At 42.7% G+C, this 205,375-nt stretch overlaps 4 protein-coding genes across 5 annotated transcripts; 2 read left to right on the top strand and 2 right to left on the bottom strand.

Moving 5' to 3' along the window:
• The first annotated feature begins 12,717 nt into the window (after positions 1–12,717).
• Positions 12,718–19,198, top strand: LOC102542397 (putative DBH-like monooxygenase protein 2). Its single transcript, XM_072965385.1, has 13 exons — positions 12,718–13,005; positions 13,843–13,989; positions 14,502–14,663; positions 14,902–14,985; positions 15,804–15,971; positions 16,154–16,256; positions 16,446–16,612; positions 16,930–17,021; positions 17,309–17,405; positions 17,549–17,608; positions 17,862–17,992; positions 18,551–18,665; positions 18,956–19,198. Exons 1-13 carry the CDS (start codon positions 12,718–12,720, stop codon positions 19,196–19,198), a joined length of 1,857 nt encoding a protein of 618 aa, XP_072821486.1.
• Positions 19,199–29,316: 10,118 nt separating this feature from the next.
• MGAM2 (maltase-glucoamylase 2 (putative)) lies at positions 29,317–106,723 on the bottom strand. Its single transcript, XM_072965347.1, is given in 50 exon segments — positions 29,317–29,343; positions 30,045–31,337; positions 32,656–32,829; positions 36,208–36,257; positions 42,922–43,010; positions 44,137–44,261; positions 44,671–44,727; positions 45,143–45,227; positions 45,334–45,482; positions 46,035–46,151; positions 46,253–46,287; positions 46,569–46,702; positions 51,656–51,794; positions 53,129–53,213; positions 54,780–54,914; positions 55,684–55,746; positions 57,214–57,321; positions 58,600–58,728; positions 60,281–60,406; positions 60,875–60,987; positions 61,462–61,558; positions 62,159–62,327; positions 63,336–63,490; positions 65,071–65,159; positions 65,226–65,355; positions 66,489–66,644; positions 67,830–67,997; positions 70,602–70,651; positions 71,461–71,549; positions 72,405–72,529; positions 72,968–73,024; positions 74,300–74,384; positions 74,508–74,665; positions 77,112–77,228; positions 77,765–77,936; positions 83,433–83,550; positions 85,709–85,793; positions 86,636–86,749; positions 88,971–89,069; positions 89,164–89,295; positions 91,300–91,425; positions 92,677–92,789; positions 93,552–93,651; positions 96,109–96,280; positions 97,132–97,286; positions 97,575–97,684; positions 97,802–97,925; positions 102,609–102,688; positions 105,968–105,983; positions 106,634–106,723. Coding segments are annotated over 50 exon segments (6,684 nt in total).
• Positions 106,724–116,154: 9,431 nt separating this feature from the next.
• On the bottom strand, positions 116,155–195,374 carry MGAM (maltase-glucoamylase). Of its 2 annotated transcripts, none has more exons than XM_072964312.1 (48): positions 195,117–195,374; positions 176,370–176,496; positions 174,593–174,735; positions 164,855–164,975; positions 164,512–164,621; positions 163,815–163,966; positions 163,021–163,192; positions 161,124–161,223; positions 160,011–160,123; positions 159,587–159,712; positions 158,518–158,649; positions 158,249–158,365; positions 157,486–157,599; positions 156,107–156,191; positions 155,874–155,991; positions 154,568–154,739; positions 153,173–153,289; positions 152,243–152,397; positions 150,919–151,003; positions 150,119–150,175; positions 149,463–149,587; positions 146,653–146,741; positions 145,951–146,000; positions 145,350–145,520; positions 142,251–142,403; positions 141,699–141,899; positions 140,504–140,658; positions 139,254–139,422; positions 138,894–138,990; positions 137,932–138,044; positions 136,896–137,021; positions 135,490–135,618; positions 135,121–135,231; positions 134,746–134,808; positions 130,509–130,643; positions 129,959–130,046; positions 128,983–129,121; positions 127,891–128,024; positions 127,740–127,774; positions 127,528–127,644; positions 126,267–126,415; positions 125,569–125,653; positions 124,578–124,634; positions 121,985–122,109; positions 120,776–120,864; positions 119,532–119,581; positions 118,790–118,960; positions 116,155–117,051 (listed from the first exon to the last, which is right to left on the bottom strand). In XM_072964312.1, exons 1-48 carry the CDS (start codon positions 195,126–195,128, stop codon positions 116,968–116,970), a joined length of 5,538 nt encoding a protein of 1,845 aa, XP_072820413.1. In that variant the 5' UTR covers positions 195,129–195,374; the 3' UTR covers positions 116,155–116,967. The 2 variants fall into 2 exon arrangements, with proteins under 2 accessions (XP_072820413.1, XP_072820414.1); XM_072964313.1 differs by lacking the exon at positions 195,117–195,374 and adding an exon at positions 178,076–178,168.
• A 4,807-nt stretch (positions 195,375–200,181) lies between these two features.
• TAS2R38 (taste 2 receptor member 38) lies at positions 200,182–201,189 on the top strand. Its single transcript, XM_006210083.3, has one exon. It carries the CDS (start codon positions 200,182–200,184, stop codon positions 201,187–201,189), a length of 1,008 nt encoding a protein of 335 aa, XP_006210145.1.
• The last annotated feature ends 4,186 nt before the right edge of the window (positions 201,190–205,375 follow it).

Here is a 205,375-nt window from a genome sequence, read left to right on the forward strand (position 1 = left end):
AATACGAAAGTTAGCTGGGGCTTGCGACATAGCAGATAAACAGGGAGTCCAGGATGGATTTCCCAGTACGTGCATGCGTGCCCCTTCTATTACACTTGCTGCCCCAGGAACTCCATTCTCTCCCAGTTGTCACTCTTGTATTTTTCTTCTTTCCTTCTTCTCTTTTCATCTCACCTCTGCAGCTCCAGTTACCACCTGAGAGTTTTAACTGATAGTTTTCCGTAGGGAGAAGCCTTTGAGTTGACTGAGAATCAAAAATACGAAACCAAAAATGAGTTTTAGAGATCTCTGCCTGTGGCCACTGTTAAGTGGACGGCTTAAGTCTTACGGTCCAGCCAGGGGAGAAGAGAGCTCCTCTCAAGAAGCAGAAGTTCCAGCAGTAAATCTCATCCTCTCTAGGGTTCCAGAATCTCTACATCAATAAAACCTAGCTTTCAGGGTTGAGAAGCAATACTGTGTGTGGACTATTAAGTGCAACTGTGGGTGCCTCACTTCCATGTAGGTTATTCATTGAATTTTTTGCTCTAGAAGAAACAGGTGGTTTTTGCAAGAGAGCTCCTCAGCCTCTAGAGATGTTTCCCATCTTGAAATGGTGCTGAAATTTCAGTCAGTCATGCCAATATCTTACAAGGCCAGCTGATTCTAGGTGACGAAGCATATGTTAAGGTCACTGAGTTCCATGGGCATCAGCCTGCCATGTCACCGCTATCACTGTAAGGTAACTTCCTTGGTTGGAAGATACATTCCATTTTTGTGGAATCCATAAGGCATTCAAAGATGGTGGTGCTAAGACTAAGGGTGGCAAGGGAAAGAAAATCCAAGTCTAGAATATGTCGTGTTCAGTGAGGACAAGTAGCTACTCTGTCCATAACAGAAGGAGCTCATCTACCAGCGCATGGCTGGTGGGGTAGCTGGGGCACAGTGACACATCAGTATTACGTTAAGGATGAGATTGGTCAATGACGCTGGCCGATTGGGTCTTTGCAAGAAGTCCCTGCCTATGAGCTCACTTTGTTTACAGAGTCATTTAAAAGACTCTCAAAAGAATGAGGAAGGACTTCAGAATAGACAGGCTTTCCATCTGATTATTAAGTCTTCTGCAGTGAGCATTTTAGCGAGAATTCTCATGGGATACCATATTTTCCTGCTCTGAGCTGACTCTGAAAAGCCCTACTGTGTAATTCTTCCTCACACAGCTTATCCCCATTTCCAACATCCTGCTCTTTCCGACTGCCTATCAGGGTAGACCAGCGGCCACTCCCAAGAAATGCATATAAAGCTTGACCTCAGGAGATAGTGCAACCAGCAACCAAAGTTGCTTGAACTTGTGTCTTCTGGGAAGAGTTCAAAGGAGGAGGAAAGAATTCTCCTTTTTCCCTCCTGGTGTCCCTCTGTGGGGTTTTCACATGACAGTAGTACACGCACAGTTGGTACTGATGTATCAAAGTCATATGTAATCAAGGTGAAGTCTTTTCACCTTCAGTGAATGGTTCAGGGAGAAATCTCTTAGAGGTCATAAGTGTGGGTTGAGGAAACTGCCCAGGACAATTGCTTATGCAACTTATTTGAACCTTCAGGGCCGGGTTTACCTCTCTTCCATTTATGCTTCTAACTTGGGATAAGCACATCCAAGTTCATGACAAAGGGAGTTAGCCCCACCTAGAGCAAGTTCATGGTCAATTGTTAATCTGGAGTCAGGCATTTATCTCCATCAGATCATTGTAGCAAACCAGGAGCCATTTCCCAAAAAGCTACCATGACTTGCTACCCAGTTTAGGGATCTCTGCTTTAATTTTTATCAGGTTTTGCCATAACCTTCATTTTAGTATGCTGATGATACTGTTCACACCACTGGATCTCCCAAGTTCGAACCCAAGAAACAGAGCCAGTTGCACTTCCATTTGTGCTAGCTGGAGACTCTTTCCTGACTTAATTTCACCCTAAACGAGCAACTTTCTACATCACTCATTAAATGACTCAGAGCATGGTATCCTAATGAGATCTATACAATTTAGAGGGCTTCAGACATCACTCTTAGTGGTAGGGAGTGCAAGGTACAGCAATGAGTTCATTTCAGTGGAGGAACCCAACATACACCCACAAGTTTCCCGCAGAAGCAGGTGACTGTATTTTTACTGGTTATGTCACCTACTCATTACCACACATCTGTCTTTCCAAGACACCTGGGAAACTTGCCATTTCTTGTTATCTAGTCCTCCTGACATGATATCATCAATATAGCCAACCAGTAGAGCACCCTTGGAGACTGTCAGGCTCCTCAAGGACCGCGTTCAGGTACAGGGGCCAGAGCAATGACGACCATCCGAGCGTGGAGGTTAAAACAGACTGCTGTTTCTGCCAAAGGGAAGCTCATGAAGTCGGAGCTTCTCAAAGACAATGTACAAAAGTGCACTTGCTAGATGAAGAATTGCATAAATGTAGAAGGACTATATTTATTTGCCCAATGAGGAGGCTGCATATGGAAGAGCAAATATAATTGGCACTGCCGTCTGATTACACAGTAATCAGACACCATCAGCCCCTAGCGCGCTTCTGACGTGGGCCACGCGGAAGAACCGAGTGGGGTGACGGGAAATTGTCACCCAGCACATTTCAAGTCTGTGTTGGTAGAACTGATCTCTGCAATGCGCTCATGTTTCAGATTTACTCAAGGGAATTCTCATCAACTCCATCTCAGCCCTTTCTACAGCAAAAGCCCTCCCTTCACAGGCCAGGGAGAGACTAACAGTTGTGGAGATTCTGCCAGTTGTAGATTTAAAAAAAAAAGTGTCCCCCTCCCCTGCAAACAGTACACATTAAAAAAAGGGAAACAAATTCAGGACCCCACTGAATTGCTCTAGGAAAGACTTACGTAAAAAAAAAAAAAATCCAGGAATCCCTCAATTTTCATGAGCCCCACTCTGATCAGAGGATTGCACTGACAATGTCTTCCCCACCGTCACGAATGGATACTAACTTAGATCCAGGATCTCTCAAAAAAATTTGAGCTATGTTCTTGTCTGTAGAGCACAGGTTGCTAATTAACCGACTCAGGTCACTTTTCTATAAGCTCGAAAGAAGACTTTCAGTGTTAGGACAGAGTTCTCTCTCTGGGGTCCCCAGGCTCCCTTCCCTCCAGGGGGCATCGCAGCAGTTAACATGACTAACAGGCTTGTCACGGAGGGAGGCGGCTGTAATACATCAGCGTGTTGACTCACATCAGCCCGCTGTCACCAAATCTGTCCGTGGTTCATTTGTTTGTTTGTCTTTTGATTATATAAATCAAATAAGAACTTGAATGTTCCGTCCATTTCATTCCCAAGGATCCCATTTTTATGGAGAACCCTTGAGAGAATCCTCTTAAGGGCCCCCAAACATCATCAGATAATTTTCCTTTCTATTTTAAGAGTTAGGGAGGCAGGTAAAATGAATAACTTGACATGGTCTCTTTTCCTTTAACGAGTTACATTCAAATGTAAGAGGCCCTTTAGCAGGAGCCAAAATGCCATTGAAAAAGATGAAAATGTGATACGTGCAAGATTCTTCTTCAAGGCCTGTTTGTTCGCTTGCATCTTGTGTTTTTCATAGAAAACTTGACGGCACCTACACTCGGTATCCTGAAGGGTGGGGTAAGTCCTTCTAGTTTTAAGTTGCAGCAGCGGGAATCCTGATGTCGCCACATGTCTAAGCTACGTTCTCCATCAGTTCTATAAGGAACATTGCTAGAAATTTCCCTCTCTCTCTCTGCCTTACTCCCTTGTCTCGCTCAATTTGTTCAGAATTTATGTGGAGAAAATAGGGGTGTCACTCATTAGCCTCCTCAAACCCTGCCAACAACACATTCGGATTTGTAGAGCATGATGCTCCCTTGAAGAAGGGGATACGCCTTGTAACCATCATTCTCAAGGCTGAAAAGCTATGACCCCAAAAGCGAAGTGTGGATGTATCCACAGGCCAGGGTCTCACAGAGACAAGGTGAAGATCAGGCTAGAGCGTGTTCTTGGGCACAGAAGTGAACACTAGCTACGGCACTGATGAGAGTTTCAAGACTTCTTCGAATTTAACTTAGAATTTCTTCCTTTGTGTGTTTACTTTGAGGACAGGAGGATTTGACAAACCATGAAAAGAGCTCTGTTCAATAGGGAACCAGGGTGGGAAAAAGGCCTTGGTTTGAAGTCATTGGAATAGAATCACATTGCCCATTGGAAGCTACAGATGGGGACTGGAGATGCTGGGCTGGGAGTTGACACTGGCGAGGAACCCCAAGGCCAGGGCTCCCAGGCCCTTCGAGAGCTCACGCAGGACTGGGCACTTTGATTATCTTACTCTGGGGCTTCTGGCAGTTACTCTGCCCAAGATTGAACCAATGCGCCATAGAGACAAATAAATGTCTTTCCTGTATCTCTCCTAGTCCGTAATCTTGTTCTGCTTTGTTTTCTTTTTAAGAAATGTGTAAGTGTTGGTAAACCCCATGTAGGATGTGCTTGTCCCTAGTTCTCTGTAGCCCCAAACTGCTACCTCGATCAACTTAGTTGGCACATCTGTAATCTCTAGAGCCCCATCTACAATAGAAGCCCCAGAGGTGGGGCTACGTCTATCCTTAGTTAAGAGGCATTTAAACATCCTCCTTACTCAAGTGACTCGTCACCAAACCAAACTTGCTATTACATTTTTCTACCTTAATAGCCCAGTTCTTTTGACTGGGCTTCTGTTCTGTTCCTGCAATGAAGTGCCCATTTTTTATCACAGTTCCATTAATGCTGTCTTTGTCTTACTGCCTTGTCTGATTCTCTGGCTCCTGTAAGCCTAGGTCTCTGCCTTACTCTTCCCAGATGTTGCTGGAAACCCGCAAGAGGCAGCATCCTGCCGTCAGAACTTCCTGCTGCTAACTGCCTGCCGGGTACTTAGTTTCCCTGGGCTGCTATGTCTCAACTGGCCACTGGGTCGAATGAAGGGTGCCTGACTGCCCCTCCACCCTCCCTTCAATATGTCTGGTGTCAACTTAGCTGACTCCCTGGTATTGCCAGCCCCCGCCCCTACTCTTTGACTGCCCCTCCACTGTGAGTTCATCTAATTTCTCGATCCCCAAAAGAGTGACGTAGGGTTAGTGTAGTTGAAAGAGTGTTAATTTGGGATCCAACTTGGTACTTAATCCCAGCCTCAACTGCTACTGGCTGTGTGTCCTTTGGCAAGTAATTAAGTAAATTAACCCTCTTGCCTTAGTTTATCAGTCTCTAAAATGGGACCAATAATACTTTCATGAATTGTTAGGAGTAAGTAAGATAACTTATGTAAGGCATGTAGCATAATATTTAGTACATAGTAGGCACTCAAGAAGTGATCATTCTACTGTGGTGTGTGGACTTCCCTGCGCCCTGTGACCACATCTGCCAAACAGCCTCTCCTGGTGACACCACCAATATTATACCCACTGACTTTCCGGAAGGGGGCAAGGATGCCTGCCGGGTGACAACTCTTTCATCCCAGTAGTAATATATTCATCACGCAAAGAGACAGCATAGTGAGTGTTGAGAGCCCTAGATGCAGAATCAGTATGCCTGTTTTGAGACCTGGCTCTACTACTATTAGCTATGTGACATCAGGCAAGTCATCCAAACTCTTGAGCAAAAAAAACCCAAAAAACAGTGGTATGTACTCGCCTAACAGAGCATTCGAAAGTACTGACAGAGAAAATGAAGTTAAACATACCTTGTAAAGACATGGATAAATCTCTCTTATCAGCCTGACAAAAGACTCACATGACATCGATCGGTCTTTCCTATCTGAATAACCAGGGAATGACATAAGCCATTCAGGCAAAAAGCACTGTTTGAACCCCTACAATCTGCCAGCCTGGGGGGCAGGGTGAGCTTAATCACCATGGAATCAAGGATCCAGGCAAAGGCAATAAGGCAGTTCATGGTCCAGGTGAACAGAAGCGCACCCGGGAAGTCTCCAGGGAGCACTCAGGGACTGAGGCTGAAGGGAGCCCATCAGAGCAATTGTCCTTTCCATCATTCCAACCAGGTGCCTGGCTGGAGTTGTTTCAAGAGCTGCCAGCAGAGGACTTCAGCTGTCCTTTAAAAGCCTGTGGCCCAGGGCCTCGCTGCCCTACCATCTCCTCTGTACGTAACAGCCTCTTGGTGGCCTCTGACCAAGGACCACCCAGCCATGATGCTCTCAAACAGCAGTACCCTTCCGAGAGAAATGAGAAAGCACAGGCACCCACACGCCCCGAGGGCTCGGGGCCAGACTCTCGACCTCCTCCCCTCCCTATTCTTGCCCTCTGGAGCCGCGCAGGTGTTCGCCAACACACCTGAGAGGGGCTGAGAGAAGACCAACAGCTGTGGTTGCCGTCCTGCCCTGTCTGTGCACGTCACGGAGAACTGTGGGCAGATGGCGCCCCCTGGTGGACAAAGCTTCTCACTCCACAAGCGCTGAGCAGGTGCTGGCAGCCGCTCTGCACCACAAACTACCACGACCCCCCCATCAGAGACTGAGCCACCTTTGAAATGCCTCCTCATTCGCTCACTCCCACCTAGCACCCCAGTTACCTTATCACTTGGTCCACAGCCTCTGGGACGGAGAAGCTCCGACTGGAAGCAGAGTGGATCAGCTACGGTCCCATCTCCCATCTCTGCAGGGGTCTCAGGATCCGGCCTCCCCCGTGACGCACCTGCACCTCCGGCTGCTCCATTCACCTGGGTCTGAGCCTCCTTGTTCAGCCCTCACTCCGTGTATGGCCTTGCTCAGGTTAGACCCTGTTCTGAGCCACGACTTTGAGGTCAATATTTGCTAAGCCCTCCACCATGATCCCAGACCCTGGTCCTTGCAGGTCAGGCCCTCTCTGAGGATCTTACTTTGAAAAAAGATCAGCTTGAGCCTGGGGTGTGAGAAGCTCAGCCGGAGGTGCGTGGTGGGAATGAGGACCTAACTGGAAAAGTGTGCTTATTTACTCCAGGGGGTGTGAGTGGGAGCCACACAGTGAGATATTCACTCTATCCCTTTTCTAAGTTCCTAGAATTTCTCCAGGTTTTTTTTTCCCCAGCACCTCTCTGGGCATTGCTACTGGCACTAAAAAAGCAATATACTTTTTATATGTGCACACTGTGGAGAAAACAGCTAACACTGATTAAGTGCTTCCTGCGCGCCTCTGTAGTATGCTCAAGGTCTCACCTGAATTGTGTTGTGTAATCCTAGCCACTGCTTTCTGAGTCGGCTAGAGTTACTGTCTGTACTTTGCAGACACACAAACTCCGTTTCGGGGAGATTAAGTCTTCCCCAAGGTCACGAGTGGCAGGGCAAGACCTGCCCCTGAGCCCTGCAGAGCCTGCGGTTCAATCGCTGTGCTAACTCGGCAGAATGTTCTCTGAAGGGCAGCGTGGCAGCGAGAGTCTGCATTCAGTAAAGGGCGAGAAGGAGGGTCTGGGTGCAGAGGAGGCAGGCTCCCTCGGGAGGGGCTGAGGGCAGAGGAGGAGGCTGGGTGTGTGGTTGGGAACCAGGGGCGGTTTTTATTCATTCATCCAAAGAGGTTGTCTCACTGTGTCTTTACTGCAGGTGCAGAACAGGGTTCTGCCTCGGGTGACATTGGCCACATGTAGTCTCAGCTCGGTGTTATCGACCCGCGTGGCCTGGTAATCTGCTCCAGGAAGGGATATGACCTCCTTATCCCCAGGACTCCGCAGACGGGCCAGCATCTGTAGTTGCCCCTGGAGATCCTGTTGGTACCAGCTCATCCAGGGGTACTGGGAATTCCTCAGGATGCAGCGCAGGGTTTCAGCCTGTCCGCGAGGTACCAGGACCCGCCGGGGCCTCTGCTCCACGAAGCTTGCCGTGGCGTCTGAAACACACAGGCAGGCCAGGCTAAGGTCCTGGGGGTAGTGACCACCTCCAGAAGTAACTAGTTGCAGCCAAATCCTGAAAAGGGGATCCCATGAGTCCTGCTGAGAGGAGATTGTGGGAAAAGGAAGGGGTACTTTCAGGGCAAGGAGCAGTGCGGGGAGGATCTTGGCAAGGCTGGGATCAGAGAGCAAAGCTTTCTGTGTCTTCAGGTGCCCCAGCGACCCGGTCCCGCTTCCCTGCTTTCACCCACCCAGTGGCCGTCTCTGCCTGACGTCTGACCTGTTCTCACGGCAGCCATGAGCACCCAGCCGCAGAGGATGAGAAACAGGACCATTCCCTGGCCCCACAGGCCCTCTCCAGCAGGGCAGCGGGCCAGGGGGCCGTGGGACGGGGCCAGCCAGGCAGGAGGGCAGATTCTGGCCTTTAAGGTGGCAGTTAGTGGCTGACACCCTCTGCGTTTGACACTCAGAAGGGAGTGGCTTTTCCAGGAAACTCAACATCTTCTCACATCATCTTCTCACAGTGGCTCAAACCTCAAGCTGGAGTTTCCTGTTTTTATGCACCCACACGCACTCACACACATCCCCACGCCCCACACGCACCGGGTGGCTCAGTGAAGGTCCTTGGCCCTGCACCCTCTCAGCTGCTTCATGGAGATTCCTAGAACAGTGGCCCTGAATCTCTGCCTCAAATCTCAGTGCCACCAAGCAACGCTTGTAGGTTGAACAAAGGCCTCTTCACATATGCGCAGAGGCTGCTACAAGGCAACGCTGGGCAGTAGGCTTCGGACACTCACCTCCAGTGACCTGTGTTTCCCCCTGTAAAAGCAAATACAAACTAAACATAAGAGGCTCAGTTCTGTTGACAGTAAGAGAAGAGAACTCCCTCCCCTCTATTTTCTTAGAGCATTTACTCAGGAAACTTGTTAACTTCCTTCTCTGTCTCTCTGAAATGTACCTAAATCTTATTAAAAGATAAATAAGCTCTTGCCAGCATTAACACCGGGGATGTCTTTCTCAAGGACCTGCAACCTTCTGTTTGGAATATAAACATCAGGGAAGGAGAGCCTTAGTCGATAGCAGACGCCTCAAACCAAGTTGCAAAATGATGCTGTCATAAAGACATGGCCAGTTTGCTTTCCCTTTGGTAAAGCCACTGAGCAGACACAGATGGACACCCCAAACATCAGGTGACTTCAGCATGAACTGCGGATTAACGAGCAGGCCTGGGGAGTCCTGTCGTTTGAGGACGAGTCATTGCTTAACTTGAGAACACGTGTGTAATGGATTCAATACATTGGCCTGCATGAAAAAGATAGATTTCTTTTTGTCTCTGCGATCTCTTAACAAAACTCCTGTGATGTGCATCTCATTCTGATGTAGTGCTTATGCGAGAATAAAACTGCTTCCCTGCTCTTCTACCTTGCTGGAGAGATTTTCTGAGTTGGGAGGGGATTTTGGGTTTTAGTTGTATTTTCCCAGCAATTCACAGTGTTGCCACGACGTGGCCGTGTGACCTTGGGCCTCAGTTTCTTCATCTGTAAAATGGAGATATAATAAAAGCTATTTCATCGAAGCAAGTGGACTAATACATTGAAAACATCTCAGGACAGAGCTTGGCACAGACTGAGTACTTAGTAAGTGCTGCAATGGGAAATTTCCCGTTCAATTAAAGCATGGCAGAATTAATAGTAGTTTTTATCGGTCTTTTATCTCCTACCATTTAGTAATCAGCTGAGATTAAAACCACAAGTTCTCATAACTTTTTAACACTGATAAGAGGCCTTGTGTTTTGGAAGCCAATAGTCTGAGAAATTAGATTGCAAAGGCCCATACCTACCGTCTCGGAAACTTCAGCATTTTAAAGACAGCACTATGGAGACACTGAGGGGCTTAGGAAGCAAACTGTACTATTTCAGGACCCGGGGCTGCACTATATTCAAGTTGGTGTCACAGACACTCGATAAATGAAGAAAGGAAATCAGAGCCCGGCGAGGCCGCAGACCCAGCTCCCCAGGGAGTCTGCATGTCAGGGCACGGCACTGGCCCGACGTCCCGGGGATTTGTGCCTCTCAGAGTCACTGTTTTTTGTTCTGTTTTGTTTTGTTTTGTTTTTTCCAATCTGCTGAAGTTTCGATACATATGACAGTAGGGTTCACACGAGTCTGGCAAAGGATGACAGTCACTGATGGCATTTGGTGACCGCCTAATGCAGTCTATCATTCACTTAGCTTGCTCACTTTGAAATCATGTGGTTCTTGACTTTTAAAACAAAGACAGGTTTTCATTCTGTACAATTCCGTATCTAAAGTAACTTTGTTAACGTTGTCTGTATCATACTCTTTCAAATGTGCCTAATCTAGATGCGCACAAGATGTTGATCATACTGTGTACTAAGTAACTAAGTGCCAATACCCTTTCATGGGGGTCACAATCTGGTTTTTTTAACTATAGGTAAGTTTCAGATGTACAGCGTTGTAAGGTGACATCGGTACACACTAGAGTGCCCACCGCAAGTCTCGTCACCATCCGTCACCGTGCAGTTGACTGTGACCCCCTTCACCCATTTCACCTCCCACCCCCTTCCCCTCTGGTAACCACTGCTCTGATCTCACGTGCTGATTCACTTTTGCCCCCTTACCCAGTGTCCCAGCCTCGTCACGCCAGAGGCAGATGAACTCTGGGGAGCATTGCCCAAATCACCCCTCCTGAATACCAGAGCAATGCCCACACCGAGATGAGGTGTCCTCGCCTCGTGCACTTAATCCTGAAGTTTGCTGTGGAGACAGAGTCACTCTGGGGCTTGGATGGTGAAAGGCACTGGGGCTGGGAGAGGGGAGGAAACTGGGACTGGAGGGAAGAAGGAGAAGACGTAGGGGAGAGCCCCCTGGAAAGTCAGCCCCGGAGCAGAGATGCCCTGAGTTGCAGTCACTGGCCCCCACCTCGTTCCTGGGCCCCCGCCTCTCCCCAAGGCCAGCGCTCCGACCAGAGGGCAGCTTGCAGGAGGAGATGCTGGTCCCTTCTCGGTTTACAGGGCTGGCTGTCCCGTCTCCCTTCGCTTTAATCCCCAAGTGCGATTGGGATCAGAGTGGCTCTGACACTCCTGTTATCTCCTCCCTGGGTTCCCGTTCCTCAAGGTCGGTGCCTCCCCGGGCTCCTCCTCTGGTCTTGGCCCGGCTCCCGTCCCGGCCTAGGTAAGCCTCTTCCTTCCAGACGGCTGCCCAGCTGCCCACCTTCTCTGCCCTGCTCAAGAGTTGGGCGTTATGGTCGCCCCCTTGGGAAAGGTGTTTCCTCCCCGCCATGCCCCAGTGACTACTCAGGTGCTCCCAGCAGCTGCAGGCAACCTCCGCTGGGTCCTTACCAGCTTGGATGAGCTTGGTAGGTAATGAGAAGAATCTGAGTGCCCTGAACGGAGCCAAAAACAGATGCTCCAGCTTCTGTCCGTCCTCATTTAAGCTGAATTCCTGTGTGGAGATGTGTGGTGCAGTTTCTATGCCTCCAGGCACGTGTCCTTGTTAATTTTTCCAGTCCTCTCCATTGTCTGTCTAATGCAGGAAGGACACTGAGGGTCAGACGAGGCGATTTCCAGCTCTGGACCAGCTGTGTCAGATGCTAGAGACTTTGGCCCCCTCCCTAAGGAGCAGCCAGCAAATGACACCAGCTCCCTCCACCAGGGCCAGCCATGGTGGATGTGTATGGCAGGGGGCTGCATGCCTTGTGGGTGTCTGTGACCTAAACAAATAACAGAAAGAGCACTGTCCTGGGGGCAGGGCCCCTGTGTTCCCGTGTTAGCTCTGCCACCGACCGATGGACGATCAGCCACTATGCGTATTTCTCCTTGGTGCTTCCATTTCCTCATCTGGAAATGAAGTGGACTGGAATTTTTGGAAGATCAAATGGATCTAAAGTTCCTTTTCACTCTGGTGTTCCGATATTCTAGTATCTTCCATCCTTCTTTGTTGCCCTCGAACCGAAGTGCTTGCCAGTGGTGAGGTTGGCCAGGTCACCAGTGGAGAGTCCCCGAATGTGACTTCTCTGCAAGGCCATTTGTGGGAGGAAGGGAAAGGCACAAAGCATCCTAAAGGCAAATTCACTTTATTCCCCATTTTTCTCCCTCTCCTTCTCCTCCCTCCTCCTCCTCGTCCTCACTTCTCCCCAAGAATGCGCAGAAACTCAAAGCTGCCCCAGACTCGCCCACCTGGAAAGCTGATTATGGCTCCTTTACCTTCATGCATCCTTCCAGGATTAGGAGTCAAGACTCCTCTGGGAGATGGAAATCATAGCCTTCCCTTCCTCCCCTCCCAACACCTCCTCTCCTTCCTGTGCTGCAGGGAGGCTGAAAGGCTGGGTCATGTGCACCCACCCCGCCCCATCTGTGCCTCACTTCTGTATAGAGATGAAATAGAAAATGCCCATAAAAACTGGGGTAGGGGACATATGCCAGAGAGCAGTGCTGGAAAGGACATCTAAGGCTACAGGGATGGTTTGGGGGGGCGGAGGGGGAGTGCAGAAAGGGAGAGAATGGAGGGGAAGAGAGCGAGAAATAGAAAGGGAGGCACAGAGAAACATCCTCCTTGATTTTGCAGGGTCCCCATAGGCAGGACCCCGGCATGTGGTTGAGATGGAAGAGTCTGAATGATTTATTCCTGACAGTTTCATGCCAGGTCCCTACTCCAGGGCAAGAGCAATCTGCCCTGGGCGCCTTCCACCTCCCCGGTTACGTAAGCGGCACCACTCTGAGCCCAGAGATAATCAGATCAGAAGAGCCCCCGTCGGTCCCTCCCCATGGCCCAGTGCCTGGCACAGGTAGGCGTACATATAAGTCCGTACGTCTTGAGTGTCCATCTAAGGAGAGGGGCTCCAGACCCCAGCAGCCATGGCCCGTGCCCTTCTCTTCCAGCTTCTCCTGCTTACGGCCCTGGCAGCCCCCTCCCAAGGCAACCGCCTTGGCCCCACCTCTCGGCTGCGTTATTCCAGGTTCCTAGATCCTTCTAATGTCATTTTCCTGCGCTGGGACTTTGACTATGAGGCTGAGATCATTACTTTTGAGCTCCAGGTCCGGACAGCTGGCTGGGTGGGCCTGGGTGTCACAAATCGCTACACCAGAGTGGGAAGCGATCTGGTTGTTGGCGGAGTCCTGCCCGACGGCAATGTCTATTTCTCGGTGAGTCTGAGGGTGAGGGTCTCTTGCTGGGCGGAGGATGGTTCTGAATCCAGGAAAGATCCACATTTTCCAAACATTTCCAGGGACAGGCTCAGAACACCAGCTGTGACTGACCTCTCCCTACAGAAATGGTCCATTGGAGAGTTTGAATCTAAATCTTCCAGACTGCAGGTCCCTAAGGTCTGAGAGAGAGAGTATTAAACCACATCCTCAGTGCAGGTCACCAGGGGAGAGTCAAAGCTGTTTGGGATACAGTCCTCATCCTCAGTTACCTTTAGGCTCAGATGGGTGGATTGCAGCATAAAACAGTCTAATAGCTTAAAATTGTCATGCACTTTTGATGAAGCGGGCATTGGTCCACATTTTTGTATGTTAAACCTCACAGCATCACCATAAGCTAGATGATTATGATCACATTTTACAGATGAGGAAGCAGTTCACCCATCTTCCAGTCTCATCCATTTAGAACTGCATTTCTATGGTGAAGTGTCAATGTTAAGAGTCACATAAGAAGATGAACAACATAGAGAATTCAGAGAATAAATGAGCATTAAGGCTCAGGGATAGAGGAATATTAGGATTTATAGAGATGAGATTTGAAATGGGAGAAGTAAAGCCAGGTCAGGTGGCTTCACTCCATCAGACACCAGCCATCCCTCTTCCCCAGGAGTCCCCCCACCCCAGGATGTCATGCTCTCTCCTAGGAGAAAACTACATAACAAAGATGTGGGTTCTGCTAACTTAGTTCTTTGTGGGAGCTAAAGGGACCCGGACTCCTCCAGAGCCGTGACCATCTGAGGCTCTTGGTTTTACCCTTCGACCTTCACTGTTCCCCAGGACCAGCACCTGGTGGATGAAGACACCCTGGAGAAGGACGGGAGCCAGGACGCTGAGCTGCAGCGGCTCACGGAAGATGCTGTCTACACCACCATGCGCTTCTCCAGGCCCTTCCGCTCCTGTGACCCTTATGACAAAGACATCACGGTAAAAGAGGGAGGGGAGAAAAGCGTTCCATCACAAGCTGCTCTTCATTCTGGGAGGTGAAGTTACCCCACCCTGGAATATCCATGCAACTCAGTCTCTGTTCCTAGGACCCCCATCTCTCTCAGCCTTTCCAAGCACTGCCCCCACATCCTGCCATCTCTGCGAGGCACCAGCCCTCTAAAGGGTGGCCTCCCACTGACTCAACCCCCAGGCCACCCTCTCCAGGGCTCCCCTCTTGAAGGACCTGCCCAATCTCATTGAACTTCAGAGCATCACATACCAGATGTGGACACAGGCTCAGAGAGGGGATGCAAGGGTGGGGGTGTGACTCACGCAACATTTCCAGCAAGTTAGCCTCTGAGGCCGACCTGGAACCCGACTAGTTCTGACTCCCAGTCTGAAGTCCCCTTCCTTCCACTGTGTAGACGTGGGCTTGTGTCGGTCGTGGGGTATGGGTATGTGCAAGGTGCTGCTTGTGGACTGCAGCACCGCCATGCCCTGGACACCCCCAGAGTGACACCGTGAGGGTGCTGGCCGCCTACGGCCTGGATGACACTCTGAAGCTGGATCGGGAGCGTACTTTTGTGAAGTCCATCTTCCTGCTGCAAATGATCCAGCCTGACGATCTCCATGTCCCCGAGGACACCATCATCCATGACTTGGAGCTCACTGATGTAAGCCCCACCTCCCCACCCAGCTGCCTCCAGCCCCCTCCCACCTTCCGCTGAATCCAGACCTTCTTGCACCCAGTATTCAGTACGTTCCTGATATTGAGGTTATTCCGACTTCCCTCACTCCCCTGGGGATGGCCGGCCTGGCCCTCACGTGAACGCCCTTCCCGGTCCTGTCCCTCCCCCTGCTTCTCCGGGAGCCTCACTCCCGCCCGCTCAGCCTCTGTGTATCCCCCTCCAGTTCCTCATTCCAGAGGAGGACACCACGTACGCCTGCACCTTCCTCCCTCTCCCCATCGTCAGCAAGAAGCATCACATCTACAAGGTACAGCGGACCAGTCAGTGGGACACAGGCCAGGTGGCTGATCCAGGCAGCGGGCATGGTTGACTCTGAAGGGACGGCGTTCGGAAAACTGCTGGGGGAAGCAGGAAGGAAGTGGAGAACATGGGGGCCAGGCCGGCTTTGGGGGAGATGATACTCTCATGATTTCCGGAGCCCAGAACTACAGCCCCCAGTTTAATTCGATTCCCACAGGGCAGCAGGGATTTTAATGAAGGTCATTGGCAAATAAGTGTTTGCAAAGAACAAGGTGTAAGTCTTACCCTGGGCCCAGAATTGTGTTCTTTTAGCCCAGGAAGAAGTGTAGGGTGAGGGGACGTGGCTAAAGGCTGTCAGGTCGGCGAAATCCAGCTAGAGGAAACTCAGATTGGTCACCTGATTTCACGTTTGAGTGATTTCAGTTTTGATCAGATAAATAAAAGTATGGTCTTACAATGTGTATCAAACATGCCAATTGTTTTCTTTAGAGAGTGACCCCAACAAGGCATGGTTACATGTTCGGATGTAATGAACCGATGAGGTTACTAAGGGAAAGTTGGAAGTCTTGGGATGTTCCCAGGTCAATCTAATATGCTGTGCCCTCAGGAAGGGGTTTAAAAAGGGGGAGGGTGAGAGAGGAGTCAGACTGAGTGCGAGGCTAGAGGAAGTGATGGGTTGGGGAAGAAAAAGCAGAGGAAGTGGAAGAGAAGGAGAAAGAGAGAGAAGTGGGCACTGGGCATAGTTTTATTTGGGGAAAAAGAATAGGGGTTAAGGACTTGGCACAGACGATCTTGACCGTGCTCCGTCCTGCTTCCCCCGCCCAGTTTGAGCCCAAGCTGGTGGACCGCAACGAGACCATGGTGCATCACATCCTGGTGTACGCCTGCGGCAACGCCAGCACTCTCCCCACGGGCATCAGCGACTGCTACGGCGCTGACCCCGCCTTCTCCCTCTGCTCGCAGGTCATCGTGGGCTGGGCTGTCGGGGGCACAGTGAGTCCCATGATGAGGGAAATCGCTGACTCAGGGAGGAGTGTGTTGTGGGGATTGCTGGGCTGAGGGAAGGTGGGCAGTCAGGGGAGGTCCGGGAGGAGGACAAGAAGACAAGGGCTGGCCCTGGGTCCCTGCACCTGGTTCCCAGCCCTCTTGCTGCCAAATCGCCCTCCCTCCAACAGAGTTACCAGTTCCCAGACGATGTGGGCATCTCCATTGGGACGCCTTTGGACCCCCAGTGGATCCGACTGGAGATTCACTACAGCAATTTTCACAACCTGCCTGGTGAGCATCCAGAACATTTATGGTAGGACAGCTGGTGAGGCTGGCTGAGTCCTCCAGGCATCAGGAAGGTGTGGCAGGATGCCCGATGACTCCTTTTGCTCACAGCCCCACCCCTGCTTTCCCGGGCCTCTTTCTCCCCGCGCTGTGACCCGGCCTCCTGCCTCCTGTGACCGGTCCTTCCCGCACCAGGTGTGTACGACTCCTCGGGGATTCGAATGTACTACACGTCGCAGCTGCGCAAGCACGACATGGGCGTCCTGCAGCTGGGCTTCTTCACCTTCCCCATCCACTTCATCCCCCCGCGCGCCGAGTCCTTCATGTCCTACGGGCTGTGTAAGACGGAGAAGTTTGAAGAGGTGAAGCTGGGAGGCGCGCCCCTCCTGAAGCCCCTTGCTCCCCATCACAGATCTGGTCTGGTCCGCCAGCGCACCAGCCTGAGCCCCAGCCTTGGAGAATGAGCCTGGGGCTCAGGAAAATCACTGGCCTGGATTGTGCAAGGGAAGGCAGGAGTCAGGGATTTGGGGGCTGGAAGGGGAACCTAAGGGGTAGAAAATACAGGGTTGTGCTCAGTCATAAGAGGAAGGTGTCAAATAACGAAGGTGGAAAATCGAGGAGCAGGGCAAGACGAGACTTGCTAACAGACCAGGCGCATCTCCTCCCTGCCCCGCCACAGATGAATGGGGCCCCGGTGCCGGACATACAGGTGTACGGTTACCTGCTCCACACCCACCTGGCGGGCCGCGCTCTGCAGGCCGTGCAATACAGGTAAGGAGGACACGGACTGGAAGCTCTCCCTTCTGTATCTGCGAATAAGTTTGAGGAATAATTATTTCTCCTGCAGCATAAGGTTATGCTTGGTTGGGAGTGGGAGGCGGGAGGAGTTAGAACTCTCCCTAGAGCAGAAATGACAGGAAGTAAGGTGGAAGGAGGAACTTTTCTGTTTCCTGGGCAATCTGTGCCCACAGAATGACCCACACGCTGCTTCTTTGCTGGGAACCCCTCCGTAATCCATCCTCTCCTTATTCCTGTCCCCTCCCCTTGTCTCCCTCCAGAAATGGAACCCAACTTCGAACAATCTGTAAAGATGATTCCTACGACTTCAATCTGCAGGAGACTCGAGATCTACCTTATCGAGTGGAGATCAAGCCGGTGGGAGTCTGGGGGGAGGCCTGGCTGGCGTGGGGGGGGGGCGGGGAGGCAGGATAGGCGCTCATTACCATCAGCCAGGAGAGTTCTAAGGCTGTGCCTGTCCCTCCGCGTCTTACCTCCAGCCTTTGTTTCACTCTGTGCAGGGAGATGAATTGCTGGTAGAGTGTCACTACCAGACGCTGGACCGCGACTTCTTGACGTTTGTAAGTGCCTCTCTCCCCACCGTGGTCCATGGCACTAGTCCCTGGACCTAGAGCCCCATCCCTGGCCTTCGCTATTGACTGACTCAGATTATTCCACTGAAGCCCCTTTCTTTCTCCAAAGGTATTTCCCATTCACATGGGGCTTTTCATGCTCTCACGTCCCCATGATTGTCAGATGTCAGATACAAAGATCCCCATGTTCTCTGTCAATGACCCCTTAAAATTATCACACTCTCTCTCTCTTCTTCTCCAGGGGGGTCCCAGCACCATTAACGAGATGTGCCTCATCTTCCTCTTCTACTATCCGAGAAACAACATCTCCAGCTGCATGGGGTACCCTGACATCATCTTCGTGGCCCATGAGATGGGGGAAGAGGCATCAGAGTGAGTCACCCCGGAAGATAAGACCCTTCAGTGTGACCTCTAGAAGTTAGATAACTTGTGTACAAACTATTTGTCTGTCTTTTTCTCGTGCACTACCTGATTCAGTCCAAGCCTGTGTTTACTCTCAAGTAGTGAACCCTTCATCACTTGGGAGTACGGGTCCTCCCTGACACTCTGATGGAAGCGCTGAAATTCCTTTCCAAGAAAAACGCACATCTATGGAGACATATCCACATTTTACAACCAATTTCAGGATATTTATTGGTTCCCTGAAGTCACTCCATCAATCTTCTTGAAATTCATGGCCCTCAGTTTAAGAAACACTTCTTTAAAGAGTCAGAAGTTTCTCTCTTTCACTTTTAAAAAATCTCACCTCTGGGTTCTGATGACATTTCTCCTCCTGCCATGCTCATGGCTGTCTCACTGAATTGTCAGACATTCCTCACGGCTTATGCCCATGTTGAACTGATGCTAACAAAAGTGAAGCTATTTTATTTACATTTGGTCAAAGCTTTAAGTCAACCTGAAGCCAGTGTCTGATCCTCCTGCCCACTGTAGTTCCATGGAAGGCATGATGGCCATGAACAATGTTGAATGGACCCCAGAGAACATTAAGAAGGCTGAGAAGGCCTGCAAGGAGGCCCAGCAGACAGTGATAATAAAGACCATTGATGTAAGTGTCCCAGGAGACCCCACCGTCTCAGGGTTGGGGTTGGACGGGTGTGGGATGGTGCTGGACCAAGCCAGGAAAAGAGAAGAATGAGAGATATGAATGACCATGGCAGGAACGCTGGGCCAGAGAAGGAGAAACTGAGGGAGAAGAGGGCTGATGATGCTCTGGGTGTGGATTGGAATCTCCGGGGCAGCTGCAAGGACTGGGGAAAACCAAGTAAGGTCTCTGGAGAAGAAAGGAAGTGGGGATGCTTCCGCCAACCTTAACCCATTTTCTTCCTTCTTCTGCAGGAGATAGTGGAAAACACAACAGGCTGGGTTCAGGAAATCATCCCTACTGCCCGGGGCCCTTGCTCAGAGTCCTCTGGAGGCAAAGTGGAGCCCCAGGACAAAACCCCTGCAGGCTTCTGGACAGCACCAGTGGCCCTCTCGGGCTCCAGCACTGCTACCCCAAGGCGCCCCCCCCTGGCTGCTCTCTTGCTTGGGCAGGGGGCCGTCTCTTGGCTCCTTGCCACCCTTCGGTCTAGAGTCTGACACTGTCTCCTCATGTCCCATCCTCAGGCCCTTCTCTGCTCAGGCCTCCCCTCATCATCAAGCATAGAAACACTCCCCTGCTTTGGCCCCCAGAGTCCCCCATCTGTGCCCCTCCCCATGACCCTAGCCCAGACACTGTAGACCTGGGCATGCCACAGATTCCATAAAGCCTCTTCCATCACGAGCTCTACAGCCCTACAGTCCATCCTTTAAAGCTTCAGACACACAGGTGGGACCACACATTTTCTAATAACATTTAGAATCAAGGCTGCGTAAGGTGATGGCTCTCTGAGAAGTCTAGTGCCCCGGCTCGCTCAAGGGGATGCCATGTGGGGAGGAGGGGGCTTGAATGCAGAGGGGGGAGCCTGGTGAACCCTCTTCATCCCATGCTGACCCTGGAGGGGCTCCTGTTTCTCTTTCCTTCTAACATTTTTTTTGCCCAAACCTCCCTGTGAGGCAGAGGCAGGAATCCACATGTGTGATTTGTGGTAAAGGGAGGGACTCTGTTCTAAGGGACAAAGCTCAAGACACCAAATTAAATGGAATTCAACTCGCTTCCTGTTGCCATCTCTTTTCTTTGAGCCTTTGGTCCAGGAGAGGCATCTGGGAGGTACCTTGGATGCTCAGGGCATCTGAGGACCTGGTTGCCCAAAATGCAACATCTAATGCGGGCCCTGCTCTCCTCACCTGTGCCAATACTGCCAGATGGTCTTTATTGACTCAACAAGTATCACATTCTAAACACTCAGATCACCTAACTGGCCAGGTAGGCAGAACGGGGCTCTGAGAACAGGTCAAGGGCGCACAAGTCCATGATCACCTTGCTCATTGTTCCTGTCCTCTGGAAGGGATTCCTACTCTGGATAGTCCAAGGTGTTTGGAGGGATCTCAGTTCCCTGGAGATCAGAGAGCTGGCCTCTCTAAACTGTCTGCCTCTGCTTGAGGAGCCGAGCATTGGTCTAGCATCCTAGTCCTGCTTCCTGGCAGAGCAACACCCCCTCCTCTGGGGCTGGAGAAGTGTATGAGCGATGAGCCTTTATTGTCATTTTTCCTGGAGAACTCTGGATGCTCTGTTTTGAGATTCTGCAAAATCCTCAGCGTTCACACTCAACCCCTGCAGTCTTGCTGCTGGATCTTTTCAATGCCTGGGGTCACTTCTGGGGTCATGGTGTGTGAGCAGAGGGACTTGCTGTCTTTATATCGAAGAGGTTTTTTCAAAATTCGTGATTATAAAGAAAACACAACTCACCTGAAGCTGGAGATACTGTGTTCACTGCTGGGCTTCTCTGTTGTCAAGGGAAATGGAGGCTTTCCTTGAGGTAATAATCTTAAAACATGCTTGAGGCCATTTGGCAGTGGTTTGAGGTACACAAACTACTTCTACAGCAGGAAGAAATACACAGATAAAAATGAATCTAGACAGAAACCTAAAACAATCAAAACAGACCTTTTCTTGCTGGCTTGCCCCATTAACAGATAAGTCTGACATTTCTATTCCAATCTGTGTTACCCCAGAGCCCCACTCTAAGCAAATTCATTCAATACTAATCTTCTAGAGAGAGAGAGAAAAAAAGAAGAACCTCTCTGGCTGCGTTTCGGATGCACAAACCACTCTCTGTGCTGCAGCCTTATTTTCAGGTCTTCTCTGACAAGTTCAAGTCAGCTGGGCAACTACCCCAGGGTTCTGCAGCGAGAAAATCTCCCAGGGCTCCCTCACGCAGCTCATGGCCCAGCATGGCTCCTGGCGCTACAGCTTTCTCTGTACCCCCTTCAATATCTGGTTCTTATTTTAGCTTTCCTTCTTTCATTTTATTTTCCTCTCCATCTCCCTATCCCAGGATTTAGTCATCACGCACATATTCACTGACCACCATCTGTGAGCTTGATGTTAGGTCAGAACAGGAGCTGTTGAAATGAACAGGAAATGGACAAGCACCCCTACGACCTTGTGGAGTCAAAGTCAAGCTTCTACGATCCTCCGGGTGGCCGCTTTCTCCTTGAGTTTACACCATCTGCCCCTGAACCTTCCCCAGGGCCATGGACCATTTCCTCCCCTGACTGCTTCCGGAGAGGAACTATATTTATATCAACCTACAGAGAATGATTTACTTCTATGTTTAAAAGGGATGCACTTTATGCTATGCATACATAGTAGACAGGGGTCTTAACACGGCTGAGGGGATGTCTTAAAACATTCCTACATAGGGTAGGAGCCTAAATTAGATGACCTCAAGGTTTTTTTCCAATTGATGTGCTTTGTGACTGCAGTTTTCTGGCGGCTTAATAATACAAAGCAAGAGGAAGGGCTCAGAGTTGAGGTGGAGATGGCTGAACCCAACTTCCTCCTACAACATCCCGGCAGCTTGGTCTCTGTCATCCCTCATCCCTCAGTGGTCTCTAAGTTCAGGTCAGCTCTGAATGATGCTAAGACCGTAACTCCTTTCCCACTTCACCTCCTCTACCCAAAGCTCAATATTAAATGTAGAGGGTAAATGAAGGGTTTCTTCCCTCATTACTTTTTTCTGAAAGTAGAAACCACAAGCTAATGTTTACAAGAATTCTCTCCCTTTAACCATGGAATAAGAACATTCTGATAAAATTTCAAATGTATAGAAAAGCCACAAGAGTTCCCATGTGCTCTTTAACTAGCTTTATCCATTGTTTTTACTTTGCCCCATTTCTCTCTCCCTCTCTCTTCTCTTTCCATCTCTTCTGCTTTTCTTCCTCCTATCTCTTCCTCCTTCCTCTGCCTGTGTCTCTCTCCTTCATGTAATTGATAACTTAGTTTCTTACTCCTGTTTGTCGAATTCTCATCACATTTAAATTCCTGCTATACTTAGCTGAGACTGAGCAAGAAAGCTCTCCAGCTCTCCAACTCTCCAACTCCACAACTCCACAACTCCACTGCCACAGTGGCTCACAACCTTGACCATATATAGGAGTCACCTGGGTGATGGGGGCAGCGTCTAGGCATTAGTAAATGATGAAACTCTGCAGGTGTTTCCAATATGCATCCAAGACTGAGGACCGCCGAACCAGAAGTTCAGCTGCTCTTAATTAGTCTGTTTTTTGGATGGAAAGATGAGGATCTGTGGGGATCTCAGAGAAGGGGTGCATTCAGGGGGCTCAGGGACGTGGTTATTTACCAAGCATCACTCAAAAAATAAACAGCAAAGAAGGAAGAGTCCTTATAAGGACAAATAATGAATGTAGAAAAAATATGAAGTTAGAAAATCACCATTTAACGAATTTATAATAAATGAATTAGGCAAGAATTATCAATCGATGATAAAACCAATGGGAGAGGAATCAGATAGCTACATAGCCTCAAAATATCTCCTTATAATATATTTATTAACTGTGATGAGAAAAAATAGTAACCTGGCTATAGAGAGACCTGACAGACACCAACTCAGCCAACTAAGTGAATTAGCATCACCAGCCATGGACAAACGGACCACACGTGCCTCCTGACATCTACCAGGAAGGACATAACATCAGTTCTATACCCACCAAAAAAAATGTAAAAGCTCGGTGTCATCATGAGGAAATATTAGCCAAACCCCAAATGAAAAATAATCTACAAAGATCTGGCTCACAATTGCCAAAATGTAAACATCATGGAAGAAAGAGAGAGACTGAGGAATAGAGCCAGAGCGGAGGAGCCTAAAAAACAAACATTCAATTAAGCAGGTAAATGCAACACGCAACACGTGGTCTCATCCAGATTATTATTTATTGAAATTGCCGTTGTTGCTGTTTTGTGTTTTTTATAAAGAACAGCTTGGGAATGATTGGTGGAATTTCACTGCTACCTGTTTATTGGTGGCATTGTATGAATATTAATGTCCTGATCTGGCTGATTATATTGTGCTTATGTAAGAATATGTTCTTGGGTTTTAGGAAGTCTGCAGTAAGACATTTTATGATGTTCAGACATCATGTCTACAGACTCTAAAATCACACACTTGTGTGTGTGCGCATGTGTGTGCAAGAGAGAGGAGAATATGGTAAATAATTTATAATTTATGGATAATTGGGGAGATCTGGATGAAGAGTATACTGAAGTTCTCTATACTATTCTTGTGACTTTTCTCCAAATTCATTTCAAAATAAACGTTAATTTTTTAAAAAAGAAACAAGCATAGGACCTATACAAAGAGAGTATGAAAATGGAGCAAAATTTAAGAAAAAAAAAGACACATAAAGATTCACCTGGAAAAAAAGTATATTTAGAAAAATGTCAGTTATTCAGCAAGACTTTTTGACCGCTCTGAGCAGAGAACTTCCAGCCTGGACGCGAGAGTATACCCCTGAATTAATTTCAGCTGTCAGGCATCATAGATGAGTAATAACATGTATTTCTTAGCGTTGCAAATCACTAGAACTTTATAAACAATTATTTAAATAGCCACAAAATGATGAAATTTAAGTAAATAGGCACTTTCTCTTTTTTATTGAAATATAGTTGATATACAATATTATGTAAGTTACATATGTACAATACAGTAAATCACAATTTTTAAAGATTATACTCCATCTATAGTTATTATAAAATATTGGCTAATTCCCTGTGTTGCAAAATACATACTTGTAGCTTATTTTACACATAAAACTTTGTACCTCTTAGTCCCCTACCTCTATGTTGTCCCTCCCCACTTCTCTCTCCCCACTGGTAACCACTGGTTTCTCTTTATCTGTGATTTTTGCTTCTTTTTTTATTATATTCACTAGTTTGCTATATTTTTTAGATTCCATATACAAGCGACATACAGTATTTGTCTTTCTCTGAGTGATTTATTTCACTTAGAACAATACCCTCTCAGACCATCCACATTGTTGCAAATGGAAGCTGTTATTCTTTTTTATAGCTGAGTAGTATTCCATTGTATATATGCATACTATATCTTCTTTTTATCCATTCATCTGTTGATAAACACTTAGGTTGCTTTCTTATCTTCACAATTGTAAATAATGCTACAAATGAATATTGGGATGCATATATCTTTTCTAATTTGTGTTTCTGTTTTTTTTCAGATATATACTCAGGGGTTGAATTGCTGGGTCATATGGTAGTTCTATTTTTAGTTTCTTGAGGAATCACCATATCATTTTCCACAGTTGCTGCACCAATTTATATTACCACCAACAGTGTACAAGAGTCCCCTTTTATCCACATCCGCACCAACATTTGTTATTTGTAAACTTTTTGATGATAGACATTCTGACAGCTGTGAGGTGATAACTCATTGTGGTTTTAATTTGCATTTCTCTGATGATTGGCAATGCTGAGCATCTTTTCAAGTGCCTGTTGGCCACCTACACTTCCTCTTTGGAAAAATGTCTATTCAGGTCTTCTGCCCATTTTTTGATTGGGTTGTTTGGGGTGTTTCTGATGTTGACTTGTATGAGCTGTTTATATATTTTGGATATTAACCCCTTGTCAGTCATATCATTAGCAAATATTTTCTCCCATTCAGTAGGTTGTCTTTTCATTTTGTTGATGGTTTCCTGTGCTGTGCAAAAGCTTTTAAGTTTAATTGGATCCCATTTGGTTTTTTTTTGCTTTTATTTCCTTTGCTTTAGGAGACAGATCCCCCAAAATATTGTTACAATCTATGTCAAAGAGTGTTCTATGTTTTCCTCTAGGAGATTTATGGTTTCTGGTCTTACATTTAGGTCTTTAATCCATTTTGAATTTATGAGGGAGACATTGGAGAAATAGGGAGACTTAATTTAGATAATTAACAGGAAAACAGTAGCCACCATAGCAAAGACAAATGGTTATCAGAGAGAGATGGTTTAAGATGAAAAATTAAAGCTTATGAGTAGACCGCTGAGGAACCAAAATTTATTTTCGTACCAGGAAAAATGTTTTAAAAATAATACTGCCCAACAATTGAATGGGCAACCTTTTGAGGAAATATTTAATCAGATGCTGATGAGGATGGAAAAGATACAGTCTAGAGGAAACTGTTTCATGAGGTGGAAATTTTTAGCTACATAGGCCCTAAATGCTGTCCCAACTCGGGTGTCCTTTTGTCTGGGCATATGTTTGGAAATAAACGTGTGTTGCATTCATAACACATTCTGTCATCTCTATTCCCAATGCCCTCTCTGAAAAATCATGTATTTAATAATTCAGTAAGAGACTAAATTGTTTGCAAGTTGGAATTTGAAATGTATATCTCCATAAAGGTCACAGGAATTGTTACAATCACCCAAATGAGTCAGCCCCTGCCTGGGTGTAGATCAACTTCTCTGCAATTTTCCCAACATTTTGTGCCATGGAAACACCTCCAGCCACAGGAGATTCTGCCTGCTCCTCCCAGTACAGTACCAAGTACCGAGCCCACCTTGCCTCACACCCCATTCACTGGGGTGTTATTGTAAAATGTGTATGGTTTATTTCAATACATATTTCAACATTTATATCCTATTTATTGAGACTGACGCGCTACCTACTGCGCTAACGAGGCACCTCATTTATATCCTATTTAAACAACACCTAAGGGAACAGAAGTATAACCACTACATAAAATATAACCGCTTAATGCAGATAAGTTGAGGCACAACTCTAACTATTACCCTGTCCACACAGTGCAGAGGCTGGACGTAAGTGACCTTTGGGAAAGCACTGGGACAGTGTCTCAGTGCTAAAGCAAGAGATAAGCCAGAGCCTCCCTGAGCACAAGAGCTCTTCAGTGAGTCCCCATCAGAGAACAATACTCTGCAAAGAACATGATGAAACACTGATAGATTTCATTTCGTCCTACAAACCAAGTCCACTGACACCGTTCAGAATGATGAATCTTGCTTTGTTCGGTTTGCATAGTATATCTGACCAGGACGTGAGACTGAAACTAGGATACATCTGTCCTACAGAAATGATTCTCAAACTTTTTGGTCTCAGAATCTCTTTACATTCAAATTTAGTGAAGACCCTGTGCTTTGTTTGGGTGGATTATATCTACTTATACTTACTGCATTAGAAACTAAAATGGAGCCATCTGTAAAATATTTGGTAAAATGTTTATTTCCTCATTCATTAAAAATAACAACAATATCAAGTACTTGTTGACATAAATAATGTATTTTTAATGAAAGACAACTGTTATTTTCCAAAACAAAAAAAAAGTGAAAAGAATGACATTGTTTTATATTTTGTAAATCTGTTTAGTGTCTTAATAAAAGACAGCTAGATGATTGTGTCAGTTTCTATGTTCATCTGTTGTGACAGAACATAGTTTCTGGAAAATGGCACTGTATACCCATGAGAGAATGGGTGAAAAAGGCAAAAACACTGTGGTATTAATATGAAAAGAGGCTCAACCTTGTGGGCCCCAAAGTTTTGGGGCCTCCCATGGTTCCCCAGACTACATTTTCATAAAACTGCCCTAGGATTAAGCCTTCAGTAGCACCCAAATGGCAATATTTGGTTATGACCATGAATCTGTTCACAGGGGTCTGGGTGATCTAAGAAAGTAACAGGTCAAGAATAAATGGTGAATTAGGGTATAAAAGACCAAGAACATGCTGAAAGTCCTAACACACTGAAGGAGAGTCTAGACAGTAAAATACAGAAGGAAAAGCTGGTAAATAAAAGAGAGAGCAAACAAGATTATGAACTCCGATCTGAAGAGCAGAAACTGTCTCCCCTCTGCCATATCTCTACACACTCATCTCTGTCTGGGCTATTTCTGGTCTATAGAAAACTCAGAGCATCGTAAGTACATTCAGTCATTCGTGGTAACAGCAGCAGCCTAAGTTATCTCTAAGAAATTAAGTACGTTTAGTGTTTATAAATAGAAATACCAAATCTGTAGTAAGATTATCAATAGTACCTGTGAAAATAATGGTTGCAAACTTTGGGAGTTATGTTTTTAACATCTATAATTCTATTCTTGTTTTCTATGATAGCAAAAGTAACGTAGTATTTCTAATTATCTCAGTTCCAGGAGTCAAAGTATATACATGATCTCCAATGGCAGCATTTTCCATATCTGTAGTTACAGCTAGGCTCTCTTTAGAAGCAACAATAGTTTCAGGACGTAGAATGGCAAATTACCATATTGGTAGTCATGGTATAGGGAAAATCCATAGGAGAATAAAGTGTGACTTTCAGCATTAATAATGAAATAATCTACTATAATATTAATAGCTGCTACCATGGTGGTCATTTGAGTGCCAGCTACTATCAGTGTTCTCATTACGACATTACCTCCTCTAACCAAAGAACAAGTTGGGTTATTTCAATAACTACATCTAATGTGATTTTATCTGGGATAGAAAAATCATCTGTGGAGTCTGTAGCAAAGATATATAAAATATCTATTGTTTAATTGCTGGGGTATAGGAGTTATAATTTTTTAAATAGTATTACCTATTCTGGCTGCAAAAGAAGTATTCACAACTTCTTAAATTACACTTACGCAGTTAGTAATGAATACATCTTTAGATATCTCTGCAATGTCTACAGCATTTGGAGTAGCCATATTAGTAAAAGCTAGTGCTAATATTTGTGAAAACTTCTGTAGCAATAAGCCACATATCGGTTAACTGATTATCTTCTATCTGCAATATTTGTTTTAAAGAGATGTCTGTAGGAATTATGCTGCCTTGAGTAGTAATTCTGGAACTAGAGAAGCATTTATGACGTTTGTAGTGTAAGAAGATGCAATAGCAGAAGCATCCGTTGTTGTTCTATCAGGAATGGAGGTATTTAAAACATATAAGGTAATATTTGTAATACTTAAAGCAAACTTTTTTTCATTATAGGGGAAGGTGTACTGCTACTAGGAACAGTAGGACTAGTTGCTAATATAAAAGAACTTGTTAGAAAAGAATTGACTGTGATAGAAGTGTAACATTAGTGTTAGGCAGCAGTAGTATTTGTAGGGGAAGGTGTAGTGGCATTAGGAATAGTAGCATCAGTTGTAAATTCAGTAGCACTTGTCAGGAAAGGCATGGTTGTGATAGGAAGAGACACATTAGTGCTATCAGAAGTAGCATTTGTAGGGGAAGGTGTAGTGGTATTGTAAATGGTAGTACCAGTTGTAATTTCAGTGGCACTTGTTGGGGAAGGCATGGTTGTGAAAGGAAGAGTAACATGAGGGCCACTAGTAGTACCATTTGTAGAGGAAACTATAGTGGTATTATAAATGGTAGTACTAGATGTAATTTCAGTGGCATTTGTTGAGAAAGGCACGGTTGTGGCAGGAAGGGTAACATTAGGGCCGCCAGTAGTAGTATTTGTAGAGGAAGGCATAGTGGTATAAATGGTAGCAGCAGCTGTGAATTCAGTGGTACTTGTAGAGAAAGGCACACTTGTGGCAGGAAGGGTAACATTAGGGCCACTAGTAGTAGTATTTGTAGAGGAAGGCATAGTGGTATAAATGGTAGCAGCAGCTGTGAATTCAGTGGTACTTGTAGAGAAAGGCACACTTGTGGCAGGAAGGGTAACATTAGGGCCACTAGTAGTAGTATTTGTAGAGGAAGGCATAGTGGTATAAATGGTAGCAGCAGCTGTGAATTCAGTGGTACTTGTAGAGAAAGGCACACTTGTGGCAGGAAGGGTAACATTAGGGCCACTAGTAGTAGTATTTGTAGAGGAAGGCATAGTGGTATAAATGGTAGCAGCAGCTGTGAATTCAGTGGTACTTGTTGAGAAAGGCACGGTAGTGGCAGGAAGGGTAACATTAGGGCCACCAGTAGTAGCATTTGTAGAGGAAGGCGTAGTGGTATAAATGGTAGCAGCAGCTGTGAATTCAGTGGTACTTGTAGAGAAAGGCACGGTTGTGGCAGGAAGAGTAGCATTAGGGCCGCCAGTAGTAGTATTTGTAGAGGAAGGTGTAGTGGTATAAATGGTAGCAGCAGTTGTGAATTCAGTGGTACTTGTTGAGAAAGGCACGGTTGTGGCAGGAAGAGTAGCATTAGGGCCGCCAGTAGTAGTATTTGTAGAGGAAGGTGTAGTGGTATAAATGGTAGCAGCAGTTGTGAATTCAGTGGTACTTGTTGAGAAAGGCACGGTTGTGGCAGGAAGGGTAACATGAGGGCCACCAGTAGTAGTATTTGTAGAGGAAGGCGTAGTGGTATAAATGGTAGCAGCAGCTGTGAATTCAGTGGTACTTGTAGAGAAAGGCACACTTGTGGCAGGAAGGGTAACATTAGGGCCACTAGTAGTAGTATTTGTAGAGGAAGGCGTAGTGGTATAAATGGTAGCAGCAGCTGTGAATTCAGTGGTACTTGTTGAGAAAGGCAGGGTTGTGGCAGGAAGAGTAGCATTAGGGCCACCAGTAGTAGTATTTGTAGAGGAAGGTGTAGTGGTATAAATGGTAGCAGCAGCTGTGAATTCAGTGGTACTTGTTGAGAAAGGCACGGTTGTGGCAGGAAGGGTAACATTAGGGCCACTAGTAGTAGTATTTGTAGAGGAAGGCGTAGTGGTATAAATGGTAGCAGCAGCTGTGAATTCAGTGGTACTTGTTGAGAAAGGCACGGTAGTGGCAGGAAGAGTAGCATTAGGGCCACCAGTAGTAGCATTTGTAGAGGAAGGCGTAGTGGTATAAATGGTAGCAGCAGCTGTGAATTCAGTGGTACTTGTAGAGAAAGGCACGGTTGTGGCAGGAAGAGTAGCATTAGGGCCGCCAGTAGTAGTATTTGTAGAGGAAGGCGTAGTGGTATAAATGGTAGCAGCAGTTGTGAATTCAGTGGTACTTGTTGAGAAAGGCACGGTTGTGGCAGGAAGAGTAGCATTAGGGCCACCAGTAGTAGTATTTGTAGAGGAAGGCGTAGTGGTATAAATGGTAGCAGCAGTTATGAATTCAGTGGTACTTGTTGAGAAAGGCACGGTTGTGGCAGGAAGAGTAGCATTAGGGCCACCAGTAGTAGTATTTGTAGAGGAAGGTGTAGTGGTATAAATGGTAGCAGCAGTTGTGAATTCAGTGGTACTTGTTGAGAAAGGCAGGGTTGTGGCAGGAAGAGTAGCATTAGGGCCGCCAGTAGTAGTATTTGTAGAGGAAGGTGTAGTGGTATAAATGGTAGCAGCAGTTGTGAATTCAGTGGTACTTGTTGAGAAAGGCAGGGTTGTGGCAGGAAGAGTAGCATTAGGGCCGCCAGTAGTAGTATTTGTAGAGGAAGGTGTAGTGGTATAAATGGTAGCAGCAGTTGTGAATTCAGTGGTACTTGTTGAGAAAGGCAGGGTTGTGGCAGGAAGAGTAGCATTAGGGCCGCCAGTAGTAGTATTTGTAGAGGAAGGTGTAGTGGTATAAATGGTAGCAGCAGTTGTGAATTCAGTGGTACTTGTTGAGAAAGGCAGGGTTGTGGCAGGAAGAGTAGCATTAGGGCCGCCAGTAGTAGTATTTGTAGAGGAAGGTGTAGTGGTATAAATGGTAGCAGCAGTTGTGAATTCAGTGGTACTTGTTGAGAAAGGCAGGGTTGTGGCAGGAAGAGTAGCATTAGGGCCGCCAGTAGTAGTATTTGTAGAGGAAGGTGTAGTGGTATAAATGGTAGCAGCAGTTGTGAATTCAGTGGTACTTGTTGAGAAAGGCAGGGTTGTGGCAGGAAGAGTAGCATTAGGGCCGCCAGTAGTAGTATTTGTAGAGGAAGGTGTAGTGGTATAAATGGTAGCAGCAGTTGTGAATTCAGTGGTACTTGTTGAGAAAGGCACGGTTGTGGCAGGAAGAGTAGCATTAGGGCCGCCAGTAGTAGTATTTGTAGAGGAAGGTGTAGTGGTATAAATGGTAGCAGCAGTTGTGAATTCAGTGGTACTTGTTGAGAAAGGCACGGTTGTGGCAGGAAGAGTAGCATTAGGGCCACCAGTAGTAGTATTTGTAGAGGAAGGTGTAGTGGCGTTATAAATGGTAGTAGCAGTTGTAGCTTGAGTAGCACTTGTTGGGTAAAACGTGGTGGTGACAGGAAGAGTGGCGCTAGTGCTGGCAGTCGTGGTACTGGATGTAGCAGCACCGGTGGTAATAGTCTCGGAAGTAGTAGCCTTCGTAGTAGATGTAGATGGATGAGAAGAAGTCATTGGCAAGGTACTTGTCATAGGTGTGGTAGAAACTGTAGGACCACCATGAATCCAAGTAACCTCCGTTAATTTTTCCAGGCTGATAATCTTGTCTGTCAATTGAACAGTTAGTGTCTGCCGGAAAACAATAGATAAAGTTGGTATTTCAGAACTTCTTAAATATCACATTTAAGTTATATGTCAAATCAGAGTATAGCAAAAAACGATGCATTCATTCTTTTTCTAGAGAGTAATGAAACTATGTGAAGATTCCTTTTCAGGTCCCAATGATTCTGACAAGTAGATACGGAGACGTGCTGTGTGTATAATCCCTATGCTGGAATCTGTTTCTTTCAACTTCATTTAGTCAGGACCACACTGCTCCCAGGTAGATGCATTATTGACTAAAACCAGTGTTTATAAAAGCCTCGTTATTTTGCCACTAGGTTTAACCTTCCTGTTTTCATGTGTCACCATCCTCAACACCTGGTGCCTGGAACATAATAAGCACCTGATATGCTCCAAAGTGTCCCCAAAAGAAGGCATTAAAAGATGTTCTGCATTGCCTTAACTGGAAGTAATTACTTGCAGTAGGTGGTTTTGAACTCAATATAGTTCAGGAAAAATGTTTTGAAGGACCTAACGAGAAGAGGCTATAAAGAAAGAATCTTTGTGAGTGTTCAGAGGGTCATTTTCCAAAATCCAAATACCAGCTGGGCACTCTTTTCTTCATCTTTTAGAAAACAGGAAGTAAGCCTTGTCACTTTTCCAAACCACCGTCTATGTGTCAGAAACCCTATTGATAACAGGGCTAGCGTTCTAAAGTGGGATACTTCCACCTCTGTGGCGACTCTTGATTATCTCTGCTGGTAACTCGTCTTCCAATTAGCTGGCTCTGGTAAGTAAAGCGGAGTCTACTAGAGGGTCCCGTAGGGTCTGCTACTTATGTCACTCTGTTTTGGTTAACCGAATAATCCCACTTCCCGTACTAGTGAAATATACTCATTTTGATGATCACCACATATATTGCCAATTTTCACGAACTTGTAAGATCTATCAGTTCTACCAGGGATAGGAGCGATTTTTAGGAAGGTGGGGGAAAATCGCCAACAATTTTAGAGGATCACTCTTCCTTTGCTTTAACCTCTGCCATGGAAGGAAGTTTTGTTGCACTCGCCTGGTGGACCAACCTTGGCACACAGTACAATTTCTTTGGGAAACACATGGAAAGGATTTCATCAGACTGTTGATCACTGATCCCTGGACTGTACTGGAGGGTCACTAATGTGCACTTTACAATATAATTCAATGCTGGCCACTTTTCAGGAGCACACCTATTGCACATATCTGTAAACTTCCAAATATAAGCAAATAGAACAATGATAATAATAGTGGTGATAATTTTGCAGAGCAATAAAAATATATGATATGATAACATTCCACTGAGACATACCTGATTATAAGGGTCACTCTTGAAATCCATCACCATGAATTGCTGGTTGTCATAGGTACAAGTGACTTGTGTTACATACGTAGAATTTACGCCCCAGATACTAATATTTCCAACTTTCAGTGGATTAGAGTCACTCAAATACTTATTGTGTATGGTCTGGATTTGCAATACATTCTGCAAAGAAAGTATAAAGAGAAAAAATTCATAATACATCTGTTGATAGGCTATATTCCACATTAAAATGTTTAAAAAAAAAACCCTCAAACTACTATTGTACTGGCTTTCTGTTTTTATTCTTAAACACTTCATAAAGACTTGCTGCCTGAGTACTTGCTACAGTAAGTTTGATGATGCCAAAAATAGGTTTATGTATCAACCTTATGAAAATTATTTTACCTGTATTATTACTAATTCTTACAATGATTTTGAAAAGAAAGCATCATTATCTCTTTTACAGATGAGAAAACTGAGGCTCTGGGAGATGGAGTGAGAACTAAAAGACACACAGATGGTTGGACTTGTGATGGGCCCACATGCATAGCACTGTATATAAGTTAACACAGGTTGAACAAAGAATTATGGTAAACGGTCCCCTGACTAAGGACAGTTTGCAACAAATACAGGACTTTATCTAAATCATGACCTATTTTAAATATCAATATAAGAGTTAAAATAATGAGGTAAGTCATGAGATGGTACATGATAAAGACCTAAATGAAAATCATAGTGAATATTCATTACGGGTGATAAGAGAAAAAAAGAAATCACTGGGGGGCTAGGGTAGTCAGGAAAGGACTTATGTATATGTATAACTGAATTGCTTTGCTGTACACCTGAAGCTAACATTGTAAATCAACTACATGTTAATAAAAAAAAAATTTTAAAAACTCTAAAAAAAAGTAATTAAAAAAATTAAAAGAAAGGTCTTAGGAAGGACATGAACTTGAGAAGGCCTGGGAGGATGGATGAAGTTTATAAAGGCAAAAAGACTAGGGAAAGGAATGCAGTGGGGAGAGGCAGGGACACGGTGAACAAAAGCCCGATTGCCAAGTGCAAGGGCTACTGAAGCTGGTGCTGAGTAGAGAAATGAGACTGCTTAAGTCTGTAAGATAAGCTGATGAAGATTTTAAGCAATAAATCATGGAGACAGGTGCAGTAGAGTGAAGCTGCAAACACTTCAACTCGATAACTATAGTAGACAGACAAAGAAAAATAAAAATGTTCACTTGGCATTATGGAGAATTAGCAAGACCTTTGTGACTGACTGAACAAGCAGAGTTAAGGGAAAATGAAGAAAAAGCAACATAACACGAAGTAAATGAGTGTGCTGGAGCTCGCTCTTGAATTGCCTGGAATTTTACAAGCCAGTTGATAGCCTGAAATTGGCTAACATAGTGGGAGTACGTATACCACAGAAATTAGCAAGTACTACAAAGCAGCCCCCAGCCCTCATAACCCCACACCAGCTAGACCACCACTGATAATAATTACTCCCAGGGGAAGCCTGCTTTCATTTCAAGCCACTGATCCTTATGAAAAATTCCATCAAATATCACATAGAAATAAGAATCCATTTATCACGACTTAGGAACAAAAGAAGAATGGAATTTTAGAGTTAGAAGCTATATATGGGAAATCTAGTATTTTATAATTAAGAAACAGATAAATAGGAGAAATATCTTCCTTTGGTTGAATAACTATTTAGCAATAAAAACAGAACTAAAATCCAAGATTTCTAGATCAACAGCTTCATTAAAAAATAATATTTTGAGAAGAAAAATAAGAAATCTCCAACTTTTCTTAAATTAAGAAGAGATGTTACATGCTTAATTAGTATACAAAGTCTTGCATTTAGTTTCAAAAAGGCAAATGCAGGATGCAGATGGCATAACCTAATAATCATGTCTATGAAAATAACTTGAAGGATTTAGTTGACCAGGAGATTTGTATTTGCCAAAGATCTGATACACGTGTTCAAAGAAATTAACACAGTGTGAGGGAATAACAGTAAGAAAATAGAGTCTAGTTCAAAGGAGCTAATAGTTAGGCAATGAGCTAAATAAACATTTATTGTTTCATGTCACTAAGGTTCGAAGGTTGTCTGATTTGAAGTAGGAAGTCCATGCCATCCTACAGAAGTGTAATGCAAACCACATATGTAATTTAGCAGTTTCTTATAGCTACATTTTTAAAAAGTAAAGAGAAACAGGAGAAACTGATTTGAAAATATGTTTTATTTAACCCAATCTATCCCAAATATTGTTAGTTTAACATATATTGAGTAGAAGATATTAGTGAGATATTTTATAATCTTTTAAATATTTCAAACTAAGCTAGTCATATTTCAAATGCTCAGCAGCACTTGTGGCTAGTGCTACCACAAGACTGCGTGTTGTAGTGAAGCTCTAAGACATTCTCTCCTGAGCACCATGCTTTAAGAGGAATCTAGACTAATTGTAGTCCAAACAGAATAATCAAATCTGGAAACCAGTATAAGCACAAAACAGAGGAAGTATGAAGTCAGATGTACAATTCCAGGAAGAGAAGACAGAGGGGATACATGACAGATACTGTCAAATACTTGAAGCACTATTATGTAGAAAAAGCACTGTTGTTACAGTATTCCTCAGTTAAACCAACAGGTTAACATTATTGAGAAGCAGAGTATAGGTCTGGCATAGAATGATCCTCCTACTTTAATAAGAATTATATAGATTATCCATGAATCATTTAACATGCCTGGTAGACTGACTGTAGGATCATCTCCAATTACTCACCCCTCCCAACCCATCCCCCTTTCCATGTAATTTTGCAGTGCCCCCACCACCATCACCATGGGGCATTCTGTTCCACCTTTGCCTCTGGGCTTGGCCATGTGACTTTGCCCTGCTAATGAGATATTAGTCAACTTGATGCAAACTGAGGATTTTTTTTTAAGTGCTTAGGCATTTCTACTTCTATTTTTGCCCTCTTTCATAATTCGGAAACGCTCATGCCCAGACCTGCCCATAAAGCCATCTGACTGTGCCCCTCCCCGATGTGTGATGCCTTCCCCTGCCCCCCCCCCCCCACCGCCCAGATCATCCAAGCAGCCTAACATTCTCATGACTGATTGCAGACGGAAGTGAGCCAGCCAAGACCAGCCAAATCCAGCGTAGAGCATCTGAACACTGCAAATCTATGAGTTAAAAAAGCATTAATTGTTTTGAGGCTGTTTGTTATGCACCACTGTTGTGCAACAGATAGCCAATCTACCACTTATCCTTCAAAATTTTATCAGCCAGAAAATGCTATCTCATCTCCTAAATGCATCACACATTAAGGACTCATTTTCCCCCAGCATTACATGAATTACAAGTTTCTTTTCACAGAGTGATGGCATACTGGATAATTGTCAAAATAAGAACTGTTTCTTCTTTAATGTCAACAGACCTGATTTATAAATGTAAAGGCAGGAAGATAAGGGATATTATATTTACACATTTTACCAATAATATTTAATCTGTTAAACAACTTGGAAAGGATTTATAAAATACAATAAAATAGTCTTACCTGAGCTGCTGTAAAGTTTGCCAAGAAGTAGTTTCCATTTTCATAGGTGTCTGCAAGCAAGAAAAAAGAATAACTACTCATTGTTTCATCTGTAGCGGACGATCTTGCATACAGTCAGAAAATACCTCCACAGGATCACAGTGATCAGGATAATCATGACCCTTCTGAGGACCACTAAAGATGGTCCCTGAGGGAATATATCCCCCCAGGTTAGTACATATGGAAAAGGGTGTTTTGAAGTGAGGGTCAGGAGGTTGAAAATACAAGAGAATCTGGGCTGAACTAAGGCAAGACACCACAGGTGAAAAACTGTGGAGGCTACTGAGTTTTCTTTTTTTCTGTGCCTACACAGCATGCACATAGCCATGAGAATTCACGTGGCTGTGATGATAATGGCTCAAAGCTGAGGAGGGTGGTTAGGAATTCAGGCTCTCAAGTTAGATTGACGTGGATTCAAGCCCCCCTTGTGTACTTAGTCGTTGTGCAAACTCAGGCACGTTACTTAACACTTTATCACCTGTAAAATGGAGCTAGTAATAGAATCTGTTAATAGAATTAATGGAGAAGTAATAGAATCATGGCAGTGAGGTACATCACATGCTGCTTGTGCAGAATAAGTGCTCAAAATTTGGTGTTCACTATCATCCTCAAAGTCATCATCATCTTCATCTTCCTCCCTACTCGTCTCTCCCTATTCTTAGTGCATCCTTCCAAGGCGCTCTAGACCCCAAGCCCTTCTGCCTCTATAGGACTTACTCCCTCAATCTCCACCATACTCTCTCTGCTCTTCCAGGTTCCAGTCATACTCCAGGGCTCTCCATTCTGACAAATCCTTTACTTGATTCTATGTCAGGCTACCACATCTCCTTTTTGCTGTCATATGTCTCAAAAAAAAAAAACAAAGTAGCTTCGACTTGTTATGTCTGTGTGCTCAACTTATAATTCAGTTCTACATCTGCCACACTACAGCTCCTCTGTTTCCTTTCTTCACTGAATCTGGTCCTTTCAAAGTCACCAGGGACACAGTATAATGAATGTAAATATCTTGTCATGATGTTCAGGGTTTTTAGCCTCTTTTTCTACACATCTCCTCCTTGAAATACTCCTTAATTGATGTCCAGTTTACTCATTCTTTTCATGTGGCTTCCTGAATTCCTATCTCTGAAAAGTCAGTCTCATTTCATGTCTTGCTCTTGGGACTTGTCAACATTCCATCTCTTACCAATATTCCCACATAGTCTCTCGCTGAACCAGTAATGCTCTTCTTTGTTTTCTAAACGACCGCCACTCTCGTGGAAACAAACAATTATAAAACCCGTATTTTTTAATTTAGCCCTGGCAGAAAATGTAACCTAAGCAAACACTATAGCCTCTTTTAGCAGCTTTAATTTAAAAATTTTAAAGAATGGGATTCTATTAATATAAATGACTTAAGATTAACCTTGAATTGACTATTAAATCTCCTAAAATACAAGTAAAAAAAAGTTCAACAAATGATCACAAACTTGTTAACAGAAAAATTAAATTAAAGGTATACTTATTCTGTATCTTTGTGTTTTAAATTTGAATGTCTATGTGTGTTTGGTGAAAAAGGGCAAAGAGCTTCTTTATATAAAGAAGTTAAAAAGTGTGAAAGTTTTAAAACTTTCAGGGACTATTGATTTCTAACCTTGAGGCTAACATACATTTGTTGTAGGAAACTAAAATTTTAATAGAAAATTGTTTTTCCCTGAAGTTATTGACATATATTGCTCACAGTGGGCTGATTTTACACAGTAAGTGTGGTGCTATAAACTCAATACAACATCAATCATCTAGTCCTAATTAGCTCAAGCTGTACAAAAGATCCTAGATTCCCTTACAACACCGGTTCTCAACCAGCAGACATTTTGCTGGTGGAACATTTGGCAATATCTAGAGACATATTTGGTTGTTACATCTTGGAGTTGGGGAGAGTGCTTGTGGCATCTCATGGGTAAAGTTTGGGGGTGTTGTTAAAGATCTTACAGTTCACAGTTCAGCCACCATCAATAACAATTATCTATCCCAAAATGTCAGCATTATCAAGGTTGAGAAAACCTGCTTCAAAAAAGGCATGTTCTTAAAAAAAGAAAGTTAGAAGATGCTCGCTTCGTGATTTCAAAACTTACTTCAAAGCAAGCATAATCAAGAGAGTGTGGTACTGGCATAAGAATGAAAAATATATGTGTGTGTAAATAAATATATATGTAATTTTAAGTGAAGGTTTATTTCTGTGTCCATATTATATATTTATATTTAAATATACATAAACGTATATATAATTTGCTTTATTTATATGACTCCACATGATTTCATTTATATGAAGTGTTCAGCATACATAGATGTATAGCTACAGAAAGTAGATTAACAGATGAAGATATGTATCTTCACATTTAAAGTCAATTGATTTTCAACAAGGGTGTCAAAACAATTTAATGATAAAAGAATAGCCATTTCTCAAATTGTGCTGGGACAACTGGATATGAATATACAAAAGAATGAAGTTGGATCCCAACCTCATACCATATGCAAAAGTTAACACAAAGTGGATTAATGCCCTAAATGTAAGAGCTTATACTATGAAACTCTCAGAAGAAAACAAGGGTAAATCTTGGTGACCTTGGATTTGGCAATAGTTTTTTAGTATAACACAAAAAGCACAAACAAAAAAAGAAAAATTAATTTGACTTCATCAAAATGAAAAACTTTTGTGCTTCAAATGGACACTCTTAATAAAGTGAAGACTATCCACTGATTGGGAGAAGATATTTGCAAATCATACAACAGATGAGGGATTTGTAAATAGAATACATAATGAATATTTACAATTAAATAATAAAAAGGCAATCTAATTTAAAAATTGGCACTGGATAGGAATAGCCATTTCTCCAAAGAAGATACGTAAGTGGCAGTAAGCACATGAAAAGATGTTCAATAGCTTGTTATTAGGGAAATTAAATCAATCAAAACCACATGAGGTATTACTCTATACCCACTAGGATGATGATACTCAAAAAAAACAGATAATAACAAGTGCTGACAAGGATGTAGAGAAACTCAACCCCTCATGCTCTGCTAGTGGAATGTTAAATAGTGAAGTAGTCTCTTTGTAAAAGAATCTAGAAGTTCCCCAGAAATTTAAACACAGAGTTACCATATGACATGGAAATCCTACTTTTAGGTATGTACCCAAGAGAACTGAAAAAATATGTATATAGAAAAACTTGTACACAGATGTTCATAGCAGCATCATTCATAATAGTAAAAAAATGAAAACAACTCAAATGTCCATCAACTAATAAATGGATATATAAAATGTAGTATATCCATACAATGGAATACTATTCAGCCATACAGAAAGAATAAGACACAGATACATGTTACATCATGGTTGAATCTTGAAAACTTGCTAAGTGAAAGAAGCTCGTCATAAAAGACCATTTTTCTATTAATATGACTCTACATGATTCTATTTACATGAAATGTTCAGCATACATACATGTACAGTCACAGAAAGTAGATTAGTAGACACCCAGGGCTGGAGAAAAGGGGGCCGGTGGCAGAATTGAGGAGTGATATCTGAAAGGCACAGGGCTTATTTTGGGAGTGAAGAAATTCGTCTAAAATGGATTGTGTAATGGTTGCACAACTTGCTGAATATACTAAAACCACTGAATTGTACATTTTAAATGAGTGAATTATATAGTGTGTAAAATACCTCAATAAAGCTGTTACCAAAAAAAAGGTTAAAGTCAGTCCCAAGAGCTACAAAAAAGAGACTTTCTTTTTCATAAAAGTGTATTCTTCAAAAAGAATTTCTAACTGATTAATCTTTAAATCCAGTGTATAATTTCTGTTTATCGGTTTATCATTCTACTCATTAGTCTCTAAATCATCACACCCATATTTCCAAGCTCTGTACTATCCATCCCAACCAGGAGATCCCACAGGCATCTCAAACTCAGCATGTGCAAAACTGACCGCATTATCCCTCATCATGATAATGGCATCACTTCCTGCCTAGCCACCCCAGTATACATGGGGCATGATCTAAGGATGCAACTAGTCCACAGGCATATTGGCAAGAATGTCACTGAAGTGGAGTGTTGAATACCTCATCATGGCCATTAATTCTTTTTGCTATAATTTCTTATTCACTAAACAAGTCCTTGATTAAAATTTTATCTTTCACATAGACTTCATTTAAGGAAAAATACCTACTTCCCAATAGATGGGGATAATTTAGCCCATTAATAAATACAGTTCTTAAATTTAGAGACTGGAATTGTAACAGGGTACCAGAACCCTTTTTAGGCCAAGATACAAGAAGCACAAATCATAAAAGAAAAGCATGAATAAACTGATTTTTATCAAAATTTAAGTTTGCTCTTTGAAAGACACTGTCATGAAATTGAAGGGGCAGTCACAGACAGGGAGAGCAAATGATATATCTGATAAAAGACTGGATTAACGCATAACTCCTACAGCTCAATAACAAAAAGACAAAATGACACAATAGAAAAATGGGTGAAGGATGTAAACTGATACCTCATATAAGAAGATATACAAATAGCCAAAAACATATTATAAGATGCCCCACATCAAGGAAATGCAAATAAAATCCATAATGAGATGCACTATACATCTACTAGAATGGTTAAAATTTTAAAAACTAGTAACAAGTGTTGGTGAGGATCTAGAAAACTGTAACTCAATTATTGTTAGTGATGGGAAATAGTACAGCTACTTTAGAAAATAATCTGGCATTTTCTTCAACAGTTAAACGTACACTGACCCAGCCTAGCAATTTCACTTCTAGTTTTTTACCCGACAGAAGCGAAAACATATGGTTACAAAATGACTTATACCCAAATAGCCATGACACATTATGCTTAAAGGTAAAAAAAAGAATATGAAGCAACTAAAATATTTATCAATGAGTAAATGGATAAATAAATTGTAGTACTCCCACAAAATGGAATGTTATTCATGAATCAAAAGTAATGAACTTTTACATGCAATAGTAGGGGTGAATTTTTATACAAATGCTCTTTGCTAAGTGAAAGAAGCTAAACACAAAAAGGGTATACACTGTATGATTCTATTTACATAAAACCTAGAAAAGACAGATCTAATCTATGAAGATAGAAAGCAGATCAGTGGCTGTCAGGGGCTGGAAATGGGGGCTGGGAGGGAGGTGCAGTTGCTGGAAAGAAGTAAAAAGGGAAATCTTGTGCTTATGAAAATATTCTATATCTTAATTGTGGTGGTGGTGGCTACACAACTGTATCCATTTGCCAAAATTTATAGAACTATACTTAAAATGGATATACTTTATGTAAATACAGCTCAATCGAGTTGATTTTTTAAATTTAAATATTTATGTAAATAAACTCAATCAAGTTGACTTTTTAAAAAAATTATACTTCTAGGAATCTACCCTATGTAAATAATCTGAAATGTGAACAAAGGTTAATAATCAAGGATGTTATTTATAACAAAAAATGGAGGAGAGGAGAGGGTAACAGCTCAGTGGTAGAAGGCATGCTTAGCATGCATGAGGTCCTGGGCTCAATCCCCAGTACCTCCATTTAAAAAAAAAAAAAAAGAAAGAAAGAAAGCATTTTAACAATAAAAACTGAAAACATCCTGTATAGAAAGTAACTATAGAAAGTTAGATAAATTATGACAAATCCTTTCAATGGAATATGATAATCGTAAGGGTATTATAAGGTATACTAAAAAATCTAGACATTTATGTCATGTTAAGTGCAAAGAAACAGGATTCACAAATTAAATATGTAGTATATTTTAGCAACACAAAAACAAGCATTATTTTAAGAAATATGAAAGCAAAAGGTAATACAGCAAAAATATTAAAAATGGTTATGATTTTTCTAATTTTTTAACCTTTAAAATATTTTAATAGGAATATATTTATCCTTATAATGAAGAAAACAAAAAGGAGGAAACCTTTAGAAATGTTTACTATTGAAAAATAAGCTATAAATTCAGTAACTGCTGCATGTTGTAAGATTAGAACCCTCTGGTCCACAGTAATAAGTATTAGAAAATGGTCATGAGTTGGTGACAATGTGTCAATATATCTATAGAAATGCCTGAGAAAGACAGTATTCTGATGACAGCGACAAACACCGATTATCTACAGTAGAACTATCACATCCCCAGACTGGGGAGAGAAAGCAGTATTTCATTGATGTAAGTATCCTTTTGACAGTATTTAATTCCCTATTTCTGAGACACCAAGAAATTTCTAAGCTCTAATTTGTCTCCTGAGCGGGCCTACTTGGGAGGAAAAGGGTGCCTGGTTAGAGACGGCAGCCCAAATAACAGAGATTGCTCTGTGAACCACTGAGAACGGGCGGTCAGCCTGATATTTGCACCTGCACTCTTTTATCAGAGCGAGACAGTAATACAGAGATAACTCAGCTTGCTGAATCTGTAACATCAGACTGATGAACCCACAAAGCTGGGGACCATATACTCTTCTATTACAATTATGGCATAATATGAATGAGCAGGCAAAAGCTGCAAAAATTCTCCCAACACCATTGCTTTATTAATAATAGCAGAGATTGAGACAGGCTTTTGGTTCATGCCGATTATACCCTGAGCCTCCATGGTGTGGATTTTTGAATGCTGTATGGGGGGCCCTGGAAAGTTCACACTCACCAATGCTTTGTCCATCATCCCAGAACAGCTGACCTTCAGCTCTCCCATTGGTGTCCAAAGCAACAATCAATCCCATAAACTGTTGTCGACTACGAAAAAAGAGTTATTTTTCTCTAGATTGTAGGTTGTAAGAATGAAGGAGAGCTTCTGTTGAAAATACTACTCATCCAGAAAAAAAGCAAATGCATTAAAAATGCACATAAAGTTCTAAAAATGGGTAAAATGAGATCAAATACAAGATACTTAAAAGCTAACTTTTAACTTAAGAATAAAACATCTACATTTTAATGAAATATTTGATACAACTTCAACTTTCAAAAATCAAATACATGTAATTTACTTATATACATATTATAGGTAATATAAGAAGTTACTTCTTTAGGAAGAGGCACTCCCCCCACCGAAAGTAACCCTTCAGTAGCTTCCAGATTGCTACGGAATAAAATGCAGTGTATTTATCCTGACATTCACAATCCTGCATGGCCTGAAGCTAATCTGTTTGAATTGTATTTATTTCAGCCTCTCCCTTATCAGTGCTCCAGTTAAACTGAATGGTTTACTATTCCCCAAATCCAATTCATTATTCACCTTTTGTTCTTTAATCCTCCCAAAATATCTCTTTCTCTTGTCTTCAAACATTCCAGTTCTATTTTTTATTCGAGACTCAGCTCAGAGCCCTCTTTCTCATGAAACAACGATTTACATCACAAGGTTGAAAATTAACTTCTCTCCTTTTGATTTGGTTCTTGTGGTGGTGTCTCTCCTAATAGAACATGTACTCTTTAATGTAATATGTATGTGTGTGTTTATGTGTGTGTGTGTGCATATGTATATTTACATGTATGTAACCTTTGAGTTCACCAAAGTTGACCTGGGAATGAGCACTAAAACCCTGGGAAGACATCACAAACCAAAGACCTTATTAATATTCTTAATTTTTAAAACAATATGGGAAGAGGTATGTGCTGCTACCCTCCAGAAAACTTTAACCCAGATCTTTGATAAGGAGCTACAGATAAAAGATCTCCCCAAGACTGACTTCATGCACTCACTCTCCCCCAGATCTCACGTGGAAGGTACTCAGAGAAACAGATCGGTGAAACTGAACACATTTAGTTGATTTAGCCCCAGAGCCTCAGTAGAGATGGGCCGCTTCCTATAAGGCTGCATCATGATGGCAAAGTGAGGCCATCAAACCCGGCCCCTCTTCCTTACCTGGACTGAGTGTTCGTTGCAGGCTCCTGCCAAGGCAGAATGTAGCCTCCTCGGATATGCAGGTTGATATGGTCAAGGGGAGCCTCCAGGATTTTCCACTCACCTGTCGATTCACTGCCAGATTCCTAGAAGGGAGAATATAGGCAAGGAATGATGACCAAAAGATTGATAAAATGAATGCATGCTTTATTACAAGTCTCTCCTTTCTAAAGAAGTGTGTTGGAAAGTCACCGAAATACTGCAAATCTAAGGAGAAAACCTCTGATTTTCAGCTTTGCTAACAACTCTGAAAATCTAGTCTTTTCTCTGTATTCTCCAAAAAATGGGGGTTGGAGACAAGTCAATGTAACACGGGTGTCAGATTTTACCTATTTATGCTTTTATGGACATTTTATTTAAGAAAATCTTGCATGGCTGAAAGACTGAAAAGTATTGCCTTAGAAAATGAACCCCTGGAAGTCAGGAGAAAGTTCCAGCCACCTATCACGCCTGCACAGACCAACCTGGTTCTTCACAAAATATATTAACTCTTACCGTGCTATAGTCATACCAACGGGCTCTGGGAAAATAAGCATGGATCTGAAAAGTGTTCTGCAATATAAAATCAACACATCATTATGGCTATTCCAATTATTTAATTTTAATTTTATAATTCTTTCGGTAGAATTAAGATTAAAAAGAATTTTATTAATGATTTTAAGAGTTATAAAAGTTTTATTGAGAAAGATCCTGGGAAATTCTTCTTTAAACACACAGAAAAATAAAAAAAATTTAAAGGTAGATTTTGTAAGGATGCAAGGTGACAAGACAGTAAAATGAGAAATCAATTGTGGTTGTAAAGTTTTCATTAATGGAGCCCTTAAAAAAAAGGTAAAGATCTCCCTTAGACGTTCTAGAAACGCATTTGCCTGAAAGTAGTGGGCTGTACAAGATAATCTGTACAATGCCCTTCCTGCGCTTTAGATTATGCGATTGGGGGGTTTTTCATCTGTGATGGAAAACTCACACTTTCCAGCACGGGGCTGATTAAGATGGCAGGACCCAGCATGAACTGACGGTCTATATCCCATGTTGTGTCGTCCTTTGTAAACCTTAAAAAATAAACATGAAAATCCACTCATACTGTTATGAGAGTGGCAGAGGGTCATTCACAAGACCATCCAAGACCTGCTGCCTGGGGAAACAGGCTGTACTCACTCATGGAGAAGGGGTTGGACTACGGTGGCGCCCTCAACGTGAGCCTTATGCATCAGAGTATAGAGGTAAGGCAGCAGGGTGTATCTGGTCCGGAGGGCTTTTCTTGAGAACATCTCAAAGGTTGAGTTCCAGGCCACAGGATCTTGTCTCTGAAAGGATAAAGGAGCATATGAAAGATCACTTCCTCTTTACTCCATCAGTGGTATCAGAAAAGGACCAGCAGGCACATATCCCATATGTAGGTTACACACTCTTCTTTAATTTCTAACCTTCCCTTTCCCTACAGCTGCCATCTTACTAAACATCTTGCTTCCTCCTCTTGACCATGGACTCCGCAGTACCTGCACAGGTCCAGCCTTGGCCCACACGTGTGTACAGCAATGAGTCTCACTTCATAACTTGAATAGATTTAGATACAGTACCAATCCATTGTTCTTAGAAGCAAGGGGAGCCTCTTTTACGTCAGCCCCTGAGGGAGCCATAAACACTTCTCTCCTCAGAGGCATTAATCGCCCAAGAGATGAGAAGTATATTCTTGAACACTGTTGATAATTCTGGAGTTTTGAACTCTGTGGGTTTTCCAAGAAATAGAGTTGCTGGTGATTTTTATAATTTTTCTCAATAAGTATGAGGCTTTTGAGGGTGAAAAGGAAGTTGTGATGTGAAGACACAAAAATTCTGCAGTGGAACCTGCTTCTCACCCTTGTCCCGAACGTGTTGTGGTTCCTGGAGAATGGATAAAACGCCCCCAGCTGCATCCAGCGAACACACATCTCATATTCAGCCTCTCCAAAGAAGCCGCAAATGTTTGCTCCTGTCTGAGAAGACGCAAAACCAGAGCATGAGGTGGGACTTTTGTGGGTGGCAGACGCACTGAAATCAGCCTGGGTAATTGGTAATGGCCCCCTGTAGGACTTACATAAGGTATTCCAAAGAGACTGAACTCCATCATGCCTGCAATGAAAAGATACAGCCATGTTGGACTAAGAGCGGCCCCTCGGAAGGGTAGGTTTGACCTGTCTCTTCTGCACGCTCAGCATTTGAAAGCTCTGAGCTGCTCATGATGAAAAGACCGAAAGATGGGTGCAGAATAAAACCCATACCCACAGAGAACTCAGCTTCTGTTGATTTTCCCGACCATCGGGATGATGATTAGACGTAACCAGCGATGCTGAAGAGCACACAGTCCAATCCCCTCCCCTCCAGGAGGGGCCCCTGGGAACAAGCCCACGCACCGATGATAGATTTCCTCAGCTGGTCCCACGCAGCCGTGTTGTCTCCCAGCCAGTGTCCTCCCCAGCGGCCAGAAGAGGGGAACGTGGAGCGAGTGATGACGATCCCTCGCTGTCCTGTCACCTCCTGCACAGCTCTGCTCAGAGGGGAACAGGGAGGTGAGCTGAAGGTGAATTTGAGGATGGACAAGTCATGGAACTTTATCACAGAGTAGCTTCAGCCTGGACCGTGGGGCAGCAGTGGCGCTCCATTCTGAGCCAGAGAGCTTCTTCCCTGAGAACATCTACTGTTTATAAAAGTGATGCCAAGAGTCCCAAAGAACTTCCCAGCAGAACAGCTGGAGAGACAGCATCACCTAAAATGTCGATGTCCCTTCTTTAAACAAAAAGTCTAGTAAATTAGCTGAATAGGCAGAGGTAGGAGGAGGGGTGGGGTGGGGTGGAGGACCGATATTTATAGAACAATGACTCCATCCGAGGTATTACACTGGTCACGTTCATGTGCGCTATCTCACAACCTTGGCCTCCTTTTACTGTCAGGAAACTGAGCTTCAAAGAAGACAGATAATTTGTCAGTCATTTAAAGAGCAAGAGGCAGATCTGGGATCCAAATAAAAGTATATAGGACCACAGCGCTTTTTGGTAATAAGCACTCTATTAGGCTACTCCTGAAAAAGTAGGATAAATTTTGCACCCCGGGGCAGATACACATAAAAGATGTTTAAATATCTCTCGATGGAAGATTAATCTTCTGCTCGCAGCTGCAGCCAGAAAATAAAAACAATGTGAGAGAAAAATCAGTGGAACAGAAGAGAAAATCTACTGACAGATGCTAGTATAAGTATATGATATAATCCAAATATTTGCTAAAGAAAGCATCACAAATCAATAGGCAGAGATAAATTATTCAATAAAGGACGTCAGGAAAAGAAGCTGGCTCTGGAAATGAATCCCTTTAGGTCACTTCCCATATTTCACACTGAAATACATCCCAAAATAGATGGAGATGCAAACACACACTAGTCTCGAGTGAGAGGTAATGAAGGCCTGAAATAAAGCAAGGGGTAAGGATGGATGTGAGTGATACAAAAAAGCTTTGTTACTGACCATGTCAGAACTCCAGACATTTACCAGCCATAGAAAGGAATGCAAATTGTCTATTCAAGAAAAGCTACTAAATCTTGGTAAGATAGTGAGGTCTCTGGGATTTTAACGTGAAGCACGTCCCAGCCCACTGCATTCCTAGTTCACTGGCATCAGAAGTCAGCAGCCTTGTAGCAACCAGAGTTCTGACCTTTTGGAGAGCTCTGTTAAAAACACTATCCCCAGAACACAATAAATACTTGTTTCTAACTTCCAGTCGTCAGGAAAAAGTCTCTATTGCAAGAGGGTTATGGCCACTTGATTTGACTCAGAGCTCAATTCAGCAAGGAGAAAAAATCCCCCCCCCCCCCGGAAATTACCAAAACCAGGACAGCTTTCTGGCAGCATCGTAGGTGCTCAGTCTGAGGCAAAGAAAAGTGTGGCTGGGAATTTAAAAGTAAATCCTGGAAAACTGGAGCCTTAGAGACTTTTGAAAACCCCCCACATATTCCTGGGGAGCTAAGAGAGGGCACCTGCCCAAGGCTGTGCGCCAAGTCCCGAAAGGAACCGTGAAGGGAGGTTCCCTGACCCACTTCGGGCCGAACCAGAGCCCCTGAGTGAGCAGGAAGTGAAAGGCCAGGCTGTCTCCCAAACTGCCTGAAGTGTGAAGGCTGCCTTCTCGTGTGTATCCCCTTGGCAGAGGGTAAAAGACGGAGAAGAAGGCATTCAAGGTGCCCAACCGAGATGGCCTTCGTGTTGCCCTCGGCTTGACGAAACTTTAGGCTGGGTTCCTCCCGACTCCAGGACCCTGACCTCCCTTTTCTTAGAGCATTTACTTTAGATACATTGAACTGTAAATTCTTTCTCTACTTCCTTGAGATGTAAATCTTTTTAAAAGCCTCTTGACAGACTGGTTTTCTAGCCTTAGAATGTCTTTGTCAGGAACCTGGGAGCCTTCCCTTTGAAATGTAATCAGCAAGGAAGACAGTGCCCGGATCCTGAGACTCTGCAGGAGGCTGGGAGCCTAACTTCAGCAGGGTCTCCTTGCTTGAAGTAGTAAAACTATCTCCTGCCAAGTAAGATAAGAAAAGTTTACTTTTCCGCTGAGTAAGGCCAACTAGCAAAGGCCTACAAACTCCCTACCCAGCTCTCAAAAACTCTGCAGACCTTTGTTTCAGTGGAGTTGAGCTCAGACCAAGTTCTGGTCTCTCTCTCTTACTATAATAGCCTTAATAAAGTCTCCCTTGCCTGTTTAACTCTGTCCAGTGTAAGTTTTGTTTTGACAAATGAAATCTTCTGACTGATCACTAGCTGACCACTGAATTGTACTGATCCAGGGTGTCCCCAAGGAAGTCAGGCTTAAAAATGAAAAAAAGTCTAAAAAGGAGGACGTGGGGAGATACCAGAGAACTCAGTGGCCACACACGCCAAGAGAATATAGAATCTACAGAATGAGAGAGAAGTTGCTAAACAAATAAGGAACAAAAACTAAAACAACAAAAATTGTAAAACGCCATGAAAAGAAACATGGAAGTATGACACATACACAGGAAAAAAAGCTGCCAACAGACAATGAACTTTAAATCAGATATTATAAATATGTTCGAAGAACTAAAGAAAAGCATATCTAAACAATGAAAAGTATGACAATGATGTCTCACTAAACAGAGACAATCAATAGAAATAGAACTTATTGGGAAAAAAGAAAAAGAAATTCTAGAGTTGACAATACCAAAAAAATAAATAAATAACAACCTAATAAAAAAATGGCCAGATCTAAACAGACATCTCTCCAAAGAAGACATACAGATGGCCAACAGGCACATGAAAAGATGTTCAACATCACTAATTATTCAAGAAATGCAACTCAAAACTACAATGAGGTTATCACCTAACATCAGTCAGATTTTGGCCATCACCAAAAAGTCTACAAATAATAAATGCTGGAGAGGGTGTGGAGAAAAAGGAACCCTCCTACACTGTTGGTGGGAATGCAAATTGGTGCAGCCACTATGGAGGACAGTATGGAGTTTCCTTTAATAACTAAAAATAAATATGAAAACGAATATATGTATGTATATGCATGACTGGGACATTGTGTACAACATTTCCTGTTGTACACCAGAAATTGACACATTGTAACTGACTGTACTTCAATTAAAAAAAGAAAAGAAAAGTAAGGAGTGAAAAAACCTAAAAATAGACTTACCATGTGATCTAGCAATTCTTCTTCTGGGCATATATCCAGAGAAAACTCTAATTTGAAAAGAGTCATGCACCCGCATGTTCATAGGAGCACTTTTTACAATAGCCAAGATGTGGAAGCAACCTAAGTGTCTACTGACAGATGAATAAAGAAAATGTGGTATATACGTACCATGGAATACTACTTAGCCATGAAAAGAAATGAAATAATGTCATTTGCAGCAACATGGATGGACCTAGGGATTATCATACTGAGTAAAGTAAGTCAGACAGAGAAAAACAGTTATCATATGATACCACTTATATGTGGAATCTAGAAAAACGATGCAAATGAACTTATTTACAAAACAGAAAGAGACTCACAGACATAGAAAACAAACTTATGGTTACCAGGGGGGAAAGAGGGAAGGGAAGGATAAATTGAGAGTTTGGGGTTAGCAGATCCAAACTACTATGTACAGAATAAACAACAAGGTCTTACTGTATAGCACAGAGAACTATATTCAATATCTTGTAATAACCTATAATGGAAAAGAATCTAAAAAAGAATATATATGAATGTACATATTCAATGGCTTGTAGTAACCTGTGATGAAAAAGAATATGAAAGAATATATATATGTATAACTGAATCACAATGTTGTACACCAGAAACTAACAAAATATTATAAATCAATTATACGTCAATAAAAAAAGGAAAAAAATAAAAAATATTTTATTGCTAAAAAATGCTAGCCACCAAAAAGAAAAGAAAAGAAAAGAAAAAATCTGGAGTTGAAAAATACAATAACTAAGCTTAAAAATTCACTAGAGGGACCAAACTCAACAGGTGATCTGAGCTAGCAAAAGAAAGAGTCAGTAAACTCGAAGACAGGTTGATAAATATGATCCAGTCTGAATAACAGAAAGAAAAAAGAATGAAGAAAAGTAAACAGAACCCCAGAGGCTTGTGGGACACCACCACACGTACTAACATACACATAAATAGAATCTTACGAATAAAGAAAAAGAAATGGGCAGAAAAATATTTGAAAAATAATAGCAAAAAACTTATAAAACTATAAAATGTTGCTGAGAGAAAATAAAGGACACCTCAAGACATGGAAAGACATCCCATGTTAATGGATCAGAAGACTTGATACTGTTAAGATGGCAACACTGCCCAGATTTCTCAACGGATTCAGTGCCATCCCTACCAAGACCCTGGTACTATTTTTCAGAAATTGACAAGCTGATTCTAAAATTCATATCAAATGAAAGGGATGCAGACTAGACAATCTTAAATAAGAAGAACGTAGTAGGGCACACATTCTATGATCCCACTTTTATGAAGTGTGCAGACCAGGCAAACCATGGAGACAGAAAGCAGGTCAGTGGTTGCCGGTGCTCAGGAGGTGGGGACAGGGTAGGGAGTGACTGCTAATGGTCTCCTTTGGTGATGACGAAAAATGTTCTAAAATTTGATTGTAGCGATGGCTGCACAAATCTATGAAGATACTGAACACAACCTACCTGCGCACTTTATTATTTTTATTGAAGTATAGTTGACATCCAACATCCTGTAAATTTAAGGTGGAACTGCAGTACATTAGTCATTGCAGCGATACACAGCACCTGCTCACTTGAAACGGGTGATGTCAGCGACCTACCGGATTCATACACCTAAAGGTATTTTGGTTGCTTGGGCAGCCATGCCTGATATTCTGCCCGACATCATGGAGGTACAACTCTATGTGTACATATGACAAGGAGAAAGTAACAACGTGGAAAATGATCTAGCCGCCAGTGACAAAAACACTCACTCGTACGTGGGTCTGGTCTGGGCCCAGCCGTACAGGCTGTGCACGTCGTAGTGCCGCACCGGGGAGCCGTCAGGCAGGATCTGCTGGCTCTCCATGCACAGGGTCTTGCTGTTCAGGCCCCCGTCCCTGGACTCCAAATCTGGGAGGAAATGCTGAGTTACTTCTTGAAAATCACTAGAAATGCCCCCCATCTTGGCATTTCTTTGTTTCAATCAACAACCTTGTTATCGGTAACGGCTCCAGTGTCATGAATTCACAAAATCAGTGCCCTGTGGCTTTATGATCAATGAAGGGTAAGGGCAGGGTATGCAGCCGAGAAAGGCACCCTTCCTGTTCCATCTCTAACATTCCGGGAGCGCTGGCCCGGCCCATCCGCGATGCGATGAACTCCTTTGCTGTTATGACTGTATCTTCCACTAGGTGGTGATCTTCTCAAGGGAATGAGTCTCATTTCAGTCACTATATTAATGTTGCTAAATCTTTCTAATTTGTCAGCACTTGCCTGACACACAATCATTAAATTAAGGAAGGAAGGGACGAGGAGGAGAGAGAGAGGGAGGGAGGGAGTGACCTACACACCAAGAAACTTGGATTCCATTTTCCATCCCACGGAGCTCTGGTCTAGGGCCTTTAAGAAACGGAGTCACAAGTCACTTCTTTCCCTAGATTTCTGTAAGGTGAGAGCTCAACTTTCTAAGAAGCCTTTGAACCCAAGGTCTCATGATTTTCTGCTTCTTGTACCACAGGGCAACCAGGGGATGTCTTTCATGAAGCGGCTGTGAACATGGGCAGAAAGAGTGCAGGGCCCAGCTTTCCATCCTCTAATCATGTTTGGTGTGTGTGTGGGGTGTGTATGTGTGGTGAGTGTGTGATGTGTGTGTGTGTATGTGCTGTGCATGCGTGTGTGTGGTATGTTGTGATATGTGTGTGGTGTGTTACATGGTGTGTATGTGTGTGGTGTGTGATGTGTGCGTGGTGTGTGATGTGTGTGTGTGGTGTGTGGTGTGTGTGATGTGTGTGTGTGGTGTGTGGTGTGTGTGATGTGTGTGTGTGGTGTGTGTGATGTGTGTGTGTGGTGTGTGTGATGTGTGTATGGTGTATGTGGGGTGTGTGATGTGTGTGTGTGGTGTATGTGTGGTGTGTGTGGTGTGTGATGTGTGTGGTGCATGAGATATGTGTGTGGTGTGTGATGTGTGTGTGTTGTGGGGGTGTAGCAGTCAGGCCGTAGCCACCACTGTAAGCAGATGCAAGGTACATTGCTTGGTTTCTTTCACACCACATCATGTCATTACTTCCATGCTTGATTTAGCTATTTTTTTTTTTTATTTTTCAAGGTTATTCTATTTGGGATTTTATGTCATGTTTTAGAGTGTTTTCTCTCTCCAAAATTAGGCTTCACTTTGACAATCAGAGGAAAAACTTGCAGGGGTTTTGAGCAGGAAAGCAGTTTGATGAGGTAATCATTTTACATACGTGGCATATAGGGAGGGTTATTGAGAGTCTCATCCCTGCAGCCGCTGACAGAGCCATTCACAAAGTTTGATGGTTCGTTCATATCCTGCAATGAGTTAGCAGAAAAGATGCCGCGGTGTCAGAGGCAGGATGGCCTTTGCCGCGATGACACTGACCTCACAGAGACGAGCGCTTCCTATCCAGGCCTTCGCCCCAGCTGGTCCCTTCACTGACCACTCAATCTCAGGCATCGACTCAGACTCCAAGAATTCATGTTGATTTAAGAAGAGTGTTGAACTCCTGGTTTACTTGGCATTTTTAAGCTTGTGGGGATTGTTACATCGTGGAAAAATATTGAAATTATACTGGAATCGTGACTGAAGAAAATCTCCTCTTGATTCACCTTCCCCCATAACAAGCCCATCTTCGTTTTTCTACATGTGGACGTCCCACTTTTTATCTGTGGCCCATGGTTCCTACGACCACCTTCCCCTACTCTCAGTCCGATGGCTCAGACTAACTCTGACATCAGCACAGACCCAGCACAAGGAAGAGCATCTTCCTTCCTGCAGGAGATGAAGTCCTATATGGTTGTTGGTAACTCAGAAACAAATCTGGCAATCACATACAACTCGCAGGGACTTATGGCCTAAATGCCATAAAGAGCAACCCGAGGTGAATGCTCATTGTCTACTTCATCCATGAAAAAGTTAAACCTCTGTATATTAGATGGTCTTAAATGGGACAGACGAAAAGGCAAAGGCAAGTGTTGGGGGAACTGTTGGCTATTTAGACTCATTCAGCACCAGCTTCCCACCAGTGGAGCAAACATCCCAAAGCTGTCGGGGTCTGTGTTCCTCAGAGCCACCCCATGTCGTCACTGTTCGCTATGGGTAAATCTGGGCCCTCTTGTTTGTGTGTCTGCTCTATGCCGAGCTGTCCTAAAGACGCGGGTGTCCAGGGAAACTGAGTGTGGCCTGGAGGTTTGTCTCTGGGTGAATCGGGCTTCTTGTAGCCTGGCCCAGGCTGGAGAAGCTCTTCAGGGCTGGCCCAGAATAATACGCCCAGGATCTCAGGCCTGTGCACAGCGGGGAGGACACTGAGACCCCCATACACCTCCCATCTCTAGAAAAACACAGGTCGAGGAGCCTTTGGGCATGTGTCCCAGAGACGTCTCAGGAAGCCCTGTTCTTAAGCTCCACTGACAAGCATCACAAGCGTGAAAGGGCCTTTGAAGCCACTTCCTCTGAGGAGTCCGGCCAGCACCACAGTGAACACGTGTTTCCTATGATTCACGCCTTGCCCACCCAGCTCTGCTCTGTAACACAGGACGGGCTCTTGGGCTCCCTTAGCATTGGCCTCTGTGTAGGTTTGGCCAGTAGGAAGCAAGAGGTTAGAGGGCAGAAGACAGGGTTTGTCCCTCTTTCTTTCTCTGGCAGAATCTCCAGCAGTGACGCCACTGCCTCTGTGGGCTCTAACTTCCACCAGGCAAGATGCCCCTGAGCAGCCCACGATCATCCCTGCTCCTCCCGGGGCTCCCAGCACCGCAACTCGGTCACAGCATCCACTCTTCCACTCCTCCAGCCCTGGCTCCCTGCCTTGCAGGTCTCTGAATCACTTCCCCATGCTTTGACTGCTCATATTTCCAAAGTAAAAGCTAAGGGTAACTTACAAGCCACAGTCCATCAAACTTCAAGCTCTTCTCCGGCTCTCGGGGGTTCACGTAGAGCTCCCCTATCTCCTTCTTCCACCACGCAGCCGTGCTGTTCCGCAAGAAGTCAGGAAAAGCCACGTGGGCTCTGTACAGCTGTAAGAGTGACACAGGCTCTCACGCTGGGTCTCAGCCTGTCCGGGAAGCGGGGCATGGGGGCCGGGAAGGGGAGGTGAGCAGGGACTCATGAAAGGCACGGTCCACCCGGTGTGTGCCCTAACCTCAGGTCTGCTGCGGTGGCTGCACCGAGCTTACGGTGGACACAGAGAGACCGGGGAAGGGGATTTCATCTTTTATTTTTCTAGAACATTAGATAGCCTTACGTCCCTTTCAAAGACGGGACTCATTGTATGACTGGGCATTTCATCTCATGAAGTGGACAATCAACTGTCAGTGTCGAAACAACCACACGTTTGAGTACAAATGCTTTCTCTACGCTGGCCAAAGGAAGGACATTGGTCCCCGGGGAAGAGTGAGTTGCAGTGTGGAGTGGAGGCTGGACGTCCAGGCTGATGGGGCGTCATCTGTTCAGATCAAGGCTATTACTCCTTTTAACTGGCTTAACGTTTTCTTTTATGTTAAGACAATTCATTAAAACCTAGTGTGTTCATCATCTCTCCAGTGAAAATATTCTAGACTTCGCCTCAATATTTTTCAAGCAATGTTAGATTCAAGTAAAACACAACAAGAGTACTTCATTTGTGAGTGTGTGTTGAGTTTTCCATTTGAGGATTTTTTTTCTGCAAAAATATTAATAGTTGACAAGTGCACTCAACTTAGAGCAATTTTACCAAACAACAAGATAAAACTCAGAAGTATCCAGATGTTCAGGGTGATGTGGACAAAAATCTGTGGGTAACTATACCTTAACTTGAGTTTCTTGGTCAAGGGATCCACTCACATTCACATTGGGCAGATCTGGCCAAACCTAGAGAAAAAGGAGAAAAATTAAAACCCTTCAAAGGCAGTGCACTCAGACCATGAGATGTTTCACATGCTTCTCCATGAATTCTTGGGGATATTTGTCATTAATTACATTGTAAGGTCTGAATATATGAAATTCTGTTAGGTGAGAATAGGCTGGGGTCTCGAGACTCATTCCGTGAATTTTCAAAATTTTATTTTTTGGAAGTAATGATTAATTCATTTCAAACATATCCTCTGTGCAGTCACCTCGCAAATGATTATTCCGTTCTCGTTGCTATGCCTGCCAGCATATTTCCCCTTATAAAACACAAATGCTAAGTGTGACTAGAAAGGAATACAACTGATTTCCATTCACAAGCCATAAACTTAGCCTCAATACTTTCAAGCAGCATCATGACTTATTGGGGATCCCAAGTATATGCAGCATTCAAAAACCCATAGTATCAAGCAACTTCATCTATCATTTGAAGGACATTAACTGTAGACATCAATTAATTCTCCCATTCAGCAAACACTGAGTGAGCATTTACTGTATGCCAGGCACTTATCTACGATCTGCATCTGCTGGGATTTAAGTAAGAAACAGTTCTCATTTTGTACGAGTTCACAGATGGAACATAAGTGCTAAGTTGTATGCCTTCTTCTCTGAGGGCAACAATATGGAAAAGAGAGAAAGAGGGAGAATTCCAAAGAGGGAATATGTATGTTGGTCTTGAAGTGCAGATATTATCTGGGGGAGCTCAGGAGGTAACATTCAAAGGCACCATGAGGTGGGTAGGGAAATAACTCAGTGGTAGAGCATGTGCTTAGCATGCGCAAGGTTGCAGGTTCAATCCCCAGTACCTCCATTAAAAACAAAAACGAAACTCAAAAAACAAAACAACAGAGGCACTGTGAGCACAGCACATACCCAGAGCAATAGGTAGTAACATAGAATAATTACAGAGCAGTTTGGATCATGGCCAAGAGCCACCACCATCTGGAAGTCAGGAAGTTCACCTAAAATCTTGTTGCTATGAATCCAACAATGAGGATGAGGACTGGAGCCACAAAAAGGAATTAAAGAAGATAAGACAAGGAGAATACTCTATAGCACTTAGAAATTTATTTAGACATGGAGGCTAATGAAGCATCATGGGTCAGAGATGAGTGTGGGTGACTAGGAGACACAGATTTCAGAGCCATTCTCAAAGGGATTCTTTATTTGTTAAACAACCAGCTGGAATCCATAAGGGGAGGGACATCAGGACATTTCCAGGCAATAAAACAAAGCTCACTGGTATTTTAGAAGATTAGACCTGGAACCCGGGTTGTCTTCATGTTTACTGAGCTAATCAGACTCAGACAGGTTTCTACTCATCCATAATGTATAAATGACCCAATCTATTTGCCAAGATTTAATAAGAGCCTCTTTTGGTCAAGACATGGTGATGCTAACTAACTACAGGCATCTTCTCCCAAGCCTTACCTTTCCCCAGACAATGTCACTGTTGTCTGGCCATTTGATGAACACGTTGTTCTCCTGCCCCCTGGTGAATGGGAGGTACTGGGTCTCGTTGCCAGAAATGGCTGGGTCCTACAACGAAAGGGTTGAAACAGCAAACATGAGGAAAGCATCCCCAAGAAAATTCCTCTCCAAAATCTTAACAATTGACAGTGCAGAAAGAAATGGTGCACCTCAACACCACACACACACACACACACACACACCCATGGACAATCGGGAGGTAAAAGAATATATTGAGGTTTCTTTATAATACTCTTGAGGAAAAGAGTATGCCAATGTTTGAAGATAACTCCCAGGGATAAATCAGGTTAATAAGACATTATCCTCAAGTGGAGAAAGTCAATTTATTGGGTTTCCACAGTGTAAAGCAGTATTCCTTAAGAACATGAAACTTCTCTCTTCTGTTCTGTGGCCCAACTTATGCATCTAAAGGGGCCTTCCTGTTCACTCCACCCCACACCTGCCCCAGCTACTCTCCATAAAAGTATCCTATTTCACTAAATAGGATCGTCTAAGTCATCACTATCTTTCCAAAACTTTTTTAATGTTTATTTATTGGCTGTCTCTTTCCAACAGGATAAAATCCATGTAAGAAAAAGAACGTCATCTTATTGATTTATTAGATTATAAACACACACATCTTTTAGAACAGCGATTTTCAAAGACCCAGTATTTAATTAATACTTGAATGAATGAATGAATGAATGAACAAAAGTCAACAAACAATGCTGTAATTTTTGGAAGCTAGAAGGAAGGATCATTTGCAGGTAACTACTTCTGTGTTTATCAAGATGCAGCTTCCAATGTGAAACAGTAAATTGGTATTCTGGATCTGAACTCAGTTGTTTGGGAGTTTAATTAAGAAATGAGCCCGGACCCTAAGCCTCACCACTGCTGAGTAAGGGTAATGGTAACTTGAGAGGTTTTTGAACCCCCTAAGGTAAACATGAGACTAAGATACAGCTATTCCCTGTAAGGCACAGCCTGAAACAGTGAGATTCGTGCGTGTGCATGTGTGTGTGTGTATGCGTGTGGCAATACTTAGTGTTTCAGTCCATAGTTCTTCTGACTCTATCAAAAGAACAGTAATAATAAATTACATCCCAGTCACACTCAGTTATAAAAAATAAATATTACAGTGTGTCTTTACAAGCCGTTTTTTCATTTGTTCTTTCTCCCTGTTTATCTTATTTTTAACGCTTTTAAAAAAATTATAAATTGATAGGAAGATGCAAAAAATGTTCAGGGAGGTCTCATGTACTGTTCAGCCAGTTTCCCTCGATGATACTGTTTTTGAACCATGAATACAGAAACAGAAAACGAGATCTAATCTTTCTAAAAACCTACCAGAATGAGAATAAATCTCATGCCATTTTTCTTCATTTGTTCAATCAGGAGGCCGAGATTTTGAAAGCTGGAGCTGAGGGTGAAGTCCAGCTTCCGGTGCATGTAATCGATGTCTACATGCTGGACGTCCTGCCAGAGGAAGCAAGCAAGATGCTGGGGACCCTGCGGCCGGAACTCCCCAGGACACGCGACCTGCTCTGCCAGGCTCCAGGTCCTGCTACTTGCTGACCCCAGCCCAGGTCCGTCTTAATTCCTTACCTCAGCACTCCCCTACACTGACATTTCAATTCTGCTGATTGAAATTGCTGATTCCTACATCCAGTTCACCTGACCTCATTCCTTCTCTTTCTGTTGCTCCAAGAGGAACTCTCCCCCTTCCTTCCTTCAATTTATGTCTTTCCCACTCTTCACACCTCAAACTCGGTGAGCCTATCAAACCATGTGCTGTTGAATGTTCAAGGGTAAAAGGCAAGACTTGCCTGAGAAACAGAAAAGGCGGTATACTTGTTTTTCTTCCCCCTCCAGTAAACCTGACTGCATTTATTCACGCTTAGAACTACATTATTTTATGGCTTTCTAGAACGTGTGTATTTCTTCCATTCCCATTTGACTGGATAAACCTCTAGATGAGAACCTTGCCTTCCCTTTTCTCTATAAAGTACCAATCCAGCTTTCTGCACATGAAGTTCCCTCAATCCATGATTGTTGAACGGTGGTTAATATTTAGTTGAAAAAAGAGATGCTTCTTTTTAGCTTGAAGGTGATAATCACCTGTATTGCCTTAAGACTCTGGGAACAACTTGTTTGAGGGAGCAGAGAGATCTGTGCATGAGCCAAAGTTTGAAAAAGAATGGACCGATACATTATTCACAGCATTTGCCTTGGTAAGGTAGATCTATGGATTTTTTCATCTTTTAATTTCCTTATCTTCTTCTAACTTATGTTTAATAGGTATCTGGTATAGTGGTATATAAAAAGAAAAAAAAATTAAGCCTGGATGAAGGTTTCAAATTATCTTTGATGAGAACATCATAACACTTTACTTTATTTTCGTTTTCCAATCATTAATTGCCCTTCAAAAATCTCAGGAGGAGAACTGAAAGCAGAGAGAGAGAATGAGTGGTGAGAAGTTGATCATTAAAAAAGAGAGAGCATGTTATTTATGAAATTCTGCTTGTTGAGAGCAACGGACTGCACCTCCAGGGGACAGATTGTCATTGTAGGATACGCTTTTCTGTATATGTGTGTTTAAGAGAAAGTGAAGGCTTGGTTTTAACTGCTTTCTTTCATTCTGTCACTTTATATTCATCCTCTCCGAGAACAGCCACAGTACAATTTCCTAAAATGGCCATAATCAGGAAATGATTTTCACCTAGAAGTCCCAGCACCATGGCTTAAAGCCCAGCCATGGCCACTGCGGGATACTCCTGGCGAGAAGCAGTAACAGTATTTCCCAGTCACACTGCAAACTGCTCAAGGATTTACGTGACTCTCAATTTTGAGCACTTGATTGAAAAGGACAGCATGAAATAAATTTAACAAGCAATGTTTCCTAGCATCACAGCTACATTTTCTTGATACTGAAGTAGCCATCAGTAATTTCTATGGAGATATTTCAATCAATAATTAGCCACATATTCCCATAACTAATTAAACCACAGACTGAGTGAGGGTTTCATACGTAGGGAATCTGAGCTGCCACCATGGCATCATACAAACTGGAGATTTCGGCATCGTTCTGGTATCCATAGCGACTCAGCTGGAATCCCAAGGCCCAGTACGGAATCATTGCTGGCCGACCAATCAACTAGAATAAAGAAGAAAAATGGATCCAAGTAGACTTCTTAGGGAAGAAAAGATGGTTACCCTATACTTGAAGTAACTGGAGCATTTCTACAGAGTACTGTCTGATCTAAGAGGCTTCGCTCAAGAAAAGCAAGAAATTCAAACAAATATGGACTAGCCATAGGGATGCAGAGTGATAGACAGTCTCCCCATGTTCTAGAACATCCACTTTAGAAGACCTGAGAACTCAGTGGTTACTATTGTTTAGAGAGTCTTAGAAAGGGCACTCAGCAAATAGCTGAGAAATATGGGATATCAGTATGCCTTTCTAGCCCCTTACCACTTAACCCTGACTTTCAGAAAAGACAAAAACAATGTTACAGGGACACCCAAGGGCCTTAAGAAAAAAAATGGCCTTTCTCAGTGCTAAGCACATGGTAATACCCAGTAAACATTGGATGATTTATCAACGGATAGAGTGACTTCCAACCTCAGTGTATTGCTGAGTTACAAGTTCAGGAGTTGGCCCTAAAAACATATAGAAGTCCAAAATTCCTCCTGTGGTGCGGTATGTCAGGGCAGGAGTGGGCTGGAATGCCACATCTGTTAAAAAAAAAAAAAAAAGAGAAAAAGAGGGAGAGAGAAAGATGTGGAGTATCCTTAGAACTATGAATCCCCAGACACGGAATCTGCCCTAAAATTTGCTATCTTCACTCCCTTACTTTAATGCCCACCCCCTCTAGAAAGTCCTCTCTTATGCAGTGGAATTAGAGACGGATTTTCAGGTATCACACACACATAATCTCAGTCCCAACATCTTATATTACTCTGTGAGAGAGGGCTCAAGTGTCACAGTGAAACAAGGTCACAGACGAGTAGGGACCATGTTTACTCAAAACTGCATATCAACACCTGGCCTAGAGCTCTCAGTAAAACTTGAATAAATCAGTGAATGGGATGTCGGTTTATTTGTTCCACTTCCCTTGCCCTTGACTTTATTTCTATTGATATTCCAGATTCCCCCAAAGTGGTCACAGCTGATCACGGAGGTACACAGGGAGTGTGCCTCTGTCTCACCCATGGCATTGCTGTTCAGCAGGAGCACTCCATGGGCACTACCGTCCGCCTCCAGTGCCATGTAGTAGGGGTGGACACCGTAGGAATTCTTCTTGTACTGGGGGAGTCAAGGGGAGAGGAGGTGAGTAATCAAAAAGAGAAAAGCCAAGAGGTTGTTTTCACATCATAATCCAAACAGTAAACTCCTCTTTAGTACTGAAGATTCAGTACAACGTCGTGTCCTTTGTAAAGCCTGCCTTGATCCTTCCCTCTGTCCCAAGTAAAAACCTAAGTGCCCCCCTTGTTTACTACATAATTCTATTAGAGCAATGATTACATTGTATTACCATTATTTCTGCATCTCTCTCCTGTTACTAGCCCATAAGCCCCTGGAGAACAAAGACAGTGTCATATTAAATTAGACAGTATCTTATTCTACGTGTGCCTGACACACAGAATATATTAAATAAAAGTTTATGGTTTATGAAATAAATAAAATCTATAGTCCACAGGAAAGATAGATAGATAGACAGACAGACAGACAGATAGATAGGGAGTCTTTTAAGGAAAGACCATAACGTTAGCTTATTTCATCTGAGAGTAGAATTAATTTCTTAGTATAGGGTGGAGCTGAATAGGGTACCAGACATGGGCATATGGATTAAAATTAGTTTCAAGAGAGAGAAACTGATTGATAATCTTGTTCTTCCGTGCTTACCGCTGGTGGCTCATCTCGAGCAAACATCCCCCACATGTTCCAGCTGATGTTTCTCCTGAAAGTTGTGTGTTCGGTTTCCCCAAAGCCATAGATGTTCTCAGAGGGGAGGCGCGTGGAGATGGAAAGGAACATGTCGTTGAAGGTGAAGCCGGGGAGCTGGGAGTCCCAGCTGCAACACAAGGGCAGACCTCGGTGCTGAGCTGAGCACAGGCCAGGGCAAACACGGGCTACATGGGGACGTGGGGTTGATTCAGAAGCCTCTTGAGTGTTCACACATCGGAATCCAGGTTCACATCCTTTGAGATGACCCAGGTCATAACAATAGCCATAACTCACTGCCAAGGTTCTGTGTCTGCATTTGGATTCTGTGGTTTGCAAGACTCAGAAATCCTTTCTGAGTCATGTGCTCCTTGAGGACAAGGACCCCATCTCCCTCAACTCTGTATTTCTACATCTCATTGCCTGGCCTATCAGCTTGAATAAATGTAGGGATAAATGATAAGGTAAAAGCACATTTTCCAATAGAAAATGTAAAACTCTTAGAACAACTTTTCTGGATTGGCCAAAGAATTCCTATCAAAGAAGGTAACAGAAAGACAGAGAGAGCTGAAGACACACACAGGTGACGGTTTCTACTCAGACGGGGAACTTCAGCCCCAGGCAAAATCCACACCTTCACTTCATTCCATCCAGCTGCAGAACAAAGGATGAGAGATGACAACTCCTTTCAGGCTTAATATTGTGAAAAAGCTTTGAGTCCAAAGTCTCAGTAGGAGCAAGGACTGTAAGAAGCCTTAGTAACCTTTGCCCATCTCTCCAGACTCTTCTGTTACTATTTCTTAACGAGGCTACATAGAATTGATTTCCATCGTACGTTATATGTTGTAACCAGTAATTAGTTTCCTGTTCTACTTAACAATAACAGTGAATTGACCATGTATTTTCCTTTCTCTAAAAACAAGCATCACTTAGTGTTTTTAAACATTTGATTAATTTTTCTTGTCGACTTGATGACTAATAGAAAACAAAATCCCTTTTGAAGTAGGGGCAATAGGTCCACGCTCTGTTTAACATACTTACGTAGAGTCTCTAAAGATTAATCTCTCACTTGCTTCCATACAGCCACCATGATTAGCTCTACAACCGCTCTAATCAGGACCAAATAAAGCATGCTTACACCACAGTGCCAGAGCTTTTTCGTCGAATCTGGATCCCGAAAGGATTGCTCTGAATGCTGACATCATACAGACAGTTTTCAGGGGAGCCGACTGGAGAGGGTGGGGTGTTCAGAGGCACGGGGACCTCGTACCTTTTATTATTGGGATCATAGATCTGACAAGAAGAGAGAAGGAAACTTTCTGATGGAATCCCAGACCTCCCATCCCTGGTGCCCGCTTGTCCAATTCAGTTCCCGTGTTTTCCCGGCCAGTCTGACTCACAGCAGGAGGCATCAAATATTCCAAAGCAAGTAGGTGTGAGGCCTACCCACCCACCGTGCCTGATACAGAGCCTGAATCCCAAAAATGCCTCAGTAAGACCCATTCAAAGCCAGCAAGGGCACGTCCTCCAAAAATTCATGATTTAAGGGTATAGAATCTCATGGATAGAATGTGTGTGTGTGTGTGTGTATGTTTATGAGTGTGTGGTATGCGAACATGTATGTGCATGTGACTGTTTACGTGTGAGCACGTGTGTGTATGTTAGAAATTAGAGAACTGAGTTTTCACACGGACTCATCTTCCTGCTTGAGCTTCCAGACTTCGTGCAGATCTCCTTCCCTAAGACTGGCCTTTTGCACCTACCACTAGTTCCTACCTACCTAACAGGTCTGATGTGTGGGAAAAATGAGAAGTAAAAAGTGTTATGCAAGGCCAGGGAGTATCTGGCATGAGCAGGCATCCTCTTCCTCATATTAGTAGCTCACGTATTAGACAAGTTTTGTCTAAAGCCTTGCTTCTCAAAACCATTTCTCAGACTAAAAGCAGCTTCCACAATGTTTCACGACGTTAAGCAGAATCACCTGGGAGCTTGCCGGGACTGCAGAATCTTAGGCCTCACCCCAGACCTTCTGAATCTGAATCATTCTCACAAGATCCCTAGGGTGATTCCTCAAACATTCAAGTGTGAAAAGCAGTGTCCAAAGCTGAGCTGTCCAAGGCGGTCTCCAAGACCACATGTGTTGTCTGGATTGAGACTCACTGTCTCAAAACACACAGCAAATTTTGAAGACTTAATGTGATTAAATTCTCTTGATAACTGTATTTGGACGACATTGGAAAATGATAATATCTTAGTATACTGAGTAAATGAAGTGCTATTAAAACTAATTTCACTTGGTTACTTTTCAAATCCATTTTTAAAAATTCGGCTGTTGGAAAACTTAGGTGGTTCACACTGTGTTTCTGTTAGAGCAGAACAGTGGGTCTCAAGGTGTGGCCCCTGCTCTTGCAGCATCAGCATCACCTGGAAACTTGCTAGAGATGCAAATCCTCGGGCTGGGAACCCGGGGGATAAGGCGCAGCGATCTCACCTTTAACAAGATTCACAGGTGATTCTGATGCACGCTGAAGTTTAAGAACCACTGCTAGAGAAATAACTCTGAACTTCGAAGTGGGTTAATGCCACTAACGTGACTTCCTACAAAGCAGACACACTTCTCAGGGTTAAGGGATGATTCTTCGAGGATGTTCATGACTTAGGGCACTCATCCTTTTAGGAAATTCACCAGCCTGGAGGATCCAAGGTCACATCCCAGCTCTAGTCTGGCCTAACTTTCTGACCTTCACCTTTCTGGACCTCAACAGCCCCATGCGTAAAACGAGAGGTTTGGACTGAAAGGTGTTTCGGTGACTGCGTGGAGCTGTAAGTTAAGAACTTCGTCTTGGGGATCAGAATCTGCAACACGGGCTTACCTTGAACTGCAGCATGTTTTCTGTGTGGTAGGTCACGCTCAGGCGGAGAAAGCTGATCTCTGCAGAGAGAGGATCGGAGGCGGCGGCTGCTGCTGCTGCTGCTGCTGCAGGTGGGAGGAGCTTTCCCTGCGATGATGGAGGTGGTGCCGCCGCGCGTGCTGATTCAGGAGCCGTTAGGAAGGAAAGGTCTGTGGTGATGCCCGTAGGCAGGTACTGAATGTTACTGGCAGCATAATTAGGGATGGTGTCATAGTAACAGGTGGGCACGCCAGGGACAGTTGTGGGCTGGAACAAGAGGAGGAATTCTCCGTCAGCCTCTGACACCCCACTGCGAGGCTCTAGTTACTGAAGAAGGTGGTCAACGCAGACTGTCTCTTATACCATGCCCATTCCTGTGGGTTGACTTCCGTTCCCCCAAAGAGATGTTAAGTCCTAACCCCTAGTACCTGTGAATAAGGCACCTGATACCTTATTTGGAAATAGGATCTTTGCAAATGATCGAGCTGAATGTGCTCATCAGGATAGGGCTAATCCACCATGATTGGATCCTGATTAAAAGGGGAAATTTGGACACCCTCAGGGAGAACACCGCATGAAGATGAAGGCAGAGACCAGGTGATGCCTCTACAAGCCAGGGAACCCCAGAGATGACCAGCACACCACCAGAAGCCAGGAGAGGGACACGAAACAGAGTTTCCCTCACAGCCCTCGGAAGAAACCAACTCTCTGACACCTTGACCTCAGACTTCCAGCTCCCAGAACCCTGAGATACTAAACTTCTGTTGTGCTAAGTCCCCCAGTTTGTGGTACTTTGTCATGGAAGCAAATGAGTGCATCCATCTGAAAACTCAGACACACACTGGCCTCCTCTAACAGGTGAGGAGTGACGTGTCAGCAGGACGCCTGGTCTGGAGACTGGGATCCTAAGGCTGGGTTCTGCTCCCGGTGTCCCCACTGCCCCTCAAGTGGTCTTGAGAAACTCACTTATTTTCTCCGGCCTTCATTCTCTCTATTTTTCAAATGGAGAGAAAGAGTCTGACCTTTCTGCTTGGCCTCTTCAATAGTTGAAAAAAAAAATCACTTAAAATACTCAATGCATTCCCAGTGTATTATTGCTATGTTCAAAAAAACCAAAAAAACCTAAAAAACAAGTGAGGTTTTAAATGCCATGGTTGGAGGAAAGAGAGCTAGAGTGGCCGTGAGTTCTTCCTGACTCAGGAAACCTGAGTGAAACACTGACCACCTAACACACGAAACTGACAAAATAATTCATTGGTTGGCGTGGAATCATTTTCTTCCTGAAGAACGATTACCATTCAACCTATCAGCATTTGAAAAGTGTTTCCTAGGTGCCTAATTACTTGTGAGGCACTTTTTACAACTTCCTGTTCACCGCATCGTCTGCGTCTGATCTTTACCTCCCAAAGGCACCCCCGTTGCCTGCACCTCTCCTCAGAGACAGCGGGCTCCTCAGGGTAGCAGTTGAACTTCTCCAGGTCACTAACAGGAAGCTTCCACTCAATGGAGAATTCTTGTCCTAGTACCAGTCCCTCAAGATCGGTGATGCTCACCACCTGAGGAAAGACAAGAAGCCACAGGTGACAGGTGAGGTGGAACCGCCCAGACGATGTCCTTCCCTGACGGTCTGGAAGTCGGTCGGGGGGCAGCTAGCACTTCGTCCAACCCCACTTTGCCACAGGAGTTGTAATATTGTTTTTTCTCCTCTGGGGCTTTTGATCTCCCTGCCAGGAAAATGGCCCTGGCTTACTCCTGACCTTTCCCACCTCATGGAGTCACTGTGGAACACTGAATGGAAAGATCTTTGATCATGTTAAGGAGTACAGATCACAGGCAGGGCTTCATTTCAGATTTATTGCCTCCTGGATATGATGCTCACACGTTTTAATAATAATGTCAGTAATAACAATAGCTTAGCTTTATTCAGCATTTATATGGGTCAAGCACCGTGATAACCATTCTATACGCATTATCTCTATTAATCCCACAAAGCAATCCTATGCTGTGAATAACAAGGCTATCTCCATTTTACAAAACAGAACACGGAGGTTCAGAGAGGTTTAGTGCTTTGCCCAAGATCTCACAGCTAAAGCACAGGAGGGCTAGGATTAGAACCTATCCAGCCTAATTCTAAAAACCTAACTCTTGTCCTTTGCTATATGTGTCGTCAAAAATGGAGGGGCTGCCCTAAGAAACAGAATTTCCCAGTGCTTGAAATATTCAACCAACAATTGGAATCTTTTGTCAGAGATTATCATGTAAGGGAATCTTCCATAAGAGCAAAACCAGATTGCCCCTTGTGTTTTATTAAACTCCCATTTTCTGTGATGGTATAAAAATAGCTTAAAACACTAAGGAAAAGTATCAAAAGTGTCTCAAAGAAAGTCTCTAACTTAAATGAGAAAACACGTGTAAATACTCTCTAGAACCAATGTGATGATTCGTATTTTATTGTATCCCATCTGGGGTCAGCGTGTCTACTTCTAAATTTGCCCAGAGAAGATCTGCCTTCCTTCAAGGTCCCGACTCCTTCTGGTTTTTTCAGAGTTCTAACACCAATAAAGCTCAAGTGTCCATATTTAACATGCACATGTTTCTCCTTCTGCATCCTCCCTGCGGTCTCCCAGCAAGCTGCTTGTCTCTGGGACCACCCAAAGTCAGAAGAGCAAGGGAGAGCTGGCTGTCAAAATCTCAGGCCAATGCTTTCTGCAGGGGCCCTGCAGGATGGAACTATATCCCACCTTTGTTGAATTATTGTAGACAACATTTGAAATGGAGGTGGCGGCATTATTATGGAAGACGATAAAGTCAGTAGGTTGCTTGTCCATTCCCAAGATTATAATATCTGTAAATTTCAGGTTGTTGGGGTCCATATAAATATCATTTATAATCTTTGCCTGTAGACGGTTCTAGGGGGGAGAAAAGTCAGTTTAGAGACCAGGTGTATCACATTCTAATTGTGCCCAAATACCACTCAATATCTTTCTGTCTGAGATCTAAGGTGTATCCTTTACTTCTGAGGTTCAAAATGGAGCCAAGTGATGGGTCCCCAGGGAATTTGTCAACCATGACTCTTAACAGTCCTAAATCTTTCAGTCATATCTTGTGTTTGCTTTGGTTTACTGTTTAATTATTGGTTCTCTTACCCAGAAAATATATTCCTGACATCATGGAATTTTCAAGCAGACAAGACAGGTGCTCAAAAAGCAAACAAAAGACACAAGTACACACAGAGACTCATGGGCTCACCAAGGCACAGACATACACATACACACAAAATGGTGCCCAAATAATTATTTCTTTTTAGTTTAATGATAATGATGGTAGCTAAAATTTATGAATGCTTACTGTGTGCCAGGAACTGTGCTAAGCACTTCACACATATTATATCATTCAATTCTCACAGCAAACTATGAGGTTGAGGCTGTAATGATCCCCATTCTTCAGATGAGGAGACCAAAGCCCAGATAAATTAGATAACTTATTCAGGGAAACACAGTTCAAAAGTGACAAAGTTGACTTATGACAAAGGAAGTGGAACTGAAGACTAAAGACAAAAAGGGACATTTTGATGTTTAAAAAGATCAGACTTCCCACAGACATATGCCCAGCTGATTTTTGGCAAAAGCAGTACAATGGAGAAAGGATGGCCTTTTCAACAGATGGTGCTGGAGCCATTGGCCATCTGTTGGCAAAACATGAAATTCATCCCAACCTCACATCTTATATAAAAATTAACTCAAAATAGTAAACTTAAAAGTAAAAGATAAGACTGTAAAACTTTTAAGAAAAAATAAGAGAATATATTGAAGATCAAAGGTAGAATGAGTTCTTATACCAGACACCAAAAACCATGGTCCATAAATGGGATAAAATGATAAATTAGACCCATCAAAATGAAAACTTTTGCCCTGTGGAAGACAGTGTGAAGGGGATGAAAAGAGAAGTCTACAGACTGAAAAAAAAAATTGCAAACCATATATCCAAGAAGAGAGTATTTTCTAACAAAGAGAGAGAATTCTCAAAACTGAAGAAAAAAATTAGCCAAACAATCCAATTAGAAAGTGGGGTAAAGAACTGGATAGACCTTTTACCTAAGAGAATAGAGACGGCAAATAAAAAGGCACATGAGAAGATGGCCAACATCATTAAACATCGGAGAAATACAAATTAAATGTCACACAATGAGATATCGCTTCACTTTCATCAGAATGGCTAAAATTAAAAAAAAAATAACATCAGATGCTGGTTATGATGCAGAGAAACTGGGTGACTCACGCATTGTTGCTGGGAATGTAGAATGGTTCAGCCATTCTGAAAAAGAGTTTGGCCATTTCTTATAAAAACTAAACACGCACTTACATAATACCCAGCAGCTGCACTCCTGGGCATTTATCCCAGACAGCTGAAAACCTGTGTTCACACAAAAACCTGTCCATGAATGTTCATAGCAGCTTTATCTGTCATAGCCCATGGCTGGAAATAGCCCAGCTACCCTTATTCAGAGAATGGTTAAACAAAAGGTGGCCATCTGTATTTTGGAATGCTCCTCAGAAATAAAAAGGAGAAGACTTTTGATATACAACAACCTGGATGAGTTTTGAGGGAATTATGCCAAGGGAAAAAAAGTCAGTCCCCAAGGTTGCATGTTGTGTGATTACATTTACATAACCTTCTTGAAAGGACAAAATTACAGAAATGGAGAACACATTAGTGGTTTCTGGGAGCTAAGGAAGAGGTCAGGGTGGGGAGACACGTAAGTGTGACAATAGGAAGGATCCTGGTTACAATGGAAATGTTCTATATCTTGATAGTACCGGCATCAATATTCTTGTTGTAAAATTACATTATCGTTTTAAAGATGTTCCTCTACAGGAAGCTGGGTAAAGAGTACAAGGGGACACTCTGTATTATTTCTTACAACTGCATGGGGCTCTATAATTATGTCAAAATGAAAACTGTAATTTAAAAAGCAATATGAATTTGAAAGAAAAGAGAAGTGGGGGAGAGAGATCCCCACCAAAGACAGTTCTGCTCGTGCACAGTCAGACTTCTAAGATGGGCAAAGTGATGTTCTGCATCTCCCAACCTCTCAAAACCACCACTGAATACCTGTTCCCACAGCCAGGTTTTAGAGGCTGGAAAGGAAGGCTGTTATGGAAGAACCTCAAAAAGGCACTGAACACCTCACCACCCCCCACGCACATCCCCCACCCACTTGCGCCCCCTCAAACAAGGACTCATCTTGGAAGCCAAGACTCATCATATAAAACTCAATGATTTTTTGTTTCGGAAAAAAATTAGTTCTTCACCAAACTCATAGCAATTTTCTATAGGCTTATGTGTCTGCCACAGATTAAAAACTTTCATTTTAATGTTAATCCTTTCTGGGACCATAGCAAGTGAGGCACTGTCCCTAGTCCACATGACCAAGCATATACAGCAAACCAAAAACTCAAAAAGCTGCCACAGAAAAGAACATGCACGGTGAGTACCTCAAAAACAGTACTTACAGAGGTGACAGAAAAATCATACAGAGTATAATTCTTTTTAGTTACAGCATCTAAAAGAGAAAGATGGAGGAGGGCTCGTTACTACAGGAAGCGAGCGGTTGTGCAGACTTGCTCTTCTCTTCACTAGGAACGAACGCCTTTGCTATCTAGTTCCGCTTACCCAAGTCCCACCTGCTTCTGCAAACCTCCTCAGAGGTTTCCGGGGCCACTTCAACCCACAGTAACTGCTCCCTCCTCTGAACTCCATGGCACTTTGGGGTACCATATTGTTGGCATTTAAAGCATTTTGACTTGCATTTGTGGTTATCCACATGCACACTGCAGCTGTCTTGCTGGACCAGGACTCCCTCCAAGGCAATGTCTATGTCCTATTCATCTTTATCTGCCCTGCATACAGTGTGATAATAGTCAATGGATATTAATAAGCGCTAAGTCTATGCGGGACGGGATTCTTACATAGTGAGACCATAAGCTTATGGGGGGTACTTACATGGAAATCTTACAGTGGAAAAACTCCCTCCACTAATTAGACACTTACCACTCAATAGCAACCAAAGCAGTATCTTCCAGATCTATTAACAAAATGTATTATTATTTGGTACTAATAGTGACCCCCAGAGAAAAGAATAAGGAAACTAAATCCAATAATGTCTTTTGCTTTGGTAGAGTTAACACCGTACGAGTTGCTCATCTGCAGTCTGTTTTAATGCATGCGCTTGGCTAACCAAACTTTAAGAAGAAATTGATGCTAAGCTACAGAAATAAGCATCAGTGATAAGAGGGTTAGTACCATACTGGGCAGCCTTCAAAGACTAACTTTCACGAAGAACCACAGTGATGGCACCCGAAGGACGTCTACCTTTAGATACACCGTCATCCCAGTACAACTCTCCCTTGGCTTCTCTTTTATAGTCCAAGGCAATAATGAGTCCCAGGGAATTCTTCCGACTGTAAAAAAGCAATTCTCAGTTTCAGAGAATGAAGAAGAGATAGAATGATGTTGAACCAGCCTCCGACATGCCCCAGGGACAGACAACCTCAGAGTCAATCCCAGATACTGAGCGGATACTGACCCTGCATGAAAACGCGGAAGTAGGGCGTGGGTAGACAGCAGAGGTTAGCAGTGAATGAGTGTAAGAAAACGGTAGAAGGAGGCAGTTCCTGCTGAAAACTGGGTCTGTGTTAATACTAACAATCAGCACTTACTGTGCCTACCATGTGGCCAGCACTCTTCTAAGTGTCTTATATACATTAAATCATTTCTATTATCTCAGTTGACCCTTATCATAACTCTAAGAAGTTGACCTCGAACTACCACCATCTCCAGTTTACAAATGATGAGCAGAAACACAGCAGTAAGTTGCCCATGGCAACACATCTGGTATGTGTCCAGCTGAGGCTTGAACCCAAACTTTCTGGCTGTTGACTTTGAACCTATGTTGACTTCCACCGGATAACTCTCATCTCCTATATAACGTGCATTCTCTCATGCCTAAGGGAATCTACTTGAGGACAATTTCTGACTATAGGGAAGTCCTCATGCATGATTATTTTGACTATTCTTACAATCTGATCCAGTTAAAAGGTGAAAGACAATGGAATATAGAGGAAGCAAGGCTACGTTTACACTAATGAAGACTAAGATGCCAATCGTGGGCTGACTTTGAAAGGAGATGAGGAAGATTACTGACTGGAGATGTTTTCCTTTGGTTTATCCACTTTTAGTCCCTGTTTGCCTCTCCCATAACACCCTGCCCCCTGGAGCCCTCAAGCGGTCACAGCTTGGAAGAGGGAGGAGCTTACCTGACCTCTGTGGTTGTGTTTGGCTGCTGGGTGGGAAAGATGTAGCCCCCTCGCAGGTGAAGTCCTATCCTATCATCTGGCAGTAGCATCTCCACAAATTGTTTCCTCCACTGGACGGCTTCTCTCTAACCAAGAAAGGCAAAAAGATCAGACAATACGCTGTTTGGGCCAAGAGTGACCTTGAACGTGATCTGGTTCAGCTGTGACATTTTAAAGAAGAGAAAAACAGAGACCCCCAAAGTGAAGCGACTTGCCCAAGACTCCAGCCCACTCTCTGTCTTTAGATTACTCCACGCTGTGATTCCACAACCAGGCTTTAATTCCCAAGGTTATCAGAGCATAGGGCAAATAGCCAGGTTCATATAATGAAAACTGCCATAAACCCCAGTTATTCAGATTATTTCATTGTACATCTGGAAAGACCATCTTCACAGGAAAGTGCCCACAAGCAACGTAACGTCAAACCTTGGACCCTCATCCTACCCCGAGCTCCCAAGACTGCAGCCTTAGCATTCCCTCTGCTAGAGGCGGGTCTCTGAGCCAAGCAGGGCTGTCTCACTTACTGTCTCATAGTCGTACCAGGTGGCGTCTGGTATGTACGCTTTCACCGGCCCCGTACCCTAGGGAAACAACAGTAATGAGCAACCCGGGCACACCCCTCTACAGTTTGCACACCACCTCCACACGTGGTGGCAACTGCTCATCTGAACAACCCCGAGAGCTGGCTGGGATCACCCCATTCGAGGAGTAAAAGTGCAGATACTCAGGAAGAGTGGGCAGTTGGCCCAAAGCAGAGCTGTTCCGAGAAATTAAGTTATCTTTGCTTTGAGGCTCCTGAGAGAAGCAGAGAAGGTTCATCCCCTGAGTTACTTGTGTAATCTGACGCCGGGGAGACTAAAGCAGCTAGGCCCCCGGGAGAGCCTTCCAGGAGGACCACCTGCTAGTTAGTAGGACCTCTCATGAGAGGCTGTGGCTAAAATGTCAGCTCCAAGGGCCTTGGCTGTGAGTCAGGGGCCATGTCTCATGTTTGTAAACTGATCAGTATAATTTCGACCCCCTCTTCACTTCCCCACTCACCCCTGCCCCAAATCACACTTAGGGAGGGGACTGCGGTCCCTCCTACGTGCACTGCAGGGTAACAGCCTCCCCTTGCCCAGCGTGCTTCTCTCCCTCCAGGACTCTCTCCCTGCCTCTTCTCTTTTCCCAGCCCAACCTTATGACCATGTCCCCCCTGGTCAAAGGGAAACACAGGCAGGTGGCCAGCCCAAACTCACCGCATTTAAAGCCCCTGTCAATACCACGGCCCCACGTTTAAGGGAAGAAGCTCTAAGGTAATTTTGCAAAATGGAGATTGCTTTGCTTGGTAAACAGTGGGATCAAGAATTACTATTTTTCAGACTCACGGACATAGAAAACAAACTGTGGTTACCAGGGTGGAAAGAGGCGGGGAAGGATAGACTGGGAGTTCGGGATTGATGGATACACATTATTGTATGTGAGGTGGATAAACAGCAAGGACCTACTGTACAGCACAGGGAACTATATTCAATTTCTTGCAATGAGCCATAATGAAAAGGAAATTGAAATATATATATATATATATATATATATATATATATATATATATAGGTATATATGTATATGTAAACTGAATCGCTCTGTTGTATACCTGAAACTAATATTGTAAATCGACATTTCAATAAAAAATAAGAATAATAAAAAAGGAAAAAAAGTTACTATTTTTTTTCACTTCCAAACTTTCATGATCTCTCTATCATTTCTATTTATATGTAAGTTTAAACGCCGCCATAGGTGCTCAGGATCCTGCTCATTCAGCCATAGAGCCATGGGAACAAGTGTGATCGCCCGCCCCGTTGTTTAGATTATAAACACACTTCGTATAACACAGGCGTGATGAGGAGTCCAGGCCCCCACAGAAACTGCTCGTGCACCTCCCACGTGGCTGGGTCCTGGTAGAACCTGGAAAAACAGAGAGGCAGGTGGAGGCTCCAGTACGGGACAGCAGCACGGGATACGGCACCAGGGTCCTAACTACCCTTGTTGCTACTAACAGGGTAAGTGAAATTATGATGTGAAGCTTACTCGTGGACGAGGGGCCTTGCCACGGTTTCCCCCTGGGTGTGAGCTCGGTAGAAGAGGGTGTAGAGGTAGGGCAGCAGGGTGTAGCGGATGCCCAGGTAGTGCCTGGAGGAATCCAGCAGCGTCGAGTTGCTTTCACTAAAGGCAGCAGGATCCTGGTCCTAGAAGGACATGTAAGCAATTACTAAATATTTCCATCCCCTTTTTAAAGTTCCCTTATGATAAGAAGCTTTCGCAGATGGAAGTAGTCATGTTTTTTTTTTAAACTCAGAAGATGTCAAAGCATTTCCAGAACTGCAGGGAGCTTGCTCCTGCTCCTTCATTTTATAGATGAAAAACAACATTAATGATTAAATGAGTTTCCCAATGTAAAACTGCAAGGAAGTGGCAGAGTTTAAATTTGACATGTGTCTTCTGATACAAGTCTACGGCAGCCTCGGGGTGATAAAGAAGCCCCCAGAAGTTGCCATGGAGATAAGGGGGCCAGCGTGGCCCTGCTCCCTCCAGAGCTGCTCCAATTTATGTTATATATTGAGGTTTCTCATACTACTTCACTTGGCAAATAATAGCAACAAAGTTGTACTACTACTGAGAAAAGAATTTGAAACCTGTCGCCTGGAGTCACATTGCCTACCACCGTGATCTGTAATCCATCTTTCCCTTTCCATGCACTTATAGAAATCTGCCATTTTAAAATTGATGTCTAGTTTTCTATAATGTTTTCCCCATCAAAATCTGTTTCATTTTCTCTATTCCAAAAACAGTGGACTCTTATTTGTTCTCCAAGATAACGTGTGAAAAAAAGAAAGAAAGAAAGAAAGAAATCATGAAGATAGTTTTTAGCACATTTTATCCAAGAGTAAAGAAAGAATCCTTTAGATGGGAAATTTGATTTTCTTAGGACCCAGAAACAGAAATGTTCCATTAATGACAGGCAGTCATTTTGTTCATTTTCATTGTAATTTGAAAGATGTGAAAGTTACACACACCATATTTAGACCTGTCATCCTATACTGTATTAGTGGAACTGAATTTTAGAGACAATTGTCTAAATTTTTTTTTTTTTGGTTCTCTAAGACGCCCATCCCCCCCCCACATAGAACTACTCCATGAGACCACTCTCTGTCCCCAGCGTGGGGTTCATGAAAACCCCAAGGCCAAATACCAAAGAGGGTAACACTCCACAGCCTCCATCACTCTGGTCTCCAAGTCAGAAAGTCAGAGCCACACCGTCCACTATGGTGACCACATGGTCCAGGCGGCTATTAAACACTTGAGATGTGGTTAAGAAGACTGAGCAACTAAACTTATAATTTTATTTTTTGCTAATTGAAATATAAACTTAAAAACTGTATTAATGCAAAATATTTTTTCATTAAACAGTACTTTATTGTTTTGGGAAAGCTGCACTTCACTCCCAACTGCTGAAAATTTAGCATCCAAATCAACATGTACTGTCACTGTAAAAGGCACACCAAATTTTGACCTTAGTAGAAAGAAAAGAAAAGAAAACTAGCTCATTAATATTTCGTGTTAAACACCAGTTGAAATGACGATGTTACGGATGTATGGAGTCACATAAAACATACTAAGAATAATCACTCCTTTTTCTTTTCGTTTTTTACATTTACATTTAAACTTACATGTGTGGCTCTTATCACCATCCTACTGGACCACACGAATCAAGAGGGAAGGAAAACAGGCTCTGTAACCCAGCAGCCTAGGTGATCTGCATGCCGTTATCCATAACGTCCTCACAGGCCATCTCCTCAGGAAGTGCGCCCGTCCTACCTGCTCCCAGCCACTTTCTTAGAAGTTCAGAAACACTTCATCTCTGTCAAGATCACCAATGGCTAGGAAAGCCCGGGATAAAACACTTTGAAGATTGGGCCATGAATCTTTCCCAGGTTAGAGACATGTCATCGGAGAAAGTCAAGAACTTGAACTTAAACGATCATCAGTAAGTTACTCTGCTGAGCCTATTAGGAGCTAAACTGCCTAATATGAAACATTTCAATTGCAAATTATGTCATTAAAAGAAAAGGGTGTCCCATCTTACTTACTCCTGCTATCACCAAAAACGTCTCCTTAAGAGGGACTTCGAACCTACTGCTATATACTTGCCAACCAAAAATACAACTTTTTATATAGAAAAGGATATGAGTCATGAAAAGCAGCGGGAATGGTCTCCCAAACCGTTCATAGAAAGATAGAACATTGTGACAGGTGAAAAAAAACGTTCAGGTTCCTAAATCCTTCCTCTGTGCTGTCCCATATCTAGGAATAGTTCTCTTGTAATAACTGAAGTAAAATGCCAGTGGATTCCAATTGTCTCATCTTATAAAAGGTGGGAACAGAAGTGACAGCAGCACCACAGACACTTTAACAACCTTGGTGAGTTTCCAACAATAAAACCATTCAATTATATACGTACCGCTCCCAACGCACCCTCATCCCGATGCTCTGCATTTTAAGCCTATCACCCAAGATTTATCTATCCTGCTCCTGCTCTTAGGGCCACCGTGTAGGATTTTTTTCAATCCCTCTTTGAGTACAAGTAGATCATACAATCCAAGAACATTCCATCACTTCTCTTGGGGAACTTACCCTGAACCCAGGCCCATTGTGATTTCTTGATAGTGGGTAAAATGCTCCAAGCTGCATCCACCTTCTGCAGAGTTCCTCTGTGACATTTTCTGCATAACCGCAGATGTTGGCACCTACCTGGAGAATAAGCACACATACAAGCACCGTGGTCAGCGAGCGAGGAGAAAGCATTGACTGTATACCCATAGGATAAAGAAAAAGAGGATCTCTTATTCGCATCCTGCCATGTTTAAGAAGATCCAGGCTTTCAGGGAAAGCCTCCAGCCCCATGAGAGAAAGAAGCGAGCATGCATCATGGACTTACTGACAAGAGGATGGCTGACTGTTCTTTCAAGGGCTCTTCCTCAGTGTTCAGTTCCCACTTTCATACTTTGCTATTTATTGATGCTCTACTGGTGGAATTTTTCTGTGATACTAATACATGTTACTCATGGTGCCTCCTTCCCAGCTTCAGAGATTCCATGGATGGCAACCTAAAGTTAAAGTGTTGCCATCCTATCTTCAGAAGGCAACTCATATGACACATAAAAATTGGTTTTTCCCATACATATGACAGTGAGATATACTACCTTTCAGACACCCTCAGAGACTGGTAATGAAAACAATGTCAAAGGATGAAGGATGGAAGCTCCTTGGTTGGGAGTGAAACTCACCATGGGAATGCCGAAGAGGCTGAACTCAAGGATACCAGGGATGGACCATCGGAGATCATTCCATGTGGCCGCATTGTCCCCCAACCAATGACCAGCAAATTGGCCAGATCCAGCGAAAGTAGAACGGGACAAGATGAAGCTTCTTTTACTGGGGAAGATTTTCTCCATGGCCCTGAAAGGGAACACCATCAACTAAGTGCGAAGTGAGCTGTGCGTGTTGAGGACTCACCTGCACCAAGGGCAGTGATGGGCTTTCCAATCAAACTCAGAGAAAACATCAAAATACCATGAATCAGCAAACTAGTTCAGTGTTTTTAAGAGCTTCTTTCTCACTTTTGGATAGTTTCAGATCTCACAACATGACAGTACAAATCTCCACAGTCCAGTCCACCGAGGAGTTTCTCTAGGCCCCTGTTCTCTTGACTAAGTTTTCTCTATCTCGTTGGATCTGGTTGTGCTCTGCCTTTTGGGTCGACAATGCACTGGAACCAGGCTTTGGGTTCTTGGCCCCATCTTCTCCCTCTACACAAAGTTTTTCCCGTGTCCCTTGGTTCCTTGGCTTGCTGCCCACTGATAATCCTGTCAGCACAACACCAGCTCAGGTTGGAACCCTGTACTTGCCATTGGTCTAAAAAGAGAGTCTGTACACCAGCTGGGCTTCAGGTACCCAGATTCCTCTGAAACTTCATTATTAGCAATTCCCAGTGTTAGAAAATTGTAATCTATGCAAAATAATATTAGTTAGAATGAGTAAATCTCAAAAGATGACATATGATACTCTTTGTAAAGTTAAAAACAACAGAAATATAAAATACTAGTTTAATTGTATTACATATAATACATTGCATACCAAGTACAATTATATAGAAAGGAAAAAAAAGGAATTAAAAACGTATCACTTGGAAAGGTAATTGCTTCAGGATGGGGGGACTGGTGGGATAAGTTAGATGTAGGCTATTTTCCTGGCATTTATTCTACACACTCGTTTACCTAGGTACTTTATTAAAATGCCTCTTCCTCCCTTGTCCTTTCACACTAAACAGTTCACACCTTCCTTTGGATTCCAAAAGTGAACAGTCATACAGCTACAGGATGGTGCCCTCTGAGCCGCCACTGCTACTAGCTCTTTGCGAGCAAGCTCTTCTGTCTTTCCTTCCAGTACAGGGCCTGGGAAAAGTGCATCACCAGGCCCCAGGTAATTCCTCACAGACACCATCACAGCTCCCAAGTCTCCCCCACTTCATAGTCCTAAGGATGTTATGGAGAGTCTAAAAATGCAGAAATGACTTATAACCAACAAAAAAGGAGAAAATTCTGAATTAGAAGACTGGTTTCTGAAAGCAAAGTGCTCCATGCTGATGCTTTAATGACCCCCCAAAATGGGGGTAGGTTGGAGGAGAGGACTCACCCTTCAACGCTTACCCTCATTTCTCCTTTGATAGAGACTGGCAGATACTTTGTCTTTATGGCGGCTGGCTACAGGGTTTATTGCCCTCCGCAATCATCAATCGTGAAAGAAACACATGCAGCTTATAATGTGAAACTGAACCAGGGGTGAGGTTATCTGATGTTACAGTTTATTTAGAAGCAGGCCACTATGCTGACATAGATGAGATAAGTCTTTTGGTTTCCAGCTCAAAGGTAAAATCTTACTCAGAGATCCTTAAATTTCTCTTTCCCACCCCTCAAGTCTGGTCTATTTATGGTTAGGTTCCAATCTCTGAAAGGATCTGATTTTCTGCCTTCAGCCCAGGGGGAGGTGAATTTCATTCTTTGGGTAGATCAGGAACCGCTGCCCCTGAACTATACTTCCAGTTCACATGGAGCCAAATATTCATCAGATCTAAGACTTCAGTTCCCTCTGATGCCTAGATCCCACTGAGTGAAAGACTTATTTTTTAAATTTTATTCTTTACTGAAGTGTAGTTGATTCACAATATTAGTTTCAGGTGTACAGCAAAGTGATTTAGTTATTCATACACATACTTTTTTAAAAAATTCTTTTCCATTATATGTTAATAACAGAAATTGAATATAGTTCCCTGTGCTATAGAGTAGGTCCTTGTTGGTTATCCATTTTATATACAGTAGGGTGAATCTGTTAATCCCAAACTCCTAATTTATCCCTTCCCTCTTTGGTAACCATAGTTTGTCTTCTATGTCTGAGAATCTATTTTTGGTTTGTAAATAAAATTTGTATCATTTTTTTAGATTCCACATATAAGTGATATCATATGACATTTGTCTTTTTCTGTCTGACTTACTTCACCTAATATGATAACCTCTAGGTCCATCCATGTTGCTGCAAATGGCATTATTTCATTCTTTTTATGGCTGAGTAATATTCCATTGTATGTATATATCACATCTTCTTTATCAATTTATCCAAGATACATGCTCCCCAATGTTCTTAGCAGCACTATTTATAATAGCCAAGGCATGGAAACAGCTTAAATGTCATTCAAAGGATGAGTGGATAAAGAAGAGTTATTTGTTGTTAGCCAACTCTGCCTCATGCCCAAAGGCCAAGTTGTACTTATTTCCACTGTTCTCTGGGAATTTAGGCCATTTTGCCTGACCCAGGGAAGCTGGAGGGGCAGCTACTATTTTCTCATCATAGTTGCCTTTTAACTATTAACCACAGCTCTTAGAATGTATTAATCAACCCCATCACAATGTTATAGCACTTTGCCACATGGCGATATTAACAATAAAGCAATGTAAACTCTCTTTCCCTCCTCGTGTCCTTCCTAATTCTTCCTGTGTCACACCGACTCTTTACCTACTCTCCCTCCCACCTTCTGCTCTTAGACAGATGCATCTAACAGTCCAGGTAGATCAGAACAGGAAGGGATTGCAGAAAACGTTAAACCAGGTCTCTCACTTCAAAGATGAAGAAATTGGGTCTTACTCATCTAGCTTCTGTCCCAGGAAAGGTAGAGGAAGAGAAAGAAGCCAGAAAAGACAAGATAGCAAAATCAGCAATGTGTGTCCTTCTTGAAGCTTTTCTTTCTTTGAAATAAAAACTTTTGCATTTACTAGACAAGGATTCTCTCTGCCCTGGGCAATCCAGCTTTACTACAAAGTCATCAGGGCAAAATAGTGCTGGAAAACAAAATGTGCACAATCTCGGCCTCTAGAATGAGGTCCCCGGGGGCCCGACCTGCCCTTCTTCACTTCCTCAGGCCGGGTGTTTATTCAGCAGCCATGGCTTTAGTTCGCGCTCTATTCTTCAGGCTAAGGGTACAGGGGCAACTTTGCCCTCAAAAACTTTACAGGCCAGCAAGAAAAGAAAAGCTAAAAATTGTAAGAGTTTTGCATATTAAGCATATTGCAATATTAACAAAAGTAGCAGAAAGAGAGGAAAGAATGTTTCCCTAGGATTGTCAGCAAGGTTTCTAGAAATAACATCTGAGGTGAGGTTTTAAAGATAAGTGTAGATTTGCATAACGGACAGGGCAAGGAAGGCCATCCCATGCAGGGAGAACAGCACGTGCAAAGAGATGGAAGGATCAACAGCGTCTGATTTGGGGGAAATAAGCAGTTATAGGCTCCCAGAGCATAAAACAGGAGGAGTGGCAAAGAGGAGAGAAAGAGTTGAAGAAAGGGTTAGGTTACAAAGTACCAGTTAGATTTTGCTAAGGTGAGTGGATTTTATTGTAGGTATTGAAAATATCAAGCCATGAATAATTTTACGCTGAAATGAGCAGACCTGTGATTCAGAAAGCTCACTTTGACTGAAGCACAGAGCAGTGGTTTTTACACTTTAACATACATTCAATACGACCTGGGGATCCTGCTGAAAGCAGATTCTGATTTCCAAAGTGTAGGGTGAGGCCCAAGCTGCTGCATTTCTAATATGTTTCCAGGCAATGCATTAATGGTGCTGGTCCTGGGACCACACTTTGAGTAGCAAGAACAGAGGGCAGATTAGTGAGAGATAAAGCTGAAGTCAGGGACGGGAGGGTAGTCATGGGAGTGGTGTGATGCTTTCTATGAGCGATGATGATGACCTTAATTAAGAAGACTCAGTGGGGAAAAAAGGGATATGGTTATAGAAATGTTTCAGAATTAAAAGGATCCAAGACTGATTGCATGTGAGGGTGTGAGAGAAAGAAAGAACTCAAGGATGGTAACAAGTTTCTCACTTGGAAATCTGGGTGATGGAGATGGTACTGCTACCAACCACGATGGGGAATTTAACAGTTTCAAAGATGAGTAGTAAGAGTGTGGAGGCTGGACAGAAACAGGTAAGAGAGTAAGGTGAATGGTATTGGAAGTACTATAAGACAGTCAATTCGAGAAGGTCAGAGGTAGTTTTGGATATCTGGGTCTGAAAATCAGGGAGAGATCTAAGCTAGAACTACAGATTCAGAAATCATCAGAATAAATTATAGTAAGAACCAGGAGAAGCCTGAGAATTGATCCCTAAGATTCATCAATAGTGACAGAGTAAATGAAAAAGATCCAAAACTGGAGGCTGAGAAAGGGCAGCTGGGAAGAGAGCAGGGGTGACAGAATAGATGGTGTCTCGAGAACCAAAGGAGCCCAGTTTCAAAGGAGCAGCCAGTGATGCTATGGGCTGCAGGGCAGTCGAGTAAGAAAAGGGCTGAGAACCATCCCATAAGCACATCAAAGTCTGCCTGCTCCACTCCCCACCGTGGAGTTCTAGAAACACCAGAGCAAAAGGAAAGAAACGGAAGAAGACTACGATACTCTTTCATAAGCCACTGGACGTTCCCCAACAATGCTTTGAATACTTTAGTTTCCTTGCCTGTTTTGCAAATCTAATATTAGGCTCTCCTTAAGCTTAGCCCTGAATTTCTTGCTCCGTTAGGTATAATGATTGTACTTTACCACTTTCCAAGGAAGGAACTTGGCAGAGGGAGTTTGTGGGGAATGATTCCTCAATGTGCAAAGTCATCAGCAAAAACATCCATGTGGCAAGGGATGAAAAGGACTGTCTCTTTGTTAGACTTTCATAATGAGTGGCGCTGCTGCTGCTGCTGCTGCTGCTGGTGGGCGTGTGTCTTGGGGCAGAGGGGAGAATTGAGGGGAGACTGGAGCAGGCAGTGTAGGGGGCAGGGGAAGGAAGCCAGGAGGTGTGGTGTAGTATTGCCAGATAAATACAGGACACTCAGGGAAACCTCAATTTCACATAAACAATAAATAATTTTTGTATATATACGCCCAGTGCAAATCTAACTGGGCATCCTGTATTTTTATTGGCTAAATCAGGCAACCCTAGGGCGGTGACTCTGGCAGTCGGTCATAGGACCCAAGCACAGACAAATGTCCAACTGGGGACTCTAAATCCCTTGCATGTTAGAGTCTACTACTATCCTTGAAATAATGAAGTCCCTTAGTCACAAGCCAATTAAAAATAATTCTGCCCAGAAATCAAGGGGGATATGAGAAAACCTCTGGGAGGGCGGGGGTGCAGCTCAATGGTAGCGTGCGTGCTTAGCATGTACAAAGTGCTGGGTTCAATCCCCAGTACCTCTGTTAAAAAGAAAAGAAAACAGAAAACCTCTAAGTAGCCTGTAAGATCTAAGTTTCCATATTCCATAAGCACAACAAATATTTGAAAAATACATTCACAGAAGACAAGAGAAACCCTTCACATCCCACCTCCCCAAATCTGGAATTAGAGGGAAAACCAACTTACGAGTCTGTGCCTCTGGCCATGGAGTAGCCATACAGGCTGTGCACATCATAGTGGAGGCCCCAGTGAAACTCTGTGTCCATGCAGAGAGTTCTTGCAAAAAGCGAGCGGTCCAGGACTCCTGCGGGGAAATACCCGTCAGCCAGGCTCGTCTCCATCACCCAACTGTAACTAGGTAACTACCCAAGCCTTTGCTTCCTGGTTACTGCTTCCCCAGCCATCCCCACCTGGCACAATCCTTTCCAGATTTTAAATATCCTAAATGCTACCTCCTACTTGGAGCCTATGCTGAGAGAGATCATTAAAATTAATTTGCATTCCCATGAGCCCACGAAGAATGCTGCTGAACGGAGGCTAGTGGAACAGTGAGCAACCTGTTCAGAGAAAAGGTTGACCTGAGATGAGCTATAAGCAAAACACCCACATTTATCTACATCTATTCAGTCGAGAAGAATTGAGAACAGACATGAGAGCAGTGAAAGGAACATTTTCACTCTTGGCATTCGAACGAACCCCAGTTAGACTTTTTAAAAGGAAAAAGGAGATAAGACATTTGAGTGGCTTCATAAGTAAAAACTCAGATCCTGCCTCTAGAAATTACTATTATAACTGTATTTTCCCTTTCTCGTGCCTAAAATGCCCAACATTTTCTGCCTTGTGACCTGCAATTGCTTTTTCCCCCTTCTTGAAGACCAATAAACGACTGGGGGCCAGACCTGCCCTCCTTCACAAAGCCTCGCCTGTACATAGGACCTCAGTATGGGGCATAATGAGAGAAAGCCGTGAAACCAAGAAACACTGAGGTGGAGTTTCTTCCCATCAGCCCGAAAGAATCAGGGTTTGGAGTCAGAAATTAAGCTGAACTATACTGCGTAAAGAAAACACTGTCTCTGGCACAGTTCAGACTGTGGAATGAGATTCACAACTGCTTCAATTATAAGAAAAGACACTAAAATTTTCCCAGGGTCATAGTTGATTTATCTAAATCTTTGCCATACTAATGTATACTGTCCAATCCTCAAAGTGGGAGACGCAGACCAGCTACGAGGCAAAGCGGCTGGTCATACATAGGTAGACAAAGTGCTGGCAGGTAGGGGATGGGGTGCTTGACAGAAGCAAGCAGAAGGTGATGGGACTGCAGTTTTCTGCAGGGAAAAAAAGCCTCAGTTTTGGCTAAGAAGAAGATTAAGAGATTAAAGGGGAAAGACAATAAACTGATCCACAGTGAAAAAAATGGGGGGAACACAGACTGAGCAGAGAAGAATAAAGAGTAAGCCAGAGAAGCAAATAGTAGAATCTGCAAAAAGTTAAATGATTTGAAATCAAGATTCCTCCTAAAAAAGGTCTCCACTCCTGCAGTGATCAAAAGGGGCTAAAGAAATAGCTAAACCTTGATCCACGGGTTCACGTGAAGTGGACAAAGCAGCAAACTGGCAGAGGCTGGTCAGATGCTCAGCACACCTGTGTTCTCTCCCTGGGAGTACAAGCTTCTAGTTCACACTTTTGCTTGAAAATAAGCTGAGACTATGTGATTGGATTCTAGCCAACGGAGCGTGAGGAAATTAAATACACCCCACTTCCAGGCATGTCCATAAGGCTCCCTCTACCCTCTCCTTCATCCAGGAAATTGGAAACAAAGGACTCCGGGATGGGAGAACAGGTTATGGAAGTAACTAGATACCTGAGTCACTGCTTGGATGAGAGCTACACATTGCACATTAGTGTATGATGTAAGCAAAAACTAAAATGTATTGTGTTTATCCACTGAGGTGTTGGGGTTCACTTGTTTCCAGCTTCCAATTATCTCTCCCTCTCTCTCTCCCCCTCCCCCACCCCCCACATTCTTTCAAAATCAGGGACTGGAAAGTTGACTTTGATTAAAAATGGGACTTTAAAAATACACTTTAATGGAAGGCAGTCTGTACCTTAACATATGCTGATATTCTGATATTCTCTGATTATAAAATTTAAAATTGAACCACTTAAATGAGGGGTTTGGAGACTGAACAAGATGGAAGAATGTAAAACTCTACAGCCAGGGGAGGTATGGCTCCCACCGGATGCTTGCCCTTGGACGAGGGCAGCAAAAAGTCAATCAGAGACCACACAACACAGTAAGGGCTCCAGCAGGGGAGTGGTCACGGTGGTCAGGGTGTTGGTGGGGATCGGGGGGAGCCCCCTGAATGGGAAGCAGAATTGCTCTTGGCCATACTGAGTACTGTGAGGTTCTTTTAAACACGTCTCACGCCTACATCATTAGGAAACAGGTGAAAACTTACGAGGCGTGAAAGGAGGAAAGTTCAAGTTGTTCTTTTCACACTCATGATCAGAACTTTGGACAAAGCTTGATACTTCATCCATGTCCTACAAAGACACAAAATACACAAAATGCACAATGTTACTGATATATAGTTAGCTACTGAGTAACGTTTACCGAACTAGAAGCCCTGAATTTTCTTGACTTCTGCTTCATCTTTTCGGTTAGATTATATCTAGGTGTCTTCTAATTCTAAATGTTACCAGGCACATTTTACCTTTTATACACTGATTTCAAACAGTTAACTAAGAAATGGCATTCGAAAGGCTGATTCTTGCCATATAAACATGAAATTTTATTGTTGATGCTATTATTTTAATATTATTTTAAAGAACATAAGATAGGGTAATATTTGGCCTTTATAATTTCTCCTGTCTTTTATTCCACTCAGTGTAGGGCAAGAAGAAGATATATAATTAATATCATATCTATTTCTTTAAAATGGGTTAAAAATAAGTGATGCCTAATCCTGCTGAAAAAGAGTTAATTTTTTAAATTTCAAAGAAATACTCCCACCAGCTATCCCCATCCAAAAAGTAAAAGGGATTCATTAAATTATTCTCTAATGATTAAATTTTATATGAATCAGTGTGACAAGAGTAATTATAGCACCTGATAAGACAGTGTTTTTAAGTTAAAATGCAATAAATGGAGGAAAAAGCTAAACCCATGAGAAAGCAAAGGATTTTATCAAAAAGATATAACCGATTAGTAGCAGATCCAGAATTAAAATCCAAGGTTTTGAGAGGTCCAATTTACTGCATATGAACTCAGCATTAAGTAAAAGGATTTTAAATACCACTACGTCAAGAAAGAAAACTGTTCAGTTAATCTCACAACTTGGAATATGCGTTTCCAAGAGAAGTTCGATCCTGGAAAAACAACTTACAATCCACACGCCATCAAACTCCAGAATTTTATGAAATTCACTGAGCTGCTCTCCCCACCACTCAGTACAATCTGGGTTACTAAAATCAGGAAAGACTGTCCATCCAGGATAACCCTAGAGAGCAAAGAAGAAGGCTGTGACAATTAGTCTGTTTGATGGTTCACTTCTGGATTTATTGCTGACTACTACGTCTTCTACTAGAAGCCCCCTGCATCTTAACATCTTAGAATCAAAACCTGTGACTGTGACTCTCCTCCAAAAACTAAATAGTAAAATAGATGCAAGGGACCAAAGGAAGAAAAAAGAAAAGGAAAACCAACTGATTAAATAGGTAAGAAGCCATCAAATGTCTTTGATCTATTTAAAAATACATAAAATTTCATTATGTCAAGCCAGCTGGGAGAAGAATCATTTAAAATACTGGAAATCTAACTAGATAATACTTTAGAAGAGAATGATTAAATTCGTTTAATGTATTGTTCATTAAAAGTCATCCCAAACCCACTTTGAACAATGATGTTTATAAACAATACACTGATTTTTGGCATATAAACAATTGTTTTTAAATGGTTAAAAGAATTTTGTGCTTCTTACTCAGGTCCGATATTTCTTGCCCTATGTCCTCTTCCAATCTATTCCTATCAAAGTGTAGCTTTTAACATTTTTCGCAAATAGTACAAAGATACAGCCACAGTCAAATTATTGAAAATTCTGAATTGATGAGATACAAGCTTTTGTGCATAATTTCTTGCTCATTTTCCCAACAAGCTTATAGGTTGTCATTTAGGGACGACTTTACACTCAACATAATGTATATAATTATATACACATGTATATTTATATATAAAATGCAGAGACTACTTAAAACTCAAGATGAGAGCTTGAAATGCCCCCTTTAAGTGGATTGAATGACTAGTCCTTTGTTTTAGGTGATGGGGTACCAAATAATCATGAGAGATAATTTTGGCCCTCAGGGAACAGGCGGTGTGGCCAAGAAGTTATCTGAAGAAACATTCTACCTACAGCAGGGCCAGCAAGCTTCATTTTAACCAAAGGTCTTTATAATGAACCCCAGCCACCTTTACTACTACTGCCTCCGCCAACATCTTAGAGCAAATGATCTGTGTCACTTACTGGTCGGTGGAGGTAACTATCTAACTAAACTCTTATAATTGTATGCAAATTCCTAATTAGAGACCACTCAAAGATGCGTACTACTGAAATGACTCAAAGGGCTGGATAATCTACTTTTTGGATAACCGAAATAATGTTTCTGTGACCATGTCCTCTGATTTTATACTTACTCATGAGTATCAGTCTATCTGATATTTTAGAAATTCAATTCAAACAGGATTCACTTCAAAACAGTAAAAGCAAAGAATTGGTTTGGAGAAGGAAAGAAACTTCTCTGTTGCTTCACGAAAAGTTAGAATCAATGAAAAAGAAAGTAAATGGAATCAAGTGTTGTAAACAAAGTCAATGGTAGGAATTAAGTGAGCGGTTAGGTAAGGAGGCTTTGATAACCCCGAAGAGACAGTTTAGCAAAGGAAACGGCCCAGGCACAATAAGAAATCAAGTCACAGGAACTTTCAGATTAAGTACCAGTTTTAGCAAATCTCACATAATCCAGTCATCTAGGACTGAGTCCACACATAATTGAAACAGAACGTTGCTTAAGTCATTTAAATTACTTTCAAAAGCTCGGCTGCCCTGAAAATACGTCTCCAGCAGCCTACTCCAATTGAAACTGCTACCTTGGAATAAAGGTGAGGCTCTATCCAAAAGACTGATGTGAATTAAAAATATATTAATTGAGCTAGGTTTCACATGAGTCTGTGAGCATCCTACTACATCATCATAGCTGAATTTATTGTCTTGGAATAAAGATAGAAATTGAGATGCAGGAGGAACTTATGAATAAACGGATTTTCTTCTAATAATATATTTCTTCTCAATTATCTATAGTATTAGAGATTCAGGGGCTAGCTTTTTAGAGACTAGATCTTAATTATTCCCACCAGAAAAAAAGAAGTGATAATATGCGATGTGATAGAGATGCTATCACTACAATGATATTGCAACACATAAATGTATCAAATCAATATGTTATACACTGTAAATTTACACAATGTTATATATCAAATATATTTTAATTAAAAATAAATCCTTCAGAATTGTACTCATTCTGCTATTACATTTACTGGTTTAAAAATAACAACAGAAATTTCTAAAGTCATGAAAACAGTAATAATACTTGTCTTCTACCCATCTTCATACCAAAAATGCAAACTTCTCAAAATGATTGTAGTTTACCCGAATTTTCTTGAGAAATTACCTGCCCAACAACAGCGCCTTTGTTCCCTAAGATCCACACTTTCTTTTCTCTTCCCTTCATATAAGGCTGGTAGTCAGAGTTATTTAAGATGCCAGGATTCTAATAAAAGAATATAATAATAAATATTGTTTTGTAACTTTTTTTCCTACTTTGAAAGGAAAAAGTAGGCAACAGAATAAGTGTTTGAACCTACCATAATAATTACATATTTCAGTCCATATTTATGTAACTCTTCGGCAAAATCTGAGAGATGAGGGAAAGCCGCTTCATCAATGGTGAAGTCCTTCTTTCCATCCATGTAGTCTATGTCAGAGTACTGGACATCCTGAAAGACAGTGCTGGCCAGTCAGAACCGAGAAATATCACCATGCTGATAGAAAGTATCATAGCTCTGGTTCTTGATCATTGAAACTGAAGCTATATTTCTTAATAAGCCTGAGGCTTCCAGGACTTGGCTACCATCTAGGAGTAAATAACTCCCTTTGGAGAGATGTTGGCACCCTTGGGTTGCAGGTTTACATTTTCATCCTGAGAGGTGCATGTCGTAGGTGTTGGGAGGAACCTGAGGTAGGGACTGTGTCTCGTTCATCCTTGTAACTTGAGAGCTCGGAGATGTGACATAAAACCAGTGTTCTTTAAATGTTTGTTTGAATGAATATATTAGTAATGTGATAACCAGGGACTAACTCGGAGCTTAAACATCAAGCTAGAATATATTGTAAGAGGAGAAAATGGTGTCCTTGCCTCTATAAAACCACTATAATTAACAAAGATAAATAACAAAGGCATAGAGTTTTAAATGACCAAACTCTCATGTATACATTATTTTTTCTGTTCACATACCAGTGTGTGAGGAGCAGGTGTTATTCTTAATGAGAAGATTGAAATGTGAAGGGCTTAAGCGACATTTCCCAAGGTCACGTGCATGGGTGAGTGGGGGCACTGGGACTTTGGTGATAGGCTCTTGGATTCCAGACACCCTTTTTTTTCCAATCTACCACATACTCCAAAGGCATATGAAGGTCTTCTAAGTACATGTTCCTCACGTAGTCATGTGGCTTGTGATCTGTTACCAAGGCAGCATCGTCTGTTCGAATACTGGGTAGTCATTTAGGCCCAGGTGTCCTCCACAGCCACATGGTGGGAAATTGCGGACCCAAGGAAGAAAAGCTCATTTAACACCTTTGAAAACCCTTCCCGTCAGAAGTATGGGGACAGACTAAAATCTGCACCACATACAGTTAAAAAGAACTGCTTCTGAATCCTGGTCCTGCAATTTAGCTACTGTAGTGACCTTAGGAAAATTCTTAACCATGCAGCATCTCCATTTCCTCACTTACAAAATACCAATAAATGGGGCTCACCCACGAATGTGAAAAGGCTTTGTAAAATAATAAAGATGTGACAAGATTTCGTCTAATCTTTCTTGGAAGTGGGCATTTACAGATAGCAGATATGGGTGAAGTAAAATAAAATACAGGATCAAATTCTCCTTCGCACCAAAACAACACAGTGGGTACATTTTCTTGCAGGAACATTTCATCTCCCTGCCTGCCCTCACTGCTATTCTGAAAAGCCCTGAGATCAAGGCAAAGTCATTTCCACCCATACAATCTTCATTCAGATGCCAACCAAATATGCACATGCAGCACAGTTCCAAAGATCTAGCCCCAAGTAAGTTATTGTGACAACTTCATTAGCCAGATTATACATCTCCTGAAGAAACTGATCAAATGTTACACACAATAATTATCTGTTTATTAGTGGGCACTGAGCATCATAAATCCTTTGCAATCATAGAGCTTTCAAAATGAGAGTCGGCTAGATCTGGAAGGAGTACACAACGTCACTATGAGAAAGTCACTTAATGTCAAGTCACTGTTAGATTCAGCAGCTCTTTGTAACCATATCATCCCAGCTGTTGCTTCCTCTTATAAATTAACAGCTAACTTTGATGGAGTTCGTCCTGTGCTACCTGCTTTTCATGCACAGTATAAGGCATTCTTCACTACTAGCCCACCAAAGTAAGTCCTATGTTTTCATTTATAAAGGAGGAAACTAAGACTCAGGGATGTTAATTAACTAGTCCAACATTGCACAGAGCCAGGGGTCGAGCTAAAATTCAAAACGATATCCATATGCCCATAAACATTTCCAGGATGAAAGAGGTCATTTAGCACACAAATTTCTGATGGTAGGTGTGTCTGTCTGTCTGTCTATCTATCCACTGTTCATCAATCTGTATTTTTCCTAATAAATTGAATTCAATGCAAAAAAATAAAAGATAAGAAATGATGCCTTATACATGAAAAGAGAAATTCCAACTTACATATGGAATCTCAGCTGCACGATTTCGGTCTACAACTTTTTTCAATCCGTCGATGCCACCATAATTCCTGCGACTAAGCTGGAACCCAAGACTCCAGTAGGGAGGCAAGAATGGTCGTCCAACAAGCTTTGAAAAGATAAAGAAATGTGTACACATTTAGAATAAGCATTGTTTGTAGCACCATGTCTGACACAGAAAACATTGTTTCTATTTCATTTTCTATAAAGTCTCCTGATCTAAAAATGTCAGAGCCAAGGATCATCTCCTAGGGTAATTTGCAGAATTCTATAACTCACATCTTTCATTACTAACTACCTAAATACATTCCCAACCACTGCAACATCAGAAAATGACAGGATTTGCAGAAAGTGCTTGAATAACAGTATCAGCTTGGGGGGAAAGAAGTAACATTCACTCATCCAATAAATACTCGGTACGTGTTTACAGTGTGGCAAGGGCTGATGCAGGCATTTGGGATCTAATAGCATAAATCAAACATGGTTCCTCCTCTCACATAAATGTCTAGTGTAATTTCAGACAGTGCTATGTGCTAAGCAAAAAGACTAAGGGCTGATGGGATTAAGAGTGAGATGGTGAAGAAGTACTAGACTATACTTAAAATCCAAGTCTACAAATTGCTCAAGCCAACATCCTGAGAAAAGCCCAGACAGAACCCCGTCTTACGTATTCCCTAAGAGCTGCTGTTTGGTCCTCCCCTATGAGAACTCCCTCAACCCGGTGCTTTCTCTCATCCCTATGAAGCCATACATAATGCATTTGCATCTCATTAGTGGTATTAATATAAGGTGTTTCTTATTACAATTATTTCAGGTTCTGTCATATTTCTCCTATGTGACAATAAATTCACTTGCAGCCAAAATCCTATTCCATATGCCTTATGTATCATCTTGAGCAAATTGCTTCATTTTTCTGCACCTGAGTTTTTTTATCTGTAAAGTGGGAAGTTTAGGCTAAATGCTGTCAAAGTCCCTTCCTCTCCTACAGTTTGAATCAAAAACAGTTAGCACAGTTTCTTTTACATAGTTTTTTTCACTAATTTTTTGTTGTTCTTGTTGAATTGAATGAATAAACTTTGCTGAGTTTTGGCCTTAGATCTTTGGAATGATTGTTCACACATAAATGAACTATGAGTTCCTTGAAAACAGGATGGCATCTAACTTATTTTTGCATTTCTCAAGCCTTGCACAGTGCCTCTTCAGCATGCAGAAGGCACTCAACCAATGTGCGTCAGAATAAGCACACAGTGCAGGAAAGACTCAATCCCAGCATTTGGAATCCAGAGTCTACGTATACAATTTAATTTTCTCTTGTGAATTTATAATGAGTGTATTGATTATCTAAATGCAAAGCCCATACCTCCAGGTATTCCTGAACCACTTGTTCAGGAGTATTTCCCAGGAACACGTAGAAGTCAAGAATGCCCCCAATGGTGCGGTAAGTGATCGCAGGAGCCGGCTGAAGGGTGACCTCTGAAAGGGTTAAGCTAAGAGCTGTTAGAATGCCGGCTTGGAAATATACTCCTCTCTGGAACATGAATACCTGAGCTACCCAAAACAGGTTCAGTCTCATTGACAGAGATGAAAAATCACATATGTTCCTTTTTTCAGATGGTTGCTGAAGTTTATCAAAACATCAAATGGGTAAAACATTCATGAAGAACTGATTTTTTTTAAGAGAAAAAAAAGGACATTTCTATTTTAATCTGGCTACATAAAAATACAAATGTCTGGGATTGATGAGTGATTTAACCTAAAGGAAAAGTTCAAAGACCTTATTAGACGAGTTTAACTACAACTGAAAAATGAAAATATACTCTTATTAGAGCAGCATTAGTCTAGAAGATGGAGGAGGAAGATTCTAGAGTGGGGAAGGGGTGAACCATGAGAAACAGCCTACAAAACACAGCCTTGTTGCCTTCAGACAGACACATGGTTTACAGGTTGAAGCCTACAGGTATCTTTAGGACGTGTCTATCAATGGGGCCTATTACATACAAAACAGCATGAGAAACCTTGCATCCAGTGAGAACCCTGAAGTGGTTTTCAATGGAAACAGATTTCAGCATGAACTGGTTTTGTAAACAGGTTAACCTACTTCGGGTTTCTAGTTTCTATAGAAGCACTGTAGGTCCAATATGCCTTCTGCTAAACACTGATCTCATTGAGAAGGTCATTTCTATAAAAGTTGCATCCCAAGACATACTTCTGCCAAGATCAAAAGATGCTTCCTACCCATGGCATTACTGTTCAGCAGAAAAACCCCGAAAGAGTTGCCGCTGGTGTCTTCAAGGCACAAGAAGAAGGTATGAGCTCCATACAGATTAATCATGCCCTGAAACCAGAAATGAAAGAAATAATAGTATTGTATGTTGAAAATAGTTTTCATTCTCCCTAAAATAAAATCAAAGGCTACGCACAAATGTACTCGGTTAACACTTGATGTAGTTTAGTATTGTGCCAAAAAGGTTTTGAAACAGTAACATCAACTGGCAATGGATAAATGTGGCATATCCACACAATGGGACACTCTTAGCAATAAGAAGAAATGAAATACTGACACCTGCTTTGACATGTATGAACCTCATAAATGTTACGCTAAGTGAAAGAAATTACATCAAAAAACATATATGACATGATTCCATTTATGTTGAACGTCAAAAAAAAGAGTCAAATCTATAAAGACAGAAAATATATTAGTGATCGTCTGGGGCTGGAGTGGGCACTGGGGTGGGGATGGGATTTAGTCTGAAAGGGTATCAGGGGTCCTACTGGGCTGATGAAAATTCTCTGAAACTGGATTATGATGTAGGTTGCACAACTCAGTAAAAGTGCTAAAAACCATTAAATTATACACCTTAAGCAGGTGAATGTTATGGTGTATAAATTTATATCTCCATCGAGTTTTTTTTTAATTGGAAAATGTTTGCAATGACATGTAACAAAATGTTAGCAGAAGATATAATTTGAGCAATTTTGAATTTCTTCTCTATTCCTAGCTGTATTTTCTAATTTTCTATAATTAAGATATAATATGTAGGTAGTAAAAAAGTTTAAAATTTAAAAAAGGATATTGACTCTTTCATGGGGCTGTGAGGAGCACTGATATAAAAAGAGTTAATGAGTATAAATGTAAGCGCTGTAAGAATAGAAGATGTTGAGATTATAATATACAAAAGCTCCCTGTGTGATGCTGCAAATTTAGCCCCTGGTTTAGGGCTGGTATAGAGATCAGCATGATGTGTGAAATATAGAAGACCAGCGGCCTCTGCAAAATTAGGCTGGTTTTAAAATTACAGCCAGAAAGACTCCTAGCATCAACACTCAGATAGATAACAGACTGTAATCTAAAAAATAATATAAAGAAAGGAGAGGCGGAGGGGTGGGGAAAGAAAAGAAAAAAAAAGAAAAAGAAAGGGAAGGAGAGAGAAAGAGAAGGAAGGAAAGAAGGAAGGAAGGAAAGAAGGAAGGAAGAAAAGAAAAAAAGAAAAGAAAGGAAAAAGACTTATAACCTAATCAGTGACTCTGTAAGTCAAGGATTTTGTCTGCAGAAACCCACTAGTAGGAGGCTCAGCACTCCACGTTCGTCTCTGTCCTTGACCAAGCATCTTAGTGAACATGCTGGCCATTGCTTTTTCTTTGTTGAGTTCAGTAAGTGTGCTTCCTCTGCTGCATCAGACTTGGTAGGCGGGCCAGTTAATGTGCTACCTGATTTGTCCATCTCCTGTGGAATATGAACTGCAAAACTTCAGTCGCATCCCTCCTTTGCAAAATACATCAACCGCAGCTCTTGCCCAGATCCGAGAATCATCTGCACAATGGAGGCTTCAAGACATGCTCTGCAAAGCAGTGCTACTCAACGTGCCATCCACGGGTGGCTACCTCCCCCAACCCTTTGCTGTGAGGCGGCAACAAGGTGGGCACAGACATCAAGAGAAAGTTTGAAACTCTTTTATAGCAACTTAAAAGAGTAATTTTATATCTGTTCAATTCAAAATTTAGGTGTGTATTTTATGTGTCTTTGAGTATTTTTATTTCATTTTCCTAGTAATATATTTGAATTGTATTTTATTAAAGTACTGCCCATGCTGGATAATGAGAGAGAGAGAGAGAGGTGGGGAAAGGGAGGAAGAGGAGAAGAAAGAAAGAAAGGAAAGGAGAGACGGAGGGAGGGAAGGAGGATTCCTTTACTACAGATAAGTCAGGAGGCACTGCTCTAAACCAGCTCTTCTCCCACTTTACTATGTATGTGATGCACTTTTGGGTCTTGTTAAAATGCAGATTCTGATTCAGTGGGGCTGGGCTACGGCCTAAGGTCTTGCATTTCTGACAACCTCGCAGATGATGCCAACGCTGCTGTCTCTGGAACCCACTGTGGCCAGCAGGAATCTAGAACAATGTTAAAGCTGCCAAAACAGGCATTTTTTTAGTCTACAAAGTTCTCCTCAGACTGGTCCCTGCTGACACTTACCCCTAGACACCACTCAGTTATAAAAGACAAACAGGTATTTCACAGAAGTATTTTTTAATATATATCAGACTATAATAGTCATTATTATATGTTCCTTTAAAAGTGAGATGTTTGTACAAATTGATATACCACTGATTGTGAGTTGATAAACCTTAAGAACAAATATTCTCCAACACATACAAATCTAAATTGGGCAAAATAAGATACAGATGTAACTCTGTCGGTTATTTTACTTGATAAGATTACGCTGTAGGTTACTTTCTGGAAAGGAGAGAAGGCATTCATTATTGTGAGCAACAAGCAGGAGGAAGGGAGCCTCACCTCGGTAGGGGTGGCATCGCGGGTGAAGATGGGCCAGGTCTTCCAGGCCATGCTGTGGCGGTACTCCTGGTGCACGTGCTCTCCCAGCCCGTACACGTTGGCGCTGGGCAGTCGGAAAGACAGCTGCAGGTACTGCTGGGCGAACTGGAGGGGCCCGATGCCCGTGTCCAACCTGGAATCGGGGCCGTGGAGTAAGAGCGAGAGTCACCCAACAGCGCGCTCTGCCAGCCAGCCGTCTCCTCCTTTCCCTGTGCACTTCAAGAACAGCGATTGCAGGTGGTGTCATCCACTTTTATGTGTCCTTTGAAGGTCCTTCTAGTGTGTCTCTGATTCTTTGATTCAAGAGGAGCATAGCACTGAAGATGTGAGACTAGTAACAAGTGGGATAATTGGGGGAGGGGAGTAAATTCAACCTTCCACCTGCTGTACATCCACTTCCTGCCAGGCACGGTTCTAGATGCTTATAAATATTACCTCAGCACACATAGCAACAGTGGGTACCTTGATTCCCTTTCTATGTACAAGGAAACCGAGACTAATGAGGCGAGGTCATTTGCCTAGTGTCACGCAGTTGACTGGTGATTCACACATGGCAGGATGTGAATACAGATTTCACTGACAATCCTTCTAGTTTTTCCAGTACAATTTACGATTTAAGTTCAAGCTGTTATTAGGTGCTTGATGGTAAGTTTCTCGGGAAGTAATAATTTGGAATGATAAACAGTGAAGTTGAGTTCCAGTGTAAATGGTAATCCAAAATAATAAAATTATCTATTTCATAATATACGTGAATCACAAGCATATGTGTATAACTTAGCAAATGAGCACACTACACATTAGTATTCATTGCTCTGCAGTCGTGACAGGGTCACGATGCTAATGATTTACAGTAAAAGCATTGACAGTTTCTGAGCTTCAAACATTTTCCCAACATTATCTCTGCCCGCCCGCACGCAGTTAAGTCAGAATGAGTGACACTGGGGAGTATATTCAAAGATATACAAAGAGTGTTGAAAAGCTCACAAGACTCTTTTGTTGCTCGTCCTCATTATTTTGATGCTGAAGGGCTTATTAATGACTTCCATGTGGTAGTTCAGGTTGGAGGTATTAGCAGTCCCATCAAACTGCTGAACGTTTTCATGGGGGACTTGATAGCGTATGTTATTGAAATCAGTGATCTGTCGGAAAACAGAAGGGACACTTCCTGATAAGGCTTTTACAAAAGATTTTCACTTTCAAATAACATCCAATAAGAATAGCTTCTAATTCTTGGCCCTGTGTTTCCTGACTTGAAAAAGAAATCACCCCATCACATGGCCCCCATCAAATAAAAATGTCTGCCCATCCCATTGGGATGTTCATGCAGAGAGGAACAGACACCTCCTGCCTCCACAGCTCTATGTGGAACCCAGAGTAGAGACCCTGCTTTCTTCAGAGATGTCTTTAATGGTGACTACCAAACTCACCTTAAAATGAAAACGATTGGATGTCTGATACTCAGCTGTGAAGAAGGTGTTGATTACATCATATCCAAACAGAGATGGGGACGGCAACCTACTCAACTGGGCAGTAAGCACTAGGGGTCAGGGCAGGAGAGAGAGAGAGACAGGGAAGCTTTTAGCCCTTAATTTGCAGTTATCTTATCTGAGCCATAAAAAGTTATCCCCTGGGGCAACATTAGGGCAGTGCTCACCTGGGCTGGTATTGTTAACCCAACGGCTGAGTTCATAGCCCCAGTTCCTGGGGAAGAAGCATCCGGGGACAGCAGTGTCTGGCACCGGCTTCCAGCAGCACTTATATTGCCATCTGCAGACATCCTGTAACAATAGCCCAGAATTACCAGTACATGAAATGGAGGAAGGAACGTTTATCTGTTTATTTGTAACCGATTTTATTCCAAGAAGAATTTATGACAGGTCATAATTACACTTATTTATTCGTTCTTCTTTTATTCATACATTTTATCCAGCCGTCCAATATCCATTTATTACCCACCAAACAAGGAACTAATAATACAGATAAATAAGACACAGTTCTTGCCTTCAGCAAACTTACAGCCCTTAAAAACAAGACTAGAAACAAAAATGGAGAATGACAACAGATTCCTAAGATTTTTTAACAGAAATAAGAATTATGAGAAAACTATTTATCCAAATATTTGCCAGTGAATGTGAAACTGTAATGTGAATCTTCAAATAGTACGATATTAGGTGATCAAAATTAGATAAGAAGAGACAGAAAACCTAAAATGACCATTAACCATGAAAATTATAAAAAGTAGTCTAAGACCTTTCCCTAAAAAAAAAAAATGATACTTTGCCCAGATGATTTGGGGAATAGAATATTCTCATATAATATATATATTTTCAGAACAAGTAGAAAAAGATAGAAAGTTTCCTGGTTCCTTTTATTAAGCTAGAATAATTCTGGCAACAAACTAGACAAGGAAAATCCACGTAAACAATCAAATAAAAATATATAAGCCAATTTCACTTAAAAAACATAGATGTGTAAAATTTTAACAAAACGTTAGCAACTTGAACTCACTAGTGTACTAAAAGAATTATGCATAATAGCCAAGTAAGGATTATCAAGCAAATGTTACAGTGGTTCAAAATTAAGAAATCTTTTAATGTAGTTCAAAAAGTCATATGATCATCTCAAGCAAAATATTTTTAAAATATAATAATGTTTTAAATTTAAAAACCAAGTTACAAAATTATATATATAGTATAATCAAATTTGTGCTAAAACAAGCCCAAAATATATATGTACAAAGTACATAAATATATATAAATATAATGCAAAAGTATAGAAAGATCAAGAGAAGGATACATACCAAGTTATTCACCTGATTCTGGGTAGAGGATTTGGAGGTAGAGAGAAAGCTTTATGAATAAAGACTTTCCTATTTTATTCTGTAGATAACTATAATGCCTGAATTTTTCATATTAAAGGAATATATCCAGTATAGATTTTGTGATTAAAAAGTCAAAAGAACATGTCACAACTCTACTTATTTGGAAAAAGTTTACTGACAAGTATTCTAGATGCTAACATCTAATGTCATTACTCTGAAAAACCACAATACGAATATAACAAATCAATGCTTCACACCTATTATAAACAAAGCAATTGCATTATAACCATACAATCTTCTTAAATGTACTAAGTCTCCATATATATAACTGATATTCCTGCCTCATCCTCTTGAATAACACAAAAGGTTGGAGGGGATGAGTGGAGAAAGAGTTTGGGAATTCTGGATAACTTCTGGGTAGCAGATTTTCCAAAGTCTCAGGCAGACATTTAGTAAGAACCTCTGCTACCTCTGAAATTGAGATCTGTAAAGGTCAAAAGGTCAGTTGCACTGCCATAAATTGTTCCAAAGTCTATCGACCGCTATAAAAATAAGGAAGACAAGAAATCCAGTAAAGCCAGGTAAACACAACACTTCCGCATGCAGTCTGCCTTAACATTCCTATTTCGGCTTTAAGCCACTACCTATACCCCAGACACCAAGAGATGTGTATCTCCTTCCTTTCTGTTTCCATGGCCACCACAACAACACAGACCCTCATAAACACATGCCTGGATTATAGCAGCCAACTCATAACAAGTCTCTAGCTCTATTCTTTCCTGAACACCAAACTTTTCTAAAGAGTATTCTCTGTCTTCCATATAGGTTTTTTGTCATTTTCCACTCAGAAATCATTGATTAATAGAATTTGAGAATTGAAAATTGACTTGGAAATTATCTAATCTAACTTCCATTGGATGCAAGGACTTTTTCAGTAGTCTCTGATAGGTGCTTTGATTCTGTGGATGACATGTACCCAACATCTTCTAAAATCAAATCAACTCAAATTCCTCTTTTATAATTAATACTTCATTGCAAAGTTATTTCTTATGTTTAGTTAACATCAGTCTCCAGAATGTTCTATTCTCTAAAACCTACTATAGTTGCATATTGCTTTTTAGATAAAGTATCTCAAACTACATTGGAAAATCAGAAAGGAAAACTATCCTTAGTGTAATGAGACAAAGAAAAAATTAAATGGATATTACAGAAAAATTTCAGTGGTCATTATTTGCAGGTAACATTACTGTATAAAGAAAGTCCAAGAGTCTCTGGACAAATTTGAAGCATTAATAAGTAAGCTTAATATGATTTCTGTTGTAAGATCAATAAGTATTCAAAAACATCAATTGTAAATCTATATGCCAACAAGAGCTAAATGGAAAATTAAAATTTGAAAATAATATTTAAATGAAATCAAACAATAAATAGAAAATATTTGGAAATAATTTTCAAGTCCTCTACACCAAAATTTTCAAAAATAAAAACCTAATAAATGGAGGGATATATCATGTTGATGGATAAAAAAATTCACTCTTATAAAGATAGAAATTCTCCCAAAATTAGTCTTTGAATTTTATATGATTGGAATCAAATTTCTGGTACATTTTGTGAGGAAACTGACAGGCTGATTTTATAATTTATTCAGAAATTTGAAAGGTCAAAGATAGACTAAGCAATCCTGAAGAAAAGTGAAGAATAATTTGGAGGACTTACACAACTACATATTAAGACTTATAACAGAGCTATAGTAATGAAGGCAGCGTGGTATGGCAAAAGAACAAACTAACAATGGAACAAAACAGAGATTCTAGCAACAGATCCACACATATAAAGACATATGATTTATAGTAAAGATGTCACTACAATGCAGAGGGGCAAAGATGGTAATTTCAGTAAGTGGTGATGGGTCTATTAGAAATTCAAGGACAGAAGTGTTCTAGACTCCTACCTGATACCATACACAAAAGTCAATTCTAGATTGATTAAATATCTAAGTTTGGAAGATAAAACAACAATGCTTTTAGAGAAAAAAATATAGGAATATATTTGTCTAACTGTGGAGTAGGCAAGAATTTTTAAATACAATTAAAAATGCACCAGCTACATAAAATTGATGAAGTGGGTTAAAAATTAAAAACTCTTTTTCCTCAAAAGTTACCATTAAGAGAGTTAAAAGTCAAACCATGGTGTAAAGAGACTCTTAAAATTGATATATGTAACAAAAGAGTTGCATCCAGAATATATAAATATTATAAAACAAGAAAAATACGAATAGCTCACTATAAAAAACTGGCCAAAAAAGAAATTGAAAAGACAGTTCACAAATATGATTATCCATCTAGCCAATCAGCATATGAAAAAGTGTTTAACTTTATTAGTCATGAGGAGTGTACAAATTAAAACCACAGAATGGTTATATTTAAAAAGGAAAAAACACCAAGAGTAGGTTAGATGTAGAGCAAATGAACTCATATAATGCTAAAGTATAAATGCAAATTGGTACCAATACTTTGAAAAGTTATTTTGCGATATCACCCAAGATAAACATGTGCATATCCAATGAACTGGAATTTCATTCTTATATATCATCATTTGCTTAGGATAAAACTGTATACTTAATAGCAATAAAGAGAGGTGCGAAAAAAAAAACCATTTTAGAAACAACAGGAAATTTAAGTTGACCAATTATATAATTAGCATAATGTACTATGATATACTATACTATCATATAAATATATAAATGTAATATAACATGAATATAATCATTAGTAACAAAAGAAGCATTGTAATAAAAGAAGCATCAGTTAGAAAATACAATGAATTGTATTTACAACAGAAACAATGTATACGAAATATCTAGGGAAAAAATTTTATAATGCATATGTAATAAAATCTGTATTAAGAGAAACACAAAACGCAGTTAAGAAATACGCATATACAAAGAGTTGAAATGGAGAAACTTTGTTTTTAAGATGGGAGATGCAAAATTATTATGTCAATATTACCTAAATTTAACCTAAAATTTAAAGCAGTTCTAATTAATATCTCAATAGGATATTATGAGATATAGAATACAGACTATGGGGTAAAGAAATAAAATCTAAATATACACACCTTTGTGATAAGGTCATTAAGTCACAACTAAGCAGGGTTCAAACAGGTGATATTCTTGTGGAAGCTACTCAGGTAGAAAAATCTATGTTTTTTATCACATGTTCATTGAGATCTCTTGTCAATAACATGATTTCAGAAGGCTCTTGTCTAACAAGTCACTTGAGTTCTACCGGTGACTCAGCCAGCCATCCATATGGGCTTGCGGGCCTCTGTTCTCAGGTCCACATGCATCCATAGGCCTCAGATATGTAGCCTTTCCACGGCTGTCCTTGAGATCACACTTGTGATACATTTAGCAACACTGGGAACTCTCTCTCCACTCTGGACTTAAGACATTTTACCCTACTCTGCTTTCCTAACTTCTTTAGTGTTGCTGTTTATTGCAATCAGGCAAAGAAGAAATAATTCCAAACAAATCGGAGGCCGATAATCCACTCCATCACCACCCTCTTCCCACTTCACATACTCATCTCTTTTCAATAAAACCCAGCAGGTCAACAGCAGGGAGCCCTTTTTCTCTAACCTCTGTCACCTCCTGGCCAGGAGCACAGTCTATCCTTTCTGATTCGGGGATTTCTGGGCACTCCGGAATAAATGAAGTATCTGCATAGAAATTAAAGGGCAAAGTTGAAAATCTGTAGTGTCATCAGTTCTGGGAAAGACGCAGTTACAGACATTCAGCCAGTTCTCCAGTCCCTGACCACTAGCAGCATATCTACATCTGCATGGAATGTTTACCACTTCTCCCAGTGTTAAACACATTTCCTTTTTGTTTAGTTGGGTTTTTTGAGCTATAATTCACATTCTGTAAAATTCACTCTTTAAAAGTGTACAATTCAATGGCTTTTAGTATTTTACAAAGTTGTGCAACCAATCACTGCTATCTAATTCCAGCACATTTTCATCACCCCAAAAAGAAATCACTCATTAGTGCTCACTTCCCATCCTCCCTTCCCCAGTCCCTGGTAAATATCAATCTGCTTTCTGTCTCTACAGGATTTGCCTATTCTGAACATTTCGTGTAAACAAATCATAAAATATGTGGTCTTTCACATATGGCTTCTTTTACTGGAGATAACATTTTCAAGGTTCATCCATGCTGCTGTGTTTAACAATATTTTATTCCTTTTCATGGCTGAATTATATTCCATTATATGAATACAATACTTATCAAAATCTATTCATCAGTTAGTGCACATTTGGGTTATTTTAACTTATTGACTATTATACAAAATTCTGCTATGCACATTCACATACAAGTTTTTATGTGAATGTATGTTTTAAATTCTCTTGACTATACCTAGAAGTGGAATTGCTAAGTAATATCGTTAACTTTAACTTTTTGAGGAAATGTCAAGTTCTTTTCCCAAGCGGCTGCAGTACTTTACATTCCAACCAGCAATGTATGATGGTTCCAATTCCTTCACATCCTCAACATTTGTTATGATCTGTCTCTTTTTTTTCAATATAGACATCTTAGTGGGCATGAAGGGTATTTCATTTTGACTTGAATTTCCCAAATAACTGATGGTGTTGACTATTTTTTCATGACGTACTGGCCATTTGCAGACCCTCCATGAATAAATGTCTGTTAAATCCTTTGCTCATTTTAGAACGTTGATTATTTTTCTTCTAATTTTGAATTGTAAGATTTCTTTATGTATTTTGGATGCTAGACCATTATCAGACATGTCATTTACAAATATGTTCTCGCATTCTGTGGGTTGTCTTTTCATTTCCATGATAGTGTCCTTTGAAGCACAATTTTTTTTTTTAATTTTGAAGTCCAATTTGATTTCGAAGACCTAATCTAAAGTCACAAATATTTATACCTACTTTTTTCTTAGCGTTTTATACTTTTGGCTCTTACATCTTGACCTTTGATCTATTTTGAGTTCATTTTCATATATGATGTCTTTCGCATGTGGATATCCAGCTGTCCCACATATATTTTGTTTGTTTGTTTTTTGCTTTTTTTCCTCCACTCACTTTCAACCATCTGTGATGTAAACTGGGAAGAAACTACTGTCCTCATTTGAGATAAAGACCTTCACTCAACATTGGCTATTTTTGCTTTAGACTTTACCACGTTTGTGACCCCTCTCCCCAACACAACAGCACCAGAAGCAGCATCTGATTCAGTGGGCTCACAAGCCACCTGAAACCCAGAATCCTATCTGAAGCTTAAGGCAACAGTTGCTGTGAGCACAATTGGTGCTCTTCTATACCTTTGTTTCTACTCAAACAAGACTTCAAAACATCTCTATTAGCTTTATAGCTCTACACTTGATATATACATATATTTAAATAAAAATGTGTTTTACAATTGGGTTAAAGACTAAACATAAGAGACTCCTAAAACTGCAAAACTCCTAGAGGAAAACTCACAGGGGAAATGCTTCATGAGCTTGGCCTTGGTGATGATTTTATGGATACGACACCAAAAGCACAGGCAACAAAAGCAAAAATAGACAAGTGAGACCACATCAGACTAAAAAGCTTCTGCACATCAAAGGAAACAGTCAACAGAATCAGAGGACAACTTAAGGAATAGGAAAACATATTTGCAAACCATATATCTGAAAAGGTGCTAATTTCTAAAATAAATGTAAGGAATTCCTACAATTCAATAGCAAAAACAAAACAAATAAAACCCACAAATAACCTGATTGGACTAAAGACTTGATTAGACATTTTTTCCAAAGAAGAAATACAAATGGCCAATAATTACATAGAGAAATGTTCAATGTCACTCATCACCAGGGAAATTCAAATCAAAACCACAATGAGATATCACCTCACATCTGTTACAATGGCTATTATAAAGAAAATAAAAAGATAACAAGTGCTGGTGAGGATGTGGAGAAATGGCAAATTGGTCCAGCCACTATGGAAAACAGGATGGAGGTTCTCCAAAAAATTAAAAACAGAAATTAGCACATGATCCAGTAATTCCCCCTTCTAGTTATTTATCCAAAAGAATTGAAATCGAGACCTCAAAGAGATACTAGCATTCCCATGTTCATTGCAGTGCTGTTCACAGTAGCCAAGATGTGAAAAAAGAGTGTCTGCTGAAGGATGGATGGATAAAGAAAATGTGATATATACATATGATGGAATATTATTCAGCCTTAAAAAGGAAAGAAATCTGGTCATTTATAACAACATGGATAATCCTTGAGGACATAATACTAAGTGAAACAAGCCAGTCACAGAAGGAAAAATATTGCATGATTCCACTTATGTGAAATATCTAAAATAGTCAAACTCACAGAAAGAAAGAATAGAATGATGGCTGCCAGGGGTTGGGGGAAGGAGGAAATGGGGTATTGTTAATCAACTTATAAAATTTCAGTTATGTAATTCTGATAAATTCTATAGACCTGATGTATAGCATTATGCCTACAGATAACAGTACTATATTGTACACTTGGAAATCTATTAAGATGACAGAACTAATGTTAAGTGTTCTCATCACCATAAAAAATCAAATTAAAAATATTCCTTTTCAACTCATGGAAACATAGCCTCAAAAAACATCTCGAGACAAGTCCAGTATGTAAGACAGTTAAAAGTGGAACTTCTCTGCATGAATTAGAGTATGGTTTAGGATGAATACAGGTGTGAAGATCTAGTTTTGTCTACTTTTAAATAGAAGAAACTGTTTATATACACTAGGATAATAATCTCATGAGACTTGTTCCCCACTACACATATACACACATACACACACAAGTTTTATAGGGAAAAAGCAGTGAAAGGCTAAAAATCACTTATGTCAATGGTTTTTAAATCACCTTACAAAGTCATAACTGTTCCTAGAAAGTGCTTTAATGTTTACCATGAAGAACAGTGGAAAGAGATTGAGTAGGGGTCTGCTACCAGCAGTTTCTTTTCACTGCATGCTAAATCTACACTTACAAAGTCAGCTTTATCAAGCTGAATACTCCTCAAATTCATTTTAAGAATAGGTTTTTGTATTGCACACGGTATTTTATTATTTAGGGTATAATGTGTGCATGAAGGAGAAGGCATTCTGTGATGTTTCTGTGAGAGAGCAATTTCAAAGGCGTCTATGAAGAAATCATAGCTATTTAATCAGAATGTGGGCAGGAGGCTAATTGTAATTGACATACATGGTCCAAGTTAAGCAGCCCTTAACTTCCCTAAAACCTGGTTTCCTTTTCTGTCATGTAATGGGACTGGACAGTTAACCTCAACTCTTTTTCTTGAAGATTATTTTATGACCCTGGGTTGAAGGACAGGGTTCTGATGAGCCTAATTTTGCATCTTGCTAAAATTGCATCAAATAAGACTTGGGAGACCTTGAATATTGCTAGCATTCAAGGTTTAGTTGCAGAAAAAGAACACTTATCATTTGGAGATTTTTTTTAAATTAACCATGGAGGTAGATTCTGAATAATGCATTGTGGTGGCACACTGAAGAATGAAAAAATAAAATGATCTTTTTAGCATCCAGAGGGGATTTCTGTTACTCATCCTTCCAAACCAGCAGCCACAAGCATCTCCCTTACCTGAAGGATTCACCACGAGAAGCAACAACAGGACATCCACGGCCACTACAATTAGGACGAAGATGATCAGAAGGACTTCCAACACACTAAACTTCCTCGCCATCTAGATGGACACAAAGAACAGGATTAAAGTAAACTACAAAACCCCATCCATCTAAAAGAATAGACAGGCATCATGATTAGAACATGAACTCCTTTGCAAGATGACTTGATTATCCGCATTCCTCTTTGTGTAATCCAGAGGATGTTTGTTTCCATTCGTCCAAGTGTCTCCCATTAACTGTAGTCCATGCCTCCAACACTTCTAGGACTCCTGCTTTTTTTTTTTTTTGTCTGCAGAGGGATTGAATATTGTCTAAGGGAAAAAAAATACATCAGACATAAAGAATTGGACGGAGAGGAGGAGGAATGGAACATAGCCCAGGAAAAAGAGAGATGAGGACTTGAGATGGCTCCCAAAGTCCTTCTAGACACTCCTTGGATCTTCACACCCTCCCTGGGCAGTAGAGAGGAAGGTCCACTCAGGGAGGGGAAACGTAGCAAAACCTGAATCCAAGACTTTTTATTCCAGTTCCCACGCCGTAATGCTGAGGTGTTCAGCTCTTTAAAGGTCACTAATCCTTTTAAGACTCTGGTAAGAAAACGAACCTAATCCTCATCTCCGACATAATGTTTGCACATATGTTCACAGCACACAGATCTGTAGAAATCTCCGGGCTCACAGTAGCTCTAAAGACCAAGCATGGACCCAAGTTGTAAAATATTTGGTATTCTGGAGGGTGTGAACTGAACTGGAAATCAAAGAACTTTAATTCTCGTCCCAGTTTCCATACCGACGATGGGTACTTTAACTCTTGGACGTGTGTCTTCATCTACAAAATGAGGTCAGATTCTGGACGTATTCTCATTCATCTGCTCTAACGATATTAATCTAGTGCTACGTGTATGCCCCACAATTCCGTGACAGCCCTGCACTTCAGTGACTCTCATCACCACTCCAGTCCCACCACCCCCTCATTGGCTTTACCCTGGAATCTTATCATCCTCCAGAGTTGCTCCACTTTGGAACTCTTAACCTCTGCCTCCTGTGTATTGGTCAGAAGCGCATGCCTTTTTACCTTCTCATTGCATTGCTTCCTTATTCTTTGATCCCATTAAAGCTTCTGTTCTCTTTAATTTCCTTTTAATTTCTTATCCCCTCCTGGCTTTCAGCCCTAACTGACCTAAGTCTCAATATCTATTATGGCTTTCATTTTGCTTGCTCCCTTATCTGCTTACAGTAATGAACCATCCATCCAAATGTCTGCTTTCTGGGTATGTGCATTCAGCCCAATGTAAATGACACTGGGTTCACAATCTCCCAAATATCCTGGGCCTGCAAGCTGACAGTCTTGCCTGGTCCTCTCATTTTTCACAGCAGAAATTTCAAACGCTGATCCTTCTTTACAAGCCCCAAGCTCTGTCACCTACACTTTTACTCTCAGCCAGTATTATCTCCAGCATCACAGACAAAATGACTATTTTTGCAGAAACTATTTTATATCCCTATTTCTCAACTCAAGCTTTTCTATAAAAATTATCCATATCTAGGTAGCTTCTAATCTTTCCCCCTCTCTTCTCAATGGAAGTTTTCCATCCTCTTAAGTATAATCCTCATATCTATTCTCTAAATCTCACAGCCTTTGAATTTTTCAAAAATCTTACTCCACTGATGACCCTTCTCTCTTGCCTGAGCAACCTCTCCCTCTGAACGTGCTCCTTCTCATCATAATATATCCCAGGTCACCCTAAACTCTGTCAGTGACTCTGTGTTCTTCTCTAGACCACACTTCCTTTTTCTTCTCTTGGTAACTTTCCAAAAAGATAACTTCACACCATCTGCATTACCTCCCTCCCATATTACTGGCATGGCTTCTGTTTCCTGCATTCCACTGAAACTGCTCCTGCCAAGGTTGCTGGTGGTTTAGCGCTGAGCACCGTGAGCACCGTCTTAATCACCTAGCACTATCAACCACTCCCTCCTCTTTAAAATTCTCCACCTTTGGATCATCTGATATTCAATCTTAATTTTCACGTAATCTTAATTTTCCATCGACTTTTCTGGTTTCTCTTCGGTCCTCTTTGCAGTCTCCTTTTTCATTAACTGTTGATTTTCCCTGTATTTCACCATAGGTCCACTCCTCACTCTCCTTTGGCCCTCTCCACCTTCATACAGTATCTGAGGGCAATCCAACCTGGATTCCTTCCTCAGAGGTTTGGATTCAGCTGCTTACTAGAAGTCCCACTTGGATTTCCCACAGTTGACCAAATTCAACATGAAATTTAAGCATGAAATCATCTCTCCCCATACCCCAGGCCCAACTTCTACCAATTCTGCCAAACTGGTTCCTTCTTAAATAACAAATACCTTGAGGAACAGAATCACAGTTTCTACAAAAACCTGAGTGTCTTTTTGGACTCCTCTTTTTCTGTTCATTCTCACAGTCAGCTACAAGTTCAGTTTCAGACTACTTTACCAGTAGCTTTCAAATGTGTTCCTTACTCTCCATCACTTTCAGACTGAACTGTGACCACAGCATCCCCATTTGGCTCCCTGCTTCCATTCAATGCTTCTGAAATCCACTGAAGGCCCTGCAGCTGTACTGATCTTTCTATAGCACCAGCAAGATGGTTTTGTTCTCTTATATGCAAGTATTCAGTGGTTCTCTTGATAAAATATGAACTCTTAAGCTTTGTAAACAAAGGTCTTCATGGCACCTCCCATGCCCAGCTGCCCAACCTCTTCTCTCTGCCATGCTCCAGCTATACAGAATCCCCTCTCTCTCTTTCTTTCTCTTTCTCACTTTGCCTCTCTTTTAAGTTTCCATTTCCCTGCACCCCTGCTCTTCCCAACCCCAGCCCAATGCCATGACCATTTCTACCAGAACTTTCTTATGTGTATAGTTTCACTTTTCAATTGAGGCTGCCTTTAGTTAATGTTTAATGAGCCAAGAAAAGAAGCACCTTAACTGTGAAATCAGGGTGAGGAGCAAAGATCTACACGCCAGTCTGCTAACACAGCATTCAGGAAATGGGTTTGGGATTGAAGCTGATTAACTGTTCTTTCCTAGTTGCCTAAATCTCTCAGGTGTCTCTCCACTGGTCTAAGTTATTCAAAGGTTTACTCTAATCCCCCTAAGACACATATCATATTGTGATGTTTCCATAAAATCCCTATATCAAGACTGATCAGGGCGGGCATCATAATTGCCATTTTATAGACAGATGTTAAGGAAGTTTGTTTAATTGTGGCTAGTCATGGAACTGAGGCAAGAACTGAGACGCCCTGGTTCTTAAATGAGTATTTGAGTTTCTCTCACTGTCTCTACAATATATCCTAGACTGAAGAGCTTAAAGATTGAAAGCTTAAATCTCCAAAGTAGGAGGCAGGGAAAGAAATCTGAGGGATCCACCCCATGGGCTCATAGTACCCGATCAGTGTCTCACACATTCAGCCTGTAATTCACTACCAAAGCAATCACACTGCCCATCAATTAGTCATTGTTTCTCTCCCTGGGGAGACTTTTTCTTTCCAGCCTCTACAAACCAAAGGCAAGCACCTCTTCCACAGCTCCTTAATCCTCTTGGGGAAGCAGGTTCAGCACCTGGAGCTCAGGAGGTTCAGGACCTCTGGGGACACCCCAGGCACCTTCCTGCCATTGGAACTATGGCCGTCCAGGCAGAGGGTAGGAGTGGGGATTCCTGAAGGTAGAAATTCTCCCCTGCTTAGAAACCCTCCCTAATTAAAGCTACTTTCCTGTATCAAACAAAACTTTAGAATAACTGAAATCCTACTTATTATTCAAAAACCTTAATGATTTTATGGATAACAATCTCCCTCTCTGCCCAGACATGTCCGCCTCTCTCCTAATCCGTCTCACCTTCAGAGAGATTCCATCTGTTTATCCTTTCCTTTGTTTCTCTCAGTAAGAGGAGCATCTCACACAAGACCCTTTCCACCTCCCCCACCCACACACACACACTCACATCTCTCCTCTCCAGTCAGCCTGTGCCTCCGTGCGCTACTTCATCCCCACTCCTCACTGTGGAAAGGGAAGGAAAATCAGGTCCAGAGAAAAAAGTACAGGTTGTCCAGGTCACTAAGTGGAGACGGAGACAGGGACATTTACAAGAAGAAAGGGACATTGTTTACTCAAAGAACCAGGTGCCTGGGGAAACGTACTCACCTCATAGCCGTATTTTTTTATCTGCAGTGTCTGTCCTTCAGTGGTTCTTGAGGAGCTCTGAGCAAAGGTGACGGGGCCGACGTAGCCAGCTTCTGCCTGGATTGATTTATTGCCCTATAAAGTTGATGGCAATTGGAGGAGAGGAGGGCATTTCCCAAAAGACCATTAAAGGGCCCTTATTTTCCTTGCGACATGGGGAAAGCTCCATTTGTTACTATAAGGGGAAGGCGGGGCTTTTTCCCAATACTTGTGCCTTCTCTGTGTCCCTGTTCATATCCGATTACTTTGCTGGTCACACTCCATTACCCTTGCCTGTCTGTCCATGTAACCTGAAGAGCTCAGGGGCCTTACCCACCTCCTCCACTGCTGCATCTCCTGCGCTTAGCACTCTGCCCAACATCCACGGGTATCCTAAAATATACAGCTCTTTGATTCACATAAGCCTCCCCACCAATTATTCTAAATAAGAGAAACACCACTAATATGGAAATTATATTATCTTAAAGAGGGAAGACATCTCTATTGGATAATTGTCACACCCTCTGACTGCTAAGCACCTTTAAAAAACTCATCTAATACTTAAAGAACTTCCCACCTTGAGAATTCTGCTTCCCCAAGGAAGAGGCTAGAAAGTCTCTGTCTCCCTCTCAGCCAAGGTGGAGGCAAGGAGCCTGGGTGTCAGTGAGATCCGCCTGTGATCCAGAAGAAAGTGGAGAGAAGGGGAAAGTGCCACGGGAATCCAGGATGGGGGAGAGATCATTTCAGAGGCAGCAGGAACAGGGGACCTAGGAGCAGCCTATGTTCAGTACTGGGGTGCATGCTGCCAGACGTGTGCTAAGGGAAGTGGCAACAGGGTACCCCCCGGGTAATCATGCTCTTGCCCCCGGCCACGTAGCTTACAGACTTGATACTGTAGCCCTTCTGGAGCATGAATGAGTCACTAATACCTTAAATTTTCTTTTCTTCTTAAGCTAGCTAAAGTGCTTTTTTAAAATTAAAATATAATTTGCATACCATGACATTCATCCTTTCAAAGTGTACATTCAGCAGTTTTCAGTACATTCACAAAGCTGTGCGGTCATCACCACTATCTAATTCCAGAACATCTGCATCACCCCCAAGAGAAGCCACATACTCATCAGTGGTCACCCCCGACCTCGCACCACTGAGCTACTTTCTGTGCTTATGGACTTGCCTGTTGTGAGTATTTTATACAAACGGATCACACAGTGAGCAGCCATTTGTGTGGCTTCTTTCACTTAGCGTAATGTTCAAAGTGTACTCCTACTGTTGCAGGGATCAGGGATCAGCACTTTATCCCTTTTTATGGCTGGGTGAGATCCACTGTACTGATACGTTCTGTTTATCCACTCCTCAGTTGATGTACATTTGGGTTGTTTCTACTTTTTGGCTATTATGAGCAATGCTGCTGTGAACACACATGTACAAGTTTCTGCGTGGACATATGTTTTCAATCCTCTCGGGGACATACTTAGGAGTGAAATTTCTGGGTCCTATGGTAACTTTTTGAAGAACTGCAGAATTGTTTTCCAAAGTAATGGCAACACTTTACCTTCCTACCAGCAACATATGAGGGTATATGGTGCACACAGGTGCATACAGGATATCGCATCTTCTGTGTGTAGCAGCATGTGAAGGTGTGACATCTTTTGATGACGTCTAAGTAGAACAGTTCCCACAGGAGTACATGTTTGCTTCAAATGCTCAGTGCATGGCAAGTACACAAACACACACACAGAAACTTGGTTTCTGCCTCTGTAAACTCCTGGAATGACAAACACACCTTATCTTTTGCTCTGGTACAAGAGAGCCTTTGTTAGAGGGAAAAATTTACCTGATCTCATTTCAGACTGGGACAGTATCTTGGCAAAAGATCGAGAAAGGAGATTTATGCTTACACAAGATCCTTCTATTCTTCGTGTGATACTTTACTATTAACTCCCCACATCCCGTGCCCACTTGTGACACCAGGCACATGACAGTCCTAAGTCACGATCCCAGCTATAAACTGTTTCCTAAAGCTTTGCCATTCCTTCTTGCTAACTAGCAACTGGAAGATATTAGGTCACGTGCTTGTGTTGACCCATGAAAAAGAACCAGAGACATTTTGAAGGGACGAGACAAGCATGTGAGCCCTTATCTTCCTGTTGTTTATTAGTAAGAAGGCACAGCAAACTTAGCTATTGACAGAACTCGTAGGAGTGATCAAAGCAAGCAGCTGGTTGGGATCATCAGGTCAGAAACCAACAAAATGTATGACCCTTAACTTTCAGAGCACCATCCTCCAAGGCCAGATGCACAACTCAGTGCCGTTGCTGCAGTGACAAAGAGGGGATGTTGGTGTCCCCCAGCCCGTATCTGCCCAACACAACCAACACAACTTTGTCTTTGTAGGTATCTATGACAATGAGTGTTATAACAAGGATGCTTTTAAATAAGAAAAGGAATGAATTTCTTCTCCTTTATGTGAAAATGTTTGGGATTGTTATTTTTTCATTTTGGCCTACCTATGAAAAGATAAAATAAAATTACGTGATCTGGAGAAGAGAGAATACATCAAAAAGACCCCAAGTGTTCCCCGCAGAGCTGGCTGGCAGTGACAAGAGCAGGTCTATGTTTTGGGAGCTGCTCCAGGGTAACCAAAGATGGATACGGTTCCATGTGTAGTGGTCCTCAAAGTGTGGGCTGGGGATCAACCTCTGGGGAGGAGGGGTGTCCTTGTGACTTTTTAGGAAGTTAGTAAGGTAAAACTATTTCATAAAAATACTTAGATGCTATTTGCCTTTCTTGCTCTCTCATAAGCACACTGTGGAGTTTTCCAGAGTCTACATAATGTGATAGCACAAATGACTGAATGTAGAAGCAGATGTGAGAATTCCTTTTTTTTTTCCTATTAAGCCAGATTTTAAAGAGATCCATAAAAACGCAAAATAATGCAACTCTTCTGATTAAATGTTTTTGTTTTGGAAGATACAGTTACTTTAATTTATAACATGATAAATATTAATAGCTGTAATTTCATGAACAAAAGCTCTTGGAATCCTCAACAATTTTTAAGAGTATAAAGAGGTGCTGGGACCCAAACATGTGAGGACTACTGATCTGGTGTATTGATTTTCAAACTTTTTACATATACAGGATATATGTGATGTACATGAGGATGTATACATGCATATGTTCCACCTGAATAAGCAATTTTAAGTATATATAGCACATAATATATATATGAATATATATATATTTAAAATTCTTTGTTCAACTAGAATTCCAGTATGTACATAAATGAATGACTGAAGACAGGGTTGGGAGCTCAGAACCCTGCCAATCTGCCTCCTCCACACTCTTCGTGGGCAACGAAGAACCCAGGGCTCTTCATGTTCCATAGTTTGGAAATCACAGCTTTAGTCTGATACTAGCATTTTGCCGATAAGGAAACATGATCCCAGAGAGATAAAGTGACTTAACCAAGTCTCCTGACCCTACAGATCGCTTCTGAGTTTTTCTCACTCAAAGGAAAGCAGCACAAAATGCCTCAACCAGCAGACCTGACACCTGTGATGGAGCGAGGCCAGATCAGCCTTATACTTCAAAACAGACAGCTCTGCTCCAGAGAGAGAAACCAAGGGGGCCACAGACCCACCTCCTCCACTGACCTGTTACCCAGAGCTGCTCAGAATCTTTCTGGTTCTACACTTGACGTCTTCATATCCATACAGAACTGCCTGCTTAAGGGCCAAAAGGATGAATGAATTCCAGCGAAGGTGACAGACCAAGGCTTGGGAACCCTTGTAACTGTTCCAGCTACATAGGGTCTGAGTCACTAAACTGAAGTCTGGGAAGCTGACACGGATTAACCTAGGGGTTCGTGAACCAGGGTCCCCAGAACAGAGTAAGTTTAGTGGCGCATGTGAGTTTTCCAAAAACAGAATCACAGATATTTTCACGTTACATTAAGGAACTGTAGTAGATATCACAAGATATTGTTTCTGCTACTCATCGCATTGAAGTTAGGACATTATTAGTTCTATGTGCTAGATATTGTTATTTAATGTGATAATTAAAAAAAACCCTCAAGTATTACTATATTAAATTTTAAAAATACACACGTAAGTGTATTTTAATATCATAGGATTCCTTTAAAATAGTATGCATTATTTTATGCATTTAAGAACATCATTCTTAGAAGGGGTTCCGTCGGTACCACTAGACTGTCAACAGGGCCCTTGACACTGCAGATGTTGTAAACCTTTACGTGCCTCACTCAGAGACTTGGCAATCAGGAGTCCCTCATCAGAAACCTTCTCCTTGAGCACTCTATATTCTGTGCAGCCAGAGCCAATGGCCACCAACATGTCCTTGATGACAACAGAAGGTATTTCTCAAATAACAAGTAAATAATTCTTTCCTATGGTAGCCTGCCTGGGTTAATGAAAGGGTAGCTGACAAGTTTCCCATCTTTTTGATCGAGGGATTCCTGTGATTTTTTTCCCCCATATTTCACTCATTGCCTAATTAGCTCAAGCCCTCATCCAAAAGCCTCTTATTTTGATAATTAGAACACTAAGCCAATGTAACAATACTATTTTCCGGTAGCCTTATGGAGGCGCTGACATATGAGTACACAAGTAGAATCTGGCTTCCTGGTGTCAAAAAAAAGGGGGTGCCAGGGGATAAATTAGGAGTATGGGGTTAACAGACACACATTACTGCATAACACAGGGGAAATATTCAATATCTTATAATAGCCTATAATAGGAAATAATCTGAAAAAAACCGAATCACTTTGCTGTATACATGAAACTAACACAATATTGTAAATCAATTACACTTCAATTTAAAAAAAAAGAGGAAAAGAAAGAAAAAGAGGGAAGTAAACACATTCATCTCTCATATACTCATTTTCAAGTAATACTAAAAGTAATTATCCCTGTTGAATATGAGTATACGATGCCCTTATCCCAATTTTTAACCATCTAGTGTTTTAACCAATAGTGCTGCAAATTCTACTTTTGTCAGAGTTGGTATCTTACCAAATATAATAACTTATATGATTAAAACAACAACAGTTCAAGGACACTCTCCCATGAACCTAAATCTTAACACAAATCCATGGCAGAGGCATAAGGAAAAGGGCGGGTAACCATAAATCTGATTATTCCATTGCTGGATTAGCCTGCGGGAACTCTGATGCCAAAGAGAACAAGACCAGTTCACAAGGGTTTGCCGAGTAAGAAATCTTAATGCTGAAATGAGATTACCCATGGTCAAATTACCACAAAATTCAACACCTTGTTAATCTGCTTGGTTTATTTTTCTTTGGCATATAAGTCGCATGCATCGTGTGAACTGTGGTTCTATACATTAGGCAGAGTAGAGAAATAAGATTTACACATTTCAAAGCACACCCTGGCAAAAATAAGTTATTGTTTACATTCAATCTCCTTCCTTCAGCTTTGCCCTCTTCAATCTCATCCCCAGCCCTATTCCCACAAGCTAAGGAGTTCCCCCAACCCCCCCTCTTGCTTTCAGATTGGTTGGCTCTTCCCTTCTCCTTCCCATGAGGCGACTAGTCCTAATATTTTTATGTTATCTTCTTATTTGTCATCATCACCTTCATCCCCATCATCTTTCCTGCTTACCTTCCCTGAATTTGCCTTTCCTTCCCCTTGTATCATGCTTTCAGCATATTATTCTGCCTCCCCATAACCACAGGGACCAGATGTTCTTCCTGGATGCTTTCTTGAGGTGTTAGTTGGCTCTAGGACCTGAACTGTCCTGGCAAGCTTCAGCTTGTGGGGCCATTCCCTAATTACACACATACACATGCACACATACTTCATCATAGACCTGGTTCATCTTCAGTCCATGTTGTATGATGAGCCATCCAAACCATGCCAGTCACATAGAGACATTATGGTAACCCACAGTCGTCCACACCTCCCTACTGCCTATACCAGAGGGCTAAAACACAGGCAGAACATAAAACAAAATTAACAAAACACTTCACCCATACTGGGTATAAACTAATTAGCAACACATAATAATTTTATGAGCATGAAGTATGAGTAGTTTCAAAGCTATTCATGGTTAGGGTCCTGCTCTAGGAACTCAGAGGGCTTCTCCATGTCAAGGAGGTGAAATTATGCAGGCTGATGTTTCTGCTGGTCACATCAATGTTTAACACCTGTTGGGAACCAAAGAAAAAGTATCGGGCATCTGGTGATTGAAGTTTCCTGCACTCAAACAAATCAGATATAAGCCAATGGTCCACATAACACTCTTGACACTTTCACAAGTCATTACCTAGCTTCCAGAGTACCCTCAGATTTTTCAGGTGAGAAGGGATTTTCTCAACCCCTTAGAGTACAAAAAGCATTCAGTGATAGGGAAAAGATGACAGGACCCTAAATAATGAAATAGGCAACGACTGCAGAGAATCGACGGCACAGACAAATTGGAGAAAATGTCCTCATTTCCACCCCCCCCCCTTATTTCCTGCTTCTCCTATCCCCTCGTAGTGCCTTGATGACTGCACAGAGAGAGTCTGACAGCTCAGCTTTTTTTCCTAGGCAAATACTTTCCATGAAGTTTCACCACGTGGACTAGTTGGCTTGGGTATCTGCAACAATATGGGCGGAGCCTTTATAAGCTCTTTGGAGAGCTGGGGAAGTTGGTTGACAAGAAAACCTCAAACATGAGAAAATGAAAAATACGAAGCTGAAGGAAAACTTTTGTTTCAGGCCTTGTGATCAGGAAGGATTCTGAAAGAAAAATAGTTCAGGAAAAAGGAAGAGGTAAGCACACGAGGAAAGGCCCACTTACCATGAGGGCAGGTGTTGGAAGCACTACACTGCATCAGTCCCAAGGTGCAGATCTTTTGCACATTTAACATTCATCTAATCAGACTGTGTTTTGCAGTCAACAGCCCTGGAACGACTGTGAACCAAGCAGCACTCCTGACAATGTTTGTGCCTGTGTCAACTCCACTGCTGTTACTGGTGTTATGAATGGATGGACTGCAACCACTTGAGAATTATTTTAGAAAGGAGTATAAATCCTGGTTGATAGTAAAACCAAGAAAATGCTCCAATGGAAACTTGTATAAAGCATGTTAGTGGCTTTGGAGAAAATCCCATAGACAGAAGTGAAAGAATTTTTATGAAATGATGTATCAGCAATGCCTCTGAGGGTAGAGAGGAAATACCTAAACCAGTTCATACCATATAGATTTTCTTTTAATTTATAATAATAAAATTTAAAAAACCATTTAAAGTACTTACATAGAAATTTGAGTAATAAAAGAAAAATTCATGGTACAAATTGGTCAAGGTATTTCTAACATTTTTTCACATTCAGTTTACCTCTTCTAATTTACTTTGATGTGGATTTATCAACGTCCATGGATCTCCCCTCAATATCTTCCTCTGCAGTATCACTAACAAATTTAAATGATAAAAGTCCACTTAAAGAAATTTTGTAAAACTTTCTATATTTTTTTAGATGGACGTTTTAAGGGACAGAAAAGCACCACATCATAATTTGTAATCCTTTTTTTTTCTTTCTCTGTGGCTTATGAAGTGATGGAGCAACTTTCCACTGATGGTGTCTTTTACTGATGAAAGAGGGCAGTTCAAGCTGTTTGGGAAGAAGATCTCTGAGGCAGGGGTAAAGGCAAAGCGGTACACAGGTTTGCAGACAAGTAGACGTTCACGACAAGGAAGGACCCAGACCATTCATTCCAAACGACGGCCCATCAGGAAGCCTCCGTTCACCTTCCTGCTGTCCACCCTGACACACTGAACCCACAGGGGCTCCAGAGGGGCCTTGCAGGAGAGCGTGTCACTCGGAAGGAAAGCAGGAAGGGATTGCACCAGGGTCTCAGGGCTGGAAAACGCCATTTGGACTTCTCACTGGTCACAAACCTGTGTTGTAGAGTTGTAGGTGAAGCTGGGGGTCACAACCACGCCGCTCACAGAAATGCTGACACTGGAAATGGAATTGCTGCCCACTCCCCAGATTTCAACGTAGCCCAGTTTCAAAGGGTTTGTATCGCTGATGTATTTGTTGAAAATTACATGGCTCTGCATCGTATTCTGTCAGTTGGAGATAAAAGAAACCACCGGGGGGAAACAATTGTGTGATTTTAGGCCCAAATCTAGATCATGAAGTAAGATGGCTTTAGAGTCACCACCTCGTATGCTTGGATAGTGACATCATGATTTCAGCATTCTATCCCCCGTTGCCGACTACCACCCAACTGTGCATTGTTTAAGCAGCAACAGGGTCCCCAGGATCACCCTGACTCTAAGGAGGCAAAGAACTTCAGCTCTCAGGAACCTTACATTCTACACGCGGAGAAGTCACAAAATGTGCAGACCGTTCCAAGGCATCTTAAGAATGAGGGCTGGATAACATAGAAATAGTCTTTCCATGTGTGCTTTGGTGAACTGGAATAAGTTACTGATGAAATACGAATGAATTTAATCACAGAAAGCTTCCTGGGAGCACATTATGTCTCTAACAGAAGTCTAGAGGAGGGGAAGGATGCAAATCAGCAAGATGAACAGTGAAGGAATTCTAGCAGGTAATTTACGCCCTATGGCTTCCAGCATCCTACGAAGCCAGAACTCCATTCCCCCTTCACAGTATCAGTCACATACTCACCTGGCTGACAGAAAAGTTGGCCAGGTAATAGAGTCCTTTTTCATAGGTATCTGCAAACAGACAACAAAGCAAGCATGAGACGGAGCTATGCTCTAGAGTTCTCATTGCTTCCTCGGCTGAGGAAGTAGGGATGATTTTTGTTATTTTGTTTCTCTTCTTCACAGAGTTCCACGTTGTGAGAGGAGTCAGTTTATACAAATGTTTGAAATGGGCGTATACAGATGCCTCTGAAGAACAGCGTCACCTTCTATGATGCAGTTTTCTGACACTGCTCTTAATCCACTCCTCCTTCTCATAGTCTCCTGCCCCCAGTGTCTCAGAATGTCCACATTCCTTCTGCTAGAGGCACACATTAAAGCACACATGTGCACGCACGCCCACATCACGAACACCAAGATGGGTGTCTTGGTCAGCTTATCTTGAGAGGTATTAGGAAATTTTTTAAATGCAGTCTCCCAAGAAGGAACTTCTTTGTTCCTTAGCCTTAATTTATGCCATAAGCCCAGGGAGAATCGGAAGTTCAGCACACCCAGTAAAGGTGGAGCAGCAGGGCCCTGTCACTGGTGCCGTCCCCCTGCGCCTGACCTGTGTGGCTTTCTTACTCTTCCCCGTGTGCCTGCCTCTTTCTAAGTTGCTACCACTGAACCAGAGGGCTGTCCTCTAGAGCTGTACTGTCCAAGACGGTAGCCACGAGCCAAATGGAACTATTTAAATTTAAATTACAAATTAAATCAACTTTAAAATCCAGTTTCTCACATGCACTGGTCACATTTCAAGTGCTCAATAGCCACCGAGGCCTAACTGCTACCAGACGGGACAACACGGATGGAGAACATTTCCATCACTGCAGAAAGTTCTATTGGACATCACTGGTCTAGAAATGACTAAGGGTACTTGAGACATCCTCCTGGGAGTTTACTAATTCCTGTTAACTCCTGATGGAACATTCCCCCAAGTAAATAGCACAGCTGAGCGAGGCACTGCCCCTATTATAGCTCAGTTGACCACAAAGAACCTTTGGATTAGGACAGCTGGATAAGGGTGAGAGACTCAGAGTTCAGCTTCATATACGTGAGGCATAAGGATCCTGTACAAAATGTATTATACATTTTAAAGTAATAAATGGCTATATTTAAAAATATAGAATTGTCTTAACACAGAAAAGGAAATAGCAGCCCTACAAGATATCTAGGAACCCAGCCAGGGGTATTGACGTGCAGGAATCCGAGGCAGCCCTTACTCACCAATGCTTTGTCCATCATCCCAGAAGAGACAACCTTCGGCCGTCCCCTGATCATCCAGGGCGACCTTGAAGCCTAGGAACTTCTGACGGCTGCAGTGAGGGAGAAGAGGGGCATTAGCTAAAGACAAAGCCACAGCCACAAACCAAAGGTTTTCACAGAAACAGAAAGGAAGTGTTTCCTGGTATAAAGTAAAGCCTGGGTACTAGGATTCAAGAAACTTGTGATTCGGTTCTCCTTCTGTCTCGAGAGCCACGTGACTTCGAATCAGGAATGAGTGAGTCAATCAATCAAGGGGACTTTTCCTTTAAGGCTCTACAAGCCTACAGGAGCCCCACGGGCTCTACAAAAAACCACACGCAAGCTCACTGGCCTCCTTCCTTTCCCCACTGTGGGGAAAATCCAGGTGTTTTCATCTTTTATCTTTCATCAGCAAATTCTTAAACAGGTCCGGAGAGTTTTGTTTGCATATATCCTGGGTTCTTCACTTTCCAACTGACTTTGTGATCACATGAATAGGACTCCAAGAATTTGAGTTTGACATCAGACAGACATGGACTTTAGTCCCTGCTCAACTACTTACTACCTGTGTGACTCTGAGTTAATCGCTTAGCCGCCCGAAGCCTCTCTTTGCTCATCTGCAAAGTGGGGATGATAACAGTACTTAACCATAGGGTTTATTTTTTTTCCTTTTGTTAAGAAAAATTAGATAATCTGCAAATAGACCTCTCCATATTAGCACAGTTCTAGGCACAGAGCAAACATTCACCTGATGTCACCTGTTATTTATTTATTATATAGACTTAGGTTTAGAATTTTTAAATCTTGTATATAAGGAACCTCTGCCTCAGGCATCAGTTGCAGTTTGGCTTACACAGTTTTCCAGCAAAAGTTTTGCTTTTTTTTTTTTTTCAAGCAAAGAGTGGATTAGGATCCAGATAGTCTTCTAAAACCAGCACGAATCATGGTTGCTCCTGTTTCACCTTCATCTCAAGTGTCACTCATCAGACCTGTTACCTCCCCCACTTCGATCTAAAATAGTCACTAATAACTGTTTCAAGAGCATAGTCTCTGAAAAAGGCTAAAACACAAACAAGCAGACAAATAAAAATGTTTAGCAAAAGACCTTTGGGATGTAGCTTGCAAACCAGTGGGCTTCACCAGGATCCGAGCTAACTGGCATGTAAGGAGAAATCTGAGCCCATCATTCACCTTAAGTGGGTGTTCTGCGCAGGCTCTTGCCAGGGCAGGATGTAGCCCCCACGGACGTGAAGATTAATGTGGTCGAGAGGGGCTGGCAAGGACTTCCACTCTCCCCGGGCTTTAATGTCCACACCCTGCGGGTCGGAAGAAGGTAAGAGATGATGGAGAGAACACATCTCCCTGAACAACGCATCGATGAGACATCTTGTCCGCCCTCTGAGCCTGCTGCCTGTTCAGGACCCTGTTACCACACTTCTCCACACTATGTGTCATCTTGTGTTGCTGCCATGACATCATGTCAGGACCCCTTGTCTTTTGGGGCCTCTACCATACATACCACATGGGATCCTAGCTGCCTCTCCCCCTACCCTCACTCCACATCCTGTTTCTGCATCAAGAAGCACCACTCAAGGAGGTTGAGTGATCCTTTTTTCTTTCTTGTTGGCTCCTGATTCACTCCCCACAAAGGCACTTCCAGACCTTCTCTTTGGCTTTGCCTCTGCTCAGCCTCCATCTCCCTCCACTGCCCCAGTCCCCACCCCAACTTCATTAACACCTTGGACTCTGACTTGACCGAAATTATTAAAGTGAACTGACTTACTTCACAAGTCCTTCTCTTTAACTCACTCTGTCTTCCTTTATGTTTCACATCTTTATCCCACCTCACACATGATGGGAGAAGTGTCTCTCACCCCCAGCTCAAACCTCAGTTCCTAAGAAACTGCCCTTCCACGGGTTCTCAACCTGGAGAAGGCTTCCTGACTTCAGCACTAGGGACATATCGGGCTGGAGACTCTTTGTTGTAGGGACTGCCCTGTGCCTTTTGGCTGTTGATCAGTGTCTATCCGCTAGATGCCAGCAGCATCTCCCCTACCTCCCACCACACTGTGCACTGTGCCAACCAGACGTGCCTCTACACATTGCCAGACGTCCGCTGGTAGGCAAATCCCCCCCATTTGAGAATCACTCCTTTAAAGGTAAGGAGCAAAGCTACTGTAACGTTTCTTCACTTTCGTTCCTTGATTTTCATTTCATACAGACTCAACTTGTACAAAACTAGGGGTAGGTGGTAGAAGGGACTGACCCTTCACTGACGGTGACTGACACCACATTCCCGGAGGGAACTCTGCTTCGTGGTCCTGCCTCAGGACTACAAAGTTTAGAGGACTTACTAAAAATTCCAGCCCTATGTCTCTGGACCTTTTTCTTACCGATGTCATGAGGAAGCTGAATTATATGCTCTCTAATGATATTTCACTCCAACATCTTATGAATCCTGGACTTTTCCTCCACTGATTGTCCTACATTCAAGCGAAACCTGACACACATAAAACCATTAAAGTTGCCTTCCTACCAAATTCTTTATTTCTCTCAATGTTTTTTTTTTCATTCTCCTATACATTATGGCTAAACATGATATGATACCTTCTCATGAGTTCATTTCCAGCCCCTCATGAGTCACAAGCTGATTAACCTTCCTTTAAATAGTTTCTGACTGAGCTAGCTAACAAATTCCTGTTAAGATATCCACAAAGACCTGATCATGAGATAACACGTAAAAGCAGAACGACTGAAATAGGAAAAGACAACCTATGGGGAGTACGCTCAGCACACACAGCAAGCACGAGGTCCGGGGTTCGATCCCCAGCACCTCCACTACAAACAAGGAAGTAAATAAATAAACCCTAATCCCTCCTTTCCAAAACAAAGGGAAAAAAGAGAAAGACAACCTAACGTGACTGTCCAAGGGAGTTTTCATCAGCCGCACAGTCACTGATTACGACTAAGAGGCACTGTTATCTTTTTGCTGTATTTCCAGTTCTCCCCTTCGCTCTCCTCAGGAAAAGCAGAAGAGCCTGGTTACAGGGAGAGGAAACACCACCCTTGCTTCTTCCTCAAGAATCAAACTCTGACTTGTCTGGACCCTGCAACAGAACACTGCCTTGACGCGTCTGTGAAAGAGCCTGTTTTCCCAGCTGAGTCTCGGGGGCTGGGACGAGCCGGCGACATAGTGCTATGACAGGGAGGATGCGGTCCCTTCGTATTCCTCGGCGCACTCGCCTTGCCCCGGCTCACGAGGGCGGGGCCTTACACCTGGGTGTGCGTTTTCCACCCAGCCTGGAGCCTGCTTACCTTAGGAAATTACATTGACCAACTCTTCTTTGAATATCTATGCTATAAAAGAACGTATTTAATAAAAACAAAAAACCCAGAGCAAAAGGCCCCTAATATTTATGAACTTGCAGCCTAACAAGGGGGATATAAACAAAAACCATCATTTCCAGCACAATTTCAAGTGTGTTCCAGTGTCTGACATTTACGCCACCGTGAAGAGTGGTGGTACAAGGAAGGGTTAAAAACGAACACACAAAGAAGATCCAGGAAAAGCCAGGCACTGCAGGAGCCGCTTCGATGCATTTCACAACACTTCTGTGAGGAAAGCGGGCTTCCCACACTCGGAGGTGAAAACACAGAGGCTCCGAGGTTGGAAGTGGCCCGTCCAAGATCACAGGGCGAGCGGGACCTGAGGACTGTCAGATTCTAAAGCCTGCGTGTGCTACCATTTCCCCAGCTTGTATATAAACAAATCAGGAAAACTCACCGTGTAGTAATCGTACCAGCGGGCTCTGGGGAAGTACGCAGTGACGTCTGCGGCTCCCTAAAAGCCAACAGAAACCAAGGCAGGTGAGTAGGCGAGGCAATCTGGGCCCAGTAACCAATTTGCACAGTAAAGAGATCGAAACAATAGTGATGGTCTTGGACCCACTGCCTGCCTCCCTTCCCCTCTTTCTCTCTCTCCCCTTCTCCCCACTACCAGCCCTCACCCCATCAGCAGTGTTGGGGAAGGCTTCCCTCCCTGCCCTCTTCTCCAACTGGGAAGATCTGCCTAGCCAAAAATTGTGGCTTCTGTAAAACCCTTTGGAATCTGGGACTCTGGGGGAGGAAAAAATCACCATTTGTTTGTAGACTTACCCCATTCCCTCTCTAAAAAGACAAAATGAGGTTGCGCCTGGGGCAGAAAACCATTTTTGTAGGTTTATGGAGCCAATACCTGAGAAATCACGATTAGTGCAATAACCTGGGGGCGGACCCAATCACCTGGTATTTTAATCAGACTCCTAATCATGGGAAAGGAAGTGAAGAAATGGCTGCCTGAGGACCTCTTACAGAAGGAAGGGAAGGGCTTGTCAGCTGCAACCAGATTAGACACATTGCTACAGACAATCCTTCTGCAAAGTTTTGTTTTAATGGTGATAGAGGATGGAAAGGCTTTCCTTATAGTACTGCCCTCACCCGACTCATTCATACGCCTATTTCAGGGAGTGAAGAAATAATTGTATCTGTAAATATATCATAGGATTTTTTTCCTTCTTGATTATCCAATGAATCAGAATCTGTTATGCTGATTATCAAGATGAGAGAGTTGAGGACCAGAATACCTAAGTGACGGCTGTCAGCTCAGAGGGAGAGCAAGAGACAGAGGCAGGATAAGAAACCACATCTCAGGACCCCTCAGACCAGGCCTCTTCTCCTTGCCTATTCACCTGCCTCACAGCTGGGACCCTCTAGTCATCAGAGGCCGCCATACTCACAGGCTGCAGTACAGGGCTGACCAGGAAGGCTGGGCCCAGCAGGAACTGACCGTCTACATCCCAGGTCACCCGGTCTGCCACAAACCTGGAGAGGTAAAGCAAGGTACCACAGTGGGGACCCCAACAGGACCCCAGATCAAGACCTAGAAGAAACTGCTCAAGCTCAGACTCAAGTTGGAAGTTCAGCTGCATGCTGTGCCATCCTTTACTCTCTCCCTAGGTCTACCTTAATCAGATCCACACTCACTTTCTACACATCATGTTCTTCAAACCCACGAAACGGTGGGATTCAGACATACTCTCACCTAAAAGCAGCTCCATGTTTCTTAACCACAGCACATCTTAATGCAAGAGTGGCCTTCGTGCCTCAGATATCCCCCTGGAATGCCTTCTTTTTTGACCTGAGCTATTACAGAAGATAGGTAGGTCTTTACATGCCCAAACTAGGAAGAACTTATTCTGGGCTGTATTGTATATCATTCTGAAATTAAAAAGAAAAAATCAGTAGCTTTTTGTCAAAGAGCTAAAGTGTGACTGCCAGCATGCTAAAAGGAATCATAACGTACGGTCCACACCTACAGAGCTTTTGGCAAAGGCAAGCATGTCTTTAGTCTAATTTGGAAGAATTACTTTCTTCAACTGCCCCCACATAGAATGGAATTACCCCTCAGTCACTGGGATCCCGGCTAGACACTCACTCATGGAGAAGAGGCCGCACGACGGTGCTGCCCTCCACGTGGGCCATGTGCATCAGGGTGTAGAGATAAGGCAACAGGGTGTATCTGGTCCGCAGGACGCTTCTGGACAGAGTCACAAAGGTAGCATTCCAGGACACAGGGTCTTGCCTCTAAGGAGAAAATAAGAGCGTTCAGGGCTCACCTTAGGGGGTCCGGGGGACTCGAGGAGGTCACATTCACTCCAAATGAAGATCACACGTAGCCAAAGCAACAATGACTACAGATGAGATTCGGAAAATATTTCTAGTAGACCGAAAGGAGACACAGAAGCTTTCCCAGAACAGGTGAAAAAAATTCCCCATAAGACATTCTGGGGAGGGGGCGATGTATCTGGTACAATGCCCAAACCAAAAGAATAATCTGAAGAACACTGGGCGTGGGAAACGTGAGGATTTTTTCATGTTCCTGTTGGCTATTTGTATATCTTCTTTGGAAAAATGTCTATCAGTTTCTCTGCCCATGTTTAAATCAGATTGTTTGTTTTTGTGCTATTGAGTTGTATGAATGCCTTATATTCCTTTGGCTATTAACTCTTAATCAGATATATGGTTTATAAATATTTTCTCCCATTTTGCAGGCTGTCTTTTCATTTTTAGTGTGATATAGTCCCACTTACTTAATTTTGCTTTTGTTGTTTGTGCTTTTGGTGTCATATCCAAAAAAAAAAAAAAGGAATATTATTCAGCCACGAGAAAGAAGGGAATCCTGCCATCGGCAACAACAGGGATGATTTTGATGGCAATATGCTAAATGAAGCACATCAGACAGAGAAAGACAGTTACTATGTGATATCATTTACATAGTGAAAAAATTTAAATGACAGGAACAGAGAGTAGAATGTTGGTTATCAGAGGCTGGGAGGGGAGGGACGTGGGCAGAAGTTGTCAAAGAGTAAAAACTTCTTGTTATAAATTAAATATGTTCTGGTGATCTAATATATAGCATGGTGTCTGTAGTTTATAAACTTGGAAGTTGCTAAGAGTGTAGATATTAAATGTTCTCACACACAAAAAAGGAATGGTAATGATGTGAGGCGATGGAGGTGTTAACTGACCCCACTGTGGTAGTCATTTCGCAATATACAAGTACAGCAAATTAAAAAGGAGGAACATGAAGGTTTAATGGTTTTGAAGGTGTCCTTGTGGAATACAGACTACGTTACTTGTCATTCAGAATTTTCCTGGTGACACAAAACTTTTGAGCTCTGAGCTCAATGTCCTACCCTGGTCCCAATGGTGTTATGGTTCCTCGAATAGGGGTAGAAGGCCCCCAGCTGCATCCAGCGAGCACACATTTCATATTCAGCATCTTGAAAGAACCCGCAAATATCTGCTCCTGTCTGAAACAAAAGACAGAACACAACGGGCCTGATGATGACTTCTGAAAGATGCCATCGTCTGCTTGGTGATTAGGGGTGATCAAAAGGGCACTCACATAGGGTATGCCAAAGAGGCTGAACTCCATCATGCCTGCAAGGAGAACCACAGCTGTGTCAGCCAAGGCACTCGTGACCTGCCTCCCCTCCCCTCCTCGGAGAATCCTTTATCGAGGATCCCACTCCTTCCCCCGCCAGCAGCCCACACACCGATGATAGATTTCCTCAGCTGGTCCCACGCGGCCGTGTTGTCTCCCAGCCAGTGTCCTCCCCAGCGGCCAGAAGAGGGGAAAGTGGAGCGAGTGACGATGATGCCTCGCTCTCCCGTCACCTCCTGCACAGCTCTGGTTGGGAGGGAACAAGGAGGTGATGCAGGGCAGAGCAGGAGAGGAAAGGCCATAGAGTTTCTCCTCCCAGAGCCCCTGAGCCTAGCCGGGTGACAACACGTTTCCTGTGTCAAGAAGGGAACATGGGACTCTGAGCTGTAATGAGGTCCCCACTGACTGACTCCAGATGATGGAGATGATACCAAAAGTTGTGTCTTTACACAGTGTCTTACAATGTTTCATTAAAGAAAAACTTCACAATGTAAAAACCTCACTGTGTCACCTAAAATGATAAGTAATAACTTCCATTAAGAAAAGAGGGAGTGGGTAATAGCTTAGTGGTAGAGCACATGCTTAGTGTGCATGAGGTCCTGGATTCAATCCCCAGCACTTCTACTAAAAAGAAAAGTAATCACTAAATCCTGCCATTTATTTACTCAACATTTAGTTTTACATATTTGGGCAAGGAGAAAGTAAATTCCTTTATGAGGCTTTCTTTAGGATAATTCTTGTTAATCATTGACTGAGCACACAAAATGGGACAGTGCAAATTCAGTAGAATACCAGCTGGCCATTCAACAAGAATGACTGGAAAAAAAAAAAATCCCAGTAGAGATGAGTCACTTTTGAAATACAGGAAAGAGCTATCCAGTCCACTGTGTTTCCTTGTCGTAAGTAAAGTCATCACAGCATCACGTGCCCTGTATGATGACTGTCCGAGCCTCCATGAGTCCACCCTCCACTAGGACCCTTAGTCTCTCACGGGCAGGGCCGTGCTTTACTTACAGCTGTCCTCCTAGCTATGATCACAGGGTCTGGCTCCGCGCTCATGAGTGTTTAATAAATAAGAATTGCTATAAAGCTATAATTAAAATCTGAGCCCTTGGAAGAGGGGATGAAAGGCCGAGCAGGGTAGCTTCATCAGCCACTGTCTGTCCCTGGAGGTTGTCGGGACAGAAGGGAGGTGACGACTCACTCGTACGTGGGTCTGGTCTGGGCCCAGCCATACAGGCTGTGCACGTCGTAGTGCCGCACCGGGGAGCCGTCAGGCAGGATCTGCTGGCTCTCCATGCACAGGGTCTTGCTGCTCAGGCCCTTGTCCCTGGACTCCAGATCTGAAGAAAAAAACCTAGTGATGTGGGAGCTCCCTTCCCACCCTGTGTATCTCTGATCTCTCTTCAAAAGATTAGACTCTGGATCTTAAGGCTGACTTGGCCCCTGCATGAGATCAAGTTGACCTCTCCTTCCCCGGGGCATGGAAACAGGCTCGTCTCTGAGCTCCCAAGGCACCCGCAGGTCTTTTCAACATCAAGTGCCCCAGAGGGTACCCAGGAGAAAGCAGGAGGAAGAACACACAGTTGCCAAACACTAACCACGTGACAGGCTCCAACCTAGGCTTTTAACATGTACATTATTCTATGTAATGCTTATCCTCATTCTGTGAAAATGGTATCATATTCTCCTTTTACAGTTAAAAAAAAAAAAAAAACCAAGTTGGAAACACCAAATTATCTGCTGAAGGTTACACAACTCAAAGAGACGATAATTTCTGGAGCCAAGATGTGAACACAAGTATAGCACCAAAGTCCACTGACTCCATGCAAGGGGAGGCCGTTACTTTCCACCCACTTGTTGGCACAGCAAATTCCTGGCGAGGAATTAACACGAGCCTGAAGAAGTTAAAAACTTAGCTGCAGAATTCTTTGGAGACATCACCAATGTTAAGTGTTTTCTGAAAAGAATTCAAGAAATTCACCCAAAGGGGCCAGAAACTTGTATACACCCAATTGGGGAAAGTTCTTGACTGGTGTTTGTCTCTGTCCCCCACAAAATACCAGAGCATCAGTAAGGATGTCCCTGAGCATCAGGACAAACCCCCGGCTGCTGGGCTCCGGCGGGGCCCACGCCTTGTAGCCATGGCACTGTCAGTGGAGGAGGCCCAGGGTCCTTACGCGGCATGTAGGGCGGGTGGTTCAGAGTGGCGTTCTTGCAGCCTGGGGGAACCGCCCCGTTCACAAAGCTGGCCGGCTCATTCATGTCCTAGAAATGCCAGACACAGATAGACCTCACTGTGTAAAACTATTACTGTCCCATCAACTCATAGATAAATTGGTCACCATCCAGTAATCCCACAGACACCAGCCCAGGGAGATTCATCAAGTCCAGCTGAGAACGGACTGAAAAGATCAATAAAGCCCTTCTGAATGACTGGCTAGAGGATTTGAAAAAATTCTCACTCGGGGTGTGAGGCAGGCTCAGTTCCAAAGACTTTCTGGAAATCACCTTGGAATTTTACAGTAAGAACTTGAGACAAGGTACAAGGTCTGGGGAGGGTCTGACCGTTCCACTCCTGATTGGAGGAAATGCAGTCTGACACGTCCAAAGTCCTTCCTGGATGATTCTAATCCCTTCTGATTAAAGGTCAGTGATACAAATGCGTAGACACCCAAGGACAGAAGCACACCCATCCACGTGTACACCGACACCAACACACATACTTACAATCCACATGCCATCAAACTTCAAGCTCGTCTCTGGATTCCGTGGATTGGTGTAGAGTTCTCTCAACTCCCTCTTCCACCACGTGATAGTTGAATTACGGAAAAAGTCTGGGAAGGCCACATAAGCTCGGTAGAGCTGGAAAAATTAAATATAATTTATTTGTCCCAAACAAATATGTTAGGCAGAAGAGAGGCATCTCCTGAAAGCTTAATCTCATGCAAAGCCTTGTACTACGTGGTGATAGTCAATTCAAATGGAGCGTAAGTAATGTTCTTGACTTACGCAAAATACAATGAGGGTAAAGAAAAGAAACGAGCACAAATTGTCACTTGGAAAACGTCCATGGACTGTTTTCCTTTTTATAGCAACGTGAATGGTAGCCATCAACACACTGAATCCACTTTTTCACCTGTTAGATACCCACCACTCCTCAACCTCTGCCCGGCAATTTCTAAGCACCCCTCAGAGACAAAGCACCAGCCAGGGAGACTGCAGCCTGAGAAGGGCAGGCACCAGATGCAATGTCAACAGGTTGGAAAGGACCTTTGTATTCCCCCACAGGGCTTAGCTTAGAACCTAAGATAAATGCGCAGAGCATAATCGTGAATTCACGTCACTTAGCAACAGCACATAGTCATCAATTTCTACACAGCCTATGTCGCCTGTTATGGGACTTTATGGTCCTTTGTACGTCTCAGTAAACAGGTTCCTCTATGTCCATCAGTGCATTTTAAGAGTTAAAAGGCTAAATAATGCCAGTGACAAGGGTGCGAGGAGGGAACAACAGAAAGAGGGCTTGGTCGAGGGAATCCCCAGTTCCAGACACAATACACAAGAGGCAAGTGGGAACCCGTATGTCTAGATAAAAAGCCAAAAGGGACACAAAGCAAAAACAGAAATGGATCAGTGCACAGGGATCCAGCTCACAGAGAATTTAGAGGGTAGTAAACCACATCACTGAGCATCTCGGGAACGGGGGGCATGCCAAGGATGCCTTTTTGTTGGAAAACGTAGGTAGAAACATGGAACCAGCAAAACAGAACCTTTCACCAGAAACAGAGAGCTCCGGCTCAGGCAAGGTCAGAAACATGGCGTAGAGGAGGGAAATGGAGGACTAGAATAACCAGGGTCAACACAACCACGTTGGAGTGATAACTGAATCCCAAAGGAGCTCCAAGTGGGAAACTTGATCAATGCTGGTTTATTAACCTCACTACAAGGTGCTCTGACTCGCATCCATGAAATAAAAAGTGTTCCGCTGTCCTCCAAGGTACTGGCTCTGCCTCGCTCCTGTCGGTATTCTATTCTTGTCTTATTGCTTCTGCCCTCACTTTCCCTGGTCCTCAACTCGTGACGTGCCCACCTACATGTCTGGCCCCAGGATTACTTGCCACAATCCATTGTGTGTTACCAAAATGCAATTCCTAGACTCCACCCCAGACCTAATGCATTAAACCTCTGAGCTTCAGATCCAGAAATCTGCTTTTCACAGGCTTCCTGTTCTTGGCTGGTTGGCTGGTTGGTTGGTGTTACACTCCCCTCACCCAGGCCTGGGCATCAGTAGCCTCATGCCCACCAACCTCATTAACTGAGCCTTATAAACATAACTAGTTATAATTATCCTCTCTACTGAGAATGTCTTATGTGCTACCTAGTAGACACTGCGACCCCCTAGAGAACTTCCTATTTCTCATCAGAGGCACAACAGGCATTTGGGGCAGGAGAATGCTTGGTGGAAAATTCCCTGCAATCAGAACGACGTGCATCCCTGGTCACTGCCCACTAGATGTCACGCAGTGCTCCTTGTGATGATTAAAACTGCCCCACGGAATCCAGATGCCCTCAAGGTGGCAGTATTGCCTCTAGTGGCTGATGTACTGTGGGGCTCATACAGTAGGAGCCAACCTCTTGATTGCTGAAGTGGTCCTTCCCCAGCATAATGATTTAAAAGTCATGGTTCTGGCATAAAAACAGACACATAGACCAATGGAACAGAACAGAAAGCCCAGAGATAAGCCTACACGTATACAGTCAATGAATCTTTGACAAGGGTGCCAAAAACACAAGCGGGGAAGGACAGTATTCTGTAAGCCGTGTTAGAAAACCTGGAATCCACATGCAGAAGAATGAAACTGGACTCCTATCTTACACTGCTCACAAAAATAACTCGAAATGAATTAAAGGCTTACATGTAAGACCTAAAACCATAAAACTCCTAGAAGAAAATACAGGAAAAAAGCTCCTTGACATTGGTCTTGGTGATGAGTCTTTTGAATTTGCTACCAGAAGCACAAGCAACAAAAGCAAAAATACACAAATGGGACTACATCAAGCTGAAAAGCTTCTCCACAGTAAAAGAAACAAATCAACAAAATGCAAAGGCAACCGGTGAAATGGGAGAAAATATTTGCAAATCAAATACCTGATGGGAGTTAATATCCAAAATACATAAGAAACTTATACAACTCAATAGCAAAACAATGAAGTGTTTTAAAAATGGAAAAGGTCTTCAATAGACATATTACCAAAGAAGACATACAAATGGCCAACAGGTTCATGAAAAGGTATTCAGCGCCACTAGTCATCAAGGAAAGGCAAGTCAAAATCACAGCGAGATGTCATCTCACACTTGTGAGGACAGCTTTTATGAAAAAGACAAGAGACAACAGGTGTTGGTAAGGACATGGAGAAAAGGAAACCCTTGTGCACTGCTGGTGGGAATGCAAATTGGTGCAGCCATTATGGAAAACAGGATGGAGTTTCCTCAAAAAACTAAAAATAGAGCTACCATATGATCCAGAAATCCCACTTCTGGATATATATCCTGAAGGAAACAAAATTAATACCCTGAAGAGATACCTGCACACCCATGTTCATTGCAGTCTTACTCACAATAGCCAAAATGTGGAAACAACCTAAGTGTCTGTCCACAGTTGAATGAATAAAGAACATGGGTGTGTATACATACAATAGAATATTAATCAGCCATGAGAATTAAGGAAATTCTGCCATTTGCAACAACGTGGATAAACTTAAGTGAAATAAGCCAAATACGGTATAATCTCACTCATACGTGGAATCTAAACAAACAAACAAAAAACAGTTGAACTCATAGAAACAGACAGTAGAAGGGTGGTTACCATATGATGGGGAAATGGGGAGGTGCTGGTCAAAGGTTGCAAGCCTACGTTTGTAAGATGAACAAGTTTCTGGGATCTAATGTACAGCATGTAATACTGTATGTGTACTTAAAGATACTGCTAAGACAATAGATTATAAGCATTCTTACCATATACATACACAAATGGTAACTATGTGAGCCTGTGGATGCATTAATTAACCTCATTCTGGTCATTATTTCGTGATACATATGTATATCAAATTATCACATTGTATACTTTAAAGATACACAATTTTATTTGTCAATTATTATTTCCCCAAGTTACACTTGGGGAAAATATGAAAATAAATAAATAAAAGTCAAGGAGCCAGGGCCCTGAACTTTTTTTGCAGATTCCTGTGTCCATGTGGGCTGCCTGGACCACCAAACTTCAAGGGACCTTTGGTGAGGAGCAACAGGGAGAACAGGAAGCTAGGTCCTCTCCCTTGGAGTCTTATCTGAGATCTATTACAAGTAAGAATCTGTCTCCAGCAGAGAGCAACGTTTAACATACGGCTGGAAATTGGAAGGTAAAAGCAAAGATGAGAAACCCAAGAAGGACAGGAGCAATTTAAAAGAGTCAAGATGGAGGAGCCTGTTCGTGACAAAGAGATGTACAGAGAAAATTACCCAATCACTACAGACACGGGTGGGAGACTCTGTGTAAAAGGGATACTCAAGACAACAACTGCAAAACCAACAATAAAAACAGTAAATATACTAATTCAGTTAAAAGACAGTGTTTCTCAGAGGTACCATCCAGTGGAAATTTCATGGATGTGTGGAATCTGACAGCCCTGGATTTGCAATCACCACTCTGTCACCTAAAACATTGGACATAAGTAATTTAAGCCCTCTGAGTCTTAGTTATGCAAAGGATAATAAATGCCTACCTCCCAAATGGGGTAAAATATTACATGTAAAGTGACTGGCACACAGACAGACAAACAGGGCATGTTCCCTAAGTGAATTCCCCCTCCTCGCCCATGCCCATGAGACAGGGATGTCCAGCATCCTAAGTATGGCTGCACCTTCGGCAACTCTGACTTCCCCCAACATCCACAAAGGGCCCTTTACCTCCAGCTGAGTGTCCCAGTCTAGAGACGAGTTTACAACAACATCAGGAAAATCAGGCCAGACCTGTGAAGAGAAAAATGTTCAAAGCAACGCACTAGATAATTTTTCTTATATAGCATTTTCTAAGAAGCTATAAACCATGTCCCAGAGGTAATAATACTTTGATTTTCTTGTAGGATCAACGTAGAGAAAAGTGGATCCCACAAGGCAACACACATTCTTTAAAAACTCCTTAACAGTGTTGACAAATACTGATTGAGAAAATGAGAACTTCTGACCTCGGAGTCCAAATAGAAAAGGCAAAAAAACACGTAGAAACACACTGACAGTTACCACCCCCGGGCTGGGGACTAGGGGGTCACACTCAGAGCGTACCTTTCCCCAGACAATGCTTCCATCGCTTGGGTCTTTGATGAAGACATCGTCCTCCACACCCCGTGTGAAGGCAGGATAGGGCTTTGTTTCGTTGCCAGAGATGGCTGGGTCCTGAAATCCAAGCATAGGTCAGGAGAGAAAACCGAGGCCAGAGAATGACGAGGACAGGAGAAAGGAGAATTCCTCAGAAGGGAAGGCATTGGCTTCCACCTGAGCTGTAGGGCTTCTGTGAATCTGGGGAGATGCACTTTCCTTATTGAACCTCAATTTCTCCACTCAGAGCAGGGAAGGAAACACAGCATAAAGCTTTCTCCACCAAAGCCCACTCTCTCTCCCCAACAGACTGCACCCGCTCTCGTGGGGACTGACCAGGATAAGGATGACCCGCATCCCATCAGCCTGGATGCGTGTAATCAGAGCTGGGAGCCCAGCAAATTCGGGGCCAAGGGTGAAGTCCAGCTGCCGCTCCATGTAGTCGATGTCGGCGTACTGCACATCCTGGAGGAGGACAAAGGACACTTGCAAAAGTCCAGGTTCCAGATGGGACAATGCACCACTGACGAATGGTGAATTTCAGGCATCTTTGTGATTCTTTCAAATCCCACCTCTCTTGTTCGTTAGGTACTAGGTTCTGAAAAATTCACCTAATTTTCTCATTTCCAGTCATAAAACAGGGAAAAAACTATACTAGCAAAAAACAGGATGCTAATGCCTAGCTAGCAGGGCTGTGGAGATAAACGAAAACAGCAGATGAGAAAGTGCTTTGTAAAAGGCCAGTATATGGAGTGACTGTGGGTGCCCCTGCTATCAGTGGTTCTTGTTCAGAGAAAATAACATAATGGAAACTAACTGGTACCAGTGCAACATGGACAGTAAATCTGCTAAAAACAAAACAAACAAAAATACCTATAGTTGCTTTGCAATCACTAATCCTGGGGGTTATCAGACACAGCTTTCCTATTTTTTTTTTAATTTTTTAGGGGGGAGGGGAGATAATTAGGCTTGCTTATTTATTTATTAATGGAGGTACTGGGACTGAACCCAGGACCTGGTGCATGCTAAACACATACTCTACCACTGAGCCGCACCCTCCCCATAGCTTTCTTATTAAGAATAAAATATTGCACACTACACTTTCCAGTAATAGGAACAATTGTAAACAACGGAAAAAAAGTAGAAGATTAAATATGTAAGTGGTTCATGGGCCCCATGATCTGATTAGTGGACTTGTCTCCAAGTGAAGGCAGAGTTCGTTTCCATATGTATTTCCTCTGGAAACCAGTCCCTGGTCCCTGCATTCAGCCAGGAATTAGCTCAAAGCTTTGGGAACACTGGGCTGCAGCACTGGCAAAGTGCTGGAACTGAGTTTATATCTACACACATTCTGGTCTGCCTGAATTGGGGTCAAATTCTTTTAATTATGCAAAACTACTGTTGGGGCAACCTTTTATTCTTATGGTACCAAAGATGTTTCGACTGTATGCTGTGAAGTCACGTGAAAGAAACGGAAGTATGATCTTGCAGAAAGAGACTTGGAGCTGGCCTCATGTCCTCCTCCACCTCCTTTGGCAAATCACTGTGACTCTTCAAGTTAGGGACAATGACCTCCCCACCTCGCCTTATATTGCTGCATAGGAGTGAGGCTGAGTGTGCTATTGCATGAGAAAATACTTCATAATTTTATAAAACCCAATAAAAATCAGACAAACTAATCCAGATATAGAGACAACAAGGTTTGGCTCTGAGGCCAAGTACCCCCCAGACTGACAACATACATAGGGGATCTGGGCAGCCACCATGTCATCATACAAGCTGGCAATCTCAGAGTCGTTCTGGTATCCATAGCGACACAGTTGAAACCCCAAGGACCAGTAAGGAACCATCACTGGCCGACCAATCAACTAGAAAATAAACAGAGAATTTAATTCTTAAAAAGGAGAATCTGGATTGAAGTCGTACACGAAGTGATAAGACTGTATTTCCAGTGTCCCCAGTTAGATAATCACCAAATTCAAATCCAGACAGAAACTAAGAGGATGCAGAGCCACTGGGATAACTTGGATAAAGCTTCCTGCTAGACTTAATCACTCTCCCTGGGAGTTTTTAAAAATCTGATTTTTTTACTCTGATTTCCAGTGGTAGTCCAGCTTACTGGTTAAGAACACAGAATCCAGACGCAAAATACCTGGGCTACCTTATAGGCTCCAATCTCTGCTGACTATGTGACTTTAGGCAAAAGTGAAATAACCTCTTGTACATCTGCTCTTCGCTTGTAAATTGAAAATAATAATGTATTCATTTCAGTATTTTTGTGAAGACTGAATGAGTATAAAGTACTCTGACATGCAGGAAGTAATAGATCAGTGACACATACTAAGTTTTATATCAGTGTTTGTTGCTGCTGACAAAACAACTGTCATGGCCACTAGGACCACAATTACCACCACCACCACCACCACCACTACCATCATTATCACCGCCACCACCACAATCATCACCACCACCATCACCACCACCACCATCACCACCACAATCATCACCACCATCATCACCACCACCACCACCACCACCACCATCACTACCACTACCATTACTACTATTGCCACTGGCAACTATCACCAGTGGCACCATGGCTACTTCTACTCTACAATGCTTTGACAGGCTACAAATTTAATGGTTACTGGGATGTATTTATTGTTCCTTATTCTATAACCTACTCGTCTTCCAGAAAGACCAACAATTCTAGTTACCATCTAAGAACTACAGAAAGTGCTGTATAAATACTGGCTAACCAATTAAATTCTCTCCTACCTCAGTGTACTGCTGGGTGACAAGCTCTGGAGTTGGCCCCAACACCACATAGAAGTCCAGAACTCCTCCTGTGGTACGGTACGTCAAAGCAGGCAAGGGCTGGAATGTCACATCTGGAAATGGAGGAAAATGCCAGTAAATCTGGAAACCTCCAAGTGAGAAATCACCCCCTGAAATCCACACATTCTCCCTCTTCCTTTGCCTCCTTACTGTAGAGTATTGAGGGAAGGTGTTTTGTACTATAGCTACACAGAATTTTAAAAGGTGAGTGAAAGTCTGCAGGGTCCCATGCCTGGATTTTTTTTCCCTTTGGTGTGCTTAATATCTTATTATATGTTTTGCCATTCTGCTCTTTCAAATTAATAGCAATTTTATTTTAGAATAGTTTAAGACTTACAAGAAGTTGCAATATAGTCCTGAGAGTTGTCTTGCACACTTCACCCACCTTCCCCTAGTGATAATATCTTACATTGTATGTCGTCAAAACCAGGAAACTGACACTGATTTAATACTATTGACTCAGGTATAGGCCTTATTCAGATTTCACCAGTTTTTACATGCATGCTTTTTAACTCCACCTCCTGATGTTCCACCTCCTTTCCAATACACCACACCAATTTTCTTCACACCCTTGTACCCTCAGAGTGAGTGCTCTGATTCATCACTTCATCACTAATTCAAGTCATATGAATGGCTCCTACTGGCTGACCTCCGGATACTTGGTTTTGTTATCCCTTCTACATGGTTTTTGCCAAATAAAAGTTGAGTTAATCCTTGCTACTACATGTTACTGGACTGAAATAAATAGAAAGTCTAAACAAAACAAAGGGAAAAAAGCAAAACAAAACACTGTCCACAAGATAATAATTTTGTCTTTGGGGGCAACTTGGCCAAACACATTCTAAAGTTCCTCCATAATGACTGATTCACCAAAATAAGGGGCTAGGCTGCCATCATCTCACCCATGGCATTGCTGTTTAGCAGGAGCACTCCATGGGCACTGCCGTCCTCCTCCAGTGCCATGTAGTAGGGGTGGACACCATAGGAATTCTTCTTGTACTGGGAGAGTCACAGGGAGAGGAGAGGTTTAAAGATACTGTGGCTGAGAAAGAAACTCAACAAAAATTGATTGAAATGGTATGTCTAGTCTTCTCCATGAAATAAATTAAACACACGAAAAACAAAGAAGCCTGAGAATTGGCCCATTTGTCTAAAAGCAGAATGGAACCATCCAAGTTGAGTCTGGAAGGATGACGCATGACGTGTCCACCGTGTGGGCCGACAGAGACACAGGCACACGTTCCCAAAGGCTCTGCCCTTACCCCCGGGGGCTGGTCTCTGGAAAACATGCCCCACGTGTTCCAGTTTAAGTCTCTTCGAAAGGCCGTGTGCTCGGTTTCCCCAAAGCCATAGAGGTATTGGGAGGGGAGGCGCGTGGAGATGCGGATGAACATGTCGTTGAAGGTGAAGCCAAGGAGCTGAGAGTCCCAGCTGCAACACAAAAGGGCGAGTTGGCAGAAGAAATGGGCTGTTCTCATGGCTTCAAACAGCTGACTTCTCAGCAAGATTGAACTCTTGCTTTCTTCCCTGACCCAGAACCCTGGGAACCTCCCAAACAAAATACCAAGTCTATACAAGCTAAATAATCATCGACGTCCTGGCTAAAAGCCCAGGAGCCAGCTTCCCTCTTCTGCTTTCCTCTATCACTGCCTCCTTTCGGGTGTCCCTCCAGAATGCCAGACCCAGTCACTGTCACCATCTCGGTCCCCACCACCTCACACAGCCCTAGTTCCCACTCTTGTCCCCACAGGGATCCATTTTTTACAAACCATCCAGAGTGATATATTTTTGAAGCATCTCACATCATGCCACACCCTTGTTAACAATTCTTCAGTGATTCCTCATCAAAACATTTGATGAAGTCTTCAAAGCCACTCCTGATCTGAAGCCACCTAAACCCCAGTCTCACCTCCCACCACTCACAGCCTTACTTGTGACACTGCTCCAACCACACAGGACTTTCTTCTCCTTAGTATGGCAAGCTTGTGGCTGTCTCCTGGCCTGTGCACTGACTACTCAATCTGTCTAAAGTGTTCTTCCTCTTCCCCCAGATCTCCACATGAGTGGCTCTTGCTCCTCGTTCAAATGTCACCTCCTTGGAGAGACTTACTCTGACCACAGATTCCCCTTGATTCTCAATTTCCTTGTTCATTTTCCTACATAGCAGTTGGCACTATCTAAACCACCTCATATTTTCACTTAAATTATTTTTGTTATTTACTTATTATTTTTTTATCATGAAGAGAGATCTTATCTTCTATAACCAACTGATATAGAGAAGGCATCCTGTAAACATTTGTTGAATGAATCCCTAGGTACCTGCAGCTGCTTCAGTAATTACTCCCAGGGCACTAAAGGTTTCTCCTAAAAACAGATCTGAAGGAAATAACTTATTCGTGAAACCAGAAGGGGACAGTGTGTTGCTTTGAGCAGGACTGCCTCCAAGGACAATAGATCTGGCAATGAACATACAGGTAATCATCAATTCCAAAGCAGACCAGGAGCCATTTACATTACAGTGCCCGTACTCTTCCGACGAACTTCAATCCCAAATGGGTTCTTCTTAATGAGGACCTCATAGAGTCGACTCTCAGGGGTGCTGGATGGAACCTCGGGGATGTTGAGAGGGATTGGGACTTCATACCGGTTGTTGTCGGGATCATAAATCTAGGGCCAGAGGAAACAGATTTCAGGCAAGTTGAGTACTCTTGAAACCTATACCCTTAGACTCTTTGACAAAAGGGTCTGAATGCTGTATTTCTTTGTCTTCTTTAAGCTCACGATCCTGGGAATTTAAGTAACAAATCAAAGATTAACATCAAATTTATCATTTTGATCTAAGTCTGTCATCTCTCATTTATAAGCCTCTATTATAGTAACACATTCCATTGATATTATTTCTACCTTGGAAAATCAGACTAGAAGTTATGACTATATTCTTTATTACTTTGTATGCAGGTGGATGACTGCATGTGAATACCTGAAAGCTTTTCTGAGTTGAAAAACAATGCCCCCCAAAATCATGAACTCTATTTGATTAAAATAATCATAGATGTTCATGCTAAAAACAGGGGTCTGAACTGATTCACTGAGTGCCTACTATCTTCTTGTCTGATACTGTACTAGACACTAGGATTACTAAACTGAGACACAGCATTGCCTTTAAGAAAGTCACAAATTAATGGGAGGCGAAGAGAGGTGCCCACAGCACCGGGTGAACTGTACTAGTGCAGGGCTACAGAGAAGGGTTGTGAGATACAGGGAAGGAAGTGCCTAACAATGTTTCTGGAAGACTGAGATGCTTTCATGGGGGAAAAGGATGAGTCTTGAAGCTTTGCAGCCATTAAACAAGCACAGAGAGAAAACCAAGTCATTTCTGGCAGAGATATAAATGCAAAGGCATAGAGAACTAAAAGAGGCCAATATTCTGGAGAGAGCTACTGTATAATCAGGAGGTGAGGAGGAAAGAGTTAAAGCTGGAAACTTGGGCAAGTTCATTTATTTCAAACTCATTAGGTGATTCAGAACGGCTCTCACTGTCCCATCAGTGGTTTCCGATTACTCTGAGGATAATGACCTAGTGTATTGCAGCATGGTTCACCCAGAAGAGCATACTTAATTTGGGGTTCTGTAACCCAGACTAGCAAAAAGTAACAGAACTGAGAAGAGCTGAGTCAGTACTTAGTACAAATACTGTAAACACGTACCTTAAACTGCAGCATGTTATCCTTATGGTAGGTCACATCCAGACGGAGGGAGCTCACAGGTGTCGAGGGCAAAGTGTAGGCATAAGGGGAAGACTTCAAGGAGATGACAGCTGTGGCCCCATGGGAGTCATACTTAATATCACCAACAGAGTACAGATCATTGATGAAATAGCAAAAAGGGACTCCAGGAGAACTGGATTCCTGAAAAGTAAAACAAATCCAGCTCAGAATGGGTCCTAGAATTATCAAATACAAAGGGGCTAGGAAAGGCACTTTGCAGGGAGATGAAGATAAAATCACTCACTTTCTTACACAGTCTTTGGCAGGGACATAAGTTTAAATTTCTGGTCTCCATGCAAAATACTTGTTTAAAACAAAATCCCACTCCTGTCCCTACCTATTCTTCACATCCAGATAAAAACTCAGGCTGCTTTGGAAGTCCTTTCTTTCTGTGTATTTTAAGCAGTGATACAGGTACTGATGCTATGCTCGGGAAATTGTAGATTAAGTGTAGAGGGTTTTACTGTACATTAACACTGTCAGCATGGTTACCTCCCAGACACAGCCACGGGCAGCACAGTTTTCCGCAGAAGCACCATTCTCATCAGGATAACAGTCTATTTTTTCTGCATCCCTTATCTTCACATCCCACTCCACCGTGTATGCTTCTCCCAGGACAAGGTTGATTCCTGTGATGAGGGCCACCTGGAAGAATGAGGCAGCTTAGCAGGAAAATTTATCCTTGGAACAAAGGCCTTGCAAGATCTGAAACTTCTTTTAGGAAAGAAAATAGAAATCAGACCAGACGCTCAACAATCCGAGTCCCACAGCACTGGAGTTCACATGAAGAGAGACAGCGGGCAGGATCCAATCAGTGACCATAGGGCAAATGTCATCATTCTACCTTGTACATAACATTTTGAAAAGAATCAAGTCAAGCAAAACCTTTGGTAATCACAAAAGGTGATTTCTTTTCCTTCCCTAGCTTTCCTTTTTCTTTCTTTTCTCCCCTAACTTCATTTCCTCCTCCTTATTTTGTCAGGAAGGCTCACCTGTGCACTCCCCATACAGCACAGCACACACAAGCACATGGTCTCATCCCAAACTGAGATCGTCTTCTTGCCCCCGATCCCCGAAACCAGTGTTCCCCCACTGTCTGGACTGGGGGCAAGAACACAGAAATGAGAATCATGGGGCCGGGGTTCTCACTGCCATTCCACTGTGGAAACTCAGACAAATTATTTCAATTCCTTGGGTTTCAGTTTCATCAACTGCAAAACCGGTCAGCTGGCAAGTTCATTCCATTTCCTTCCATTTCTAATGTCCCAGCCTCTTCATTTCTTTAAACCCAAAGTCTCAAAACTTGAAACTTTCTGAGTCCCATTCACTAATTCAAATATTTCAGAATATGAAAATGAATATATATATGTATTCATGTATGACTGAAGCAATGTGGTGTACACCAGAAATTGACACATTGTAAACTGACTGTACTTCAATAAAAATAAATAAAAAATTTAAAACCCAACAAATACTTCATATTTTTCTGTGTTCACCTCTTCTTTAATTAGTAATTTCCATAGAGAACGTTCTCATTTGTCTAGAATTATAAAATCTCATTCTAAGGATGCTCACCCTTCTTCCAGTATCTCCTCAGTCTACGTCATCTTATACTTCTCAGGACTACAAACCCCACCTCAGAACAATTTTCTTACAATGGCATATGTTGATTCAAGGATCAGTATGAGACCCTTTGAGAATTAAATCAGATCCTTCTTATTCTGGTACCTAAGACCCTCCAAAATCTGAACACAGTTAATCTGTCCAAACTCGTCTCCTTCCAAAAGTGGATCCTCCCTGTTCTAGTTACACAATACAGACTGACAAGGCTGTTCTCAGAACTGAGACTGACTTTTTCTGACACCTCAACCTTGAGTGCTTTCTCTAGGAAATGCCCTTTCTAGGAAAATGGTGCCCATTTTTGGACTAGACTGCTAGCTGCCTGCCCATATAAAATTCCCTTCTTACTCACTATTTCAGTTTAAAACACTTAAGTTCCCAATTAAGAACTATTTTTAATCCATGTAACACAGCTGTGGCCACTAACAGGTAAGTAAGTCTGCTGGGAGTTGCCAGCCAAGTGTTTCGTGTTTCGTTCTTTTTTTTTTTTTAATTGAAGTATAGTCAGTTTACAATGTTGTGCCAATTTCTGGTGGCACAGCACAATGTCTCAGTCACACCAAGTGTTTCTTTCTTGATTTAAGGGCCTGCCCCTCCCTTCCCCTTCCCCTTTTTCTTCCAGCTTCTTCTTTTTTTATTTTTACTCTTTTTCTAACAAAGCCATAGCGATGAGGATTAAGCCACCACTTCCAATCACAAGAGAAGAAAAGACCTCAGCCCTGATAATCTTGAGTCACTGAAGCAACGCCAGCAACTGACCACTTCCTAACCTCCTATTGCATAAGGAAAAAACCCACAATTTGTTGAAACCACCATTCTGCTGAGTTTCCTGTCACTTGCAACTGAACAAATCTCTACCAGATGCACCATCTTTCAAGGTCCAATGCCCTGATGTCTCCCAAGGCTTCACTCAACTACTCCATTAAGCTTGTCAACATTAAACTGGACAGAATATGAATTAACATTTCCTATTTGTAAGGCTGGGTTGCCTACCCCCTTCCCAGTAGTTTCATGTATATAAACTGTTTTCCCATCACCTAAATTCAAACAATAAAGGAGTTCCTTTGATCGTATATTAATTAATTTACTTATCAAACATTTAGTTAGTTTATTTTTTATATGAATCCTAGCTCACACTTTGCTGTGCACATAACCAGCTATATAATACTTTATTTCTCACTTTGTAATGTACGCATCATCAGTGTATGTTGTCAGGACAAAATGTCAAATGCCACCGATTTATCACTATAGTAGAAGACTAAATTTACTTATTTTCTCCAAATATGGAAGGTCCCTCACCAACCATGCTACCCAGCAGCTTCCAAACCCAGATCATTCAGCGTCTGTGTAAGAAGGAGTGTTTGGAGAAAGGATTCCGCCTGACGCTGAAATTTCAGAGGAACTGATTACAATCTGATCAGGAACATCAGGTTTCATTCAAAGTGATGAAAAATCATTTTATCATTATCATTGAACCAAGTAAGTAGCCACTAGCTAAGCTTACCAAGTTCTTTGACTTAAAATACTTCCTAAAAATGTATGTGTTGGAGTGAGAATCTGTACAGCTCAATACAGTTTTAAAAAAAAGGGTGTCTCAAAATTCTAACTAATGGGAGTCCCACCTCCCACCTCAACCTTTCTAGCATCAGTCAGCAGCTCTCAGACCCAGTTTTCCTCTAATTCGGACTTCTCTCCTCTTCTGTCCTGGTCAGAGGGGACAGCAGACTGAGGAGCAGATAAGGGAATAAAGATAAAAAGTCCATTTTACTTCATCCTGGTCTCTCAGCAGCTCACTTATTTTTTCTAGCTCTGACCCACTCCTCATTTTTTTTCTGCCCTAACTCTCCGATTTCCCCACTCCAGTCTTCAGAGTGTACTCTGGTCCTTCAGAAACCCATGCAACCTTGGCAAGAAGGACCACCTTAAGCTATAAAGAATTCTTGATAAACTATTTCCAAAATGGAGTTTTACCTGTAGGTCAGAATCGTAAGTGACATTAGGAGAAACTTGACTTGGATGGACACCATTGTGTTTCACTGTAATGTTGGTAGGTTCCTGGGTCCCAAGGATTTTAATCTCTTTAAATACTAAATTATTGGGGTCTGTGTAGGTTGACTGCAAAATCTTCACATCCAAGCGGTTCTGCAAAACAACGAAGCACAAAGGTTGGCGTAGAATACACAGATTCTCAGGTCACTCAAACATCCCATCAGAGACCAGACACCCAGAACTGCTCTGAATGCCTCTCGGCTGTCTCTGCTAATGCGTGCTCAAGAAGTACAAACTTATTTTTCCCCTGAGGGGTGTGGAAGGAGAGAGACAGAAACACATACACACAGAGAACATTTTTTAAAACTTCATTTAAAAAGACAGGCTGCTTTGATTTATCCATATCATTGCCACTTTTTACCAACATGGATGATTCAATTATTGGGCATTAAAGTCATAAACTGAAATGTGTCAGCCTGTTGTCATAAATGAAGCTACAAATATAATTACACAGACACAAACACGAAGAACTGATGGTCATACAAAAGCCCATACTTAAGATGCACAAAAATATACTACTCACTTGGGTGACGGAAAACTCACATAAGAGATAAGCCTTATTGGCCACAGTATCTGAAAGCGAGAGACAAACAGGTCAGACTCCAGCAGGATGGCTTTCCTCCTGGTGCTGCTTGAGACTACATGTTGACAATGACAAGACCAAGCCACTGTTTTCCCTTTTCCTTCTGGCCTTAACCTTGAAAAGTTCCCTTCCAAGTGCTTCCAAGGCACAGTCCTCAAGTGAATCTGTTTCCTAAGCTTGAGCCACAAGAGCTGTTAGTATATTGGAGACAGAAAAAAAAAAATGTGCTAAGAAGCATGGCTAGGTACAGGCCTACTTGAAAAGCGGGTTCTCACTGCCCCACTGGCATGGGTATGTTTTATATATCATTCATTTTGTTCGTAAGTATTTGGAGGGGAGGCATGTGCATTCAATGGCAGAAACAATCTTGAAAACATCTCTTACAGGTGCCTGTTGACAATCAAATGAGAGCCCACACATAGAGCTGGCCAGTGGGAGAATTCCAAGAGGTAGAGATGTGTTTTCCTTCTACCTGTGGTCCATCTACCACTACTCTCGAACAGCACAACCAAGACCAAAGTTCTTCTCTCGAGTGATTAATGCTCCGGTGCCTGGTGAGACTTCCTGCACAGCTGCATGACCAGCAAGAGTAACCAAAGACGCGGGTTTGGGAAACAGTGACATTGTCATAACAGTGCTCACCTTTCGTTTCCCCATCATCCCAGAAAAGTTCGCCTTTTGCTTCTTTGTTCTCATCTAGGGCAATGATGAGACCAAGAGGGTTCCTTCGACTGTGGGAAATAAGATTTATGTAAGAGGCGAAGACTTGGGACTCAAAAGAATTTTGCTAAATGAGCTGTGAAAGATTCTAACCAGATTTCACATGGGAAAGGTTACCAGTAGCAGATGGCTCTGCTTTCTTTGGGCACAAAGGCAAAATCAACACGGGCATCATTTTCTAGAATTAGTAATGTCACAGGAGACAGAAGTAACCAAACGTCAGCCATAAACATCTATGTAGGAGGCAAGAATTTAAGCACCAGAATCACTGCAATTGCTACAATCAAAGCTGCTGATGCAACTATTATTTTGAATACAGGCTATTAGAAGAAGAAACCCTGGATTGTAACTGGCTCAGTCTAATCATTTAGAGATGATACGTGCAGGGGAAGCATTAACTACAGTCAGGGGGATATATTTTTTTCCCTGCCTAAGAACCAGGTTGACTGAGAAAGCAATAAGATACAATTCAGTCCATCGCATTTTATATATATATATATATAGACACACATGTATACACATATATACATACACACATATATTTCCATATATACATATATAATGTACTCTGTAGGATACAGAAATATATAATGGCAATTTTCTGACTTTGACTATTTATTATTAGTTAATTTCAAAAGAAAAATTTAACATTCTAATTATCTGCTTTATAGACTATGAAATACGAACACTACTCAAAAGATGCTGAAATAGGTGGATGTAGAGAAAGGAAGAGGGACTTCAAGTGGAATCTCTCCTGATTTCACCACTCCTCGACACGACCTCCTGCTCCTGTTGTGTCCACCCCTGACCTCGTGCATCCCATAGGACTCTGTCACAGGTCAGCCTTCCACCCTGCCCTATCTATGCAAGCCAGGTTCCCTTATCAACAAAATCACCTGCTTTCATTTAACAGGCATGTACCGAGTAGCTCTCATCACTAGGAGGTCTAAGAGATACAAAAACAAGTACACTGCAACTCCACTGATGACCTTAAATATTATAAGAAAGATTGAACACATTCACCAAATAGTCAAAACGGAAAGAGTAAAGAGTGGCACAAAATTGAAATACTTTTAGGAGTCCACAGTAAAACACCCTGCAGCGTGGAGGCCTAGCTATGATGGAGGACACTACATACGTTGAACGACTCACCCACTAAAACACTCCTTGGGCCCAGATAAATTAAACACATGATTGTTGAAGGGTGCTAACGTGACCCCCAAGTTGACAGCAGTCCTGGCTTGCAGCCAAAGAGAAGGCTAAGCCTCTTTGCAAGAACGAGGGCCATCCTGGGATCCTCAAGATCACTTTTGAAAAAGAAAAAAAGAAATGACTAAACACACAAGGTACCAAGCCAACATGAAAGACAGTTGGCAAAGACAACTGACAACAGATTTAGATCCTTCTGAGGATTTTAGATCACGGAATTTTCAGACACAAACTATAAAATAACTCTGATTGAACTACTTAACGATATTAAGGAGGAAAGAAAAAAATCAGCTAAATAGCAAAAAAGGATAAAAAAAAATGAGCAGAAAGTTGGAAGTAGCAGCACTCCCTCTGCTGGAGTCGTTGGGGAAGATCTCATCTGGCGGATGAAATCTGAGTTTAACTTGGAAGCTCAAGAAGACTGTGTCAGGCAAAGAGCGCTGTGAAGGGGGACAAGCGCCGAAGCCCAGCTGCAGTGAGACAGACAACAATGCTTGGAGAAGAGCACGATTTTCGGCATCACTGGTCTATAGGTGTGTATTAAGGTGTGTCTGGAGACACAGGTGTTAACTTGAAACCAGACTGTGATTGGCCTTGAACTAATGGCAGAGTTTGGACTTCAACCTGGCAAGCAGCGGGTTGAGATCTTCATTTTGGAAAGATAATTTTCGTACCCATATGCAGAACAGCATGAAGCTGAACAGTGGGAGAAAAAGAAACCAGCTGGTGTTGGCTGTATAAGCATTTTCCATCAGTATCATAAAAGCCTAGATTCGAAAAATTAAGGTAGCAAGGGGGGTTCAAAAAGAAAAGACAGATTTCTAACCTCCTCAAAACTCCCTCTTAAAAGCAAATAAGCAAAGACGTTTAGAGACAGATAGGAATGGGTGCCTCTTTAGTGCAGACGGAGCCTATGAGAATCAAAAAATCTTAAAGGAGAGGTCAGTGACATGAAGGAGATCTGAAGTGCATAAGAGGGCATTTTTGAGTCCCATTCTGCATCACAAGAGAAAAAGGGCTTAGTGGGAAGAAAGGAAGGGGAAATGGAGGTTACGGGGGAGTGGACAGTGAAATGGGAACGAGGAGTCAAGAGCGCAGCATGGTGGACCGAAGGTCTGATCAAGACAGGCGGGGTGAGCAACAGACCCCATTTGCCTGGAATCGAGGTTTCCCAAGACATGAGACTTTCAGAGCTAAAACTGAAGTGGTCCTGGGAAAACCGGGAAGGTTCACCACCCTGGCACTCAGTATGTTTTGAGGAGAAAGTCAAGGGGTTTAAGGAAGGACAAAGATTAAGGTCTTTCAGAATCCATTTGGATGGAGCTCCAAATCACGGCTTCCCCACAAGAGGCCTAGGGAAATCCAGGAGAGAGAGAGTTCAATGGCCACATACACACCCCGGTACCCTTCCTCCCCACATGCCATGTAATGCTTCAGCAGTTCCTACAAGGACAACAGATGGGAGCAGAAACGACCAGGTGTGTCAGCCTCCTCCGTAAAGGAAACTCCCAGCCATGCTGTACCTGGCCTCCGTGGTTGTGGCCGGCTGTTGTGTGGGGAAGATGTAGCCGCCTCGAAGGTGAAGCCCGATTTTGTCTCCAGGAAGTTCCATCTCCACTCTCTGCTTCCTCCATCTCACGCGGCCCCCCTGATGCATGCAGACAAATCAAACACGCTGGCATGACACCACAGCACCTCCACCTCTTACCCACCTGCTGAGCCAACTACAGCTCTCCTTTTCCCACCCTGGCTGAATGCCTGTCTAGTCAGGCAATCAAACAAGGAAAGGAAAAAAATTTAAGAATAATAAGTTTTATGATCAGTTGGGAGTTTGCGGGGGGGCAGTGACATCATGCTGAGGCTAGCTGACGTACATTATATGAATGGATAGGTCTAAACAAGTCATTTGACTCATGTCCAAGCTCAAACTGTCCATCAGTCCCAATATTTGCCCATGAGACACTCTACTTCAGTCTTTGTCTTATTAATGAATAAAATATATGAAAGTATCTTTTTTCAGATTTCTTCATGACTCGTGTCAAGTGACTTAAGCTCGTTTTAAAGACTCGGCTATGACATTACAGAAACACTCCTCAGTGCACGGAGAGATGTTTCTCTCTACAGGGAGGTGTCTTGTCTATGCAGCTGGAAGAGTTTAAGAAAAGTCAAAGCTACTTACAGTCTCGTAGTCATACCAGACGGCGTCAGGCACATACGCCGTCACTTTCTCTGCACCCTGAAATGAAAACATTGTTCTTCACGAGCCAGCCTCTGAAGGGGGAAAATAGATTTCCTAGCACTTCCTAGGGAACTTCTTAACCACATACTGCAAGTGCACAAATGGTCTTTCTTTTCTCTGTTATCAAATGATAATTTTCTTCTAACAGAGGCAATAATTTGGCGACTCAAAGAAAGATCCCAGATGGAACCACATTAGGAATAATAATAAAGATGATGAAATACATGATGTGGTTAGAGTTCCAGCTTTGTATTGTTTACCTCATTTAATCTTCCCAACGGTCCCCAGCGATACGTACTCTGATTACCTCAGCTTACAGCTGAGGAACCGGCACAATGACTTGCCCCAGATCGCACTGGGATGAAACGGCAGAGGCAATAACCACAGCCTGATGAGCCTGAGCTCAGGGTGAGTGCCGGGTGACTGCTCTGCCTGCCTCCGCGTCACGGAGTAAGTAACGATCTGCTATGAGAATCTGATAACACATAGGAGCATCCTTAAACCCGGAGTCACCCACAGATGCTTCTACACTGACTGGAAACTTGGTCAAGAAAAAAAGACTCTCGAGAAAAAAAAATGTGTCACCATCAGTCACCCAACCTCCCAAAACCCCAGCACAATCTCTTCTAGGCTGACCCAGCCACAGATGTTGGAAATGGGTTTGGAATATAAAGGAGAGAAATGGGAGGGTAGCAGGGACAAAAGCTGAGACCACCAGTGTGTCTCCATGGGACACTCGCCTCACTGAGAACTGGAGTGATGAGCAGGCCGGGCCCCCAGAGAAACTGCTGGTGCACGTCCCACGTGTTGCTGTCCGCATAGAACCTAGAGACCAGAGAGGTGTTCGCTGCCACTTGGACCACTGCTTCCTGGCAGCCCTCCCACCAGCCTGTCCAAAACATGCAGGCTCCCTGCTTGGGGACCCCCTCCTCAGTTATTCTGTGATACCTGTTCACCCCGCACCTCCCTACTCCTGCAGGCAGATACACGCTCCCCAGCCCAGGTGCCCTCCTATTCTTCCCCCAACTGGGACAGAAGTCCCTATTTCAGCATCTATGCTAGGCATGTTTTAGACTATAATTCCAATTGCCACATCCCCCTTTAAAAAATAAGCAGAATAAGTAATACATTTTAAATTAAAAAAATTTTTTTTAGTTTTTTTGGGGAGAGGGAGGTAATTGGGTTTATTTATTTATGTTTAGAGGAGGTACTGGGGATTGAACCCAGGACCTCACGCATGCTAAGCATGAGCTCTACCACTGAGCTCTATCCTCCCTAGCAATACATTTTAAAACTTCAGCAGACTGTCAGAAAGAGACTGGATCCGATCACAAAAAAAACAAAAAAACAGCAGACAATTTAAAAGTTTACTCTTTTCTCTTTTAGCATATCTACCTTTTTAATATGGAATTCCAGGTGATAGAAAAAACTTACCCAAAATAATAGTAATAGTAATTAGAATACATATCATTTTATATGATAGAATAATATGCCTGAGGGCCTGAAATGCCAGAGATCTAAGGAAATGAACTGTATCTGGATTTTGACACAGGAAGCCTCTTAAGTGCTCTTTCTTAGAGTCAAATTAGAGATGCTTGTTGGCTGACAGTAAAAATTCTGAATTCTGGAAGTGCTCTGTGATATTCTTATCAGCATGTACATGGCAGGCTTATTCCCAGAGCCTGAATATAGTGCATTACGGAAAAGACCATCAGGTTCAAGCTATCAGATTCTTTAAATTAAGACCAAAGAAACTGAGGATGAAAGAACTTGAATGATCTGTGTAAGGTACAGAGTTAGTTGGTGGTGGAACAAAGAAAAGACCCCAGATCCCATGACCTAGTCTAGTTCTCTCCCCTAAGAGGGAACAGGCTGTAACACTTAAATACACCCAAAACAGTACTAGGCAGCAATAGCCTTACAAGTTAGCAACTGGGTATTCAAATTCAAAAAAATGTATCTGAGTAACAGTTTGAATTGTTTTAATTTTCACTCTTATGTTTGATGATACAGTCAACGTACCCAGTTGCATTAACAAAATTCCCTTGGGTTAGGTGAACTTACTCGTGCAGAAGGGGCCTGGCCACCGTGTCCCCCCGGCTGTGGGCCTGGTAGAAGAGGGTGTAGAGGTAGGGCAGCAGAGTGTAGCGGACGGTAAGGTAGTGCCTGGAGGAATTCAGCAGCAGAGAATCAGCTCCAAAGGAGGCAGGGTCCTGGGCCTGGGAGGAGACAAGCGGTTGTAACTGTGATCTGGTAACAACAGAAGCATGTGGGGAATTCAGATCTCCTTCACCACAGCCAGGATCCTTCCCATAAGACCTGGACCCCGGGTCGCAAACTCTGCCTCTGCGCAGCACAGGTGGGCAAGGCAGATATTTCGCCAAGCAAGTGGCCATTCTTCCCCCTCGAGATTCAGCCTCTTTCATTTCCTCTAGGGTTTCTCTCTCTCGGGAGATCGCCATTTAAATAATTTTAAAGTATTTCCTCATTCGATTCTTATCACAAAATGAGCGATGTAGGTAAAGTGTATGGAGATTTGATAAAACAAACAAACAAACAAACACCCTTCACAGGCTCGCCGCGTCCTTGACTGCCACAGGAATAGCAGAGGCTGCAGCATCAGGGCATTTTCTTTTTTTTTTTTTTCTTTTCTTTTTAAATTATTTTAAATCTTTTCTAACACCTTTATTGTGGTGTGATCCCTGCACAGTAAACTACATACATATCAGACTTACAAGCTGATGAATTCCGATAGATGCATATACCTCTGAAGCCACCGCCACAATCAAGACAGCTAACATTTCCATCACTCCCCAAGAGGTGCACATTTCATGGGACATCACAGGACCCAGTTAATTGCAATCAGTGATGCCAATGAGCCCAAGTGAAGCACCGCGTAGGAAGCTGGCTCAACAGATTTCTCGGTGAGGATGCAGACCAATCCCTTCCCAATGTTTACCAAATTTATCTTGATCATATCTCCTGGAGACTCACCTTGTAGCCTTGGCAATTGTGATTCCTGGAAAACGGATAAAATGCTCCCAGCTGCATCCACCTTCTGCAGAGCTCTTCAGGAGCATCCAGTGTAAAGCCACATATGTCAGAACCCACCTGGAAGGACACGCAGACAGCGTGTGTGCCTCATCCCATCACCCCGCCACGCCCCGCTCTGCTTTCTACCAGAGACCTGCCAATGAACTCCGCTAAGCTCTTCCTGAGAAGGCTAACATGCATGAGCAAATCGATCTGTACTCTGTGTCCACTCCACTTCCAGGTGACTTCGAGTAAATGCCTTTCTGTGCCTCAGTTTCCTCATTTTGTTAAAGTGGGCACTAATTAGCTACCTGGGGTTTCAGGAAATGAGATAATGTAAGTAAGACACCTGACACACAATAGCTGTCTGATGATAGTAACTAGAAATACCGCTGATATTATTATTTTGATCACGGCACTCGCAGAATTAATTTTCCAAAGCCTAAATCTGACTGGGTCACTCATCTCTCAAAAATCAGGGTCTTCTGCTGCTCCTCCTTATCAGTGCCTCGAAACCTGGCTCCAACCCACCTTCCCAGCATCATTTCTCATTCCAATCCTACATGCTGATGCTTACAGACACACCGAATTTTCTCCCTTGCTGGTCTTGCTCAGGTCTACTTCTGCTGTAAAATGACCTCCCCCCATCGGTCTGATAAAATACACCCACTTTCAAGGTTAAACTCGAGTGCCATCTTTTCCATGAAGTTACTCTTGCTCCGTCGGTGACTCCCTTCGCTCCCTGTAACCTTGTCAGGGTTGCTGAGTCCCTTACTCAGGACCTCTTTAAACATTTACTTTCTATGTTCCTGCTGGCACTTTTATCCTAGCTTGCCATAATTATGTACATATAGAAACTTTGAGGGGGGAAGGAGGTGTTTCTGTTACTATATTTATGTTTCTCTCCACCCTCACCATGCATACCTAGCTCAACAGCCTAAACACAGTAGGAGCTCAATAAATAGACACACTGAACTTAACTAGAAGATGCCAAAGCCATCCCTATGGCGCTGGCATTATGTTTCCTCATCTGGGTTCTGGATACACAGACGTGCTCAGTATTCATCAACTGTATACTCAAGGATATGTGCACTTTTTCTGTCTGCATGTTATATTTTAGTAGGAAATGTTCCAGCGTTACCACTTCAAGGTTGTACTTTCTATCCTCATGAGGCGGTACAGGAAAGACCGTCACGGTATCAGGGCCAGACTGATGTGTACGAAGCACGTTATCTCTAGACGCTAAATCCCTGGGCCATGGAGGGCTGGAGAGGGGAGCCTCATCGTTTGGAAACTTTCTAGAATGAGACTTTCTGGGGACTGAGGTTCATAAGAGAGCTCAGGATGTGGACTCACCATCGGGATACCAAAAAGGTTGAACTCGAGCATGGCAGGGATGGACCACTGGAGGTCGCTCCAGGTGGCCGCATTGTCTCCTAACCAGTGGGCTGCAAACTTGCCAGACCCCGCAAAGGTAGAACGGGTTAAAATGAAGCTTCTCTTGTTGGGGAACACAGTCTTGACAGCTCTAGAAAAGGAGGGAGACTCAGGGAGTCAATGTGCAACCTTAGCGTGTCTCAGCCCGGGGGATGCAGCGACAACGCTGAGGAGCTCAAAAGTTAATACCCGCTTTTCTCTTCTAGTGTTCTCCCTTTCAGCTGCTGTTGGGGGCAGACTGCACCATTGAGTGTGTTTATATTTTGTTTTGCCTTGTTTTGCTTTAGTCGTTTTATGTACATCATTAACTCCATGATTTCCAAAAGTTTCAAAAGCAGTCCTGAAGCCAGCAACTAGAAGTATACAATCTTTACGGAATGAAGGTGAAATTTAGCTTTACATAGATGTGTATACATTAGTCTTACACATCTTGTGGTTTTGAACACACAAAAATGAATTTGTGAACAGCTTTTTGGAACTTGTATTGTTTTAAAGTAGAAACACTGGTCATATATTGTAATAAGAAAAGACATTTTAAAATTATATGTGTATGTGCATATTTTAAAGTAAATATCATCATCTTTTTTTAAATTAGAAGTCTATACATAGACCTAAAAACTTTTGTTCTATGATTTTTTTCAACAGCTTTCAAGAAGGCTAAAATTACACCCATGACTTTGCTAATGACCGAGTGTGGTTTTGGTCTGGCTTCTTGCTGCCACAGTTGCAGCAAGTAGAGTAAATTCTCAATACTTTTTCCTCGCTATAGAATTTTCATTCACATAAAGGTAGACACAGCACAGGAGAAGGGTATTGAGCCAGTACCTAAAACCCCAAAGCACATGAGGTCTACAAGTTACTCAACCCTCCATACTCTGGTCTACACAATATGGCGGAGGAAAATACATGGGCCTCGGACTCATGCAGAAACGAGTCCAAACTTTGCTTTTACAATTTATTAGCTGTTTGACCTTGGTCAAGTTACTTCTCTTTTTCTCTTCTAACCTTCCATTCATTCATTTATTCATTCATTCTTTCATTATATACATTCCACAAGTATTGATTGGAGCCCTTCTTCCCTATGTGCCCAGGATTTTCTTCCTTCACTCCATAATAACAATCATACTTATCTTGCCAAGTTCTTAAAAATAATACATTGGCATCTGGCATCTAGCAAGACTAACAGTCTGATCACGTGTTAGGTCCGTAGCAACAATGGCCTTACTCTGAGGTGGCAATGGCCATGGAGTAGCCATACAGACTGTGGACATCATAATGCTTGCCCCAGTGCTGCACTGCATCCATGCAGAGGCTCTTGCGGAACAGGTACCCATCCAGGACTCCTGGGACAAAGGAGGGGTCGGTCAATGAGAGCCTAGGATGTCCATATCCATCTTTAGGAGTTCAAAATACCAGCTGTGCATTGCCATTTTAATCAGATTAACCACCAGCACTTACTGGGAGTGAATGGGGGATAATTTAGATTGCTTGTGGAACATCCTGAAACTGAACCATCAACGAAGTTGGCAACTTCATTCATATCCTGCAAGACAAAGGGCAGAAACTATTAAGTAAAAGTAACGTGTCTTCATATGTTGTACTGATGATGTCTTTTTTTTTTTTTTGAGGACTCAGAAAAATAACTACAGGTATTTCTTTTTTTCAAGAGGTTCTTATGTAATGGTGAGAAACAGGTGTTCCTGCCCTGTCTTATCTACCCATTGAAGGTTTTTTGGAGAAGGGTCTTAAAATCCCTTCAAAATGATATACGTCTATCATTATTGAAAATGAAAAATTTCCAAAGACATCAGGTGAGAAAAATTTCCAATTTATATGATCCCCTATATATCAACTTATACATTCTCTAAATATCCAAATATAGCTATGAGTACACACACACACACGTAAATGCACACACATACGTAAGCATACGCAGGGAGGGTGAGAGCAAGCACGCACCAACAGCCCTGCAAGTGCGGGCTCCGGGAAGATGCAAACCAAAACACTGATGGTAGATGTCTTTGGCTGATATCATTTCAGGGCTCCTCATCTTTTTAGCTCTTCATACTGTTTGAATGTTCTACCTTCCTTCTATACACAGAAAAAAAGTTCAACCCTAGAGCTCCCTAAATTGTGCTGAACACCTGATGCTTTGCGTTTGTTTTCATTTGACACCATGTGAGACATCTGTCCTCACTGTGGCCTCAACTTTGTCATGCACCTGAGTACTTGGGCTCTGATCAGTTTGTCCAACACGTGCAGGTGGAAGAGCCCTGAACTGGCAACTGAACAATTCATGTACTTTGTGACAACGTAAGGAGTACATGATCTGTTTTCACTTCAGCTCATTCATTTGTAAAAGGAGAGCTAGACTCAGGAAAAAACCAGATTTACAAGTTCACTTCCACTTCTAACAACTGGCGTGTGTGTGTGTGTGTGTGTGTGTGTGTGTGTGTAATTGAAGTATAGTCAGTTTACAACGTTGCATCCATTTCTGGTGTACAGCATAATGTTTCAGTCATACATATACATACATATATTTGTTTTCACATTCTTTTTCATTATAGGTTACTATAAGACATTGAATATAGTTCCCTGTGCTGTACAGTATAAACTTGTTGTTTATTTTACATAATGGTAGTTAGTATCGAGATATGCAGATACAATCTGATTTTAATTCTAAGCTACATGTTTTGGTATTATTTGAATAGTAAGAGAGGGAATACTTAGAATTATTGCTGTATTTGCTTTCTTCACCCCCCCTTCCCCTACATGCTCCATGACTCAATGATAGAGATCTACCCAGTCACCCAGTAATCAGAATGTTAAGAACTCACAATCCAGATTCCATTAAACTCCACTTGATTGTGGAAAAGCTCAAATTCATTTGTCCACCAAGCAGTACACTGGGGATTAGTGTAATCAGGAAACACAGTTTTTCCAGGCCAGACCTGCAGGAGGAAAAGAAAACCATCAATCAGAGGAAGTTAAATAAATACTGAGAGAAACAGAGCACTTTGCGAAGAAATTCCCAACACGACCACGGCGCAGATCCTCTTCACTTAGGAACGTGAAGCGGTGCAAACGCTCAGAACGAATGTCAGGAGGAGTCAAACGGTCACTTGAGGACACTGCGCACTCAGGTCAGCAAAGGTATTAGCAGTAAACCAGCAGGTAACATCTCCATAGAAAACAGAGAGAAATAAGTTTGAGAAAGAAGTAGTCAGACCTGTCAAATACTGTGGAGAAACTGAGTAAGAAGAGGAGAGAAACCGTCCCACTGGACCTGCCAGTTAGGAGGTAACTGGTGCCGGGTGTCAGAGCAGCATCGTGAAGTGATGGGGGAAGACGGAGACTGCAGGCCGTGGGAGAGCGAATGGGGGGGGCGAGGAGGTGGGCAGTCGGCATGCAGGCTACTGTCTAAAGGCCCTCTGCTGTGAAGGCAAAGTAAAGGCTAGGATGGCTGGTAGGCATCTGGGGGTAAAAGAACAAGGGCAAGCTGATACCCAGCACATATAAGGCATCTGAAAATGTAATTACACACACACACACACACTGCCACAGCCCCTCCACCAGCCCCCAGCTTCCCCATGGAGTTACCTCCCCAATGAGTGGAGTGACTCCATCTGATGCATTCACCCAGATCTTCATGTCAGAACCCCTGTCATATGGGCCGTAGGGACTGCTTGGGGAAGAGTTGTTGGAGATGGCTGGATCCTAAGAAGGGGAAAAAACACAGTGAAGGACCTAGCTTTCAGCTAGAGGCACTGGAAGGAGATTAGGAATTAAGGGATGAGGGAGAGGGAGGCGGGTGTAATGACAAGGAAGAACAAGTACCTGATTTGGGGGGAAGAGGGGGTGGCACATACCACAATGATGACCAGTTTCTGTCCATTATTGTGTAACTCCTTCGCAAACTCAGGGAAGCCCTTAAAATTTACTGGGTCATAAGTGAAGTCCTTCCTCGCATCCATGTAGTCAATATCAGCATACTGAACATCCTGGAAGAACACACAGCGTCTACAGGTTACGACCCCATCCCTGGAACCAGACGGACCGCATCACCTCACCTTGCTGCCTGGCCCTCCGGCATTACAATCCAATCTACCAAACAAACCACAACAATTAGAAAAAATTGCTAAGGCCATCGAAACATATCCATGACCCAAATCCTACCCCATCCACAAGGCAAAGGGGAGAAAGGATTCTCTCCACGTCTTCTCCCTCAGTCTACTTCCCCACATTTTGTTTTGTTGCTTTTCTCCTTCACGCCTTCTTTGGCATTTATTCTTTCGTAATTTTACTTGTATGAAAGTAAGGGAGCCCAAAATCAAACTGACTCTTGCTCTAGGACCTAAGTGTCTGATTGCAAGGGCACGGGGTAGGGGAGAGAAAGGACTATTCCAGACACCATTGGGCTTTTCCGTCTGCAGCTCTTGTAAAACCTCACTGCCCATTGTATAACAGACACTTTCAACTTTAGCCACTTAAAACATAAAAATATTTTATTACATGTTTGTACTGTATCCTTTTGTTCACCTAAACTAGGGAAAGAAATGCTTTGAGAACTCAAATAAAAATGCATTATGTAAAATATAATCAACACAGTAAGGATAAGAAATTTTTACTAATAAAACATGTAATAAGAAAAACAGAGACAAAACCAGATTGCCTCGGAACCCCATAACTGTGGTCTCTGAGTACAGTTTCTGACTAAAAAGGACCAGTTTCTTGAAGGAATGGTTGGCCCAACAAAAAAGTCTGAATATATACAAGTATTTTGATATGTATTTTTAAAAACTCAAGATGAGACAGTGTGAGTCGTCGCTCTTATTGCCTGCTTAACCACAGCTGCTTATACTGGGAATAGGCAGTATTCTCAGTAAAACCAGGAAATTCTTTTATTTTTTTTGGAGGATTTTTTGAAGCCTTACTTACGTAAGGGAGCTGCGCTGCACGGTTTCTGTCCACGACTTCTTTCATGTTATCTAGGGTCCCATAATCATAACGACTGAGATGAAACCCAAGTGCCCAGTATGAGGGGAGGGCTGGCCGTCCAATGAGCTGAAAGAATTACACGGAGTGAAAGTCAGCAAGTGATCTATTAAAAATAAATAAAGCTTTTTCTAAGCTTTCGTTTAGGGGCACAAAGCACACCCCACTTTCCCAAACTATTTCATTAACGATAGAATGCTAGTCTCTTTTCTCAGCATCTTTCTGTGAATCATTGAGGGTAGGGTCAATTTGTTAATAGCATGCTTATAACAGCTGCTTAGAATAGCACATTTTTATGAGTCACACTTGCATGTTAAATTTACTTTTCTTTGTGCTGTTTAGCGCTTCCTTGATATTGTAAGTTTACCTCTAGGTACTCCTGGACAACTTGCTCTGGAGTGCTTCCCAAGAACACATAGAAGTCGAGAATGCCCCCAATGGTACGGTAAGTGAGAGCTGGGGCAGGCTGGAGGGCGACCTCTTGAAAGATTAAAAATGAAGAAAATAAACATTAGAATTTATTCTAGAGTAATAATGACCAAGTTTTAGACCGGAGGACCCCCAATCACCTGAACTTTAATGAAATGATTCTAATGCCTCAGATTTTGTATACCAAGGGACAGACTCTGATGGCCGAAGTCCACCCTCCCAGCACAAGAGAGTCAAGCATTTGTTCTCTGACAAATTTCAGTAACTGGCGACTGGAGTGTCTTAACTGCTGTGTCAGGATTTCATGAAAAAGCAATCAGTTTCATGAAAGGGTCCAGAATAAGCCATCATGGCATAAAAATTATTGTAAGCTGAAGACATTTGAAATCTGAAATCCCTTATGAGCCTAAAAGCAGAGTCTCCCATCAGAACTCAACTGCCATAAACTCCCACCCCTGAAGCAAAACTAATCTTCTTGGAGACAATAAATTGACACCACGCCCAATCAGACACAGTCACAAGAATATTCGGTCTCCCAATTATCCTCCTAAGGGCTCACGGATCTTTCCAAAAAGTCGTCTGTTTTCCTAAGAAATGCCCTTATTCCTCCCACCTCTTCTAAGAAGTCATTTGTTTCATCCCAAGTGCCTTTCTCTGCCTCCCCATTAGGGTGCAAAATAAGCCCCAAATTCTAACCACCCTTTGAGTTACTCTTCACTGAGCACTCCTGTGTGTGTGCCTGTTGCACATGTAAATAAACTCCATCTTTTCTCTTGCTAATCTGCCTTTTGTTCACAGGCTCCCAAGTACCAAACCTAAGAGGGTAGAGAAAAATTTTTCTTCGGTGACATTCACAACTACAGAACATGCTGTGCCCACCCAACATCCCATCATTACTGCAGGAATGTAACCCAAGCAACAGAGAACACACAAGGCCCTAAGCTATGGTTCATTCCTAAAGGGCTCTGTTCCTTTTATCATTACACTGTAAGAAAGGGATTGAAAATTGTTCTTGTACACATTTTTCATGAATATTCCTTTAGTTTTTTACCCATGGCATTGCTGTTCATCAGAAACACTCCAAAGGACAATCCACTAGCATCTTCAAGGCACAGGAAGAATGTCTGTGCACCATACAAGTTAGTTCCATCCTGCAGAAAGACAATTAAGAACCAAAAATCTACAGTCTAATGGTCCAAACCCCACATGGCCAGAAATAGCTTAGGAAATCGGTGTTAATCATGTGAGTAATTGACAAGGAACTCATGGTCAAAGAAGACACAAACTTTTAACATAAGGGCTATATTTCATTGATGTTAATCAAATGAATTGGTATTTTCTGACAGAATGAGCCAGATATGATCATGGGTCTAACAGAAATGTGAGAGCTCAGGATATGTTAGGATGCAGGTGAACAGGAGGTTTGAAACTGTAGTCCAAAAAAGCTCTTCTCTCAGAGGCTTGTCTTGAACTTGTCTCAAAGAAGCTTGACCTAACCATCTGCAAAGCTCCACCAAACCTTAGTATAAATGAGGCACCTTCCTAATTTGCACCTCGATGGCGCTGCATTTGAGATACCTGGTCATCTAGTCTTTACAACAGCATGTATTAGACCTTCAGCTGGTCTTCTAGACTTCAGAACAGTAGTTCTCAACCTGTGCTGCATCCCACCCTGATTAAAACACAATCCCTGGGGAGAGAAGTGGGCACTGACAGTTTGTTAAATTTCCCCAGGTGATTCCAACGTGTAGTCATGTTTGGGAATCGCTGCTCAGGGACAGCATTTCTCAAAATTTGGTGCGCATACAAGTTACATAGGAACCTCATTTAAATGTGGATTCTAGTTTAGTAGAAGAAAAGGATGCTGAGAGCCCACAGTTCTCACACAGCGGTGCCCATGCCGCACACTCTGGGCGTGAGGATCTACGGCTCCTCATTACACACTCATCACCAGCCATTCCACGTGAGCTGTTCTCACTCCACTCCTTTCCTGTTTTTCTGAACCAGCATATGGCATCTAAGATGTGTGGGCCAAGGATTAGATCCTGTTTCTGTTCCTTACAAACTTATTTTATTTTTACATTGGACTATTTATTTGGCTTTCCTAAACCTCAGTTTCCTCGTCTGTTAAATGGCATATATTAGACTTCTTTTTTCAGAGTTCTTTTGGTAAACAGAAACAATGTATATTATAAAGTCACTTGATAAATTATTCCTATAATCTCCTTTCATCTGGTCACTAGTTCTGCTTAATCAGGAAAGTCGCCGAATGAGACCGGTATGTAGTATTGCTGAGTCTTGAAAATACCTCTGCTTTGGGTTTTAGTTTTAACAGTTTTAACAAAACAAAATAAAAACAAAAAGAGAAAAGGTAAAATAAAAGAAAACAATAACAACAATAACAGAGTGCTATCCCTTCTATTCTTTCACTGCCCCTAACGTTCTTCACACAAAGAATTATTAAATCAGAATTTTAGTTGACATGTTCTCCTGTTTTGCTGACAAACCTGGTAAGTTGGTGATTTATAAAGGTCAACTTAAAACACAGAGATCATAACCAACTATTGTGCAGTCCATATTAGCAATGTTTTCTCCACAACTTGTTAGTTACTCAAAAGAAAAAAAAACTCATGAAAAGTAGTTGGCATTTATTGAGCACTTTCTATGTGGCAGACACTCTTCGAGAGACTCTACGTGTATCAGCTCATGTCATTGCCATCGCCACCCTACGAGGTAGGGATATTCCCTCACTTTACAGACGAGGAACTGAAGACACAGAGAGGTAACCTGCCCAGAACCACATGGCTGGTGAGTAGCAGCGCCTGAATTCAGACCCAGACAGCCTCACCCCAGAGTCCTACTCTTCCCCGATATACTGTCCTGCTAGGAGTGACCTTCAAGAATGAGGCTCTGACAGCCAGCGGGGAGGGGCCTTCCTGAAAGCTTACCCCAGTGGGGGCTGTGTCCCTGGCAAATATGGGCCAGGTCCTCCAGTTCATATCATGGCGGTACTGCTGGTGCACGTGCTCTCCCAGGCCGTACACGTTAGCACTGGGCAGTCGGGTGGACAGCTGCAGGAACTGATCCGCAAACAGGAGCGGCCCGATGCTCGAGTCAAACCTAGACACGGGTGGAAACACAGGGACGGGTGGGCAAGTGCAGGGGAGAGGAACCAGGACTGCTACTGCTTAGGAGCTGTTCTTGTATCTCAGGGACTCAGCACCCTCTGTTTAATCAGCCCCATTTGCCCTCCTGTGACATTCTTCCATGGACATCAAGACATCAGGACTTCTTGAGGGCAGAAACCATTTGGCACATTTCGTAGCTGTGCACCCTTGATACTCCATCACATGACCAGAATATCATTCTTACTTTATCATAGATGTTCCATAATTACTGGTGGATACGTGTTAGATGGATGGAGGAAAGAAAGGGAAAATAAGGAGGGAAAATGATCAAATAGAAGGAAGAAAGAGAAAAAGGACACAGCCCAGGGCCTGGCCTATAATAAATGCTTCGTAATGAAAAAAAGAGAAGGAGGAGGAGGAGGAGGCAAGGAGGAAAGAAGAAAGAAGGAAGGACGGCAGAAAAAAGGATGTATCTGGAGGTGGATTGTCTTGTCCCCAACAGTGGGCACATAACCTTCAGGAGTATTTTTGAAATGACCCCTTCTTCAGGCTTGCAGACCTCCCTCTCCCATCACCTTCATGCTCTGATCCCCAGGCACGTTTTCAAAACGTACAGGACCCGACTGTTGCTCCTTCTGAGCACTTTGATGCTAAACGGCTGCTTGGAGACCTCCACGTCATAGGTCAAGGGAGAAGCAGCACTTCCTTGGAAGGGCTGCACGTGTTCATGGGGCACTTCGTATCGGTCCTTGTTTTGGTCAGTCAACTGTCCAGAAAGATTAGGAGAGAAAGTGAAAATGAAAACTTCTCTATTTTTTCTAAAATAGGAACATCCCTACCAACACCAGCGCTTCCCAACATCTGTGCTCATGGTCCCGCAACTTGGGCACCAAATGACATTACGTCTGAGGCAGATATACACCTGATGTCACCACATGCAGACGTTTCCCACTTGGGTGTAAGTTAGTCTTTGGGTAGAAATATACACTGGAAGTCTGCAGAGGTGGATTCTCTCTAGAATTTTCAAAGCTGGGATAATTCTTTTTTTTCCCCCTCCCTACTGCATTTCACACGGTACCAAGGAAAAATAAATGAAAGCCACAGCTCACCAGAGGGCTCTATAATGTATATTTAGGAAGTGATCACACTGAAAGAAGGCTATAGATGCCTTCAGCATTCAGGTGGTAAGAACAGTGGCAGGAGAGGAGAACACCTCCGTTGGCAAATTCCTCTACTCTCCAGGAACTGCAGTCATCAGGCAGGGAACAGGAACCTCCCAAAAAAGACTTTAAAAAATAAACCAACTACAACCTTAAAGTGGAAGCGGTTAGACGTCTGGTATTCCGCTGTGAGAAGCACGTTGCTGACATCACTCCCAAACAGAGACGGAGAAGGCAACCTGTCCAACTGGGCTGTGAATCCTAATTTGCAGAGGCAAAAGGGTTTTCATAATTGGCTGTGTAAGTTTGCAAACAATAGCCACATAAAATTAAGCGTTATGTCCAAGGGGCTGGTCCCAAGAAGAGAGTGATTTTTCTCCTTGATGCCAAAGTAGGTTCGAGAACTTGCTGAGGAGCAATGTCCTGCCTGCTGCTCCAGCTCTCGTCTGCAGTCTACGGAGCCAACCTCCTCCCTCAGGGCTGCGTCTGCTCACCTGCACTTGTCTTCACAAGGTCGCCCTCCACTCGATAGCCGTGACTCTGAGAGTAGTAGCACCAGGGCACACTTATGGTTCCCTGAGGTTTCCAACAGCAGCCACGCTGGTCACATGTGGCCTAAAATAAGAGATTAGTCAGAGTAACTCCTTTTATCTGTCAAATACTATCATTGAAAAATACAATTTGAGCTTGTGGTATCATTGACCTCATTTTACAAATAAGGGAACTGAGATTTAGAGAAATTGTGCTGTACCCCAGTCAATGCAGAGCTTGCACTCAAAACTAATTTTTCTGGCCTAAGTCCTTCCTTGTTACCCTTATCACATAACAATATAGGGACCCCAATGTATTCTATACCTGTTGTCACAATAAAACTGATAATTTATTTAGATATTCTAAGATACAATATAGTAATATCACCAGTAACCCAAAAGTACAAACAGAGCTTCATTAATATTGGTTTTGGCTTAAAAAAAAAAAAAGACTTTGCAATCAACTTTTTTGGAAGCTTTGAAATCAAACAAACTTTGTTTTGACTTTTAAACATGCATATTCCCTATATGTGCTTGTAATTCATATATTTTATATATATATATATAGTTTCTCAACTCCTCCCAAGGCAGAAAGTAATAGTTTCTTGAAACACAAATAGATTCTAATTCTTACTTGAGAAAGGTACCTGCCTTATACTACAATTAATGACTAAGTCAAGTGGAGACTAAAATGAACACAATCTCTTTCTCAAAGCAACAAATTTGGGAAAAGCAATCAGGTTAAATACAAAATAAGTACAAAGAAACCACTCCTCCTGAGTGTAACTAATAGAACACAAGAGCAAAATTAATGGGTTGTGGCTCCCAAGATTAGGTCACAAAGAGAGTGTCTCCTGTCTTGCTTGCCCTCTTTCACGTGCTTTGTTGGAGCCCTCGCTCTGGGAGAAGTGAGATATTGGATTGCAGAATGATCCACATGGTGAGGAAGTGAGGCTGGTCTCTTGCCAATAGCCAGCAAGGATCTGAAGCCCTCAGTCTGATAATCCTTGAGCAGCTGAATTCTGCTAATAATTACAATAAATGAACTTGCAAAGGATGATCCCACAATCCCAGCAGACACCTTGATTGCAGCCTTCCGAAAGACTGTAAGCCAAGAGCACCCGAATCCAGCAAGGCCAGATTTCTGACTGTAGAGACCGTGAGAAAATAATGTTGGTTGTATTAAGTCATTAAGTTTTGGGATAATTTGTTACACAGCTAGATAACTAACACTTCCTGCTAAATTATTTTACAAATGAAGAAGCTCGGGCCACAGAGGTAAGGGTTTACAGGGGTGAAGTGATCTGCCAAAGGTCACTTTGTTAGTTATTGAGAAGACAAAGACCAAAACTTAATTCTCTTGCTTTCCATTCATAGTCTGGGTTGAGTATCTGCTGAGCAGATTTTCAGGAAGACAAGGCAATGCTTTGCAAACACAAGACAAAAAAAATTGCTTAGATATAGGAAACAATAAGATTTAATCAAATGCTAATTTTTATGCTAATAACCAATATTAAAGATGGAAATATGGTGCCCATCTGTGGTTTATATTGCTATGGAATCAAGCTTCACTGTGAACTCAACTCCATCAGCAGTTTTTGTTTTTTCCTTTCAAAACTCACTCAGATGAAACTTCAGTATAACAGGAAAAGGGAAAAGTGGTGAAGAGTGTTAAATAGCATGGTTTTTGTCTGCTCCGCAGAGCTTAATAACGTCTTCATTGAACTGGAAAGGGCAAAGATCAAAGAGTGGCCACAGCAACAGGAAGAGGGAAAAGTCTTTTGGCCGCTTGGAAACCCCAGGCTCTGCAGTGGAGCTCAGCAGTTACAAGGTGGGGGAGCAGAACACGGGGCATAAAGACAAGAGAGTAAAGAGTATATGAGACCCCAGAGAAGAGTTGTAGAGAGAAATGGTGAAAATGACATGAATAGGATCGAAGGCACACAAAAAGAATCAGACCCTGCACACGAAATGCCCCATAAGTTGGGCATGACAATTACAATTTAAGAAGAAATGACCAATATAATATAGCGTGTATAATTTCCAATACAGTATTGAGGGGAAAAATTATCAATGCAAGAAATAAGTTAAGAAAACATGTATATGGGAGGGGGTGGTGGAGCAGTACATAAAAAACAGAGCACATGGAAAACACAAAATGAGACCTTAGAAAAAAATTTTTAATGTTAATTATCATATGGCTCAAACACTTAATTTAAAAGACTCAAGAATAATCAGATTGCAATTACAGAAATAAATTCAGCTGAAGCTGCTTCTAGGCGGCATACCCAAAATTTAAGCTCACGAAATCACTAAAAGTAGGGAAAACAGGTATGTGAGAAGAATGTTAACCCAAGGCCAGTGTAGCTATAGTAATATCTGACAAATAGACTTTAAGTAAATATCCATTATTAAGGAGACATAGAAGTAGAAACCCAAGAAAAAGTATACAAATAAACAGACCAAATAAGTTAATTATTATTATATTAGATCTTTTATTTTCTTCTTAAAGTTGTAATTTTTTCTTTTTTTGCCTTTAAACCTTTAATCTCCCTGGAATTGTTTTTGAGATATGATGTAAAATAGAAATGTAATATAGAAAGTTTTTGAGATATGATGTAATATAGAAATATATAAATGTAAAAAAGGGGAAAAAAAGCTTGATTTCACTGAAATATTTCTGTTCACCAAGACAGTGTAAAATAGGTGAAGCCGCCTCATAACAGAGGAAGATACTTGCAACAAGTACAATAATAAGTAAGAATTAGAATCCAGAATAACACAAACAAGAAACATGTACAAACCAAAGTGAGCTGAAAATAATTTTCTGCTAAGGTTACACATGCCTTGGAATGTGTGCATTATTGGCTCATTAGGAAGCAGCAGATCTAAGATTAAAAAAAAAATCAGGACCTCAGCAACTGCAGCATCTATAAAAGATGGAAGGCAAAGTTGTACAGGCAAAGGTGAACAAGGGAAAAGGAAGGGCCCCGGGTGCCCTGAGAGCCAGCCCGAGCCAGGCAGCGTTAGCCATCTCCTGCCCCTGGAGGGAGCAGGTCTGCACTGGGCCTTGTTCACTCAGCCCTGCCAACCATCCTATCCCAGGTGCTGGCTCCTCTAACCCTGTGCGCCTGCATCTTGTTCCGTTCTGTACTGTCCAGTGGCTCTCCAGTTTTTGTTTACTAACACCCACTCTGAGCAAAATCAGCATTTCTAAGTGGCTGCTTCAAAGGGCTGCAAGTTCTCTGACACATCCTCCCTCAGGAGGTGTGGTCTGTCACTCTTCCCGTTGAATCTGGGCTGGCATCTGACTGATCTGAGCAACAGAGTACAACGAAGTGATGCCACACAGGTTCACGGCCTTGTCTTTAGAGGACTGACAGCTTCGTCTCTGTCTCTTGCAGCCCTGCGCTACCGTGGAAGAAGTCCAACTGCCCTGCCAAAGAGACCACTGAGAGGGACTCTGAGACCACATGGAAAGGGAGAGGGGCGCTGGTGAGGTCAGCCTGTAGCCTTCTTCACCAAGGTGCCAGGCCTGTGAGTGAAGCCATCTCGGACCCTCCAGACCGGGTCAGCCACCAACTCTATACCACCAAGTCATCCTAGTCAACAGCACGTGGAACAGAAGAACCACCCAGCCGAACCCTGCCCACATCTCTGACCCATAAAATCAGGAGATATTACAAAATGATGGTTGTTTTAAGCCACTAAGTTTGGGGAATTCATTGTGTAAGAGTGAATAAATGGGGGGGGGGGGGGCTATGCTCTAAGAAAACAAAGGACCTGAGCTCTTTAATCAGGCTGGTGTTTTAGTCCAACTGGAGGGAGAGTGGAGCAGGCGAAGCAGCTGGGTTCATAGCTGCCCGACTCTTCTCAGGACAGCTCTACCACTGACCTGCAGGGAAGCCTAAAAGTATTGCATGCACTCATTCAAATGAACTAGATCCCGAATCCAAATATAAATACATATTTTCACTATCCGTTTCTATCTCTTCTGCCCCTGTTGTTACAGATAAAGGTGTCATTTTCTAAAATGCCAGGAGAACTTGATGCTCTGAACAAAAACATAGAATCAGAAAGTGTTGATACAAGGGCAGTAAGTGGAATGAGAAAAGGCAGCCCTTTTTCAAATAGTGGCCACAATTTTAGAAGCTGAAAAACACGTGATGATTTAAAAAAAAAAAAAACTTCCAAATCGCCTTCTCCTCATTAAAACACTACCTAGCTATTTTTATGTTCAGCAAGTTTGAACAAGTGAGTGAATGAATTAAATTATGGACTATTGTATAATATACGCCCTTTGGATCAGGTTTGGAAACTTAACTTGGCCACTTTCTTCTATCCCAAAGGGAAGCCTGACAGCAAAGACTTTCAAAGGAACATACCATCTCTGCAGTTCTTAGGATCCAGATTTCCTAGTCCTCAAAATTATGCTACAGTGAATATTCAGAGAACATCTGCCAGGACCTCAGAGGCTATTATTAAAAAAAATTTTTTTTAATTGAAGTATAGTCAGTTTACAACATTGTGTCAAAAGGCTAATATCTTGGGGGAGAGTATAGCTCAGTGGTAGAGTGCTTGCTTAGTATGCACAAGGACCTGGGTTCAATCCCCAGGACCTCTCCTAAAAATAAACATAAACTTAATTATCTCTCTCCCAGAAAAAAAGAAAAGAAAAAGATAATTATTAAAACAAAAAGAAAGGCCACCATCTTAAAACCTTATTAACCACAGCATTTAGCAGAGTTCCTGGCACTTGTTCAGTAGTTATTTGTTAATGAATAAATTTCTGTGAGCACACTGTCCCATTTCACTGTTAAGGATTTGACAGTCTGCAAGAAAATGTGACTTAGTGATCAAGTCACAGAGTTTTTCAGAAGCAAAGCCAGGACTAGACGTTAAGACCCTAGCTCCCCTAAGATGCGGCTGCCCAATGGCTACACTATCAATTCAAGGCATAAAATACAAACTTCAAGTCTATACTTAGGACTTCTCGGCTCGCCGCTCTTCCTGGGACAATAAAAGGGCTCTTAACTAATGCTGTGTGAACACAGAGTAACTTTGAGGGTGGAGACTCGTAATGACCTTGGCAAAATGCAATACACTTGCTGATACATCATACAACTCGATCCATTAAACACACTGGTGTGAAACTGGAATTTGGAAAAAAGATGTCATCAGCCAATAAATAAATAATAAATAGGTAAGTACCAACTGTGCTTATTATCAAAAATGACAAAGTTTCTGAATAAGAAATAAGGTAACTTCTCAAATACCATCATAAAGATTACCATTGGTATTATTATTATTATTATTAATAGGAAACACATAATTGTAAACTGTTCTCAGCTTAAATCATTCCTTAGGGTATGCAGATTGATTTTAAGCATGTAAACCTGCCCTCCCATTTTACGCAGTACATTCTAATCCTGAAAATCAAATAGTTTAAAATGACTACCATCTCTTTCCTGAGCTGGATATCTGGAATTTACACGAAATATTTCTGCCCCCTGCCATCAATGGCATCTTCCAGCTCTGAATTCTGGAATTGTGGGTACAAGTTTCATCAAGGACGTGGGAAGTGATAAGCTCTTTCAGAACGAATAGGTTAAGTGCAGGAAGCTGTTTCTAAAATCTGCAGGGGCTGATGGTCTAACTGTAGCTCTAGAGGCACAAAGACGGCTAAATAGGGTCTTAGATGATGGAGGTGTTTGAACATCACTCAACACACAGTACTAGATGCTGCAGACACCCGAGTTAGGTAGAAATATAATGAAAGTAGGACATTCAAGAGAGCAGCTTCAGTCACACGTGTAATGGGATAGGCGGCAGGAACGGAATTCAGATGGTACTAGCAGGCTACGAGTAACCCAGGCATGAAGTAATGATGGGTTAGTGCGATGGTAGTGAGAACGGAAATGCTGTCAAAGAAAGTGCTTTACAACACATGGCCAAAAGGACTGAAAGGAAGACCCAAGTGAAAGTTCTGCTGCTTCTGCCTCAGAGACTAGACGTATGATAGAACTGCTAACAGAAATCTGTAGTAGAGACGCGGAAGCAGGATGGGTGAGAGGGTGATGAGCTCAGGGATGTGACTGTGCACGTCCGAGGGAAGACACCCTGCCACCAGCGGTAAGCCCAGAACGAAGGACGGCACTAGGGGTTCAGACAACTGAGCTGTCTTTCTCTCTGAGACCCATGAAAAGGATTCCTGGAGCTCGTTCTCTCAAAAGAAAAAAAAGCCTCCTGAGAGCACTCAGGGTGGTCTGACAGAGTACTTTATCCTGTCCTGGACACAGGATTCCCTCCCGTGACCGGGATAAGAAACGCTGGGATTCACAACAAAGAATCATCTGAAGGGAGATGTATACTGTTAGTTCTTTGTAAGTAATCCTGAAGGGGAAAGGACAGAGGAATGACAAAGTGATGCAGCAGCAGCCCGGACAGCAGAACATTCTGCCTCGCCTGGTGCCAAGTTCACAACTTCTTCCCACTCCCCTCCCCCACATGGCCACAGGCTTCCCTTGGACAATTATCTGTAGATTCAGGCTCTCAACAACAGTTTGGATCAGCATATAGCCCCCAGGATACTTAAAACACACAACAAAATACCAAGCTATAGCGTCTATGGAGACACAGACCACTGAAAGTGCTCCCGGAGTATTTCTCCCTGGCAGAGCTAAAGAAAAGCAGGCCAGGGAGGAGCTGCCAAGGTCACAGATCAATTACGTTGGGTTATAACATGTAGAAAAAGGCAAAGGTTGTTTACTGAACTACAGTCTTGATACCACAGCATTTATTAAAGGGTCTTCTTATAATAAAACACCAGAGAAAGTTTACTGAGGCAGCAATGACACCTGAAGCTCACAGACCCAGTCACAAGGGGGGTGTTGTAGGACAGTGAACAGACAGAGGATACATCAGTCTTCCAGGTAGTGTTCTGAGCAACGGGTTCCCTAGCATAGAATGACAGGGACAAGTAAGTGGTGACTCAACCTTCTGCAGACGTAGTGCGTCCATCATCCTGCTTAGGTGCAACACATCTAGACCACAAGTCCCCATTCCCATGACAAACAGCTCACTAACGGTCCTCTGTCATCAAGCTCCAGTCCACCTTACAATCTTCAACAGTATATTCTCTCTGGTACCCATCCTGTATCTTGGCCATAGGAGGCCATTCAGTATGTCGTGTATGTGCCCGCAATTTCCTCTTTTTTCCCTTTGTTTGCATTATCTCTTGTATCTTGAAATCACTTGTCAATCCTCTCAACTCTGTCAAAATCCTACCTGTCATTAACTCCACACTGTCACCTTCTCCTTGACAGTAATCTCTTCTACTGTGTGACCCACATAGTATTTCTTTTTATCTTACGACTTCCCATTTGATGCCCCAGGTTTTCATTTCCTTAGCTTGTCTCCTCTACATTGAACCTATCATCTAAAATACCAAACGTTATAATGTTTGGCCCCACACTGAAGTGCCTCTTTTTCTTTCTCTCTTCTATCTTCTTTTTCCTTGATTTCTAAGTCTTTTATTCTCTCTCTCCTTAGAGACATGATCTCATTCAGCCCTAAATGGTTGCTCATCACTGCTGTGTGTCACATAAAAAGCCAACCTCCCCAACTGAAACCCAAGGTCTTCCAAAATTGGAATCCACCTTTTCTGTTCAGACCCATCTCTTCCTACTGCAAGCAGGCATGTCTCTTCATCACGTTTCGGTCAGGGTAAGATGCCAGATGGAGGGGACCGAATCGGTCTACCTGGGACTCCTTCCTACGTCAGCAGGCTTGCTGTCCAGGCTTCTGCCCTTCTGTGCAGGGCACTGCTTTGTCCCGTCCTGGGGACTTCCTGATCCCTACTTCTTTACTTTACTGACGCTCTCTCTTGCCTTCAACAGAGCCTCTGGCCTTCCTAACTAGTTTCGTCCTATCACCCTGCTCCTAACTGCAGCTCCCAGGCATCTCTTCTACTCCACGCTACTTACCTGGCTCTGGTTCTTTTTTCTGCCTCAACTCCCAGCTTCCCCACAGCCCCAGGCCATCACGACGGTTGCTCAATCATCTGTTGTTCCTTTGCTGTTTTAGTTCTGTCAAACTCAGCATCCGTGCCATTTTCATCAGTACCGGAGGCTCAAGTTGCAACAATTTCCACTTTCCATAGTTCCCATTCTGTGACTCTGCCCCCGTTATGGGCTGAATTGTGTCCCCAGAAAAGATATGTTGCAGTCCTAATCCTTAGGACCTCAGAACATGGTCTTATTTGGAAACAGGATGGTTGCAGATGTGATTGGCTAAGGTAAGGTCATACCGAGTTGGGTGGGCCCTTAATCCAGTATGATCTGAGTCCTTATAAAAATGGGAAATTTGGTCACAGACACACACAAACACACGCATGCAAACACATACACACGGGCAGGATGCCACGTGAAGCTGGAGGCAGAGAATGGAGCGATGTAGATACAAGGCAAGGAATGCCAAGATCTGGCCATCACCAGAAGCCAGGAGACAGGCATGGAACAGATTCTTCCTCAGAGCCTCACAAGGAACAACCCTGCCAACCCCTTGATTTTGGGCTTCTAGCCTCCAAAAATAGGATGGAAAAAAAAAAGAAGAGAAAAAATGTCTTTTGGTATTAGGACCTCTAGAGAAACCAAAACAGTAGCTCTCAAGAACATCACAGATTAAAAAGCAAATTTCTTCTTTCTAGCATAGGGAACTATATTCAATATCTTGTGGTAACCTTTAATGAAAAAGAGTATGAAATGAATATATGTCTATATATGCATGGCTGAGACATTATGCTGTACAGTAGAAACTGATACCTTGTGACTGACTATACTTCAATAAAAAATAAAATTTAAAATTAAGAACGTCACGGATTATCCCAGCCCACTATCAGTAGGATGGCTGCAGTGACACACGTGAGACAGCCACACGACCAAGAAGCACACAGAGCAAGCACCTTTTCTGTGTCCGATTCAGATCTGCCACTGCACGTCAGTGGACTTCACTTGGAGGGCTACATTTGGTTTCTATTCATTCTCAACATAAAATGTGACTGACACAGTGCGTGCAATGCACTTTATAATCATAACATTCAGCTGGACTTCAGCTGGTGATCAGAAAGCTCTGTCCTGAAGTAAACTCTGATGAGTGTGCTATCTTTAATCTGGTATTTATTACCTCTTCCTTCAAAACTTGGCTCTTCAAACTTTGTCCTTATTTTAAATACTGTTTTATGCATGTGAATGACCTTTTATCATAGATCCTAGATAATCTTTTGGAGTTGTGAAAGGAGAAAGAGAGACAGAGAGAGGGAGAGAAAGAAACAGAGTCAGTAACAGAGTCAGACAGAACTAGTAACCAAGTAGATAAAAGACAAGTACATTTTAGTGTAAGTATGTCCCGTATATGGGGCATACTTACACTAAAAACTTACTTATTCTTTCTCTGAAATTCAAATTTAGCTGGCAGCCCATACTCTTCTTTGCTGTATCTGTTCAAAATTCAACGGAATTTCCCAGCTTTTCCTCTCTCAAAGCTGCACTGTCTTATAGCATGAATACAGGATTACTTTTCCTAATTGCAATACAAACAACAGAGAACTCTCTAGGGGTTACAAATAGGAAAAGAAGAAAAAAAAACCAAAACCCTATCCAACAGCATTAACTCTTAAATGAAAACAAGGTCCATAACTCAAACCTTTGTTGGGGACTGGTCGGGGATGCAGTTTATCCGTTCCAATTCGTTTACCACTGGGCACTCAGCAGAATCAGGGGTGGAACTCATCCCCGGATCTGGGGTAACTGTTGTCCCAGGATCTGGAGTAACTGCCGTCCCAGGATCTGCGGATTATCCCAAAAGCAAACACAAAATGACCATCAGACAGATTTACCATCACAGGCATCTGATATCCCCATAGTTTGCAACACCTCCAAGTACATTGATTCCATGACTGACTGGGCTTCATTCTATGACCTTGAAATGTACACATTCACCTTGTAAAGCCTCATTTTGTTCCTGAAGACTGTGTTCACCTCTGTGTACACCTGCATCGTCTCCTTCGACCACCAAGGCTCACCTGTGAAACAGTACCTACAAGCGCACTGGAAACTCACCAAGGTGGGAACCAATCTACCTGTTCAAGTCCAGGGGTCAGCAGAGTACTACCTGAGGGCCAAATTAGGTCACAGCCTGACTTGTAAAGAAAATATTTCTGGCACACAGCCACATCCAGTTTTTTCTGTTGTTGTTGTTTTATGTATTGTCTATAGCTGCTTTTGTCCATCGTAGGCAGAATTAAGTGGTTAGGACAGAGAATGTGTGGCCCACAAAATCTAAAGTATTAAGTATCTGGCCCTTTACAGAGAAGACTGTACACTCTGATCCTTTATTTCCAATATATTTGCAAATAGGATGAGAACCTGTACATTCTATGTTGTCGTTGTGAATGTTACCACCCTAATCAGAGTAACCTCAATTCAGCTTGCTCAGTCAACAGGCCATCCCTGGACAAGGAACACTTCTGACTGGTGGCATTCCTATGTAAAGGTAAAGTCTCCTATGACAAAACATGTAAAGGGACACCACCAGTCTAGAGACTGGCATCTACAATATTTGCCAGGGTCTTGATTCAGATTTAAAAATCGGTAAAATAAAAAAGGCACATTGATTGCATTCTACAATAAGGAAGTGAGATTTCTTTAAGACACACTACAACCAGCCAATAGCAATATTAAGACAAAACAAGGGAGGTTTTAATTAGTTTTCTTTTCACTACGGTTTCCAATTCAAAACTGGGAAATTTAAAGAACTCCGTATTTGTGCCAGTAGCTGAATAAGGGTTTTAGTTCCATCTTCAGGATCATAAAATTTTAAGAGTTGAACAGCCTTTGAGATTATTTAATCTACCTTCCCATGAAAGTAGAAATGGCGTGGCTGTGAATGAGGTGGGAGGGGCAAAGGTTTTCCTCTGGCGACAAACGGCCCCTCATTTCCTGCTGCACTTAGGAAGCTGCTCTGAGATGAGACCCAGGTAAGAAGTCGTGGATAACACAGCACAATCCAGCCCCTCTTTAGAATAAAACCATTCAATAAACTTTTAATTAAAAAAAAAAACCTCTGGTAGCTGTTTTTTTTTTTTTAAGAACCAAACTTTGTCCTAAAACACTTCACTATGTTTCCTATAAAAATTATGATTATTCAATGAAATTTGGCAAATATATTTCAAGTGCCTATTGCGGAACTGTGCACTGTGCTAGTTGGGAAATGAAAGTGTCAGACTCAGGCCTACAATGAATATTTACTGTGCTGTCACAGTGTTAGGTAAGTGCACCCCAACACACATACAACACCCCCCCCAACACACACACACACGCTCACACCAGTGAACATGAAAGCGTCACTTCCCTGCCATATATGAGGTTTTTACTCTGATAACAGCAACATATGGAAGGGAAACACCCGAGCTCCTTGTTACCTTCTGATTTCAAAGAATCTCTGGCTGAAAGCACAAACAGAGGAATAGTGATGAGAAATACCACAAGCAGAAGGGTGCTGAGCATAAGCTCCAAAGTAGTGAAACGTTTCAACTTCTTTCTTGCCATCTACAAAGAAAGGGAAAACAATGTTAGATTTGAGTTTTATTTACCATATAATTAGCAGAACTATTTAACAGAAATACTCAAATGTATACAGAAGTAGAATGAATAACAAAACAAATGTCCACGTACCCATCAACTACATTAAAAAAATTATCAACATATGGCCAATCTCATTTGGTCTGTTCTTAGTCACTTCTCTCCCTAACCTTGGATTATTCCAAAGCAATTCTCAGATTTCATCTTTTCATCTGAAAATGGTTAAGCATTTTTTTTAATCAGAAATTTCACCAAAGCCAAGAAAAATGTTATTATCACACTCAAAAGTATTTTTAAATAATTCTTTAATCATCGAATATCTTGTCAATGTTGAAATTTCCCTCACTGTCTGATAAGCATTTTATAGTTTGTTTGTTCTACTCTCATAAGGTTATGAGTAAGATGTACATATTACTAATTGGTTTGTGTCTATTAAGTCTTTTTTAACCAAGAGGGCTTGCTCTGAAGATTCCCTCACAATCTGGATTTTGTTGGACTGCATCTCTATGGATGCTAGTATGTTTCTCCATCCTTGTATTTGCTGTAAATTATTAGATCTAGAGTCCTGACAAATACAGGTTTGGTTTTTTACCACGAAGGGTGCATAGATGGTCCAGCATCTTCTAGCAGGAGAGACATAAAATCTAGCAGATCCTCCTTTTTTTGTTTTAATGTTCACAGCCATGGGTGAGCATTTCTTAGATCCCTTATCTCATCGGGAATTGTTACGTAGTGACACCGTAGTTCTAATACTCTTCGTTTACCTATTAAGTGAAATATTTCTATAGAAAGAAACTTCCCTTCATCTATTATTTGTTTCATAAAGGAATAGTTTGTATAGGAAAGGTAGGATAAATGTTTGACTTTTTATTTACTGGTTTTCAAAGTAAGGAGGTGCTCCCCTAGCGTCCTCCAAGAGGGATGAGTGAGATTTTTCTGGTCCAAGATCTTTATGAACTCATAAATTTAAATACGTTTTGTCTGTGTTAATCTACTGATATTGTTATTTGTATTAGTAATGTTCATATCATCCCATCTTCACCCAGTGAGAGCCTCTTCAAGTTGCTTTCTTGGTAGTCTTTGGTCGTTTCCCTGCTAGGTAAAGGTTACCTAGGCTCTTTTGGTAAATTTCCTGCCCCTAGTCTTGAATCAAAACATCTCTACAGAGTTCTGGTTCTTTTCAGTGGAAATAGTATTTAGAAAGCAGAGTCTGCATAGAATTTGTGACATTAAGCCTAGAATTCTAGAACTGAGGGAACTTTACGGATCATCTTGACCAGGGCTGCCTTTGGAGTCCCCAAGGGGTCCTTGAGGATTTTCAATTTCAAAAACATACAGAAATTACACATGCAGTTCTTTTAGGCTTGTTATGAATCCTAGCTAGGGATTAGAAAATTTTTAAGGAAGTTTAAATCAGACACTCCACACCCGCCTCTGCCCCACACCTACTGAACCAGAATCTTGAGAGTTAAGGCCTGGATACCTGATTTTTTTTTAAAAGCTTTGGTTCTGATATGCAATCATGTTTCAGAAACAGTGAACCTACGTATTAGAAGTTCACAAGTTGGCTCCCTGACAAACAAGCGGCAGTCCCTCCGCACCGCACTAGGAGTCCCGTGTGTTCTTCAAGTCTAGGACGCTGCAATCAAACACACAAAGCTCGTCTGGTTGGGAAGCTCCGTTTAGAGTCTATGAAGTCAGAATTTGGCTCCTTAGTGAAAATTCATAGAGTTCAAAACCGAAAAACTATATCTTTTATATTCAAAGGTCCACCATAAATTAGGCTCTGAAGTATCTTCTCACTAGTAAGAAAGTTAGGCCAAGTCACCCTCATTTATTCCATCTTTCCACAATATGAAAAGTTACAGGGAAACCCAGAGATCCCAGAGAGCAACCCAGCTGCTCAGAGGGGATGAAGATGGTATCATTTGTCTAAATAAGGGGCATAGCAACATATCATGTGTTCGAACGAAGAAATAAAATCCCATGTACCTAAGGGTATTACAATCTACACGGGAGCAGGACTGAAGAGAGGAAGAACTGACAGCTATTAGAGCAGGGACCACCCCGACTGTCAGTGTCACCTGGACCTCTGTCTAGGCTCCCTCAGTCTCTGACCAGGAAGGTACTGACCACGTTTACGGTTTTTTCCCTGACACTTAGTTAACCTCCATGCATAGATTCAAATGAGGATTATGCCTCACATGCAGTCCCTTCTAGAAGTCTTCCTCAGCGCTGCCACCTTAGGACTTTGTCCTTTGTTCAGATCAATTCTGATTCTGGACGGAGTTGTGGCACCACCCTCCACTGCTAGTGAGTAAACAAACCCCCTCTCACTTACTTCACGTGCCTCCTCTGGTCGCCCCAGATATTACTGCGTCTAGCACCTCCTTCCTCTGACCCCAGCACTGTCGACTTTAGAATGCAAACTGACATTCTACATTCTCTCTCAGACATTAACGAAAACATATCCATTGGTCACTTGTGCCAAACTCCAACAGCATTTTTTAGATAACATTTACTATCTCTGAAAGGGAAAGCTTGACATTTCATGCCGTTGTCTACATTCTATCGTCACCAACAATGCTGAGCTCTAACGACGGCCAGGCTAATTTTGCCATCACACAGATGAAAGGACGGAGTTTGCTGTTTGCTTAAATAACATTCACCCAAAGCCCAGGACAAGTCATTGGGACAATCAGAGATTCTGCTCATGACCTCACTGCCTCTTAGGTAAGGGCACACTCTGACTTTCACATTTTGTGCAAGAATGTGGACACGAATACAGCACTTCTCCAAAAGCATGAGAAGCCATGTGAAGCCATACTTTAACACGGAAACGTACACTCGATGGGGAGTGAAACCTACAGCAAGTCACAATCAATACATAAAGCGGAGGCAGGGAAAAACTTCTCACTGAGCTATAAAAAATCTTACAACAAAGAAGTAAGCAAATCCATCGTCGAGCTGGGTGGCGGGGTTAGAATGATACCTACAGTGAGTTTCATTGATCTAACTAGCTTCCAGTATCTCCTTAAGTCCCCAGGACATTAGCAGTATCTAGAATCAGACATAATGAAAAATGTAAATTAAAGGAAGGAGAGAAACAAGAGAGAAAGGAGCAGAATGATCTACGGGAATGAGGCCCCCAGGTTGGAGGCATCACAGGTTTAAAACGGTTCCATTGTTTACGAGACTAAATGGTGTCATCTCCAATGTGACTCTTAATAACCATTACAGCTAAATTTTTGGTCTTCTACATGCCGTGTATTTTCGAGACTTGATTAGTCATCTTTCTAACTCTGAAAGGCAGCTGTCACTCATCTCTCCTTTGTAAGTGAGAAAACAGAGGTCAGAAAGGTGTAAGGCTTGTCAGTAGTCACAAGAAATGCTGGAGCTGAAATTCAGCTTCTTGGCCCATACCCTCCCCAACCCCACCTCCTCTATTTATCAGAATTGTGTTCATTCGGGTCAAACAGCATCTCCTCCAGGATGGAAAATTCATAACCCTCCTCCGTCTCTTGCTCCCGAAAACCCTGTTTTGTCTCTACATTTGTAACTCTAAGGAGACTCTTGTCTTCCCTACTAACTCTTAGGCTCCTGGAGGGCAGGGGTAAGAGTGTCTTTCCCCTTCCTGAGTTATCCCTCTCAGCCTGTGAGCCTGAGATACCGATTCCCTTCGCTCTCCGGGCACCTGGGTGGGGCCAGGGCAGAGAGTCCAGGGCCATTCTTCTGCTGGGAGCTGCCTCCTCTGGAAATCCAGATCCCTTTCAATTAGCCAAGCGACGCCACCTTCATTTTCTTCATGTGCCTGATGGGAACAGTGTTGGGAAGAACGCCGGCTTATCAGAACTGCCACCTGGTAGGTGCTCTGAATGAGTATTTGCCAATTTGGGAGCAAGGCTGAGTGGAAACACCAGCACAAGATCCTCTGTGCCACACATACGCTGCGGGGTCCTCACCTCTCTTCCCCAAAAGGTAAGAGGAGGATGGAATGGGAAACAGTGTGCCTTCATCCCGGGAACCTCATCCCGGGAACCTCATCACTAACCACAGGGGTCCGAATGAAAGAGAAACAAGAAAATGAAGATTTAAAAAATAAGTTAGAGGGTATTTATTTTACAAAAGGATCCAAGATTTCTTTAAATCAATCATCTTTGAAGTATGAAGTAGTGGTACATCGCTATCTCCAGGGAGGACTTTTAGAATATACAGCCATCATCCTCTCCACATGACTGCTGCAACTATTGCTCATATGAGTGAGTAACAGCCTTCATGTGAGCTGCAACACAGAATTCTTATAAAGAGGTGAAAACCACCTCTTTATAAATAGAACATATACTAAACGTACTTTCTGGAGAACAGCACTCCACATCCGCTTGGTAAGTCCAACCACAGCTGCACACAGGTCCACACTCCTCTCCTGCCCTCTGTACCCTCTTCCTCCTCCTAGCTCAGGGCCTGGTGGTGCTTCTGGGCGCAACTGTCCCCAGCTCCACCGCACACCGTCTTCCCCCCAGGCTGAATTTTTCTGCGACTCAGCCGAATTGCTTCTTTACCCCTCTCTTCCACAAAAGATCCCTGTGCTAAACACGTCATTGGCATTTTCCTTCTCCACCATGTCCCCAAGTTCTCCCTCTCAGATCAGAGCATGGTAGCCACAGCACGAGAAGATCTGAGTTCGATTCTCAGCCCTGCCACTGCCTGCTGTGGTCGCCAAAAGAGCATACGAAACACTCTGGCGTCTCGGGTTTCTTATTCGTAAAAATGGAACTGATAATACCTATCATTATTATTGTCTCCCCTCATCTTCTTATTGTGAGAAACACATAAAAACACTCTGAATAATAAAGCACCGCATATCCCTGTATCATTATCCACCACAGAGAAAACAGTTGGTCCTGAGCAACAGCACGTTCCCCCTCGGCAAGCGCGCGCCGCGCCCCCCCGGGTGCTTTGCCACGTGGAAGCCGCACACCCTCGGCTGCTGTCCTCATGAACTGGTTCTGACACCAACTCCTACCTGCTAAGTGCTTTCGGCCCCGTGTGTCAGGTGACTCGCGTGTTAGCTGATTCCCAGGTGCAGAAAGCTCGGAGGAAGCGGCAGGAGCAATCTTGCCCTTCCAAGGTCCGATGTGTCCCCCGGCCCGCCCGCGGCTCCTCCCCCAGGCCCGCTGGTGAACCACACCGTCTTGACTCAAAAGGCACACTCCCCTCGGGCCCCAGTTTGATACACTCAAATACTCAGCTCAACTTAATTGCTTGATATTTTCTTGGCACCTCACTCTGCATCCAATCAAGATGTCCTCAGGCAACCTCCACATTCTCCCCGGGCAGGAGCCTTCCTCAGTCCTTTGCCCAAGGATGAAACGACATGAGGAACGGCTTTTCAGACACTGGAGAGAAATTGCTGCCTGTCATCAGAATGCCCTCCTACCACGCGAAGGGAAATGGGGCTGTACCTTTCTCTACAAGGGTTGCTTTGGTTTTTCTTAAATACTCAACTCTAATCTTTCTTACCTGTCCTGTCCCCAATACCTCACATTCCCAAAGGCTTTTATATGATATTCCATAATACTACTCTTGCAAGTAAAACGTCATAAAGATGAATAAGCTTCCGTGCCTGATAAAATTAAATTAACTAGTGGGGCAAAGAGCGAGCTCATGTTCACCGGCAAGGAGAGGGTTATCAGAATGCCTATGGAAGTGACCGTGACTCCTTCTCTTTGGAGGCTGCTAATAGTTGTGAAACAGGAGCTTGCTCTTTAATATTAATATTTGAAAATTTTCCAAATGTTTGTAAACATAATTTGTTGGATGCCACAAAGAAAAAGTCACCCACAACTTGCTAGTCAAACTGTAAACACCATATGCTCCATGAAGATTTGGCAAAAGCTGTTAAAGTTATTAACACCCATCATCTGAAAGTCCGTTTATAGAAACTTAGCCCATCGATACATCTGCACATGTGGGAAGCAACATATGTACAGATACAGGTTTTTCACTGTAGCGTGGCATGGAACAGCAGAAGACTGCGAGTGGTGTAGATAACCACAGAGAAAGGACTGAGTAAAATGTGAAAATAAAATTCAGTATTATTCAAAATCGTGATATGGTGGGGTTTTTTTTAAAGTTCCACCAACTCTTCGATAGTCTTCCCTCCAAGAGATGAAACCAAGCCCTTCATCCTTCACCTCCTAAGAGTGGGCTAGACTTGGGGACTCACTTCCAGCAAACAGAATATGGCAAAGAGGATGGTGTGTAACTTGCAAGACTAGGATATAAAAGGCATTACAGCTTCTTCCTTCCTCTTTCTCTTGGATCACTTCCTGCAGAAACCAGCTGCCATGTCATAATGACACTCAAGCCGATCCAGAGAAAGATCCATCAGCCAGCAAGGAACTTCTGCCAGCAGCCATGTAGGTCAGGCATCTCAGAAGCAGATCCTCCAGCCCTAGGAAAGCCTTCACAGGATGGCAGCCCCAGGCAACCTCTTGGCTGCAACCTCATGAGACATGTTGAACCAGAACCACCTAGTTAAGTTTTCCTAACCCATAAAAACTGTGAGATAATGAATATTTACTGTTTCAAGCTGTTAAATTTAGGGGTAATTTGTTATGCAGCAATAGGTAATTAATATGCATGTAAATAAGACTTTTGAAGAAATATCATATGCATTTTAAAAAAATCTGTTTGTCTCATTAAAAATCCATTTGCATCATATATTCAAACATGGTTACCTGCTCTATGGAACAGTAACTGTTTTCTAGCTATAGAAGAGAAACATTTCCTTAAACCTTAAGGGGAAAGAAAAAAAACCTCTCATCAGCAACATCTGATTGAACTTACTTCCCAAATTATAGATCTCAATGGTGAAACCTACCATTTCAATTAGAAATGCAATTTAGAAAAAAAAATCAAGATTCAGAAAATGGCAAAAGGCGAACAGAATAAGGAAGTAATTTCAACAGCTTTAACGGCTTTTAAAAGAAAGAAAAGTTTAAAAAAATTTACTTGGCAACCTGTCATCAATCTTTGAATATTTTGTTTCATATGAGAAACACAAACTGTGCGATTTTCATCATAATACTGGTACAACTGAGTCACGCGCCAAGAGGTTTACGTAATCTGTTGCCTGCGATTCTCAGAACAACCCGCGGTGAGTTGCCACTTCCATCTGCACTTTCGAAGAAGTTAAGATTCAGCAAGGTCAGATAACCTACCTGATGTCACAAAGCTGATAAGGAGACGTGCTACAATTTGAGTACCTGCCCTGTGGACCCCACAGCCAGAACTTTGAACCACTGCATTGTAGGCCACAATGCCCACGGTGTACTCCACTCAGGCCTTCTGTGAGGCTGTGCTTTTATCAAACAGCATCTGGGTCATTGCCAAGTACTTAGGACGTGCGTGGCACTGGGCGAAGCACTTACACGCCTTATTTGATTTCATCCTCACAACCACCCCATAAGCTGGGACCTTTATACAAATGAGCCTCAGAGCCTAACTGAGCCTCAGAGAGGCCAAATAATGAATTTGCATGAAAAACTGTCTCTTTCAAGGCAAGAACCACCCTGGACTATGGCACTTGCTACAAATGTCATACCACTGTCATTGTGTTGACACTTTTTTCCCCCCGAGGCTTGCTAACCCTTCATTTTTACAGGCATCTCCCAGGTCCTGGGGAGTACCCAACAGTGCCTTGATGGGGTTTTGTGAAATTTGTAAGTAAAATACTTTAACTACAATTGAGAAAGACTTTTGTCACCTTCTCACTGCAACTTCTGCTCTGCCACAGTCTCTCTTGTTAGATAGTGTTGGAAAGGCCACAAGCATTTTGGGGAATCTACCCAAGGCATTGGTTCTCAGTTCTCAGACAGGAGGGAGTGATTTTGCTCTTCGGGGGACATTTGGAACTGTCTGGAGGCCTTTTTGGTTGTCACCAATGGGCACATATTATTGGCATCTAGGGAATAAAGGCCAGACCCCAGGACCAGGCAGCCTGAATCCAAAGCCAATTTCCACATGTGATGCAAATGCAGAAAATGTATACACTCATGATGATAAAGGTTTCTAAATTAACAGCAGACAGGACATATGGGAGATGCCTGTAGAAGACAACCAGGGCGTTAGGAGGCTTATGGAAAGAAAACCTAACAATCCTGCAACATTTCAGTCTCCACAGCACCTGGGGGATTTTAAAGCAGTTTTGTAAGCTTCTATAGCAGTCAGTTCACTTTAAGTTTATAGCCCACAGGACAGTTCTAACTTCCCTGTGACAGCCAAGAGAAGGAGCTGGCATTGCACCTTATTTTCCATGCTTATCACTCCTCTGTCTTCGGAGGATCAGGAGAGCTGACTGCGGTTTATTAGTCACTCATCAATTATTGATTAAACTCCTACAATGTACCAGGCACTCCTCTAGGAGCTGGTTATGCAACAACAAATAAAAAGGTAAAAATTCTTGCTCTCATGGGACTTACATTCCTGTGGGTAGAAGAAAAAGAGAAATAAATGTACATACAGTAAGATGGACTTTGATAAGTGCTGTGGAGAAAAATAAGGTTTGGGCAGGAGGGAAGATGAGGATCGTGAGGGTGGGGGCTGGCGATTACAATTAGGCTGAGCAGGGAAAATCTCACTGAAAAACTGCAAATTATTTCTGTACATTCATCATGCAGACTCCCACAGTAACTTTTTCCTCTTGAATGAAAATGGTTATCAAAATAATAGCCAAAGCTCATATTCCTGGCACTGTTATAATTATTAGGCAAAGTAGACAGGTGGAGCCCAAATTACTGAAATGGCTATCTAGATGTATTTGGAAAAACTAGATAGTCAACTTTCATTTTTCCTGAATTATAGCCAGTTTCTGATTTGCATATGGTGATCTAAGGCTTCCTTTTAAAAATCTTTTGATAACACAAGGCAAGAAGAGCTCTGGTGGAAAAGAGAGGGTTAGTTTTACAGAGACTGAAAATAACTTATAAGGAGGACCCAGCAAGTCATGGCCATTCCTCAAAACTTCTGGGCAAAATTTACTGGCTTGGTACCGTATCACCTAGATATTTAGAGAATGGGAAGGGAAAAAGTAGCTAACAGCCTTTTCTTCCCCCAAGTCTGGTCACAACCAAAGTGCAAAGATCTAAAAGCCAGCTCAATCCTACTCAGCTGTGTGATCTTGGGAAAACTGCTTAACCTCTCTGGGCCTCATGTTCCCACCTGAACCACAGAGGGAACATCAGTAGAAGACGGCGATGAGCTACTATGACCCCAGCACCCAGGGGTGCAAAGGCTTGTCTTCTCCATCACATTCCACAGATTTGGAAAAGTTTAAATGGAGTATTTCTCCTCTTGGGTCCATCTAGTCCTTATTGTTCCAGGCACATGCAGCAGTTTGTAAAGCAACTTTATTAGCCCACCAAAATCATTTGTGAGGGATGCCCGATATAAAAATTATTGGCTCCTGTGGAAGCCTGATGAGACACCGAAGAGCCGTCTTAAGTTGGGGGTACAGGAAAGAAGGCCCTCCAGGTCAGCTGGCCCCACCCAGCACAGCAAACCAAAGACCCCTCCCTCTTCCTCTTTCCTGCCCACCACACACCACACCCCACACCCTGCTCCACACCATGAGTCAGAGCAACGTGCAGCTTGGAGATCGGGAGGTCCTTCCAGCGCATGAAAGTCACCATTCAGACCCTCTGTCGGGAACCCGCGGGTAGCCCTTTCTAGTGAGACCCGTGGGATTGACCTTGGTCTCCCCCTGTTTCCCCGATAGTAACTCTTCCTTCCCCCCTCAGTGGCTCAGCAGAAAAGAAATACCCACGTGCGTCTAGCTAGACTCTTAACAACCAGTGAGGACCTGACCTTTCTTACTTTGTTGTTGCTGGCCCATCTCTGGGACCAGCCACAATCCAACAGCTTCCCATTCCCCACTGCACACCAAGACGTGTACACACCCTAATACTTCACTCACTCACACAAACACACGTTTAGACTCTTCTCCATGGTAATTCTTTATTTGATCCAAAATGCACCAAACTCACAGAGGTAGTAACAGATTTCTCAATTTCCAGACTGGGATGGATTCTCTATACACCACTTCTCCACCACCACACCACATCCTTTTAGAAGGAACATCCCCAAAATGCCCTCATCTAATTCCCAAATTCTAACTCCTTCCCGTCACTTACCCACCTCATCTAGAAAATCAGAAATAATTACTACCAATTACTTTAACCCAAACATTAAATCATTCAGTATACCTCACACAGACACACACAAACACACAGGTTTAGCTACAATAGGGCTGGGAGACCCAGCCCAGGGCCAGAGGAACACACAGGACAGAGTCGATTTGTATTCAGTGTGTGTGTTTGTATAAGATAGTGGTTTGTTGTTGATGCTGATTTTTGTCTTGTTTAACAAGTTAATAAAGGCATTTGACCGAAGGTGATCACACACCCTTGCACACGAGACTCTGTAGCCAGTTTAAAAACATACCTCATTACCTCCCACTGCTCCCTCTCCGAAGAGTGAGCTGACAGTCAAAACAGAAGAGCACAGTGCACAGAAAGCAGCCAAGGCTCTGGTAACCAGTTACTGTGTGGATGTTAATGGATTTCAAATGCAAATGACTGCCCAGTTTTCCTCAGGATCAGATTTGCTAGTTAATTAGTAATCAAAGTCTTCCTCAGAGAAGAACATCCCTAAGACCTTGGAGCAAGAAGCGACCGCCCGGACCCCTCGGACACCAAATGTTCACGCGGCAGTGAGGACGCTCAGTGTGCCTGGTGAAAGAGCAGAGGCTGACTCAAAGTGCAAGCGATAAAGAGCAAAAAATAAACGGTCCCGGTACCCCAGAAGAGCCCCTTCTCTCCCAGTGTCCCCTAATCTCATCTGTGGATCTGTGTTTGATAGAAATAGTTCTGAAAATGTTTTCAAGATAGCTTTCTTCTTTTCTTGCTCTCTTCTTTTCTCAAAGAGGCATCTTTCAGCTTTTTTGCAGTAGAGACCCTCTGGCAGTCTGGTGCCCCCTATGGGCCTGTCTTAGAATTTCGCTTTTAAACGCACGAGATAAAATATATAAGGATACAAAAGAAACCAATTCCACCGAATTAGAATGACCAGAAATGGTTTTAATTGCAGTGCCGTAACCCCTCTTTAATGACATATTAACTGACAGCTCTAACAGCAGGTCTAACAGCTATTGCAGTTTCAAAACAATGTAAACAGTATTTTGAGATTATCTTCAGCATGTGATACCAAAATAAACGTGACCTCTGTTGGAAACAAAGTCTTAGGTACTGCAAACACTACTGTGATTTGTGGCCTAACTTTATATGTAAAAGACATGCTACATTTCAGTTAGGTTTCAGCAATGAAAAAAATTAGTATTTTCCCTTTTCAAGTTCACCTGCTTTCTGAATTATACGCACATACCCCAGGTTAAGAATCCTGCCCTATCGCTAGGCAGACCCTCCCTCCAAGTAGGGCAGTGTCCTCGCCTGTGTGTCACTCCAGGTGATCCCGGGGACGCAGGGACCCAGGGACCCACTGTTGCCTGTCCTGAGGAAATAAATACCAGGTAAGTGTTGAGAAGCTTCGATCGCCACTGGTCAGAGTAATTTATTTCTGTTGACCCTAATGATTGAAAATGGAGCTGGAGTTTTTATATATGGTTTTAAATTCTATTTTCCTAATAACTTATTTTTATTTCAAATTTACAAAAGTCTCTGTGACATAACGGAAATATTTTAGAAACTACTTTTTTTTTTTTTTAACCACGGAGAGTTTTTAAAGCTCTGCTCAACTACTGTTATTCCTGGTCATTTGCTTTGATGGACCAAGGAAAATTCAGGAAAAATTTAGGCCAAGGGACTTAAATTTATAAACTATCACTTGGAAAAACAGAACAAAAGTCATCATCTGTTATCATTATTTCACTGTGGACACAGACCATTAAAATGGAACGAATTTATCTTTTTGAAAAGCTCACTCCCTTGTCCTTATTTGTCGCTTTTCATTGACCACCAGAAATGTCGGGAGCGATAAACCTGCAGGCCAGACGCGGGGAACCACGTGTCTGCCGCGCTTCTTTGGCATCTCGAAGGCAAAGAATTTAGAGCCACAAGAGGAAGGAAAGGAAGACTGACGTGCGCGGAGGCCTGCTGGGTACCAAGGCCTTTTGCCCATGTGACCTCATCGATATTCACAAGGGCTCAACCCAGCAGCAACGGCGGAACTGCCACCCAAACGTCCCCTCTGCATCAGCGCCCCTGCGGACTGCCAGGATTACCCCGAAGGCACTTTAAAGATGACCACATACACCCCTCATGTTACAGGTGAGGGAGCTGGGACCCGGGAGTCCTGTGAGGTTCACGTAAGTATAGTGACTCAAAGGTCCCGATCTGAAATTGGGCTGATCTGAATCCGCAGCCTGGGTCTGCTTACCGGCTGGGGAAGTACAGCCAAGGAACCTTCAGTTCCCTTCACTCAGATGAGGATCCAAATGGTACCCATGCAATCAAATTATAAAGAGTCAGCCCTGTAACACGAGGACTTGGCGTCACGTAATAAATACTCAGTAAGTGTGAGGTGCGATTATGAAGATCAGGATGCACCTGTCACAGCCGTGACTGGAGCCCAGACCCTGGACTCCCATCCCAGGGCACCTTCAACTCTGCCAACATCTCCTTCTCGCCTCAGTTAGGATTCTGAATGCAGTAGGTCCACACTCGTGTTTGCATTAACTTTAACCTTCTCTCTTCCTCCCTCTCTCCTCTCTCCCCCTGTCCTCTCCTCCCTGACACACACATGCCATCTACACCCGTCCTGGTCATAAATCACCTCTCACAGTCCCCACAGCCTTCAAAATTGTATACATTGTACCTCTTTGTCTTTATTGCAACCGAGCTAGTTGGCCTTCTTTTGTTCCAAAAAGAAGCTCTTCGCATCAGAGGCTGTCTGGGAAGGGCGGAGCTGCTTCAAGTAGGAGTAATTTCTCTCTGCCCAGAACACTCAGAGGAAGGTGAGAATAAAAGCCACTTGGACTGAACGTACAGCATTTCCTTCTCTTGTGAAACATCTATTATTCAGCAGTTCTACGCAGCCTTTCATCCCTTCCTGCCTTTCACCGCACACCCCCCCCCACCAGATGGGAACACATGCAGACGCAGGCGTGAGTCCAAGGAGAGGGTTGTTAGGAATAACACATCACCTAGTGTTCACATGGTAATAATAAAACTTGATACTTGTATAACGCCTTGCAGTTCTCAGAGCACTTTAATCTGTATTATCTCCTTGATCACAACAAAGAGATAAGGCAGGTATTTTTAATCCCCATGTACAGTGAGGAAACAGAAACTAACAAAAATGACTTGCTAAAGGTCACTCCAAGAGTGGCACAGGCGGACATGTGCTGATTTAGTCTCAATCCGGCAATCCAATGTTCACTGAGTCTGAAGTCAGTAAGTCCAGAAATCGCAGATTAAATATTTGTTCATTCACTTGACAAATTCAAAGTTTGCTCTCCACTACATACCCCGAAGTGGGAAACCTCAGATCCTGTCAGTTATTGAATTCTACCATCCTCCCTTCACAGATGGCTACTTCCCCTTAGATCCAAATCTTGTCCTAGAAATTCCCATCGTTTCCTCCATGGCTCCCCTTCCCCACGTCCAGGGAACACCTGCCACTCCTGGAAGGGAGCCCGGCATAGCCCCACCTCAGTGGTCACAGCTGCCTGGACCAGCACTGGACAGCTGACCCAACCTGGCCCAACTGGATTCTCTCTCCCAGAAATTAGGACTTGAGACACAGAGTCTGAATCGTATTGCATTGGGCACTAAGTCTGTATAATCACGTCACATTACTGAGAGGAGAAACTAAAGTTTTACTGAAAATACCTGTTTGCCCCAGAGAACAGAATAGACACATAGAAAGTAGCAGAAGTAAGAGGAAGCCAAAGCCAAAGAAGAAAAAGTAAAGAGGCTAGCTAGCTTCCTATTTCTATGAAGACCAACGCACAACAGAATTTCACGTAATTCTCCTGTTTCTTCACCAGAATACTTCTGCTATTACTACCACCACCACTTCTACTACTAACCCACCACCACCACCATCACCACCATCACCACCACCACCACCATCACCACCGCCACCACCACCATCACCACCACCATCACCACCACCATCATCATCCTCTCTTGCAGCCAGGTTCTGTGAGTTTCCATAATCTCTGCCAGCCCTCCTATGACAGCTTCTCATTGTCTCTCTCTGTCCAGGATAAATATCTTCACCAAAAATCTCTAACCACTCCAGTCCAACCTACAAGCAACATGATATCCTCAGTCTTCAGCATTCTGCTGGCTTCTACACCCACTTGGGATTGTAGGACCTCCAAGTCCCCACCAAGTCTCTGAATTACTTGGCCTCCCCACAGGATCGTACTTTTTAGATCAGGATACATGTAATCAGGGGAATGTGGTGAAATACTGAGAAGTACATAACACCTCTTTTTGAAAACTTGATTTTAGTCAAAGATCTTTGAAGAACAGGCATATTTTGAATTATAAAAATATGTGGCACTATAAAGTAATAGCAGACATGATTTTTTTTAAACATAAAACAGTAAATTTTACAGAAATTTTCATCTGTGATGAGCCCCTGGTAAGTCAGCACCCCCCGGGGCCCCACTCCAGGGGAAAATGTGAGAATTCCACAGGAAATGTCTTCCGGGCGCCGACAGTGTCTCACAGCCAGGCACGGCTCTGCCCATTGCTGCCGCCCTCTTCTCCGCTTAGCCTCTCTCCCCCACACACTCCCCGCCCTGTTCCGCTCTCTGGGACTCACCATGTCTGCACCCTCTCCCCTGTCTCCCTCCACTAGACAGTGAACCCTCAAGTGTCACTGTGGCTCAATGTTCTCTTTTTCACATTAGGGAGAAACAGAACAGGACTGGTTATCATCCAATGTCTTACAGACCTATCAGCTCTTACTTAAAACCTCCTCTTCCATGGATCGTATTAGCGGACAAAATAAAGCTAAGAGAGGCCCTGAGCACCTTCTAATGGAATCCCTCCCCGCAGGTCCCTGCCAGGAAGAGTGATCTGTGTATGTCCCGAATCACAAGATTATCCCATGCCGGCACCAAAGCTGACTAGGCGGGGACTGGGCACCTCACTCAAAGACAGCAGATCCTTAAATGACTGGCGTCTCTGGCCACAGCCGGCTGTGTGATCACTAGGCAACTTGGGTTCTGAATGAGCACACAGAGAACTGGTAGCCGGATCAGCTTAGCAGCAAGAGCAAAATTTAAAGACACAGAAGCAGAAATAAGAGCTGTGAGACCATCTTTGACCTCATCTCCCTATTGCATCACCTCTCTGCCCTCCTCCTTTTGACAATTCTGATTGGACTTTACATGCAGGAAGCAGAGACATTCTTCCTTCCATCTCCTCTCTTGCACTTCCTGTTTTCTGCCTCTTCAAGACGATCAAACCTAGACAGAGAGCAGGCTGCCCTTCTCTCATTCCACTTCCCAGCTGCATGTGCTTAGATGGGCAAACAGATTCAGGCCCTTCCTGCAGGCAAGTTACCAGTCACTGCATTCAGCTTCCAGTCACAGCACCCAAGCATCGTGACTTAAAGACAGGAAGAGATTACCTTTCTCACATAACGAGAAGCCTGGAGCAGAGTAGTTGTTGGTGTCATTTCAAGAACTCAGAACCTTCATGGTGAGGACTGTGAGATGCTCCTGGCTTTTCCCTTGTGGTTGGAGCTCCAACAGTAACACCCAAGTTCAAGCACAGAAGGAAGAAATGGCGGCCAGGGCTTTCTAAGAAATCCCACCCAATGCCGTCTTCTTGTGTATCACTAGCCACTCTTATTTGAAAGAAAGATGGGAAATGCAGTTTATTTTTAGTTAATATTGGCATACCCAATAACACAGGAGTCCTACTGGCAATGAAAAGGAGAGAAGCAACAGGCTATTAGCAATAACCACCACGAACAGAATGGCAGGCTGGATGTGTGGACTCTGCCGAGGTCTACCACGTGCTGCAAACCAACCTGTCCCAGAGTCCTGCCTTGGGAGCCTTGAGATGCTGGTCTAGCTTTTAATAAAGTAACACACACCCTACACCCCATTTCCCTGCTGTTCCTCTCATGTAATAGGAGTGACTGGCAGAGCTGGATTTGGGAATTACTGGGGCTCTTGGCTACATGCCATCTAAAAGCATCAGCATCCTAACTCCTCGGTAATTTCGTTACCTTAGCTGAGATATTTAACTAACCCTCCTGGAACTCCACATTGTCATCAGTAAAATGGAAGTATCACTACACTCTTCACAGGGCAACTGTGAGATTAAAGGAGATTCATTCTACCATAACGTAATAGTCAGAGTCTAAAATTTCAATTCTGTAGCAGACGGGGCCACATCTTTGTAAGATTAAATAAAAGGCTGGTGTGAGCCTGCACCGTGGGCAGTTCAAGGAGTCCAAACCTCACAGTGATCAGTAATCTGCCGCCACCTGGTGGCAGCTGTTGAATAATGCTAGCATCCCAAGCTGGTTTGAATTTTTGGGAAAATGGCAGTAATTACAGGACCCTCCAGGTTAGGATTATCTGAGGAGACTGGATAGACAAGACTCATCCTCAGGCTCCATGCTTCCTGAGAGCCAATGACCTGTTCTCCACAGCCCTCTATATCTACCTACCCGCAGGATAAGAACTGAAGCCAGTCCCCAGGTCAGAATGGGGCAGGTGGAGGATGAGAAAAAGCCAACCGCAGATCAGTTTGTACTATAATTCACACTGTCTTGGCCAGAAGCCCGGCCCCTCCAGCCTCACCTCCTGCCACAGCGCAGCCTCTCACCCACCAGAATGCAGGGCCCTTTCCTGCCCCAGCACCTTCCTGGGGGCCAAGTCCTATCTCGAGAGCTCTCCCTTACCAAGGGGCTTACTTCAAACACCACCACCCCAGTCACCCGTGTCCTGTCAGCTGTCCGTGCCGTTGACATTAAAGGGTTCCTTTCAAGTAACTCTGTTGTCTCAAGTCGGTTACTGTGTTTTCCCCTCTAAATTGTCTCTTTCCCCAAGGAATATGCTCTTTCACATAAAACCTGCCATTTCTCCCAGGCCAGGCTGGCTTGTCTTACCTTCCCAAGGCCTCATGGGACGTCCCTGCCCTCTCTCCACCTGCACCCTTCTGCTTTGCCTCTCTAGGTAGGTGAGGGAGGGGAAGGTTGCACCCAGGGCAGGGACTGAGGAATCTCAGCTCAGTGATGTTCAAACAGGAAGCTCACTTTGTTCTCAAAAATGTACATACTTTTTTTTCCTTAGGTAATTTTAGATTTATTTATTTGTTTATTTTCTTAAACAGAGGTCCTGGGGATTGAACCCAGGACCTTGTGCATGCTAGGCGTGTACTCCGCCACTGAGCTATACCCTCCCCCCTAAAATATACATGCTTTCTCACAGTAGCCAAGATATAGAAGCAACCTAAGTGCCCACCAATATATGAATGGACAAAACAAAAATGTTTAGATATATTCATACATATGCAATGAAATACTACTCAGCCATAAAGTGAAATTTTTCCATTTACAACATGGATGGACCTGGAGGGTATTATGCTTGGTGAAATAAGTCAGAGAAAGACAAATACTGTATGTTCTCACTTATATGTAGAATCTCAAAAATAAGACAAATGAATGAACATAACAAAACAGAAACAGACTCACAGATACAGAGAACAAACTAGTGGTTACCAGAAGGGAAAGGGGCTGGGGGAGGGGCAAGATAGGGGTATTAGATTAAGAGCTACAAACTACTAGGTATAAAATAAGATACAAGGATGTAAAGTACAGCACAGGGAATACAGCCAATGTTTTATAATATTATATAGAGTATGAACTATAAAAATATCAAATCATTATGTTGTACACTTGAAACAAATATTATAAGCCGATTATACTTCAATTTCAAAAAATAAAAAGTACATACTTTCTTGACCATGAACCCAATCTACCCACAGCAAATTTGACCCCTTACCAGTTTCAAAATTAAACCAATTCAGTGCTTTCTGTAACCGAATCAAGTTATTAAAGTTTCTGCCACCCTCTTGTTCATGATCTTAATTTCAGAGCTTTCTTACCCAACGGCCAGTGCCGCCCCAGTTGTCAGGACTTGGTTTCCCCTCCCACCGCAGGCAGCAGAAGGGACAGGGAGGTAGGAGCCGATGTAAGTAAACATCGCCTGGTTGTCCATCTATAATCACCTCTCTGCTGGCCTTGATGCTAGTGCTGGTGGCAGTGGCCGCGGCCTGTGAGGGCAGAGGATGTACCTCCTGTCTGTCTGCTTGAGCCCAACGCCGGCGACCTTGGCTCAGGAAGCAGTTTCATGGGATGCGGTACTCAGGGTTTTCTTTGGTAGTATTTGATTCTATGCTAACCTCATCTCAAAGGACAGCCACCTCTTCCTGGGGTCACTGCAGCTTCTTTCAGAGTCCACCCACAGGGCACATCCCACCTCCTTTTCCAGCCTGAAAGAGCAGCCCGCAAACCAGCCCAGCACCCCTACTGACCTCCAGAATCATCTCACTGTGTCCCAGGACAGTGCATCTGCTTCAGCCCCTAACTCCCAGGGGACCGAGGTACTGTCAGATAGATAGATAAGTGGGGACACTGGGCAGACAGGTGCAGGAGAGGGAGGCCGGTCCGGAAGATGGCGTTGTGCCCGCCTCCAGCATAATGGGACTTCTACTTCCTCTAAATGAGCGCCAGTGAGAAGCGGTTAGAACCCGACAGCCATCACTGCGCAGTAGCAGAAAGGACTTAAGCAGACTCGGCCAGTGTTCATTGTATTCTAATTACCATTGCGGTTCAGCACCGCCCCCCCCCCCACCCATGGGTTTCTCTGTGTGCATCATGGGTAATGACATGCGCAAAGGGGCCGAACATGACTCAGCACCCCAGGGACACGAGCCGTCAATCAATCAGGAGACCACCTCTAAGCGAGGGTCTAAGAGAAGGGGAGATTAAAAGCCGCCGCGTTCCCTCACTTGGATCAGCCCGCCTTCCCCTCTTGGGGGTACTTTGCCTTTTTTAAAGTAGATCTTTTAAAATATTTCGCTACACGGTGCACCATCTCCCCACTGTCAACTTGTCCTCCGGGTATGACAAGAATCAGGGCTTTTATCTTTTGGGGTAACAGTACCAGTCTCCCTGTCCTGACCCTCTAACCTCTCAGTGGTGTGATGGTTTTCTCCTGCCGGCTGGCGCAAGGCCCTTCGGCCAGCCTCCTACCTTCAGAACCTCCCCCTCTGTGCGAACATAACATTCCGATCTCAGTTCTCAGTGCAGCACCGCCCGCTCCTCCGGAGGCTGAGAGGGGATAGCCACGCCCTTCCCGCCTAACTCTTGGGCTTCCTGAATCCTCTGCAAACAAACAAACAAAAACCAACTCTTCTCTCCCAAAGACTCCCAAATTTGTGTGTCTGTCTGTGTGTCCGTGTGTGTATGCTTGTGTGTCCGTGTGTGTGTGTGTTGTGTGTCCGTGTATCGGGGCATCATGGTTTTCTGACAGTAAAGACAGTTCACTTGTCAGCCTCTGTAGGGGGCTGAGATGTCTCCTCTGTATCTCTGCCTATGAGGATTTTGTAACCTTTTTACATCAGTGTCTTGTCACTAATGTGATCCTTATGGCATTTTCTTAACAAGGTAGTGAGAGGACTGATGTATAGGAAAATACTTCATCATGTTTTCTATCTATTTATCTATGTACCCATTTACCTATCATGACTATACAGTCTCATATCTCTAATCATTTTGTACATTATGATCCCAAAATACTACTTATACCAAGGCTTATCATTTTAAACAAACTGCAGATTATCCAAATATAAGTCTTCTGATAATCATGTTCCCATACTTTTAAGATGGGTTGCAACTAAGTGTATCTAATGCACACTGATATTTGCTAACTTCTGTTAGATTAGATGGTTACTCATTTTGTCTTTAAATTTTAGGGTGACTATTACTTCCTGAGATGACTCCATCTGTTGTACAGTATGTCGTTTGTTACTCATTCTTGAAGTCTCACCCTAAACACCACCTCCAGGAAGACCTCTCTGGACAGCTCCCTTCTTTTTCCAGCTTTCCTGAGATATAATAGATAAATAAAACTATAAGATGTTTAAAGTGTACATTCTGATGATTTCGTATATGTATACATTATAAAAGGACGCCTTTCATCTATTTAACACATTCATTTCTCTCTCTATATACATATATTTATATATGTGTGTGTGTGTGTATTTGGTGAGAACATTTTAAGTTTTACTCTCTAAGCGAATTTTATTTATCTAATGTAGTGTTACCAACTCTAGTCACTGTATTATACATCAGATCCTCAGACCCTATTCATCTTAGAGCTTTAAGTTCGTACCAACCTCCCCTCATTTCTCCCACCCCACCCCAACCATTGGCTATCTCTTTTTTACTCTCCATTTCTATGAGTTTGACGTTCCCCCACCCCATATTCCACATACAGTATAAGTGATACCACACAGCACTTGTCTGTCTCTGTTGGGCTTATTTCACTTAGCATAACGGCCTCATGGTCCATCCATGTTGTCACAAACGGCAGGATTTCCTCCTTTCTCATGGCTGAATGAAGTCCACTGTATCCATTCATCCATTGACGGACACGTGGGTTGTTGCCGTATCTTGGCTGTTGTGGATAATGCTGCCATGAGCATGGAAGCACGGATAGATCTTTGATATCTTTTTTCATTTGTTTTGGATGTACACCCAGAAGAGGTGTTGCTGGATCTTATGGTATGTTCTCTAGCTGACATTCATCGATTGGAAGCACAACTCCAATCATGCTACGCGTGTCAGTTCCGGTAGCCCTCCCGTTCTCTGAAGGAGGTGTTGCTTTGATCATCTACCTTTCATATGAGATGGATAAAGAAGGTTCAACTCTTTGCTAAGGTCACACCAATAGGAGCCACAGAGCCAGCCTTACCCCAAAAGAGCCTGGTTCCAGAGCCCAGACTCCCCACAGAGCCCGTCCTCTAGGGTGTCCCCCAGACCTGTGAGCACACACAGAGGGCGCAGATGGCCCAGAGTGATGTGGGAGCCCATGACTGGGTTAACAAATTGTAACACATCCCAGCCACTTATCGCCTTAAAGAAGATGTGCTTAGTAACTGCCTTGAGGTTTTAGCAATGACCCAGGCCCCCGGCTATAAATGCTGGTAAATGCTGGGCGTGCCTGCCCTTAGTCTTCAATCCCCAAAAGAGCCTTGGGCTGGAATGGTAAAAAGCTGCAGACTCAGAGGTGAGAAGGCTGGTTAGCCAACGATGGGTGAGACCCCCTGAGGGGGCAACCTAAGACAGGCACAGCCGCCTGAGTCCAAGAAAATCTTGTCAAGCAGCCGATTCTCATACGTTCCGCCCTGATAAGCTGAAAGGCTCAACACGATTATGATTCACCAAATAGGGTCTTCTGACCTTGAGCCAAACACCAACAATAAACAGAGCCTTTGTACTCATTGTGATCCCACCCTGTCCTTCCCTAAATTCCTGCTTCGACTGTACTCAATAAATATGAGAGATTTGAGAGGCTCGTGGAGTTGGCTACCGACTCCCTCTCACTCTCTTGACTTTTCCCCAGAGTCTTGAGTGAGACTTCTGCTGGCCAGAAACCACAACTGGTGACGAACCCACAGAGTGAGTCCGCAGTTAGAGAAAATGCCAGCGAAGTCCGAGGCTGAGCAAGCACACGGACAGAGGTGGGCAAGCGCCTCCCCTTCAAGGAAATGTCATCACACCACAGGCAGCGACCCAGCTGTACACCATCTCCTTCCCTTTCATCTGCATTCATTCCAAAAATAGAGTGAGTGAATGGAGGGCAATAATAAAAGACCTGGAAAAGTTAACGTGTTTGTAAGAGTGAAAAAGAAGAACCAGATCGGAGGGAATGTTCTGAAACAACACCCAGTCTCTGAATGATCAGTTCTCCCATCTCCACTGAGGAACTAGCCTGAGTCTTCACAGAGCTCGCACAAGTGGATGTGAAATCAGTCCTTATTCCTTGCGAGATTAAGGAGAATCAGAGATGCTCATCTCCGGAAAGCCGGAGCTCACCCCAGATTTGGAAACGTTTCACAGGGGAGGAAGCTAGGCTTCAGAAATTAGAGCCAAGAACATTAGAATTGAATCCTAAAATGTTAAAAAAAAAAAAAAAGCCCTATATATAATCCATGGGCATGTTACAAACTACTAAATGATCCACTTGTGAAAAGTTAATTCATTCAAAAATATGTACTGAGTACCTGGATGTGCCTTCATGAAGCTTACATTTTTAGTGGGGGGTGGATACAGGCAATAAATAATTGAATATGGGCAGAAGGGTACAACAGGTTAGGTATGAGAGGGAGCACATGAGATGTGGTCAAGGGATGCCATTCAGAGGATGGTCAGGGATGGTCTCTCTGACAAGGTGACTGCTGAGAAGGGCAGTTTTGAGAAGAAAGTGAGACCCTGGAGCACGTGGGGGAAGCGTTCAGACAGTGGGGACTGCCGGCACAATGATCCTGAGGTGGGAGGGGGCCTGGCGAGCTTGCAGAGCAGGAAGGAGGCCATGTGGTCAATTGGAGTGAAGTGAGGCAGGAGGTAAGTACCACAGAAGATACCTGAGAAAGGACAGAGGCGCTGACTATGTACGTGGGACCTCTGGGCCTCTGTGAAAACATAGCTGATATGGTGAGGGAGGTGGGAGGCCCCAGAAAGGTTTGAACAGAGCAATGCCATGATCTTAGTTATATGCTCACAGGATCACTGTTGTTGCTTTGTACAAAGTGGGGTACAGGAGTGGAGGTGGGAAGCAGAGAGAGCAGCTGAAAGGCTTCTGCAATCACCCAGGCCAGATATCCCCCTTCCCCTCCCTCCATAGCAAGATGCTGGCCTTACTCACGCTAACACTCCTCTTGCCAAGCATGATACGAGCGTGATAATGACGGTGGAATGGAATCTTTGCTGATGGCAGTTGTACCTCTCATACGCCAGTACCAGCGGAGGAAGCATGCACTTGTCCATATGAAAAAAAATAGTCTATGATAAGAGGCCTGCCTCAGGCGTGAGTGAAGGCAGGCAAATGGAAAGAGGCACCATTTCAAACCTTAGTTCACTGCAAAGATACACTCTGCCTGCTGCCAGTTTCCTTAAAACCCATAAGCAAATCCTACTCTCCCCTCCATCCGTGTAGGTCCAGATGGGCATGCAAAACTGGGCTTGGGAAATTGAGACCCTGTCTTGTTTGCATCCCCGATGCCATGCCGTGGCCCTCTGGGGAGGCTGTGGGACAGAAATAGATGGGTTTATTAAAAGCTTCTGCATCACCCAAGAGATAGAACCATCATTCTTCTGCTCTTACCATGAGCCTTGTGTGCATCTAAGAGATATTCTCAAGCAACAATATCCCTCTAAGTTTGCTGTCAGAGCTCTGTATGCACTCACTTCGGGATAGATCAAGAGCAAGAGCCGTCTGCCTCGTGAAGGAGAGGCCTTGGCTCAGAACTTACCCTTACCCTTCTCTGCTGCGTGGCGTGTGAGTCTTAAATCAGCCAAGTGAGAAGAGACACCATGTTGACCCCGGCTTCCATCGTGACTGTGTCCTATGAAGTCAAGAATGCTTTTCTGTTCCTTTCAGTCCTGGAGTTTGCAGTAGGGATCCTGGTCAATGCTTTCATCTTCTTGGTGAATTTTTGGGACGTGGTGAGGAGGCAGCCACTGAGCAGCTGTGATCTCATCCTTCTGAGCCTCAGCCTCACCCGGCTGCTCCTGCATGGGCTGCTGTTTCTGGACGCCGTTCAGCTGGCCTGTTTCCAGCGGATGAAAGACCCACTGAGCGTCAGCTACCAAACCATCATCCTGCTCTGGATGATCGTGAACCAGGCTGGCCTCTGGCTCACCACCTGCCTTAGCCTCCTCTACTGCGCCAAGATCGTCCGTTTCTCTCATGCCTTCGCGCTCTGCTTGGCGAGCTGGGTCCCCAGAAAGATGCCTCAGATGCTCCTGGGCGCCATTACCTTCACCTGCGTCTGCGCCACTCTCTGTCTGGGGGACTTTTTCGGGAGATCTCACTTCTCAGTCACAGCTATGTCTTTCGTAAATAACAGTACAGAGTTCAATCTGCAAATTGCAAAATTTAGTTTCTTCCATTCCTTCCTCTTCTGCATTGTGGGGTCCATCCCTTCTTTCCTAATTTTTCTGGTTTCTTCTGGGGTGCTGATTGTCTCCCTGGGAAGGCACATGAGGACGATGAGGGCCCAAACCGAAGACTCTCGGGACCTCAGCCTGGAGGCCCATATCAAAGCTCTCCGATCTCTCATCTCCTTCCTCTGCCTGTACCTGCTGTCACTCTGCGCCGCCCACCTCTCCGTGCCGTTGCTGATGCTGTGGCACAGCAAGGTCGGGGTGATGGTCTGCGTAGGCATCCTGGCAGCCTGCCCCTCGGGACATGCCATCATCCTGATCTCAAGCAACGCCAAGCTGAGGAGAGCCCTGGAGAGCATTGTGCTGTGGGCTCAGAGCGGCCGAAAGGTCAGGGTGGGCCACGAGGCCGCTTGCGGGACGCCGACTCTGTGCTGAAAGCGGATATGACACGGGGGCTTCATGAACACACCTCTGATTGTTCATTAAGGTTTAGAAACCTCTTCCAATCTCTTCTGTAAAACTGAGAGTCTCTCCACTTTACATCAGTGGCCTCACTCATCGTAGAATAAGGTAATTAAAGTTCTATACAGGCCTCAGCAAGCAGCAAGGCGTCCTGCCTAGGTCCATCTTGACAAATGAGCAAAGTAGACAGGTGAAGCTCCCAGGGTGAGAGCTTGGTACACTCCAGCTTATTAGTGATGGTGTGAGCCAAACCCTGAGAATCCACCTCCTACGAAAGAATCTCTAGATCCCACAATAGCACGGTTGACTCTTCCCACAACTGCTATTTCTTCCAACAGGGGCCAGCATAATATTTGAACACATTCACTATGATGGCAATTATATAACCCTCCTCAAAGTCACAGTTCTCATGGAAACATAAGATCCGAAAGACAAACTTGGAAGAACAATGATGATGTCATTACTTCAGCCCGTAGGGGTACGACATTAAACTCCTAGAGGAGCTGGAGGATGGCGGACTTTGTCTGAAAATACACGGATTTGGACTTGTACATTCAACCTGCTCTACAGAGGGAGAAAAAGAGAGGCGGCCCTTTGCTCAGGGGGCGCCCAGGATGCCAGAGCCGATGTGTGCCTCTGGCTCTCCTGCGTTTGTTCTTGACCACAGCACTTTGCCTTGCACTGGGCATTGGTCGGTCTAGTTGGAGAACCTGCCAAAATAGCTTCGCTAAAAGATATGTTTGTAGAGACCAGCATTCTCTGTCTGCCTGCGCAGGAACCTGGCCGGGAAGGCTTTCCTCAAATCGGATCATAAAAGGCTCAGAAAAAGATGTCCTAGGCAGAGATCTGACTGCGCTTCAAAGGCATCCCAGCACCACAGCGGCCCCTGGTCCTGCCAGCTGTGGGTGCTGCCGGAACACTGCCTCCTCCTCCTCCTTGGAGCTGTTCTTGATAAATCCAATTCCTCCTCTTAGTTTTTCCAAACTACTCTTTTTGTCATCTACAAAGGCTACAAAATCTGCAACTTACCTGGTTTCCCCTCCTTGGTGGACACCAGAGTTGTCCTAGGTTTCCCTCCAAGGCAGTGGTCCCCTGGAGATGGTGACTGTAAGTGAAGCAAGCCAGTAAGAGAAAGAAAAATGCCAGATGGTATCGCTTCTATGTGGAATCTAAAAAAAAAAAAAAAAAAAAAAAGAGGGGACACAAATGAACTTATAAACAAAACAGAAACAGATTCACAGACATAGAGAGCAAACTTATGATTACCAGTGGGAAAAGGGGTGGGAAGGGAGAAATTGGGAATTCAAAAACGGCGCCTCTTGGGGAGTGATGGAAATGTTAGGTATCTTGATTGTGGTAGTGGTTTCATGGGTGTATACATCTATCAAAATTCATCAGATTGTACCTCTGAAATATGTGTAGTTTACTGTACAGGAACCATACCACAATAAAGGTATTTTTTAAAAAGGAAAAAAAAAGGCAGTGGTCCCCACTCTTGGCTGCACATTAGAATCACCTGGCGCTTTTAAAATCTCTGTGCCCAGGCCACATACTAAGCTGGTTAAATAGAATCTCTGCAGGTAGAGCCCATGCAGAATACTTTTTAAAGCTCCCTAGGGGATTCCAGGGTGCAGTCAATGCTGAGGACTGCTGTTCCAGACGCCCTTTTCCTTGAGTTGGATGGTGACCCTGTGACTGAACTGTATTGTCAGACCTTTTCATTCCATCTTCCCCTAAAGTATTTGGAGAAATAGGTCCATAAAAGAAAGCAGTAAAGGGCATCTCTTATTTTTCTTCTTCTTTTTGCATAAACGCTCTCTAGATAGGTCTCCATTACATCTGACTGCTCTCCACAGCTGTGTTTTTACCATTTTCTTTGATATAATTTCAAATTTATAGAAAAGTTGCAAGAATTTCCAAGTACCCTTTATCCAGATTTACTCAGTTTTTACACTTTGCCCCATTTCTCTCGCCTCTCTGCCCCCTTAATTCCAATCCAAATATATAGGATTCACTTTAGCCTTCTCTTTTTATATATTTGTAACTCCCTTTTCTAACCATGAGCAACATGCTCCATTTATGCTCAATATATTTGCTTATGCCTAGAATACAGAGAAGGTGGTTTGAGAATTGCTATCCTACATATAACACTACAAAAAGCAAAATTAACTAGAGTTCAGTATTTGTTTCCAGAATTTTTTTTCATTTTTTGGCAAAATTTACATACAGCAAAATGCACAGATGTTAAATGTACAACTTGGTAAGGTTTGATAAATATATTATATATATATACACATACACACACACACATATATATATACACACATATATATATAAAAAACTAGCATCCCAAATATGATATACAATGTGTCCATCAGCACAGAAGGTTCCAGTATTCCTCTTCCAGTAAATCTCCACCCACCATGGGCAACCACTGTACTCATTTCATTTCTAGATTATTTCTTCCCATAGATGAGTTTGCCTCCTTTTGTATGGAATCACATGGTATGGTCTCTTGTTTCTGCTACTTTTACTCAACATAATGCTTTTGAGATTCATCTTAAATAGTGTGTGAGTCCTAACTTGTTTATCCACTTTTGATGAATATTTGTGTTGTTTACAGTTTGGAGCTACTGTGAATAAACATTCTTGAACCCATTTTTTTGTGGTCATAGCTTTCATTTCTTTTAGACAAATACCTAAAATTGCTGTGTCATACTGACACAGTAGAATTCTTGTCGCATGAAGTCCATGTACATTTAACTTTACAAGAAACTCTTACAGAGTTTTTCAGAGTGACTCTAGACATTTTATGTTCCCATCAACAGTGTAGGAGAGTTGTGCCAATTTTCACCAACATTTGGTATTTGTCAGTCTGTTTGGCCAATCTAGTGGCAGTGATCAGTTTCTCACTGTGGTTTTAATTTGCATTTTCCTGACAACTGTGATATGAAACATACTCTCATGTGCCTCATGGCCATCTGTATATCTTCTACTATAAAGTCACTATTTTATTTATGTGCCACCTTTTAATATCGAATTGACTTTTTATTATTTCTTTGTAGAAGTTTATTGATTTGTAGCATGTATGTGTGTATCTGTTTTTAAAGTATACATATGCATGTATCTTATATACCCTAAAAATATTCAGCCTGACAATCTATGAATGTGATATATCTCTTCATTTATTTGTCTTTAATTTCAGCAATATTTTATAATTTTTAGTGTAGAGGTCTTGCATGTCTTTTAATAAAATCATCCCTAAGTATTTAATATTTTAGAATGTTACTGTGCATAAAATATTTAAAATCTTATTGTTCAACTATTTGCTGCTAGTTTATAAAATTTTGTACATTCACCATGTATCTTGTCACTTTCCTAAATTAATTACAATAGTTGGTTGTAGATTCTTTGAAATTTTATACTTAAACAATCACATCATTAGCAAATAAAGACAATTTACATCTTCCCTCTCAATGTTGATGCCCTTTACTTATTTTATTTAACTTACTTCACTGGCTGGAATCTTCAGTATAATCTTGATTAGAAATAAAGTGAGTCAACATCCTATCTCATTCTTGATCTTAGAAGGAAAACATCGTTTCACCACTGAGTACAATATCAGCTGTAGATCTCTTAAAGGAGCATCCTTTACCAGATTAAGAAAAGCCATTTTTATTCCTCCTGTGCTGAGAATTTTTATCAGTGGAGGCAGAATTTTATTAAAAGCTTTTTCTGTGTTTATTGAGATGAGTGTATGGTTTCTCTTCTCTATTTTGCTAACATAGTGATTTATACTGAATAATTTTTGAATGTTAAATCAGTCTTAAATTCCTAGGATAAGTTCCACTTAGTCATAATGCATTATTTCGTACGTTGCTCTAGTTGACTTGAATAACGTATTGTTAAGAATCTTTGCATCTATGTTCATGAGCAACACTAACTTCTATTTTTCTTTTTTTTTTAATCTTTGTTAAGTTTGATATCAGGGTTATTCTGGCCTCATAACATACATTGGGAAATGTTTCCTCTGTCTTTATTTTCTTTAAGACTCTGTAAAATTGGTATGACTCCTTCCCTAAATATTTAATACCACTTATCATAGAAGTCATCTGTGCCCGAAGTTTCCTACTCAAGAAGGGTTTTTTAATCATTGTAA

This window comes from Vicugna pacos, chromosome 7, assembly GCF_048564905.1.
Source record: "Vicugna pacos chromosome 7, VicPac4, whole genome shotgun sequence".
NCBI lineage: Eukaryota > Metazoa > Chordata > Mammalia > Artiodactyla > Camelidae > Vicugna > Vicugna pacos.

Coding starts and splice junctions, on each gene's coding strand:
- TAS2R38 (XM_006210083.3), top strand. CDS start 200,182: ATGTTGACCCCGGCTTCCATCGTGACTGTGTCCTATGAAGTCAAGAAT.
- MGAM (XM_072964312.1), bottom strand. Junction 157,600..158,248: donor TCACTCCACTCATTGGGGAG/GTAACTCCATGG, acceptor TTCCTCCTGCAG/GTCTGGCCTGGAAAAACTGT. Junction 119,582..120,775: donor GGATGATGGACAAAGCATTG/GTGAGTAAGGGC, acceptor GTCTGTTTGCAG/ATACCTATGAAAAAGGACTC.
- LOC102542397 (XM_072965385.1), top strand. CDS start 12,718: ATGGCCCGTGCCCTTCTCTTCCAGCTTCTCCTGCTTACGGCCCTGGCA. Junction 15,972..16,153: donor GCTGGGCTGTCGGGGGCACA/GTGAGTCCCATG, acceptor TCCCTCCAACAG/AGTTACCAGTTCCCAGACGA. Junction 16,257..16,445: donor CAATTTTCACAACCTGCCTG/GTGAGCATCCAG, acceptor TTCCCGCACCAG/GTGTGTACGACTCCTCGGGG.